The 257,317-nt window shown below is 43.9% G+C and overlaps 7 protein-coding genes and 3 long non-coding RNA genes across 15 annotated transcripts; 4 read left to right on the forward strand and 6 right to left on the reverse strand.

Annotated features, from left to right (window-relative positions):
• The first annotated feature begins 4,464 nt into the window (after positions 1–4,464).
• MCUB (mitochondrial calcium uniporter dominant negative subunit beta) lies at positions 4,465–49,068 on the forward strand. The gene is made up of 8 exons (XM_045537470.1): positions 4,465–4,577; positions 36,594–36,669; positions 37,172–37,342; positions 41,176–41,280; positions 43,819–43,979; positions 45,766–45,969; positions 46,561–46,677; positions 48,850–49,068. The coding sequence occupies exons 1-8, from the start codon at positions 4,497–4,499 to the stop codon at positions 48,925–48,927; spliced, it is 993 nt and encodes a 330-aa protein (XP_045393426.1). The 5' UTR covers positions 4,465–4,496; the 3' UTR covers positions 48,928–49,068.
• On the reverse strand, positions 25,725–38,348 carry LOC123627747. Its single transcript, XR_006731476.1, has 7 exons — positions 38,324–38,348; positions 36,464–37,422; positions 36,157–36,311; positions 34,330–34,524; positions 33,638–33,674; positions 27,425–27,782; positions 25,725–26,522 (listed from the first exon to the last, which is right to left on the reverse strand). It is a non-coding gene; the product is annotated as an uncharacterized LOC123627747 (long non-coding RNA).
• A 3,859-nt stretch (positions 49,069–52,927) lies between the features above and the next one.
• On the reverse strand, positions 52,928–63,949 carry CASP6 (caspase 6). 2 transcript variants are annotated; one of them, XM_045537471.1, is made up of 7 exons: positions 63,874–63,949; positions 59,494–59,536; positions 58,793–58,945; positions 57,957–58,033; positions 56,136–56,311; positions 54,028–54,187; positions 52,928–53,412 (listed from the first exon to the last, which is right to left on the reverse strand). In XM_045537471.1, exons 1-7 carry the CDS (start codon positions 63,911–63,913, stop codon positions 53,174–53,176), a joined length of 888 nt encoding a protein of 295 aa, XP_045393427.1. In that variant the 5' UTR covers positions 63,914–63,949; the 3' UTR covers positions 52,928–53,173. The 2 variants fall into 2 exon arrangements, with proteins under 2 accessions (XP_045393427.1, XP_045393428.1); XM_045537472.1 differs by lacking the exon at positions 63,874–63,949 and adding an exon at positions 62,493–62,769.
• Positions 63,950–68,201: 4,252 nt separating this feature from the next.
• Positions 68,202–81,217, reverse strand: PLA2G12A (phospholipase A2 group XIIA). Its single transcript, XM_045537473.1, has 4 exons — positions 81,013–81,217; positions 74,221–74,297; positions 72,646–72,811; positions 68,202–69,231 (listed from the first exon to the last, which is right to left on the reverse strand). Exons 1-4 carry the CDS (start codon positions 81,215–81,217, stop codon positions 69,113–69,115), a joined length of 567 nt encoding a protein of 188 aa, XP_045393429.1. The 3' UTR covers positions 68,202–69,112.
• A 3,245-nt stretch (positions 81,218–84,462) lies between these two features.
• CFI (complement factor I) lies at positions 84,463–113,023 on the reverse strand. Its single transcript, XM_045537474.1, has 14 exons — positions 112,812–113,023; positions 107,182–107,461; positions 105,497–105,647; positions 102,201–102,382; positions 101,225–101,338; positions 100,970–101,080; positions 98,425–98,448; positions 98,117–98,137; positions 94,774–94,809; positions 93,027–93,133; positions 92,754–92,857; positions 90,195–90,472; positions 86,588–86,692; positions 84,463–84,882 (listed from the first exon to the last, which is right to left on the reverse strand). The coding sequence occupies exons 1-14, from the start codon at positions 112,866–112,868 to the stop codon at positions 84,665–84,667; spliced, it is 1,788 nt and encodes a 595-aa protein (XP_045393430.1). The 5' UTR covers positions 112,869–113,023; the 3' UTR covers positions 84,463–84,664.
• Positions 113,024–117,602: 4,579 nt separating this feature from the next.
• On the reverse strand, positions 117,603–121,352 carry LOC123627751. Of its 2 annotated transcripts, XR_006731478.1 has the most exons (3): positions 120,959–121,352; positions 120,727–120,866; positions 117,603–119,041 (listed from the first exon to the last, which is right to left on the reverse strand). It is a non-coding gene; the product is annotated as an uncharacterized LOC123627751 (long non-coding RNA). The 2 variants fall into 2 exon arrangements; XR_006731477.1 differs by lacking the exon at positions 120,959–121,352 and having other exon boundaries at positions 120,727–120,931.
• A 328-nt stretch (positions 121,353–121,680) lies between these two features.
• Positions 121,681–144,331, forward strand: RRH (retinal pigment epithelium-derived rhodopsin homolog). Of its 3 annotated transcripts, XM_045537475.1 has the most exons (11): positions 121,681–121,790; positions 122,080–122,282; positions 123,800–123,954; positions 124,436–124,495; positions 127,317–127,467; positions 137,085–137,275; positions 139,367–139,466; positions 139,989–140,142; positions 141,068–141,236; positions 142,224–142,402; positions 143,663–144,331. In XM_045537475.1, exons 2-11 carry the CDS (start codon positions 122,096–122,098, stop codon positions 143,775–143,777), a joined length of 1,461 nt encoding a protein of 486 aa, XP_045393431.1. In that variant the 5' UTR covers positions 121,681–121,790; positions 122,080–122,095; the 3' UTR covers positions 143,778–144,331. The 3 variants fall into 3 exon arrangements, with proteins under 3 accessions (XP_045393431.1, XP_045393432.1, XP_045393433.1); XM_045537476.1 differs by lacking the exons at positions 137,085–137,275; positions 139,367–139,466; positions 139,989–140,142; ... (1 more) ...; positions 142,224–142,402; positions 143,663–144,331 and adding exons at positions 129,280–129,348; positions 129,701–130,010 and having other exon boundaries at positions 121,683–121,790; XM_045537477.1 differs by lacking the exons at positions 121,681–121,790; positions 122,080–122,282; positions 123,800–123,954; positions 124,436–124,495; positions 127,317–127,467 and adding an exon at positions 133,028–133,239.
• A 3,900-nt stretch (positions 144,332–148,231) lies between these two features.
• LRIT3 (leucine rich repeat, Ig-like and transmembrane domains 3) lies at positions 148,232–156,600 on the forward strand. The gene is made up of 4 exons (XM_045537478.1): positions 148,232–148,839; positions 151,964–152,430; positions 154,578–154,883; positions 155,285–156,600. Exons 1-4 carry the CDS (start codon positions 148,640–148,642, stop codon positions 156,448–156,450), a joined length of 2,139 nt encoding a protein of 712 aa, XP_045393434.1. The 5' UTR covers positions 148,232–148,639; the 3' UTR covers positions 156,451–156,600.
• Positions 156,601–176,096: 19,496 nt separating this feature from the next.
• On the forward strand, positions 176,097–231,883 carry EGF (epidermal growth factor). 2 transcript variants are annotated; one of them, XM_045537479.1, is made up of 23 exons: positions 176,097–176,440; positions 188,744–188,943; positions 190,616–190,797; positions 191,567–191,794; positions 192,572–192,774; positions 195,921–196,046; positions 197,290–197,412; positions 198,729–198,851; positions 200,118–200,243; positions 201,713–201,849; positions 203,698–203,846; positions 204,659–204,763; positions 205,886–206,109; positions 208,628–208,795; positions 210,136–210,255; positions 213,258–213,374; positions 214,477–214,602; positions 217,429–217,551; positions 218,806–218,950; positions 223,367–223,534; positions 226,466–226,583; positions 229,749–229,854; positions 231,584–231,883. In XM_045537479.1, the coding sequence occupies exons 1-23, from the start codon at positions 176,308–176,310 to the stop codon at positions 231,787–231,789; spliced, it is 3,456 nt and encodes a 1,151-aa protein (XP_045393435.1). In that variant the 5' UTR covers positions 176,097–176,307; the 3' UTR covers positions 231,790–231,883. The 2 variants fall into 2 exon arrangements, with proteins under 2 accessions (XP_045393435.1, XP_045393436.1); XM_045537480.1 differs by having other exon boundaries at positions 226,466–226,523.
• Positions 231,884–233,745: 1,862 nt separating this feature from the next.
• Positions 233,746–239,174, reverse strand: LOC123627756. The gene is made up of 3 exons (XR_006731479.1): positions 239,164–239,174; positions 238,392–238,472; positions 233,746–233,815 (listed from the first exon to the last, which is right to left on the reverse strand). It is a non-coding gene; the product is annotated as an uncharacterized LOC123627756 (long non-coding RNA).
• Between the last annotated feature and the right edge of the window lie 18,143 nt (positions 239,175–257,317).

Genomic DNA, 257,317 nt, shown 5'->3' on the forward strand with positions numbered 1-257,317 from the left:
AGTGGCCATTGCCAACACACAATAATCCAGTATCACTACTGGTCAGCTAAGCTGTGAAAAACCGAGTTCTGCATAGGGCAGGAGGTTCCAGGACACGAGTGGTAATGTCTGCAATGCCAGGTGCCATGAATGTCAATGGATGAAATTTGGGGGCTCCCTTTATTAGCAGTTAAAGCACAAATCTGAACGTTACAAAGTCCTCATTAAGGATATGACGCAGCTGGAACTAGGGTGAAGCTAGCGAGGTATCTGCCTTGGGTGCAAAATGTAAAGGGCCACCAAAAAAACTCAGTCGTTAAGTAATAGCTGAAGGTGATATTTTTAGAAATCAAAATCCAAAAATCCATAGTGAACAAAATATCAAAATTGTAAGTAAACACAGGCTTTGACCCTGCACATCAACGGGTCACCTCACTTAACCGCACCCTAATCCCGGCTGTGATATGACACTATGGCTGCGGGAGGGTCAGGTGGTCGGATGATGCCAGAAAATACAGGGACTATAAGGTCAAGATCAAAATCTTGGGGTCACGAGTTATATATTTCCAGTCTTGAATTCTTACTATATGATCTTAGGTAAGTCACTTAACCTACTAAGCTTCAGTTTCTCCATATGCAATAGGGAGCTAATAATATAATAATACTTATCCCATAAGGTCTTAAAAGAGTAAACAAGATAACACAAAGAAAGTGCTTATGCCTCAGCCACAGAACCTGATGTAGGTTCTGTGGAGCCAGAAGCTTATGCAACTTCATAGACCCTTTTAAGAGAAATGACAAAAAATTAGGAATACAAAATTGACATAGTAGCGAATATTTATTTAGATTGAGAAAAGAAACCATAAATAACACTTTAAAAGCTCAAATCCCAGAAAAATAAAATAGTTTTATACATTAGTTGCCCCTCTATGTCACTGTAGTACTTTATTTTCTACACTTTTTTTTTGGCTACATTTTCTTTATTTGCCTTTTCCTATGACAATGTGGTTTAATACTTTCTGTAGAGAGGATAGAAAAGGTAATTGTACTCTCTCTAGCATGAGTGATTTGATTTATGTCACGGATAGTTTAAGAAAGCGTTTCTAGGCTTTACAACTCGCAATTAGTAATGTTATGTCAATTCTTATGATTGTTTTTAAATTTCGGAGAACTCCCATCACAGGGTATTTGGAGAATGTTCTACAGACTAGCTTCTGGATTCTTTCCTGTCCCACATCATTTTTTTTTGTTAGACACACACAACCCAGCACCGTTGGACACATGCATGTTGGGATACAATCTCTGGGCCTGTACTTTTGTGTCACATCACCAAGTTCATTCCGCAGATCCTAGGAGTATTCCTGGGAGCCATTCCTACGTTGTCATGGTTAGTCATAACTTAAGAATCCATGGAAATGACTGTGAGTCCCATCAAAATAGTCACTAAACCCAAACTAAACGTATCTCCAACTCAACTTACTTTGGGCTAGCTCTTGCAAATGGCCCTGGGCACTCTGCCACCTGACACAGGGGGATGTGTAACAGAAGGGCGGTTGGAGAGGAACGAGACAGTGGCCAGTTAAGATACTTTACTTTTAGAAATGTTACAAAAACACATGACCAAGTGAGCACATTGCTACCGACCCCGTCCGATGCCTTGGAAGACACTTGGGAAGTGAAGAGCCCTGAAGCTTAAGCTTCATCTGCTTCCCAGTAAATCAACTTTGCTGACACTTGATTTCTCAATAAATGCTACTATTAGTAAGACCAAGTTTTCCATCGCACTTAGTACCTGCCTGCTTTGAAGCAATTATTAGACACCTGGAGTCTACATGCAAGGACAGGTGCTCGCATTTATTAATTTTGTACCTGCTTTAAATTAGGGATTCGGTCAACAGTGACTAAATCAAAGCATGCTAGAGGAGAGGAAGAGGCGCAGCAAGAAAATACAGATGTGGCTGAAGAAAAGTCTAGGAGTTGTGGACCCAGACAGAAAGGACAACGATATGCAGACAGGAAGCGCTTCTGTCAAGTACTAGAAGGCCATGACAGAGACCTCAGGACTGATGAGAAATACAGACAGGTGTAGGAAGAGCCTTTAGAACAACCAGTATGGGCCAGGTGCAGTGGCGCACGCCTGTAATCCTAGCACTTTGGGAGGCTGAGGCAGGAGGCTCACTTAAGGCCAGGAGTTTGAGGCCAGCCTGGGCAATACAGTGAGACCCCATCTCTAAAAAAAAAAAATAATTTTAATATATCACAAAAAAATAAAACAACCAGTGTGATTCTATTTATGTAAGATATCCAAAAAAGGATATCTAGAGAGGCAGAAAGTAGATTAGTAGTTCCCTGGGGCTGGAGGTGGTAACGGAAAGTGATGTAAATGAGCCCGAGGCATCTTTCTGGGGTGACGGAAATGCTCTAACTGGGATTGTGATTGTTGCATAACTCTGTAAATTTGCTAAAAATCATCTGCCTACTTTTAATACGTGAAAAGTGATGGCCTGTAAATTCAATTAAATCAAACCTTAATAAAGCTGTTTAAAATTTGTTTTTGCAAAGTGAGATCAGAGATTCAAACGTGAAAAGGCTGTAACATGTAAGTAGTACTTAGGAACTGGCTCCCATCGAGTAATTGTTTTGTCTCTACAAGAGTCCCAGACACTGTGGTCAAGTTTGTTGGACACCAAAAACGAGTGTGTGTGTGCTGAGTGGCTTTGTGGATAGGGCATTCCCAGTGACCCTTTTGTCTGCAGTGCCCAGAGCTTCTCTCACAGTTTGCTGACCTTGCTTTTGGGGCCAGATTCTGTGCTGCAAAATGGACACCTCCACCCCTTCCCCATTTCCCTCCATCCTAATAAAATTTTTCGCTTTCATTTGCAGCACCAGCTAACAGAAGGAAAAAAGTCAGGAAAAGTAATTTACCTTCCCAGGTGAACTTAATGTTTAATGAGTCGCTACAGATGCTGCTTAACACGTACGAATCCATCTTTAATGATGACAAAGTTTTGACTATCAGAGAGACTTCCAGTTCTTTCCTTTTTTAGGAGTGATTTGCTACTTGTTGCATTGTTTGCCAACTTTGATTCGTTAGCTGAAGCCTCTTCTAGATTCAGCAGATAAAAATAAAGGATGCACAGTTAAATTTGAATTCAGATAAACGCCAAATCATTTAGTTTAAGCATATCCCAGATACTTCATTTTTTTAACATCAGTGTGACCCATGCAATATTTTGCACATACTTATTATTATTGTTATTATCTGAAAGCATTATTTGTCGTTTATCTGCAATTTAAATTTAACTGGGCATCCTGCATCTTACCCGACAGCCCTACTGCAAGTAAGTTGTGCGAAAGCTTGGTTTAGGTTGCTCTTAAATGGCTTGTGTTTATTTATAAAACCAAACGTTTCCAAGACAAAAGCATTAGATTTCCCAGTTGTTGGGAGGTCTAAATTGCCGTTCTTCGGAAGCTCCTTCAATTAAAAATGTGATTTGATAGGCCTGGCGCGCTGGCTCACACCTGTAATCCCAGCGCTTTGGAAGGAGGCAGGAGGATCGCTGGAGGCCGGAGTTCGAGACCAGCCTGGACAGTACAGCCAGACCCTCTCTTGTGCTCTACAAAAAATTTCTGCTGTGGGAGAGATTTTTCGCAAAAGGCTCGAGTTTGGGCCACTGTGTGGTGGTAGAGCCCGGGCAAGACCCTCTTCTCTGCGTCTAGACCCTGCCCCTCTCCGCACCCCAGATGCTCTTTCCCCCTCGACCCCCGACCTCCGTTCCCTCCCCGTGGGGGTGACATGGAGAAAAGGCTCTCAATGCCCAGAATGCACAGCGAGGTTTGAAATCCTCCACTTGCAGGGTGCCAGTTGCCCGCTCTGGTTCCTTCCAGAAGGGGCTTCGGCCGGAGGAGGCGAAACCTGCGATGGGGAAGGCGGTTCACTCCCGCTCTGGAGCTTTCTTTCTCTCGCCCTTTTTTTTTTTTTTTTAACTTTTTTTGTAAACTTTTTTTGTAAATTTTTTTTTTTTTTGGCTGGGCGCAGTGGCTCACGCCTATAATCCTAGCACTCTGGGAGGCCGAGGCGGGAGGATCGCTCAAGGTCAGGAGTTCGAGACCAGCCTGAGCAAGAGCGAGACCCATCTCTACTAAAAATAGAAAGAAATTATCTGGCCAACTAAAATATATACAGAAAAAATTAGCCGGGCATGGTGGCGCATGCCTGTAGTCCCAGCTACTCGGGAGGCTGAGGCAGGAGGATCGCTTGAGCCCAGGAGTTGGAGGTTGCTGTGAGCTAGGCTGACGCCAGGGCACTCACTCTAGCCCGGGCAACAGAGCGAGACTCTGTCTCAAAAAAAAAAAAAAAAAAAAAAAAAAAAAAAAAAAAAATTTAAATTTTTTTTTTTAATTTTTTTTTTTTTTTTTTTTTGGTCGGAGGGCAGAAAACAGCCCTGCGCGCGGGCGTGTGCGAAGCGGAGACACACCCTCCCTGCGGCCCGGCCCTGCCCGGCGCTGACGGGAGGATGCGCCTCGGCGGCCTCGGGCAGTGGCTCCCGCGCCGGCCGCCGCCCCCCGGAGCGCGTCCGAGGTCGCTGTCGCCTCAGGTGAGCGCGGCGCCGGCAAGTTCGCGGCGGGCAACTTTGGCGGGAAAAGACCCCGGGCGGCCGCGCGGGTCCCCGAGCGCGACAGGCCGGTCGCCGCTCCCCGCGCGGGAGGCCCCGACAGGTGGCGTCGGCGGCGGACGCGGGTCCCCCGGGGGCTTGGGGGGGACCGAGGGCGGGGAAAGGCCGGAGCCCGCGGCCGGGCTCAGGGGACCGCGGGGACCGGGGACCGCGGCCGTGAGCGAGCGAGCGAGCTCCAGCGCCGTCCGCGGGGTCCCCGTCGCTGGGTGGTGATGGAGCCCGGGGAGGAAGGACAGTTAAAAAAAGAAAAAAAAAAAAAAAAAAAAACTTGCAGGGTGTGTGCGGTTGGGGACGGCGTGGCTTCAGAGTTTACTTTGTCCTTTGTCGCCCCCCATCCCAGTGTCAGGTTAGTCTGAGAAAAGTAATGCCTCAAACGGAAAGATGCTTGTTTTTGAAAGTCTTTTAGCCGTGCAGTTAGAAAGGCAAAAACGAAACGGTTTAATTGTCTTGTCAATTTCACTTCCTGTTTGTTTGGGGGGGTTTCGTTTTTTTTTTTTTTTTTTTTTCGTTTTTTTTTTTTTTTTTTTTTTCTTTTCCTCCGACCGTCTCAGGGCTTCAGAGTTTGGATCGATGCAGGAAATATTGAAATGCATTTTTAAAAAAATGATGTCCCTGAATGTTTGCAAGGGAAAGAGGAAGGCCATGTTGTTGCTAATTGGTAAGACAAGGGGTGCATGCCTTAAAGTGGAAAATGGTGAACTTAACGGTTGGGGCTGGGCGTGGTAGTTAACGAGGGTAATCCCAGCACCTTGGGAGGTTGAGGCAGGAGGATCGCTTGGGGCCAGGAGTTCCAGAGCAGCCTGGGTAACACAGGGAGCCCTGGCTCTACAAAAAATAAAAATAAAAATAAAAATAAAATTAGCCCTGCACACCTGTAGTCCTAGCTACTCGGGAGGTGAGGCGGGAAGATCCTTGAGCCCAGGAGTTCAGTACTGCAGTGAGCTTTGGTTAAGCCATTGCCCTCCAGCCTGGGCGACAGTGAGACCTGGTCTCAACAAGGAATAAAAAGAAAAATAGAGTAATTGGGAAGATAGGCTCTTTCCACTTTTAAAAATCGTACCTTTACTATAAGTGTCCCATTGCACCACGATATGCCAAACATTAAAACAACCCAGTTCAAGAAATCCTCCTGCCCGGGTACCATTTGAACACACCTGATTGATTGTTTTCCATTAAATCCATTTAACACCTTGAGTAGCATTTTTATGGATCCCAGGACTGGCTGCCCTTTCTCAAATTATCAACTCCAAACCCGTTTCTCCGTATTTCCCAACTGATGCCACATAGGTGGTGTCATTGGATGCCTTCGCAGGAATGTGGGTGCCCTTTAAAAGAAGTAGAAATGGGGCTTATTAGGCCTAATAATAGAGGAACAGTTGTTAGTACTTTGCCTTTAGCTAATCGTCTTAAGAAGCCATACGTGTGAGTATTTCTAATTTGCAAATTTCTGTTTTAAGTCAGCTGTCCATGCTGTAATGACAGTTTGCAAAATGTTTAAAATGGAAATGCTTCCATCATTTTACCTGTGTGATAAAAGACCCCAGAAACAATAAAGGCAAGCCTGTGAGTTTGCTTTTTTAAAATGTAGCTTTTAAATCTTACCATGAAAGAACTGAATAGAAATAGACTGTGGCCCGTTAACGCGTTTCAGCTAGGACTACTAAACCGTTTTCTGCAAATCAAATTACCTGGTTGTAGGGATGTTTTTCATTGTAAGGTTTCATTGTAAGGTTTCACTGTTTTGTGGTTGTCTCACTTGATGTGAAACATCCTATGACTAAAGACAAGTATTGTTTCTACATATTTTTACTGCAAACATTGAGACCTCTAGAGCCTGCGAAATAGCTAGAAAAAAAGTGGTTTGTGACTTTGACAGCCCATAAAATCCTAGCTTGCAAGGACTTGTCATAGGTGGTATCTCAAGTAGGCGTTCCCAGTGATAATTGGTCTTTCTGAAGTCTTTCACACTCCTATAAATATGCTTATAGGAACATTTAATAACTTTGAAAAATACATTCTACAATTCTCATCTTTCATATGGTAGGTGAGTAATTGTCTCCTGGTGTATTGTGGGTGGAAGAAAACTCCAGTTTGTTGACATGCATATGTTTTATTTTTTTTTTTCATCTTTTTTTTTTTTGCATTTTTTCTTTTTGACTTTTTTGACTTTTTTTTTTATTTTTTCCCTTCTTTGCTACATGCTCCAGCAGAAACATGCATATGTTTTTAAAGAACACATTTAGTGTGAAGCATAAGAGAGCAAGAACATATTTTATTATCTTTGGCCGAGGCATGGCCTGGCGTCTGCAGTCACATTGCAGTGACAGCATCTCGGCCCGACAGCACTCTGGTGGAGCGGTTGTCAGGGCGATCCGGAGCTCCTGCTGGCGTTTCTCTGTGCAAGGAGGCAGATTTGAGTGATCAGAGTGCCTGGTGAGTTATATCTAAACAGAAAGCCCTTGCCTGAATGTGCCTTTCTTATTTTGGCTTTTCTGCTACTTAGACTGAGAAACTCCCTGATTTGATCTCATGCCCTAAGAATACAGCACTTGAAGACCCATGTAAGATATGTTTAAAATTGTAAAAAATCGAGTGTGCTTTGTAGAGAAGCCTAAGTATGAAGGGGGCTTTTATTCCCCTTAACTTCTAGAAACAAAGCATCTGAATGTTTTAATCATGTCACAAGATGTTAATTTGGAAATTGTCTTGATCTTTGGAATGTAATGAACATATCAGTCTTGCCTGACACTTTCCTGCTATTCTACCTCTTGTATTTGTAATTGGTGCATCGTGTTCGTTAATACTGGTTTCAGAGCTCTCTGCTGAGAACAATTGGTTGTGTGTTGGTGATTGTATTCATGCTCTAGAAAAGACATTAGTGCTTTGATCTCACTCAGTAATTTTAGACCAGTTTGTCTGTTATATATTAAACGTTACCTTCTCAGCACTTAGGTAGTAGTGTTTATTTGTTTAGATTTTTATTTATTGTAATTAAATGATATCAGTGCTATTTTACAGTAAACTCTAAGCTGGGAAATCATTTTGTATCTTGACAGATGAAGTACCTATGAAGCTAAGGTAAAAGTCCTGAGGCTAAATGTTGGTTGATCTAACTGACATCTACTGTATAAACTAAATGTGTTTAGGTCGTGGAATAGAAGCGAGCAGCTAGTTTGGTTGGTGTTAGGCAGTCGGGACACCTGAGTGCCAGCCAGGCTGGCCCTGCCACCACTAAGCTCTGTGAACTTAGCCCCATCATTCAGTCTATTTGGGTCTTTTTGTTCCCTTCTCAAAACAAAAGGATTTGTCTAATTGATCTTAAGAGTCTTTTTCCATGTCTAAAATTGCCATTTTGTTATTTTACCAGAGGATATAAATATACCATAGAACAAAGGATTGTCAACGTCAGAATAGTTGTCTTTAGTGATTGAAAAATTCTTTTAGATCTTGGGCAGCCAGTAAAGTGATAGTTTTGCCTATGGTGGTAATAACTGTTTTCCCTTTCAAAAAAAACGGAAGGGCGCTGAGCACCATGGCTCTCGTGGGTCACACCTGTAATCCCAGCCCTTTGGGAGGCTGAGGAGGGAGGATCCACTTGAAGCCAGGAGTTCGAGACCAGCCTGAGTGAGGGCGAGACCCCCATCTCCACAAAAAATAGAAAAATTAGCTGGGCGTGGTGGCACGTGCCTGTAGTCCCAGCTACTCGGGAGGCTGAGGCAGGAGGATCACTTGAGCCCAGGAGTTTGAGGTTGCTGTGAGCTAGGCTGATGCCACGGCACTCACTCTAGCCTGGGCAACAGAGTGAGACTCTGTCTCAAAAAAAAAAAAAAAAAAAGGAAAGAAATTTTGAAAATCAACTCTTTGGTATTCAAACAAACATATTCTAAGTAGTAAATTATGGAAGTGTGGCAAACCAGACTCTTTCTTGTTCACATTGTCTTTTTGGTGCTTTGTCCATAGAAGGTGCTCAATAAATATTGATTGTGTTGAATCACATTGCTGTAAGAATCTAATTTTTTTTTACTTCAGCATATTATGGGGGTACAAATGCTTAGGTTACGTACATTGCCCTTACCCCGCTGCCCCCAGAGTTTCAAACGTGTCCATCCCCCAGAAGGTGCTCATCGTACCCATTATGTATGTATACACCCATCCCCTCCTCCGCCCTCCCATCTGCCCGACACCCGATCAATGTTATTCCTAAATGTGCTCTTAGGTGTTGATCAGTGAAACCAATTTGATGGTGAGTACATGTGGTGCTTATTTTTCCATTCTTGGGATACTTCACTTAGTAGAATGGGTTCCAGCTCCATCCAGGAAAATACAAGAGGTGCTAGATCACCATTGTTTCTTATAGCTGAGTGGTACTCCATGGTATACATATACCACGTTGTATTAATTCACTCACGTATTGATGGGCACTTGGGTTGTTTCCACATCTTTGCAATTGTGAATTGTGCTGCTATAAACATTCAAGTGCAGATGTCTTTTTTATAGAATGTCTTTTGTTCTTTTGGGTAGATGCCCAGTAATGGGATTGCTGGATTAAATGGTAGATCTACTCGTACCTCTTTAAGGTATCTCCATATTGTTTTCCACAGAGGTTGCACTAGTTTGCAGTCCCACCAGCAGGGTATGAGAGTTCCTATCTCTCTGCATCCACGCCAACATTTATTGTGTTGGGACTTTTTGATAAAGGCCATTCTCACTGGAGATAAGTGAAGAATCTAATTTTGATGCTATGATTCTCCCTTAAAGAAATATGGTGGTACTGAAGTTATTCACTTTCCTCATACAGAAATAGATTCCTCTTTTCTTCTTCCTAATGCTTTCCTACTTTCTTCTTCCTCACCTGCCCTAAATTTTCCTATTTCCTTGCTACCTTGATGTTACCTAAGTTAAAATATAGTTCGGGTCACCTACCAAAGAGTCCATTGACTCTGAGAGTTTCCTATTTATGCAGCTTTGACATCATTTTAACCTTAGGTAGAGGTTTACCATAAAAGGAATAGGAAGTATTGCAGCCCAAATTTTTTTTTTCGTTTTTTGACAGCTCTTTAGGGGTTAATTAGATTTCTGCCTAGGATTCACAATATTGGTATGAAATGATCTGTGAAATCTGCATTCTAAGCAAGGTTCATTGAAGAGAATTATTTTGAATAGATTTGAGGGCAAGCAAGAGGGGACAGTGAAAGCCTGGCAAGAGATGGGGCTGGAGTTGAAATTTTTCTAGCCTATAAGCAGAAATAAGAAGTGACATAAAACACTGAACCTCAGTCAGGAAACCAACAGATTTGCAAAGCTTTGTTGTGGCAAACTTTAGGGAGAAAAAGTCTTAGGGTCTTAACGATATTTACTAGATTTTTTTTTTTTTTTAGAACCATTATGGATGCAGGTGGTAGTCCTATTAAATTCAACTGCGTATATATCTTTTTATAATGAAAGCATTGCTCAAATCACACTTCTGGGACCTAAAGATGAATTAGCTTACTTTAACTGTGTGGGCATAACAGTAAATAATAAATGCCTGAAGCTGGGTTGAGGAAGGAAGAAGGTACCATTCCTTTTGACAGATCCTTGTTATTTTTCTGACTCTGTTCACATCTCTCTCGTTTGTTATACATTTTGTTTTTGGCATATGAGTTTTCCTGGTGGGCTGAGTGGGATGTTTGAATAGGGGATTTTAAAAGGCATTGATGAATAACTGCTCTGTAACTGTGACAATGTGGCCATAAACCTGGAAGAAAAAATTGTTTTAGAAACTATTTTGCAGACAGATAGCATCGACGCTCCAAGCCCTTGCTGGAGGATATTTGTTGTGACATTTAATAGTACGATAAGTCACTTCTGCAACTCTGCTTGGGTATACTAAACCAATTTTCACTTTTCAGGAGAAAATGTAGTCTAAGAATAGGGACTAAGATGTGAAATGAGTTGCTGGCTGAAGTCAAGGGAAGAATCAGAGTCACATGGTGAGTTGTAATTCCTCTGGGAGAAGTGAAACCCTGGGTGAAAAGGTGACGGCTTTGCTAAGGAATGTTCCGGAGACAATGCATTGGCACAGGTGTTTATTCCAATGGGTTTATTTCTGTTTGAAATTATCATTAAACCACGGGTATCATTTGTCTTTGCTCTAAGCCCAGCATTAGACTACAGTCAGTATGAGTATGGTTTTCCTCCTGTTTTCTTCATCAAACCTTTTTTTAAGTGCATTTTCTATGTCTCTGTTGTTTAAAGCACGCTGCTGAAACAAAAGGCCCAACAAGAATTAATCTTCTGTATTCTTAACACATCGCTACACTAGAAAAAAAAAATTTTCCTTGGAGCCAGGGTGTTTTGTTACGAAAATAGAATAAAAACTTCAAAAACAAAATGATCCTTTCTAATGTAATGAAAAATTTATTTTTTACTGTTTTCTGTTGTGAGTTATATGCAACTTTGAAAAATAGTTTACGCAGCTCCCAAAGTGAAGGGATGTGTGAGTTACATTTGCTTCGCAAGGCCCCGGGCTCAAAACTAGCGTGAGTTAAATACAACTCACGTGGCAGTTAATGTGTTAAAGCCATTTTTTTTCTCTCTTAAGAAATGGTTCTGAGGTGAACTCCACAGGTCGGGCAGTAGCTCTGCTCCACACGGTCATTCAGGGACCTAAGCTGACCTGTTTCTCTGTCATCTACACGTGCCTTCCAAAGTCAAAAGAGCAGAGGACTTTTTTAGTCTTGCAAGGGGTCATGGGCTAGGCCTGGAGTGTTATATGTCACTTGTGTTCATGTTGCATTGAATATTTCATTGAATGAGTCACATGGCCTCATTTAACTGCAAGAAGGATGAGATACATAGTCCGGGCCAGCAACCGCATTCCAGCTAAAACTTGATTACTGCGGAAAGAGAAAGAATGGATTTTAGCAGCAACTTAGCTGTATCTGCCACAGTCCCCTTGCCCAGAAACAAGAGAGTATTGTTTTGGGGATCGCTGAATTTCCAGGGCACTACTGAGCCTCATTTATAAGCGTTCCTCAGCAATAGATAGTTATAAGAGGCAGTTTCTCTTAATACAGTGAAATTTTGCTTCTCCCTGAAAAACATAAAAAGGGAATGGTGAAATTTTAGCATTTTTAATTTGGGCTGGAACAGGAACATTTGACGCCTTATTGGGTTCATTATAACCTACCCTCCAGGCTGTAACTTAATAGGAAAGGGTATAGTCTGACTTGCACACTCTAAGCTAAGGAAGGGAGAGAAATACAGTATAATGGTTCCATTAGAAATTGAGGGCAGAATTCAAGTTTATGCAATGACACCTGATAAGGAAGAAAATAAATAGAGCTGAGAAAAGATGCCGATGAAGTGGTTTTGGGGAAAGACTTACCTGAGAGGAATTGTGGTGATTAATAGCTAAATGAGCTACAGTAAAAGTTATAAAAGTATCATGCATATCTAATATATTAATTTCGTGGCAGTTTATAGGCTAGTTTGTTATAAATATGGTCTTAAAAAAATTTTAGACACTTAAAAATGGTTGAAAGATGTTAACTAACCGTGTCTTCGAATAAAATGTATCCTAGCATATAATACTAAGACTAATCCACTATAGTTCAGGGCATATTTAGAAAGAGATTCATTAGCATGACCTTGTATAATGTTTCCTCACTACATTATTTACTTAATCATGTCATTTTGGCTTGTACACATGGTTTTTCATTTTAATTTGTCAGGTTTAGATGTCATTATTGATCAATCTTAAATGCATAACTCTGAGATACTAGAAATGTTTTCGTTTCCCGTTGCTTTTCATGGTAATTCAGCATAATTATTGTTTTCTGTAATGAAATGGCTAGATTGCCACAGGCACTTACACACTCCCTGAACTTGTACACTCTATGCAATTGTCTGTGAAACATTAGCAAGTCTTCAGTTAATGAGTTATCCTAAAGGGCTAGATATACTATACACATATATATGTAATATTAAAAGTATATAATATTACTGATATAAGCATATTATAAATTGTCCCTGTGCCTGTCAAGGTCAAAACATAAAATATTGTAGGTCCTGCGGAATTGCCTTTTTCTTGAGGCTTATTATTCTTATCCTGTGCTGCAACAGAATGCTTTGAGCTTGGTAAGCACATGCTGACCATTGCTTTGGGAGTGGTAGGAAAAAAAAAAAAAACAATTTCGCAGTGCCAGAAAAAGGCAGTTTCTCTTAGTGATGGAGAACAAGTACCGGATGAGAAAACCCTGGCTTGGTAGTTGTATACAAAGGGTCTGAGAGTTTTTGACCTACGGGTCCCTCATGAACAGTGGATTCCAGAACACTAGCGTAGTTTCTAACTGATGAAGGAAAGTGCAGCATCTTGATCACAGCCAGCAGTCCCATTGCATGATACTGGGACTGTCAGACTACAGCAGGGGCATTATGTTTTGTTCCTGGGGCCTTACTTTACAAAGGACGCTGACAAGCTAATGGGGAGGGAGGTGCACCAGAAGGTGATTAAGGGCCGAGCGCGGTGGCTCATGCCTGTCATCCCAGCACTCTGGGAGGCCCAGGCGGGAGGATCACTCGAGGTCAAGGAGTTCGAGACCAGCCTGAGCAAGAGTGAGACCCCGTCTCTACTAAAAATAGAAAGAAATCATCTGGACAACTAAAAATACACAGAACAAATTAGCCGGGCATGGTGGCGCATGCCTGTAGTCCCAGCTACTCGGGAGGCTGAGGCAGGAGGATCGCTTGAGCCCAGGAGTTGGAGGTTGCTGTGAGCTAGGCTGATGCCACGGCACTCACTCTAGCCCAGCCAACAGAGCAAGACTCTGTCTCAAAAAAAAAAAAAAAAGTGATTAAGATGTTGAGGATTCACATAGGAGATGATTAAAGGACTGTGTATTTTTAATCTGGTGAAAAGGAAGCAAAGGAAAAGCGAGATATTTGTGTTCAAATGTCTTACACGGCATCATATGAAAGAAGATTATCATGCTGTATTGCTTCAGAGCAAGGAAATTGCTCCCAAGGTTGGGCAGATAGAACAGGTAGGCAGAGTTGGGCTCAGTTTCAGAAACTTCTTATGTACATGCTGGCTGTTGACCAATGCACAGGCTGCTGCGTGCAGTGCAGGACTCCCGGGTTGCCAGAAGAACCCAGGCGGAAGCTGGAGAAGCCAGCTCCGTCCTGCCATGGGAGCCTGCCCAGCAACTGCACCAGACCCAGGAAGGAACACTTCAGTGCCAGCTAGCAAATGAAAAATTCCTAAAGGTCTCAGATCTAATTTCCCAGAGCAGTCAAAAAGGGCGAACTTGGAGGGGACAGACAATATGTTGATAACCATCCTGGGAGGAAGAGGCAACACCTGTGTGTACTTGAAGGTGGCAGCTGCACTCGTGGGCGTGGCCAGGCTGGTCAGGGTGAGGGGGGACGGGAGCCAGGGCCAGACCGTGGTCAGGGGCTGGGGAAGGGGTGTCCGTTCCAAGCACAGTGCTGCAGCCTAGGGCAGGAATCCAGGAAGCAGCACTTGGCTGTTCCAGGAACAGAGAATCCAACTCAGAGATGGGTTGGATAAGACAGATCAAAAAAAGCATGAGACTTACAAGTGCATGAGGAAGTTGAACTGAGTAGGCAGGAAGGTAAGGAAGGGGTGGGTTATGGAGAAGCCAGGTTGGCTGGAGTAGGGGTAGTTGGGACCCGGACTGGCCCAGGTCAGAATGGAGGATGAAGGGAGGTGATGTAACCTCTAAGGTTCTTTTTTTTATCTCTGATGTTCTCCGAGGTCCCTTGGGTACCGGGCTTTGCTACCCATGGCAAAGTCAGAGACTGCTGAAGTTTGGAGATGGATAAACTCAGAGGCGCTGCTAAAAATCCCCTCCAAGAAAAAGCTTTGTGTCTTTGATAGCATAATGACAACTTTGTGGGAATGATTTTATTGTAGCCTTCTCTTTATATGATGTTATTAATCTTTCAGTAAAAGGTTGAGGTTTGAAGTGTTTGTTCTGAGGTTTGGAGGTTTTGTCTGAAAGCAACCCAAGTGTGCTGCTCCTAACTGTCGTGCCTTCGAGCTTAAGCTTGGCCACTCTACTGACGTGTCATAGTCCTTGTTTGCATATGGGATTCACTTTATGATGAATCCAGGCAGATTCGTTTAATTAGTTTATTCAGTTTAGTGAGCTTATGGTGCCATTTAATTAGTGGAGTCTGAATTTGTCCCAGTAACTAAGCATTGTAATCAACAGTTGTTTTTATGCCTGCAATTATATGAAAACCATCATCAAAGTCTAACCTCTCTTGGAGAGAGATTATACTACCTGAATGTACCTTTTGCACCAAATTAGGGTGAAATACCTTAATATTTATAGTTATTTATTTATTTACAGCAATTAGACATTAGAAAAAGGTCTTTTATATAGGTACAACAGTGACCATTAGAATTATTAACATTACATTTTAGTTAAATAATATTCTTGGTTTTTTTGTTTGTTTGTTTTTGTTTTTTTGAGACAGAGTCTCGCTCTGTTGCCCGGGCTAGAGTGAGTGCCATGGCGTCAGCCTCGCTCACAGCAGCCTCAGACTCCTGGGCTCAAGAGATCCTCCTGCCTCAGCCTCCCGAGTAGCTGGGACTACAGGCATGTGCCACCATGCCCGGCTAATTTTTTCTATATATTTTTAGTTGTCCAGATAATTTCTTTCTATTTTTAGTAGAGACGGGGTCTCGCTCTTGCTCAGGCTGGTCTCAAACTCCTGACCTCAAGCGATCCTCCCAGCTCAGCCTCCCGGAGTGCTGGGATTACAGGTGTGAGCCACCGCGCCCGGCCAATATTCTTGGTTTTAAAACTTGAGAACAACTTTGTCGACTATGCTGGTCATCTGGCCTTTCTGGGAACTCTCCCGCTCTCGTGGTTCAGCAGAATTGGCCATCGGCACAACATGACCTTCATCCAGCTGGCTACCTGAACTACCAGGAACTTGGAATTAGCTCTGGGGTTCCCAACTCTGCTGGTTGCTCTTTTGAACAGTAGAGTTGCACGTGGAGCTGTTTGGTGGGGACCATTTTCTACTACGTGGATCAGGAAGCAGTGACAGTCATTTTATAGTGACAAAGCACAACGACACTGACATGTAACGAGAACAAAAATGAGATATGCACTGAGAGGACCTCCCACACACGCTATAACAGTCCAGTCCCTGATTCTAGTCCATTCCTGAGGCATAACTGAATCCTTCTGTTCAGGCTTCATCCTTAAGTCCTTAGAGTAAATTTCTTGCTATGCTAAGTCAGGTCGGTGTTTGTTCCTTTCATCCAAATGACAAAGATATATGAAGTGATTATTCAAACGTGTAAGAAAAACACTGAGATCTCAGTAGAGAAATGGGCAAAGGGCATGAGTGATTCTCAGAAAAGGGAATAAAAATGCAAATAAACACGTGAGCCAAAGAAACAACAGTACAGAGATAACATTTGCCTTTTCCCCCCCTATCAAATTGCCACAGGAAAACAAAGCTACTACTCAAAGCATGAAGCCTGGCATGGCGTGGGAACCCTTCTGGGCTGCTAGTGAGAGTAAAAAGTGATTGTATAATTCACGGTCACAACAGGAAACAGATGGCCCACTCAGATCAGAGACGATAATTACCGGAGAGTTTATATACAAAGGATTATTCACAGGGATGTGGGTGCAGGGGAGCTACTAGGGATGGTGCCGTAGCCTGGAACTGGCGTTGGTGGCAGGCCAGGAGGAGGAGTTTAGACCACAGCCCTGAGTCAAGGGCCAAGCCAGGTGCTCAGAAATTATGTCTGTATTGTTCCTTTAAACATGAACATTCTAACATGCATTAAAACTGGAATTGCAAAATGCTCAGTCCAGGTTCAGACTTCAGGTGACTTATTCAGTCTATTTTTTTTTTTTTTTTTTTTGAGACAGTCTCACTGTTGCCCAGGCTAGAGTGAGTGCCCTGGCGTCAGCCTCGCTCACAGCAACCTCAAACTCCTGGACTCAAGCCATCCTCCTGCCTCAGCCTCCCAGAGTGCTAGGATTACAGGCGTGAGCCACCATGCCCAGCCTATACTTTTGTATTTTTTTGTTTGTTTGTTTTTGAGACAGAGTCTCACTCTGTCACCCGGGCTAGAGTGCAGTGGCATCAGCCCAGCTCACAGCAACCTCAAATTCCTGGGCTCAAGCGATCCTCCTGCCTCAGCCTCCCGAGTAGCTGGGACTACAGGCATGTGCCACCATGCACGGCTAATTTTTTCTATATATTTTTTAGCTGTCCATATAATTTCTTTCTATTTTTAGTAGAGACGGGGTCTCGCTCTTGCTCAGGCTGGTCTCGAACCCCTGACCTCAAGCGATCCTCCGACCTCGGCCTCCCGGAGTGCTGGGATTACACGTGTGAGCCACCGCATCCAGCCCAGAATAGTGTTGTGATTAGAGTAATAGACCCAGCGAGGTTCCTAGCACTTATGTGCCAGTCTCCTGTAACGTGAATATGTGTGCTTTTTGAAATTATTTTTGTGTAGCCGTGTTGGCATTCTTCTCTAGCCCTCCAAATGATAGCCACTGATACCTTCCTACATTTCCCTGGGAGATGGAACCCAAAGTAAAGTGTCTTCAGCCAGTTGTTTTGCCTCAAGACGGTGGCCATGCCTGGCCCAGCACTTCCTCCTGTGAATGAGGCGGGTGGATGTTCCCAGAGAACCCTGTCTGCCGGAAGGCCGGGCAGAGTCAGTGTGACTCCTTGCTCTAGCTCACTGTGTACATGCTGGCATTTGTCTCCCTCCAGGAATAGCTTTCCAGGGAGCACGTCTGCAGAAAAGCCCTGGGTCCCCTCTGATCCAGGAAGTCCTTTCCCTCTGTCTGCAACGTGGAACCTGTGCAGGTACCTCAGCTTTCACCCCACTTGCTCTAGTTCAAAGCAGGAGCCAAAGTCCTTAGGTTTAGGGATCTTGGGTGGAATCCTCCAGATAACCTTCGTTTTTGTCACCCTCGCCTGTGCTGGGATGTGGAAACTAAGACAGACACAGGCTCTGTGTCACTGGACTGACTGTCCTCACTAGCATTGCTCACGGGAATTCCTGGGCAAGCTTTAACTGAGGCTCACTGAAATCAGCATATTCCTCACCGTGGTTTTGTTTTTTTCATTTTTAGATCTTGTGATCAGTAAGAGGCATGAGCTCGGGGATTACGTCCTGTTTACTGTTATATCCTCGGGGTCTGGCACGGTGCCTGGCTCAGACTGGGGACCCAGTAGACAGAATGTTATTTACCTGACTGACTTCTGTCCATCTGGCCGACCATGCAGGAATCCTCATGTTTCTTAGGCATGGCCTTTATTTAAAACTGCCTTTTATCAGCTAGGAATGTCAGGAACATCTTGTGTTTCTTCCTCTGGTTCATACAGATCCAAAAAATTACCGTCAACCAATTCATCTGGTGGTAGTAGGCTCCCTACATTGTTCCCTTTTTTTTTTTTTTTTTTTTTAACTAAAGACAAATACTCCTCAAGACAAACGTGTATCAGTTATCTATGTTTTTTGTTATTTTGTGAGGAGGGTATTTTCTTAAAAACTGGTTTCTTTTTGAAGACTGTTAGAAATTATGCTGAGTAATATCATAAGTCCTTTTTTCTCTTAATTCTAAGAGTAAGAAGTCCTCTAATCTTCAGTTTCATTACCTATAAAAAAATCTTTAAAGATGTGTAAAAATAGGGGAATGTTTGAAAGTATTTATGAACAGGAAGCTGTTTACAATTGTTGCTCTTCAACTGGCTTACTTTTGTTTTTGTTTGCATATAATTTAAGTCCTTTCTACTCCAGTTTTAGAAAAAATTGATTAGAACAGTGGAAACTAAATCTAATGTAATTTCCATGTCTTATCTAGCTGTTTATGGGATTTTAAAAATTGAGCTTCTTTTTATTGAAAAGCCCGTGTAAAATGAGTAGAGGTTTTTTTGTTTTTTTTTTTAAGAGACAGGGTCTCATTCTGTCGCCTAGGCTGGAGAGCAGTGGCATGATCACAGCTCACTGCAACCTCCAACTCCTGGGCTCAAGCGATCCTCCTGCCTCAGCCTCCCGAGTAGCTGGGACTACAGGCATGCGCCACCATGCCCGGCTAATTTTTTTCTATATATATTTTTAGCTGTCCAGATAATTTCTTTCTATTTTTAGTAGAGACGAGGTCTCGCTCTTGCTCAGGCTGGTCTCGAACTCCTGACCTCGAGTGATCCTCCCGCCTCGGCCTCCCAGAGTGCTGGGGTGACAGGCGTGAGCCACCGCGCCCGGCCTGAATAATATGCTTGTATCGCTATCACTCGATATTTCAGTTTCAGGCATTTTCTGTTGACCTCTATGGAAGATGAGGATTTCGCTCTCTCCACTCCTTCCCCATATTTGTTTCCCCTTTCTCTCTATAAAATGTTATAATTAAAAATTGTTGGTATGTGTGTGCCCACACCATGTTACTCAGTCATTAATTCAGTCTCAACCATTGTACATCTCCTCTGAATATATTGAAACTCATTAGAAATTCTTTCGGTTTTGTCTTCTTGGAGAGATCTTTCCTGAATCCGCTGACACGCCTGCCTTCTCTACTGCACAGCCGCCACTTTGTTGTCTCCTTTTGCGATCGTCCTCTCCCACCTTGGGTCCCGGTGCCTGGACAACTTTCTGGGTCCATTCACTCAGCTCTTCCAGCAGATTATGAAGCAGCGCTGGTTATATGTATGCGAATGATGTATAGCTTTGGTTTTTTGAGACAGGGTCTTACTTACGATGTAAGGGTGCTCAGGTTGGTCTTGAACTCCTGGCCTCAAGCAATCCTCTGCCTGGCTCTCCCCAAGTGCTAGGATTACGGGCCTGAGCCAGGGTGCCCGGCCTAAGGTACAGTTTTCAGAGACTGCGTTGGGTAGTTTGGGTGCATTGGATGCATATTGATCTTGAGATAGGAGAGGATTTTGGAGGCGTTTCTCCATTATATTTTAGCTTCCACTGCAGTGCCATTCTGATTCTTAATCCTCAGTATGAAACCTGCTTTTTCATTTTTCAAAGCTTGTAGGATCTCTGCTTTGTCCATGGTGTTCAGAAATTTCATAAAGATGGGCCTGGGGCAGGTGTCTTCGTTATTTTTCTAGCTATTTGATACCTTTCAATCTAGAAACTTGTGTCTTTCAGCTCTGGGAATTTTTTGTATGTTGTGTAATTGATGATTTCCTCTGTTCTTTTTTCTGTAATTGAGCTTTCTAGAGGAACTCCTATTACTTGGATATTGGACCTCCAGGACTGATTCTCTACTTTTCTAATCTTTTTTTCTCTTAATTTCCATTTCTTGGTCTTTTACTTTCACTTTCTAGGAGATTTTTCTTAACTTGATCTTTTAAATGTTCTTTTGAGATTCTCCTTTCTGCTATTTAATTCTTTAATTTCCAAGAATTGTATTTTATTTGCTGAATTTCCTCCTTTAAAAAAATGACATCCTGTTTTCGCTTTGTGGATACAATGTCTTCTCTTATCTCTGAAGTTATTGAGAGGTTATATTATCTTCTTCCTGGTTAATTCTTATTTAATCTAGATTCTTTTTTTGTTCTTGTTGCCCCATCTTTCGTGTTAGTTGTGTGGTACTAAAACAGCTGATTGGAAACTTGCGATTACATGCAGTTTACCCAACATGGTCAACACCCTTTTCCCTATAGGTGCACAATCCATTATGTGCAATTCCAAGATTTAAAAACCTCTGAGTGCCAGTATCGATAGTAATTTATAGATAATAAATACGGAATTTAAATCTGTGTAAATTTCCCTGGTGCAGGCTCCATGCCTGTGAATGCTACAGGCAGTCCAGGGGCTATGTGAGCACTCCAGAAGAGCTTGTCAACTGGACTCGTTCTCAGACGGGAGTTTTTGGCAAAGCATTGCCCAGTCTCACTGGAGGAGAAAGGCCCGAGGGCGGACGTGCAGCCTTAACTTGAGCTACAGCTCAGCGCTGCCGTTTGTATTTCACGAGACCTGCTGCCTAGTGGGCTGTCACTTCTCCTCCAAGTCCAGCAGATCCCTGAGAATCCCTAAAACAGAATATTTGCCATGGGATGCGACCCGTGCGGATACTGGGCACTCAGTAAATAGCTGACCAAAAAAATTGCATCGTAGATTCTGTGCAGATTGTTAAAAAGCGTGGTTTTGTTGTGAGGGTTCCAGTGGGGTCCCATCTGCAAGGGTTCTTCAGGAATGTCACAGCGTCTGCCTCTTGGCCCACTGGTGTCACATTCCCAGAGCTTTCCCAGAGGGCTATGAAGGCCACCTGCGGAGCCTGTTGTCACATTTCCAGGTGCTGGATTGGGAAGAGGCAGCCCCCAAATAAGCCCTGGACAGGAGGCCTCTGCACGACAGAGCAGCTCAGCTTGAAGTGAGGGGGCAAAGGGGAGACGGCAGGAAAATTGGGTCCAATTCTCTTTTACTTATGATCTGGGCACTTGATTTTTCATATTGCCAAGGAGGCCTCATTGCAAAGGATTTGTTTGAGAACTTCAAACCGAGCCTTCTCATTCTGTTGCTTTACTTTCAAAACAGATACGTGCAGTTGTTCTTTCCATAGTCAAAGGGTTAATTTTATTTTGTTCTCTAAATTGGATTCAAAAGAAATAATTGTATTTCAGTAGACCAATATATATTCAGCCGTTCTGAATATTGTCAGCTATTCTGTATCACCCTAGTCAGAATAAACAGGCTGGGCATTAATCATTTGTGGAAGATGCTTACATCTTAACTTTTGGAAGACACAGTGTTGAATGTCCTTGACATTTAATATATTTTTAAAAGCCTATCACTTCGTTTGGGGAAAAAAAGGTGAAAGTGGAGAAGGTATTCTTAACAATGGGTATTTAATTAAGCTCTGTGTTCCAAGAACAGAATTGAATATCATGGCCTACAGTGGAACTGGAAGCCTTGCTTAATCAAGTGCTGGGCTTTGCTTAAGTTTGAATGTCAAATCGGGTGAAGCTTGTTGTGCATAGTTTCCCTTCAAAACCCCATCCCACCTCTCCCAGCTTTGCTGGGTCCCCAACTTAGGCCTCTTTGGGCTGTGTGTCTTACGTGATTGAAAACAGCGTGGGAGTTATGGAAACCACTGGAATGACAGGAGACAACTTTGCAGGCTTTATTCTTTTTTCTGAAGCTAAATATTTGTAGCTCTGAAGCGTGTGGTTTTAGAGTATCTGAGGCCTTTGTACTGCAGCAGTGTTGGTGGAAGGCTTAGACACACCTAGATTGTCTAGCCTCCTACACACACAGGCTATGGGGCGTAGCCCATTGCTCCTGAGCTACAAACTTGCATAGCATGTTATCGTGCTGAATACTGTAGGCAATTGTAACACAATGACAAAGTATTTATGTGTCTAAATACACAGCAAACATAGGATTACTGCAGAACGATGAGCTTCCTTCTCTTATACCTGCATCCATAGGCACATGGTGAGAGTCGATGGAATTTCTCCATGCAGTGGCAATTTTCACCCCATAGACGAGACAGAGAACAATGTGTTTTTCCATTTATATTTAGAAGAGAGGCAGTCACCCCCTCTTCTCCCGAAAGGAAGGTTAAAAATCTTGGCTCATTTGAGATAGGATTTGAAACAGGGTGGGGAGGGTCCTGGGTTCTTACTAACCTTTTGAAAGGTAAATACATCTTTCCAGGGGCTAAACATCTCTGTCTTGGGGGGCAGGTTTGGGGGGCGGAGTTATTACCAGATGTTTCCAACGTCTGGACTTCTGTAAACACTCAGGGAGATAGAGCTCCAATCTTCCTGGCACTTTGGAACTTAGCCTATGGGCCTATTCTGGGCTGTAACCATTTGGCCCACTTGTACAGACAAGAGAAGTTTTATTAGCTTTTTGGATCAGAGCAGTTAACTAGACAAATGGCTACAGATCCAGTCCTCAGGGTATGTGAAAAATAAAATGCTTCTAGGGGAAGTGAAAGCAAGCATTCTCTAGCTTTACGTCCTATATATTTCTGTCTCAGGAGGCTAGGGCTTTTTACAGGAGCTGTGAGAAATCCAGGGAAGTTTTGTGTCCCTGCTCTACCAAGGATACTTACACAATTCTGACATTTCCTATTATTTAAAAACAAAAAAAGTATTGACTTAGTAGAGAGGTAAAAGGGATAATCCAGTTGCTTAGATAATCGTGCTAGTGAGGATTTCTGGAAATCAGGGCCAAATCTCACTGTGGTCCAAATAGAACCCACAGAATAGGCATGTATTTCTTCTCTTCTCTGGTAAAAAAAAAAAAAAAGGCCGATGATTTTAAGGCCATTTCTTTTTATTGGTGTGGTTCAAGCTTGTGAAAACGAAGCAGATGGCAAACTGGGGCATTTTAAATTCCACTGCTAGCAAAAACTATAAGAAGAAAATAAAGCCCTGTGATTATGCTGCACTGATCAAGTGTTTAAAACGAAAGAACATTTTGTAACGCAGCATTTCTCTTGATCCCCTCGACTAGACTCATGGCATGAAGATTTTAGAATAACTCATTCAGAGGAGACTACTCATTAATTTTTTCTCTCATTAATTTTGTTGGTCTTGTGGTAAATTTAGTTTGCGTCATCGACTATAACAAAATATCAATAGGTTCGGCGGCTTGAAAAAGAGGAATTTATTTCTCATAGTTCTCAGGGCTGGGAAGTCCAAGATCAAGGTGCTGGAAGATACTGTTCCTGGTGAGGACTCTCCTCCTGGCTTGCAGATGGCCGCCTTCTGGTTGTATTCTCACATGGTGAGAGAGAAATCTCGGGTGTTTCTTCTTCTTTTAAGGGGACTGATCCCATTTTGGGGGCTCCATCGTCATGGCCTCTTCTAACCTTAATTATCTCTCGAAGGCCATCACCCTGGGAGTAGGGCTTCCACGTAGGAATTTGGTGGGGACACAAACATTTAGAGGTCTGTGACAAAAGACTTGAGAGTGACTTCCAGGGAAAGCTGATAGATTCGACAAACACATAATGGTTTCCTTCCTGGAATCCTAATACCAATACAGGAATAAATAAAGATATATAAGCCACAAGGACTGGGAAAAGGAGGTACGAGAAACAAAATATTAGCGTAGAATGCAGAGGAACAAATAGTAACAGGCTGCTATTCATTATCTGTTGTTTCCCAACAAAATACTCTGACCCTTAGTGGTTAAAACAGTGCATGTTTATCATCTCACCGTGTCTATGGGCCAGGAACCCAGGCACGCTTCCGAGGCTCCCGCAGGGTGACATCCTGGTGCTGTTTGGAGCTGTAGTCATCGTAGGGCTTCCAACTTCACCCAGAGATTGTCGGCAGGAGCCAAATTTGAGGAGCATGACCCAGAGCCACACCCAAGAGGCCTTGAGCAAGTGGACTCGCTGTGGCTGGGTCACAGTTTGGTTTTATACGTTTCAGGGAGACAGGGGTTCCAGGTCATACATCAATACTTGGGAGGCAGACATTGCTTTGGCCCGAAAAGGTGGGCCATCTCGAAGCAGGGGCTTACAGGTTATAGGTCTGTAGCCAATTACAAGCCAAAGGATCTTTAAACCCACCTATAACCCATAAGCCCCTTTTTCTTTCCTGACTGAGTGCCCTGTGGACCCCACCTCCAGCATCAGACATACAGACAGCCTTGCAGAGATGGCTCCACCAGCTCCCACAGTTTCGCACAGCCAGGCCTCTGCAGCAGATCTTTATATAGTCTCCCTCTCTCTCTGTCTCTCTCTCATAGTAGTTTGCTTTACTTCTCTGAATGAACCCAATGGATACACGGTGCAGGAAGCTGATCGTTAGGCGGCAGTGGGAAAAGCCAAGAATCAAGCGCTTTATACCATTTAACCTTGGGATTTGAGGGAACATCCCTTTTGCTTCTATGGATCTTAGAGGTCTGTGGAGTATTTTTTTTTATAGTACCTTACTTCTAGTGGAATATGCACAATGGAGCTATTGTCCGTGGCCCGAGCCATTAATTCCCCGACAGAGTAACCAACTGCGAGGAGCCCTAAGTCTGCCATCTGTCACCCCCCTCTCATCCAGCCCAGTTTTCCTTTAATTTGGATCTGACACCTTAAAAGGTGAGTGACTTACCCTGTCTTGCTGACTCTTGGATTTTCTCGAGAGAGTTGCAGAAGTATGTCTTTCTTTTACGCTACTGAAATTTTAGTAAAGAAGGAAACGAAAACCTCTGATAATGTCACTACTCAGAAATAACCATATTAATATTTTGGTATTTGTCCTTCCAGTCTTTTCGCTGTTCACAAGAATGTTCATGTATAATATGTTCTTAAAAACATCACCAAAGTCAAAAGTATGAAAGTATAAAATATATTTTATGTGGATTTGTTCTGTTCCAAGAAAGCAAGAACATGGTTTATTATTATAAATAGTACTTCTTCTTTTAGATACAATTTGTGATTATGAATTTTCGGTATTTGTATATGGGCTTTACTTTTATTTTGTATTTATATCTGAATACATGCATATTCAGTTGACCAAAGCCTAAATAGCTAGTTTTATATTAAATATTCACCATCCTTTGCACCTCTGTTGGTTTCCATCTTTATCCCAACCATATTGCTGTGATTTTTCCGCTTTGTTACATTACCATCAGTATTTTGATTTACCCATCTTCACTCAATTTAATAAAATAATAGTGACATGTACAAATAATTAGTCTCAATTTGCCTCAACTCTCTGGCAGAGAGGTTTGCAAAATTGAGCAATTGGCTGGCATAGGATCATTCCAAGTGTTTACCCTTAGCTCATTGTTTTTACTTGTGCTACGGTTAGCATTTTGGTAGGGAAATTTTTGTTCTGTTTTCTGCATTGTAGAATGTTTCTCATCTCTGGCTTTGTGTACTACATGTTTGTAGCTCCCACAGCCAGTTAATATGACAACCAAAAAGGTGCCCCACACATTTCTAGCATACCCTGTTTAGGACGGGAGGACAGACCACGGCTGGTTAGTGGATGCATTGAAGTCCAGATTTCATGTCAAGGTACTTTAGAATGCATCGTTGTGAAAGTGTTGGTTCTGAAATGTAAAAAATTGGAAGACCACCTGTTTATACTTGTTATGCAATAACACTATATATATTATAGTTTGGGGTCTAAATTCTGTCAAAATATCATTGTCATGAATCTTTCCTCCTATCATTAATATTTTCTTGAGAACAATTATAATGGATGCATAATCATATTTTATAGATTTATAACTTATTTAACCCTTCTACCGTCATTGGACAGTTGGATTGTTTTCAGTTTTTTGCTGTTGTAAATAATGTTGCAGTTAATCTCTATAGAGATGAAATCTGACTATTTATCTATTAAGCCCACAATAAGAAATATGCAAAGATTTTATTTTCTCTACTTTTTTATTTTTAGAGATGGGTCTCACTGTGTTGTCCAGGCTGTGGTGCAGTGGCCGTTCACAGGCACAGTCCCACTTCTGATCAGCACAGAGTTTTTAACATGGGCTGATTCACCCCTCCGTAGGCTCCCCGGTGGTCTGTCACTCCTGGGGGGGGGTCACCATATTGATGCCAAGCTTAGTGCATCTCACTCTACAGCCCAGAGCTCTCGGGCTCAGGCGATCCTCCTGCCTCAGCCTCCCCAGTAGCTGGGACTACAGGCATGCGCCACCACACCTGGCTATTTTCCCTACTTTTGATCTATTTTTATAGCTAAGTAAAATGTTCTCAAAACGATTTGGTGAAAATCGGGATAAGAGTAACTTCCCCGTATTTCTTGGGAAAGTCTGGGAAGTCTTGTTTTCACATGGTAACTTCCTGGCATTTTACGTGTAGCACGTGCCATCGGTCTTCCTCTGCATCCACTGTCCCCATCTGTGATTTCGGTTGCAACTGTGGTAGATGTGTCCTTCTGAAAGACAGGAGGGACAGTGCTGGGAGATGCTGTCATGCCTCTTGTCTACAGCAGTGATCTCAGTAACGTTCTTCTATTCGCTTTTCTTTCTTCCCTGTCTCATGCCTCCCATTTGCTTACTCTTGCCTTATAGTTTCACCTCCCGGATAAATACCAACTCTCAAATACTTGGCTTAGGCTCTGCTTTGGGGAAAACCCAAACTAAGACTCGCATAATGATTATAACTTTTTTGTTTACTATGCTTCTTGTTAAATTCATATGATACACTTTTACCCAACTAAATGGCAAGTAAGAAAATAGCCTAGTAACAAACTGTGATGGGCAAAGATACAAAATCACTGGGCCAAAGTAGGGCCTGTAGAGAAATAAAAATATCAGGTGACCTAACTGTGAAGGTACGATTTTCTAGTACATACCATTGGTCTTCAAACAGCTGCATGGTCTAAAATGTACTTGCAAGTAATGGTCTTTTTCCAGGGATTCATTATCGCTTCTGACTTACATGCAACAAAGAAAATTGCCAACATAATGATAAGCTTCTTAGAGATGTGCTTACTACCTTCTCTGACGTTACACACCAGAAGAAATCTCAGTTGGTTTTAAGTTCATTATTGAACATTGAATCTGCGATGTGTTGCTCTTCTTGAAAGTAACAAAGCTTTTTAGATCATTAGTGAGTTAGTCTGTAATTGTGTTTTGAGGTCATGTGCCTTCTACCTGAGAAATGGTAATAGTAATAATAATAATAATCATGGGAACAGTGATGTTGCGGCACTTACTGAATGCTAAGGGACTTCATTCACCTGCTTGTCTCTAATGCCATGGTAACCTTGCAAAGTATGGTTATCCCCATTGTACAGATAAGAACACTGAGGTTTAGAGAAGCCAATGGACCTACCTTACGTAGCTAGTGAGCGACAGTTTGGATGACCAGCCCTGCCTGCTGGACTCAGTTCTGCCTTCAGACACTCCATGCTGGTTCCCTGTCTCATCGGATAGTTTCTGAGGCCTCTTGGGATTAATGTGAATCCCTAAGTGCGTGTTCGAGGCAGTTGCCGAGTCCCTGCCAACCATTCTGTTGCTTCACTTCTTGCTCGCTGGCACTGCAAATGCCAGACGGATGCCTTGCTGACTTCCAACACCAATGTAGATTTAAATTCTGGTCTCCCAAAGCAGAGGTTTACAGGATCACCAACGCCAGTAGCAGGGCGGGAGTAAGGCCTGTCTCACCTCCCGATTCGTTTCTTTCTTGCACACTGTGGGCAGGGGACAGTTTGTCACTGGACAGCACTAGTTAGGATAAGTTATCACATCAGCATTTTTATTCGGTTATATCATAGAAGGATTTTACCTGGCCCTCCTCAAAATGTGTGATACATGTACCCTAAGGAGCCATTTATGGAGAAACTCGAAGTAACTTACCAGATAGATCGTGAGAAGGTGGTACAAGAGGGATGTTTGTTGAGAGCCCCCCAAGTGCTAGGTGTCGTAATCTCATGCACATACGAATTTTAGACTCTGTTTTTATCATAACTGTATACCAGTGGTTTAATAGCAATAATTGTGGGTTTTTCTCTTGGTTATTGATGGAAAGAGATTGAGCATTGATTGACAGTAAAAAGCATGTATTGATAACACATTGTCTTTATAATGCCTTATAATTCACAAAACCTCTTCTTCTGAGCTTTTGAGCAAGTCCAGGTGGAAAAGAGGCAGTTAGATCCCTGCTTTATAGGTGATGAGACTGAAGCTCAGAGAGACTAAATAACCTGTTTAAAGAGCAGGAAATTCAACATTCTTCTACCTATAAACCATAGCAAATCTTAGCAGCTTGATTTTTTTTTTTCTGTTTTTACATGACTATTAACAGACTGGATTAGTTGGAAAGGAATAATGGGATTAAAAGGAAAGATTCAGAGACTATAAAGAGTATATTTGATTCTGTAACTGTTCTAAATTATACAATTGAAGTCTCCTCTAGTTATTTTTCTTTTTTTTTTTTTTTGTTTAAGCCTCTTCTAGAAGTTTCTAGAAGTTTCTAGGTTTCTTCTAGAAGAAACCCTAGTTATTTCTAATATACCACACAGAAATGTTACAAGATAGATGAAATGAAGGCTATATAACACTTGGAAACACTTAGAAGAAAAAATGCATGAATTTAAGTGAGCAATATTGAATTATAATACCCTGAGGGAAAGGAACATAATGTTCTACAGTGGCTGCGTACGGAAGAAAGAAAGCAAATTTCACCCCTTAAGATTTTACACTGTAATAAAATAAGGGGCAGAGTACATTAGATAGAGAGAGCATTATCATTTTGTACTTGTTCCTGCTTAATGCCAAGTCACAAAATCATAATGTCACCACTAGAGTTAGTACCCAACAATAATTAAATCATAGTGAAATGACTTTAGTGTACTTGTACTTCTATAGTTGATCTACAGAAGACATGACTATAAAATGATGTGTGGATTTTATGACATTATTAATAAAGATATGTGTATGTTTCTCAAGTATAAAAAGAATGTATGTTTCTTGTAAAAAAAAAACTTGACAGTATTAGAAAGTGAAAGACAAAAGTCCCCTCCCGTCATATACCCTGCGGTAAGCTGTAATGTGTGTTTATTTTAAGTAAAATACCCTGCTAAGGAATGTACAAGCTAATGTGTCTTAAATTTGGGATAAAATAAAGTAAAATAACTAAATTGTTTATTGGCAAAGAGTTTCGAAATGGATGGAAGCTAAAATGTTAAAGAAAATCTACTAGGAAAGATCTTAAAGGAATTGTAGAATTTGAAAAGCAATTCTGTGACTTCAAGGATGTTTCATTTCTAGTGGAAATGCCAGTTTGGTTTAAAATGGGGGATCATATGAGGCACTTTAACAACCAGTCATCTAGGCCAGGCAGGGTGGCTTTTACCTGTAATCGTAGCACTTTGGGAGGCTGAGGCAGGAGGATGGCTTGAGCCCAGGAGTTTGAGGTTGCAGTGAGCTAGGATCTTGGCACAGCACTCTAGCCCGGGCAACAGAGTGAGACTCTGTCTCAGAACAAGAACCACCAGTCATCTGGATTGCAATTTGATAAAATGTACTCCAGTCACTTCAAGATTAAATCATTTATATGCCTTTATGGGGATGTCCTCACAGCTAAACTCAATCCATCATGGTCCCTGACTTATGACAGTCTGACTAATGATTTTTTGACTTTGTGATGTGCATTCGGTGGAAGCTGTACTTTGAATGTTGATCCTTCCCGGGTTGGCCGTGTGCAGTACGGTTCTCTCTGCTTGCTGGGGGCTGCAGCAAGCCGACTCCAGTCAGCTCGTGCCCGTGCAGGTGCACAACGGATACTCCACAGTGTGTGTCGCTCGCGTTTGGGGGACACTGCGTTTTGTGTCTTTGCATCTTATAGCCTATACGCTTTTGTAGCTGTCTGTTTTGCCTGACATTATGTTTGTGAGATTCATCCATGTTGCTACATTGCTACAGAGTTCTGCCTACTGATACCATTATTTATTCATCGTACTGATGATCTGCGTAGTTTCCGGGTTTGCTTATTATGAGAAGTCCTGCTTTGACTGGTTATATTTCTCTTTTAAGCACATATGCAGTGATTTCTCTTGGTTTATACTTAGGAGTAGAATTGCTGGGTCGTTAGAGATGTGTGTTCTAAAGTGTTCTAAAGTGGTAGTTTATACTCTCCCCAGTGGTGTACAAGAGTTTCAGTTTGAACGTAGATTCTTAGTCGCGGTCATATTCCTGGGATGGGACTCTGATTGGCCCAGCTTGGAGCAGGTGTCTGGTCCATTGTGGTGAAGGGAGGACGGCGGGTGACATGGTACAGATGTGGTTTCGGTTTTTCCACTGCTACCCTAGGTGGAAACAGAGGCAGTTTCTAGAAAATAGGAGATTGTATGAATTGGGTCGATACCCTAAAAGGTTTCTTTCGCATGTGTACAAATTAGATGCACAAGGAGACGCTCTGGATTGCAGATACAGCTTCAAGTCACCGGCAGAGTAATGTAGTTGAAGCCGTGTGACCAGGTGAGGTTGCCCATTTATTACATGTGCAGCCGCTCCCCAGCCCTAGCATCACCGCCTCAGCATCACCTCAGCTCATCAGGCGTTAGATTCTCATAAGGAGCCACAACCTAGACCCCTCGCGTGCAGTTTAGGGCACGGTTCATGCTGCCTTGAGCGTCTAATGTCCCCCCTGATCCGACAGGAGGTGGAGCTCATGCGGTGATGCGAGCAACGGGGGAGCGGCTGTAGATACAGACGAAGCTTCGCTCACTCACCTGCTGCCGTGTGGCCCGGTTCTTAATAGGCCATGGACCAGTATGGCCCTCGGGTTGGGGACCGCAGGTCTAGACCACACATATATGTAAACAAATATAATCTTTGGTTAGGGAAAATGGATAATGATTGTATGGATTTTACAAAATATCATGACTGCATTTTTGGCGTTGTGTTTAGATCTTGAGCCAAATTATTTTGAGTATCTTTAATGGTGATGAGAATTCATCCTTTCAAGGGGAATTTGATAGTCTTGAATAACCACATGTTATTAGGGACTAAGTCTGTGGCTTTTTCTTACCCAGTTTTCAGGTTGTGTCTTACATCTTTTTGAAGTAAATTACACGATCTGACGGAATCTGGGGCATACAGTTGAGCGATCCCTGAAAGAGCAGGAGTAGCAGGGTTTTCACCAGCGGATGTGGAAAGGGCAAATTGCAACACCGTATTATTTTCGAAAGCCTCACGCTGAGACTAGTGTCAGATGCGCTTTTGTAGCAGCATAATTAAAGTTGTCCTAAGAAGCCTTATATTTAGAACTATGCTATTTTTATTTTTCTGTGTCAGTGTATGCCTTTTGACTAAGAAATCTAAACTGCTCCTCTCTGATTTATATTTATTATGCCAATTACGCTAGTTCCTGCTGCTGCCCTATTGCATCAGTGTTTCTTCTTCACCCCAGGCCAAAGGGTTCTGTTTCCTTTTTGAAGTCAAGCTGTTGCATCTTTTTTTTTTTTTTTTTTTCAGCTTAAGCTTCATGACGTCTTTGACCTTCCTTTCTACTTCTTGTTACTTGACATTTTCCTAGTGCATCTAGAATGTAACATTGGAATCACAAAAAGCTACTATTTTTACTTTTAAAGGGATGAAAACAGTGAATTTTTTTTTAAGAACTCAATTTAAAAGAAAATGTTTTAGAGATGGGATCTCCATCTCAGTTGACAGTAGAGTCTTCTTACAGACTGTAGATTACAGTTGTTCTGTAGAAAGTCTCCGTTTGGCTTTGTCTGGTGTTTCCTTGAGATTTGATTAAGGTTATGTAGCATCTTTGTCAGGAATATCATCGAAGTGTTGCAAATGTTCTCATTTCATGATTTCGATTTGCCCCATGACCGATAATACTAATTTTGGTCATGTAAGATCTGCTAAGCTTCTTGCCTTTGAAGTTACTATTTTTTGGGGAGGATTAATGCTTTTGCATGGAGGCATTTGAAAACTGTGTAAATATCTCATTCTTTTAAAAATTCATTCACATAACTATGTCAGAATGGACTCATGGTTTCCCGTCTTCTCCAGTGGATTATAACTTGTTACTGTCCTTGATTATTTTAATGCTGAAAGTTCCGGAGTTGACCACGGGGAACTCCCTTCAAGCTGAGTTCTGCATCCTTTTGCTTCGTCTTCCCCCGTTCACTGAGCACTTCTTGCATTCTGCCCCGGGCTCATCTCGTCCTTTCCGTGCCCAGCCCTAGAATTCGCCATTTCTCCAAGCAGGCAAGTGGGCAAGTGCAGCACTTAGTGCCAAGGTCTGGATGCTGGATGTGATCGTTGCTGTGAGCTGCTGCCCCCAGGCCCACAGAGAGAGAGGCTATACAGACACACATATGTACATACACACACGTAAGTACAAAAATATAAATACATAAAATTTAAACTTTATATTATATACGTAGTCATGAAACATTTGCACTTTGAAAATTTCTATCTTTATTTTTTTTAATATTTTTATAAATTAAAGACCATGAATTCGTATCAGTATTTCCAGCTCCAGTTGAACACTGCAGAGTCCAGTCTAGTGCCTTTCCGTAGTGCGGCGGCCTCTTTAGACAGAATTACCCTGGCTTCCATTTCCTTGACATATGTCCTTATGTGGTCGCTCTTCCTGCGTGTGACAGTTCCTCGTCTCCACCGCTCCCTCCCCCGCCCAGATGCCTGTCGTGCCCCATTTGGGCTCCAGCGCCTCTTTTTGGAGACTACCTCCCGTGCAGATGTTTTTTTTTTTTTTTTTTTGAGACAGAGTCTCACTCTGTCGCCCAGGCTAGAGTGAGTGCCGTGGTGTCAGCCTCGCTCACAGCAACCTCAAACTCCTGGACTCAAGCGATCCTCCTGCCTCAGCCTCCCGAGTAGCTGGGACTACAGGCATGCGCCACCACGCCCGGCTAATTTTTTCTATATGTATTTTTAGTTGTCCAGCTAATTTCTTTCTATTTTTAGTAGAGACGGGGTCTCGCTCTTGCTCAGGCTGGTCTCGAACTCCTGACCTCGAGTGATCCTCCTGCCTCAGCCTCCCAGAGGTCTAGGATTACAGGCGTGAGCCACCGTGCCCGGCCTAGTACAGATGTTTTCTTGGTCCTGTTCTGCCTGTCCCAGCCACACCAATTGCCCTTCCATTACGTGGGCACCCTCCTTGCCACACTGAGGGTCCGGCATGGCTACGCCAGGTGCCCCTCCATGTGGCTGCCCTGCACACACACTCGGGTTCAGATTTCTCGCACCAGGACTCTGTCTCAGTGTGCACCTTTAGATTTAATTAAGAAGTACAGTGAGTCCCAAACAGGAAAAATGAAATTAAATCTTAACCTGACCCACTGTGACAAAACTGCAGAACCCCAGAAACAAAAATCTTTAAAATTCCTGAAAAAAGAGAGGTTGCCTGCAAAGGAAAAGCAACTAGATCCACAGATGAATTGATAGATGCCAGAGGCAAAGGGTATCTTAAGGTTCTGAGGGGAAATTATAGTCAACCTGCAGGTTTATATCCAGGTAAATTACGATTTTCAACAAAACAAAGACTGAGATACTAAAAGATCCTTACCAAGCAAGCTCCCCTCAGTAAGAATGGAATTGAACACCTAAGAAAACGGGATGTAAGAAAGATGGAGAACAACAAAGTTAGAAAACTTACAGATGACTCCAAGAAACTACCACTATATAAAACAACAGTCATGATGACAATTTGGTAAGTTCTAAACAAAAGTTAGAAACATTTCTTTCTTAATTGTGACTGATAACATTCTAAATCCTTATTATTGTTCAACAGCAGAGTAGAAAAATTAACTGTACACTCTTAAGCCAGGTAAGAATGTCTCAGAATGTAAAGGGCAAGCACTAAGAGAATAAAGAGAGAGAAAAGAGAGAGAAAAGGGTATAAAAAAATTATTCAATTAGGAAACAAGAAAGGAAAAAGAACATAAGGGAAAATCAGAACAAATAGAAAACAGAATAAGATGGCAGATATCTACATTTATTTGAAATCACAATAACTGTAAACAGATTAAACTCAATGATTAAAAGGACAGAAATTGTTGAATGTGAAACACAGATGAGGGTTTACTACCTGCAGGTGCTCAGTGAAGGTACCACTCAAAGCTGTAGTGAACGTAACGTAACAGAAAAAAGTAGTAAGAATGCAGGAAAAAGGCTGAACAAGGAAATTGGTAAAATATATGCATTAAAAAATGAATAAAAACCTCAATCATTTTAAACCCTGTTTTATGTACCACTTACTGTAGAGTACTTCCGTGGAATATGTGAAGCCAGCAATATGTGCTTTTGGAGTTCAGTTGCTCTGTAAACTCCTTGCTTAGATCATTGTTTTGCTTTGAAGCTTGTCCTTGAGTTCATTAGTTTTATATCCTGTGGTGCATCATGATTTTCTGTAGAACCTCACACTGAGCTCCGGGCTTTCATGATTTCTTTTTGCTTTTTTGTACCAAAAAAAAAAAAAAAATCATACTGCTATGTACCAGCTCTCTTTGATGAATTCTTCTTACTGGCCTCTAGATTTGTATTTTAAATCTGCCTGGGTTTTTGTTTTCTGTTTTGAGACAGGGTCTCGCTCTGTTGCCCAGGTTGGAGTGCAGTGGGGTCATCATAGCTCACAGCAACCTCAAACTCCTGGGCTCAAGCGATCCTCCTGCCTCAGCCTCCCGAGTATCTGGGACTACAGGTGCACGCCACCACATCCGGCTAATTCTTAGTTTTTAGTAGAGATGGGGTCTCGCTGTTTCCCAGGCTGGTCTCAAACTCCTGGCCTCAAGAGATCCTCCCACCTCATCCTCCCAAAGTGCTAGGATTACAGGCGTGAGCCACCGAGCCTGGCTTAAAGAAGTATTAAAATATTTTTGATAGAGAATTAATTCTGATGTGTTTTCAAGTAGATACATTTTTCTCAATTTGATGTAGTTTCGCTAAAGACAGTATTGTAATAGCTATTACCCCAGATTGGAAAACTTCTACGTATGTTTATTGGGATTTGCTTCTATTTTAAGACATAATCTGCTTCTTTTCTTTTCATTTTAATAATGAATTCAAGTTTTAGAAATAAAACTGAAATGAACTGCTTTAGTGTGACAGATGGTGTTTTGTTGACACTAATCCTCTGTGTTGTGTTGAACACTGGAACGTGTATTCGGATTTTTTGTTTCACTTGCTGATGAGGTTCTTTTCATTTCCAGCATGCTGGAATGCCATTTGAGTCAGCGTCATCTTAAACTACTGCAAGGTGATGCAGTAAAAAATGATAGGATACAGCCATGTTGCGTCTATGGCACAAGGTCTTTGAGTTCCACATGCCTGCGAACCAGTTCTTCAATGCCCTTTCTTCCTACTACACGATAATTCAGTTCACACGGTGCACCATGATGTCCTTTGGCTTTCATTAAGCACCAATATAACTGTAAACACAAACACTAATGCCAGCCCTAAAGACATGTTCCATGGTGACGTGGCCATTCAGATGCTGTGGACTCAGCAGTGCTGTGCACTAGAACTTTCTGTGATGATGGAAATGTTCTATTCCTGTGCTTTTGCTTCCCAGTAAGAGACAGCCACAGGGCACACACAGCTACTGAGCACTTAAAATGTGGCAACAGGTACTAAGGAACTGAATTTTTTTTTTTTTTTTTTGAGACAGAGTCTTGCTCTGTTGCCCGGGCTAGAGTGAGTGCCGTGGCATCAGCCTCGCTCACAGCAACCTCAAACTCCTGGGCTCAAGCCATCCTCCTGCCTCAGCCTCCCGAGTAGCTGGGACTACAGGCATGTGCCACCGTGCCCGGCTAATTTTTTTGTATATATATTTTAGTTGTTTGGCTAATTTCTTTCTATTTTTAGTAGAGACGGGGTCTCGCTCTTGCTCAGGCTGGTCTCGAACTCCTGACCTCGAGCGATCCTCCCGCCTCGGCCTCCCGGAGTGCTGGGATTACAGACGTGAGCCACCGCGCCCGGCCTGTAATCTTAATTAATTTAAATAGCCACATATGACTAGTAGCTCCCACATGGGACAGCACAGATCCAGAGTAGCGTTTCTCAAACTCAGCTGTGCCGGTGAATCACCTGGGGACCTTGTTAAAATGCAGATTGTAATGAATACAGTAAGTCTGGGCTGAGGCTGCGATTGTGCATTTCTGATCAGCTCCGTGGGGTCGCCGATGCTTCTGGCCCGGGGACGATACTTTGATGCTCGCAGTCCTTTGTTGGAGATTATTTACCTAAAAGGAAAAACAGAATTTAAAAATTCCCATAGACCTTCTAGGGTTTTCGGGGGCCCTTGTACTGCGGTTTGAGACCCCTGTTCCGGTGTGTTGCTGCCACAGCGAATGCAGCAGCCAGAATGGTGCAGCCAGCTCTCCTCGGGGCTTACCCGGGGACGCGTGGGAAGTGGAATTTTCCGTCGTGCCTGTCATGTAAGACTAAGAAGAATCTTCTGGTAAAGACACCTATTTCAACCTCGCCACTCTTTCTAAAAGCAGTATAATCTTTGTTCCCTGCAGGTTTGGTGTGTGCAGCGGTGTGGGAGTGTGAACTACTGCCAGTCACAGCTTTACAGCACAGCGGTGCCCCGCGATGGTGAGTGCTCTCATGGCTTCCTCGATTCGGGTGCTGGCCGTGTTTGTCGTCTTCCAGATTAAGCGAGAGCTGTGAATTTTGAACAAGACAGACTTCTCTTGCACTGTCTCCGCCCCACCCCATCCCCTGCTTGGGTTTAGTTCCTCCCTTCTCTGCTCCCAGAATCTCTGCTTGTCTTTTGTCAGATTTCCACCCCAGCAATCAGAGGAGCTGAGTAAGCGATGATTTCTGCCCTCAAGAACTTAATTAACTCTCTGCCTGGGAAGACTTTATGCAGATGATTGCGATACAGTGTGGTACATGCCACGATGAAATGGTACAGGGTGGCAGGGGCTGTGTAGACCGTCGTATAACGATGGCACCGTGCAAGCATGGCAGACTTTTACAGGGCTTCAGAGGCTTGTGAATTTCATGTTTAAGCATTCCATTTAGAATTCATGTATTTCAAGAATTGTTCCTTATGGTAAAATTCACACATTTCCTGTATTATTTGTCCTGACAGAAATAACAGTTAACTATCGACATGGCCTTCCCTCGATCACGCTTACTTTGCCGTCCAGAAAAGAGCGCTGTCAGTTCGTAGTCAGACCAGTGTCGTCAACAGTTGGTTCCTTCCTCCAGGACCTGCGGAACGAAGACAAGGGCATCCGAACCGCAGCGATCTTCACAGCAGGTATGTGGGTTCCTGTATTTTGTAACTTTGTCCCGGGGCTGCTTTCTCTTCTCCTGAACCTTGTTTGGTTCTTTACTTCTCTAGAAAGAATTGCATTAATTAATTCATTATATAGTAAATGATTGGTGTTTTTTTGTTATTTTGTTTGTTTCTGAGACAGAGTCTCACTCTGTTGCCCAGGCTAGAGTGCCGTGGCATCAGCCTAGCTCACAGCAACCTCAAACTCCCGGGCTCAAGCGATCCTCCTGCCTCAGCCTCCCGGGTAGCTGGGACTACAGGCATGCGCCACCATGCCCGGCTAATTTTTTCTGTATGTATTTTTAGTTGTCCAGATAATTTCTTTCTATTTTTAGTGGAGATGGGGTCTCGCTCTTGCTCAGGCTGGTCTTGAACTCCTGACCTCGAGCAATCCTCCCGCCTCAGCCTCCCAGAGTGCTAGGATTGCAGGTGTGAGCCACCATGCCCGGCCAATGATTGGCGTTTACTAAGTCCTTCATTTTTACATGTCAGTGCTATTAATTTTTTTTAACTCCATTGAGTAAAAAAGTAATGGAGTAAGTTTAATGTAAATTTCAGTTACTTATTTTATAAACTTAGCCTAAAAATGTTTTCTCTTGAGAGAATTGTAGTGGCATAGGCATTCGCATGTAATTTTTAGCAAAATTTGGATAATTAGAAAATAAAATGCAATTTCAGTGATTAAAATAGCCAGGGAGTAATTAAAATACACAAATAGTTCATTCATCTTTTTTATAAAAGCAGTTACAGTCTAGTATGTTCTTTGACAAAATTAGTTCTTAGGAAGAATATACATTTTTTCAGCTGGGCGCAATGGCTCACACCTGTAATCCTAGTACTTTGGGAGACCGAGGCAGGAGGATCGCTTGAGGCCAAGAATTCAAGACCAGCCTAAGCAACTTAGTGAGACCCTGTCTCTACAAAAAAAAAAAATAAGAAAAATGAACCAGGTGTGATGCATACCTGTAATCCCAGCTACTCAAGAGGCTGAGGAAGGAGGATCCTTGGAGCCCAGGAGTTTGAGGTTGCTGTGAGCAAGGCTGACGCCATGGCACTCTAGCCCAGGCAACAGAGCAAGACCCTGTCTCAAAAAAAAAAACCAAAAAAACATATATATATATGTATTTTTTTTAATACCAGAAGAAGTTTTTAATCATTTAGACATTTTACATTTGGAATATAGCTTTTATGTTCTCATAGTATAAAATGGTCCTAGACTAACTGCCCCTTAAATAGAATACCCTAGCCCAATATACAGAAGCTACAAATATAAATTAATAAGTTTGCAGTTATTTTATTATGATATTAAATAGTTATAATAAACTCATGTAAAACTTAATGATTACTATTGTAGTTTTGAAAAGGAAATAAACATTCTTCTTCCCAATCCAAGTTCAGAATCAACTAAAGGATAGATACAGAAGTTGGAAAAATGCAGATTAAAGAACTGATTCACTTAGTAAATACTTACTGAGCCCCTAACATATGCCAGGCACTATTTTCGATGCCAGCGGTAGAGCAAAAAATAAAAGGGATAAAAAACTCCTGCCCTTCCGGAGCTTCCATTCAGGAGGAGAAAGAAACAGAATAAAGAAATAGATTGTACATTTTGTGAGATAGTAAGTGTCACGGAGAGTGACACAGCAGAGCAGGGAGCTGGGGGGAAGGAGGAGGAATTTGAGGTGGGGGACAAATCGGGAAAGGCTTGTAGGTTAGTGTAGATTTAACTGGAAGGACAGCTTTCTTGTTGCTAAAACGTGGATCAGGGCACAGTGGGCTTCCTCATACTTCATCCTGGCGCTAGACGACATCCCCCAGGCGCGGGGACATGCGTGTCCTGAGCCCTCTCCACGAGGCGCCCCTCGTCCTGAGCTGCTAGGAGCCCTCGGGTGCAAACCTAGAGGTCAGAAGGGGCAGAGCTGAGCAGTGCTTGCCTGGTGGTGTAGACTCGATACGTATTTGTTAAGTGAAATAAGAGAGGTTAAAACAATGATACGTACCTTGTTTGTTTCAAAAATAATTTTAGTAGCTTTGAAATGGAAAACACAAAGAGACTAGAAATCTTGGGGAAAATGTGCTCTTTGGACTGAATCACACACACTTTATTGGGGGTTTAAATTGATACTTTCCCAAGAATACATGAAAAATTCAGCCCTGTATCACTAGCGCCTTAGAAATGTTTCACATCAATCTTTCGCTAGTCACACATTTGTATAAGGATAACGTAGTATTTCAATTGAGAAATTATATTCAGTTGATTTCTTTTTATAGTAATATTTCCAGGGGCTGGTTTGAAGTGATTTAAATGCAAATTTTGGTAAATGACACTAGGAAAGATGAAACGATTGGTGTGTTGCTGATTTTTTTTCAAAAAAGAGACCGTGTGGGTGGAATTTGCCCGTGTTTAATTTGGGCTTGAAAAGAGTGTTCTGAGCTTGTCACAGTTTTGCCCATCGTGTGGGTTGAGTTTTTGGCATTTTTTTTGGAAAATGATCTCACTCCAGCTGATGAACAGGAATCCAAGCAGCCAAATTCTAGGAACAGAGACTCAGGTGCAGACTTGATTTGCTGCCTTCCGGAACAAAAGGCCTACAGAGAACCACACAGTGGGCAGGCAGCCGGCTCGTCCTGATTGTAGTAGTTGTGTTCCACTAGTTACTAACTGCACACAGAAACGCTGCTGAGATAACTGTGGTTTGGCCGAATGTTACACCAGGCCCGGAGAAAATAAACATCAGCATCTTCCTGGACTTTATTTCATGTAATTACATGTGGGCTGTTCTGAAAGAAACATGATGGAAAGAAACTCCAACCCAGCACCCGTTTTTTGCCAACACCCGGGTTACGTTCAAGTTTACTTCAAAAATACAACAGTAGACACGAGGCCATATGAAAAGCTGTGCAAAAAGCACATTGCAGTTAACAATTTCCTAGACATTTTTTTTTCTGAAATAGTCCTAGGGTATTTGAAATTACTGTTAGACCCTCTCCTACCTCTCTCTACCTCCACAAAATAAACCATTCAAATGCAAATTTATTTCTTAGACTTAATTATGTTCACTACTATCCCTGCCACCCCACCTCCTCGAAGTTTTGCCTCTTTTCATTTTTCCCAAGCTAGAAGGGGAGGGCGGCCCACCGGGTGGTACAGCTTGTGGTGCTGTTGGGTTGCTGAGTTTTTGAGTAACACCAGTCAGTCACCGTTAGTAATGAAAAATAAGGGAAAGGCAGGCTTTTAAAAATGTTACTGCCCGTGTGCCCACGTGTACCCGTGAGGGGCCTGGCTGTGGACATCAGAAACCGACTCTGGCTGAGCAGAAGAGTGTGTCAGCAGGCGCTCCCACTGCAAGTGACAGAAGCCAGGGCTGGGAGAGGACAGGACCTGGGAGAGGACAGGAGCAGAGACCACATTAGCCCAGAGACCACCTGACGGGCTCTGTTGCTAACACCCCCCCCCAAACCCTGGCCCCTCCACTCCCTGCTTTGCTGTGAGGAGCCCCCCCTTCTCCCGAATCTTCCCGGGACCTTCTGCAACGACAGTTTGCCGGGGGCCTTAACCTGGATTCCAGCCCTGCTGACAGGGAGCAGGAGAGGGAGGGCCCGCCTGTTCCACTCGGGCCAGTGAAACAGGAGGTAGAGAACACAAGAGGATTCCCCGCAGTGGGAATGGCATTTGGGTTTCGGGGCCCCCCCAAAAAGTAAATGTCCACTGCTGTATTGCAAAGACTGGGTTAGTAATTTTCTATGTGTTGGAAAATAGTTCTTACTGTTCTAAAACAGAGACATATTTTTCCACTGTTTTTTTTTTTTTTCAGATGGCTATGAGATGCCAGCTTCAACCTTGATGGATATTCTGCTAATGAATGATTTTAAACTTGTCATTAATACAATAGCATATGATGTGCAGTGCCCCAAGAAAGGTAAGAAACACACCTGTCCGGCTACCTTAGCTTTTACCTTTAGCCATGGGGCCTTCACAGGCAGCCGAGTTTATCTTAAGAATCTTTTAAATTGATCAAATGACCAAGAAGGCTTTGGAGAACCAACGTTTAAGCCTTGCTAGCAGCAGGAGGGCCAGTGATTACTAGAAGTTGCCTAGCAGGGCTCTTAGTCTCACACTCTTTTTAGACTTTTAAGACTTCACCGTAGGTGCTTGAATGCTTAATCTGACATTATTGGGTTAAGACATAAATCTGAAAATCATGAATTCAGGTACACATTGTTGTACAGCTCTTAATTCCTTTGAAAAAATAAACTGTACTTTTTAAAGCAGTTCTAGGTTCGTAGCAAAATTGAGCGGAAAGTACAGAGTTCCTGTATACCCTCTGCCGCCCACCTCCCCCGTGTCAGTACCCCCCACCAGACTCGTGTGTCGGGTACAGGTGACGAACCTACACGGACATGTCAGTATCACCCAAAGCCCACAGTTTACGTCAGGGCTCACTATTGGTGTTGCACATCTGTGGGTTGTGACAAACGGAGAATGACATGTATCCACCGTGACAGTACAGCCGGTCCTCAGATAACATCCTTCGATGTCCTTTTGCTCTAACATTGATGAGAAAAAAAAAAAAATCGATTCCCAGCCAAGGCCGCTGTCTGGGTGGGGTTTGTGTTTTCTCCCCGTGTCCGTCTGGGTTTTCTCCAGACACTCTGGTTCCTCCCTCCTCCCAGAGCCGTGTGGGGGATGCACTGGCCTGTCCACGTTGTCCCCGTCTGCCTGGGTGTGGGTGTGGGGGCGCCCTGTAGTGGGTGACATCCCATCCAGGCTGGCTCTTGCCACTCGTCCTGAGCTGTGGGGAGGGTCCAGCCACCCATGGCAGTGAACTGAATAAGCAGGTTGGAAAATGAATGGACGAATAAATACACATCACAGTCAAATTAAGATTCATAAAGTCTACAATAACTGTACAAATGCCCGACAATAAACGATGCGGTAGGAGAGCACACAGTGAGCCCGCTGTATTTGTTGTTTGTTTTTGAGCTGGTGGGAAGAAGTAATCCTTACAGTTGTCACTTTGCAAACATTTGTTTCTTCCTTGATTTAATCCACCACCACTGCAACTGCTGTCACTCAGAGTCACCACCTGCCTGATTGCCATGAATGTTATTTCTACGTGTGCACATATAAGTGTTGATTGATTGGTTCTGATTTAATGGTGAGTCATTTGGTGGTTGTTGTTTCCATTCTTGTGATGCTTAGAAGGATGGTCTCCAGTTCCATCCGGGTTAATACAAGAGGCATTAGTGCACCATTTTTTTAAGGCTGAGTAGAACTCCATGGTATACATATAGCACATTTTATTAATCCACTCATGTATTGATGGGCACTTGGGTTGTTTCCACGTCTTTGCCATTGTGAATTGTGCCGCTGTAAACATTCAAGTGCAGGTGTCTTTTTTATAGAATGTCCTTTCTTCCTTTGGGTAAATACCCAGTAGCAGGATTGCTGGATCAAATGGTAGTTCTACTTTTAGTTCTCTGAGGTATCTCCGTACTACTTTCCATGCAGTTTGTGCTAGTTTGCAGTCCCACCAGCAGTGTATGAGTGTTCCTGTCTCTCTGCATCCACGCCGACATTTATTGTCTTGGCACTGTGCGAAAGCTTTTTAATTGGATTCGGTCCATTTATTTATTTTTGCTGTTGCCGTGATTGCTTTTGGGGTCTTCATAAATTCTTTGCCTAGGCCAATGTCTGTGAGAGCTTTTCCCAACATTTTCTTCTAGAATTCTTATGGTTTCATGCCTTAGAGCTTTTCTTGTATCTGCTTCTTCTCAATTGATTTCAGCTCAAAATAATCCTTGTGCCAGAGTGGCATATTTTTTGGTGGCATATTCTGATCTCCTACACTCCCCCCACTTTTTTTTTTTTAAAAAACAAATATGTGTATGAACTGCCTTTCAGATCTACACTCGGTTGTTTACTATGAGTCTCCTTGTTGGGAAGAACATACACTTGAACTGCTTTTCAAATGTACACTATACTGTTGTTTACATGTTGTACGCCAGCTTCCTTCCTTTGTGGATTCTAAAATAATTTTTGGAAAGAAAATTGGGGGTAGGGAGAGGCATCTTGGGTTGATCTTCCATATAAAAGAGAGTCCGTAAATTCATGTGTTAAAGTTAAATCCCTAAACTCACCTGTGTTCTGGTATATGGATGGTCCTCTTTTTCTGTATGCACAGTTTTAAAGAAAAGCAAAAGTCATATTGTAAAAGAGGAAAAGACAGAAACATAACTTTGAACCTGCTGCCTGGTAATTTATCGTTCCAGATTGTCTTTACGTGAGAGAGACTTATGGAGTCATCTGAAACAGGAAGAGGGGCCGCATGCCTCCCCAGCGGGTGGGAGTGTACAGGTGGCCGGGCTTGGGGGCCCAGACTCGGTCCCGGGGACTCACATCCCCGCCGGAGACAGCTGTGGTGACCGCCTTACGTCTCCCTTGTGTCCTTTCTCAGAAAACCCGAGTAACGGGCATGCTGCCGAGATGGAAAACATGAAGTCCTTGGTTCACAGACTGTTTACCGTCTTGCATTCAGAAGAGTCTCAGAAAAGGAGAGAGCAGGATTTACTGGATAAAATCGACCACCTGAAAGAACAGCTGCACCCCCTCGAACAGGTTAGGAGGCAGCATAGCTGAGTCTGTTGAAAATAATAACTAATATTTACCGAGTGCTCCTCATGTGAACGTTTTCCTGGATGCTTTACATATGCTCATTTTGTCCTTTAATCCTCGAAAAAAAAATCTGTGAATTCGGTACTGTCACCTTTTTCATTTTTCAGATGAGTAAACTGAGTAACAGAAGTCTGATAACTGATACATGGTAGAGCCTGAACTTGAACTCGGGCGGTCTGAGGTCAGGGCTGCCCTCTTACACTCTGCGCTGTGCCTCCGCTCCGTGAATCAGTTGCAGTGTCTCTGTGACCAGGCATAGTAGGAGCTGGGATGCACCAGCTGGAGTGCTGCCTCAGTTTCTTTTTTAGAGAGTAGGCCAAGGGCCCCGGCTCTGCTTACCAGAATTGCAGCTGGAAAGTTGGCGATGGCTTTCTGACATCTGGAGTTAAGCAATGGTGTAGAAAAAAAATAACTTGGGCGAGGGTGGGGGAGTCTGTTTTAAGGGAAAGAAATGCACTCTTTAAACCTGTAATACTGTTAGTGATTTAAAAAAAAAAAAAGGGAAAGTATATGTGTATCTTTGACTATGAATAGGAAGTTTCTGGAGACGTAAGAAAGTTTTAATAGTGATTACCCCTAAGGGTATTTGGGGAATGACAGACAGAGACTTTTTTGGTTTTGTTTTTGGATTGTTTACCATTTTAGTTTTTTCTTTACTTTAAGAAATTTAATATATTTACTTGGATTCAAACTTTAGTATCTAAAAAGTTTTCCTGCCAACCTATCCTACCAATTACTCTATTCCCCACACCTGTGAATCATTTCAGATTTTTATCTATGTACAAACAAATACAAATATATTTTGTTCTCCTCAGAAGGGGAAGCACGCTATTACGCACGTACTATTCTTATCTGTTTTCACCAGTGTTATATCGTGGAAATCTCTGCATATCGGTACAGAGAGCTTCCTCATTACACTTGCAGGATATCTTGATGGGCATAAGGATTATTTTTGGCCTTCTGCTATTAAGAATGAATCTGTAATGAATCGCGTGTGCAAGTGCACGTGTGGGATGAATTCCTAGAAGGGGAATTGCTAGGTCACAGGAAACAGGCCTCTAATCTTAGTTAGGTTTCCGAGAGTGACTGCTGATGTTTTCATTGTATACCTTTTTATACTATTTACTTTTTTTTTCCCCATGGGCAGGTATAATTTAAATTTCTAATTTATAATTTAAAGATTTGGGCCAGGCGTGGTGGCTCACGCCTGTAATCCTAGCATTCTAGGAGGCCAAGGCGGGAGGATCACTTGAGGTCAGGAGTTCGAGACCAGCCTGAGCAAGAGCGAGACCCCATCTCTACTAAAAATAGAAAGAAATTATCTGGCCAACTAAAAATATATATAGAAAAAATTAGCTGGGCATGGTGGCGCATGCCTGTAGTCCCAGCTACTTGGGAGGCTGAGGCAGGAGGATCGCTTGAGCCCAGGAGTTTGAGGTTGCTGTGAGCGAGGCTGACGCCACGGCACTCTAGCCTGGGCAACAGAGTGAGACTCTGTCTCAAAATAAATAAATAAATAAAAATAAATAAAAATTTATTAATGAACTGATTTGGGAATGAATAATTATTCATTAATGTATGTTTTATAAATTGTTTTTCCATATATCGGACCTCTTTAACGTAGATGCACATTTGTTCAAATGTACCTTTTTTTTCCTTGCTTTTTTCCTTTAAGTTGGTGTATTTGTACACTGGATTAACAGTTTTTCATCCCGCCCCCCCTCCCCAGGTGAAAGCTAGAATCGAAGCTCACTCAGAAGCCAAGACTAGCGGGCTGCAGTGGGCTGGCCTCTCGCTGCTGTCTGCCCAGGGCGGGGCGCTGGCCTGGCTCACGTGGTGGGTGTACTCCTGGGACATCATGGAGCCCGTTACCTACTTCATCACATTTGCAAACTCCATGGCCTGTTTTGCGTACTTCTTAGTCACTCGCCAGGTGAGTGGTTTGTTAGGAAAATGCTAAGTTAGAACATCTTTGCAAAGAATTCTCTAACCAAGGCAGGCAGTGAGCAAGAAAGCCTTTTGATTTACTGAGTTGCTGCCATCTGGGTTATCATAAGCTGGTAAATTTTTGATTGTTTCTCACAAGGCTGGATGGAGACGTAGATCCAACACAGAGAAACTGTAGATAACCTCTATAAAGAAATAATTAGTATGACACGCACATTTCTCCCCTGGGATAAACATGTCAAATGTATGTTCCCCGTGCCCTCCTATATAAATAAAACCGGATTTGTTTTGCAAAACACCCAGTAACTCTAGCTTTTTCTCCTAGTTATTTTGCCAAAAATCTCCCTTTCCCTTTTTCTCCCTGCTTTCCCAGCGTGTGTAATTTCTCTTCCCAGCCTCGCTTGCTTTTGAAAGGAGCAGCTGATCCCAAAGGAGACTAAGTGTTTCATTTCTGCCTCTGACGGCCGCTGCACGCATGTCACTCACGCTGCCTGCCTTGGTGTAGCTTTCTTGCAGAGACATTATGTTAATTCAACACTTAATCTTCTCTTCTTCCCCCCTCCCCTTTCTTTTTAAGGATTATACTTACTCAGCTGTTAAGAGGAGGCAGTTTCTTCAGTTCTTCCACAAGAAATCAAAGCAGCAGCATTTTGATGTGGAACAATACAACAGGTTAAAAGAAGACCTTGCTAAGGTATGTCACTACCCAGACGTCTCACACCTGGTTTTGTTTGGGAGGCAGAACTGAGTGTCGGGGGACCGCAGTCGCTGGCTCCTCCTCACGGGTTAAATCCTGGTCCTCGATAGATTTCTGTGGACTGTGGGATTGTTGGGTGAACTAGTTCACATATTTGCTGTCTCACATCCTACAGTTTTATTCTTGCCGTCTGTATTCTCCATGGGGATAGCTGCAAATATGTCTGTGACGATGTCTTAAATGACTCTGAGACAGTAAAGGGAAAGTTTTCATTAAAAATCAGTTTCTGGCCGGGCGCGGTGGCTCACACCTGTAATCCCAGCACTCTGGGAGGCCGAGGCGGGAGGATCGCTCGAGGTCAGGAGTTCGAGACCAGCCTGAGCAAGAGCGAGACCCCGTCTCTACTAAAAATAGAAAGAAATGATTTGGACAGCTAAAAAAAAATATATATATAAAAATTAGCCAGGCATGGTGGTGCATGCCTGTAGTCCCAGCCACTCGGGAGGCTGAGGCAGAAGGATCGCTTGAGCCCAGGAGTTGGAGGTTGCTGTGAGCTAAGGCTGACGCCACGGCACTCTAGCCCGGGCAACAGAGTGAGACTCTGTCTCAAAAAAAAAAAAAATCTGTTTCTAAGCAAATAATAGAATTTGAGGAAGGTGATAAGGAATTTAAACTCTCTAAAGGCATGTGTAAGTTTTTTTCCTTAAAGATAGAAGAATGACTGTAGTATTCCTCCCTTCATCTTTTTCCCGTCTTTCAGGTAGGGAAACAGGCCCTTAAAGTCACTCAGGTTCACACTGCTAGAAGGTGAGGGAACCACGGTGTGTGAACCCAGAAGTCTGACTCAGGGGCCTGTCTAAACTTCTGAGGACTCCATTGCAGTCTGTTTCTTAGCATTTCTCTGTGGCCTCCCAATTTACTCATTAACTTTGTTCAGATGGTGACTTCTCAGTGCCTAACTGGATTTTTAATTTTTCTTAGTAATTTTATAACAAAAAGTTTTGGTAAAAATATTTTCCATTGCTCAATACATGCTCATTTAATACTTGGTAAATTTTTTTTTTTTTTTTTTTTTTTTGAGACAGAGTCCAACTCTGTCACCCTGGCTAGAGTGCCGTGGCATCAGCCTAGCTCACAGCAACCTCTAACTCCTGGGCTCAAGCGATCCTTCTGCCTCAGCCTCCCGAGTAGCTGGGACTACAGGCGTGCGCCACCATGCCCGGCTAATTTTATATGTATATATATTTAGTTGTCCATATAGTTTCTTTCTATTTTTAGTAGAGACGGGGTCTTGCTCTTGCTCAGGCTGCTCTCGAACTCCTGAGCTCAAACGATCCACTTGTCTTGGCCTCCCAGAGTGCTAGGATTACAGGCATGAGCCACCACACCCAGCCTAGTTGGTAATCTTAATATCTTTTGTTATCTATCCTTTTTAAACTACTCATCCCTGAAATTTAAAAAAAAATTACTCTAAATTTATAATCTAAAAATTGAAGAGCCTTTTTAGAAAAATATTTTATTTCATGCAGTCATTACATAGGAAACATATAATATAATGCTTTTTTAATTTTGTGGGTTTCCTTACATCGAATGATCCAGTCTGAAAAGGCTAAGGAATGTTCTTTCAGCTAGTTTATATAGGACACTGCATTTAAGATTTAAAATATAACACCTTGTAAATATTATTTTTGAGGTAATAGAAAAAGGAAAACTGTAAGTTACAGGGTGTTTAAGGATGTAAACTAGAAAACCATTAAAAACTAGTATTTTTTAAAAAGCATAAGGATGAGTTAGAAACCTTAAATTCATCTTTTAAAAAAGGATCCATATAAAATGGAAATATTTTAGGCGTTTGCCACTAACAGGTTTTGCATGTTTTTTATTTATTTATTTATTTTTTTAAGAGACAGGGTCTTGCTCTGGTGCCCCAGGGTGGAGTGCAATCATAGTTCATGTCAGCCTCGAACTCCTGGGCCCAAGTGATCCTCCTGCCTTGGCCTCCCAAAGGGCTGGGATTACGGGTGTGAGCCATGGCACCTGGCCTCTCCACTAGTAGTTTAAATATTTTATTGCCCTAAGGAGACATTAAATATATAGATTTCCTCTTGGGTAGTAATGCTGATGTTTCTCATTCTTCTAATCACATGGTTTTTCTTTTTCCCTTGACAGGCTAAAGAATCCCTGAAACGGGTGCGTCACTCTCTCTATTTGAGAATGCAAGTAGAGGAGCTCAATGAAAAGAATTAGTCTAACATTTTTAAACATCATTGGATCTTCCCATTATGTACTGATTTTGCAACTTAAAAAGTGGATGTTTTTTGAGTCCCACAGTTCATTTCAATTTGACTGTTGAATCTTTTTCAGTTAATAAATTCTCATAAAGCAGAAGTATTCCTTGAAGTTCTCACTTGGAAATGTAGTTTGTGGTTTTCGTGACTTGTTCGTGCTAGAAAGGGCTCGTGTGCATCCTCTGAAGCAGCAGCTGCTGCCGTTGGCTACACACCCTTGTCACACCGTCCCGTGTCTGTTCCCCACACAGAGGTAAAGTGTTGCTGGGCTTGGCATCTACCTTCATGTTTATGCTTGGAATCATCTTTTTTTTCTATTTTATTATTAGTTTTGAAAGACCAGGTCTTGCTGTGTTGCCCAGGCTGGACTCGAACTCCTGGGCTCAAGCGATCCTCCTGCCTTAGCTTCCCATGGAAGTACCTTGTCACTAACTTCTTTTTTTATTTTTATTTTCTGTAGAGACAGGATCTCCGTATGTTGCTCAGACTGGTGTCGAACTCCTGGCTTCAAGCGATCCTCCCGCCTCAGCCTCCCAAAATGCTGGGATTACAGATGTGAGCCACCATGCCAAATTCTTTTTTTTTTAAATTTCAAAATATTAATTAATCCATTATATGGGTATCTTGTGAAATGCTTAAGTCAGGGCTTTTAGTGTGTTCATCAGAATAGTGTTTATTATATATATCCAATAGGTAAGTTTGTATCCCACACAATCCCCTCCCCCCTTCCTGGTTTCTCACGTCTTTTGTATCACGTTGTGCCCCTGTGTACCCATCTGTTACCTCCCACTTATTAGTGAGAACATACGGTGTTTCGCTTTCCATTCCAGATATATTTTACTTAAGACAATGGTCTCCATTTCCATCCATGTTGCTGCAAATGACATTATTTGATTTCTTTTTATGGCTGAGTAGTACTCCATGGTGTGTGTGTGTGTCACATTTTTTTTATCCACTCATGAACTGAAGGGAACTCAGGTTGATCCTACATCTTTGTGATTGTGAATTTTGCTGCCATGAACATTCACGTTGAGGTGTCTTTCTGATAGGATGACTTCATTTCCTTGGGGTCGAGACCCAGCACTGGGATTGCTGTATCAAATGGCAGGCCTACATTTCTTTCCTTGAGGAATCCCCACACTGTTTTCTACAGAGGTTGTATGAATTTGCAGTCCCAAGAGCAATGCGTGAGCATTCCTTTCTCTCTATATCCATGTCAGCATCTGCTGTTTTTTGACTTTAATGATGGCCATTCTGACATGGATAAGGTAATATCTCATTGTGGTTTTAATTTGCACTTTCCTAATGATTAGCGATGTTGAGCATTTTTTCATATGTTTGTTGGCCATTTGTCTATCTTCTTTTGAAAAATTTCTGTTCGTTATCTTTTGCTCACTTGTTGATGGGTGGTTTGTCTTTTTTCTTGCTGATTTGAGTTCTTTTGTAGATTCTGGGTATCAGTCCTTTGTCAGATGTACAGTTTTATGAATATTTTCTCCCACGTTGTAGGTTGTCTATTTACTCTGTCAATTATTTCCTTTGCTGAGCAGAGGCTTTTTAATTTAATGAAGTCCCATTTATTTTTTTTGTTGTTGTTGTTGCTACATTTGCCTTTGGGGTCTTAGTCATAAATTCTTTGCCTGGGCTAATGTCTAAAAGTTTTTCCTACGTTTTCTTCTAGAATTTTTATGGTATCATGCTTTACATTTAAGTCTTTAATCCATCTTGAATTAATTTTGTATATGGCAAGAGATAGGGATCCTGGTTAATTCTTCTGCATGTGGCTGTTTAATTTTCCCAGCACCATTTATTGAATAGAGCTTCTTTTCCCCACTGTGTGTTGTTGGTAGATGGCTTTATTTCTGGGCACTCTCTTCTGTTCCATTGGTCTATGTCTCTGCTTTTATACTACCTTGCAGTATAATTTGAAGTCAGGTAATGTGATGCCTACGGATTTGTTCTTTTTACTTAAGATGGCTTTGCCCGTTTGGGCTCTTTTTTGGTTCCAAATAAAGGTTAGGATGATTTTTTTCTAGATCTGTGAAATATGATGCTGATATTTTGATGGGGATTGCGTTGAAACCGTAAATCACTTTGCATAGTATGAACATTTTAACTATGTTGATTCTACCAGTCCATGAGCAGGGTTATGTTTTTCTGTTTGTGTCATTTGTGATTTCTTTCATCAGTGTTTTGTAGTTCTTCTCATAGAGGTATTTAACATCCTTTGTTATGTACATTCCTAGGTTTGTTTTTTTTTTCTCCTATTGAGAATGGTATTGAGTCCTTGATTTGACTCTCAGCTTGACTGTCATTAGTATACAGAAATGCTACTGATTTGTGTACATTGATTTTGTAACCTGAGGCTTTGCTGAACTTATTTATCAATTCCAGTGGAGTCTTCAGGGTTTTCTAGATAATAATATCATCAACAAAAACAGATAGTTTGACCTCCTCTTTCCCAAATTGGATGCCCTTTATTTCCTTCTCTTGCCTGACTGCTCTGGCTAGGGCTTCCAATACTATGTTGAATAGACGTGTTAACAGTGGACACCCTTGTCTTGGTCCAGTTCTTAGTAATGCTTTCAACTTTTTGATGTTGGCTGTGGGCTTGTACATGGCTTTTATAATTTTGAAGTATGTTGTTTCTATGCCTAGTTTGTTGAGAGTTTTTATTACGAAAGGGTACTGGATTTTGTTGAATGCTTTTTCTGCATCTATTGAGATGAACATGCAGTCTTTGTTTTTGTTTCTGTGATGAATCATGTTTATTGATTTGCTTATGTTAAACCATCCTTGCATCCCTCAGATGAAATCCACTTGATCATGGTGGATTATCTTTTTGATGTGCTGTTGAATTCAGTTTGCTATTTTGTTGAGGATTTTTGCATCAATGTTCATAAAGGCTAGTGGTCTGGTTTTCTTTTTTGTTGTGTCCTCTCCTGGCTTTGGTATCAGGGTGATAGTGGCTTTGTAGAATCAGTTAGGGAGGAATCCCTCCTTCTTGATGTTAGGGAATAGTGGACTGTGGACTAGGTACCAGTTCTTTGTAGGTCTAGTAGAATTCAGCTGTGAATCCATCTGGTCCGGTGCTTTTTTTTGTTGGGAGATTTTTTTTATTACTGCTTCAATCTCACTGCTCGTTACTGGTCTGTTCAGGGTTTGTATTTCTTCCTGATTCAGGCTTGGGAGGTTGTGTGTTTCCAAGAATTTATCCATTTTCTCTAGGTTTTTTAGTTTGAGTAGAGGTTTTCATAGTATTCACAGCTGATATTTTGTATTCCTGTGGTATCAGTTTTAATGTCTTCCTTTTCATTTCTGATTGAGCTTATCTGAGCCCTTTCTCATCTATGTCTGGTTAATCTGGCGAGTGGTCTATAGATTTTGTTTTTTCAAAGAACCAACTTTTTGTTTCGTTGATCCTTGCCCCCTTTCTCCCAACTTCTTTTTTTAATATGCAGTAGCTGGAAGGAAGATCTTTATCAAAAAGGTACAAATAAATGTCCTGCTAACCATAAAGTACAGTTGGTACTCTTGAACTGGAACAACATATGTAAACTATTGCTTTTGAACTAGCAATTCACAAGTTACAGTTATCAAACTGAAAGCTCAGTTAACCTTCTTCGGCCTCTGGAAGGCTATTAAGAATTGGACCTTAATAGTAACATCTATTATTGCATTAATGGGTCTGAGGACTGTTGGACAGTATAGGAACTTAACGTGGAAGATGCTTGCAGAGAATTAGATTTTGCAGGTGTTTAGCCTATAGTAGCTAAGAATTAAAGTAGGAATTAAGTCTGCCACAAGTTAGTAAGAATTTGAATTAGAAAAATTTAATAAAACATAAATTTCAAGTATTGTATTAAGGGATGACAACCTAATTCTTGGGTTTCAAAAACCTTTAAAAACATTGTACGTGGACCAGCCTTAAAAAAAATTTAAAAAACCCCCATTATACAATAAACTTTTATAAAAAAGGTAATAAAATACAAGTTAAATCAGCCGGACATTTTACTAAAAAAAAATCAAAGACTACAATTTTCTGAGGATTATGTTTCTACATATCAACCCTTCACCCTGTCCAGCATGAACCATTAAGTGGGGAAAAAGGCAGTTCTCTGCTGGGCATTAAGCCTCAAAATATTTTAAATTGCTGGACCGTGTGGCTCAACCTAGTAGTGATCCTTAGTTCCAGAAAAAGGGAATTACTTAGACTTTGGAAGGAAACGCAGCTTTTTAGTTAGCATAGAGGCAAAGCAGGGAACCTGCTTCTTCCCGATGGCGTCCGGGTCCCTGCAGGCCTCCACGCGGCGCCGAGACACCTTCCTGTTGACCAGCGTGAGCAGCTCCGTGAACTCCAGGGTGGAGCCGTACCTCGCCAGCAGCTCACACAGGTCCTGGATGTACCACGAGCCCAGCACCGTCTCCCGGTGCGAATAGTAGCCTGGAACAATGAGGGGGAAAACGTGACTGCCGTTCCCTGGCTTTCAGTTACCGTGGCTGAAAACACACCTTCGTAATTTACAGTTACGGAAGTGTAAGCTCTCAGCCATCACTGGAAAAGACTGAGATGTGTCCATGATACGGTTTTAAAGTTTTTCTGTTGACAATTCTATACAATTTCCTCCGTTTCCTAAAAAATTCCCAAGATGGTAGTCAGTGATTTTGAGAGACACAAGATTATTAGAAAGTAAAACAAAATTGTTTACCATGCAAAGAATAACTATTACCAAAATATTTTTCAAGACAGCATTCCATGACTGTTACCACGGTAGCACTGCCACCCCCAGTGACTGACAGCAGGCTGCTGATACGTAATAGAATTAGACTTACTGCTTTGGCCAACGTAGCATTCAGGATGATTTCTCTGCAAGGTAGTTTATACTTTCATTTATCTCTTTGTACCACGTGATCAAAGAAAGCCTTTCTGAGCCTGTGCGCTTCAGGGTCAAATCACCACGTCCCAACAGAAAGACCTGCCCCGAGCTCATCGAAGGGGACACTTACAGGAACTTCGCCGAGAGCGCCAGTTACGTGTTTGTATTAAACACCAACACACCTTCGGCAACGGAGTAGCACATGAGGAAGTCGGCCCCCGCAGGCAGTGTGTAAACTGAGGCCGCGTCCACCTCCGTTACGTTGGCCTCCAGCGTGTCTGTCCGATGATCCACTTCGTCCAAAGGCAGGACGGGCACGTCATGCTGGTTTCCCCGACACGCCTACAAAGCCAGGAGGGGAAAAAAAAAAAACACCTCCTCTGCCTACTGTGTACAGCAGTACGTCGTCATAGCAACACAGCCTCCTTACAAGAGGTTCGAAAGCAATACAGTCAGGTTTGCTGGGGACCAGAGCTGACAAAGTTGTTTCCCTACTTCCGTTCTCTTTTAGTTAATGTTAAAAAAAAAAAAACCTGTCATCCCCAACTACTTGCCAAATTATGCTGGTTGAAAGGTATAATGTAGAGATAGAAAAAGCTCATGGTTTTAAAATTTCTTAAGGATTGACCACACCCATAGCACCAAGAATCACCTTCTCTTTTAAAAGCTCTACTCTTCACCTAAGTGTTTCTAGTTAATCAGGTACTGTAGTCCCAGACAGGGCTGCCACCGTACGTCGCTAAGTCAAATGACCTGCCTGGCCTAGAACGGACACCCACCAACGTGCCTTCCTCTCCTGCTCCCACCGTGAAGTCTTGAATACCCACTGATCCTGACTCAGAGGCTAACACTAAATTATACTCTCGAGTGACTGTCACAGGCTGAATTACGCCCCCCCAAAATTCATATGTGGAAGTTCTGGCCCCAGAACCTCGAATGGGACAGTATTTGGAGGTGGGGTCTTTAGAGAGGTGATTAAGATAAAGGAGGTGGCATGAGGGGGCCTAACCCAGCATGACGGGTGTCCTAGAAGAAGAGGTTAAGACACAGACATGCACGAGAGGGGAGACCATGTGAGACACAGGGACGAGACAGCCATCTGCAAGCCAAGGAGAGAGGCCTCCGAAGAAACCAACCCTGCGACATCTTGGTCTCAGACTTGCAGCCTCCGGAACTGAGACGATGCATTTCTGCTGTTCAAGCCACCCAGCCTGTGGCATTTTGTTACGGCAGCCCTATAAACCAACGCAGTGACCCGACAAGATTCTGCCGTAGCATGATAGACACATAGTCAATTACATGGTCAATTACACAGTTAAAAGCATCTAAAGAAACACAGTCCTGAGTGATTTCAAAGTTATCAAATAAATGGAAGGTCCCTAATATCCCAGTTTTACAGGGCAATTTTAATCTTAGTATCATCAGGCTTATTTTCAGACCTTATTTTCCACTATCCTTCCTAAATATAACACAGAACCCCTGTGACTTGATGTCACCCGCCAGGCCAAATGCAGCAAGAATAAGAGCCTCTACTGAGGGTCTGCCATGGGCCAGGCACGGTGCTAAGTGGTTTTGTTTGTTAGGTCCCTTTGTCCTCACGGCCCCACAAGGCAGGTGCTGTCACCCTCATGTCACAGATAAAGAAGAATCTCAGGCACAGAAAGATAATTTGGCAAAACATTTCCCTCCACGGTGCTGTCCATAGCTCATCACCTATTTCCAATTCTTCTGCATTTGACAGTGTTGGACCCTCCGTTTTTCATGAACAATCACAATCACTGTTTTCACTATTTTTTCCCAATTTTTCTCCTCCTCAGCCTGTTCCTTACTGGTGTCCCTCGGTTTTGTGTCACACTCATTTTGCAGGCTGCAGTCGACGGGGGTAAACTCATCTACTCCTACGGCTCCCACTACCGACCTCTCCTGATCACTCCAGTGCATTCTCCTGCCCAGGCCACCTGTCTTAGCTTCTAGACTTGTGTCCCCAACTCCGTGTCCCACCCAGAAGCCAGGCAGTCATCCCTAACTGCTTTCCTATGGCCACCCCGTCCCCGCCAAGGCTGGCAGGGGGGAAACGATCTTGTGAGTCACTTCTGACGTCAACCCAAATACTGTTTTTATGCAATACAGATACTGAGTGGCAAGAAAGGATTATCACTAATAGCTCAAAGTGCAACTCTGATTGGCCAGGATCCAAACAGTTACTTTCAGAATTGACTTTTAGACCGTTATCATCGCACGTATAGCACCGGGGACTTTGTAAGCGAGACGATAGTGTAGTCAGTCTTACCTGAATGATGAATATCTTGGGTTTTCCAACCAGACTTTGACACTTGTCTCCTTTGAACAGGCCAGTTAGCGTCGGAATTTCGATTTTGGCGTCGTAGGCATAAACATGATTGCCTTCACCGTGGCTCAGGAAGACGCACAGAAAGCAGTCGGCGTCGGCGTGGCTGGCAGTTGACACTAGAAAGATCCCAGAAAGGACACATAGAAATGAAAATAAGATGCTTGTTGTATTCATAGGATTGAGGAAGATTTAATCTTTAATCAAAGGATATATCCTACTGTATCTGATTTTTAAAAACCTAAACTTACTAAATTTAAAAGTCATAGAGTTTGACCAAATTTCATTAGCTCTTCTTAAACACTGAATGATGTAGAAAACATAAAGGAATTATGACGGGGAACCTCCTTTAAAACGCCAGGTGTGGTGGCTCAATCCTAGCACTTTGGGAGGCCAGGAGTTGGCAACGTGGCGAGACTCCGTCTCTACAAAAAAATAAGAAAAATCAGCCAGGTGTGGTGGCGCATGCCTCTAGTCCTAGGTACATGGGAGGCTGAGCCAGGAGGATCGTTTGAGTCCAGGAGTTCAAGGTTGCAGTGAGCTGTGATCATGCCACTGCGCTCCAGCCTGGGTGACACAGTGAGACCCCATCTCAAAGAAATAAAATGAAAATAAAATCCAAGTTACTTTGGCAGTAAAAGTTTGTTTGAATTCAGAGACCTTTAGAGCAGACTGCAAAGACCCAGGAACTGCTACTCAGCAACCCCCAGACCCCGACCCCACACTGCTGTATCTAAAAGGAGGGCAACAGCTTCGCTATGTGTCTTTAAGTCGACAGCACTTAGAGCTTCCAAAAGAGCATGAAGACACAAGACTGATGCCCCCCAAAGCTTGATTAAAGTAGCAAATCTGGTCAATAGCCAGTTAAAATGACGTATGGCTTAAGGAAGAGCTCTGCAGTTTAGAATAATTACCCAAATATCATAATAGTTAACCAGCAAGTGATTGGGAAACCCAGGGCACGCAGTGATGACTGTGAGTTGCATTGTAATTAGAATACCTACCGCACCGTGATGTGCCAATTAAAGCAGACAACGAATGTAAATCAACACTGTTTTGAAGCCAGTGAGAAAGTGGGGTATGGACAGTCAATTAAAACCAAGCCTAGAGGCCGGGCGCGGTGGCTCACGCCTGTAATCCTAGCACTCTGGGAGGCCGAGGTGGGTGGATCGTTTGAGCTCAGGAGTTTGAGACCAGCCTGAGCAAGAACAAGACCCAGTCTCTACTAAAAAGATAGAAAGAAATTATCTGGACAGCTAAAAATATATATAGAAAAATTAGCCGGGCAGGGTGGTGCATGCCTGTAGTCCCAGCTACTTGGGAGGCTGAGGCAGGAGGATCGCTTGACCCCAGGAGTTTGAGGTTGCTGTGAGCGAGGCTGACACCACAGCATGCTAGCCCGGGCAACAGAGTGACACTCTGTCTCAAAAAAAAAAAAAAAAAAAAAAAAAAGTCAAAAACAGGCCTACGGGACTTCTCGGCACCTGTAGCATTTGGATCTGAGACTCTTACCACCAAATGGATAGGTCATTTCATTGAGTTCTAGAGTAACAGACTAACTAGTGGAATGCTAAATATAAAACCATAATACTTTGCAAGGGTCTCCAAATCTGGCGGGTAATCTCAACAGAGACCCAACCAAAACCTGTACCCCACGCTAACTGAATACTACTTTTTTGTCACACAATTATTTGTACCTCTTTTTACAGCTAGGATAAAAGGACTAAATCCCAGGAAGAACTATACAACAGCAAAAGTACCTACCCTCGTGGATTTTGAGCAGTAGTTCTTCTGCTCTGAGATCATTAAAGCATCGCACCTCAAATCCTAGGTCTGAAAACCTGGTGATACAGTAAAGGGAATGTTAGCTTATCAGCTTTTCAGAGTTGCCAAATACCCTTAACTTTTGAGGAATCTATACACATTTTTATGACACATAAATTTTCTTTAGGGGGGGGCATGGTGCAGTGGCTCACGCCTGTAATCCTAGCACTCTGGGAGGCTGAGGCAGGAGGATCGCTCGAGGTCAGGAGTTTGAGACCAGCTGAGCAAGAGCGAGACCCCGTCTCTACTAAAAATAGAAAGAAATGATCTGAACAGCTAAAAATATATATAGAAAAAAATTAGCCGGGCATGGTGGCTCATGCCTGTAGTCCCAGCTACTCGGGAGGCTGAGGCAGGAGGATCGCTTGAGCCCAGGAGTTGGAGGTTGCTGTGAGCTAGGCTGATGCCACGGCACTCACTCTAGCCCGGGCAACACAGTGAGACTCTGTCTCAAAAAAAAAAAAAAATAATAATAATAATAATAAAATAAATAAATTTTCTTTAGGAGGAAAAAAGTTAAATATGACAATGATGGTTTTCCCTTGCTTCCCCCGCTGGTAGGAAAGGGTTCACTCGTGATGCACATTCAGTTTACATGTTACGCGGACCGTGCAGGTGTGTTAGTGACGACGAAAACCTGCTAACACTGAACAGAACGGAATGAGGAAGGTCACCCAGGCAGTTCTAAGGGAGGCTGTGTCCAAGCGGGGCCTGTCCTCAAATACTCCGGATCTGCTGTCACTCAAGTGGCCCATCCTGGCTGCAGAGGACACTACCTGCGGGTGAGGTTGTCTCTGTCAGCGCTGGTGCCCCGCCTGTCCGGCAGCATTAGGTGCCAAAAGAACCTCTCGTGGTTGAAGATTAAAGCGATTCCCCTCCTCTTGTGGTCCATTTTGTACTCTTCGGCCGGATCGAACATTTCGCTGTTACTGAAAAGTTCAGAAACGATCACTTCAAGGCATACTAAGCAATAAGCCCCGCCAAGCCCAAGGTCCATGCGGGGACAGGGGTCTACTGCTGCCCCCCCCCGTCTACCAGGCTGATACTCCCGGGTGCTCTGGGAAAGGCCACGCGCAGGGAAATCCTGAAATGTTTCTGTACCAACTGATCTAAACAGCGGCCACGTGCCATGCTGAGCACCCTGTCCCCACCCTCCGCCTGGACGTCCTTCCCCTGCTGCCCGGGATCCGGCGACTGAGGACAACAGGCCGGCTCAGGGCCAAGCTCTGGCTCTAGGCTCAACACGCCAATTATCATCAACCACCCTGATTATCCGGAACATCCCTCCGGGTCCTCCGACACAGAGGCAGGAACTGACCTGCCTGTGTCTACACAGCAGCTCCCCGAGTGCCAAGCCTTGGCCTGCTCAGCTCTCCTTTCTGGAAGTTCCCAGGCCCCATTCTGGCTTGATTTTCACAGGCTGACCTTGACCGCCAAAGGAAGAGACTTTTTTTTTTAGAAAAGAGCACATTTTTACCTTTTATAGAAGGCATCTGTTTCTGTGATGTTTTGCTCCCCACCTATTAAAAAAAAGTTGACTTCTGTTAATTTTTTGACTTATGGTAGTAAAACCCGGCAGGAACTCTCATCCTCCTTCTGACTCCCGAACTCTAAGACACATCTATTTTGGTTAGTTTAGCAGCCAAAGTGTTCAAAGAGATAGGATAAGGACAAGTGAAGGGAAACTGCTCACTCTTAATAATAAATGGGCCGGGCGCGGTGACTCATGCCTGTAATCCCAACACTCTGGGAGGCTGAGGCGGCAGGATCGCTCGAGGTCAGGAGTTCGAGACCAGCCTGAGCGAGACCCCGTCTCTACTAAAAATAGAAAGAATTTATATGGACAGCCTAAAATATATAGAAAAAATTAGCTGGGCATGGTGGCGCATGCCTGTAGTCCCAGCGACTCGGGAGGGAGGCTGAGGCAGGAGGATCGCTTGAGCCCAGGAGTTGGAGGTTGCTGTGAGTGAGGCTGATGCCACGGTGCTCACTCTAGCCCGGGCAACAGAGCGAGACTCTTGTCTCAAAAAAATAAAATAAAATAAAATAATAAGTGAGCTGTAAATTAAAGCTCAATGCTTTCTCACCCCCAACTCTTACCTGCAAAATAATAATCTTACAAACAGAAATGGAGAAGATGGGACACAAATGCATTCCATGCAAAACACACTCACAGTAACATAGTTCTGTGATTACAGAGCTTGCATGAAATAAGAAAACGGTAATGAGGAAAGTGCTTTTGCAAATGTGTTCTGAAACGGAGAAGGAGTAGAGTCCTACGGGAGAGCTGCCATGCAGCCGGGAGTCAGTGCGGGATGACCCCACAACCTGGAAGAGCAGAAGTTTGGGTGGAGGAAGGGAAGGCAAAGGCTCAGAGCATGATCTACTGAACAACACGTCTGCATTTATAACCCGCTCCTCCCTAGACAGCCTCTCACGGTCCCTCCCCGCTCCCCGGGGGCAGTGCTGTGCAGCAGGACTTCCTGTGACACTGAATCACTCTGTTCTGCACCGTCTCGTCCCGTACCCACTGGCCACGTGGCTACTGAGCTCTTGAAACACAGCTGGGGCAACTGAGGAGCCCAGTTGATTGGTTTTCAGTTAATGTAAAAAACAGCCACCCACGGCCCGCGGGTTCTATGCTGGACGGTGCAACACGTGTAGCGTCTGCTACGATAAGGACCTTCCGCTCACGAACCTGTTTTTACCTGATAAACTCAACAGCTCAGAGCGGAGAGGGCAAATAAGGAATAAACAGAGATAGTGACACTACAGCAAGATAAGTCCGTCACATTAGGCTGTTCCTCCTGGAATTCACCCAAACAGTCAGACCCAACCAGGACCCCACTAAGACCCCTCCCTGTCCCATAGGATCTAAGTCACCTTAACCCTGGGCGTCAATTTCTGGTGTGGGTGTTGAAATGCAGATTCCTGGATCCTAACTGAGACGGTCAGAATCTTGGGGGAAGCGGGTGGCAGCCTGTATTGTTAACAAGGTGATCTTTACCCCGAAGTCTGCGAGCCGCACCAGGCTCGCTAACTGGTCCTCCCTACGACCCCCCGGATGATAAGGCTCTTCAGTCGGACCCCCCAGGTGAGCACGGTAACCAGGTACGTCCTAGCCCACACGTTGCCCTGCAGAGACAAGTACAGCGGGTCCACTCTTCCATTTCCAAAACCTGGCCAGGATCTGCCTCCTTTCGATAACGTCACCTCCTTATCTTTTAACCAATTGCAAAAAGAAACAGAATCGCTTCAAACCGAGCAATTTGAATCCATGTGCCACAACGCCAAGCGTCCTCCAAGAATTCCGCACAGCTGAGAGGGCACCTGGCTCTTCCTCGGTGCCGAGGGTGTATCCGACCGAAGCTGCGCCAAATGGCTGGTCACCAACCCCACTCAAGCCCCTGAGGCTGAAAACACTGCAGGTGTATTCCTGATCGTCTTTAAAGCTCTCATCTCTCTTAGTCTCAGCGAAGGGGCTTCACAGCTCTGCTTAGATGATGTCATTTAAGATGTGAGTTTGGGCTGTCTCCAATATTGCCCTCAGCATTGTCAAGACCTACGGATTTAGGAATGGGTCGCTGGTATTAGGCAGCTGCTCAGGAAATGTTGTTTAAAATAATATTCAGGCTGTGTGCAGTGGTGTGCACCTGTGGTCCTAGCTACTTGGGAGGCTGAGGCAGGAGGATCGCTGGAGCCCAGGAGTTTGAGGCCACAGTGCACTGTGATCGTGCCTCTGAGTAGCCACTGCACTCCAGCCTGGGCAGCGTAGCAAGACCCTGTGCCTAAAAAAAAAAAAAAAAAAAAAAAAAAATTCAAAGCTAACAGATTTGGCAATATCAGTGAGGGATTCTTTTTAAAGTGTTTTTTGTTGTTGTTAATATTAATGCCATGGATGGAGAAAGAAAGTTTGGTTCTGAGTCCAGCCAACTCTAACCTTCACCCTGCATCACCAATGAGTGACCAGGGCCTGTGGCCATTCTGGCAGAAGTTGAATCAGAACCAAGAGCCTTGGAGACAGATGTCAGGACCTCAGTTCCAATAGTCTTCTGGAATTGATAAACTTTACCCACAGATTCAGAGAAAATAATACATCACGGCTACTGTCATGCCCACCTTGAGTTGCATGTACCAAGCAGGCGAGCTTTCTAGAAGGATGCACTTAACAAGTATTATTATACTGCAAGAATACAAAAAAAATAATCTGGCTAAAATCACAAATGGCTTTGTCGACGTGGAGAAAATACATTTTAATGAAGGAGATACCCTATAAAACATTATCAAAAACGTGTCCTTTATTAAATCTGACTGACCTCCTTTTCATGTCTCTCTTCCACCATAATGTAACTGCCACCTCCTTGTTCCTTACATCAGTTTAATTTTTACGAAACAAATCACTCACTCTCATTTCACAGATAATCCTACCAACTGCCATTAGTTTATGGCGGGGCAGCTTGAGATACCTTATCTCACCTGTATGCCCCGCAGCCCAGGAGCAGGGGGAGAGAGTGGGCTGGTCTCGCCCAAGGTCGGGTCCGCCTGCAGATTCCAAAGTCTCCTCCCGAGAGAGACAGGCCAGCTACCGTCCCCCATTGAGTGTTCATGTCTCCAAATTTCTTTGCTCATTCTACTGTCACCGTCTTCATTCACTGCAGTACCTATAAAAACCTACCCATGGCCGGGCGCAGTGGCTCACGCCTGTAATCCTAGCACTTGGGAGGCTGAGGCGGGAGGATCATTTGAGCTCAGGAGTTCGAGACCAGCCTGAGCAAGAGTGAGACCCCGTCTCTACTAAAAATAGAAGAAATTAGGCTGGGCGGTGGTGGCTCAGGCCTGTAATCCTAGCACTTGGGAGGCCGAGGCAGGAGGATCATTTGAGCTCAGGAGTTTGAGACCAGGCGGAGCAAGAGCGAGACCCCATCTCTACTAAAAATAAAAAGAAATTATATGGACAACTAAAAAATATATATAGAGAAAAAAAAAAAATTAGCCGGGCGTGGTGGTGCATGCCTGTAGTCCCAGCTACTCGGGAGGCTGAGGCAGGAGGATCGCTTGAGCCCAGGAGTTGGAGGTTGCTGTGAGCTAGGCTGAGGCCAGGGCACTCTAGCCTGGGGGACAGAGTGAGACTCTGTCTCAAACAACAACAACAACAAACCCTACCCATGTTCTCCATCAACAATCTGTTTAAACCCTCTAGTGAGCAACCCCGTCCGGCCTAGATCCCACACTGGGAGGGGGTGGGGCGGAGGACAACGGGAGGGAGCAGACCAGGAAGGAGGGAGGGGGTGCGGGACTCGAGGCCACCCAGCCCGCTGGCCCCCGGGCCGGAGGTCCCCGCGGGGCCCCGCACCCTCCGTGCACCGCGGGCCACGCTCGACCGGCCGCGGCGTCCTTTGCAAACACAGAACCGGCACTGCCCTCCTCCCCGAGCCGCCTCGAAGCTTCCAGACCCGAGGGAATGCAATGCTAAGTAACAGGAGAACAGGGCGCGTTTCGCAGTTCATTAAAGTTACTGTGACTCGAACTCGCACGACAGGAAGCAGCGGGTTCCCGGGCGCGACACCGGGGCCGCCCTTGGTCAACTCGGCCGGGCACCCGCGCGCTGGGGCGCTCTCACCGTCACCGGGACGGCCGCTTGGTTTCACTTTTCCCTTAGAAGTTGGCAAGCGCGAGCAACCCCGAGACCCAGCCTTGCGTCCGGCCGGGCCGCCTTCGCGAGTGTAGACGGCCCGGGGACAAAGGCGGCGGCGGCCAGGTCCCGGGTGTCCCCGCTGGGCCTGAGCGCGGCCCTCCGAGCCCCGCCGCTGCTCGGGGGCTCCGGCACAGCCCGCGTGTCCCCGCGTGTCCCCGCTACCTGCACGGCGACCCCTGCGCAGCGCCCGCGCCGAGCTCATCGCCGCCGCGCCCGGGCCCGCAGCCGCACGCCGGCTCCCGCCGCTTCCCGAGTCCCTCCCGCCGCGGGGACGCCCCGCCCCGGCCCTGCGGTCCCCGCCCCCGACGCCGGCGACACCCACCGGCCCGCGGAAGGGCCCGCAGCCACCCGGGGGACGCGCAGGTCGCCCAGGCGAGGCGGTGGGAGATCGCCCTGACTCACTCGGCCCCGCGGCCACAGGTCCGCGGGTCCCGGTCGCCCGCAGCTGCTGAAGCTGCGCGGGGTAAATGCGCGACACCGGGTCGTGGGGACCCTTAGCTGCCTTCCTGGCGCCCCGAGGCAACACCAGCCTCGCGCACCCTGGGGCCCGGGTTATTTCCCAGGCCTGCTCTCCGGAGGCGCAGCTGACCCGCCCAGCCCGAGGCACTGACTCACCTTGGCTCCCACCCTGGCCCTGACTCAGCACGATGGGACAATTCCTCCACCCCTGTGCCCAAACTACCTTCAAAAACCCTTTCTCCCAAATTCCTGGGGAGACAGGTTTGAGCGTTTCCCCATCTCCCCCCCAACTCTGTCCCTGCTGTCACCCCTGCTGTCCCCGTGCACCGCCGTCCAGAGAACCCGGGAAGCTGTAACAGCGCAGGCGTGACTCGTTTTTCTGCCCTTAACGTTTAACACGTGTCATGTTTTTTTTTTTTTTTTTTTTTTTTACAAATTGTGGGATGGTGGCAGCCCTGCCTGGGGCCATTTTCCCAAGAGCATGTGCTCACTCTGTGTCCCCCCGTGTCACATTTTAGCGACTCTCGTGATAGCTCAGACTTTTTCATTATTGCATCTGTTACAGCGATCTGTGATCAATGAGCTTCGATGTCGCCGTTGCAACTGTTTCGGGGCACCGTGACCCGTGCCTGTGTGACAGCGAACTTAACTGATCGGTGCTGTGTGTCCTGACTGCTCCAGCGACCTTCCGTTCCCGTCTCCCTCCTGCTCCTCCAGCCTCCGCAGTCCCTGAGAACAAGACTGAAATTAGGCCTCTCAGTAACTCCACAGTAGCCTCTGAGAGTTGAAGAAAAATCCACACATCTCTTACTTCAAATAAAAGCTAGAAATGATGAAGCTTAGTAAGGACGGGATGTTCAAAGCCAAGACAGGCTGAACGCTGGGCCTGGTGGCGCTCAACAGTTAGCCAAGATGTTACTGCAAAGGAAAAGTTCTTGAAGGAAATTAAAAGTGCTGCATCAGTAAACACACAAATGATGAGAAAGCAGAACAGCCTCGTTGCTGATATGGAGGAAGTTTAAGTGGCCTGGAGGGAAGATCAAAGCGGCCACAATGTCCCCTTAGGCCAAAACCTAGGGTTAGAGGTAGCAAGGCTCCAACTCTTCAATTCTGTGAAGGCCGAGGGAGGCGAGGCAGCTGCAGAGGAAAAGCTGGAAGCTAGCGGGGGCTGATTCAGGGGTTAAGGAAAGAAAATGTCTCCGTCACACGAACGTGCAAGGTGGAGCAGCAAGTCACCCGGAAGGTCTCGCTAAGATCCCTGGGGAAGGCGGCCGCACTGAACCACAGATTTGCAAGGTACATTAAACTGCCACATATTGGAGGAAGATGCCATCTGGGCCTTTCATAGCTAGAGAGGAGAAGTCAGTGCCTGGCTTCGAGCTTCAAAGGACAAGCTGACTCCTGTTAACAAAAATAAATCAATCAAATAACGGGTTCATACTCTGGAAAAAGGAGAGCTTTTCCTCTTATAAAGGGTAGCAGCCATTCCAACGAACTGGGAAGCAGAGCCCTGGCCCCCAGTCAGGCACGTGTGCCTCAAGGAAGACAAAAGGGACACGGTTCTATACTGTGCAGGATAGTCAGATACACATATTCAACAAGCTACAGGAAGAGTCATGAGTATTTATGAAGGGAAATCGTGCCCACGTGTAATTGTGCTTTCTCTGTCCCATCTCCTCATGGCTAGAGTTAGTTTTAAGGTGGTTCTGGGGTCCCCTTGGCCAAGGGGGGGTCCATTCAGTTAGCAGAGGGCTTAGGGTTTTTAGTTCACACTCTCTTGTTAGGAGCTGGTGACTTTAAACTGAAGCCAGTGCTCATTTACCTTTCTGAAAACCCTATGGCCCTTAACAACTACACAAAACCTACTCTGCCCGTGCTCTATAAACAACAAAGCCTGGATGACCGCACGTCTGCTTACAGCATGGCTTACTGAATATTGTAAGCCCACTGTTGAGATCCAGTGCTCAGAAAAAAAGATTCTTTTCAAAGTATTACTGCTTGCCGACAATGCACCCGGTCACCCAAGAGCTCTCACGGAGATGTACAAGGAGATGAATGCTGTTCTCATGCCCAACACAACATCCATTCTGCAGCCCACGAATCAAGAACTTCTGACTTTCGAGTCTTATTAGGAAATACATTTCATGAGACTATAGCTGCCAGAGACAGTGATTCCTCCGATGGATCTGGGCCAAGTATATTGAAACCTTTCTGGAAAGGATTCAATATTCTAGATGCCAGTGAGAACACTCATGATTCACGGGAGGAAGTCGAAATATCCACATTGACAGGAGTTTGGAAGAAGTTAAAAAATTAACTGGGCATGGTGGTGAGTGCCTGTAGTTGCCAAGGGAACCCCTCAGGGATGACTTTGAGGGGTTCACAACTTCAGTGAGGAGGTAACTGCAGATGTGGCAGAAAGACCAAGAGACCTAGAATCAGAAGAGGGGTCTGAAGATGTGACTGACTTGCTGTGATCTCGTGATAAAACTTTCACGGATGAGGAGTTGCTTCTCACAGATGAGCAAAGATGGAATCTACCCTGGTGAAGATGCTGTGCATATTGTTGAAATGACAACAAAGGATTTAAAATATGACGTAAATGTAGCTGATATAACGGCAGTAGGGTGTGGGGGGATTGAGTCCAATTTTCAAAGAAGTTCTGTCGGTAAAATTCTATCAAACAGCATCACACGCTACAGAGAGACCTTTCACGAGAGGAAGAGTCAATCAATGAAGCCAACTTCATTACTGTCTTATTTTAAGAAACTGCCAGTCAACTCTCAGCAATCACCACCCAGATCGGTCAGCAGCCACGGACACGAGGCAAGTCCCTCCACCAGCAAAAAGATGACGATTTGCTGAAGGCTCAAATGATCTTTATCATTTTTTAGCAATACAGTATTTTTAAATTAAGGTATGTATTTTTTAAGACACATGCTAACGCACACTTGACAGACTGCAGTGTAGTATAAACGTAACTTTTATATGCACTGGGAAACCAAAAAAAAAAAAGAAAAAAAAATGTGACTTGCTTTATTACAGCGGTCCATAATCAAACCCAGAATGTCCCCGCGTGTGGCTGTAGGGTGGCGTGCGTGCATTCATGTTTCACGTGTGGTCCTTTCCTCAGCGCGAGTTACTTTATAGGACTTGTAGTAACTTACTGTAAATGCACTTTGGACAGGGGATTTGGGCCAAGGTAAACTGGAGGAAACTCCTAGATTTCCGAGTCTGGCTTTCACAGCTGAGCTAATTTGGGGAGGGAATCAAAGCAAAAACGTACAGAACGAGGGTCTACAGATTAAGGCTTTTCCAGGGGCAGAGCACGTTGTCCTGACCCATAAAACGCCACCCAGTGTGCTCCTCAGGTGCAACACGGTGCTCAACATAACAAATTCATTCTAAACTCCAAGTCACCTGGTCCAGCATTTCAATAATAAATACTGATAAAGTATTGATAATGACTTTCAAAACTGTACCTTTTATAAAAGTTTGAAATAAAGTATCAATTAAGGGTCCCAAAGATTTCAACTGGAGCCCAGTTTGCTCACGTAGCCACAGCCACACAAGTGCCTGGTCTAACAGGTGCCACCAACTCAAGTCGGAAGCAGTTAGGTTCCTGCCAACGACACACCATCAAAGCTGGGAATGTGCCCCTTTCTCAGAACGTATTTTTCCCTCTGCCCAGTTCTGTCTGTACTGACTTACAAAGAACCGCCTCCTTTGCTGTCCGTCTGACTTTCCAACTGTGGCCACCGGTCACCCACGAGACATATGACTTGGGGTCCTGGGCTGGGGAACGCCGACACCCCTGGGAAGCAGAGATCAATATGGGAACACAGCTGAGCATTCCAAGAGGCTGAAGAGTTTTCAACATAGACATTTTCAGAGGGAAGGAAGTTTTCTAGGATTTTCTCTTAAACATCTATTAATAATTTTCCATGTAAATAAGAAGATCTATAAGAGACAGTTATTTGTATATCTTACCTTTTCCATTCCTTTGACTCCACATTTGAAGACTTGAAAAAAACAGTATCAAGAACCACCTTTATTAAGACCACAATTAGTAAAAGTTACAGTTTTTAAAATATCCCAGAATCTACCACGGGGAACAAGTGCCAGGGAATAAACATCAAAGCAGAAGAGCCAACAGCGTCCTCATGTGTTATGTTCAACTTTTCACTTGTCTCATTAAATCCATCTTTTCTCCAATTTAGGCAAAGGTTATATAGCAAAAGGTGACATTTGTCGCACGAATGGTTCATAAAATGGAAGTGGCTACGCTTCCGAATCTTGGTCACGGCATCTTCTGGGCATATTACATAATCCTTAGATATCCTGGGTTTGCTTCCTGGGAGGAAACCAGATGATGGTTCCAATTTTACAAGAGAAACTGACATTGGAAACCTTGTCCTTGTAACTAGTTCGCACAGATGTGTGACTTGTCTATATGCTCAGTGGGCTAAAGAGAAGCAAATTATGTGTAATTAGAGAAAAAATACATTCAGTTCTTTTCAGGCACAAATGTAATATTTAAAATTTCCTAGTAAACAAATAATACTTCTATTAACATAAATGAAGAATCTCCCACATTTCCAAATAATGTTGAACAGACCTTATAATGAATTTTGCATTTGATCTCTTTTTTGTAAATAATGGTTGTGAAATTGAGTTATATATTCTTCTTTTTAGAAATTCTCCCCTTAACACACACGTGTCAAGACGATTTGGCACACTGAGCAACACCACCGGGAAGATACCTGAGAGGGCAGACGCGCCCTCCCCACTTCCCCCGCTTTTACTTTGGGGTTTTCACATCAAAATATAAACTCTTGGAACGTCTTGAGCTTTTCACAAAAGAGGACAGCTTTATGCTGTAGTTCTTGGTCAAAGGTTATGTTCGTCCACCCTCATCTGTCACCAGCTGTCAGTGTCTTCTTCAAAGATCAGTCTTTTCTTCGTAACGACACATGCACGCGGCTCGCTGCCCATCCAGGTACGGCTTACAGCCTAAATGTATCACACCGTGAAACAAGAGCTCCACTGTTTTTTCACACGCTGCAAAGTAAGAAGACGCCGTTACTGTTGGGCACCTGCAAAGCATCACTCTCTCCGCCTGTACGACATGTGACAGCACAGAGCCAAGCACGTCCCTAGCGGGCAAGCAAACCTACCCTAGGTGACCAGCTCCCCAAACTCTCACAACCCGTAGGACATACAGATGTAGACTCCAGTTTCAGTCTCTTTACCATGTATCTCGTATTTTGTTTGTATTCAACTGTTCAACCCAATCGTTAAGTAGTCTTTATCAATAGTACCGGTTAGCTAATCAGTGTTAACTTTCCTTTTACCAGAAAAATATAACCAATAATAGAGATGCCCGATCACACCCTTCCATTTGCATTTTGAGGAAAGATGTTTAGTGCAGAAAAAATAAAACTTAAAAATAGAAACCTCAGAACATTTCATTATTGCCAATAGCTTCTAAGAACTGACCACACAGCATTTAAGAAGCTTAACACTTATACAAAAGCCAAACTTAAAAAAAAAAAAAAAAATACAAAAGCCAAACTTCAAAAAAAAAAAATAAAGAAGAAGAAGCTTTAACACAAGTGGAATCCAGTCTTTCTTTGAGCAACATCCAAATCTGGCTTGGAGGTGGCGGAGCACAGGAATCAACAGTGTTTTTGCCCTGGTAGGGTTTGAAAAATTTTTAAGACCGTAAGAAAGGTAACTGGTTTACTTTTCTTATTCTAAGAAACCTGGAACACCTAGGTGAGATGATCTTAACATGTTATACTTACAGAGATGGCTTTCAGTTGTCCAATTATTTTCAAACAAAGAAACTTTTCAATATAAAATCTTTTTTTTTTTTTTTTTTGAGACAGAGTGTCGCTTTGTTGCCCTGGTTAGAGTGAGTGCCATGGCGTCAGCCTAGCTCACAGCAACCTCCAACTCCTGGGCTCAAGCGATCCTCCTGCCTCAGCCTCCCGAGTAGCTGGGACTACAGGCATGCGCCACCACGCCTGGCTAATTTTTTCTATATACATATTTTAGTTGGCCAGATAATTTCTTTCTATTTTTAGAAGAGACGGGGTCTCGCTGTTGCTCAGGCTGGTCTCGAACTTCTGACCTTGAGCGATCCTCCCGCCTCGGCCTCCCAGAGTGCTGGGATGACAGGCGTGAGCCACCATGCCCAGCCTAAAATCTTAACATTTGCAAAGTTCTCCAAAAGACTGTGCCATTAAGGAACAACCAACCGCAGAAGTGCAGAGGCTGTTGCTACTGAATAGGAGACTATAAGTAAACTGGTTTCACGTCCTTCTTAGGTCAGAAAATAGGAAATGCATCCACCTGTGCTCCAAGTGTACCTCCAGTAATAGTCTACCTTAGCCAATGGCCGCCAAGGGATGCAGAGGCTGTGAATTCAAGCTCACCTGCAGCAGAGATTCCTTCCTTGACAGTTACAATTAGGGAACTAGGATCACAGCTATAATACGAGACAATCTGGAGACTACTGCAGTAGACAGAACACAGGTTTCAGGGATGGATAGTCTAAAGGTAACTTAAGGCAAGTACTTCTTTCTGAACCTCAGCTTCCTTCCTTAAACAATGGGGATAACACTACCCACCTCTTCGGGTTTTTGTGAACATCAGATGAAAACATGAATAAAGTACCTAGCATACTATCTTAAGATCAGTGCATAAAAAAGGTTAGTTTCCTTCCTTGTCCCTTCCCATTCTCTTCCTTTTCTGATTTCGGTGTGTGGCACATTCTTTGCCTTGAGAGTAGAGAAATCATATAACTACTACTATTTAAATAATGATTTGCAATTCCACAGATATTTCATTTCACCCTATGACAAGTCCGTAAGGGGAGTATTATCATTCTCTCCAATTAAAAAATGAGGACACCAAAAGGCCTTTTTTCTTTGCAGATTTTGCTTTGTATCCCTTCACCATAATAAATCAGCAATGGGGCCGGGCGCGGTGGCTCACGCCTGTAATCCTAGCACTCTGGGAGGCCGAGGCGGGTGGATCGCTCGAGGTCAGGAGTTCGAGACCAGCCTGAGCAACAGCGAGACCCCATCTCTACTAAAAATAGAAATAAATTAGCTGGACAACTAAAATATATAGAAGAAATTAGCCAGGCATGGTGGCGCATGCCTGTAGTCCCAGCTACTCGGGAGGCTGAGGCAGGAGGATCGCTTGAGCCCAGGAGTTTGAGGTTGCTGTGAGCGAGGCTGATGCCATGGCACTCTAGCCCAGGCAAAAGAACAAGACTCTGTCTCCAAAAAAAATAAAATAAAATCAATCAGCAAGGAGTACGAGTATATGACAAGTCCTTTGAGTTTTCCTAGTGAATTGCTGAACCTGGGCAGGGTTTGGGGGACCTTCCCAACAGATACATAGGGAGAGACAGAGTTAAGACAAATTCTCTAGAACTTCCTACTCTAAATCCAGTGTGCTATACTTTTTTTTCTTTCTTTTTTTTTTTTACAGGGTCTTGCTCTGTTGCCTGGGACTAGAGTGCAGTGGTGCCACGATAGCTCACAGCAACCTCAAACTCCTGAGCTCAGGTGATCCTCCTGCCTCAGCCTCCTGAGTAACTAGGACTACAGGCACATGCCATACCCAGCTAACTTTGCTGTTTTTTGTAGAGATGGGGTCTCACTTGTGCTCAGGCTGGTCTCAAACTCCTGGCCTCAAGCGATCCCTGCCTCGGCCTCCCAGAGTGCTAGGATTACAGGCGTGAGCCACCGCGCCCGGCTGTGCTATACTCTTAGATTCACTGGTGCTATGCTCTGAATGTTTGCATCCCTCCAAAATTCGTTATGTTGAAATTCTAACCTCCAGGGTGATGAAATTACAAAGTGGGACTCTGGGAGGTGATTAAGGTGACGAGGGTGGCAGCTGCCTGAACAGGATTAGTGCCTTTATAAAGAGGACCCAGACAGTTGCCTGGTCCCTTTGACCATGTGGAGACACAGCGAGACGGTGCTATCTACGAACCAGGAGGTGGGCACTCGTCAGACAACGAATCTGCTGGTGCGGGTGCCCTGATTTCGTTCTTCTCGGCCTCCAGAACTGTGAGAATAAACGTCTGCTGTTTCTAAGCCACCCGGTCCATGGCAGCTTGTTCTAGAAGGCCAAACGGACTGAGACAACTGGATTCAGAGTTTCAAACTTCAGGCTCTGGATGATTCGAGATGTACTTCAGGGCACGAGGTGGATGAATTCTCTCTCTCTGCCTCAGACACGCTCCTCCCCGGGTTTCCTAACACGTCTTGCTGCTGCGGCTATGACTCACTGTAGATCACAGAATCATCAACTCCTCACCTCAGAGAACGGGAGAGTCTGTGTCACAACAGATACTGTATGTGAAACATTTCTGCAGGTGAGTCCTACACCACGACACAGCGGTAACACTTCCGGCGGGTGCCGGGCCCCAGCCCACCGGCCCACGCTCACCCTGCACGTGCTGCGCCAGCCCCAGCGTCCTCTGCACGTCGCGGCAGATCCGGGACAGGCACTGCTGGAACTGCTCGTCGCAGTCGCTCTTGCTGCTGCCGCAGGTCTCGTAGCACCTGTCGTGCCGGTTGCAGCACCTGGTCAGGGAGGGGATGCCGATGTCGAGCTGCAAGAGGCAGGCGGATGGGTCATTGTCAACGAAACGCAGAGCGCCTCTGTTAAAGCACTGCATGCAAACAGACTTAACACAAATGGCAACGACTGCCGTGTAGATAATTCCAAAGTCCATCTCTGCCTACGAATGCTTCCCACGTTATAAATGTCCCCGTGACTCCTACCCACACCCGCCCACGTACTGTGTCTCAGCCACGCCTCACTGCTCCCTATCCCGCAATGTCAGAACATGCAGTCACCTCCCAGTAACAAACACAACTTCCAATTGTCCAAACACAAAAAAACGTAGTTTTAAAAACAGGAAGAGGCCAGGCGCGGTGGCTCATGCCTGTAATCCTAGCACTTTGGGAGGCCAAGGTGGGAAGACGGCTTGAGGCCAGGAGTTTGAGACCAGCCTCGGCAAGATAGTGAGACTCCATCTCTACAAAAAATAGAAAAAATTTTTTTCTATGGTGCATGCCTGTAGTCCCCGCTACTCGGGAGGCTGAGGCAGGATTGCTTATGCCTGGGAGTTTGAGGTTACACTGAACTATGATGACACCAACAGCAATAAGCTATGATGACACCATTGCACTCTAGCCCAGGCAACAGAGTGAGACCCTGTCCTGAACTATGATGACACCACAGTAAGCTATGATGACACCACTGCACTCTAGCCCGGGACTCTCCAAAAAAAAAAAAAAAAAAAAAAAAAAAGGCAAAAAACCAGAAAGATAAGGCTTATGGGCATTAAAAGATTTCTCCAGGGGCTCAGTCAATAAGTGTCATTTTTAGATATTCAAAGTGTTTTGTGCCCCTCTTAACCCAAACACAATTCACTTTATGTGAAATGTCAAAAAAAATTTTTAAGCTCCTCACACTCAAATTTTGTTTTTTTTAATCTTCAACTATTTATCCATTCCCCAAAGATACCATTACTCTGAATCTATAACTTATCTTTAATTAGTTTAAATGACTTTATACATGAAACCCTTGTGTCTAGGAATCACTCTGACAAATACTTTGCCTGTAATACTTGGGCCTGGACCCAATCTCCCTACAACAACTGCATAGCCGTCCCACTTGGCCTTGTTTCAACGTAAAAAACATGCTGTGTGTATACATTTCCCCCTAGGTAGTATTCTGCATGCCAACTTTTAAACAATGCTTGCAACATTAGGAAATATCATTTAAGTGGTATTAACAACTACAAGATTCAAAAACAAAACATTAATTTTACTCCATTTAATTTTGTTAAGAGTTATTAATAAGTATGTTTTGCCATAAAAGAATGTAAATAAATCTAATCACTACTACACCAGGCTAACTATTTGTGAGCCTGAGAATACACTGATAGTCTCATGTTATCAAAAGTACTACATGGCCTGTCAAATAAAACATCAAATAAAAAATCATATTTACATGAACACCAAACAGTGGGGAGCCACATCCATTCGGCGGGGAGGGTTTGTAACCGTAACGTGGGAAAGGCTTAGATCCTAGAAAATACAAATGGTATCATAATTAATTTTCAAATATGATAGAAATAAAACATATAATCAAAAAGGTCTATGTTAGACTAGCCTTGGAAATACTGAATATTTATTTGGATGCTGACATAAGTGAATGTCTTTATCCTGATGAGCATTAAGAATGCTCACTTGTCTACCTAATTATTTTTATTTCTCCTGTGGTGACGAATGTGGAATACATACAAATGTGCACATACAGACATATACACATACATGGCAGTTCATAAAATGTAATTATTATTTTTTAATGTAATTATTTTTAAGCCTATGCCATACAAAACATACAAAAGCTTATCCTGCAGCCTGAGCAAGAGCGAGACCCTGTCTCTACTACAAAAAAAACAAAAAAGAAAGAAAGAAATTAGCTGGACAACTTAAAAACGTATAGAAAAAATTAGCCGGGCATGGTGGCGCACGCCTGTAGTCCCAGCTACTCGGGAGGCTGAGGCAGGAGGATCGCTTGAGCCCAGGAGTTTGAGGTTGCAGTGAGTGAGGCTGACGCCACGGCACTCTAGCCTGGGTGACAGAGCGAGACTCTGTCTCAAAAAAAAGCTTATTCTGGCCTTTTGGAGATTTCCATATGTATGAAAGAGAAATCGACCCTGTTTTCCCGTATATTCTAACACATACTTTTTTAGGTTACAAGCTATAGAGTAATAAGATAGGGACTGTATCTTTCCAATCTTCAGCAAACACTCCACTGCACACAAACCTCAATAACCATTAACCAGTTTACTCAGCTAGAACCTAAGGCTAAGAAAGACAAGGCCATCCAGCGATCATTTAATAATCTTAATGCCATTACAGCACTACACATTTCGCTCCCCAACTCCGGTCGATCACTTCACAAACAGACTCCCTCTGCCAGCTAAGGAAATGGGTCAGAAGGGCAACGGTGCGCTACACACTCCAGCTACACTAACACTCCCTCGCAGCACCAACGGTTCAGTAACAAGGAAAAAGACGACGTCGTCATAGCAGTGTTAAGTTTTGGAGGGTGTTACAGAAATATCACCCCTAATTTAATACAGACAAACCTGGACAATAACAAGGGTTTGGTTCCAGACCATTGCAATAAAGACAATTATCGTAGTACAGTGAGTCACACAAATGTGTTGGTTTCCCAGTGCATATACCGTAATCTATTAAGTGCGCGACAGCATCATGTCCAAAAACACAATGTACATACTTAAGAGTACTTTATTGCTAAAAAAAAATGGTGACACAGAGACACAAAGTGAGCATGTGCTGTTGGGAAAATGATACTGAGAGACCTGGCTCCATGCAGGGTTGCTACAAACCTCCAATTTGTTTAAAAAATAAAAAAAGTATATTTTAAGTGCATTAAGGCAAAATGCATTAAAACGAGATTTGCCTATAAAGAAATCTCTTCACTTCAACATACTAGACAGTTACCCACTGGCTCCCTGAATGTTTCCCACAATCCTCCCACATCAAGAAACAACCCATTCCACTGTGGAATGGCATCGATTGTTACCACGTTCTTTCTTCTGCCTTCTGGTAAATTTCACCTGTAAGAATTCTCTGCTCCTTGGGGAAAACATAAAAACAAGCCAATTCACTATTTTACATGATAATCCTTACAAATGCTTGTGGCTACAATTTATCTTTCCTTCTAACATGAAATATCCCCAGTTACTTCAGCCATAAGACGTGGCATAGTTTCCAAATAGCACCCACAGGAGAGACACAAAGTATTCCATCAAATTTCATTCAACTAACATTTATTGCTAGGAGACTTAAATAAAGGTAAGGTTACCGTCCATTAATTATTATGGGCCTTTTCACCTTTTGAGCTGGATAAGGTCCTCATATAAACACAGCCTAAGATAGTTAGCACATGTTTCCACTGCGTCTCAGCACTAACACACACTGGACGCTAGTACAAAATCATCAGTTTTGGCTGGGCGCGGTGGGTCACGCCTGTAATCCTAGCACTTTAAGAGGCCGAGGAGGGAGGATCGCTCGAGGTCAGGAGTTCGAGACCAGCCTGAGCAAGAGCGAGACCCCGTCGCTACTAAAAATAGAAAGAAATGATCTGGACAGCTAAAAATATATAGAGAGAGAAAAAACTAGCCGGGCATGGTGGCACATGCCTGTAGTCTCAGCTACTCGGGAGGCTGAGGCAGGAGGATCGCTTGAGCCCACGAGTCTGAGGTTGCTGTGAGCAAGGCTGACGCCATGGCACTCTAGCCTGGGCGACAGAGCGAGACTCTGTCTCAAAAAAAAAAAAAAAAAAAAATTATCAGCTTTTTTCCTAAAATGAACTTGTTTTTAAGATCTACTGCTAGAGGCTCGCCATTTTTGCAATTTAACTTCTGAGCCATAAACATTAAATGGTAAAATTCTATCTCTCATCATTCAGGACTGTTCAGAAGTTTTTAAATCTAGACCTATTCACTCAGTGTTACCTACTGCTCCCAGATAGTACGACCCTGAGACACAGGTACTAACCAGGACAGAGGTCGGCAATACCCTGCTGCGGACGAACCCTCTCCGTAAGCAGCCGTGATGTCACTAACCCAGCCCTTTGGGTAGACAGCTCACTAGCCGTGACTTCACCTAAACCAAGCTTCATCCCGTCTACACCTCTCATGGAAATGTCAGGAGAGACTCCACTTTTATCTACGGTTTTCTCTGATCTACTTGATTCTTGGGAAACCCATTCTAGTCCCTTAAGCTTCATCATGAAGCTCTCTTGTTGTCTCTTGTTGTCAGGGGTTTTAACAATCAACTATTTAAAATGTTCAGAAACTTATCTAGAAATACACATGAAACAACGTCTCCAATTGTTAGTCTGAAAAAAGTACAATAAATACACCATGGAGTGCTCAAAAAGTCTGGAAACAGAAAAACAGTGTATTTGCAACATATATTTTACAGGTTGACAACTGGTCTTACTGCTTTAAATTTAGCAATAAATACCTAAAAAGGTACCTGGAGGGAGAATAAAATCATCTACCCACCAACCGGAATCTGTGCCCGTCTCCTGTACCTGTGCTCCTATTAACAGGGACGTGCTAAATGCTCCTGGCCAACCTCTGTTCATGTGCTTGAAACCATCCCTCTCACTTACCCAAGGACAGGACTCCAGTAATTCGCCTCCTCTCCCTCTCTCATCACTGTTTCTACTCTCTCCTGCATCCTTCTCAAAAGCATACAAATATGCTATTATTATTCCTAATGCCCCAAAACTGTCCTTTCTTTCCATGATCTGCCCCATTTCAGTAAATGGCAACTCCACCCTTCCAATTGTTCAGGCCAAAAACCTGGAAATCATTTTTGACTCTACTCACACTCTACTTCCACATAATTGGCAAATCTTTTAGGTTCTTCCTCAAATCCAACCACTCCTCACTACCTCTAATGCCACCGATCTGGACAAAACCACCCCCATCTTTTATCTGGACTCTGTGTTCCTCACTCTCCTCCCATTCCTGCTCCCTCACCCCCGACCCTTTTTATTCTCAGCACAACAGCCAGACGGATCCTGTGAAAACATTTACCACTGAATGAGTGACAACTTACTCTTCATCCTAAAACATCTATAAACCCATTTTCTTTTCTGTTTTTCAAAGGAAATTGAAAAGTTTTCTTCCTCAAATCTTCTCTGCTGTCAGGGAGAAAAAAAAAATAGAGACCATCAAATTTGTTTCCCTAAATAACTTTCAATAAAGCCTTTTTCTCACCCAAGGGAAGACAGCCAAAAAGGAAGGGAGCAAGTCTCCATGATGCCCGTCTCTTAGGTAAAACAAGGATAGCAGAATGTAACAAGTCTGTGCCCTTTCATCTGACCACCCTCTCACAACTCTTCTTTTTGAGACAGTCTCACTCTGTTGCCTGGGCTAGAGTGCCGTGGCATCAGCCTCACTCACAGCAACCTCAAACTCCTGGGCTCAAGCGATCCTCCTGCCTCAGCCTCCCGAGTAGCTGGGACTACAGTCATGTGCCACCATGCCCAGCTAATTTTTCTATTTTTTAGTAGAGATGGGGTCTTGCTCGTGCTCAGGCTGGCCCTGAACTCCTGACCTCAAGCAATCCTCCTGCCTCAGCCTCCCAGAGTGCTAGGATTATAGACAGATGTGAGCCACCACGCCCGGCCAGCTTTTTTTTTTTTTTTTTTTTTCTTAAACTCCCCTTATCTCATTCTTGCAACTAAAAAACATCCCTTAATCACCATGCTCCTCTAGCTTTGGGATTTTGCTGTTTGGTTCTGATTTGGTCACTTGCATTCCAAAAATAGGAAAGGCTGAATCCACTGTTCCAGGGAGACGTCTCAAGTAACAGCAATTAAAAAACAATTTTCATTGACTTGGAATTATCAGCATGGTGACTAGGAACCACATGTCCACTGAACAGACACGACAGGAAAGGATTTTCACTGAAGTATATACCATTTCTTAAATTCTCAAGTTCATTTGTGTTTTTTATGCTGGAGACTCCGAAGGACAAATTTTGAGAGCCTTGTAGAAGATAAAAAAGATTAAGCAAAAAGAAAGATTAAAAGTGTTTTAATACAGCGGTCCCCAACCTTTTTGGCACCAGAGACCGTTTTCATGGCAGACAATTTTTCCACGGACTGGGGGTTGAGGGATGGTTTGGGGATGATCCAAATGCATTACATTTATTGTGCACTTTATGTCTACTATTATTACATTGTAATATATAATGAAATAATTATACACCTCACCACAGGTGGGGACCTCTGCTTTAACAGGACTCGTACCCATTCCATTTCAGGGATTTTAAGTGTAAATAAACTCTAGAACCCTGGACTCACAGTCAGGTTACAAAGACGACTCCTGCCACGTCTCCCCTGTCTCTGTACACGACAACTGCATCCTGCCTGGGCCCCAGGCCAAAACCTTCAGAGTCAGGACTGGTCTCTCTCCTCAGGTCTTTTGCACTTGCTGTGCCCTCTGCCTAGCATGCTCTTCCCCCAGGTTACCCAGTGTCACCTTCCCCGCTGTCATGTTTCCTCCCAAATGGTCCCCTATCCGTGAGGCCCTTCCTGAGCAACACGGCCGCTTCCCCCTTCCCTGCTCTGCTGCTCAGGGCGCTGGCAGGACAGACCCATGTGCGCTCCACGTGTGCCTGACTTTGCTTGTGTATTAGTTTACTGACTGTCCCTGCCCACCAGCACGTAAGCTCCACGGTCAGGGATTCTGTCTGTTTTGTTCAACACTGAATCTCCAATCAGAGCATCTGACGGCGTAGTCTGGACTACAACATTTGTATCATGAATGGGAATGACTAAGTGAAACTGTAACACTGACTTTTGGGAAAGGCAACCACTTAATCCTTATTCATTTATTCCTCCTAACAAGCTCTACAAGGACAAAAACATCCTTCCGGATGCATACTGACGGTCACATTTAGGCATAAATTCAGGAAGCAATGAAACCTGTCTCAGCACTTTGAAGTATACAAGAAACAGCTCATTCTTTACCTCCATTAACATAAAACTAGTAATTATTTGGGGACTTACAGGCAACAGGTGGCATCAGTTTTACAGGACACAGGTTCCTATAAGTTCACCTACACATACAATCAGGTTGTACCATAACGGCCATTGGATTCCCTATTATTTTCAGCTGCCAGCATTAACGAGCCCATGACCTTCACTAATCTTGCTGGAAACAGGATCTCTCAAGGGCTATCTTAACATTCTGAATTTCCAAACAGAAGCTCACGTAACTTTTTCTGAACTACTAAAGTATTTAATCATGCAAAAAAGTCAAGTGCTTCAAAAGAACCATCTCTGCCTGAAAAATTGAGTTTATTAGTACCTGCATCGCCACCAAACACATTCTCAGATACAAACAAAATCAAAGTGCAAGAAATACGAAAAGAGCAAAGGGACACATTTGCACTGATACCAACCAACATGCATTAGCAAGGAGGGTCACTGATAACTGAAAACTGGCAGGTCTCGGGAGGCTGTTTTCTAGAAGAGTCATCAGAACTCTTTCTCAACATTCACCAAAAGTCTGTACAAAGGTCGCGGTGTATGTTCTGTCCCTTTGCAGGGGAAAGAGAAACCGACACCAAATCTCGAGAGAGCGAACTCTCGGTTCGCTCTGCAGGGTCAGCGCACTGATGAACCAGAGCGAAAACACAGAGCTCAGACCGGCGTGTCCCACTCCAGGCCCGGGGTTTCTACGCCGGGAAGGTCTCGGGCAACGTGGTGCGACTTTGGAAGCACCGGAAACAGAGCGGAAAGCGCACGGCCTGCCGACGGCTCACGCTCCAACCGCGGCCGTGCGAGTCCCCACCCGACTGGCTCGATCACAGCAAGGGCAGGACTCCAGCGGAGGGCGACCCCGCCGCCCTGTCCCCCTCCCGGCCCCGCCACCCTGTCACCGGCCCCGCCAGCCTGTCCCCCTCCCGGCCCCGCCGCCCTGTCACCGGCCCCGCCAGCCTGTCCCCCTCCCGGCCCCGCCACCCTGTCACCGGCCCCGCCAGCCTGTCACCGGCCCCGCCAGCCTGTCCCCCTCCCGGCCCCGCCACCCTGTCACCGGCCCCGCCACCCTGTCACCGGCCCCGCCGCCCCGTCCCCCTCCCGGCCCCGCCAGCCTGTCCCCCTCCCGGCCCCGCCAGCCTGTCACCGGCCCCGCCGCCCTGTCCCCACGCCCCCGCGGCGCGGGCCGGGCGCGCTCACCGTCGCCGCACTTGTACAGGCAGAGCCCGTCCTCGCCCCCCAGGAGGTCCAGGGCGGCGTTCAGGTACGCGTCTATGCGGTGCACGCCGTTCCGGATGGTCTTCAGCGTGGCCCTCCAGTCGGCGGTCCCGGCCTGCTCCTCGCACCCGGCGGCGGCGGCGGCGGCCAGCAGGGCCAGCAGGAGCGGGCGCGCGGGCCCGGCCATCCGCGCAGCGCCAGGCCGCGCCGGGCTCCTCGGGCCTCCCCACCCCGGAGCCGCGGCGGCGGGCGCGTCCCCTGGAGTCCCCGGGACGCCCCAGGCGGCTGCGCGGGTCCCAGGCTGTGCGGGCGCCGCCGGCTCCACGCCCCCGCTTCCCTCACAGACCCGCCTCCCGGCGGCGGCGCACTGATGACGCGCGTCCGGCGACCGCGCTCCTGGGCCCCGCCCACCGCGCTCCTGGGCTCCGCCCACCTGCGCGCCTGCGCGCCTGCGCCGGAACGTGCCGCGTCGGAGGCGCGAGGGGCGGTGCCTCGTCGCCCACGTGGCCGCCCGTGGCTCTCGCGAGAACTGCCGCACCGGGGCGACCTTAGAAAACACCCCGGCCCGGAGCCCGTGTCTGCGGGGCCTGATTACGGCGGTGCGGGCGGCAGCGGGCGGCGGAGCAGCGCAGGGAGAGTGGGGAACAGCCGGCCCCCGTGGCCGAGTCCGACCCGCCCGGGCTCAGCTCCGCCACCCGAAAGACGCGCTTTTCTGGGCGTGGACGGCTCCGGAGAAGTAACGCCGTCACCCGCCGGCAGAGGGCGCTGCGGGTCCGGCCGCGTTTCCTGTCGGGAAACGCGATTCTGCCGCAGACCCGGGGCCGAGTCTGGATCCCACCTGGGGGTCTTACCTGGGGGTCCCACCTGGGGGTCTCACCCGGGTCTCACCTGGGTCCCACCTGGGGGTCTCATCTGGGGGTCTCACCCGGGTCCCACCTGGGGGGGGTCTCACCTGCGTCTCACCTGGGTCCCACCTGGGGGGGTCCCACCCGGGTCTCACCTGGGTCCCACCTGGGGGGGTCTCACCTGCGTCTCACCTGGGGATCCCATCTGGGGGTCTCACCTTCGTCCCCTCCCGTCCGCGCCGCGTCCTCAAGACCCACCGTGGCCGCAGTTGGGGGACGGGAACCCGGGAGACGCCAACCCGAGGCCGTGGCGCTGCCTGACCCTAACCAGGTTGAGCTGGATGCCGGTTTAGACTTCCTGGAGGAAAAAAAATAGTTTGCCAGTAAAAACCACACGTTTCTTTAGCTGGTAGGGAAGAATCAGTAGTCTACACTTGAATGTAGTAAAAAAAAAAAAATCAAGGAGTCCTTGTTTTCCTGCCCAAGATATTCTGTAACTTGATAGTTCTTTGTGTTCCCACTCCCCGTCCCCTGCACGGTGCGGGAAATGGCTGTCTCAGTATCCCAAAAGTTTCCACGATTTTTACAGTAAGATCCAGGACGGCGTTGCAGGTGTTGGGAATAGGTCCATCCTTTCCATGAGAATTACCAGTGAATTCTAGGTCTGGGGTGTTGTGTTTGTTACCAAGTTCATGAGCTTATAAGAAATGTTCAGTGCAGAGTTCATACAGATGACATCCCTCTTTATGGAGTGCTTGCTGTGTGCCAAGCGCTTCGCAACGTCTCTCGCGGTCAGAGCTCTACTGTAGGAGGATGCAGCCTTTGGGCCAGTGAGAAACTGGACTCCATCCCTGCAGACGGTGTAGCTGCAGCCCAACCCAGGCTGCGTTAGTGGGGACCTGGCCGGACTTCAGTCCCCACTCAGACCCTCAGCCGGGCACCTTGGGCAACCATCAGTTCCTACCACAGTGGAGGAAGGGGAGGAATGGTCCCCAGGAGGTATAATTATCCTGGTTTTTTCACAATGGAGTCCACCTGAGAAGTCATTTGACGCTATCCAGTCCAAACCAAGGCCTCTTTCTGTTTTCACAAGATGCCAAAGGTTTTTTGTTTGTTTTGTTGTTTTGGTTTTTTTTTTTTTTTTTCCAAATTTTTGGACAGCACATTTCAACCCATTTAGAAAAGGGAACATAGAATCATTTTCTTAACTTTCTGGAACATCGGTTTTCTCATCTTCAAAGTGTGGATGTTGCAGAAGGACACCCACATGTTTGTCACAGCATCATTCACAATTGCAAACATATGGAATCAACCTAAATGTTCATCAACTCATCAGAGGATAAAGAAAATGTGGTATATGTACCGTGGAGTACTACTCAGCCATAAAAAAGAACAAAATAATGTCTTTCGCAGTAACTCAGATGGAACTAGAGGCCATTATCCTGAGCAACGTATCTCAGAAATGGAAAAACACATGTTCTCACTGATAAATGGGAGCTAAATGTGGGTACACACAGTCACAGAGAGATGTAAGGGACATTGGAGACCAAGAAGGGGGGAGGGTGGGAGGAGGGCAAGGGATAAAATCTTACCTCTTGGGTACAATGAACACTGTCCCGGTGACAGGCACACTGAAACCCCTGACTTCAGCACTATACAGGGTATTCACGTATTCATGTAACAGAAACATTTGTACTCCCTTAACATTTTGGAATTAAAAACCAAAGTGTGAGCGTTGGACTAGATTAACACTGAGGTTCTGAGATGCCACCCAGCTCCACCATGTCCTTAAAGAAGGCTTGGTCTTTCAAATTTTTTCCCAGAGAAATTCCCTGGTTCAGAAATAAGTCTTCCAAAAGAAAGGACAGGATGTAGTAAAATAACCTGGTTCCAGCCCTCAGTTAAGACCCAAACCCAAAGCTTCTCCTTTTTTTTTTTTTTCTCTATACATTTACTCCATGGCAATCTCATCTAATTTCTTAGCCTTAACTACAGCTTAGGCTGTGTCTTCTATGTCTCATCGCTCCTTAGGGATTAAATTTGCAAATCACTGAGCTGTGGGTGGAATTTAAAATGGAGTGTACATCACCCGGGAAAGGGCAAAGAGAGGGAAGTGGCCAGAAGGAAGAGGCTGGGAAGAGCAGCGAGTGACTGTGAGGTCTGACACCATGGGGACCCCGGGTTGTGTCCAGTATCTGCGTACCTGTGGAGAGGTTTAGAGAAAGAGTCAAAGAGAACTTGTGAAATGAGGGAATGAAGACAACATTTTCAAGAAATTTTAACACTTAAAGAAGCAGAGAAATGGGACAAGTGCTGTGAGGTCAGTTATTACCCTGTGACAGGTGCTACGCCTGCCACATATTTCACAGAAGTGTGTAGTTTCATTGTCGCACAACTCTGGTTTCCATTTTATAGATGGAAAATGAGGCACGAAGAAGAAAATGAATTGCCCGGGGACAAATGTAGTAGGTGGCAGAGTTGGGACACGAACCCAGGCGAATGTCATTCAGCTAGTTACACCTTTAGTATAGTCAGTATCTCACTCCTGCGCGACAGATAATTTAATCAAACTTTCTGATAAATAAAATTTGCATACTTGACCGAAATATTTTATTTGAGAATTATACAGAAAAATTCCAATGTCGCATAAACTTTGCAGAGACCTTTGAAAATATCCAATGAGATTTGCTTCATTTTTGCCCTTAGAGAAGTCTTCATTACGCAGTTTCAATTAAAATGGAACAACTGAGAGGGGAAAAAAAAGTAAAAAGAAGAGGGCGATGACAATTTTATATATTATACTGAGAAATAAGAGACCGTCCCACTTGGTAGCTAATCCAGTCATAATAATTGGCCACTTTGGTGTAGACACCGGGGAACTCTGGTTTCCCACAGCTTTCGCCCCAACTCACGACACCCCACACATAAGTCACGTTGTTGGCATCCATACAGACTAAGGGGCCTCCAGAGTCCCCTTTACAGGCATCGATGGAACCGTCAACTGTCCCTGAGAAAGGAAAGGGAGAGAGAAGATCACACACTTCCTTCCGTTTGTCAAGGCCACCATGCCTGCTCTACTTCCTGCCGCCTCCTCTAAGGCATGCGATGACTTCGGCTTCCCGAAGCTTTCCTACAGGAAGTGTCATGGGCTCCCCATCCTTGGGCGCCCTGCTGGGCTGGCAGAGTTGGAGACACGCAGGTTGGGAAAGACTTGACAAGTCTCCTTTTACTGATTCCCCCAGTTCAGCATGTTTGTCCGGTGTTCTCTACTTTCTGCAACTGTAAACTGAGATGAAATCGCAACCCAAAAGTTGCACCGGCTGCTGGATGGGCAAATAATAGGAGTACCTAGTGCTTCCTGAGTGCCTGGGATGCATCAGTCATCCATCGTTTTGCTCCTGACCACAGCCCTGTGCTGTGAGCATCATCGTTGTCCCTAGTTTACAGATGAGTCAAATGAGACACAGAGAGTTTAACTAACTTGTCCAAGGTCACACAGCTAATAAATGGCGGCACCTGGACTTGAACCCAGGCAGCCACACCTCAGAGCTCCTGCTCTTAGCCATGGTACTGCCTCCTGGCAGACTGGGTGCTAGTCACCCCTTTGGACCACTGTAATCCTGAACTCCATTTCAAGACAGGAGGGCACTGTCTTCTCTCTCTTCTGACTTTCTAAAAGTTTTAAGTCACTGTGTCCGAGAAGTTATAGGATGTCAATAACTGCCTGTTTCAGTAATACACTATTTAAATGGTTTTGATAAAGCATCCTAAATACACTGGCTGGGACCCACCCTTTTTGTTGTGTTGGTTGGGAGAATTAGCTTAACCACGATATCAACAGAGACCGTAAGAAGTGCAATGTGATTTCCAAGGAGGGGGAAGCTACTTCCAACTGGAGGCATTTGAGATGAGATAACTTCTAAATTTGTATTTAAGGTCGGGCGCGGTGGCTCACGCCTGTCATCCCAGCACTCTGGGAGGCCGAGGCGGGAGGATCGTTCGAGGTCAGGAGTTCGAGACCAGCCTGAGCAAGAGCGAGACCCTGTCTCTACTAAAAATAGAAAGAAATGATCTGGCCAACTAAAAATATATATAGAAAAAAATTAGCCGGGCATGGTGGCGCATGCCTGTAGTCCCAGCTACTCGGGAGGCTGAGGCAGGAGGATCGCTTGAGCCCAGGAGTTTGAGGTTGCTGTGAGCGAGGCTGACGCCACGGCACTCACTCTAGCCCGGGTGACAGAGCAAGACTCTGTCTCAAAAAAAAAAAAAGAAAGAAATTTGTATTTAGAAGCAGTTTTACTTTTGGTCCTGGGTATATGCCACTTCTTGTCTGTAAGACTTTGGGCAAATTATGCAACTGCTCTGCCCTCCGTTTCCTTCCCTCTTTAGAGCCTCAATTTTCCAAATGAGGAAAATGCTCAAGGTCACATGACTAGTAATTGGTAAAAACTGGGATATAGATCCAGGTCTGGTTCCAAAGTCTGTGCTCTTAGTCACCTTGCTGTGCCGGTGTATGACAGCTTTAGGAAGATTTCTCCTCCCAGTATTAGAATAAGGGGACTTGAGCTACAGGGAAGGCCCAGAAAGAGTCTGGCAATGCGGCAGCCAGGAGGCTGAATGGAAGGGTTCAGGCCCAGAGCTGACAGGCGGGGAGGAGGAGGTGTTTGCCAGCAGGATACACACGGATCCCAGATGAGCCACTTCGCACTCACCTGCACACTCCATCTCTTTTTCGTAGAAGCGATTTGGGTAAAACTTAGAGCAGTTGCCAATTAGGTTAACTGCACCCCACTTAAGTGAAAAGACCCTTTGTTTATCTAAACAAAATGAGAAAACAAACAAACATTTAGAAGTCACAAATGAGAAATCTAAATACTCTCATAACTTAGTAAACCATTAGGACTATAAAAGAGTATATATTCTTTAACACATACATACGCTTTTGAGGACAACGCCTTAGTGTATTTAATCGTACTCTCCTTGTGTCCCCATTTCTATAATCGTCCTTCTAAAATTGGATGGCTGGGCACGGGGTCGTTATTGAACATGTGGTCTAAAGTCACACTCACTAAAAAAGAACCGGTGCCCTGCGATGAATGAGATAAAATCTTTCTCCTTTGCTTGCTGAGTTCAGGAATCAGAGATGGGATCTTCCCACAGAAACACCTCCTGTCTTCTTACCATCTCTAGTTCCTTGAAAGCGCTTGTTAGAGTGAAAACAACTTTTTCACATAAGAAGTTTGAATAAAGGAAATACAGATGAAGTTATCAATGTGTGTGTCTGGGAGGACATCCGTTTCCTAAGTTATGGGAAGGGATTTGAAGGGGAGTTAGGATTTCCTTTCTATTTAAGTAAAAGTTTCAGGACTTGCACATCTTTGGTCCAAGGCAAGAGACAGGCCAGGTACTGCTGACAGATTAGAGAAGAAGAGAAAAACGTAAGAATGCAGGGTGAGATGTCTCAGGGATAAGGAGTGAATCTTTGCCCCTTCTCCCCTCCTCCTTTTGCCCAGATCTCAGCAACTTTTATTTTCTCATTCCGGGGCAGGTTCCTGGCCACCCGAAGCTCCAGGAGGGCAGGGGGTAGGCACCTGGAATCGTGCCAGCACAAAGTAGTTGCTCAACAAATATTTATGTAATTAATTAATGCACGAACTCACAGTAATTCAATTACACGCTAAGTCTCTTATGGCAAATGACTCCTCCTCTCAATTGATCTGTGAACGACCTAGGGACAGAGACCTCTGGTTTTTCCTGCGAAGACACCCCCGTAGACCCTGGCACCGTAGTGCACACGTAGTAGCTAATTGTAGAATAGTATTCTACTCTCCTGAGAAGCAGAGGGAGATAAAAATCTACCAAAGCACATGGCAAATCAGGAAGGAGTTTCTGATTTACTCAAGCTTTACTTCAAGTTGGTCTCGAGATGGCTGCCTTTCCCAGAACAAGGGCTTTTTTAAAACTTAGTAATTTATTACTTCCCCTAACTCAGGAAAAGTCTTTGAAACCGGTAAGGAATTTTTAATGGCTCAGAAGATAGCTCCCTCCCCTGCACTCTTGTTTTGTACGATTCTGAAGGTACTTTGCCACATTCTGCTGTCTGGGGGTGTCATTCGTGTCTGGTGGCTCCCCTGTATGGTAAGTGTCTTGAGCTGTAACTGAACCCAGGTAGAGGCAGTAAAAGCACAGAATTTTTAACCTCTTGACTTCAAGGTGGCCGGTAAGTGCCTGGCGAGCTGGCTTTCATCTTTCTGCCTGGGAACCTCTTTTTCTCTTTGTCTGTTGACTGGGTCCGTATTTTTTACCAGTGAAATCCTAGCACTTTAGTAAATGCTCAATAAATGTGTTGAGCCATATTTGACTAATAAATTAATCATTGAATAAGAATCTATCGAACTACCAGTTTATGGGGAGCACATGGAACGGAAGAACATGCCAGATGCCAGATCAAGGATACGATCAGCCAAATTCAAGGTGTGGAAATTCTAAAATAAGAACTATTCCATTTCTTTAATGAATACATTTTAAATAACAGGAAGGGGTGACAGTTCTAGGTTAAAAGAGATTTAAGAAACAAAGCCACCAAGTGCAACATGTGGACCTTGTTTGGATCTTGATTCAAATAATCTGGCTGTAAAAATGTTTTCATAAATAGATGAGGAATATTAAACATTGGATCATATTGAGGAATCAGTTTTATTTTGTTGGGTGTGAAAATGGTGTCGTATCGTTATCTGGGAAAGACATACACTGGAGTATCCGTGTGTGGAATGACACGGTGTCTGGGATATGATTTAATGTACGCCAGGAAAGACGTGTCTCTGTCCTGACAGCCCCACCTGCAGGAGACCCCTGGCTTCTGGCCTCCAGCTGGTTTGGGAGGAAGAGGATCCCAGCAGGAGGGAGGATAATGAGATCGGGGCTGGCTATGCCCAAGGTCTCTGCTTCTCTCTAGGCAGCCCGATCTACCTGACATCTCTCCTTCTGGGAGCTTCTCCTTCTCTTCTGTCTTGGGATCTGGGAATTGCGACAGCTCTGCTACTGCCAGTCCCAGTCGCCTGCCCAGCCCTTGTGGTTCTGCGACGCCCCACCACTCACATCTTTGTAATTAACCCCTTTGTAAATACACCTTCCTAATTGCCCCCTTGGGACCCTGGTTGACACAGGGAGGTAAAAGAATGGCAGAGTGTTGATAACCGTGGAAACTGGACGATGAATAAGTAAGGGGGTATTATACTCTAATCTCTTGCTTTTGTGTATTCTTATAAATGTACATAATAAAAGGTACATAATAAAATGTACATAAAAAAACAGAACAAATAGAAGGACACAATAACTCTGGATGAATTATTTCCTAATAAAATTTAGTATTTTATAAGTTGGGTATTCAAATGAAATGAACTACAAATCTTGGTCAATTTCAACATATTGATACATTTGACACTTTTCAATGTGGCAATTTTATAAAGAATGTGCTGGAGTATGAGTCTATAAGACCAATGCAATGAAGTTACTTAGGGTTTCTGCTCACGAAAGAGAGTTTAAGAGATCAAAAGGAAGCTAAATTTCAAGGTTAAATCCTCAAGACGAAGGGGAAAGTGTTGGGTAGTTTAATTCTAATCTAAACTCTAATTCAGCAGGTCTTTCTAATAATTTGGTTCTAATTGTCCACATCTCTTATTCATGTCAAGTGTTCACCTCAAGTCTTCTTAGAAGTTCAAAGAATGAATTCCTAATGTTCTCTTTCTCTGTGTGGGCTGGGTGGGGCCCGGGGACAGGGGAAGGAGAGAGGAGGGGAGAGAGGAGGTGGGGTGTGCAAGCCAGTGATTCAACACATACCAAGGCTGTCCCTTCCAAACTTCTTTATCTTTCATCCACATCTGCCCCAACTGATCCCAAAAGTCCCTGCTGTGTGTCTGCTGTCTATATAGTTTTTCCTGGTGAATGGCTACCGCGAAACATTGGCTTGAGAAAGAATCACAAACAGAGTGTATGTGTCCATTGAAAGCCTGGATACTGACTGGCTACATAATTTGCAGGGTCCAGTGAAAAATGGAAATGTGGGGTGAGGCCCTTTCAAAAGTTATCAAAATGTCATGATGGTGACAGTAGAGCATGGGGCCCTTCTGGCCCTCCTGAGTGCAGGGTGCTGGGTGACTGTAAATGCCACAAATCCTCGAAGCCAGCCTTGGCTGCATGCTCGCTTTTCTAGATACGAAGCTATGTTCCTCTCTGAGTACTAGGAAATTAGCACCCACGCCATGTCTAGCCCCTTCATGTTCAGCCCCTGGATTCTGATTCACAAATTATAAAACCTACCTTTTCCTCGGCCCCAGCCAGAAATGATGCATCTGTCGTTAGGTTGGAACAGGTATGGAGACCAGGGGATGCAGGCTGGGACGGACTGAGGCAGCTCACAGATTTTTGGGTTGGGGTAGCCTTTCAGTTCTATCAAAGCTATGTCATTTTGGTAGGTGCTTGCGTTGTATTTTTCATGGATAATAATTCTATTCACCAGTTCGACTTTTATCTCACGATTATATTTTACCCAGTCTAATAATGATGTCCAGATTTGGTAACGGTGTATTTTGCTGACTCTATGGCAAAAAAAAAAAAAAAAAGGAGGAGGAAATAAAACATTGAGAAAGAAAGGTAAGTATAGAATTCTGACACTTCATCTTTACATTCTACCTGTTAGAGGATTTTTTTCATTTTCCCAGATTTTTAAACTTCTTGCTGTCATGAAGCAGTGAGGTTAAGTTTACTCGGCGCAGATTTAGGTCAGTGGTGAGTGGTAAAGGGAGGAATAATCCAGTAGCTGCTCAGTAGCAGGAGCAGAAAGAGCTCACTAACAACCAGAGCTGCTCAGGAGCGGAGCGAGTTTGCTACCTTCGGGGTGTGTGAGCCATCACTGCCAGTGGGAAGCAGAGGCCAGACGGCATCTTGCCAGAAATATAGTTGAGGAACCGGGGAGTTGGGCCCTATACTCTCGTTACTCTGCAACCCCAGAGATTCTCAGGGCAAAGACCACGCAGACCTTATCCTGAGCCTTGAGACTGACTCCGTGCTATCATTGCACTGTATTTATTTGTTCACATGCCTTTCTTCCCACCAGCCTGTGCTGCTTGAAGTCAGAGCTGGGCTCTAGTTCCTCTCTGCAGCCCTGAAGCCTCATATTATACCTGAAACATAGTAGCTGCTTTAAAATCCTATTGAAATAGTGAATGTGGCCGGGAGTGGTGGCTCACGCCTGTCATCCTAGCACTCTGGGAGGCCGAGGCGGGAGGATCGCTCAAGGTCAGGAGTTTGAGACCAGCCTGAGCAAGAGCAAGAACGAGACCCCATCTCTATTAAAAATAGAAAGAAATGATCTGGACAACTAAAAATATATACAGAAAAAATTAGTCGGGCATGGTGGCGCATGCCTGTAGTCCCAGCTACTTGGGAGGCTGAGGCAGGAGGATTGCCTGAGCCCAGGAGTTTGAGGTTGCTGTGAGCTAGGCTGATGCCATGGCACTCTAGCCAGGGCAACAGAGCAACACTGTGTCTCAAAAAAAAAAAAAAAAATTAAAACTAAATAAAAACCTCAAAGTCTAGCATTTCCAGACAATTAAGTATTTCATAAAATGGGTTTTCATTAAGCAATAAAACTTAAACCATTTAATGGTAATCTTTCAAAAATGAATTATCTATGTATTTTCTGCTTTCTCAAGCATAATAAACTGAACAGACCTTATCCTTCTAGAAGGATGACTTAGGTAATCACCTTATAGTTAAACGGCAATGCCCTAGGAGATAATGAGCTGTTCAGGATACTTTTATGTACAGTGTTCCGAGAATTCTGTCATTCGTATTAATTTGGGTTATTTTTCTGGATCAGAGGTCCTGAATAGTGCTGAAAGGCTAACTCCGTTTATTCACTCAACAAACAGTTAGTGTGAACCTGCCATCTATTCCAGGCACCGCGTTAGGGCAGTGCTCCTAGGGAACAAGGGTAAGGAGGATCGTTCCAGGCAGGGGGAACAACACATAAAGGTCCCTTTGCAGCGGGGAGCAAATGCACTGGGGTAGCTGAGAGCAGCCCATAGCGGGCGGAGAAGCGAGCAGGGGTTGGCGCTGTGGGCACCATGAGATTGGCAAGCGTACGCAGGGGTCAGGTTACAGGGGGGTCATGGGCCAGGTCAAACGTTTTGTTTAGATTTTTATCCTAAGAGGGATGCGAAGCCACTGAATTTCAAGTTGTAAGTGATCCAAACTGGGTATGGAAACATCATCGCTCTTGCCATACGGCAGAGAAAAGAGAGATGGGGCACAGCAGAGAACGAAATGCAAGTACGACCCACTTTCCCACCGGGCAATCGAGCCGAGCCAAGTAACTCGGCACCTGTGGGTTCGATCTGCCCCTGCCAGTGGGCTCAGCGGCTTGGTCTGTGGAGAACACAGAATGTTCTGGGCGATTGGCCCCTGGAGTTCCCGTCACGAACACCAGAGGAGATTTAGCCATTAATAGAGTGGAACATCCATGGCTTTTCTCAGATATGCATTCTGTTTGTTTGTTTTTTAGAGACAGAGTCTTGCTGCACTGCCCAGGCTGGAGTGCAGTGGCACAATCATGGCTTACTGCATCTTTGAACTTCCAGGCGCAAGGATCCTCCTGCCTCAGCCTCCCCAGTCACTGGGACGAAAGGCCACACCACCACACCTGGCTAATGTTTAAACTTGTTTTCAGAGATGGGGTCTCGCTATGTTGCCCAGGCTGATTGGGAACTCTTGGCCTCAAGTGACCTCAGATACGCTTTTGCTTACCACCTGCCACAATCTCTACTGCTCGTTTGCATTGGTTCAGGAAATCTAAAATGTAGCGAGGACATTTTTTACCTGACACAATGTGCAGCGGTCAGAACCCAGCAGCCACCGATATAAATTCCCCCACAGGAGATGCCGTCGGCTTCCTTGATTCCCACCTGCCACGGGAAGTCTCCCTGCAGAAAACGTTCCTGCGGTCACTGCCATTGTAACAGAGCACTGCAAACAGCCCTGAGCTATTTCTGCTGCAAGACCCCCGGCCTCCCGCAATCACACCGGCCCTCCTGCTCCTCCCCAGCCCTGGCTGTCCCGGGAAGGTGCGCGGTGGTTTCCTTGCAGGTTTACCACGTCCTGGGCGAGGCTTCCTCCCACCACGCGTTTCCTTCGCACGTGGCTGCTGTTCTTAACTCCACAGGACAGTTTGGGTAACAATGACTTTATCCGTTTTCTTTCTTCAAGAAAGGGAGAGACCGTGCCATGACTATTTTGCACCCATGCCTCTGCGGACAGATACTTCCTGATTACCCATGCCAACTTCCTGATTACCCATGCCACAAAAACAGCAGAATCACAGCTAACATACAACAGGCCGGATTCATTAGTGAGTTATTTGGAATGCTAAACTGTGCCAGGCACCTTGGTCGAAAATGCGGGCTTAATACTACAACTGGCTTGATTCTCTGACGTTCTGTCTACAGGTGGACTAGTGACAGAAACGGGCTGGCCAAGGGCTTGGACATGTGCCAGCCCCTAGCGGGTGGGACATGCTGCACATGCAGGTCTCGCCACAGTGACAGCTCAGGAGGGAAGCACGTTCCTATGTTTTCTCATTCTCATGGTTTTTACTTTCTAGAAGCTGTTTAGGTGTAACTCTTTTCAATAACATTAATATTAGCATTAATGATATTAATACCGAGTGCTTTCTATGTGTCCGGCCCCACACTAAGCACTTTGTATACAGTTTATCTCATTTAATCATCATTTTAACCCTGAGAGGTGACATGCCAGCGACGCCTAGGCAAGAAGGTCAGCAGACTGGGGGGTGTCTTTTTAGCCATTTGACATGTGACAATGTTTCCCTCCTCTGGGAGCATGCAGATGTGGCTCCTTTGTCACTGAGAAAACACAGTACAGCAGGACTTAGGACGTGGATTTGCAAGAGAATTCATGACAACGGAAGAAAGTAAATGTGTAAGATGCTCCCTTTATTTTCTATATTTTACCAGGTCATGAAAATGTTTGTAAACTTGCTTATTAGCCCCAAATGAGAAAGGAAAATTTATGTCACTGTTAATCATTTTGGAAATACCAAAAGAAGGGAGGTACCAAAGGAGAGAAGTTGTGAATGAACGATTTTGAGGACTGACAATTAGAAGGGAGTCTTCCATGAACTTCACTTTAAAACACTCCTGAACGGGGAGCTATTTTAGTCCCAGTTTGTATTTGAGGTTAAGTTACTCACCTAAGGTTACAGAGCTAATACACAACTGAGTCAGGATTTAATGCAATATGTCTGACTCCAAATCTCTAATCAATTACTAACTTCCCAGGAACTTAATACTTTAATTTAATTGGCCTCTTAGTGCACAACTAGCCAGGGTACAGATTTTCAAAGTTTTTCTGTTATCATAATTTAAAACATTGCAAAATAACACGTTAATTCAGTTAACATCTATTATTTTTCTATTCCAAAATATACGTCCTATATGCTTGAAATCTGGTTGTTCTGACAAAACTGACCTGACAAAGTTCATATCAAAAAGTTTACATATTTTAAGAAGAGCTCTACCAGGGGTCAAAAAAAAGGGAGGAAAAAAAAAGTTTACATGGGACTCGAGTATTGTTTTCACTTCAAAATTAGCCATATAAATTAACCCGGTTTTAAAAACAGTTCTCAAGAATCATTTACGCTGTTTTTCCTAAAACTGATAGGAAAAGGAGAAGAATAATGTTATGTTTTCAATTTCAGTTGATACCAAAGTTAATTGTTGCTTGAATCAGTTAGATATATATACATGCATATACACAAATCATGTTAAAATTTCTGTCTGAACTAGTGAAACATTAATAAGAAAGTGTAACGTTAACTTACCTGCATTCATATCAGCAGTCAAAGTTTCTGTTTCTTCTACGATAAAACAAAAAGTCCCAACGTTTAAAGTTGTATTTAGAGTGAAAATTAAATCATTAAAACCATTTACACTTCGATAATGATTTTCTGCCTTGAAAATTTGTGTTCCCTTTAAAAGGACCGTACAAAATCCCCAAAGCATGTCATCTTATTTTCTTTCTGTAGCTGGGTCATTGTAGAGGCTCAAGGGGAACTGCATAGAAATTCTTTCTGGCACAAACTAGAGGTGTCTCTTGGTATAAGTGAGTGGTGAGACTCTGGTGTCACAGTTTCCTGTATTTAGAGCAGGCAAAATGCACAGGTCAGAGAAGAGAAGATTCCTGCTCAACTCTGCATTCACAGGGTCTTCACCTAGGGCAGGGAGCACTCACCAACACTGACCAGTAGAGTCCTGAGCTGACATTTAAAAGGCTCCTCTCATTTTGTCCAGAATAAGACACTTCTTATGCGTTCATGCAAACAAAGATATTTCACTGGTTTCAGTACTAGGTATGGTCAGCATCAGGCAGCCGGGATGCAGGAGTCGTAAGAAAAAAAGATTCTTTTCCCCCTTGGACTTTTTCTTGAAATTATACAAGACGTTTCCATCTTCACCCTGCCATCCTAGGCAGGATCATAATTTCCTCGGCCTGGGGATGTGAAGGCAGATTCCCACCAACATGTTGCTCTGCCTTGGAGGAAGACGTGGCTGAGACGTCACAGTCCAGACAGGGGTGGGAACCTTTTCATGTTGGAAGCCGCATTAATTTCATTTGTGACCTCCAGGGTGCCTTGATTTGGGTTAGGCAGGAGAATGTAGATTCACAGCAGTAAGCGGTAGAAAAGCAAGAAAGCATTTTTCGAGCACGTTGCTGAAGGCGTGGGAATGCTACTGCATTTTTCCATATTTCAATTGGATCTTTCTTGCATCAAACGATGACTTTAACATGTCATCTACTGAGAGCCCAATCAATTCCATCTGCAGTTCTTTAAGTGCCTTGGTGATATCAACAAAGTGAAGCTGAAATGCTCATTTGAGAGTGACGCTGTGATTCTCAAAGTCTGTGAACCTTTCATTATACTCTCTAGTTAATAGGTCTACAACGGCTGTGCATTCTTCAGATGCTTCGAATATGTCATCCTGCTCATCAATGACCTTTGCTAACCGGGGAAAATATTCATCTGAAATTTCCTTTTGAAGAAGATGTGTTTGAAAAAAGATACCTTTTTATGAAATGTTTGGATTTTTTGCCACATACCATGTGTAGACTTAGCTTTACCTTGCAAAGGAATGTTCGAGTTGTTTTGATTTGACATCACACAGAAATGCCGCGTCCCCATAGAAACCTTCTTTCAATAATTCACATTGCTGATTCTGTTCTTCATAAAATTTAACTATCTGTTTTTGCAGAGATAAAATTTTGGCTAGGCCGGGCGCGGTGGCTCACGCCTGTAATCCTAGCACTCTGGAAGGCCAGGGAGGGTGGATCATTTGAGTTCAGGAGTTCGAGACCAGCCTGAGCAAGAGCGAGACCCGTCTCTACTAAAAATAGAAAGAAATTATATGGACAACTAAAAATATATAGAGAAAAAATTAGCCAGGCATGGTGGCACATGCCTGTAGTCCCAGCTACTACTCGGGAGGCTGAGGCAGGAGGATCGCTTGAGCCCAGGAGTTTGAGGTTGCTGTGAGCTAGGCTGATGCCACGGCACTTTAGCCCGGGCAACAGAGCGAGACTTTATCTCAAAAAATAAAAAATAAAATAATAAAGTGCATTGCTGATAAAGTGGAAAGTAAATTGTGAAAGATGAACAGAGCGGAGGATTTTATGCAGCAGTTAGAAGCAACAGATTAGACGAACACAGAGCAACACGGACAGATCTTTAAAACGTAACCCTTTGTGAAAAGAACAAAAAAAGGAAACTTGAGACCTACAACACGATACTATGTAAATGAAAAACATATGCTCACAAGATAATAACACACATCGGATAAGAATGCATACAAACAGAAAGGCGTATACATTAAACCACTTTAAAATGGCTATCTAAGGTCTGGTGACCATGGAGTACTACTCAGCTATAAGAAACAACGGTGATCTAGCACCTCTTGTATTTTCCTGGAGAGAGCTGGAGCCCATTCTACTAAGTGAAGTAGCCCAAGAATGGAAAAATAAGCACCACATGTACTCACCAGCAAATTGGTTTCACTGATCATCACCTAAGAGCACATTTAGGAACAACATTGATCGGGTGTCGGGCAGATGTGGGTGGGGGAAGGGATGGGTGTATACCTACAGGATGAGTGCGATGCCCACTGTCTAGGGGATGGGCACGGTTGAAGCTCTGACTTGGGGAGGGGGGGCAAGGCCAATATACATAACCTAAACTTTTGTACCCCCACAATATGCTGAAATAAGAATAAAAAAAAAAAAAAAGAGAAATAAATAAGTAAAACAAGTGAGGAGCCGGGCCTGGACGGATGATGGTCACATACAGGGTGCTGAGGTGTGTCACTAACTCATGCCTTTGCCCCTGAGGCCTGACCCCAGGGAGGGAGGATGAAGGAAAAGGAGGGAAGGGAAGGAAAAAGGAACGAAGAGCAGAGAGGAGGGAAAAAAAGAACAGCAGCTTCAGAGGGCAGAATGGCAAGTGAGAGGGAGCACAACAAAATCATGGAGACTGGGCATTTAGAGCAGGGTGACCTTGAGCTGGTAAGTCCCCCAGGAATCCGAAGAATTCCCGAGGAGGACCGTGAACTTCTGGCATTATGTGGGCTGGCGACTCGAGTCATTTTATATAAATATTTAAGAAAAGTTATTTGTGAAGAGACCTGTTAACAAAAAACCAAGAAACAAACAAAACCCCCAAACCAACCAAACCAAACCAAAGACACAAAAACAAAAAAGAAAAGAGTGGCCCCAAAGAGTTGGAGGATTTGGGGACATCCATCTGATATAAGTAGATAAGAAAACATCTATCATAAAAAGTTGCTATCTTTCCTCCAGTGGCAATTTCTTCAGGAGCTGCCCTGGTTTTGAGGGAAAATGACAGGAGAAGGAGAAAGGGATTCGGCAAAGGTGAACCGTGCAGGGAAGGGCTGATGTGGGTGACGTTTTGGTCACCAGGCTGTGCATGGGGTGTGTGTGAATAAAGTTTGTCACGTTGAAGAAAGGCCTCTCTGCCTAAACTGGGTTAAAGCTGGGCTGGCCCTAACACACAGTCATATCGAGCACAGGAAATAGGAAACATTAAAATATAAGCCAATAGAACCTTAGGTTTGTTTCAATTTTTCAGTATCCCAAGATGTTAATAAAATCTTTACCTTGAGCCACAGGTGCAAAGCCTGAAAAAAAAAACAAAAAACAGAACCAAACATTTACCACAGCAAGGGATAATTTTTAATTGAGAAAAAATACATACCATATCAATATCTTAATATTACACATATATCATAAAACCATAGCACCTTATTTTTGTTTTCAATTCTGTAATACAAATTTTCTGTTACAAAAATAGGTGGCAGGCACCTGTAATCCCTGAGGCAGGAGGATTGCTTGAGCCCAGGAGTTCAAGGCCAGCCTGGGCAACATAGCAAGACCCCATCTCAAAAAAAAAATAAAATAGATTTACCTTGTATTGCAGTATGTCTGGCTCCTAAAAACAAAACAAAAAAAATGACTATAGCAAAAAGATTACTTTCATTTAAATAAAATATACAAAGATCATTAATATTTCAGAACTAGTATAACAATTTAAATTAATAGTTACAAAAAGATAAAAGGAAACCACAGTATGCCATCTTACTTTGATTTTTAATATTGCAAAACAAATTTTTCATCTTGCATTTATTTTCTTTTTTTCTTTCTTTTTTTTTCATCTTGCATTTAAACACATGAATTTCATCATGGCAAGGAAATTGTTTTAACTTGAATTTTAAAAAGGGATTAATACTTTAGATACATTTGGATACATAGTCAACAGCAATTTTACTATACTGTTACATAAAATTTATAATTATTTTTAACTTATATTAATAAAAGGAGGGCTTATAAGAGATAAATGCAACTAAGATATAATCCAAACCTCCCTTGATTTAGGGATTCTGACCTGGCACTTAGAGGTCAATGAATATATCAATGTTTTTATTTTACATCTCTGCTCCCACTTGCCCTTTCTTGGAGAGGGAAAAATTAGAACCATTACTGGAATACAAAAGGCAGAGCTCATCTTGACGAAGGGTAAAGGGAAGCAACAATGACAATTGACTAAATGAATTTTGGATATAGAGTCAATAAATTTATGTAAAAATAAGATTTATGTTGTAGGTACTCTCCTGCAGTAGGATTTTTTCCTAATAAACTAACAAATTTTGTTCCTTGATCTTAAACCTTACAGTTTTAAGTTGAGGGAAGGGGAGGGCAAAGAAGAGGAAGAGGAGAAGAAAAAAACCCCAAAATATAATTTTACTGAAGAAATCAAACTGTAGCAAAAGTCATGATTTACTGTCCTCCTCCCTGAAGAGTTTTCCTTTCTTCCTCTCTTTCCTAAGGACGGAATGAAATTTAGTGAACAAGTAAGCACTTCTGCTCAACTGCTTGTACACCCTTCGGGAGAAGTTACATGATTTGAAATTCTAAAAAGTATATTCTTTAATTTAAGAACTGATTATCAACAGAAAATCAAACAAAATTTTAGTAAAGTCTACTACTGAACATATCAAGTCATGTCAAAATATAATTAACATCAATTCATTTATCCACACCTATCTTCAACATTTATTTAATGTTCACGTGGAGGGCACCTGTCCTAGGACATTTGGAATATAAAAATAATTAGATAGATTCTGTTTTCCCGGTGTTTACTGCTGAGAAGGAAAAGTAGAACAAGTGCAGAAAACTGCAATGGGCAGCTGGGAGTGATCCGGTGGTGTGCTGGCCTCGATTGGCCAGTCCGCCAGAGTGTTGTATCCCCGACTGCCCAGCTTCTGTCCTGTGACATCTTGTCAATAGGTTGAAGTCACCCAGGTGGGAGTATTTACACCCCCAGAAATCAGCAAAAGCTACACATCAAGGCTTCTCTGTCTCTCTCCAAAGCCAGCTGCTGTTGAGCATTTACCAGCTCGCCACGGGGCAGGTCCCCTGGGGAAGGTAGCTATAAGGACACCTCTGGCCCCCACCCCTCGTGCTCGTGCTACTGTTTGTCCCTTAGTGCCTCACTGCCATCACCTGTGCCACCTGTCACACTGACCACCTTGCTGCTTTCCTTGCAGGTACTGGAATGCTTCTGTCCTAGGAACTCTGCAGTGCTGTCCCCTCTGCCTGGAGCCTGTCCCACGTGGCTGCCGCGGCTTCATGAGTCCCCTGCCTAAATGTCAAAACTTACCCCCCCAAACATTTTATATCCTCTGTCCTTGCTTTATTTTTCTTCGTAGTCTTTACTTTACTTAATATTTCACTTATTTCTTCTATTTACTGTCTTTCTTCCACCACTAGAATGTAAGACCCAGGAAGAGGCCGGGAATTCTTGAAATGTTATTCGCTGCTGTAACCCTGGCACCTAGAACAGGGCCTGGCACATACAGTAGGAACTTAATAGATATCCACTGAGTGAATGAATATATTAAAATAACTTGAGCAGCTGGGCACGGTGGCTCACGCCTGTAATCCTAGCACTCTGGGAGGCCAAGGCAGGAGGATCGCTCGAGGTCAGGAGTTCGAGACCAGCCTGAGCAAGAGCGAGACCCCGTCTCTACTAAAAAAAAATAAATAAATAAAAAATAGAAAGAAATGATCTGGACAGCTAAAAATGTATATAGAAAATAATTAGCCGGGCATGGTGGCGCATGCCTGTAGTCCCAGCTACTCGGGAGGCTGAGGCAGGAGGATCGCTTGAGCCCAGGAGTTTGAGGTTGCTGTGAGCGAGGCTGATGCCAGGGCACTCACTCTAGCCCGGGCAACAGAGTGAGACTCAGTCTCAAAAAAAAAAAAAAAAAAAAAAAGTCCTGAAATAAGCAGACATTTAGTAAATGAAAATATGAAGAGGTAAAATGCCCACCCAGTCGTATTCTTACTGCTGTAGCCACCTGTGGTCCCTTAAGATTGCACTCTACCTAAAGGAAAGTTTCCGAATCCTTGAATTCAAAAATGGAAAAAGGCCGCCCCAAACGTTTAATTACCTTCACAACCAACTTCGTCGTCTCCCGTAATGCAGTCCACCTCACCGTTGCATTTTTGCTGGCTTGGAATACAAACCCCCGATTTGCAAAGGAAGCTGTCACCTTGGCAACCTGTGTAAACATAAGCGGGGGAGGTTTTTTTTGCCATTTCTTAACACTGAATGAGGAGCAATCCGAAATTCCATGGTAAAGTTGTGTTTGCTTTTCTAAGTCAGAAACGTGAATCTGGGGGCTTCAAGGCTGGAGTCGTGTCACCTTTACAGCACAGCTCGTCACTCCGGTCCCCACAGTCGTCGACACCGTCACAGGCCTTCGTCCGAGGAATGTGTTTCCCGTTTACACACTCAAAGGACTCATCTGTTGGTACTTCTGCAAAGCAGGAATTAACCTTATGAGATTTATTTATGGAGTTGTGGCATGACATCCTTATCACATTGTGGGGATCATGACATCATTAAGACAAAGGGAGACTTCAACAAAAATGATACAAGATGAATTGGTAGTGTCAACACAGTACATATGATTAATAAGGAAAATAAATTCCCCAACGCTGGCCTATGGAGGTCCCGTCATTATCTCTGAAAAGCAGTTGTGATCGTGGAAGTCTGAAGCAGGTGGCATCTGGAATCAGAGATGCTTGCTGACCTCGGCAAACACTGGCTCCCACCCATTCCTTTCTTGCTACTGTAATAAGCCCCACACCTACTTCCCAGATGGCACTTTATTTTTTTCTTAGCACTGAAAAAAGACAGCTACGTCTTTGGTCTTTGAAACCACACATATGGCTAAAATATTCCAGCGTCAGGACGGAGGGAGAAGTGGCAATGACTACCAGGAAACCTAGCCGCTGATGTGATCACTGAAAGGTTTTAAAGAAATGTATTCTATATATGCTGGAACTCCAGAAGGAGATGCCGACGTTGCTTCTCATGCTTGGTTGGCTTGTGTTTGCCATAATAACTTATGGCAATCTGGATGTTCCAACAAGGCAAAGGGGAGTCTGGCAACTTTGCTTCCTCTCTAGGAACCTGGATAGAAGAATATTTGAATGGCAAAAAGATACAATAGGGGGGAAAGCACCAATTTAGGCTCGAAAGCCCCAAACATGATCGAGTCCATATCCCTGCCTCTGTGACTGGAAAGTGAGCATCAGTCATTTGTGTACTGTGGGCTTGGTGTGAGATTACTGACCCTGAAGGAAGGGAAAGTAGCAGGCAAGTTCTCCACCAACCTGTGTTCTGTGTGTAACACACCACGCCCGCTAAACCCTGGTAACCCTTGGCTCTTCTCTTAGTAAAAGTGCATTCAGCCAAACTGGTCTCGAATCCCCGACAAAGCACATGCACACATTCGGTGGAATTTAAATAAGTTTCCTCAGGAAAATTGAACCTTTTTCGAATACCGAGAGCACCTCTGCAAATAGAATAAATGAAACGTTATGGTAGAATAATTAATTAGGACTTTGCATGTCCAACCTTACTGTGGGGGGTAAGGGACTAGAGTAATTTCCTCTCGTTCTCTACAAGTGAGTTGCAGATTGGGCAACATACGTAAATTCTCTGAGCCTGAATACCTTCCCCTATAAAAAGGAATATAACTACCTCACTGGGTTTTGTAAAGATTAACTAAAATAATCAATTTAAACTAGCCAGGCTTCACAATGGGAAACACTCAGCAAATACTGTTTTCTTCTCCCTTGTTTCTTACTAAGGAGGGAGGCTTCTCTCTCACTCCTGATGTTTCCTTCTGACCCGGGCTGTGTCATTCCTGGCCTCTCTATAGCCCTTAGATCCTTTTCTCTCCAGGAAAGGGACTCGATCACTTTGGTCAGAGGATTTTGTAAATATTAACGTGAATCAGGCCTTGTGAGCTCATACTTTCCATCTTTTCCTTTTGGGAGTCTCTCTGCCTGCCCGGTAAGGTTTACCTGGCTGGTTCCACCATTGCCTAAGAGTTGGGGGGTTAAGTTAGTTTAATTCTAGTAGGTCCATTTTGCTTTTACACTTAGCTGCATCCTCAGTTCAGCCTTGATAGGATTAAGGTGATATTTTGGCATCTATATGCCATGGCTTGGACTTCTCAGTTTGTTCAGAATGTGTGTGGAGAGGCTGCCTCAGTGATGCATCGTCCTAGGGAATGATTCTTCCAGGGCAATCAGTCGCTCCTTGCTTCTCTTTAGAAGTAAATGGGGACAACAGGTGAAAAATAAACAGCTGAGCAAAGATGCATCAGGGAAATGGAACAGAAATTAAACAGTAATGGAAATATAAATATCAGACTAATTAGAACAAAAGGCAAAAAGAGAACAAAAAGGAGGGTGTTTGTAATGATTTCAGATCCATAATGAAAATAAAGTAGCCATGAAGATGAGCTACGAGAACAAGCAAGAGCCATCTGGAACAATCTGATAGGAAAGTAATAGGAAAAACCTCTCAATCAAAAAATATCTAAAAATACCATATAAAATATAATGAGTGTCTTCAAATGAGCTCTGAAGGAAGTAAGGGAAATTCACACTGGCCAAAATCAGAGGAGTCTGTTCATGAGCTTATGCAAAATATGAGAAGAGCAAGAAGAGATCAAAAAGCCCGGGAGAGTTACTACTATTGGGTTGAACCAGGAAGTTGTAGATCACTCACTGCTGAAAATAAGAAATATCCTCTGGCTCAATTTTACAGTAAGAGACTCTCACTAATGAACCACCAGCAGACATCATTGGAGAAGAAAATTGAATCCAGAATGAAGGAGTGAGATGCACAAAGGAATAGACCAAGAAATTGGTAAACAGGAAGCAAATCTGAGTAAGCATTGACTTGACCACGATGATAATAATTGCTTAGTATATAATGACAGTGATTAACTTCTGGGGCAAATAAAAATAAGGTGGAACTAAATACTGGAAACTGGACTGGATAATGGCATTTTTCCTATTATTACTGAAGAAGATGAGGACTTCCTGAGCCAAGGGTTTACAGTATAAATTCGAAGACAGCCATTAAGGGAATGGAAATATAATGTATGATTTCCAAACCAACTAAAGGAGGGAAAGAGGGAAGATTAAAAAAATCTTTATTAATCTAATAGAAATTAGAAAAGAAAAAAATGAAAGCACAGAAAAAACAAGCCCAAAATAAGATAGGAAAAATACATTTGACAATGTAAGTGATCACAGTAATATAAATGGACTAAACTCTTCAGTTAATAGTGACTGTCATATTCAGTTAAAAAAATAATCTAGGTAACATGCTATTTATAAGAGATACACTTAAAATATAAATATATAGAAAGATGGAAAATAAATGGAAAAAGATTTGAAGAAAGCAGTTAATAACCTTGCTAATTCTAATGGATTATCTATTTTATATATATATAAAATATATACATATGTTTATCCATTATATAGAACCCCACACATGGAGCATTTAAAAAACACTCAGCCACAAAGCAAGTCTCAACGAATATTTTAAAAAGTTGGACCAGGCTTGGTGGCTCACACCTGTAATCCTAGCATTCTGGGAGGCCAAGGAGGGAGGATCACTTGAGGTCAGGAGTTTGAGACCAGCCTGAGCAAGAGTGAGACCCTGTCTCTATTAAAAATAGAAAAATTAGCCAGGAGTGGTGGCACATGCCTGTAGTCCCAGCTACTTGGGAGGCTGAGGCAGCAGGATCACTTCAGCCCAGAAGTTTGAGGTTGCTGTGAGCTATAATGACACCATTACACTTTAGCCAGGGCGACAGAGGAAGAAAAAGAAAAAGAAAAAATTGCCATGATACAAGGATAGTCTCTGATCACAATGTGATTAAATAGGAAATCAATAACAAAAAGTTAACCAAAAGCAAACCAATATATTCACATGGAAAGTAAAAACAGAAACAAAAAAAACCTTCTAAATTATATATGGGTCAACAAAGAAATTATCTTGAAAATCAGAAGATATTTTGAACTAAACAAGAAATACAATACCACTTACAGAGGCATGTACATGAAGCATTACCTACAGGGAAATATGCACCTCCAATGTTTATGTTAGGAAAGTAAGAAAAATTGAAACCAGTTGAGTTAAGCCTTCGACTCAAGGAAGTAGGAAAAAATACAACAGGGAAAAGAAGGGAGAGTCAAAGATAACAGTAAAGATTAATGAAGTAGAAAATAAAGAAACCATTTGTAAATAACAAAAATAACAATGGCCAATCAAAGAGACAAACCTCTGCGAGGCTGATGGAGGAGAAAAAGAGGAAAGGCGCATTTGAACAATCTGAGATGTGAAAAGGGGACACAGTGACAGATGAGTAGAGACAGGCAGTAAGGAACACGTTCGCGACTCTCGGAAACATCCAGACACTGGGGCAGACTTGCCAGGCAAACACGCACATGCCTCACTCTCACAGCAGTGCTACGAGGAAGGTAGCTAACTTCCTCAGGTTACATATGGGGAAATCGAGGCACAGAACGATTCGGTAATCAGAAAGCAAATAGTTGGAACAAGAAAAACAGTGCTGGGAAGCTCTGCGGATCCAAGTGCTCACTGCTGAAATCCGAGGTCAAAGCAGGCCACGTTGGCTTCCGTTATGCTCCAGCTGCTGTCACATATGAACATTTTCTTATCTTGGTCTACGAGTTGGACTTCAACAATTCCCTCTGAGTCTGCAGTTCCATACAAGGAAACACTGAATTTTCCTGAAATAAAAAAACCAAAAGAATGAGCATTATCTCGCCATTGACTTTTTTCCCCCTCTTGATTAAAAAGCCTTTAAAATAATAAAATACATCATTTCAGATTACCTTTGCTACCACGAAGACTTTAAGAAACAACAGCAAGCAGTGGCCCTGTGACCGCTCACCCTGTCAGTGGCTGGGCCTCCCAGTCGTACAGAAGAGCATTACAGCCTCACATCAATCACCCTATGGAGATTAGGACTAGGTTTATCCCCATTTTTACACGGGAGGAACCTAAATCTAGGACAAGTCAAGTTACTGGCCCAAGTGAAGAAGCCAGGAATTGGAACCGCCTCAAATGGATCTTACCCCACAGTCCAAGTTCTTAAAAGGGAGCTAAACAATTAATGAAAATCGAGAGAGGGTCTATGTATTCTCGTACATTTAAGGCTTTTGGTGCCTCAGGAGAAGAAGAGTCTGACCCTGACAAAATAACCTCCATTCCTGCCTTCTTCCTCCCCGATAGATAACAGAAAGGGGCTCAGGGCCAGGCGCGGTGGCTCACGTCTATAATCCCAGCACTCTGGGAGGCCGAGGCGGGAGGATCGCTCGAGGTCAGGAGTTCAAGACCAGCCTGAGCAAAAGTAAGACCCTGTCTCTACTAAAAAATAGAAAGAAATTACACGGACAGCTAAAAATATATATAGAAAAAATTAGCCAGGCATGGTGGCGCATGCCTGTAGTCCCAGCTACTCGGGAGGCTGAGGCAGGAGGATGGCTTGAGGCCAGGAGTTTGAGGCTGCTGTGAGCGAGGCTGATGCCACGGCACTCTAGCCCGGGTGACAGAGAGAGACTGTGTCTCAAAGAAAAAAAAAAAAAGAGAAAGGGGCTCAGACAGGGAACTTTTTTCCTCCTTTTCCACAGTATCTCGACATCTTAACTCAGCATCTCAAAACCATACAGGCTACTGCGAGCTGTGTGTAATTGTGCCTTCACCAAGAATGTTTTCAGCATCCCTAGGGCCACGAGTGTCTGCGATCACTTGATGCCAGAAGACAATGAGCCCGAGTTTTGCTGTCAGAGCTCAAAGACTTTGTTTGCCAAGCACTGTGGGAGGAGCTTTTCATATACCACTCTGTTTAATTTTCACAGGACGCTTACACCTTAGAAACTTCTATCATTCACATTATACAGGCGAGGGAACTGGGTCCAGAGATGTCGCCCAGCTTGTCAGTCGCCGAGGTGGGGTTCTGAACCAACTCAGTGTTCTGGAAGGATCCTTTTAACCGAGCAGAAGTGAGGGTGGGGGACAATCCTAAGGCTGGGCTGCAGAGAATGGCACAGGCCCCAAGGGGCACGACAGGACTCAAGGGCTGGCTGGGTTCTGGTGACCCCTGATTTTTTGGCTTATTACTCCAATTACTTTTGAGGGTCTAGAGAAGAATTTTCAGTTGTCATCGTAATATTTCACAGGGAAAGTAATTTCCAATAGAAAGTATGGCATACGGTTGCCCTCTTATATCACGGAATGACTTGAAAGCCGGGCTTTTCCTACCTTCAGCTTTGCATGTTCCATTATTTAAGAACTTTGTCGCTGGATGAAGGCATTCCAAGCTCTTCAGATGACAGTATGTCGGGTAGCTTTTCCCGTTAGTCGCACACATCACAGTGCTGTTCTTTGGGCACTGATACGGGAGTTTACACCTGCAAGTCCCTTCGATGCACTTTTGCCACGGCTGGCAGAAGACCTTATTGCAGGACAGGTGTGTGTATTTTTTCGCCAAGCACTTTTTCTCCAGCAGATCCTCTTGAGATGTGTCTGATGTCAAAGTGGCCTGGAAGACGCAAAAATAAACATTAACTCAGCAACCAACTAAAAGTCTCCTGTTTGAAGATGAGTAAATGAAGGAAAAGGGAAAACCAGACAGACGTGGGTGGTGTGGTCCGGTAGCTTTAAGAATCAGAAAAACCTGGCTTCTAGTCCCAGTTTGGGCACTTACACTTACATGGCCCGGAGCAAGTGACCCTCCTGAAATGTGAATTTCCTCATCTGCAAAATGGGGACGCTTTCTCTTATTTTGCAAGGTTATTGTAAGCATTAGAAATAATATGTGTGTCATGGTTGGCAGGTACCAGACATGCAATTAGTGGGACCTCTTATCCTAAGGCCAACATAGATTTTTGGCCTTCGAAGAAATCAACTAATCTCAGCCGTCACGTTAAGGGGTAACACACTTGGTGCTGAGTATCGTCACATGGAATGGATTGATATTCAGGGCCTGCTGAGCAGCCGGAACACTCGAGTGTACGGCACTGAGTGGGCTTCAGATGGGACGGCCACTGGCCAGGACACTGGGGAGGGAGAAGCAGCAAGAGAGGAGTGTGAGAATGGTTTGGAAAGCAAAAGCATGGGGATTCAACAATTGACTCTGTGCAGGGGTTGACGGTGGTCCTAGGTTTTGAGGCTGAGTGAATGTTAGGATGCACAGTGCCAATAACAACAGATATTAAGGCAGAGCATTGTGAATTTGGCTCGGCACCTTTCGAGTCTGAGGTGCCTAAAGGACATGCATCTGGGATATTTTGCAGGGGCAATGTGCGTCTGAAGTTTAGAAGACAGATTATCAGCTCGTGTATCACTAAGAGTCAGTCGGTGAGCACTGCTCTGTGCTAGGGAGGGCCCTAAGGCTAGGGGTAAAGGGACGAAAGTCTCTGTCCTGTGGAGCGCGCCAACCCAGAGAGACAGGCAAGCATGACTGACAATTTCCCTGGGCCTGGGGATGCCCTTAGGACAGAGTTCTGGGCCCCTGAGCCTGACTAGGAGACCAGGGACCGCTTCTAGGGGCAGCTGATGTCAGGGCTGGGTTCTGAGGGTGTGGACAGGGAGGTGGTAGAGGGGAGGGACTCCAGGCTGGACTGTGGGTTGGACTCCAACAGCGAGTTGGAGGTTGGAGAACAGAGTGAGAAGGTGGCTGGGGATGAGGGAAGACAACACATGTCATCAGACTGGCCAAAATAAACACGAAGGAGGCCCTCCTACGAGCCGTAAGGTAAGAGAAGCAGGTAACCTACAAGCCATCAGACCAACTGCAGACTTCTCAACTGAGACCTTACAAGTCATAAGAGACTGGGGCCCCATCCTCACTCTTCTCAAATAGAATAACAGAATATGGTCCTATAACCAGCCCCTTAAAGCGCATTTACTTTGCAATGTTTTGCTGTTATAAACAATGCTGTAATGAATCGTCATTTCCCACACATGCTAAGTGTATCTGTCAGATACTTATCTGGAAGTGAAATTGCTGAATCAAAGAAATGAGCAATTTTCATACTGAAAGATATTGCCTATGTGAGAATGTCAAGTGTCCATGCCCTTGACCACAGAGCAGGTATCTTATTAACCTTTTTATGTTCGCTAATTTGATATGTAAACGTGCTACCAGAGTACACTTTTACTTGCATTTTTTTCCCTGAGTAAAGTTGAGCATCTTTCAATTTGGTCAATGCTCAAATTTTAAAAGATTTTTATTTTTTTCTCCACATACTGACCATATCTTTTACTTTTAATCTGATGTAAACTGGATTTTTCTTATTTTTGTAGAAACTTTTTATATATTTAATATTAAAGAAACCAGTACTTTGTCTGGAATAAGAGTTGCAAAAATTGTTTGTCTATTGACAAATGGCAAACCTAGCATATTTTTCTTACCAAGTAGATACTTTGTAACTCCCCCCATACAATAAAATTATTTTCAGTAGAAATCATGAAATGAAAGGAATAATGAATTATGCAGAAAATGCAAACACTGACCATTTTCTTTTATTAAAATTCATATATATAATCATGCCTACAAAAACTTTAAAAAGTAAAATACATATTAGAGTCCAAACAAGGAAAAAAAATTACATTAATATATTTAATGAAAAAGAGAAAAATTATATGTGTATATTAGTCTGTTGCAGTAAAGAATAATATTATGCTTTGACAACTAAATACATTAATAAAATAAAAAATAAAGAAAAATTTTATTGTAGAGATATTATTCAAATTTGGCATTTTCTGTATGAACTAGTTTGCATTTGGCAAACAAAATTATTGCAACTCTCAGTCTGCACTGTTTTACTATTTTATATTTTAAAAACAAAAAACTCCAAATAGCCATTAGAATGACAAAATTGAATAACCCAACTTTTGTTCCTTCATCCTCACAATCATTGTGACAACATTTTAAATTTTGAATCTGGAAAATTCAGGAAAATGTAATACCACAGGGGCTGAAGAAAGGAACTGTACCACCCAAAGTGAACTTGAACAATTCCAAGGCATAACATGTATGAGCCCATCTATGTCAAGTCTAAACTGACGGCTGATTGAATTAACTTCCAATTATAATACAGTGACTTAAAGGATAAGCAAAAAAAAAAGTGCTCATGTGAAGTTTACATTTGTATTTTAAAAAATCAACAGCAGACCCAGCAACTGTTAACTGTGCCATTCAATACAAGAGCCATTAACAAAATGTGACTATTAAAATTAAAATTAAATGGGAATTGTTTCCAGCCAAGATAGAGTAATAGGGACCAAATTTACCCTGCAGCCTAAAATAACGAAGAAATGGACTAAATAATAGAAAACAATGGTTTTCAAGACACTGGTCACTGGGCAATGAAGGGTAGTAATCCCTGAGAGTTGAGAAAGAAATGAGGTCAGCCCTGCATTTGTCCTATTTTATTGCCTTGAGAGAGTTTTCAGGCCGGGGTATAGAGGGGAAACTTGGGATGAGCCCAAGGGACTCCTTGAGTTTAGGAGAAAGAGCTGAGAGTCTATGGAGACGAAAGCAGCTGTAGTTCACAGATAAAGAACTGGAAGAAGAGAGTGCTCAGACAGAGAACTCTGGAGCTCTGTAGACGGTCCCCTTTGAGTATTTAGCTGAGTATTCATCAGCACCTATGTGTGGAAAAACTGCCAGAGGCTGGGGAAAGAACCACTGGAAAGAATTTGAGGTAACGATGCTCATGCTCAAACAGCCTTTGTCCTCACTACTCAGACTAGAACACTTCTCGTTCATGGGACGTTGGGTGGAGAATACAGAAGGATCTTGCTCTAATATCGTGGAACAATTAGCCCTAGACTGAGTACTCTTCTGATCCTACCTAGGGAAGCTTAAGGGCAAGACCTGAAATCAAACAGTTTTTAAGTGACTAAACTGCATCCCAGAACAAAGCTCAATATTTGCAGGAATAAAAAAAAAACAACCATCATCCAACAAGATAAAATTCATAACATTTGGCATTTAATAAACATAAAAATAATAGGCATGCAAAGAAGCCAGAAAAATATGACTCATAATGAGGAGAAAAATCAATTGAAACTGGCCCAAGGGACCACTTTCATGGAAGACAATTTTTCACGGACCGGGGGTGGGGGGTGGTGGGCGGTAGGGGTCTGGATGGGGTGGTGAGGGGATGGTTTCAGGATAACTCAAGGGCATTGCGTTTATTGTGCACTTTATTTCTATTATTATTACATTTTAATATACAATGAAATAATTATACAACTCACTATAGGTTGGGGACTTATCTTAAGTCAAACACTTTTTGACTTAAGGTCTATTATTTTTTCTGGTATTAGTATAGCCCATCCCAGCTCTCTTTTGGTTACTATTTGCACTTATCTTTTCCAGCCTTTGTTTCTCTGGATCTAAAAGGAGTCTCTCGTAGACAACATGTAGTTGGATCATGTTTTCCAAAAATTGATTCTGCCAATCTCTGCCTTTTGATCTGAACCTACTTCCATTTAAAGTAACTGCTGATAAGAAAGGATTTACTTCTGCCATTTTGCCATTTGCTTACTTATCTCTCATACCTTTTTTGTTCCTCATTTTCTCTATTACTGCATTCTTTTGTGTAGCTGACTTTTTTGTAGTGAGCCATTTTGATTCCCTTCTCATTTCCTTTTGTGTATATTTTTCAGATATTTTCTTTGTGTGTACCATGGAGATTACAATTACTATCTTAAATTTATGGAAATCTAGACTGAATTGGTAACAGCTTGGCTTCAAGAGCACACAAAACTCTGCTCCTGTACAGCACTGTCTCCTCCTGTATGTTGTTATTGCCACACATTACATCTTTACACATTATGTGACTACTGACATAGATTTAAAATTTTTATACAGTTGTCTTTTAAATCATGTAGTAAAGGTACAAACAAAAATAACATAATACTGACTTTTATATTTACCTATGTAGTTACTTTTACTGGAGTTCATTGTTTCTTTATATGGTCTTGAGTTACTGTCTAGCATCCTTGCATCTCAGCATGAAGGATTCTCTGGCTTGTACTGCATTTCCTGTAGGTCAGGTCAACTAGCCTCTAATTCCCGCAGCTTTCGTTTATCTGTGATTTTCTTCATCTTTCCTTCATTTTTTTTTTGGAGACAGAGTCTCACTCTGTTGCCCAGGCTAGAGTGCCGTGGCGTCAGCCTAGCTCACAGCAACCTCAAACTCCTGGGCTCAAGTGATCCTCCTGCCTCAGCCTCCCGAGTAGCTGGGACTACAGGCATGCACTAGCATACCCAGCTAATTTCTATTTTTCTTTTAGTAGAGACGGGTCTCGCTCTTGCTCAGGCTGGTCTCAAACTCCTGAGCTCAAATGATCCACCCACCTCGTTCTCCCAGAGTGCTAGGATTACAGGCTTGAGGCACCGAGCCCGGCCCCTTCTTTTGTGTTTTTCAAGTGGTATTTTAAATCTTGCATATTATTTCTCCATTGGCATATTTACATCTTCTTTCTCCAACTATACCGTGTACTAAAAGGCTATTGAAGGAAGAGATCAGTCTTACTACTTTCCTAACACTATACCCTACACACAGAAAAGGCTTGGGAAATGTTTATGGATTTATTGTAATTATAGTAAATCATAGCTTTCTATCACTAAAATTCTTGTTCCATGTCTATGCCTAGTTCAATCTCTATGCATATATAAGCATATAAATAAACCATATTCTTAAAACTCTTTTATCAAGATATTAACATATTTGTTACTGACTATATAGTGGCATTGTTGGTAACTGACCTACATAATGTTATAAGTCAACATTATATCTTTTAAGATTTTTCCTATGTTTATAATCTTTAAAATATCAACATAAAATAATTTGCATAAAGACTGAATTACTTACCTTGCAAAAACTTAAGCAGAAGCACAAAAGTAACAGAAAAACATGAACAAGCTTCATGTTGGAGGTGTTCAGGGTCTGTGTCTCTACTGAGAACTTTCTTCCACCCCAGATATTCTTTTGAAATTTAATTTTTAACCTCTGAAAAAATATTTCAAAAGAGCAAGCCTCCTGAAGAGCTTTGTACTTTTGAACTCTTAAAAGAATCTGGCGAAAACCCAAAGAGTTTTACCGTAACTGAAACCAAAAAACGGCCTTCCCAGTAAATAGCTGAGGGAGGTAGCCAATAGGAACAGTGTTTCCTCCAAAAAAGACTGATTTACCCAACTTTCTGCGGAACAATGCCTCAATTCTGTTTGTTAGGGAAGACAGAAATTACACTGGAAGCAAATTTCTATTTTCTTTGTAAAATAAACTACCATGCATTAATTGCACAGCGATCAAGTTATATTTTCTGAGCACAGAAAACTTTGTAAAGCAAGTATTCTTGCTCTAGTATCAAGCAGGTGCTTGCAGATTCGTTTGTATTTGTAAGTTTGTGACAGCAGAAATGCTGACACAGCTTGGATTCTCCAGAAGCAGACCTGAGATAGAATTTGGGGGGCAAGGTGTTTATTAGGGATCAACACCTGCAAAAGGAAAGCAGGGAAAGCAGGGGTGAGCAGAGGGAGAAGTCAAACTGTGATTCAGCTTCAACAAAGCCTTGGATGGCCCGTGGGCAGCTCAAGGACTAAGGGTGACCATTATAACCTGTCTTGCTCAGTCACCCGATATGGGTTGCCCAGGAAGGGCATGCCCCTAGGTGAGGCCGTTTTCTGTAGTTGAGGCAGACCCTAAAGGACCTCACAATTATTTGCTATCTGGAGGTGGTGTCTTCTGACCACAGGCTTCTCGGCCAAGTAGCAAGACCTTCCTCCGTGAGGGATCTGGGAAACTCATTTCTGTGTTTCAGAGTTCATTACTTGCACCATTTAGATCTACTCTCCATGTATACTCCAAGATTGGCTCCTTCAAAATTTCAGTGGGCCTCTCTTCTTTTTTGTTTTTTTTTTTTGAGACAGAGTCTCACTCTGTTGCCCAGGCTAGAGTGCCGTGGCGTCAGCCTCGCTCACAGCAACCTCCAACTCCTGGGCTCAAGCGATCCTCCTGCCTCAGCCTCCCGAGTAGCTGGGACTACAGGCATGCGCCACCGTGCCCGGCTAATTTTTTCCATATATATTTTTAGTTGTCCATATAATTTCTATTTTTAGTAGAGACAGGGTCTCGCTCTTGCTCAGGCTGGTCTTGAACTCCTGACCTTGAGCGATCCTCCCACCTCGGCCTCCCAGAGTGCTGGGATTACAGGCGTGAGCCACCATGCCCAGCCTTGGGCCTCTCTTCTTGAGAGAAAACTTAGAAGAGGGAGTTGGTGGGAAAGACTACAGCCCATGCCCTTGTAGTTGATCTTGGGGTTATAGCTGATACTCAGCCACTGCCCCACCCTACCCATTCTGGATTCCATTCAGCTGACCTCCCACCTTTGCTGGCCTCAGGGGCTTCCCTGGTGGCACGACCCACAGTCTCTTCGAGGAGTGGTCTGAGGCCCTGGTTACCACTTGCTTCTCAGGCCAGGTTGCTGTCTCCATACTTTTACTGTTAGAAGAGGCACTGCAGTAGGATGTGTGGGTTCCACACACATTCCCCTCTGCCTGCATTGTATTAATAACAGCAGCAGCCCTACTTCCTCTGAGATCAGGGTCAATCACCCTCGTGAAGATGGGGACTCCTTTCCTGCTGGTCCCAGACACAAGGGTCCCAACATGCACCAGGCAGCAGACTGCAGCTTATAATTCAGTGGGATTACTGCTGTGCTCCTGGCAAAAGCGTGGTCCTTTAGGGACCAAAACCACTAACCCCGCGGAGTCTACAGTTGTGGTAAATGGAAGAGATGGTGAGTGTTGTCATTCCTGCCTCTGTCCCTTGATTCCCAGACCCATGTATTCTCCCAACTGCGGACAAAATGCTCTACGAAGGTCTTTGATTCAATGCACATACTGTTTCCTGGAGGACAGCACCCCATTCTCACAAAGTATTGCCTTTAACTAGCACCTCAGCTCTGCACTGAGCAGCCTGTTCCAATGCTCTAGCAGGCCACCAGCTTTCTGGGTGGTACAGCAGGTGACGTGACTAGTGGATTGCAGGGTCACAGGCCCACTCCCACTTCTCCTCTGGTGTCAAGTGAGGAGCCTCGGCCGGCAGGACTTTATACGGGATGACTTGCTGAAGGACTTAGCACTCCGTGATCCTCTGGATCGTGGTGCTATCTGAGGCCCTGCAGGCAGGAAAGGCACACCTATACCTTGACTGTATGTCTATTCCTGTGAGAATGTACCACTGGCCCTTCCAAGACTGAAGGGACCAGAGGTAGTCAAGTGGCTCGCTGGTCTCCTTCGTGAATTGTGCCATCTTGTGGGCACAGCATTGACAGCGTCGGTCTTTATTGTCAGGTTGGGCACTTGTTGGTGGCAAATGTCCATGCTATTTCTCTGCCACCATGGTCACTTCATTTTGGTGCCCATCACGCCTGCGCTGGGGTGGCTGATGCCTGAGACTCAGTCATTCTGGCTGAATCACTTTGTTGGGCCAAACTGGCTGAGTCATTTTGTCGGTTGTTTTCTCTGATGGATGCTCTCTGGTGGGTGTTAACACATTGCACAGAGTTTTGTACTTCATACCCTCTCCTACGTGTACATACATGTTTCTACCCCAGACCTCCTTTGTTCTCGATCCTCAAATATTTTTCATGTCATGCAAAAAAGATGGTCAGGCCATCACTATCGCCTGTGACTCCATACACAGTGTAACCTTGGGCCACTTCTTTCCACACAGAGAGGCTGATGAGGCGTACCACCCGAATCTCTGCGCCCTGGGAGGACTTTCCCTCATCACTGTCTTTCAAAACCACTCCAGAGTGTGGCTGTAATGCAGCTGCTGTCGTTTTTCAACTTGTGCCTACATGACAAGCCAACTCATATGTAAATCAAATGCAAACTTTCCCATCCTCCTTCGGCTGGTCGTATCGGATTCCACACTGAGCCACAGGTATGAACTGAGGGAGGGGCATGGGCACAACTGTTTGGATGTGGTGGCAGGGACAGGGTGTTGGGGCTACCTGCTCGTGCACCTTGCTTTTGACCTGTGGTCCTGTTTGTTTGGTGCTGGATGTACCAAACACATCTCTGCCTCACTTTCGCTAAGCCTGCTTGACCCTGTTTCCTGGGTCTGTCGGGACCCAGCACATAACGGGCAGTTCTGGCCACGTGGTGATGGGGCATCCCACGCTCCCTTATCCACACTTACCAGGAATCAGTAGCGTGCAAGATGTTTCTCGAAAGGTGTGTAATTCTCTGCTGCAGATGCCACGGCCTTGCTCCAGAGCTCCAAGGCCCCTTAGTGTGGTTCCCCCACTGGGTTTTCCTCAACACCACACAACGTTTCTTCCCATCACTGACATTTCCAACACCACAGGGTCTGCTGGATCACTCCAGAAGCTGTTTCTGCCTTGGCAGCTGGAGCAACATTCCTCAGTGTGGAATAGCTGCCCCAGAGTCTGAAAAGCCTAGTGGGTTCTGTGCTTCCTTCTTTGTTAAAGGAAGTGCAAGAGGCAGTAATTTGTCTTTTACTTTGGCAAGGATATTCTGGCAGATTCCTAAGCACTAGTTTCCTAAAAATTTTACTGCTGTGTGAGGCTTTATTTCCCACCATCTGGAGCACACGTGTCTTATCAAAGCATTCAGCCTGCCAGCCACCTTCTGTCCATCTGCTCTCGTCAAGGTAATGCCATCAGTGCAAAACAATGTGACGTTTTATAGCAAGTCCGGATAATCCAGATTTCTGCAGACTCTATTACGATAGAAGGCAAAAGATACGGCCTGGAGAGAACTGTAAGTATGGTGAATATGAACTGTTTCTGATCTTCTTCTCTGATTAAAATACCTGGAGTGGTTTCAGTTTTCTTGAACAAATTCTTATTGATACACTTTATAATACTGCTAAAACTAGAATCAAGGTTCTTATGTGTAAAAGAAATTCCACTGGAAAAAATATTAACCCTGGGTAAGCGGTAGAATTTCTAAGCTTAGAAAGAATAGAAAAAAAACAAAAAGAGAAGACATTTATATAGCTAAATTATATTAAAATTTTATAACAACAACATAAAAAGCACTGAAAAAATGAACTAAGCATACACTCAGGGTATTATTTTTTTAAAAACCAATAAAACAAATCAAAAGTGATAGATTCTCTTCCCTTGGGGTGGGGAAAAAGTGATATAAAATAATAAAGACATGAGCAATAATAAGTAAACCAGAAAGTAAAAAGTCTTAGACTTGATAAATAGAACAGTTATTTTGAGAAATAAAAAAGGAGGAAATATTAGGGTAATCCTATTAGAGTGAATGTTTTTAGGGGCTGCCCAACATCTATTGTTCTTGATAACAGGCTCCCAGATTCCTTTGGGGAATTATCTTTCTTCTACTGTGGGTTGTTCTGGTGGAAGAGTTACTCCAGGCACATGATTTCCAACACGGAGGTTGAGAAAGTCATATTTAGCCTCTCTCCACTCCCTTTGATAGTTCAGTCTCTCTCTCTCTCTGTCTGGATTTTGAGTCTTAAGTAACAGAAGAAACAGCTGGGAATCATCTGTCACAGCAGCAGCAGCACCCGGGTCAGACTGTCGTAGCCATGACATGAGCTTCCTGTGCCTCCTTCTTGGCCATCTTGAGCGTCCTTAGTTCTTAAGCCTAGTTTCTTAGTCCCTGTCAGTACTGCGAACACCCTACTGTCTTCCGAACGAATTTTTCTTTTACTAAAATTAGCCAGATTTGCACCGGTGGCCTGTCATCTAAAACCTTAGGTGATAAAACCATGTGCTGCTTATCAAATGAATCTGAAGGCCTAGATGAAAATTTTAAGGAAAATAAAATTAATCAGAATTTACCTGGGAAGAGTGGAAAACTTCAATAAGTTAACAGCGGAGAAGAAACAGAAACGGTAAAGATTTTAACCACTCAAAAGACACCAACTACATTTTATCGAATCTTTTAAGATCATTTCTCTGTCATTTAAACTTTTCTAGAACACAGGAGAAGCTGGAAAGCTCTCCAACTTATTAGCAATACTCTAGTACTCTTATCCAAAACTGGGTAAGATGAGCCTCAGAAAGAAATTTTTATAAATTAATTTATATTAATTTCATTAATATACGTGAGGGGGTTCTAAATAAATATTAGCAAACCATATATATCAGTATATATTAAAACTAACGTACCATGACCAAGTGGAGATTATTCTAGAAACACAGGGATGCTCAACATTAGGATATCTATTAATGTAATTCAATATATCAAAAGCTTTATATTATTAGATACTGAAAAGGTGTTTGGTATGTTTAACACCTATTCTTAATTTCTAAAAAATGAGTGAGCCAGGAAGAGAACAAATACCATTAAGCTAATGAAGGGTGGAATGTAATGGCAAACACCACATGTATGGTAAAACACTAAAAGCAAACCTATTAGGGTCTGGAACAAAACCAAGAATGCTGTATTCCAATATTGTTCTGAAGACTCCAGGCAATGCAATACACAGGAAAAAATTATGAATATTGGAGCGAAACAGAAAAAGTTGTCATTATTTGCACATGAAATGATTGCCTACTTAGAAGAATTAACTGAAAAATTATTAAGTCTAAAGTCAGAGTTTATTAAGGTGGCTAGATACAAAATCAACATAAGTGACTTTAAGCAAGGCCCCTCAAATGCTTTTGAACTGATGCCTCTCCCATGTGCACAGATCAATAAACTGATTTCTGGTGTTGCCCTTAAGCTTTCCTAGGTAGTATCAGAACAGTACTCAATCTAGGGCTAATCATTCCACACTTTTAGGGCAAGATCCTTCTGTATTCTCCACCCAACGTCCCATGAACGGTAAGTGTTCTAGTTTGAGTAGTGAGGACAAGCTGTTTGAGCATGGGCATCATTACCTCAAATTCTTTCCAGTGGTTCTTTCCCCAGCCTCTGGCAGTTTTTTCACACACAGGTCCTGATAAATACTCAAAATGTTACTTTTTGTGCTAGAAATTGTGAGTTTCTCAGTTAATCTTTGTAATTTTAGTGACATGTTAACTTGTTCATTTGAATACCTCTGTATGATAAGAACTGGACAAGTTCTATTTTCTTTTTAATTGTTTCTTTCTGCAAAAAAAAAAAAAAAGAGAAAAATCTCATCACAATTACATGGAAATACTTTGTATATGAGCGTTTGGTTTAGCTGGCAGGAATGACACAAGGAAGTGTGGCAGTCACGACATGAGGTCTATGATAGGCTGATGACAGTACAAAATAAACTCACACATAATTAACAGAGATTGATAGTTCTGGATAAAAGATAGCACAACCAAGGCTGGGGTGGGGTTGGATATAGTGATGATAAGGAAAGAGGAGCCAGCTCAATTGTTTGAGTTCAAATATTTGGCAACCAAGAGCATGATGCTATCCTGGGGAAAACGGGGAATTGGAAAGATAAATAAATTGGGAGGAGGAAGTTGTGGGGAGGGGAGAAAAAGAGGACTGAGGACTAGGAGAGTCCAAGGTTCTAGTATGTCTTTTAACTAGTTGGAGAAGTTATTTCACTTCTCTGTCAGTTCCTTACTTCTAAAATAAAGGGGTTAGGTACCAGGTAGTCCTGAAGGTCCCAGAAAAGTTCAATGGTTTTATCATACTGAGTGGGAGATAAGGCCGGGCGCGGTGGCTCACACCTGTAATCCCAGCACTCTGGGAGGCCGAGGTGGGAGGATCGCTCAAGGTCAGGAGTTTGAGACCAGCCTGAGCAAGAGCGAGACCCCGTCTCTACTAAGAATAGAAAGAAATGATCTGGACGGCTAAAAATATATATAGAAAAATTAGCCGGGCATGGTGGTGCATGCTTGTAGTCCCAGCTACTCGGGAGGCTGAGGCAGGAGGATCGCTTGAGCCCAGGAGGTTGAGGTTGCTGTGAGCTAGGCTGACGCCACTGCACTGTAGCCCGGGCAACAGACAGAGACTCTGTCTCAAACAAAAAAAAAAAAAAAAAATAGTTTGAGTGGGAGATAATAGTGGGACACCAAACAGAGATAGAAACACTAAACTTAAACGTCTAAATGACACAACTCACCAGCAAAATAGACCAGAGTAGTTATGAATAACTGTCCTTGTACGATATATACAATTTAATACATTTATCAAATCTGAATCTAAAATACATTTATTTATAAAACATGTATTTTAGATACAGGACTGTTAGGCACTCCCTCGAGAAACGTATATGTTAGCATAGAAGACGTACTGTCATTCCTAATATTTCTTTTTTTTTTTTTTTTTTGAGACAGAGTCTTACTCTGTCGCCCGGCCTAGAGTGCCATGGCGTCAGCCTAGCTCACAGCAACCTCAGACTCCTGGGCTCAAGCGATCCTCCTGCCTCAGCCTCCCGAGTAGCTGAGACTACAGGCATGTGCCACCATGCCCGGCTAATTTTTTCTCTCTCCATATATATATTTTTAGCTGTCCAGATCATTTCTTTCTATTTTTAGTAGAGACGGGGTCTCGCTCTTGCTCAGGCTGGTCTCGAACTCCTGACCTCGAACGATCCTCCCGCCTCGGCCTCCCAGAGTGCTGGGATGACAGGCGTGAGCCACCGCGCCCGGCCTCATTCCTAATATTTCTATAGCAAAGTTTACAGAGATCTTTTAAGATCCCATTTGTTACTATGTTACAAGAACCCTTTGAAACTGGACCCATGTCCGCTCTCTCTCAAAGAGGAGGCGGTTGACTGTGTCAGACACCCAGGTGGAGGATGTGGGTGCAAAAGAGACAAACACAATTCACAGCCGAGAGGCCCCGACCTTCAGCTGAGCCACGTTCTGCAGCCCGTGCGGGAAGCCGGCGTCAGCCATCAATCAAGAGCTCACGGCGGAGACAGGCGCTGCCAGCGTAGACGGGGCACGGCCTGTCGAGGCTCCAAACGTACTCCACGAATAACTATCTGCTCCAAAAGATAAAGACACGGTTTGGCTTGCGGTTAGATAGCACATTTTCGTTTTAAAAAAAAATCACGGGTGCGCACCCAACACACACACATATTGCATTTCTTCCCTTCACGGTGAAACCGTGCAAGAGAAGGACGGGCACCGCGCAGCCCACGACGGGGCGTCCTTCGAAAGGTCGGGAAGACATAAGGGACGCGCAAGAACGGAGAGGAACCTTCCGCCGGCCGCCATGGTCCTGACGCCGCCGCCGGATGCACCTTTGGGCAGAGGGCGGCTCAGACGGCGCCGCACGGTTGCTGGAGTCGGCGACCAAGTGAGGAGCCAGCCTGGGGCCCATTTCACAGCCTGGGAAGCAGGAGCGCCGAGGCTGCCGCGTCGCCTGCCCGAGCTGTCGCGCCCTGAACAATCACCGCGCGCCGGCCTTTGGGAGACGCGGCGCAAGCCTCCCGCTGCCGTCTCCCGGGGCAACATGGCGGGAGCACTTCCGGTGGCGCAGGCGGTGAGAGGCGCCGCTATTGTACGTCACTTCCGGCGCCCGGCGCGTGTAAACCCTTGGTTACAGTCACACGGTATTTATTGCTACTTTTCCGGAACTGAAGGCGGTTTTGGAACCTTGACCGTGTCGCTAGTTCCGCTGGGGACTTCTTTTTTTTTTTTTTTTTTAAGCAAACCAGTTTGTTCGAGTTTCTGATCTTCTTAAAACACACACACACACACACACACACACACACACACACACACACACACACACACACACACACACACACACACACACACACACACACACACACACACACACACACACACACACACACACACAAAACCAAACCCTCTGCGCCTGTACGGTGGCCGAGGAGGCTCGAGGCGGAAGTGCCGGGTGGGCGTGCGCGGAGAGCGGAGCCGGAGTGCACGTGGCGCCGGTGGGCAGCCGGGGAGCAGCCGGGGCGCGGGAGGACCTGCGGGCCGAGGGAGGCGGAGGGGCAGGCGGCGTGGGGACCGGCTCGGGGCGTGCTCGGGGGCAGGTGCCGACCCGCGGCCGGCGAGGCCGGCGCTCCCACGGGGAGTGACACTCTCCCTTTCCAGGGGGGGAGGTCGCCGGGCGGCCCCTGTTGTCCCCTTTCGCGGCGTCCCCGCCGAGTCTGCCAGGGGCTGAGCGGCGCGCTCGGGTGCCACAGCGATCGGAAGGCACGGGCCGTCTTTTCCCACCAGGTGGAGGGAGAGAAGCATGTCTTTTCGAGGTGGCGGCCGGGGAGGCTTCAGCCGCGGCGGCAGCAACGGCAGCAACAGCCACTTCCGAGGCGGCGGCGGCAACTTCCGAGGCGGCGGCGGCGGCAGGGGAGGATTTGGACGAGGAGGCGGCCGCGGAGGCTTTAACAAAGGCCAGGACCAGGGACCCCCAGAACGTGTAGTCTGTATGTCACCTTCAAAGCTTAGGCTGCTTGGGGGACTGGGGGTGGGTTTGGGGTCGGCGTTAGTATAAGCAAGCTCGACTGCAAGTCAGGTCCCGAAGGACAGAGCCAGCGGGTCTCCCAGGGAGGGTGTAGGTCGGCTGGGGAGACAAAAGTCTGCGTTCAGAGTGCTGCAAACTGACCTGCAGTCGTATGGTGGCACGTAGAGGGGCGATCCAGAAAGCCAGAGGACACTTAAAATGCATCATGGAGGTGGAAGTTGAGTTTGGGCTGCCTGGAAGGTATTAGGCAATATTGAATGTTTGCCATTGTTTTCCTCATTTTGCAAATGAGGAAAACTGATTCAGGGTTAAGTTTCTGTGCTAGGATGGTAAGGTTGGTGATAAGCGATCGGTAAGTGATACAGTTGAAATGCAAAGCCAGGTTTTCTGACTTCAAAAGCCATACTTTGAATTGCTACTCAGAAGTAAAAGAAGTGAGAAAAGACTTAGCTTGGGAGGGAAACTCCAGTAGGGTAAGTCGAGAACAAGACCTAGTTAGAGTAGCTTTGGAGTAATTGTCAATGAAGTGGGATGGAAGTCATGGAAAGTAAGACAGGTTTGTCAGTAGGAATCTACGTTCAAGAGGAGAGTGGATTGGATGATGCTGGGTAGTTTGATGGGAGCAATGGCTAGAGTCAGAGGTCCCAGCCCACAAGCTATTGCAGCAGTTTATATGTAAGGCATTGAGAGTCTGATTGAGGATGATGGCAGTGAAGGAAGAAAAAAGCTGGGGAGGGAAGGGTTATATAGGAGAGAGCTTTCAAAGGAAACAAGATCAGTAGAACTTGACTTAGACTGAGAATAAGTTTCCAGGTTTTGAACTTGGATCATAGGGATGGAGAGTTGCTTTTGTAGGAATGTGACGAATATTTTAGTTTGGGTGACAGTCTAGTCAGTTAGAAATAAAGGTAGTTATTTTGAGATTTCAGACTTCCCTGAAAAAGATTTAGAGTCATCGTAAAGAGGGGGTGGTGGGAATGGGAAAGTTCTAAGGCAGGAGGAAAAAAAGACAAGAACAAAAGGCGATTCACGGGTAGGGGTGGGTAGTGGGGAAGGAAGAACCAAGAGAAGGAAGCATAGTGTTTAAATCAGATAATCTTAGTTGTTATAATACAATGACCGTTATAGGTTGAATGGTCTCAGTGTGCCAGGCATTGTTCTAAGCATTTGACATTTGTTATGACGCTTAGTCCTTACAATGATACACAGTAGGTCTAGGATACACCTTGTATGTTACTAGCCCAAGATGTGGACACTGGAGCAGAGAGAGGGTGGGTAACTTTCCCCAGGTCACATAGCCAGTTGTGGAGTTGGTGCACCAATCCAGGAAGTCCATGCTCTTAATGACTGTGCTCTCCTGCCTCAGAGGAGAACCGGTATGGTGAAGTCCCAGGTAGCCAAAAAGAAAGCTTCCAGAAGAGGCTGGTCAGTAGCATCTGAAATAGTTCTACATTTCTATATTTTCTTGTCCTATTTCAGTGTTAGGAGAGTTCCTGCATTCCTGTGAAGATGACATAGTTTGTAAATGTACCACAGATGAAAATAAGGTGCCTTATTTCAATGCTCCTGTTTATTTAGAAAACAAAGAACAAATTGGAAAAGTGGATGAAATATTTGGACAACTTAGAGATTTTGTATCCTTTCTAATTGGAAGACCTAGTCATCTCATTCAGAGGTTACTATGTGTATTTTTCTGAGGCATTTAAGTATAAATTAAACTTTTGTGGCTTCTTTAAGTTACACAGTATTGCTACAGATTGGACCATGAAGGAGAATCAAGAGGGGAGAATGTATTCGTCCATGCGTAGTAAAATGATAGGCCTTGGAAAGGTAACTTCCTTTTTGGAAAGTTCTACAAATTATGGCCATTTTGATTAGTGCTACAGGATTAAGTTGGTTAGTTTTGAAATGATGGTGCCTTTGGAATAGTATGGTAGAGTTACAAGTTGCTTTTTGTTTTTTTTTTTTTCCCCCTTCTTGGACACTAACTCATTCTTACTTTTCTTATATATGCCCATATATTCTAACCTTGTTTTAAAAATTATACGTGCATTCAGAAGGTGTGGTATCTTCTTTCATCTTAGTTGCATATTTGTTCCTTAATAAAATTAATAGTATTTTTCAGTTAAATTGTCAGAAAACATGAAGGCATCATCTTTTAAAAAACTACAGAAGGTGAGTCAAACTTACGATACTTAAGATCCGTGGTTTTGTAAGGGAACGGCATGCCTTAGGACAGTTCTACTTTGGATGCCTGATACTCCGCCAATACATCACTAAGCTCTTAAATGAGATGCTCTATACTATAAATATTGAACCTATCGGTCTTTAAAAGCAATTTATTTGTTATGGCCTTTTAGAAAGTATTCCTTGCTCATATTAGCCGAATCTATAACCGTTAGAGTATGGTCTGCTAGAAATTTGACCAGTGGCCCTTAAGTAGGGCCCAGGATTCGATTTATACAAGGAAGAGCTCGTGGATAATTTTGGTGCAGTTAGGTAAACACTTGGGAACCGCCGAACTAGTGAAAGAAGAGGAGGGAATGCATTTTAAGTAGAGAAAACAGGATGCGCAAAGTCTCTGAGACAGCAAACAACATTAAGAATACAATAACCTTTAGTTTTAATCTTGTTTTGTTTTTGAATAACAGGGTAATACATTGAAATTTATGCTTAAAAAGGACATTGTGGAAAAATAAAAAAAACACCGTGGGAAGGGGTCAGGTAGGAAGCTATCACGATAGGCCTAGAAGAGAGGCCATTTTAGACGAGGGTAGAGACAGTGGAAATAGAGAAAAGTGATGGATTTGTGAGAGTTACAGGAAGTAGAATCAGTAGGACTTGGTAACTGATTAGCTATTGAAGTTGAGGAAATAAAAAATACCACCATCTTCCAGATGTCTGCTCTCAGCGTCTTTGTGGGTGATGGTACCGTTTCCTGGAAAGGCAACGCTGGAGGAGAAGAGGATTGAGGGGAAGATGATGAGTTTGGTTTTGGACATGAGTCTGAGTGCTTGTGAGATAGCCAGGTGGTCAGGAGTTCAGAGAAGGGGTCTAGACTAGCGATAGAACTGGGAAGTTGTCAGTGAGCACACAGCGTATGAAACAGTCTAAGAAGAAAGAATGGGCCGGGCGCGGTGGCTCACACCTGTCATCCCAGCACTCTGGGAGGCCGAGGCGGGAGGATCGCTCGAGGTCAGGAGTTCGAGACCAGCCTGAGCAAGAGCGAGACCCGGTCTCTACTAAAAATAGAAAGAAATTATCTGGACAGCTAAAAATATATATAGAAAAAATTAGCCAGGCATGGTGGCGCATGCCTGTAGTCCCAGCTACTCGGGAGGCTGAGGCAGGAGGATCACTTGAACCCACCCAGGAGTTTGAGGTTGCTGTGAGCGAGGCTGACGCCACAGCACTCTAGCCTGGGCAACACAGCAAGACTCTGTCTCAAAAAAAAAAAAAAAAGAAGAAAGAATGAAGGGAAAAGGGCACCTAAGGGCTTCGAGGCACCTTGAATGTCTGTTCATGGAGACTGAGAAGCAATTGCCAGTAAAGAAGGAGGCGAACCACAAGCGCGTCATAAAAGTGGCATCACAAAAGTTGAAATAACAGAATTTTTCCAAGAGGGCGTGCTCGGCTGTTGTAACGTGCTACAGAGTGTTCACTGGATGACAGCTACATCGAGGTGAAGGCTCATGTTGCCAGTGGAGTAAGTAGCCGGCCCAGCAGCCAGATTGGAGCAAGAAATGAGATGGAGACGCCACCTCGTTGCTAGCCTGGTTGTAGAAACTTCTGACACGTACTCAGTGGGAAATTGCACTGCTTCGGCCGTGCCTGGAGCTGAACAGCCTAGAAAGCAACAGTGCTGAGAAGGGGCTTCTCATCTGGTGACCTGGAAAAAGGGAACTGCCAGTAATCAACCCAGATTGATCCTCACAGTATTATTCATTTGAGGATTTATTGTTTCGCCTTTTTTTTTTTTTTTTTTAATCACACGTGCTAAGTTGGGTACATTCTACCTCTCCTGGCTTCCAGATCCACTGCTGTGTTTAAGCTCAGGCCCTCCTGACCCAGCCTAGGTTGTTATAAAGTCTGTAGGCTAATGCCATGTAATTGAGCTCTCTGCAGTGATGGAAACCCCTGCCTGATACCATAGCCGTTAGTCACATGTAACTACTGAGCACCTGAATTGTGGCTCATGGGACTCAGGAACTGAGATTTTAACCACTTATTAATTTGAATTTAAACAGCCACATGTGGCTAGTGGATGCCAAACTGTGCCAGGCAGATCTAGACAGTATTTTTGAGGTGATGGGCTGTGAAGGGAAGAAGAGTAATGTGGTGAAATCTAGAGAAAGATACAGACATCTTACTATAAGTAACATATTACAGTTTTGAAAACCTCCATGCATGTTTTTTGTAGAACTGTGAAACAATATACCCCTATATTTCGTTATCTAAAAAATGTTCTCTTTAACTCCAAATATAGGATGGGTTTAATTTTTATATATCCTTGATTGCTTTGTTCAGTAGATATTGACTTGATTCTTTATTCGAGTCTTGAAGTAGCTAGCCTGCCAGTGCTTTTTTTTGAATTTTAATGCTGCATTTTTAATGGTTTTATTCTTCTTATGGCAATTCTGTCGAGTGAAAATGCAGGTAATTTTTGGTAGGTATTATCTGTTTCTAAAGAGAAATGAGATTGGTCTTGATTTTTTTTTAATATGCATATAATGCTTATTGTGTCCAAAGTACCTTATGTATATTAACTGTTTTATTTCACACAACCACGAGAAATAGATACTTTATAATTTACATTTTATAGCTAAGAAAACCAAGGCACTAAGAGATTAAGTCCTTGCTCAGCGCTGCACAGTAGAAAGTGTGGTAGGGTTAGGGTTTGACCCCAGGCAGTTTTGACTCTAGCACATGGGTTCTTAATGATGATACTGTATTGTCCCCTAAGTCACCAAACTGATTGCTTCTATTCTACTTCCAGTTTTATATAGACCCATATAAGCTGCTGCCACTGCAGAGGTTTCTACCTCGACCTCCGGGTGAGAAAGGACAAGGACCTCCAAGAGGTGGTGGCCGGGGAGGTCGAGGAGGAGGAAGAGGAGGAGGAGGAGGCAGAGGTGGTGGTAGAGGTGGTAAGTTACTTATGGGGGGACATTTGTAATGAGATCTCAAACTCACAGCTAATTCCTGTGGTACAGTTTAATTTTGTACACAGGCAAACTTCCCTTACAGGTATTTAAGTAAAGAAGCGTCTTTCAGATATTGGCAGCTTGCCCATAGCAATAATGCTTTGTTTCGACAACTTCTTTAAAAAGAAAAAAAATCCAGGAAAGTAAACTTTTGAGGGATTTCATCTCTTTGGGTTATTCACGTTTTCTTGACCATTTTAATAAAGTATAAGATTATCCTAACTGAATTTTAGTTTCTTAGTTACTATCATCAAATGTTGATTGTACGTTAAGAGCTGGACACGAATTCTTTTAATATCTTGTGTATATTCTCTTAATACTCAGCAAAACCTTTCAAGATAGGTGATATGCTTATTTTATGGATGAGGAAACGGAGGCTTACAGAAGTTAATTTGTCCTAATCCAGGGGTGGGAACCTGTGGCCTTAAGGCCAATGGATTCGGTTACAAGACTGCACTTAAAGACCTAGAATCCCGGCCACCTGTGGCCTTAAGGCCACAGGTTCTCCACCCCTTCCCTAATCCAACACCCGGCAGACCCAGAATTAAAATGCATATCATCGGATATCATGTCAGGACCTGTTACCAATAAGTTAATCACTGTGATTGCAGTATTTTGAGGCTTTCGCACATTCATCATCATGGGCAGCGAGGTGCTGAGCGGGTTTGGGCGTGACAGGGGTGCAGCCCTGGGTGGGCGCTGGTGGGTGATGAGTTGGTGGGCAGAGCCAAAGCGGGAAGGCGGAGGTGCCGGAAGTTGCAGCTGGGTCAGAAAAGACAGGGAACTGTGTTCTCACCTTTGCTTCTCTCTATTTAATCGTCATTTCACTGTATAAATGTACTTGTTTGGGTCTACTTAGGTAGGAGGGAATCTCTTAAAAAGAGAACGGATTTCTCTCTTGAGTATTTTTGGGGATAACTTCTCAAGAATTTCACGTGACCATCACCTGTGGTCTATGTGTAGCTCAGTAACCTTAAACGTCATGTTTATTACAGCTTTCCCAGAGCAGAACCACTCACTGCCACCCCTTTCTCTTAGGGTAAAAGCCTTCATTCCAGCAAACTGTTCTTAGTTCAATCAAAAAAGTATTTACAAAACTGAGGCAATCATATGCTCAGCAGTAGGGCTAAATCATACTTTAACAAGTGTTTCTAATCCAATAAAATGAAATACGCACTTAAAAGGTGGTAATCTGGGGTTTTTTAGCCCACTTCGCAATTGGTAAACTACTATAGTTTCTCCGTTTTTATCTTTTAAAAATTTCTGCAGGGTGAAATATGTGAATCTATAATTATCCTTTATAATTGTAGGAAAATTGTGTTGATCTTTGTAGGTTTATCGGAATATGAGAGATTATAGTTATTTAATAACTTTATTATTTATGTTACAATACTTAATATACATGTTAATATACACTTTTTTTCTTTTTGAGATGATGTCTTGCTCTTGTTGCCCGGGCTAGAGTGCAGTGGTATCATCATAGCTCACTGTAACCTGAAACTCCTGGGCTCCAGCGATCCTCCTGCCTCAGCCTCCCGAGTAGCTGGGACTACGGGCGCAAGCCTAATTTTTTTCTATTTTTAGTAGAGACGGGGTCTGGCTCTTGCCCAGGTTGGTCTCGAACTCCCGACCTCAAGTGATCCTCCCACCTCAGCCTCCCACAGTGCTAGGATTACAGGCATGAGCCACTGCGCCTGGCCAAATTTTTATTATTTATATATTACATTATTACTTAATAAACTTTTCCTTTTTTAGGTGGCTTTAGAGGTGGAAGAGGTGGAGGTGGGGGCTTCAGAGGAGGAAGGGGAGGTGGCGGTTTCAGAGGTGAGTGTTAAAGTCTTCAAATGATTGAATTTTTAGAATTGATAGTCTGCCATTTCCTCTTTTTATTGCTTTCTGCCAGCGAGTATATAGAACACCATGCTATTCTTTGCTTAGTCTAATGTGTGGCTTCACTCTTTCTTTTTCCTTTTAAGTTTTTCCACCTACTTTTAATTTATTTTGCTTTATTGTTTGAAAAATAAAAAAGATGTAATGAATGGCGGTTAAAACTTGGCAAAGTATGTTTGCTAAACATCACAGGAACTAATGCTGATTTTAAACTTAAGATTTGGGTAACAGTACTATTAAAAATCCATTTTTTATGCCCTTACTACTTTAATTTTCTCTTAATCAGGGAGAGGACATTAAGTGTCACAGTTGACAGACTTCACAGTTGGCTTCTGCAGTAACCTGCATGATCTACGTCTACTATGGACTGAAAACTTGTTTTTTTAAGCAAGTCTTGAAGATCTGGTCATTTTATGACAGTGAAACGAAAATGTCAATGTCATGCAAAAATGAGTGCAAGAGAATTTTGCTCTAAAAGAGCACGAACAAGTCTTTTAATGTTTTGTACGGTCCCTGGCACTCTGTGGGTGCTTAAATGAGCAGTTTTCATTTGAAATATATTTGAATTTTTAAAATAAAGTGTTTTATTCCTTTAAGTTATTTAGAGTGTGTTTATTAAACGAAACCTGTTTTTTGAAGATAACAGGAACAACTAAAGCTTAAACCCAGTGGATTACAAATAGAAAAAAGGATTTATTTCCATATATTACTGATCTTTTAAAAAATAGGCCACTAGAGCAGTACTTTAAGATTGTTTACAGTTAATACCCGCTTTTATATATGAGAACAATAGCACCCTTTTTTGTATTGCCCTTTTGTATTATAATACATAAATCAAATTTAATATAGCAGTCTAATAGCAATAATTGATTTTAAAGTTTCAGTATTAGGAATCTATTAAACTTGGAGTAGCTTTGTTCAAGTGTGAAATATATAAGAATTTCTTGAGAAACATTTATTTTGTCATTCGACATAGATGAAATATATTAAAAGTTTTACTGGATGTTCTTATTTTACTTTTACGTTTTTTTTTGTTTTTTTTTTTTGAGACAGAGTCTCGCTCTGTTGCCCGGGCTAGAGTGCCGTGGCGTCAGCCTCGCTCACAGCAACCTCCAATTCCTGGGCTCAAGCGATCCTCCTGCCTCAGCCTCCCGAGTAGCTGGGACTACAGGCATGTGCCACCATGCCCGGCTGATTTTTTTTCTATATATTTTTAGCTGTCCATATAATTTGTTTCTATTTTTAGTAGAGATGGGATCTTGCTCTTGCTCAGGCTGGTCTCGAACTCCTGACCTCGAGCCATCCTCCCGCCTCGGCCTCCCAGAGTGCTGGGATTACAGGCGTGAGCCACCGCGCCCGGCCTGGTCTTGGTTTTTAAAAGACTTCAGTGAGCACCAGAGGGGTGATGGCATTATCCCAAGGACATATAATAGTGCAACATTTCTACAGTTTTTTTTTTTTTTAAACATTAATGGTGGAAGTAATATATAGGCCAGCAGACAAACCACCTGGAGATTTCACCTTTTACCTTAGGTATATCTTTTGGCCATCTTTCAGCCTCTCCCCTGCCCCCTTTTCTTATAGTATCGTTCTTTCTGGGGTTCCTCTGGGGCATTTAATTTTGAGTAAAGTTCACAAGTATTTCTAAGCCTTATCCCAATATAGCTTTTCTGTGTCACTCATGAAGGAAGCATGAAAAAGCACTTTGCACCTACCTCACTCAAATCTGGAAAAAGTTTCATTTGCAGCAGAAAGCTGGCCATGTTTGGAATTATTTTTCTGTTCTTATAATTATTTCTGAAAATTTTAAATGGATGCTAACACTAGATACAATCTATTACAGAAAAGGGACTATAAACCAAATTCAAAATTTTTTAAAGTTTGATTTTGCTTCCTGAATGAGAAAGAAAAGCAAGAAAGAAAAGACTTAAAACCCAACAAGCTGTAGATTTTTAAAAGGGAGGAGAGAGTTGTGCTTCAGTCATTTGAAAATATTTTGATACTTTCGAGAACTGATGAGATTCTTTCCTAGTACAGGTATTCTTTAGGGTATAAATTTACCACAATTTTAGTACTGATAGCTATAAGATTTGGAACTGGTCAATCTACTTGTTTGCTTTCTTGAGTTTATATACAGGTGAGAGAACTGAGGCAAAAGCGCTGTCTTAGGTCCCTTCCTCCTGTGCTAGTCTTAAGATTTATAAAATTAAAGTAAGTTGGTAAATATAGCCCTCTAGTGGTTCTATATTATATGCTTACACTTAACTTCAGTGTGCCTAAGCATGTCTCCAAAGTTTTTCTGATTTTAAGAAATTCACTGAGAAGAATCAGATTTTAATAATGTTACATGGTATAAAGAATATGGGGAAAAAGTAGTAAGGATATCATCATTCTAACAATAAATGTTCATATTAATAAGAGATTGTGGCCGGGCGCGGTGGCTCATGCTTGTAATCCTAGCACTCTGGGAGGCCGAGGCGGGAGGATCGCTCAAGGTCAGGAGTTCGAGACCAGCCTGAGCAAGATCGAGACCCCCGTCTCTACTAAAAATAGAAATGATCTGGAGAGCTAAAATTATATATATAGAAAAAAATTAGCCAGGCATGGTGGCGCATGCCTGTAGTCTCAGCTACTCGGGAGGCTGAGGCAGGAGGATCGCTTGAGCCCAGGAGTTTGAGGTTGCTGTGAGCTAGGCTGACACCATGGCACTCTAGCCCGGGCGCCAGAGTGAGACTCTGTCTCAAAAAAAAAAAGAGATTGTAACCCATTTTTCAGGTTATAACATGATAATCCAGAATATTGGAATTACCTTGTACTTTATAATATGAATTCAGATACTTTGTAGATATATGCTATTATTATTATCATCAGGTAATATTAATTACATATCAAACCGCAGGATAAATTAACTGAGGTAGATGGTGAAGTTGATCATGGTATATCCATGCTGTGAAATATATGGTTACTTAATAAGTTAGACTTATGTTTATTGACCTGGAATTTATAATAAGGCTTTGGGGAAAACAAGTTTCATAATGTATGTGTGTGTATATATATATATATATATATGTATTTTTTTATATATGCATATTTGTTTAAAAGAAAAGTGGAGAAACCTCAAACTCTTGTATGAATGTGTTTGTATAAGCAAAGCAAAGCATGAGAAGGGATACATGCCAAACAATATTGGTACCTTTAGAGAAGTGAGGTTTAGAAGTATCTTTCTCTCTAATATTTAAATTGTTAAGGAAAAAACACAAAGGGAACTGAAATGGGAAAACTCGAAGGATCATCAGAAAACAGGGACCTTAATCTGAATAGTTTTGGAGAACTAAGGCAGGCTTTTAATTTCAGAACTCATTTCTGCTGGAAGTCAGCTCTTGCACTGATTTTCTGAGTTTGTTTATTGATTTAAATGGGATGTGTGTGCTTGTTAATCTCCTTACATATAAGACTGAAGCCCCAGTTGGTTAGAATGCGTGGTGCTTGGTGTTTTTATTTTGCTAATAAGCTTTTCCCTTGTTCTGAGGATTAAAATCCTTTCCTATGTAGCCCAATTACATGTGTTCAGGGAGGGTTTCTATGAAAAGGCTCTTCTTTGAGGTCTCTTAAGTGGAACTGATTGGTCCTGAAAAATCCTTTCTTAGTGGTTCATAAAACAGTTCATAATTACTGAAGCCTTATTATGAAGGCTGCTGTCTCAATCCCTTTCCTCCGAAATGCTAAGGAATAATTTGGGCAACCATTCAGACTCTAAAAATGAAGATGGCTCGGTCTTTTCACAGACTGAACACAATATTGTTGCAACTTACTTGATTTTGGCAGGTACGGATGTTTAATTATTTCGTTAACAGCTGTCTTGCTTTAGAATGAGTGAAGAAAAGCAGAGGTTTTCAGCAAACGGCTATAGAAAGAGCGTGTTGTTTCAAGTTCCATATTGGCCAACCTCGACGAGTCACTTATCCTTAGTTGGCTTGCTCATATGGTAAATGAGGATGATAATAATCTATTTCTGGGCTATAGAGATCGAGTAAGAGAATGTAGGTGAAAGCATATTTTGGATTTTGATAAATAATGTGAGAGCACTGAAATGGGACTGAGCCGTTTTCTATCCAATGAATAAATAGTTCTTTTATAAAAATCATCCATATATTTGCTTATTACGTTGTCAAGTTTTTATTGGGGAAGAATATACACCATGGCAGAAAGGTATTTTTATATCATTTACTATTCTTATCCATAATTTTCATATTTTTGTTCTTGGTGGTGGAATCTAGCTAAAGATCGAAAGGTTCAGGAAAGAAAATTAAAATCCTAAAGAGACAGAGAGAGAGCAGAGTGTCTTGTCATTGAGAACAGAGTTTTGAAACTTCAGCTCATTGCAAAATGCAATATTTGGATTTCATCTTTTATTTTCTTTGCAACTGTGAGCCAGTTCCTTCACCTTTCTGTTCTTCCATTTTTTTAATCTGTAAACAGGGATAAGAATCAGTTACTTGTCATAATTGTTGTGAGGAGTAAATTGAAATGAGACCTAAATGGCACACACAGTAGGTGTTGGGCAAATATTTTTCTTTCTCCCCACATACACTCATTGATACAAATATTGGGTGACGATAAAGGCTTGTTTGCAGAAGAAAAGAGGTGGGGGAAATGATAGTAGAAATTCATCTTCTCTGCTCAGTGCAAGTTTTAGAAGCAACTGCTTGTTAAACATGTTCGAAAGTAGAGTGAAAAGTATAACAAATCCTCCTATAGCCAGTTTGTTCTTTACAATTGGTTAGTTTTTTCCTCATAATTCAGAATGTTACTTTTTGTGCTAGAAATTGTGAGTTCCTCAGTTAATTTTTGTAATTTTAGTGACATGTTAACTTGTTCATTTGAAGACCTCTGTATGATAAGAACTGGGCAAGTTCTGTTTTCTTTTTAATTGTTTCTTTCTGCAAAAAAAAAAAAAAAAGAGAGAGAAAAATCTCATCACAATTACGTGGAAATACTTTGTATATGAGCGTTTGGTGTAGTTAGTTTTTTGTAGATGACCAAGAAAAACTATCTTTTGATCTGGTTACAAAAGTAGCATGCAAAGGAAATTTCCTAAGAAAGTGTCTATCTGGTTCTTACCCTTGTAACAGTAATAGTAATCTTACTACTGCTACTAATGTTACCTTTTGAATACTTGCTGTATACCAAGCACTGTTCTAAAACCTGACATGTCGAGAATAATTCATCCTTACACTAATTCAGTAAGTTATTTTTAGTTTTATTTTCCCTGTTTATGCAGATGAAGAGTTTAAGAAACTTGCTCAACACACACATCTATTAAGACTAAGTAGCTGCACCAGGATTTGAACCCAGGCCCTTTGGTTCTAGAGCCCTCACATATAACTGCAAGAATCAGTTTTATCAAGATATACCACAAGTATGTGCTGTTTCTCTGTGTTTTGGGTAGATGAACCGAAGGAAGCATATTGAACTCTTTCCACTTTTGTTCTGTCCCCGTATCAAACATCTCTCATTCTTCAGGTTCCCCTCATTTTCCTCCTTTAATAAAATTCATTAAACCCTCAAATCAAAACCAAAACTGTGAGGAAAAGGGTGCAGTGAAAGCATTTGTTTTTTACTTTTAGGAAGAGCCTATTTAGATTTTGCATTTTAAATTTAATCTACCCTTTAGATTTTAGCTCCTAGAGACTTCTGCCAGTTTCCAGTGCAACAGACGTCTTGTTAACTTAGGCAAGGCTGGGAGATGGGAGGGCGTGGCAAATTTAAGATCTGAAGTCAGTCCATTATGGGTGGATTATAAAATGAAGGGGGAGAGACAGGCTGAAGAAGGTAAAAAAATGCTGGACACCAGGCAATGGAGAACCGCGGAAGGGTTTTCAACAGGAATGCCCTGATTTGCATTTTAAAAAGACTGGGAATACATCACAAATAATACAGCATCACATAAGATTAAGTGCAAAAGCAGGCACTTTGGAAATTATAGTATAGGTAGGAGGAGGCTTTGGCGTAGAATTAGACTTAAACTGAGCTTTGAAGGATGGGTAGTGTTGGGATAGTTAGAGGACAGAAGGAGCGTGTCCTAAGTGGGTGAAAATATAAGTCGAGACGTACAAGCAGCAGGGTATATTTGATACCTAAGTAGAATGGAGGGTTTGCCTGACAAGTGTGGGACTTCGCTTACAGAGGGTGACAACTGATTGAGGCAAAGACCCTGGAATATCAGGTTGGGACATTTGGATCCTTACCCCTACAGGCAGTGGGGATCATTAGAAGCTTTGAGGAGGAGAAGAATCACAGTTCTTTCTGTGTTGTCAGAAGCTCATTCTGTCAGCAGTGTGGCAGGGGAAAAGAACAGCAATCTAGAAGGTTAGCATAACAGGATGCTAGGACAAGTTTTGTCTAAAGTGCCAAGATGTAATAGAAGCTCTTACTCAACTGATACGTTTGTGTACCGGTGTTTGGAAACCTTCCCTCTGTCTTTGGTAATAGCTAAGGATTGCTCACCGAGTAATTCTCTTTATGATAGAGAACACAACTCTATTATTCCCTGTTGCATCATCTTCCTCTAGTCCCTAGGAATCTGGCAATGGTTCTAGCTTCTCCGCTGACCCCACTGCTAGGATCTAGTGTAGCCCACACCTGGTGTATAGGAACTCACGCATCCTTTGCAGATGTAGCGGGTGCTGGTCTAACATGCACATCCAGTCCACTCGGTATTTCTCAATGGAAATTAATACAGTGGCATTCGGATTCGTGAGTTTAATCATCCGTCTACTTGAGTCCAGCCAATTCTGGGGCACTAACAACACTGAGTTTCTGGACCTACAAGCAGAGTCAGATCTCAGATTTGGAAATTTGATTAGGGCGGTATGGCCTGTGAGGATTCTCAGTGGACCGGAAAGCTGGTCCGACTTCCTCTCTTGATAGTCAACTCTTGCTCTTGCAGTGTGTATTCCTTTATGGGGGATGTGGATGTGGGGGAGACATTCAGACTTGAGTCTGTTGAGTTTTTAGAAATATTGGGACAGTCATGATCTTACACATGGTAATAACCGTTAATGGTTGAGCAATATTCAATGGCAATGAGCTGAATGAAAACACAAGATGTGGAACTGGAACATGTGTCCAGGCTGGAAATAGTGACAAAAGTGTGTTAGGATGGAACAATGCTTGAAGTGTGAGAAAGGAAATTATAGAAAAACAAGAGCCTTAGTCCTTAGGAAGGAGGAGAAGGAAGTTAAGCTGACAAAAGAGAGGACAGGATCAGTCATGTATGTATCCTTGAACTTTAGCTGGGGAGGTGGCGGGGCTGGGTGGCCAGGGGTGTGAAAAAAAAAAAAAAATTGTGTCCTAAAAATCAGCAGGGATGGCATCGTGAAAGCCAAGGGAGGACTTTCAAGGACAGAGTGATCAATATTAATTACATTAAAACCAACTTTCAGCTCTGGCTTGTACGATTGGCAGATTCTCTGTGTTTCAGTTTTCTTATTTCTGTTTCACAGAAGAGACAGGCTAGGAAGTTGTTACAGTTTTAAGAATAGCAGAAGCTGTTCGAATAAATGACCTAAAATAGATTTGCTATGTTTTCGAAAGGGCTTGAATATTTCATTTTGCTTTTGAACATTCAGATTAAACAAAATGCATGATATTTTTGTGTGTGTTCTCAGGTATGATAAGTATTCTCAGCAACATAATAGTTCTGGGCATCTTCATAAAGTACAAGGAACTTCGGACACCCACAAATGCAATTATTATAAACCTGGCTGTTACCGATATAGGGGTCAGCAGCATTGGCTATCCTATGTCTGCTGCCTCAGATCTGTATGGAAGTTGGAAATTTGGATATGCAGGCTGTCAGGTACTGGAGATCTTTGGAATGAAAGAAAAATAAAGTATAATAGATCAAAGAAATGTAAATGTCTAAAAAAAAAAATCCCAAGGGTTTAAATCAAATAAGATATTGTAAGATAATAGATACTGTGCTTTTATGTAAAACAGCAGTGACTGGGAATATATTCTTTAATAAGAGAAATAAAATCCACTAACTAACCATTGCTATATTTTCAAAATTCCCCCAAGCCAAAGGAAAAAACAAACTAACAAAACAACCAGCATACAACTAGAGGAGAGTGATAATTTGCATATTCAAATGAAAATTTGTATATTGCAAATTCAAAAAGAAATACCCTGCTTTCATTTAAAACAATAAAATATTTACTGACTTAATCATATTTCAGGAATGTAGTGAAGCTACCATGTTGATCTTTTCTCTATAGAAAGACCTTCATGAGATTATTAAGTACATGCACTGTTATTTTTACTAAAAAGGAAATGAATTAATATGAATTTGCATTAGGATAGTAGGCAAATAAGACTTTTGGCCTAATTTTTTAACAGTTTTCTATTTTAAGCCATAAAATTATAGTAAATGAGAGTAATAGAGAATATTGGATGCCCATGTGCATACCGACCAATTATGCCGAACCTTAGTGTTTCACAATCTGTGCTTCAGATTTTTTTCTTTGTAAAGATATAAAACTTTAGGCCGGGCGCAGTGGCTCACGCCTGTCATCCCAGCACTCTGGGAGGCCGAGGTGGGAGGATCGCTCGAGGTCAGGAGTTCGAGACCAGCCTGAGCAAGAGTGAGACCCCGTCTCTACTAAAAAAAAAATAGAAAGCAATTATCTGGCCAACTAAAATATAGATATAGAAAAAATTAGCCGGGCATGGTGGCGCATGCCTGTAGTCCCAGCTACTCGGGAGGCTGAGGCAGGAGGATCGCTGGAGCCCAGGAGTTTGAGGTTGCTGTGAGCGAGGCTGATGCCACAGCACTCTAGCCCGGGCAACAAAGTGAGACTCTGTCTCAAAAAAATATATATATATATAAAACTTTACAGATACTATTGAAAGCCACTACACCCCATCCCCAATCTTATTGCCTTTCCTCCCATGAATGTCTTTCTGTCTTACTACTTATTTATATGTACATAAACCAGATATTTTCTAGATGCTTTTGGTTTTGTGTAAAATATTGTTCGCATTATTCAATTTCTTTTCATTGTTTGATATTTTGTTTTTGAGGCTTATCCACGTGGACGGATGTGGCTGTGAGTCTTTCCTTTTAACTGCTGTATAATATTCCATTTTAGGCACGTAGCCCGATGCATTTTTTCATCTTACTGTTATTGAGCATTTGTTCCCAGTTTTTTTCTATTAATATCATAAACAAGGTTTCAATAAATGTTCTCATACATGTCTCCTTCTGCAATATCTGAGTTTCTCTAGACACATTGCTTAGGAAATGGTTGTGTTGTAGGGAATGTTCATCGTCAACTTTATCAGATGTGGCCAAATTGCTCTCCAAAATGGTTATTCCAAGCACAAGAACTTCTCCCCAATTCTATCCCAATTCTCCCCAATACTTGGGATAGTCAGACTTTTAAATTTTCATTTTTGTGAGTGTGAAATGCCATCTTATAATTTTTATTTCTTAGAATACTTACTTTAGTCATACATTCTTTCTTATGTCATAAACATTCAAATGTACGTGGGCTTGTGTGAATAGCTCATTCATCATGTGGCCATTTTTTTATTGAGTTTGTCTTTTTCTCCCATTGAATGGCCTGTTTTCTGAATACTAATCTTATCTTGATTGTAAGTATTGTACTCTAATTTATGGCTTGTTCTGCACTCTGTAGTGTTAAATAGAAGTTTCACCATCTTAAAAATTTTTTAAAAACTTACTTTAATTAATAAATTCTTAAAACACTTCCCATAAATTCCTTTATTAAACCAGTTATACTCAAATTTGACAGTGTAAGTTATATTTTAAATGAGTAAAATAAAAAAAAAAATTAGTGTATTTGAGAGATATTTTAACAACAGGACAAAAATGTAAATGTTTTTGGGGAGGGTGTTTAGAATGGTGGAGTCTAATTTTGATTTTCAGATTTATGCGGGATTGAATATTTTTTTTGGAATGGCGAGCATTGGATTACTCACGGTCGTGGCTGTGGATCGATATCTGACCATCTGTCGCCCTGACATAGGTATGGCATTTTTTTTTCAGCTTTCTTAATAAATCCAGTTTTGGACTAATGTCCACTCAACATACATTAACTTGAAAATATAAACATAGCGGTTTGTAATCAGGGTCAGTCTTATTTCTCTGGCAAACATTGTTGAGAGATTTCAAAGGCTTCCTATCGTACTTGGAATAAAATCCAAATGTCTTAAAGCAGCCTGCCAGGCCCCATGGGACCTAGCCCCTGGCTACCTTTCCAGGCTTGGCTAGTAGGAGCCACTCAGACTTTGGGGGACCAGCCAAGCCCTTCCCACTTTGGGGCTTTTTTTTATTGCTATTTTCCTAGGCCTCGAAAGGTAGCCTATCCTTTAGGTTTCTGCTTAAAATGTCCTTTTTTTCAGAATGTGTATGTCTGTAGATAGGTTTTCAGTGAGTTAAAGTGCTCTGTAAAGAATCTACTTGGTAACAATTTTGAAGCATCAATTAAAATAAAAATGAGTCCCGTCATTGGTGAATGACATTGATAATTTCCCATGCTTGATCCCAGGGAGAAGAATGACCATTAACACGTACGTCGGGATGATTCTGGGGGCCTGGGTGAATGGCCTGTTTTGGGCTTTGATGCCTATTGCAGGGTGGGCCGGTTACGCCCCGGATCCTACCGGCGCTACCTGTACCATAAACTGGCGGAAGAATGACGCGTAAGGGACAAGATTACGCTTCATAATCAAATGCTTCTGATGTAGACATTTTCCTCATCTTTCAGATTTAAGCTCAGATCACGTTTCTCATACAGAGCGTGGCCAAGAGCTTCCTTGCTAGTAACGATGTGACTCAAACAAGAGTCAAAACTGAGAAAAGTGGATCATGCTTGTTTGCCAGTGAAGGTCATCCAGCTCCCTTTGTCCCCTTACTCTGTCCCTTCCTCCCTCTCCCCTGTCCTCTCCTAAGGCTGCAGTGGGGGATACCAATCGCCCTTCTGATGTCTGCCCTCCTCAGAGGCAGGATCGTGCCTAGGAAAAGGATGAGTGAAGCCAGACAGCGCCTGGGTGTGGCAAAGCCAGGCTGCTTCCCTAGTGTCCTTCCAAGATGATGTGTGACTTCGAGCATCTTCTGAGAATGACGTAGCAAAAGTCACAGTCACAGCCAAGCTGCACCTGCCAGTTAGTGATGCTCTGGGTTTTCCAGGGATCGTTTAGTTCATTAAAATAAATGAGAGAGGGCTCAGCAAAACAAACAGGAAATTTCTCAATCTCTCACTCAATCCAAATCGAAAAGTTTTTCTGTAAAGAGTCAAAAAAATAAACAATTTTGGGCTCTATAGGCCAGACAATCTCTGTCACAGCTGTTCAATTCTGTCATTGTACTGCAAAGACGGTGCATAAATGAGGGTTGGTGGCTCTGTTCCCATAAACTTTACGTGCAAAGATGGCGGCGGGCTGGAACTGGCCCACGGGCCATAGCTTGCCAACCCTTGGTCTAAATGGACTAAACATTGAATATACTTCCTGAGCTATTTAACACCATAATGACTGTCAGTATTATTTCTAATAATTGTCTCCTCTTTCTCTGTCTCCTATTGAGGGCATGAAATGAGTAGTCCAGTTTTCCTTTTCTTATTTTCAGATCTTTTGTGTCTTACACGATGACGGTTATTGCTGTCAATTTCATCATGCCCTTGACGGTCATGTTTCACTGCTACTACCGCGTCACTCGAGCCATTAAGCGTCACACCGCCACCAACGGCACTGAGTCAATCAACGGGGACTGGTCAGACCAGGTAGATGTGACAAAGGTAAGAAGCCAACATGCTTGAGAAGTCACTTGCAATCAAGCTCTTACGCATACGTGGTTGAAAGAGTCTCTTGGCCCACTGATCTCCTCTCCTTGTCCCCAGTTTTCACTCCTCAGCTATTTCTTCTGTGTCTGCCTCCTTATTTCTGAATGATATGCTTATCTGCTCTTTTGGGTATTTTTTTTTTTTTTTTTGAGACAGAGTCTCACTTTGTTGCCCAGGCTAGAGTGCCGTGGCGTCAGCCTCACTCACAGCAACCTCAAACTCCTGGGCTCAAGCGATCCTCCTGCCTCAGCCTCCCGAGTAGCTGGGACTACAGGCATGCGCCACCATGCCCGGCTAATTTTTTTTCTATACATATTTTTAGCTGTCTGGATCATTTCTTTCTATTTTTAGTAGAGTCGGGGTCTCACTCTTGCTCAGGCTGGTCTCGAACTCCTGACCTCGAGCGATCCTCCCACCTCGGCCTCCCAGAGTGCTGGGATGACAGGCGTGAGCCACCGTGCCCAGTCTCAAAATAGGATTTTATTTGTTTTCAGATTGAGTTTAGAAAGTTATTTTTTAGATTAGCAGATAATCACAGTGAGAGCAAAATAATAATAATAATAGTAAAAACAATGCCAATAGTTCACAGCACAATGAGTAGAAGTGGTGTGGGTGGATTTTCATCTGTCTTTCATCAAAGCCAGCTTTTGTCCTTTCCCATAGCACAGCAAAAGAAAGAGGTCGTTCTTCACGTGTGTAACAGTCTTAAAAGCAATGTCGGTTATTACTGACGTATCTGTTTCACAAGCTCCTGTTATCGGAGATGACTTCAGGCACCTAAACAAAGAATGTTGAAAGCAAAAACCGAGCTATTTTCTTTATGTCATCAACAACGTAAACGTATTCGAATTCCAATCTAGACAGATCTTCATGATGGTGTAGATAAATTAGCTCTTTAAATCTTGTAGCTACTGGGCTCGGCAAATATTATTTCTTTTACAGATGTCGGTGATAATGATATGCATGTTCCTGGTGGCGTGGTCCCCTTACTCCATCGTATGCTTGTGGGCTTCTCTTGGTGATCCAGAGAAGATTCCTCCCTCAATGGCCATCATAGCTCCCCTGTTTGCAAAGTCTTCTACATTCTACAACCCCTGCATTTATGTGGTTGCTAATAAAAAGTATGTAATGTCTAAAATGCTTTTGAATTTAAGACATTGATGCAAAAAGGTTTACAAGGCAGTAGATAATTCTAAGACTTTTCAGGAGGTGAGTGACGGAAACTCACTTCAATCTAGTGTAAAGATTATTTGGCTCATGCAGCTGGAGCAGCATCTAGGCCCTTAAATGCCGACAGCTCCAGATGTGTGACAGACTCTTCCCGCGTGTGGCAGGGATGATCCTGGGCAAGCCGAGACCCACGTTCTGTCACCTAAGCGTCCCCAAATGCCAACTTCATCTCAGAGGGTCTCTGGTGGCAAAGACCCTGGTAGATCATCGGTCAGCTTGGTTCAAATGGGCACCCCACCCCAAATACATGGGATGGTGGTTTCCAAAGAAAAGAGTGATTCTATTTCTAGAAAGTGGACAAGGCCATGCTGGGCTCCCTTAACGGGTAGCATAGTTGTATATTTACCAGAAAGAAGACATATCATTCAAATGCAAGAGAAAAATCTAGTGCTGACATAACGGGCCTTAGGAGTGGGTTGTCCTTTCGGATATTAGAGAATGTATCCCTCTTCCCTTCTGTGGAACTCTCAGCAAAGAGTTCCTTTCTTGCCTCCTCAGTGAAATTTAGATTATTTTCATTTCCTATTACTGCTGGAGAAATGGAATGAATCGATCTACTGTGCTGAAATATGTGGCCAGAAAATCTCAGGAGAGGTGAGGGAATTCGACCCTGGAGTGACAATGTTACTTCTGTTAAACTGGTATAAACGTGCGCATGTTTGGGATAGCAGCTTTAGCTACAGGTACATGAAGGAGCATAAAAATTTTAAGAACGGAAAGACCACATAAGAAGAATAAAGAACACATTCTACATTCAGAGTCTGCTGGTAGCTTTTTGGGAAAGGTCCCGTCACTCTCAAGCCCCCTTAATTTCCACTGGACTTTGCTTGGAAAACAGATGCGTGAAACACACGTTGTTAGTTCAAATAAATAACTCATTGCACTTGACATTAGAAGTGTCATTTTAAACACATCATTACTGGCTTTTGTTAAGTATCTTCAATGTTTATAATCAATGGTGCAAAATAGGTCTTTTAACTGTACCATGTACCCTTAACATTCATAAAGGTTCTCAACAGGAGATTTGTTGGAGGCAGAAATTTATTTGGAGATGTCAATTGGCAGGAGCGGCACCATAGCCATCTTTGAAAATGCTTTAAAAGTTTCCATTTATTATCGGGTAATGCCAGGTTTTCTGCTTTTTATTGTAGGTTTCGGAGGGCGATGTTTGCCATGTTCAAATGTCAGACTCACCAAGCGATGCCCGTGGCGAGTATTTTACCGATGGATGTGTCTCAAAGCTCATTGGCTTCTGGAAGAAACTGAAATAAGAGAGAAGCACACGCTATCAAAACATTTTATTTGTTTTGTTTTTGCAGTGCTTTAATTTTATTTTAAATGTGAGCCCATTTAGATCAAATGCAGTCATAGACGATGGTCCTATTAGGTTGTAAGTTTCGCAGCTTATAGTTTGTTCTGTTTGTGCATTGGCTGCCGTAGTGCATGTTTCTCTATTTCTTTATAAGTAAACTTATTCTCACCTCCTCTGATGAATCTAGGCACATGAGACTAAAGTCTCTTTTCTTTCTTCCTATCGTGGCATGCATTGCACTATAGTGACGACCTGGAACGTGCTTGGGTCTCCCATTAGACTAGAAGCAGCCCCTATTTTGTTAGAATAAATGAATAATAATAATGAACAATTAATAATAAATAATTACTGAAATGAGTTATTGTACGTTCCCAGCTATTATAGAATACCAAACATTTTTAGCATTTCAAAATGTTAAAATTTTAATCCATCACTAACCACGTTATTTAACAAAAATAATCAAATGCACATTAAATACTATTGCTTCTAAATCACGTTAGTGGACATAGGTATTTCATACAGCAGTATAATCTCCCTGCATGTTGTTATGTGTCCTGCAATTTTAATTACCATTTTTCTGCATATGTATTTCCATATATTATCCCTTAGAATTAAGTTCAATCAGAGTGAGGATTTTTATATGTTTGTTCTTTGATGTATCCTTAGCAGCTAGACCCATTCTGTCTAGCAGGTAGCAGGCACTCAATAAATATTTGTTGAATGTTGAATGATTTTGTAGACTCACGTATTTGTCATTTCAAATGACCGTTAAGCATAGCGCTATATACCATTGTTTAAATAGCAGGCATTTAAATTTCTTCTAAGTTTGAGTTTCATGGATGCATCTGGGAACATTTGAGTACAAACGTCTTTCTTTGGGAGAAGTTATTCTATTTGAGTGTTTTTTTTCAGGCTAAAATTATTGCACACAAATATAAAAATAGCATTATTCTTGCTAGCTTGCTCTCTGGAAAGACTGAATTAATTTCTGCTGATGCTGGCAGTGCCTATGTGTACTTTGTACCTCATATTCCTGCTAATAGTGCTGTATCATCAGAGAGTTAAACTGTGAGTTATATACTGTAACTTAAATTCATTTTATTCCACATTTCTTTCACTGCTAGTGAGGCTGTGGACCTTTGCATGCGGTATTTTCTTATCTCTCTGTTTTCTTTTTGCAAATCATCTCTTTGGCACCTTTGGCTGCATATTAAGTAAAATCCGAGTATCGGTTTGAGATGTAAAATTCTCTAAGTGTATGGAATGATCAGCTGCTATAATAATCTCCTCACTCACTCATCTCCTCGCCCTCCTCTTTTCCACTGCAGTCAATACATTAGCTTGGTAGCTAATCTTTTAAAAATAAAGTTCCAGTCCCCCAAATATTCAATCCCCTGCCAAATAAGGTGATTCAAATATTCAAACTCCTCACCTGGACTTTCAAGATCCTCGCCAGCATGGCCCCAAAGGGACTTTTCAGCTTTTTGTCTTTCTTTATGGCCAAATTAAAATGTTTGATGTCCCCAGAGAACTCTGTGTTGTGCCACTATGTCTTTGCTCGTCCTGTTCTCTGGGGCTGTGCCCCAAGTCACAGAGCCATTCAAAGGCCAAGACAATTCATGTAATATTGCATAGAAAATTGATTCGGAGTTCTGATTTGCAAAGCCTGGATTCATTTCCAGCAATGATCAAGGGGCAACTTTGCCTCAGGCAAAAAGGACTTTAACAGTGGACAGTACTTACATTTTAATACGACATTAATCAATCAGTTTGCTTATGTGACAAGACTGGAAGACTTGGCTTTGGTTACACAGCCATCTCTAACCTCTTAGTTTACTAACTTCTGATGTTTGATCTTTAAACAGCTTTTTTGTACTCATTTTGGCTTGGCTTGTCCTATGTAGGTCATAACATCCATGAAACTAATAATTCACAAACCATTTTGGTCATTTGGTGATCAAAGTTCTGTTTGTCCCCATTGTCCCATTTCTTCCTTCTCTTGTGCTCAAAAACCCACCTAGGGCCCCCACCCCTGCATCTCAGCACTGGGAAACCTTAGGAGTGTTCTTTTTTTTTTTTTTTTTTTGAGGCAGAGTCCTGCTCTGTCACCCTGGCTAGAGTGCCGTGGCGTCAGCCTCGCTCACAGCAACCTCCAACTCCTGGGCTCAAGGGATCCTCCTGCCTCAGCCTCCCGAGTAGCTGGGACTACAGGCATGCGCCACCATGCCCAGCTAATTTTTTCTATATATATATTTAGCTGTCCAGATCATTTCTTTCTATTTTTAGTAGAGACGGGGTCTCGCTCTTGCTCAGGCTGGTCTCGAACTCCTGACCTCGAGCGATCCTCCCACCTCGGCCTCCCAGAGTGCTAGGATTACAGGCGTGAGCCACCGCGCCCAACCCTAGGGATGGTCTTAAATCTCTTCTCTTCCTCCTTTCTTCTTCCTCCTTCCTTCCTCCTTCTTCTTTCGTTCCTCATCTTATCTTTCTCCTCCTTCCTTCTTCTTTCTTTCCTCATCTTCTTCCTCTTCCTTTACTCATCATCTTCTTCATCATCATCTTATCCTTCTTCTCCTCTTCCTTCCTTCTTGCTTCTTCTTTCTTCTTCTTTACATCTAATCAAGCATTTCTGGGTGATTCCTGAAGCTGCCCTGTCCTAACCATTCCCAACACAGCAATCAAGGTTGCAGCCCGATGTCTGCTCACCTGGACTCCAACCGTAGCCATCCACCTAATGCCTCTTCTCCCCTTCTTGCATGTTCTATCTTTCCTCCACACAGCCACTGGAGAACCCTACCTCCTATGATAATCCGAGCTGCCACTCCCAGGCCTAACCTTTATTGCTCCTGTTACCTAAGCTCTTTAACCGGTAATCTAAGGTCCTTCCTCCATAGCTTCAACCCCACTTACCTCTCAGCTTTATCCTTCCCCCTCTGTAACTTCCTGCCTCAAAATCTCAAGCCTGAGCAACAAGACGTGCTTGCCGTTCTCTGAGGACAACATACTGCTTCTTGCTTCGCTCCCTTTTTTCCTGCTGTTGGCCCTTTTTGCTGACTTCCCCATAAAACATTAACATGCATCCTATAAGAGGCAGCTCAGATACCAGGCACCTAGAAAGTCCTGCTCCACCAACACGGGCTGGCTTTGCTGTTCTTCTCTTGTGTGTCTTCAGTCCTCTGTTCCTCTCTTTATCCTGCAAGTCCCTTACGTGTGGTGGCTGTGTCTTGTGCATCCTTGTACCCCTCAGTGCTTGGCACGGAGGAAGGACTTGGCCAATATTTGATGAACAAATGAATTGTGCAGAATCTGAAAACTTGCAATGTTTTATTTTAATTGAGCAAAGTTTTTCAGATTCTCTTCTGTCTATATAAATTCTATTAGTTTTAAATAATATTTCCCATAATATTCTTATTTTTGTAGAATTAATTTTTTAGAAAAAGTTTTTGGGGCCGGGCACAGTGGCTCACGCCTGTAATCCCAGCACTCTGGGAGGCCGAGGCGGGAGGATCGCTTGAGGTCAGGAGTTTGAGACCAGCCTAAGCAAGAGCAAGACCCCATCTCTACTAAAAATAGAAAGAAATGATCTGGCCAACTAAAATATATATAGAAAATTAGCCGGGCATGGTGGCGCATGCCTGTAGTCCCAGCTACTCAGGAGGCTGAGGCAGGAGGATCGCTTGAGCCCAGGAGTTTGAGGTTGCTGTGAGCTAGGCTGATGTCACAGCACTCTAGCCCAGGGTGACAGAGTGAGACTCTGTCTAAAAAAAAAAAAAAAAAAAACGAATTGTACAGAATCTGAAAACTTGCAATGTTTTATTTTAATTGAGCAAAGTTTTTCAGATTCTCTTGTTTCTATATAAATTCTTAGTTTTAAATACTATTTCCCATAATATTCTTATTTTGTAGAATTAATTTTTTTAAAAAAGTTTTTGGTTTAAAGATGACGGCTAGAACCACCCAATCGAAAGGTGAAATGACATACGTTTATTACTTAAATCCTTGATTTCCCCTGCGAATTCTCCATTTTATGTGTGGAGATAGTTTTAATTTACTTTAATTTTTATTTTCTGATAGAGCCTAATATCGTTCACAGAATGACAGTTGATCTTCACATATGGTTTTGATGCTCATAACTTGGGAAACTAGCTTGGAATAAAATAGATTTTTGAACAGAGATGACTGCTTGCATTAAAAATAAAGATGCTGGGATAAACTTAACCTTACACATATACTGAGATGATCAGAAAGTCTCAAAACACACTCTCACTGGAGTTATAGTCCTGCCCCATTAGTGTGGATTGAAGCATTTTTCCTAAAAAAAAAAAAAAAATCTACGTACCGGACTTGGTTTGTTTTGCTTTTGGAAATAAACCAGCATGTGGCAGCATGGATAACTGTATTCTAAATCAATTGTATATCATGTGCTTCTATTTTTCAAAGTAAATTTTGTGAAACCGAATGTCGTGCATCCTGGTCAAAAGCAAAGGCAAAAAAATTTATAACGGGCTGATACGTAAATAATCTACGGAATTTTCAAACATCTGCCGTGACTGAGTTATTTTTAGCACCGAGTATTTTTTAGGGTGTCCTGGCAAATCCATCCGTAGGAAAGGGATTGAATAGGCATCTGCTGGCAAATGTAGACGTGGGTAGCTATTGGAATTGTCTTGACACGTGTTGGATTTTCACTTTCCTTAGAATGTGTGACTTTGCTGAAAGCGTGTTCAGAGGCTGGGTGGATGGATTCCCTGCAAGATACACTTGAAGGTTAAGTAACTACGGATCTCAGCTAATCCGAGTAATCTGCTGCAACTGAATGGCTGTTTGCACGCCTGGCACACCCGCTGAATGCTTCGGATTTGCTTTCTACCTTTTGCTCAGAGAACCCCTAAAAGGAGTGATGCGTCTCTTTGCCTGTCTGTGCATCGTGCTGAGCTGCTTGGACGGAGGGGACTGTTCATGTCCTTCCCAGTGCATCTGCGACTCCCCCGGCAGGAACGATGGCTTGGGATCCAGGTACACTCTTCTCCTTGCTACGACATGTGCTAATTATCCTGACAAATGGCTCAAACAAGACAGCCTTATTTAGAAAGCAAATGTTTGAGTATCAGAAATCGGAGGAGAGAAGGTTTAATTTCTATAAGCTTTAATTGGATTGGGTTAATGCTCGTTGCTCACACCTTCGTGGCTTTTATTTTGAGCAGTTTAACTCTTAAAAGGCTCTCAAATTATCTGACACTCCTAAACGCACGCTGTGTTACAAAAATACTCATAAATCTCATACTCACAAAATATCCCTTTCGGGAGGTCAAACCTGGAATGTGTGTGGCCAGCTCAGTCCTTGATTATATAACAGGCAGCGTGAGAGGGCAGGGCTGAGCAGGAGCTGGCCACGTCCTTGTCACCTGCCGTCAGGGTACTCTAGTTCATTTGAGGATTATTCATGCCAACTGGTCAGAAGGAAGGAAGATCGCAAGACTGAAGTTAGAGACAGTCATCATTAGAATTTCTCATTTTAAGCTGATGGAATTTGCAAAGCCAAGAAGGTTCTGTATACCTCACAGAAGTTATTTAACCTCTAGGTTGCTCTTATGTCTACCCGGGAAGTGAGAATAGTCATTTGCTTAAAATGTGCATGAGTCCTTTTAGATAGAAGTTAAATGCAAAACAGAACTGCTGTTAGCTAGATATAGTAGACCTTGAGTTTTTTTTTTTTTTTTTTTTTTGGGCAGGGGGAGAGGGTATTTAATAATCAAAGTATTTGTGACTTGGCCGAAGTAAACAGTAGTTCTCAAACAAAATAATTTGTTAAAATAGCCCAACTTATGTCTTACAACTTTAAACAAATAGTAATAATTCACACGTATTTGTGAGAAATATAGCTTGCTATTATATGAACTTAACCAATTCTTGTTTTCTTTTTGAGATGTTTACTGGGTGGTTAAAGACAATGATAAGGACAGTCACAAATCCAAGCTCTACTTGCCCAGGGCTAGCAGCAGTGAATAATTAGACCAGGGTGCTTTTGAGAAAAACAATCACAGAAATGTTTCCTGCTCCAGGATGGCCTCATTATTGATGGATTTTATAAAAATCGTAAAATATTATGCCTGAAAAGAACTTGAAATAATCTAGTTCGACTTCTGTTATTTTATAAGGGAAGAAACCAAACTGCACAGAGACTAAATGACTTATCCTGGTCACCTCGTGTTGACGCAGTCACTGAGTTGATGAAGATGCTTGGTCTTTTAGATTCCAGTTTAGGGGTTTTTTCTATTAGAACACCCTGGAATGCTTTCTTGATGACTAGAAACTGCTACTGTCTCGTATAAAGTAGCACTGAAATCTGTGATACAAAATGGAGACAAAGAGTAAGAGGTGTCCCTAGAAAATTTGCTGGTGTCCCCAGCAAATCCCCAGGGTCTCGTCCTGAATTCACAGAAAAGAGGCAATGCCACCAGCGTGCTGCAGCTTCATGGTGCTCACTCGGTTTACATTATGCTCTGATTTTTCAAACCCACAGATTTAACGTGGTGTGTTTTACTGAATGGCCATTTTATTGTTATTATTTACTAAACATGTGGTGTGTTATAATTAGATAATGTTCTGCAAAACTTTTTATCGTCCATATTCAGCAATTCAGCTTATATTACAGGAGATAAATAGATCTCCCCCCCCCCCCCCGAAACAGAGTCTTGCTCTGTCTCCCAGGCTGGAGTGCAGTGGCACGATGACAGCTCACTGCAACCTCAAACTCTTGGGCTCAAGCCATCCTCCTGCCTCAGCCTCCCGAGTTGCTGGGAATACGGGCACATGCCACCATTCCAGGCTAATTTTTAAAGACTTTTTTGTAGAGACAGGGGTCTTGCTATGTTGCCCAGGCTGGTCTTGAACTTCTGGCCTCAAGTGAATCCTCCCACCTTGATCCTCCTACCTTGGCCTCCCACAGTGGTGGCTTATAGGTATGAGCCATCGTGCCTGGCCTCGCTCTAGTACTTTCCCAGCTGCACCTGAATCTACAATTATTTCAAAATAAAATGATTAAATTTAAAAAATAGGATTCTCTGAAAAGAGTTTCAAAATGCTTATGCCCAGGCTCTTGCCCATAGATTCTGATTTACACGACTAATGTGTAGCCCATGTTAGAATCATGAGCAAAGCTAATGGTATCAATATATTACAACACTTACAACTGGAGATTTCAAGTAGCCTTTGTTCTATATCAAAAAAGATTGCAAATATTTTGGTAATAAGTATTGTGGTATAAAAAGAAATATACTTGGTCTTTCACCCCTGTTCCTGGCACAGAGCTCCTAAAATCCTTGGAATTTTCCTGAGTGATGATACCTAGATCGTTTTTTCAGGCCATAATGAATCTAAATTCTCATATTCCTCATACTTGAAACCCACACGTGGCACAGCCTTGTTTTTCTGTGTTTGGTTTACACGTGCCCACAAACAAGATCAAAACGTGACTTGCTCAAGGTCACTTAAGTTAGTGAGTGGTAAAAGGAACAAACTCTTAGTTTCTGGTTTATTCCTTTAGGCAGAAAGCAATGCGCAGGTCATGGTGTTAAAACTAAGCTCAACTTGAAACATCTACTGTGAATACTTGTTTGTTTGGTTTTTTTTTTGTTAAATAAATGATCCTCTTAAAAAGCATCAATTTATGATTTTTAACAGGGGACTCTTTTATTTATTTATTTATTTATTTTGAGACAGAGTCTGGCTCTGTTGCCCAGGCTAGAGTGCCGTGGCATCAGCCTCGCTCACAGCAACCTCCAACTCCTGGGCTCAAGCAATCCTCCTGCCTCAGCCTCCCGAGTACCTGGGACTATAGGCATGCGCCACCATGCCCGGCTAATTTTTTTTCTATATATATATAATTTTAGCTGTCCAGACCATTTCTTTCTATTTTTAGTAGAGACGGGGTCTCGCTCTTGCTCAGGCTGGTCTCGAACTCCTGACCTCGAGCGATCCTCCCACCTCGGCCTCCCAGAGTGCTGGGATGACAGGCGTGAGCCACCGCGCCCGGCCCAGATATTTGAGATTGAAAAATCGATACATGTTTCAAATGAGAATGATTGTTTCAAATGAGTCTTGCAAAGTGGCCTTCCTTGCCTTGCTCTGGTGACATTAGGTCGATACTATGTAACGACATGGATATTAACGAGATGCCCACCAACTTCCCCGTGGACGCCGTGAAGCTCCGCATAGAGAAGACTGTCATCCGCAGGATCCCCGGGGAAGCCTTCTACTACCTGGTGGAGCTGCAGTACCTCTGGGTGAGTTACAACTCCGTGGTCACCGTTGACCCCGGCAGCTTTTACAACCTCAAGCAGCTGCATGAGCTGCGCTTGGATGGGAATTCTCTGGTTGCTTTCCCCTGGGCATCTCTGCTGGACGTGCCCCAGCTGAGGACCCTGGATCTGCGAAATAACAGAATAACCAGTGTGCCAAGTGAGGCGGTCAGGTACCTGAAGAACCTCACCTACTTGGATCTGTCGAGCAACAGACTAACCACGCTGCCGCCAGATTTCCTGGAGAGCTGGTCTCACCTAGTTGCAACACCTAGAAGTCTGGACCTTGCACCAAGAATCATTCTCGGTAAGCTCGCCAGCCTCTGGGCTTTTCATATATAGATGCTTTGCTGTGCATCCCTTTAGCTGTCCAGTCTTTTATTTTATTTTTATTTATTATTTTTTTTTTTTTTGAGACAAGAGTCTTGCTCTGTTGCCCGGGCTAGAGTGAGTGCCATGGCGTCAGCCTCGCTCACAGCAATCTCAAAGTCCTGGGCTCAAGCGATCCTCCTGCCTCAGCCTCCCAAGTAGCTGGGACTACAGGCTCACACCACCATGCCCGGCTAATTTTTTCTATATATATTTTTAGCTGTCCAGATAATTTCTTTCTATTTTTAGTAGAGACGGGGGTCTCACTCTTGCTCAGGCTGGTCTCGAACTCCTGACCTCGAGCGACCCTCCTGCCTCGGCCTCCCAGAGTGCTGGATTACAGGTGTGAACCACCGCACCCAGCCTACCTGAACTCTTGAGAGCACACTAGTGCTCATGCTCGGGTCTACTCAGCCTTCTGCTCCAGTTGCTTTTCAACTCACCGTGAGGTTCTTCAGGAGTGGGGAAGGGGTGTTGGCATCTTTATGAGATAGCAGTGGTTGAATGAGTTAGGAAGCATGGCTTCCAGTAACGAAGCTTGGTGGAACTGGGATTTCAGCCCGGACCTTAGGTGCCAGGGCCACACTCAGTCATTTGCGATGTAAAAATAAACTAGAAAGTCCGCTTGTGGCATGCAATTGGGTAAAGGAGCCAACACTGAAGAGAACAGAATTCAAATGAATATTAATCAGAGAACTAGTTGTAGATTCACAAGACTAAACAGAAGAGGAGAAAGTTCAAGGTTATTCTCCCATGGAGGAAAAGCGAATTTTTAAAATAGAAGATAGAAAAAGTAAACTTTTAGCAAGACTGACGGAATAATATGAGCCAGTCATGGACTGCTATTATAATAAAAATGGGCATCATAGAAAGATAGAATTTTTTTTTTTTCTTTAGACAGAGTGTCATTCTGTCGCCCAGGCTAGAGTGCTGTGGCGTCAGCCTCGCTCACAGCAACCTCAGACTCCTGGGCTCAAGTGATCCTCCTGCCTCAGCCTCCCGAGTAGCTGGGACTACAGGCATGCGCCACCATGCCTGGCTAATTTTTTCTATATATATTTTTAGCTGTCCAGATCATTTCTTTCTATTTTTAGTAGAGACGGGGTCTCGCTCTTGCTCAGGCTGGTCTCGAACTCCTGACCTCGAGCGATCCTCCCGCCTCGGCCTCCCAGAGGGCTAGGATGACAGGCGTGAGCCACCGTGCCCGGCCTTCCAGCGACATTTTCCTCAGTTGCCTTTCAGCTCTCACTGCCAGCCTCCTTGAAGGCCCAAAGGCTTCTGCTCCCGGTTCTGGAAGCTGAGGCAGCCCCGGTAGGTCCTTGCTAACTGCAGGCTGTCAGCTCACGCCATTCCCTGCAGCTGATTCTCTCTTGAAGGGAGCTTTGAGCAAAGCACCTCCATGGCCACCACCCATGACATTCATGCCATGCCATGCTCCTGCCTCTACCAGCCTTTCCCGTCCTGTGTCCTGCCGTTGCCTGAGTCTCCCTCTGTTTTTGCTGCACAAGACTTGCGTGACCTCGGTGTGTCTTCAAATGACACAACACTGTGACCTATTCCAGGCTGAGTTAGGAGCCTCTGAGCACCCCGTCATGCTTACAGTGCTGTAGGAACCGTCACAGCACGTGAGAAATGTCTCTCCTGCTGTATTTGTGGCATTCTGTGGTGCCTGGATTCAAATCCGACGCTGATTAGCTGTGTGATCTTGGTCGAGTTACTTGGCCCCTCTGTGTCTTAGTGTTGTTGTCTGTAAAATGGGCATAATAACACTCTCTTCCTCATACGATGCTGGGATTGAATGAGCTAATACAGGCACGTGCTTAGAGCCGAACCTTGCCCTGAGTTCTGTTCAATTAGTATTAGCTGTGATTGTTGATGATCTGAACCAACAGACAGGCTGTGTTCATTCAGGCTGCCGGATTCCAGGGCAAAAGGGACATCGAGGTGACTCTACTTACTCCCTCCAGAGCACTTCTGTTTTTCGGGGAGGCAGTCGAGATCTCTGCTTCCCCGAGAGGCTGTGATAAAACTGAAGCCACCAGAATGATGGGACCTTGGTCACCTTTTTCCTGCTTTCCGTGCCAGGTCTGCAGGACAACCCTTGGTTCTGCGACTGTCGCATTGCCAAGACGATCGAGCTGTCAAAGCTCGCTGACCCTGCCGTGGTGCTTCTCGACCCGCTGCTGGTTTGCAGTGAGCCCGAGCGCCTCGCGGGAGTCTTGTTCCGGCGGGCCGAGCTGGAACACTGTCTGAGGCCATCCGTGATGACATCGGCCACCAAAATCGTGTCTGCTCTGGGCAGTAACGTGCTGCTCCGGTGTGATGCCACTGGCTACCCGACCCCGCAGCTCACGTGGGCCAGATCCGACAGCTCGCCGGCGAATTACACAGGTATTGTCTTCGTTCTGCCCTCTGAAACCAGGAGTTTACGAAGATCTGAACTCAACTCCCTGTTTTTGTGTGATTTGAAACTGGCTGGTTAATGCCGATAAAATATTGCAAGACAGGGACAGGCGCGGTGGCTCACGCTTGCAATCCTAGCACTTTGGGAGGCCGAGGCGGGAGGATCGGTTGAGATCGGGAGTTCAAGACCAGCCTGAGCAAGAGCGAGACCCTGTCTCTACAAAAAAAGCTGTCACCTGCCACCAGACACTTGCAGGGTGCCATTTTCCATGTCCCTGTGGCTTATGTGGAAGGGATGCATGTAGAACACATAGAGTCCCCTCTCAGTCGGCATAATTGCTCGAGCTTTTCCTTCTGTTCTTACAGCATCTGCTTCTGTTTTCTCCCAGTGATCCAGGAATCTCCAGGGGAAGGAGTGAGATGGTCCATAATAAGCCTGACGGGCATTTCTTACAAAGATGCCGGGGATTACAAGTGCAAGGCCAAGAACTTGGCTGGGAGGTCAGAAGCCGTGGTTACCGTGACGGTGGTTGGCGTGGTCACAACCACCCTATCAGCAAACGCTTCTGAAAGAAGCCCCGCAGGTGGTCCTGAGCAGGCGGGCCAGCCAGGACCTGGAAGAGTGACATCCACACCCAGTGGATTGTCCTCTCCCTGGTCCTCTTCCTCCTCCTCTCCTTCCTCCCCGACGTCTTCCTCTTCTCTGTCTAATTCTACTCTGTCTCCTTCCGCCACCACTTCCTTCTCTTTCTCTCCTTTCTCCTCCTCCATTGCTTCTTCAACCACAACTCGAAGCCCTGGCATTTCCACCAGCACCACCATGGCCAGCCGGCCATCACCCAAGCTCCACCCAGGTGGGAAAAGAAACTTAAAGGTGGAGATGGGTGGAAGGAAGCTTCCCCCAGCCAGCGCAAGCAAGAGAGAAGAGCTGGCGTCCTTGGATCAAGCAATGCCCACGGAGACGAATGCCACCATAGAAAACCTCAGGGTGGTCGGCGAGACTAAAGAGAGCGTGACTTTGACGTGGAGCATCATTAATACCACCCGTAACCCCGCAGTGACTGTGCTATATTCCAAGCACGGTGAGAAGGACCTGCAGCTGCTGGATGCAGATGCCAGCAAGAACCAAGTCACCATTGACGGCTTGGAGCCCGGCGGGCAATACGTGGCATGTGTCTGTCCCAAAGGAGTGCCCCCCCAGCAAGACCACTGTGTCACCTTTTCTACCAGAAGAGCCGAAGACGATGATCCTCAATGGTCTTTGCTTACTGTGGTGACCAGTGTCGCGTGTGTGGTTGTCTTGCCGTTGATTTTTTTCTTGCTGTACAAAGTTTGCAGACTGCAGTGTAAGTCAGACTCTTTCTGGGAAGATGATTTGGCAAAAGAGACGTATGTCCAGTTTGAGACCCTGTCTCCCAGATCTCAAAGTATAGGGGAGCTGTGGACGCGAAGGCACAGGGACGATTCAGAAAAATTGCTGCTCTGTTCTAAGGCAGGTGTGGACTCTCACGTGACTTTTAAAAGTGAGGGTTCCAAACCAGAGTATTTTTGCTAAAGGTTCTGCAGCTCAGACACATGCTTGCCACAAAATCAGGATCTAAAGGTATAATGGATGCTCTGTTTGGAGAATTTTTGGACAGACTTTCACATTCTATGTGAAAATCACAACTGGAATGCTTTTAAGCATGTTTAAAAAAAAAATACCATGAGACTTCTGAACTGAAAAAAACCAAATCTTTTTGATTTTTGTTGTGTGGCGAATGTCCCCAGAAATAATTTTTATGATGGTGCTTCATAAGTTGATTGTAATTTTTAGGGAAATATTTTAGTCCTGAAAAATAAGTTCATGGGAGAACAGCAAGTGAACTCTGCATTTGGAAAAGATGGTTTTTTGAGCAGTGAAGGAAAGATTCGTGTAACCAGCTAAGCCTTGATGTTCACTCATGTTCAAAGTGCTTTATGGCATTTGCTGGGGACGTTTGCTGGCATTGCCTAGCGGGTGAGGGTGGGATTGTAAAGAATTTTGCATTTACTAAGGTTAAATCCAACCTGGTTGAGGGGGAAGGCCCCATCTCTTGTACCATTTTGCATTACAACATTGTAGAGTTGTGTTCATATTGCAGCTAAGAAAATCTTCCCCTTGTCCTTAGAAATATAGGTGTTAGCAAAAATAAGTGTATAAAAGGGATTATGACAGACCATTTCCAAGAAATTGTAAGTGCTGCATTTTAACACATCTGCTGACAGATTGTATGGGTTTTTAAAATAATGCGTTAATTTTAAACAGTCTCTTTAGTACTCTGATATGTGCTCTTTCTTCCCTTCCTTCTTCCTTCCCTCCTCGTCTTTCTCCCCCTCACCTGCCTTCGTTTTATTTTTTTCCTCCTCCTTTATCAGAAGAGGGACCGGTAGCCAAAGGAACACACTCTAAGCTGTTTGTCTTTTGCCACATTCTCTTGTGAACCTCTGGATAAAGAGGAGGCCTTTGAAAATTGCTGACTGCCCTTTGAAGTCTTTTTTAGGTCCCAAAAGGATATCTGAGGATTTTGAAAGGGAAGCTTCAATGGATTCATTTGGCCAGACTCTTTTTCTAGGTTAAAAACATCGGAGACATTGAATTGGAGTGAGTCACACGAATACATAGGAAAGAAATAAAAGAAATAAAGTTTGGGTTTGTGAAACAGACTATTGTCGTAGCTGTAGCCACTCCAGCCTCTGGCAGGGCTGATACGGCATGTCGCTGAGCAGCACGGCCCAACCTGGCCTGGGGGATGCTGACCCCGGCCCAGGGATTTCCAGGGGACAAGGCCACCTCTGCACGGATGCAGCTTCCGTAAGCCTTGGAACAAAGCTTAACTTTGCAAGCATCACTTAAACTCCCCTTATGAACGAAACACCTGGTAGCTCACCTGGACTGCATACGGGTTTAGTAAAGAGCAAGGATCCCTCAAACTCTGAGCACGGCCTCCGGGTGGACATCCTCCCGGTCCAGCGGTCACCTGCCCCCTGCCACCCCTCGTCCTGTGTTAATAACAGCCGCTGCCAGAGTGAACTGCTTGAGCCCAGACAGGGTCTGCGACAAGAATCGGACTGAAGGGGGGAAGTCAGGGCTTGGGAAGCTGGTTCTGCAGGACCAGCTGAGAGCCCCGGATATGACAGCTGCCGTGAGGATGGGACCCAAGTGAGCAAGGACACCGTTTCTATGCGGGATCAGCAGAGAGTGACCGGGGACTGGCTCTGATCAAGGAACGAGGTGAGGCCCTGTGGAAGGTCCACACTGAGCCTGGGGGTTCTGCTTTCGAACCCGTTGCCACCTTCTACCTGCACTTGGCTTGTGCCTCTGTCGCAAAACCTGCCAAAATTGCTCTCAAGACCGCTCCAGCCCTACCCGCCCCAGGAAGGGGGTCAGGGTCCTAGGAGGAGGATGGTACCGACGCAGCGTGGGGGTAGGGGACACCCGGCTTGCAGAGCCAGCCGCCAGCTGGTGTGACCAGCCCCTGCTTGGACGGGAAGCTGGCCCTCCCGAGGGGTCCCAGCATCATGGCGCCAGGGACCGGGAGGGCTCAGGTCAAGCTTATCTGCAGAAAGCCAGCTGCTGTCCACCAGGGGAGGAGGGAGAGGGGCATCTTCTGATAGAGCCCTAGATTGATGCCACCAGCCAGGTCACCAAATTACCCAAAGCATCGGTGCCATCTGAGTTCCTCTGAGCCCCCCAAGGAGACGGCGCTGCTTCAGATGGGGGGAGCACCACGCCCAGGGTGCCTACTGGGTGCCCCTGGCAGCAGCCCTGGGCAACACACCCAAGTCCCAGTGGGCTCCCTCAGCGTCACACCCCTGCGCCTGGCCCACCCGGAGCCCTGATCCCCACCAGCTGCGACAAAGGCATCGCCAGTAACCACCCGGCGCAGTTGAGAAAGCATCAGCCACCTGCATGACCAGCCTGGCTGAGGACGAAGGCGCCCAGACACCATGGAAGCCCACAGAGAGGTAGAGTGGTCCCCCTTTATCTGTGGGGGGTACATTCCACTCCCCGCCCCCCCAGCGGATGCCTGAAACCGCGGGTGGTACCGAACCCTGGATTTACTGTGCAGACATTTCTTTTTCCTTCTCACAGTGCTCAGAATGAGCTTTGGGAGCCAAGGGATGATTTAAAGGCAGAATTTATGGGATTAAAAAGGAAGCAAAACATTACAACTTGGAAAATTTGCAGTCAAGTAAGGAAGAAGGAAGGAAGAGAGCGGGTGCTGCTGCTCCTCCAGGCAGCGGGAAAGGCCCTGAGGGTGTTCAGGGATCCGAATGCCGCCCCTCCTTTCCTCCCCCCACAGGCCCAGCCGCCTGGGAGAGCAGAAGGGTTTTGAGGGTCAGGCCGGGGTGGGGGGGCTTCCTCCACCGGCTCTCTGCCCAGGGCCTCCTGGGGACCCTGCTGCCTTCATCCCTGCACAGCCTCATTGGCCACCCAGCTGTGGCTCAAATGGCCCCACGTGTGGCTTGACCCAAAACTCTGCAAGATACATGCAAGGCATAAACCCCGTCAGCATCCACACGGTGCTAATTCTGCAAGAGTGCAAAGCGCAAGAGAGCTAAGAAGCTCGGTAGCTTTCACCTGCATTTCAAAGGATGTGTTGAGTGGCCAGGGTGGGGCGTCTAGGTGGAAACTTGCTGCAGGGCAGGGCCACTGCAGAGAGCCCCTACCAGGGGGGCTGCAGGGGTGAGGCAGCCTTCAAGACCCAGAGCCCCAGAGCCACCAGTGTGCAATGCCAGCCGGGGAGAGCTGCAGGCGTCGAAGAAGACTGAAGTGTGGGCTTGTAGCCTTAGCAAGTTCCTTGCCCGCTGCTCAAGAGGAAGGTAGCACGAGTTACAGCAGAGAGAGTTTAATATCACAGGCGCCATGCGAGGAGATGGGGGGAGTTCTCAAATCCGTCCCCCCAAGAATTTGGGAGAAAGAATTTTTAGTCTTTTTTTGAGACAGAGTGAAGAGAGAGTTTAATATCACAGGCGCCATGCGAGGAGATGGGGGGAGTTCTCAAATCCGTCCCCCCAAGAATTTGGGAGAAAGAATTTTTAGTCTTTTTTTGAGACAGAGTCTCACTCTGTTGCCCGGGCTAGAGTGAGTGCCGTGGCATCAGCCTAGCTCACAGCAACCTCAAACTCCTGGGCTCAAGCGATCCTCCTGCCTCAGCCTCCCGAGTAGCTGGGACTACAGGCATGCACCACCATGCCCGGCTAATTTTTTCTATATATATTTTTAGCTGTCCAGATCATTTCTTTCTATTTTTAGTAGAGATGGGGTCTTGCTCTTGCTCAGGCTGGTCTCGAACTCCTGACCTCGAGCGATCCTCCCGCCTCGGCCTCCCAGAGTGCTAGGATTACAGGCGTGAGCCACCACGCCTGGCGGGATTTTTAAAGATAGTTTAGGGGCAAAGGGCTAGGCGATTGGGTCTGATGCTTGGCTGGGTTCTGGGAGGAATCGTAGGGGTGTGGAAACTGTCTTGTTTACTGATTCAGGTTGAGGTTGCAAGACCAGTTGAGTCAGTTCTTTGGTCTGGGCCGCTGGGCTGGGGGGGTCAGCTGGCCCACCAGAGTGCAGGGCCCAGGAGATGTCTCAAACACCAGCCTTGAGTTTCACAAAGGGGGTGTTATCTCTGGGAGCAATGAAGAAAGCTGAGAATCCTTAGGACCATCGGCTGTAAGGCCCCTGTGTCTGGAGCAGTGACAGGAAAGCAGGCCGGGGAACAATGGCTGGTTGGGTATATATTCCCCCTACCCCAGGGCCCACCTTGTGGCCCTTTATTAATTGTATAAAGGGCGGGTTCCCACTGAGCCCAGCAAAGCCATCGGGATGGGTCCATCTAAGGCTTTTGGGGGGCCCAACCCCACACCAGTGTGCAAAAGATGTCAGATAGAGGGGTGCAAAGGAAATTATTCTCCAGCCTTAAGATTTAATGTCTGCCCTGCTGGGTTTCAGACGTGCTTTGGGCTGGTTACTCCCTTTCTTTCTGCCTCCCTCTCCCTTTGGAAACGCAAATGGGGGCTCCCTGCCTGTCCCCCCACTGAGTCTTGAGCAGATGACTCAGTTTTGATTTCACAGGCTCTCAGATGAGACTTCGCACTTGGGATTTTTCAGTTGGTGATGGCACAAGTTGAGACTTTTGGGAAATGGAATGATTGTGTTTTACAGTGTAGGAAGGACGTGAGTTTTGGGGGGGCCGGGCTGGAGTGCTATAGATTGAATATGTTTTCGCCCCCTCCGAAACCCACGTTGAAATTTGTTTGCCATGGTGGGGCCTCGTGGGAGGTTTTTGAGTCCTGGGGGTGGATCCGTCAGGAATGGATTAATGCTGTTTTGTGGGACTAAGTTCTCACCGTCGAGGGACTAGGGACTGAATTAGCGACTGTAGAGCCGTTTGTTGCAAGTGAGTTTTCTCCTAGTATTTGCTTTGTTTCTCACTGTCTCTACAGCCAGCAGCTCCCAGAAACGCTTCGAGCCTCAGCTGTGCTTGGCAGCCATCCGTGATGGACAAGACCTGCAACTTTGGCTCGATCGGGTCACCACTAAGATCGAGCTTTTGTGTCCACAGCATCATCTCGGGTGTCTGCAGACCTCACTGCTTAGTTCTGAGTCCTCCCGCCCCGCTGTCACCTGCCAGTGCTCCGCCACCAGCAGCCCCGAGCCTGCTGCCACCAGCTTCACTCAACTCTGTCTGCATCCCCCGAAACCATCTTCCCAGCCCCCCACTGCGTTTCGTTAATCCCGGTGGCTGACGTTCCACATTCCAACTGTCGCTTCTCGGGACCTAGTCACTGGTGACTTGGCACTGAGGTCACCGACCGTCTCCAGCGCAGGGTCATTTCGGCCACGCACTGAGCAGCCAAATCTTCCGGCCTGCTGGGCACGCCTTTGCCACCCTTCTGCCACTTGTCCCTTCCTTACAGCAAGCCCTGGTCACTGCCCGTCACCTGCTCTTCCCTTGCCATTGGTGAGCTGCCCCAGGTCACAGCTGAACCCTGCTCTCGTTAGCGCAGGGGACGCTGGACTTCCTGCACCTCTCTCTGCACCCTCTCTGCGGGTGCAGTTGGGTTCCCACCAGGTTATTCCAAAGATGCCACAGATTCCCACCCCTTCCGCGTGGATAAGCTCATGCTGATCGGCGCACCTGGGCTGGCTGGCCGGACACGTCTCATCTGACTGTCCCCGAGGGAGGGTGCTCCTGTTCTGTTGACTCTCCTTTACTTCCATCTACAGTCGCACCCTCCCCTTCTTGGATTTCTTATACCGCGGTATGGCTGGAAATTCCACTAGTGTTCTGGGCCACTGTCCCTCCTCTCGATGCCACAAGTACGCAGTAGGGACAGTTGTGGCAGCCAGCTTTCCAAAGGTTACAGTCTCTTTATACTGAAGATTTGGGAGCATAGGATAGATTTCTAAAGCTGTGTCAAGAGTCCTGAAATCTTCTGAGACGTGAGTCCTAAGACAGTACGATCTTTTGTGTAAGAGAGACATTGACTTTAATGTACCACATTCTAGAAATGATAATACAAGCGGCTGGAGGATGAGAAATCATTCACGTCTAAATGGCTCTTAATTAAAAAGAAAAAAAAAGGAATTTTAGGTTAGGCATAATCTGCATATTAGAAGACCAGTGGAGATGGATACCTTGCTCAGAACTCCCAAATTTCCTCTTCTTATATAATTGCCTTTCCCTTTTTCCTTTTTCCTTTTTCCTTTTTTTTTTTCCTTTTTCCTTTCCTTTCCTTTTTCCTTTCCTTTCCTTTCCGGTTGTCCTTGGTGCTTCACCACTGAGTGCATTGTCTAATGATCTAACAGTTTTTACTTTAGCATTCATTGTTAGAGTTTTTTTTTTTAGATTTTTTAAAAAAAAAAAATCTTGCAGGCAATTTTGTGTTTAGTTTCAGTGTACGTTAGATCGATTTATTTTACATTAAAAGTTTCTAAAACTTTGCTACAGATGTCATAAATTTCATTGCCATGAATTTTAAAAGCCGAACATAAACAGACTGCTGAAATACTACGACAGACAGCAAAGCCCAATGGTGCGTTTTGGAAGCGGGCTCCCATTGCACCATGGCAGGTATTTGCCAAGACGGGGATACTTGGAGCATCCTGGTGAGATAAATTACTCATTGTCCTCATAATCAAAATCGAGTGAAACTGGACTTAACTTTGACCGAGGAAAAGCTAGCTGGTGGTGTGGAGGGGGCAGGAACCTCAGGAGAAGGTCCCTTAGCTCAGTCTTGGCACATGAGGTGTGGTGCGAGTAATTTATTACTAATAGCAAAAGCACTAAAATCGGAAATTATCTACTTTCTAAAAATGCATGCATTTGGGTGTTTCCAAGGTTATCTCTATGGTATCATCGGTCTCATGTTCTCGTAAGTATGTTTCCTCGAGCAGAAAGATTGACATTAGAGCAAGCGGCTTGGCATGCCACCTAATCAGTAGCCTGTTTGTCAATGTCCCCAGAAGCATCGTGGAGAGCAAGCCTCACCGACATATAGCCAGTATAAGTGGCAATTAAAAATCATTACAATGCTTTACTTTAAGGAAGAATGCATTTGAGTTCTGTAAAAATTGTGGTACTCTAGTAAGAATGTCACTTGTGAGACTATTATCAGTGACATGCTGTGACATGAAAAATGCTGAAAGCTCAAAGCTCTTCCCATGGCCAGAAAAGGGAACCCCGAACAGAGTCAGGCAAGTGCCCTGGGCTTTGGAAAATTTTACAAAAAAAAATTTTTTTTGACCCATGGAATCGAATCTCAAATGAGATGATAGCAAATGAAGAGAGATTTTTTTTTTAAAAAAACCATGAAGTGATTCAAATAAAAGGAGAGTGAGCTCGGGAAAGATAAATGGTGGTTTAGCAATCTCAAATTTCAAATGACATGTATACAGGATGGAAGAGGAGAGAGTAACCAAGGATGAGTATAGAAATGTAGCAAATCTGTTATAAAAGTGTTATAAAGTCAGACCCAAATGAATTGAGGGTCAAAAAAAAAAAAAGGTAAAGGTGACCAGAAGGAACTGTAAGGGTTTTTTCAGTCAAAAACAACCAGGAGGGGAGAGGGACAACAGCCACTGTCCCCAACAAGAAATTCAATTCACAGCTATCCACAGACAAGAACACCTTTGTGAAAACCCCAAAACTTGGGAATGAGCCTGACGCCAGTGTGGACCCCAGAAGTGAATAAAAAACCATATTAGGGCCGGGCGCGGTGGCTCACGCCTGTAATCCCAGCACTCTGGGAGGCCGAGGCGGGAGGATCGTTTGAGGTCAGGAGTTCAAGACCAGCCTGAGCAAGAGCAAGACCCCGTCTCTACTAAAAATAGAAAGAAATGATTTGGACAACTAAAAAATATATATATAGAAAAAATGAGCCGGGGCGCATGCCTGTAGTCCCAGCTACTCGGGAGGCTGAGGCAGGAGGATCGCTTGAGCCCAGGAGTTGGAGGTTGCTGTGAGTGAGGCTGATGCCACGGCACTCACTCTAGCCCGGGCAACAGAGCGAGACTCTGTCTCAAAAAAAAAAAAAAAAAGGATTATGAAGAATCAGGGAATTGTAACACCTCCAAAAACGAATAAAGCTCCAGTAATGGACTGTAAAGAAAGGAAGGTCTAGAAAAATGACTGATAAAGAATTAAGAATAATCCCTTTAAAGAAGTTCAGTGAACTTCAAAAATATAGAAATAGAAAATTAAATGAAACTTGGAGAACAATACATGAACAAAATGAGAAGTTTGATAAAGAAATAGAAACAGTAAAAAAAAAAGGTGGTGAATCTGGATTAAGTTTATTTGCAACTTTTCTGTGAGTTTGAAATAATTTGAAAGTGAAAAAAAAAACCTAGGGTAGGAAGTAGATCGAAGACTAAAATGGAAATTTTAGCAGGAAATACAAATCTCGATACAGCTCCATCTCTGAATTGTAGATAGAAATCTGTGATAAAACTGTTTTTGTTCAGGTTGGCAGTACTTATGATTATAATCAATTTTCCCATGTTTAACTTGTGCTGGAAGAAACACCAGCACCTTGATGAACGTTAGTCATGAGATCGGTTTCCTTAGCTTGTTAAAGAAAAACTAACATCGAAGAAATAGTGAAAATTGAAAAATTGAAAATTAATTCAGATATGAATGTGACTAAGGTGCATGTTTAATTTTTTTTTTTTTTTTTTGAGACAGAGTCTCGCTCTGTTGCCCAGGCTAGAGTGAGTGCCGTGGCGTCAGCCTAGCTCTCAGCAACCTCAAACTCCTGGGCTCAAGCGATCCTCCTGCCTCAGCCTCCCAAGTAGCTGGGACTACAGGCATGCGCCACCATGCCCAGCTAATTTTTTTTCTATATAGAATTTTAGCTGTCCAGATCATTTCTTTCTGCTTTTAGTAGAGACAGGGTCTTGCTCTTGCTCAGGCTTGTCTCGAACTCCTGACCTCGAGCGATCCTCCCACCTCGGCCTCCCATAGTGCTAGGATTACAGGCGTGAGCCACCACGCCCGGCCCATATTGTGCAGGTATTGTCAGAATATGACTGGTGTTATTAGAATATTTGCATAAACATGACCTGTGCCATTTAATAGCCAGTGTCCAAAGCCAGCAGCTGATTCTCTTCTGGACAAATGGAGTCTTTAGCCCTGGGAAATACGAACTCAACACGTATTGAATTCTCTTTCCTTGGAACTCCCTTCATCCCTCCTCCCCACTCGCTCCTGCCAACGCTGATATCCTTTACCCTCAGCAGAATCTTATTTCGCTCTAGCAATCTGCACATTTGTCAAACGGATCACCCAGGGTATCATTTTCAAAGCTCTGCTTGCGCATGGGGTGTGTCCCAGCCTCTTGGCTTCTTTAAATATGTGTGTGTGTGTGTGTGTGTGCGTGTGTGTGTGTGTGTGTGTGTGCATGTTTGTGCGCATGCAAGACAGTCTGCTCCTTGATACATGGGCCCGCAGTCCTCTCTCAGAGTTCAAATAGGTTTCTCGATGTGTGGCTACGAGTTTATTGACTGCGGTCAAGTTTTAGAGGCCAGATTTTCAGAAGGGATCAGCCACATCTATCAATTTACCAAAACAACATATGGCTGCTTAATATGTGTTACCACAACAACCAAGGAAACTCCTTGGGGGACTATCGTTTTATGGCTCTGCTAGTCACTACTATTTTTAACTAATCTGAGACAAATTATTAGCTTATTTTTACTTAATGGCGGGGAAAAAAAATCCTTACAAAGGATAACAGAAGATTAAAATGGATGTTATTTACCTAAGAGAATCCAGGTCTTGTTTATAGTCAGTTATTTCTTGATTTGTTCATTCATTTATCACTTATTGACCGGGAACATATTTCATGTACTCAGAATTAGTAGAGGCTGGGCCGGGCGCGGTGGCTCACGCCTGTAATCCCAGCACTCTGGGAGGCCGAGGCGGGAGGATCGCTCGAGGTCAGGAGTTCAAGACCAGCCTGAGCAAGAGCGAGGCCCCATCTTTACTAAAAATAGAAAGAAATTATATGGACAGCTAAAAATATATAGAAAAAATTAGCCGGGTATGGTGGCACATGCCTGTAGTCCCAGCTACTCGGGAGGCTGAGGCAGGAGGATGGCTTGAGCCCAGGAGTTTGAGGTTGCTGTGAGCGAGGCTGATGCCACGGCACTCTAGCCCGGGCAACCGAGTGAGACCCTGTCTCAAAAAACAAAAAAAAGTTAAAAAAAAAAAAAAAAGAATTAGTAGAGGCTGAAAAAGAAAAAGAAAATGGTGTTGGACTCTTTTTTAAGCCAATAACATACAAAATTGGTTTGCTTTGTGATGCCAAGATGAATAATCACATACATTTTATATGATTAATTCACAATTGCACACAGAGAAGGAACATAGAGAAGAAGCTCAAAAAACCTTTGGCTTAATCCCATAAAATTAAATACGTTTTTATCAGGCTCAGGCATTAAACTGGTAGGCCCCAAAGTGAGGCTGGTGGCGCTTTCTGTGTTCGACTAGGAGGACAGCATTTGCTTAAGAGTAGTCGGACTGTGTGTCCAGTAGAATTTTGCTGAACACAATGAGCACAAAACAAACGCACGGAACCCAAGGGGGTCTCAGGTAAACACATTCTCTTGAGCATCGACTGCACATTCTTGGCACCAGGTAGCAAATGTGATTGGGGAAAATAGCCGTGGATATCGTTCTTCCTGTGCCCGAGAAATGTCACCCTTCTCAGGAATGCAATTCACTCGGCGTCCAGGAACATAAAAAAGGCATGGGAAATAGATGCAAGGCGCTGGAAATTTTCCTTTATTCACCCCAGAACAAATAGCATGTTTATAGCAAACTAAGGAAAAGCCTATCACCGGGTTTTGGTGAGCTCGGTGTTCTCTAACTCTTGATTGAATTACTTTATAATCAGTAAATTCCACGGGGAAGTTAAGTACAGGGTCAGGAAGTGTGAATTGCTCCGAGCTCTGTGGCGGGTTGGAAAAACTCAGAACAAAGAGGCATCCAATGCGGTTCCAGTTTAAAATAAATTAATTCGAGGGACGATCAATTTGTTCAGATATTGTCCGGCCACTGAACTCAACTCCTGTGACCTTAGCCAGAGTCCTGACTTTGCTGTCACTTGGCCTCCTCCTTGTCCCTCCCATCCAAGAGCAGCGTGGACAGCTGTGACCCCAAACGGGGTGTGTCTCTGGCCAGGGGACTCAGATGCCACCCTCTGGATTCTCTCTCTCGTGGTGGCATTTGAGGTTGAGATCCACGTGCTGGCCTTGTCCCCGGGCAGCTGGGAGGTTGTGTGGGGTCACAGGGCTGCTTGTTTCCCTCCAGGGTAGGAGGGACCCATCTCTGCTCCCCTTGGGGATTCCTCGGGTGTTTCCAAACGATCAGGTGGGTCTTTAGCTCGGATGGATGCTATATTTGGGGGGTAACTTCCATTAGAGAAAGGCACTTTGCATAACCATCGGCCTCATGGAAGATTTTACTATTATTGGGTTTTTGAAAACTACCTGTGGCTTGATTTTTTTTTTTGAGTCTTCACATTTTTCTCTGCTTCTTTTTACTTTTAACCTGCGAGTCATTCACTTACCTGACAAAGACATGCCGAGCGCCTGCCCTGTTCCAGGCTTTGTCTCTGTGTTGACAAGACGTGTGGGCTGGTCACACGACTTGGGGATCTGGGAGGAGCACTCTGGAGGAGCTTCTGCTGCGGCAATGAACTTGAAAGAGAAATAAAGCAGTCATCAAGCAGGAATATATTTTAGGCCCTCAAAAACAGAAATGGGACATTCATAATATCCAGGTTCTATTCCCTGCACAAGCTTTCGTGGTTACGTGATCGTGGGTTAATATTGGGAGGTAGGTGACGTTTTTCCTCCAAATAAAGGAGTTCTCTGGCTCAGGGACCCCATTCCTGTAGCACTGCAAGAACAATTCGAACTGCACCCATCCCTCTGGATAAATGACAAGGCTATTTTAAATGCTTTTCGAATCCAGAGGATCCTGTAACTTTCATATGTCAATTATCAGCGACACAGTCAAAACTGATTTCTAACTTTTAACATGATTAGATGCTTCTGGAACTTCCCTCAGTAAATGTGGGAGATAGAAAATTATGTTTTTCTCCATACACTCAGAATCTTCAATTTGTAGCCCAAATCCCCGCCTTTGTCTATTAATCCCTGTACCAGTGTAATGCAGACTCCTGGAGACCATATTTTCTGTCACTCTTGGGACTCTAGGCGTTTGTATTTTTTCCCAAGAATGGTGACTCATGACACCAACTCTTCTCCTTGAAGACTCAGATGTGGATAGGATTATTATGCATCTAATGCTTGCTGCACATGAAACATTCCACACGGAAGCTTGTTGAAAAAATTCAGACTCCCATTACATTATTACTTTAACATTTATTTGAAGAAAAAAGAAACATTTAATGCTATAAAACAAATAAGCTTGGGCCAGGTGTGGTGGCTCACGCCTGTAATCCTAGCACTCTGGGAGGCCGAGGCGGGAGGATCGTTCGAGGTCAGGAGTTCGAGACCAGCCTGAGCAAGAGCGAGACCCCGTCTCTACTAAAAATAGAAAGAAATTATCTGGACAACTAAAAATATATATAGAAAAAAATGAGCCGGGCATGGTGGCACATGCCTGTAGTCCCAGCTACTCGGGAGGCTGAGGCAGGAGGATCGTTTGAGCCCAGGAGTTTGAGGTTGCTGTGAGCGAGGCTGACGCCACGGTACTCTAGCCCAGGTGACAGAGCAAGACTCTGTCTCAAAAAAAAAAAAAAAAAAAAGAAAGAAAGAAGTTTCATGTGCACAGTGAGAGAGTGGCATTATTTTGTTATTCTTGGTTTAGCAGGTGTATCTCATGAAAGAGTAAGATGAATACCTGCACGCACTCAAGGAAATTGGAGCCCCGGGTGACCGAAGAGCAAATGGGTCCCTTCCGTGACGTGGATTTAAATCAGGTGAGCTATCTCAGGATCTGAGATCCAGTGTTTTTAAAATGACCCCAGGACGTCTTTTAGTCTCAGCGAAAGTGGCCAAATAAATCCCTTCCTTTTCTCTCCAATATACTTAAAGTCTTTGTGCAGAATTTGGAATCACACCATTTATTGGTTATTCCACAAACAAGACACTCACCAGCATTCATTCTTGGGGTTGTTTTCTTCCATTCATATTTGATTTCCTTGTCTCGAGCACTGATTTAAACTTCCTTGAATATCAGGACATCTCTTTATGTAATTTAACGGCTGCCTCTTTTTCATGTAATCTCTGGGCACATCTCTATGGATCACTGAAGGAGGCTATTTCCTTTATCAAGGAGCACAAAGTATGGCATTCGCCAGCAGCCGGAGAGACCTTGCAGGTGGAATTTTAATTGTAGTGGAGACATCAAAGACGTGGGCAAAGAAATGGAAGAATAGATGGGGACATCCACGTTTTCCTGGTGGTCTCGGGACAGGCATGGGGGGATGGGTGCTCACCTTAGCATTGTTAGAGAAATAAAAGTAGCCCTAGCGAGTGTGGTTTAGGCTTGTCCTCTAGAGACAGCTGGGAGACTTTGGGCAAAGATCTTTAACTTTCCTAAACTCAGATTTACCTTCTGAAGATGAGATTAATGCCTATGTTCATCGAGGCTAGAGCGATACTTTTCTTCCTCGAGCTTCTTCCTGGTGGTGGGCCCTGAATGATAGTAAATAAAGGTGGCTGATGTTGGAAAGAAACAGATACGCTTCTCATCCTGTTTTTTTTTTTTTTTTTTATTTTACCTCTGGTATTGTGGGGGAAATATTAGACTTTGGACTCGCTAAGCAAACTTCAGATGTCATAAAATATTTAACAAGGTGGAAAGACAAAAGGCCCATAGGCAAAATTCAACTTTATTTCTATAAAGGATCAGCAGAAACTTGGAAAACAAAATTAATAGAAGTAATCTGTAAGAGCATTTGAAAAACATAAAAAAAATAAATTTAACAAAAGATGGGTAAAGCTCTACGTGAAACAGTCAAAAACATTGATGAGACAAATCAAAGAAGATCTATATAAATGGAGAAATATACTATGTTCATAGATTGGGAGACCCAATATTGTTAAGATGTTAGTTCTTCCCAAATGGAACTATAATTTCAGTGATATCCCAATCAAGACCCCAAAGGAAATTTTTGGTAGAAATTGCCAAGCTAATTCTAAAATGTATATAGGAATCAAAGAACCAAGAATAGCCAAAAATAGTCTTGAAAAAGATAACAAAGTTGGAGGATATACTCTAACAGATTTTAAGACTTACCATAAAGCAAGAGACATCAAGACAAAGTGAGACTGGCATCAGGACAGACAAAAAAAAAAAATCAAAGAATAAAGTCAACAGATAGACTCAAACATGGATGGTCAAATGATTTTTCAATAAGCGTCAAAGCAATTCAAGAGGAAAGAAAACTCGCCTCATAAATCGTGTTGGAACAATCGGTTATCTATCTGGAGAAAAATAAACTTATACTCCAATTTCATATAACGTGTAACACAAAAATTAATTAAGATGAGTCACAGTCTCAAACATAAAAGCTAAAACTCTAAAAGTACCTAGAAAAAAAATGCATTATCTTTGAAATCTGGTGGTAGGTAATGATTTATTAGAGAGAACACATACAAAAATGCTAACCACAAAAGAAAAAAACTTAATAAATTGGACTTCATCAAAATTAAAATCTTCCAGTTGCCAAGAGACACTATTAAGAAAATGAACAGACAAGACACAGACTGGGAGAAAATACTTACAAGACATAGATTTGATAAAGGATTTGTATCTAAACTATCTATAAGGAAATTTTCCAAATCAATGAAAAGTCAAACAATCCAATAAAAAATTGGTACAAGATTTGAATAAATATCTCACAAAAGAGGATACAATCATTTAACATATGAAAATATGGTCAACACCATTAGCCATCAGGAAAAGGCAAATTAAAATTCCAGTTTGACATGTCAGACGTACAAAAATGATTAGAAGTAGAAAGACTTGACACCACCAAATGTGGGTGAGGATGTCCAACAACTGGAACTCACGTTGCTAGTGAGAGTATAAAATGGAGCAGCCACCGGGCAAAAATGTTTGGCAGTCTCTTATGAAGTTAAACATATACCTACCCTATGAACTAGCCATTAGGTATTAACTCAAGAGAAATGAAAACATTCATCGAGCCAAACCTGGAAATAACCCAAAGGTCCCCGAAAAAGAGAATGGATAAACAAATCGTGTTATATTCATTTAAAAGAATACTTCTCAGCAGGGAAAAATGAATGCAGTACTGATATGTACAACCTAGACGAATCTCAAAAGCTTCACGTTAAACAGCAGAAGCTAGATACAAGATTGAAGGTACTGCATGATTGCATTTATATAAAGTTCAAGAACAGACAAAACTAATCTATGATGAAAGAGATAAAAATGATGGTCGCCTATGAGTGAGTTTCACTGGAAGGAATACAGGGAAATTTTGAAGACAAAGCAGATGTTCTACATCTTGGTCAAGGTGTTGGTTAAGTGTATATATAATACATTATCAAAACTCATTAGATCATACACTTAAGATCTATTCACTTTATGTAAATTTTACTTTAGTAAAAATGGAAAAATGAATGCATGTCAATTAGAAGTCAAGCTGGGGAAACCACATGAAAGCAACTTGATTTCTTTTGTTTCTCTGATATTTGACATTTTAAAAATACGTGTGTCACTTATGCAGCTATTTTCTCTCCACCATCTATTTTATACATTTTTCCAGTTTTGAGTGGCAAACCATGATTATCTTCACCTAAATAATTTCTGGGTTTGGAGGCAGAAAAAGGGAAAGAGGATACTGATTCGTAGTTTTATAGATATAATAAGAGCAAATGAAGAGCTGCGAACAATGGTTTGCATTTTCCTTAGTTCTAACAAGGAGCGTTTAATTACATGCAGTTCACAGCATGTCTAGTTGTCTTGTCAAGCCTTCACATGCTTCACCTTGGATACTACTGTGCTTCCTAAAGATTGAGCAGAATTGAAGGTTAAGAGAAAGATTGTATTGGGAACAATAGAAAAGCCAGAGTTCTTTCCCTAAACCTTGACATTTTTAGAAATTAAAATACCAGGGAGAATGATGAGGAGGCATGCTGAGATGATGTAAATAAATGCAATGCAGTTTAAAATGACAGATTTATTTTTTAGACTTAAATTTCAGTGCTCTTTCGTAGAGTTATAAATTATATATTGTGGATAGTTATACCCTTCCTTTTTATGCACTCAGTTTCTGGAAGTTCATTTCTTCCTCTTGGTCTGAGGAACCTTTGTAGGTAACTGGGGTGGACTTAGCCAAAAAATGAAACATGGGCAGAGTTCTCCTTTTACTTCTTGTTTACCAAGTGCCTTTAAAAAATTTGATATCATTAGGTAGGAACACGGCATTATTTAATCTGTGGGGTTTTTTTTTGTGGACATGTTTCCAAAGCATTTAGGTAAATGCCAGAGAACATAATTACCCTTCTTTTCAATAAAACTTTTATGTCTGGTATCCATACATATCTTTTTTTTTTTTTTTTTTTGAGACAGAGTCTCACTCTGTCACCCGGGCTAGAGTGCCGTGGCTTCAGCCTAGCTCACAGCAACCTCAAACTCCTGGGCTCAAGCGATCCTCCTGCCTCAGCCTCCCGAGTAGCTGGGACTACAGGCATGCGCCACCACGCCCGGCTAATTTTTTCTATATATATTTTTAGCTGTCCATATAATTTCTTTCTATTTTTTAATAGAGACAGGGTCTCGCTCTTGCTCAGGCTGGTCTCGAACTCCTGACCTCCAGGGATCCTCCCGCCTCGGCCTCCCAGAGTGCTAGGATCACAGGTGTGAGCCACCGCGCCCGGCCTGCATTGCTTCCTACAGGCCTGGCACGCAGGGACCAGTCTGTCACTGGTGTGGTCGTGCTGATGATTCTTAAGAGCTGTTCAGAACGGCCAGTATGTAACCCAGGGGAATTAGGTGCTCTGTTTGTCAATGGGGACCTTTCACCTGATGACCAGCACACATAAATATCTGTCCCAATAGCCTCCCTTCTCCCAGCCATTGCTGTCCACTCACACTTGAAAGCATCCAGAACTTTCTCCTTGCTGCTAATGTCTCATTCTCTTACTGACCTGCCAGCAGGGTTTCTCCCCATCCATTCGGGTCCCCTGGCGATGTAAGAAACTAATAAATGAGCAATTCTTTTGTCCATGCCTGTTCCACATCCTGTTGTCATCACGGTCCGTGTCCTTCTGCGTGCCCATCCCAGGCTTCCTAATTGCCCCACAAAGCTTCATTCATGGCCTGCTCCAGTCCACAGAGCTCGTTACAATCCCCCTTCTCCCCTGACCCCCAGAATACTTGGCAACTGGCCATTCATTAGCTCATACCCACATACCCTTCTTTGTCGTTGCCGTTAATCAACCTCGGCAAGCTCTTGAAGTGAAGGACCACGACTTTTGTTTCTTGTCCTCCATACGGTGCCCTATAGCTGCTTCATTCATGGATGAATTCGTTAGTTTTGACTCGATGCCAGAAACCAAAACGTTATTTGGCAGCTCAAACACGTCGAGTTATAATGGATTTCTTGTCTGCTCTGAAATAAAGAGGATGTTCCTCTGCCCAGGAAAGGTTCAGTGTTATCTGGAAGTAAGAACATGGATTTATTAAATATCTAGGGGAAACCCTTTCTGGTTGAGTAGCTGTGTGTGATGGTTTTTCTCTCTGGGCGACTGGAGTTATCTGTGGATCAGCTGGGATTGATGCTTAACCTTGGCATCTACAACACCTCTATTGACTCCGTCATCTCTAACCCCAATGACATTAGCTCAGGCGACACATCATTAGGAGAGAAATCCTTTTTACAGCCAAGAATAATGTAAGCAATTCCAAATCCAAGTGGAGCAGAGTCGTGGATGATTTCGTTTTTGTGTTCCTTCCATTGTCTCCACAGCATAGCTCGGTGCTTGGCTGTCCTCGAAGCCCCTTTCCCCTGCTGTCGTCTGTGACCCCGGCGATGTGTTTTGCTGGAAGAGAAGCTGAGTAACAAAGGTGGTGACCGAATGGCCCGTGCAGGCCATGTGTGGGATACTCATGATGAGCCCTGGGTCTGAGTGAGTCTGGAAAGCACAGGAATATTCCATATATCCACCCACCTGACTCCCCTTGCCTCCCCTCCTCCCAGGGTATGTTTCCCTGGGATCAGAGCTGCCTGGCAGGGGCTGGCTGAAATCAGAGAAATCCTGGCTTCAGCTGTTCCAGAAAAGTCACCTAGTCTTTGAAGAATAATCAGGACATCACTGAACACCAGCAAAAAGCCTTGGAGTTGTTCTGTTCTCCTCTATCACAGGTATTCGCCGGGGTGATGGCTATTTTTGTGACTATTGCTTTACCTGCATTTTGACGAGCACTGGAAACACTACCTCGGGGCAACTTCAATTGCAAGTCCGTTTTCCAGGTTGGAGTACACGGGCAGAAAATTTCCGTTGTTGATCGAATCTGGGGTCAACCGTTTGCCTGAGCTGGAAATTTCTGGACCCTGGGTGGACGCTTGAAGAAATAACCACCATGGCTCCAAGGAGAAAGCGGTCAAGACAGGTGATGGACATGTCAAGCTCTTATTTTTGCACGACCGAGACGTGAGCAGAGTGCCTGAACTATCCGAGGAGGAACAGCATTCAGCATTCAGTCTCCAGCGCTTCCTGGCTTTTTGCATCATTCGCTTATTTTTCCCAAATCGGCTCTATCATAATAACAACAACCCACTCCTCTCCCTGCACCCCTGGCCCCTTGCACGGTTTTATCACACTCGTGCTGAAAGAAGCCCGTGTGTGCATATACCGTATCTCTTCATTTGGCTTCAGGGATTTCCCTTGGATTTGGAAAGAATGTTTCAAATTCCGCTATAAAATATACAGGAGAGAGAGAAAGAGAGAGAGAGAGAGAGAGAAAGGATCAAGCTTCAGGAATGTGCACTGGGTGTTGACATTTCTGCTAAATAATGAGCCCAAGGTGAATTATCTTTAGTATTATCACTTGTGTGAGTGATCAGTGGTTATAAATCCGAATCATCAGCGGTGGTGTTTGCCATGGACTTAGACCACACGGTTTACTTTTGTCTCCATCCTCCGAGGTATTAAAGCAGAGGTGATGTCCAGCAAGTGCCTGCAAGACACCACCAGCTCCCTCACCACGTCCTGACTGCCCTGTCCCCGCTCTGCCCGGGGTATTTGTGGCAACTAGCGGGTTATCTCCTCTTTGGCACCTGGCCCTGCTTTCCTGTCCAAGCCATGGCCCACACTCACCCCTGCAGACAGAGGCTCACTCGAGTGTCACTAAAGGACAGGAGGTGGAGCCACCGGAGAATTTAAAAAGGAAAAGGGAGTCATTGCACTTTGCAAAAAGAGCAACCGTGTTTGGGGAGGAATCACTCATATCGGCGTATTTCTTCCATCAGCCTCATCCAAGGGTTGTGGCTGGAACTTTCCATCGGCTCTTTCCTTTTCCTTGTTCTCTCTAAGCCTTTGCCTGGCTGTGCCTGTCACAGCGAAGTCAGCCGCAGGAGAGCCGGGGCGGGCCTTAAACTCTGTGAAATTTGTCATCAGGGTGTCAGGTATTTCTTAACTGGCTTCCAGAAAAAAAAAAAAACTGAGATAAAGAAATCTTTCCTGCAGCGTCCCTTGCGGGCTGCAGGCAGAAGCTCTGGGAGTGCAGGAAGGAGCTGGAAGGTGACAGCCACAGCGACAGAGTAAAAGATGTCCCGGGGCTGGGGGCTAGCCTAGGTGGCCACGTGCAGGGCTCAAACACATACACACCTTGCCTGGGCGATGCCAGAGCAAGATCAAGTTGTTTTCTGTTGAAAGCTCAAAGCCATCATGGTTATGCTGCTCTTACTGGTCACTCTGCTGCCGGCCGTCTGTAAGTTCGGTTTTGTCAGCCTGTCAGCGCTGCCACACTGGAACTGTCCCGAAGGTCCCGTGGCTGGCGACGCGAATGCCACCTGCCTGGGTGAGTAATCCGGTCCCCAGGGACTGCCCTGAGACACCTGTTCATGCCGCCTTGTACACTCGGACATTTGTTTTCTTTTTTTCTGATTTGACTTTGGGTGTGCATATTTGCTTATTTGCATATTTGCATATTTCTGATGCATGTTCTTATCGGCCATTAGAGCTCACCTGCCACCAACGGTAAAAATCCGTGGCTCTCAAACTGCTCTGTATGTGAGTGACTGTGTCTCGTTTTAAACTAGCTGAGCATTGCTCTTCTCAGAAGCCTCAGTTTTTATTCAGGTGTGAGGAGTAACTAACACTTAGTGGAACAGGTTTATATTGGAAATTAGGGAAACAGGTGGGGTTTTTTTTGTTTGTTTATTGGAAACTGTCTCTATGTAAGCCATAAAGGAAAAAAAAATGCTTCTTTCTGAGAACTTCATGTAAGAATTCAGAAGTTGCTAACAGTGAAAAATGGAAAGGGGCTTGTGAACAAAGGTCATCGTGAAAATTAACTGAAGTTTCAAGTTCGACCTCCTTCCCTTTCTTCCCACGCTGGCTGCATCTCAAGCCCTGACACGGCTCCAGGGTTTTCAGTGACAGGTGCAGGTGGTAACGACCAAGAAATGACACCTCCCTCTCATATTAAATGGGTTTTTAACCAGGGGGAAATGGGCATTTTACCGAATGCAAATTGCAATCCTGCCAAAGGATCTTGCATGAAAAACATTCTCCCTCTCTCTCTCTCTCCCTGTTAACTCACTTCTTTAATCCCTGGATGGGTTTGCAAATTGCTGCTCAGAGGGTCTGAGCAGCCCTGAGCTTCCTTTTGTACCACCTTGCCCTTTTGAGAGAGGGTCTGGCTCCCAGAAAAAAGGTAGATCCAGGGGAACACGGGAAAGTTTCCGGAAGAGAAACCTCTGGAAGACAGTACACAATAGTTTGAATAAAGGGAACAGAACTGAGCCCGGCTGCCAACGCTGGCTGTCCTGGCCCTCCCCTTAAGGAAGTTTGGAACGAGGAAACCAGGTGCTCTTGCTGAGAATCTCAGGGCGCTGCTACCAGGTGGTGCCCATTGCCACAGGTGAGCAGAACTCTAGGGTATTTGACAGAAGACTGAATTCTAATTATCTCTGTTCCCAGCACCTGGAACACTTTTGCTTTCATCGTGTGTACTCAGTAAATTCTTGCTGAATGGATGAGGCGTCTTTCCCTGACCTGCGAAGCACATAGTCCCAGAGAATAGCAAATACAGGGGGTGACAGATGACAAAAGGGACCCTTGAACCTCCTGCTCAGCTGTTGGAGGCAGAAGTAAAAGGTTTTGAATAAGTTCCATCAGGCGGACTAGAGCCTCTCTAGGTGGGAGAATTTTCCCCCCGAGTGGTTGGGTGCCGCCATATGCATGGGATGAAGGTGGTGGTGAGAGCCAGTCAGGCAGCCAGTGGCTGGGAAAGAAGAGCCCGGGGTCCTGAAGCACAGCCCAAGAGAGGAGAGAAATTACAGAAATGAACGTTGAGGAGCGCCTTTGGGTCTCAGAACAGTCTTGTTCCTGCTAGAAGGCAAGCGTAGGACTTGCGTGCCTCGCCATCTTGCTGGGGGACCAGAGGGGTCTTCAGTGAGGTAGGTTGTGGCAAATAAGTGTGGACGGGGACAGTGAGTTAGGGAGACTGCATCACAGAGTGGAAGGAACACGGGTTTTGGAAGCAGCAAACCTCATTTCAGAGCCACGCTACCTATGTACTGGTTGGGTTCTCTCGGGATATAGCGGGGAAATAACAGCCCTCCTTGTAGGATCGCTGTGGGGGTCCCATGATAACACCTGAAATGCACCAGGCACGGCGGGGAGCCGAGTGTGCTTCATATGTCTCGTCTTGGGCTCCGCCTCTTGGCTTGTCTCTTTGATCAAGTCATGCCACCAGATGCCTTATTTGAATGGTGCAGGGACGTGTCACAGACCCCCTGGGGTGTGGAATGTCTGGATGCCACTCTGGCTTGTTGCCTCTTTGCTCCCTGTTTCTTGCAAGTCACTGGTTTAAATTCCGTCCTTTACACTCCCTGTCTCATATGAGCCGGTAACCGCCCGGGTGGCCCTGTGTAAGCCTCGGCATTTCAGAGGATAATGTTTCTTTCTCCTCTTTAAATAGATACGGTGCCATCATCTATTTTCTCCCTATTTAAATTCTTTTTTTTTTTTGGAGACAGAGTCTCGCTCTGTTGCCCGGGTTAGAGTGAGTGCCGTGGCGTCAGCCTCGCTCACAGCAACCTCAAACTCCTGGGCTCAAGCGATCCTCCTGCCTCAGCCTCCCAAGTAGCTGGGACTACAGGTGCATCACCATGCCCAGCTAATTTTTCTATATATTTTTGGTTGTCCAGTTAATTTCTTTCTAATTTTTAGTAGAGATGGGGTCTCGCTCTTGCTCAAGCTGGTCTCAAACTCCTGACCTCGAGCGATCCTCCTGCCTCAGCCTCCCGAGTAGCTGGGACTACAGGCATGTGCCACCATGCCCGGCTAATTTTTTCTATATATATTTTTAGTTGTCCAGCTAATTTCTTTCTATTTTCAGTAGAGACAGAGTCTCACTCGTGCTCAGGCTGGTCTCGAACTCCTGACCTCCACCGATCCTCCCACCTCGGCCTCCCAGAGTGTTAGGATTACAGGTGTGAGCCACCTCGCCCGACCTCCCCTATTTAAATTCTACTTGCCTTATTTCTTGCCCTTGGCATTGAGACAGACCACCTCTGGAGCCAGCCTGACCCAGCAGGAAGAATGCTTTGTGGCCGGGCAAGATTCAGGTAAACCGACGCAAGGTTGGCACTCATGTGACTGCTTGCCACATAAACCGAGTGACAGCAACACAGAATCTGGTTTTCTTTCCATTCCCCGCTCCCTCCCTTTCTAAACTGACTGTGTATTCTGTTAGCTTCTCTCTGGGCTAGCAGGCGAGGACAGCAGTAAGGAAAACTGCTGGCAAGTGGCTTGTGAACTTTCCAGGCTGTTTACCCTGGAGGACAAATATCAGTGTAAAAAGGAACTGTTCCAGTTTGACGTCTACACCTGCATTATGGCATTTTGCACGCGAACCTTCTTGGTAAATGAAGGGTGAGGAGGAAGGCCAGCCTCAGAGAGCCGGCTGCACGAACGATCCGGGGTAGCACTAAGCCAAGAGGGGAGATAGATCACTTTTAACAGCAAACAGAGAAATCACTGATTTCAGCACCGGCTCAGGCTTGGTCAGCTTCCCAGCCATGTGCAAATCAGAGTACTTCCCAGATCAGAATCTCGTTTGTTTTTTCAGCCAGAGGTATGCAAAAGTTTTTCTAAAAATCGAACTGCAGAGAAATGACAGAAATGATCTTTTAAGGACAACATGTGAATGGAAACCATCCCCCAAGTAGCCGGTGGTTTTGGTCTTCGAGGGGCAGGGGAGCTTGGTGGTAAAAGAGCATGAGTCTTGGAGACACGTTACCCGCCTGGGTTCAAATTCCACCTCTGCTGCTAGTTGAGCCTCGAGTCTCATTTTCCTGACTGCAAAATAAGGACAATTACACCCCCTTCCTGGGTGGCTGTCGGTGCTGTGTCAATGCGTTCATTTTCAGTGCTGGCTGCGGGACAGGATCACTGCCACCCAGGCCACCACCCCAGGCAATCTGGATCATTCTCGTCTGCACGTGGACTCCAGCCCTCATTTTTTAAAACGCTTTCTTGGTTCTAACCAGCAGCCTGGGTTTAGAACTACCAAGTTAATGTGTAAACCGCACAGACAGCATCTGGCATATAATAACCACTCAACAAGCCTTAGCGTCCATTAATATTTTTAATTGTTAAAATTATTTTTATGGGTGGTAATATTTAACAGCATTTTCTAAGGGTGGCATCGTGTCTCCTATAATCATTGGACATTTTTTTTCACATGGAAAAATACCACATTGCAACGCCCAGTGATAGTTTTACAGCATTAAAAACTGTACGCGACGTAATTAGATAACTCATATTTTTGTCATCAGGAGAAATGTTTATTAAAATTCAAGAAGACAGCAACTGGATTTGAGCCAGTGCCCTTGTAGAACTGTAGCTCTGGTGTTTGTCTTTCTATCACACCAACCGATTTAAACAAAATTCCATTCAGTGCAAATTAAACCTGTTAGATTTCTTATCAGTAGTAAGTTTAACAACAGCAGGAAAACAAGCCACTTGAAAGTGATAGTGATTATTTCAATTTTTTGCATATGTTCTCCCCATGTTTGGAATCCCCTTTCTCTAAGATTATCAAAGCCATTAAAAGAAATGGTAAATTAGCTTATGAAATGACTTTACGTTTTGGGGCGAGTTGGGGGCTGTCCAAATATTTGGCATTCACTTTAGAAGTTAGAAAGTGAGAACCGTTTGCTTGTGCTCAGGGTAGAACCAGCAATGGATCGTTTCCATCAAAAGTAAAGGGACTAGTAATTTGGCTCAAGTAAGTGAGAAACCTGACTTTATAATCTACAAATCTGCCCTTATGAAAAGCCGTTTGAAATAATTCCTTGTGTAGTGTGGTTGGTTGTTTTCTTTAAATCGGTAGTCTCGCAACTCCATCCCATCTGTGAAATAATTAAAATGTGAGTATATGCTCCCAATAAACGTTTATTTACCAATTACATACATGTAATATGCATGTTATACGTATGAACATATGTATATGTAAACAAACATATGCATAATGAACATTACACAACATATAACATTTCTAATATTTTCTTTCTACATAATAGTGAACCATCTTCCACAACCTCTACGTGGTATACACCTTGCTTGGGAGAGAGAGTGCTTTATTTTTATTATTTATTTATTTATTTATTTATTGAGATGGAGTCTCACTCTGTCACCCTGGCTAGAGTGCCGTGACGTCACCATAGCTCACAGCAACCTCAAATTCCTGGGCTCAAGCGATCCTCCTGCCTCAGCCTCCCGAGTAGCTGGGACTACAGGCGTGCACCACCATGCCCGGCTAATTTTTTCTATATATTTTTCATTGTCCAGATAATTTCTTTCTATTTTTTTGTAGAGACAGGGGTCTTGCTCTTGCTCAGGCTGGTCTCGAACTCCTGACCTCGAGCGATCCTCCTGCCTCGGCCTCCCAGAGTCCTGGGATGACAGGCGTGAGCCACCTCGTCCAGCCTCATTAGTTCTTCTGACCAAAAACTACTAATGATTTTAAGTTGCTTTAGGGAAAGTTTAATGTATTTAGTTCTCTATGTTGAAAGCACTTTGAAAGTAGGACTGGGATTTCCTTTTACATAAATTACACCAATGGATTCATTCAAATCAAGTCAACAAGTATTTATTAAACATTAATTATGTGCTTAGGCTAACAGTGGTGACATGAATCCACATGCACAGGGTGTGCTGAGGGGACAGTAGGCTCCAGAGCTCGGGGTCAGACCAGGGATGGGCTGCAGTTGACCTGACGACTTATGGGTCACGTGATTTGGTTTTACCAAAACTAACTCTTACAAAATTCAGCAAGTGGCTTAAAAACCTTTCAACAAAGCAACTAAAGATGGCAGACGATACTAATATTGCAAGTCCAAGAGAACGATGAGGGAAGGGCGGCCCTAAGACTTTTCTTATTCTTAGAATGAGCTCTTTGTTGGCTACCTAAGAGGTAAAAGCAATAAAAATGTCTTCAGATTTGACAAAAAAGGGAAATGAACAAGATGACAGTTTGAAAAATGGATTGACACTTGCCATTAATAGTGATGAACCTTGCAAAAAGTGTGCAACATGCTTGCAATGTTAGCTCAGGGTAACACGAAGCCGCCAGGACAAGCAAGACAGGTGAACATGGACAGCCCAAATCTGAAAACAACTTTTTATAATTGTTGCAGTTGTCTTCAAAGGTACGACATTTAAGACTACGTTTACAAAACGTAATGATAAAAAGTCAGAAGCCTCTCTTGAGGTTTCTTACAATACAGCAAAAGAGAAAAAGCCTCAGACTATTGGCAAAGCAATTGTTCCTCCTACTTCCTGTGGTAGTAAAATATTGCTAAAATAATACATGGGAAACCGCAGACAACAAATTAAAATGTGGTCCCTTGTCAGCAAATACTGTCGAGAACGGCACAGAAAGCATCGCTGGAAATTTGATGAAATAAGTACTAAAAAAATTACACAGTTGAGTGAAAGTAAAGGTGTTCCTAATATATCTCAGCTTATAGTATTTTCTAGAAACTAATAGCCAACATGTGCTGAGAACCCACTGGGTCAGGTAAGATTCTAAGCACTTCATGTGAATTAATTAATTTATTATTTATAACAATCCCATAAGAGACTAGTGTCCCCATTTTATTTATTTATTTAGAGACAGAGTCTCGCTCTGTCACCAGGGCTAGAGTACAGTGGCGTCAGCCTAGCTCACAGCAACCTCCAACTCCTGGGCTCAAGCCATCCTCCTGCCTCAGCCTCCCGGGTAGCTGGGACTACAGGCATGTGCCACCATGCCCGGCTAATTTTTCTATTTTTAGTAGAGACAGGGTCTCACTCTTGCTCAGGCTGCTCTCAAACACCTGGCCTCAAGCGATCCTTCTGTCTCGGCCTCCCAGAGTGCTAGGATTACAGGCATGACCCACCGTGCTCAGCCCCCATTTTATTTTTCTTTGAAGATAAAGAAACCAAGGCACAGAGAGGTTAAGCGATGGGCTGAAGGTCACACAGCTAATAGTGTTGGTGCCAATAAGCACTCAAGGTAAGTATACTTTTTCCAGTGCCAGTAACCTTAGCCACTCTCATATACACTTCCGTTTCATTAATGAAATGCACAGAGAACTAGGATTCTTTTTCATGAGCCAGTAAAGGAAAAATGCATCAGAGAAGAAATTTTCTCCATGAAAACTTCTCAGAAGTCAAAAATGACTTCTTTATATGTTTTATGGGAAAAAATAGCATAGCCTACTCCGTAATGGTGGGGCCACTGCGTTCACCAGAACATCAACGAAAAAGGATTCCTGGTGGGGACCACAGAGGTACTGTCCTACAGCTCAGCCCAGCTTCCCTGTGAGGCTGAGTGGTGAAGCAGCTGAAGCTGGAACTGCATGGAGTGCTATGGAACATCACTGACGTAGTTACCCCTCACAAGACTAAACTCGTCTCTTAATAACACTACTGAGCCAGGCGCGGTGGCTCACACCTGTAATCCTAGCACTCTGGGAGGCCAAGGCGGGAGGATCACTCGAGGTCGGGAGTTTGAGACCAGCCTCAGCAAGAGCGAGACCCCGTCTCTACTAAAAATAGAAAGAAATTATCTGGACAGCTAAAAATATATATAGAAAAAATTAGCTGGGCATGGTGGCACATGCCTGTAGTCCCAGCTACTCGGGAGGCTGAGGCAGGAGGATCGCTTGAGCCCAGGAGTTTGAGGTTGCTGTGAGCGAGGCTAATGCCACGGCACTCACTCTAGCCCGGGCGACAGAGCAAGACTCTGTCTCAAAAAAAATAATAATAATAAATAAATAAAATAACACTACTGGATGGGAGGAACCATGGAAATATTTGTCTTACGGGCTTTCCGCAAAGCATCTTGAAACAGAGCTCTTAAGAGAACAATCAAATGTTACATGCTATTCTTTCTTAGGAAGGACAAATGTTTTGAAATTTTCACTTTTTTGTGTGATTACAAATAGAGGTGTAATAGCACATTAAAGAATCTGAGAAGTCCTGTTGTAAAAAAAAATAGTAATAATAAACAAGCTTCATTTTATACCACCTGCTAGTCTCAAGCACTCTCCTGCAGACTTGGGAGTGAGCTCCTCAGCTGATATGTGAGTGCATTTGGGGTGGGTTGGGAGCTATTTCCTGCTCTGGATGACACATTTATTTCTCCCACTACTTAGGGTCCGGGGTGGCAATCTTCATTCGCATTTTTCAGGAAAGCAAAATGAGCCCTGGAACATTCTTTCCAGAATTTAAGACTTCAATCCAAACCTCCTGGCTTCCCATTCTGGGTGTATTATTTCAGAATCACCTGGCTTCTCTCTCTTCCCTGCCCTGAATTTTTACAGGAGTGAGGAAGCTGTGACTGCCCCAAAGGCACATCTGTCCTTGCAAGTACCACCATAGTCTTTCAGAGTGAAATGAAACCTTCTGCACTTCGTAAAACCCAAGATGTCGCTCAAGTCACTGCCCCGAGAAGTGGGTTTCCAGGACAGGTGGCACAAAGAGGCGTCAGGCTTTCTTACGTGGGTTCATCGCTTTGGGGCGACATTCTTTGCTCGTGGTGCCTTTGAACCTTGAAGGTCACTTTGCTGTCTCCACATTCAGAGCAAGGAAGCTGCGGTGGAGAAGGCGGGTGGCAGGGTTGGCCTGAGAGAAGACCGGGATTTCTTGTCACTCTGGTTGTGGTTACCATTTACACGTTGACAAGCTCTCAGGAGCTTTTGTCCCCAAGGTCCCCGCAGAGGACAATTTCTCTCCTCCTCGCTTACCTGGGTGTGGGGCCACTCCCACGGACTCCCAGCAGGGAAGAACTTCTTGTGTTGGGAAATGTTCTTTTTCTGCCACCTGCTTTCAATCAAAGCCTGATTTCTGTAACTGACTTCCTGGGCCTCGGAGGCCCAGTTCTTTGCAGTCACCAACCAAAGCCTTTACGTGTCCCCAACATTCTGGACTTCTTCCTAATTCCCAAAGATCCCTAGGTTGAAAAGTCAGAGGTTCCCATGGATGTGCTGTGACCTGTTTGCTGTCTTTGGGTTTGTGTCCCTTAGAAATGATGTCCCATTTTCTATGCGTTTCCCTCTCACTGAACCGCACTCAAAATAAACGCTGCACGTTTTGACATGGGAAAGCTCTAGCTGTTCAAACACGCACACCTGTTGACATCCAAACCCACAGATCGTGCCACACACCGATGTTTGCAGAGTCCTTGACGGGTCTGAAAAAACACAGCCTTATTTCTCGGTTTCAGCGGTAGAACAGAATAATGACTATTTCACCAAGCCTAACTCTCCAAGTATTTCATTTTCTTTGAAATCATATAATATTTCATTTCTGCAAATACAGCCCGGGCCCCGGTTTGCATCAGAGGATGCTGACCGTGTAGGCAAAATGAACAGTGTTTGGGGGAGAAGTGGAATTAAAATCAGTTACACAAGTCAAATGAAGATCGTGATGTCTTGACACATGAGGACCCGGACCAAGGCAGGAAAGGGTTGGAGAGCACTGGACTGAGAGCACAGTACCTGGGCTCTAATTCCAACTCTACCGCCAGCCAGTGGTGGGACTTTGGGAAACATCATTGAATTTCCTCTTTCTAACTAGATCCATGTTTTCCAGGTTCATCAAGACAAGAGAACCACCCAGAGTGTCTTCAAAAACCAGATTGGTAGCCCTCAGCCCCGCCATATTGAATTATGGGAATCTCAAGGACAGGGATACACAACACACACACACACACACACACACACACACACACACACACACACACACACATACACATGCATGCACGCACACACGCCCTACCCTGTGTGATTCTTTTGAACAAACAATTTGGGGAAACACTGAATTAGGAAATATCTAGAATCTTCCAGTTCTAAGATGCTATGATTTGCCCTTAGATGGGCAAAATCTGAACATCGAATGTATTAATTCTTCATACTTTGACTTAGTGTTTTTATAATTATTCTCTGTTTGTTTTTTGAGAAGTGAATGCTATGATGTGTGTTTTGTGGATTTAAGTATCTTCAGATTTCTCTTTTCTCTCTGCTTTATTGACTAATACCTGGCTCATTTGGTTCATGGTGCTATATTGAGGATAAACAAGATCCAGATGTCAAAATTTATTATTGTTATTACTGTTAGTAAAATAACTACCATAGAATAAGCTCTTTTTTTTATGAATATGATAGATCTGTTAGTCTCTATGGATTTGTTCATATTGCTAAAAGCCCAGACAAACAAACAAAACACGATTATTTCTTCATTAATTTATTGACATTCAAAATTTTTGACTACCTATTATGTACAAAGAATTACACTATGTTCCAGGAGAAGGAATCTTAAAAGGTTTAGAGTACCTTTCCTTTCTCCTTTTTAAAATGTGGAAACCTCCTATTTAGTGATACTTTGAAATAGCTAAAATGTCCTATTGATCTCACCACATGTATCAATGTACTAGAAAATTAATAATATGTGTTAGACACATTTATTCAGTTTCTAGGGAGTGCACAGAACACACGTCAAAGAGGATTCCTGGCAAAATCCACAGGCCTGTAGGCATGAATTAGCAGCTACGGGTTTGGGTGTGTTTTCTGCAAATCTTCCTTTTCTCCATGGTTCGCTGCTCTATTAGAGACGAGTTGTACCCACATTCCAGTCCCAGGGTTCAAATCCAAACAGTCGTACAACCTGTGCAGTGAAATCTTGATTGTGGGAACAAACAAAGGCCAGTGCTATATATATATGCAGTCCTCCACGATTAATCAAATACTTGCACGTGTATAATTTCATTTCCTTTCTTCCTGTATCATCCTGTGATACAGGCAGGGGGCTCCCATGAGATGTCCAGAGGAGATGGTGGGCCAGGCCTGGAGAGGAGGCCTCTGGGAATCTCCAACTGGAGTGACAGCAAGGGCTGGGCCCCCCCACGGCTGTGCAGAGGGCTTGCCTTGTCACTAGCATCAGGGAAGAGCGATTTGAGCAAATTCCCTTGGACATTTATGCTGGCACCTTTTTCAAACTCACGATCTTACCGTTCTCCCTGCCTCTTGTATCATTATTCTGATATATTCTCTAAAGTGGAGTCAATGTTTTCTGACTCTAGAACATAGTCCCTGAGTAAGAGGATGTCAGTCCAGCATTTTGTTTACTCCCTAGGACAATAAACACATCTGTGAAGCCCCGTGAAGGTCTTCAAGTCTAACGGTAAAGCAGAATACAGTACACCCAGCAGGGAAGCAAGAATGTGCTAGAATTCTCTTCCACCTCCCTACTCATCCCCAGTGATGCCATTGTTTTCTAAAGCCAGAGTGCCCAGAGCCTCCTCGCCCTGGGTCAGGAGAGACCAAGGAAACTAATTTGACTGCAGGGAGTGAAACCATTCCCTGGAGTCCTCTTGCATCAAAGGCAAGCTCGGTGTGGAGTCTGCCAGTAACTAGCACTGAGGTTTCCAAAGAAGGGATATGTACTATTGGGGTGTCAGAGTGGGCAGGTGGCCGTCCCCTGGGACAGGAATCAACCCCAGATATATAGGGTGAGGGGACCACACAAAGCCCTATAGGAACTAAGCAATCCAGGGAGGCCCACGACCTAGATTTAGCAAATAAAAATGCAGAGCTCGCATTTACATTTGAATTTCAGGTAGATGGAGAATAATTTTTTAGTGCAAGTGTGGCCCATGCAATACATAAGGAATTCGAATTTAGCCGGGCAGCCAGCATTTTATGTGGCGAAGCTAACAGGGTCTAAATAGTTCAGAACTTTCAGCATTTTAATTTTTCCTGCTGTCACTTAAGACCTCCCTTTAGTTTTCACCATGAAGGTGAAATGTCATCGCTCTGAAGGCTCCAGCCATAGGTAAGGCGACAGAGGGAGGAGTCCATCTTCAAGATGATAATATCGGTAATTTCAGTTCCAATTTATATAATTAAAATTTACATACATATACATCCTTTCCATAATAGGGCAGTGAGTAGTATTTTTTTTGTTTTTTTTGTTTTTTTGAGACAGAGTCTCGCTTTGCTGCCCAGGCTAGAGTGAGTGCCGTGGCGTCAGCCTCGCTCACAGCAACCTCAAACTCCTGGGCTCAAGCGATCCTCCTGCCTCAGCCTCCTGAGTAGCTGGGACTACAGGCATGTGCCACCATGCCCGGCTAATTTTTTCTATATATATTCTTAGGAGTCCAGATAATTTCTTTCTATTTTTAGTAGAGACGGGGTCTCGCTCTTGCTCAGGCTGGTCTCGAACTCCTGACCTCGATCGATCCTCCTGCCTCGGCCTCCCAGAGTTCTAGGATTACAGGCGTGAGCCACCGCGCCCGGCCAGTGGTTTCTTTTTGAACATCAAAAAGCATTTTATAGATAAGTGTGAAAAGCACCTTTCTCTTCAAATAGTTCACTTTTCATAATTTGGCAATGCTCATTTCTTGTAATACATTTGTGGAAAAGATAATTTACAAAATTGACTGTGAACCCCTACAGAAATTCTTTATACGATTGACTTGATTTAAAACATAAAACCAGGAATTAAATATTATTTCTGCTTCTGTTGGCTGTCATGGGGAAGCATTATTTTTTTAATCAGAGAAAGGATTGAAAATATACAGTTTGCTTTCTTTCTTTCCGCTTAGGTCCTGCACCCTTCTTAATTTTCTCCCGTGGAAATAGTATCTTTAGGATTGATTTGGAAGGGACAAATCACGAGCCATTGGTGGCGGATGCTGGCTCCTCGGTCATCATGGACTTTCATTACAAGGAAGAAAGAATCTATTGGGTGGATTTAGAAAGACAACTTTTGCAAAGAGTTTTTCTGAATGGGTCAAGGCAAGAGGTAAAGTACCATTACCCCTGGTATTCAAGGGATTTTTGTACAGGCTGACAAATGTAATATATTGAATTCTTATTGTTACTCACACATTGTTACTCAGAAGCCCCCAAAGGAGACAGGGAGGATAGGAATGCATTATAATTTTGAAAATATTTAAGTTTATTAAGTCAGATCACCATTTTATGCTTAAGACAGATTATTTGCATGATGATTTTTTTGATATTTGCACGATACCCCAGTGGTTCTCAGCTGGGGGAGGGGGCAGTGATTTTTGTCCCTCAGGGGACATGTGGCAATTTCTGGAGACAGTTTTGGTTGTCACACGTGGGTAGGGTAGGCGGGTGAAGATACCACTGGCATCTGGTGGATAGAGGCCTGGGATGCTGCTAAACATCTTTCAATGTGCAGGAATAATAATAAAGAATTATCCAGCCCAAAACACCAATAGTGCTGAGACTGAGAAACCCTGTTTTATCCATGTAAAATCTCTGTCATGGGTTTTGTCACCTGACGTGTAAGAAGAAAAATTTTTTTCTTTTTATTCTCAAGGTGTTTGCTCTCTAGAAAAAAAAAAAAAAACAAAGCAGAGGACAGATGTAAAGTATTTTACTTCAAGTTGCTACAAAAGATCCTTAATCTTTCTTTTTAGCTGGTAGAATGCTTAAATGAGTCCCAGGAGGAATGTTCTCTCAAATCTTTGGAGATGGATTACAAAGAGCACGTGATTAGAAAAACTTCAAGCATTTATTCCCAACACAAAGTACCCACTGTTTTTTTTTTTCCAACCAAAATTTTCTCCCTCCAATTATTCTTAAAAGCTTCAATTAGGTGTTAATCTGTTTTATCAGGTCTCTAATACTTGCTAATCTCACTTTTAACAAGGATGGCTACTCATTACTCTCCAGCTTCCTGGTGGTATAGCTGCAAAATGTTGAGTCTAAGAATCTGCAGGGTTTCTTGTCACAGAACAAGAAAAACTTCAAATAGTTATGAATTTATGTCATGTCATCAGGAAAGGATTGGCCTGATGTTCAAAATTTCACCATTAATATTCCTTTGGGTTAAAACATTGTAGGCTGGGCACGGTGGCTCACGCCTGCCATCCTAGCACTCTGGGAGGCCGAGGCAGGAGGATCGCTCGAGGTCAGGAGTTCGAGACCAGCCTCAGCAAGAGCGAGACCCCATCTCTACTAAAAAAAAAATAGAAAGCAATTAGCTGGACAACTAAAAATATATAGAAAAAATTAGCCGGGCACGGTGGCGCATGCCTGTAGTCCCAGCTACTCGGGAGGCTGAGGCAGGAGGATCGCTTGAGCCCAGGAGTTTGAGGTTGCTGTGAGGTAGGCTGATGCCACGGCACTCTAGCCCGGGCAACAAAGTGAGACTCTGTCTCAAAAAAAAAAAAATAGTGTGTAGGATAATTTTCAGTTTCAAAGCTGTGAGATAAATACTATGGCCAGAAATATTTACTCACGGGGTGGGGTTGGGGGTGAGGGTTAATATTGCTGTATCAAAACAAAGACACTATTATCTGTGACTATTTTAGCAATTAAATAATTTTGGGAATGCGTAAAACTGACCAATATTTAAAAGAATAGACTTTTTATACGTAACAACAAAAATTTTGTTGCAAATGAGGAAATATTAATAACAATTTTGAAATTTGATTTTGCAGAGAGTGTGCAATGTAGAGAAAAATGTTTCTGGAATGGCAATCAATTGGATGAATGAAGAAGTTATTTGGTCCAATCAACAGGAGGGAATCATTACAGTAACAGATATGAAAGGAAATAATTCCCGTGTTCTTTTAAGTGCCTTAAAATATCCTGCCAATATAGCAGTTGATCCAGTAGCAAGGTAAATTCCGCTGTATTCAGACATCGAAATGTATTACAAAATCTAATGAAGGGCCGGGCGCAGTGGCTCATGCCTGTAATCCTAGCACTCTGGGAGGCCGAGGCGGGAGGATTGCTGGAGGTCAGGAGTTCGAGACTAGCCTGAGCACGAGTGAGACTCTGTCTCTACTAAAAATAGAAAGAAATGATCTGGACAACTAAAAATATATAAGAAAAAAAATTAGCTGAGCATGGTGGTGCATGCCTGTAGTCCCAGCTACTCGGGAGGCTGAGGCAGGAGGATCGCTTGAGCCCAGGAGTTTGAGGTTGCTGTGAGCGAGGCTGATGCCACAGCACTCTAGCCTGGGCAACAGAGTGAGACTCTGTCTCAAAAACAAACAAACAAACAAACAAGCAAAAACTAATGAAGACTCACAGAATCATTACATTTTTAACTCAAAGGGACTTTCTCATTCAGACTGAGGCCCTCTTTTGCAGCACACAAATCCCATTTTCAAGAGGACATTTGTCTGGATTCGAACTCAGCCGGGCTCCCTCCACAAACCCTCCTACCTGCCACGGTTTTTCTGCTATAGAAGCAAAATTCTTCTAACTTGAAATCACATGTGATTTCCACACTGGGGCAATGCATACTGGTTGAACTGAATTTTCATTCACAGTAGTCCAACCTGTCCTGGGCAGGCGCTGGGGGCTGCTGTCACAGCGGGAGAGGGGGCCATCGAAGTGACTGTAGGTTCAATCACGGATCTACCTAATGTGTTTGCTCCCAGGTTGATATTCTGGTCCTCGGAGCGGCCCGGCAGCCTGCACAGAGCAGATCTCAGCGGTGGGGAAGTGAAGACCCTCCTAGAGACGTCACAGACGATAACAGCCATGTCACTAGATGTGCCCGGCAAGCAGCTCTTTTGGATTCAGCACAACAGAGAAGGAAGCAATTCTCATATCTGTTCCTGTGACTATGATGGGGGTTCCGTCCACCTTAGCAAATATCAAACCCAGTAAGTTTTGCTTTTGGTATAAGATGAAACAATGATCATTTGCAGTTTGTGAGATAAATTAACTTTGCTTTTGTCACCTAAACTAGCGCGGTGGGTCACAGCATGTAGATTTTGGAGCCCACAAGCCTTGAGTTCAAGTGCCAGATTTACCATTGATTAGTGGAATGACTGTGGGAAGGTTCCAGAACTTCTCTGACCCTCAGTTTCCTTTAACGTGAAGATTATCACCGTAGCTGTGTCTTGGGGTCGTTGTGAAGACAAAGTACATAAATGCAAATAAAAATAATCAGCGGGCTATTTGGCATTTAGTAAGTTCTCACGTGTTGGCCAGAGTCATCCTTGTTGGAGTTCTGATGTCAAACGTTTCGTGAGGCATCTGCCTTTCGTTGGCTTTGCTGTCACGCCGGCAACTGACCTCCCCAGCTTGTGGCAAGAGCAGCAATGAGTCAAGCGTGAAATTGATGTCACCAGAAACCACGCTTACCCCGTTTTTATTTTCTCCTCCATTGTCATCACACTCAGCTGACGACTAAGAGACTAACGAGACAATGGGTCTGGAGCTAGAAATTATATCCTATTAGTTCAGATTTGGATGACACAAATACAATTATCAACTTAATATACTTTTTCTGACCCTAAATGAGAAACAATGGAAAAGACAGGTGGTTAGAATTCGAACAATAAATTGAAACGAAGTGACATTTGAATAAGCCAAGGAACAAATGCTCTGCCATTTCTTCCTCCCCCGCCCCCCCCCCCTCCCGGGTTGTTTCTTAGGCACAATGTGTTCGCGATGTCCCTTTTTGGTGACCGTATCTTCTATTCAACACGGAGAACGAAGATCATTTGGATAACCAACAAACGCACTGGGAAGGACATGGTTCGAATTAGCCTCGATCCATCCTCCGTGCCACCTGGTGAACTTAAAGTGGTGCATCCGCTCCTGCAGCCCACGGCCAAGGACAAAACTCGGGAGTCTGGTGAGTCACCTTTGACCTCCCGAGGGTCCTGGTACACGGTCCCCATCCACATACTTGCTCTAGAGGACTTTCATGAACAGGAATTGAATGAACCAATGGAAAAAGAAAAACATCCTTTGGCACTCTCTCCCCTAAATAATACCCTAAGGAACAAGTTTTAAAGATAATATACGCTCTAAATACGGGTTTCCTTCCTGACTAATCCAAGTCCCCTATTTATCGAGTGTGCACAAAATTATATGCTCTGGGCTTTCCCTCCAGTATCTCACTTAATCGTCACCACAACCCTATGCATTGGGTGTGATAATTAGTATCATTTTATAGATTCAAAAATCTGAGGTTTGGAGATGTCGCAATAGCTTGCTCAAGGTCAGTCACTGTGGGGGAACTGGGATTTGAACCCGGGTAGACTGGTAGCTTGCTGCCTCCCCAGCTAAACTCTCATCATTAGCTATCATTTCATACTTTATTTTATTTATCTATTTTTTGAGACAGAGTCTCACTCTGTCACCGCCTGGGCTAGAGTGCCATGGCGTCAGCCTAGCTCACAGCAACCTCAAACTCCTGGGCTCAAGCGATCCTCCTGCCTCAGCCTCCCGAGTAGCTGGGACTACAGGCATGTGCCACCATGCCCGGCTAATTTTTCTATATATATTTTTAGCTGTCCAGATAATTTCTTTCTATTTTTAGTAGAGACGGGGGTCTCATTCTTGCTCAGGCTGGTCTCGAACTCCTGACCTCGAGTGATCCTCCCTCCTTGGCCTCCCAGAGTGCTGAAATTACAGGCGTGAGCCACCGTGCCCGGCCTACTTTCTGATTTTTAAACGAGTTCAGATGGGTAAGGAACCCAAGTAGCTGAGTTCTGCCCAGGTGACTTTGTATGATGATTAGCAATTCCAACCGCACAAAATGGCCATCATGGCACGTTCTTCCTTGTACAGCCGTTCACGGATAAGAATGAATTTCTGTGCTGTTTCGTTTGAGACGTTGTTTGAGCAAGTTGAGGCAGTCATTTTTTGAGAGCTCACTAATGGGAAAGACAATAAACAAAGGAAACAAAAATATAACTGTGGGTCTCTATAGAATTTTCATAAGACCCACTATTATATTTTATATACATACACACACACAAGTACTTACACGTACACACACGTAGGTGTACAAACACACAGAGTTCCATGTATACGGTTTGGAGAGAGGGCCTACAATCAGAAAGCTTGGGGTGGAGTGGTAGTTCTATTTTTAGTTCTATTATTACCTATTATTCTGTTATTCCCTATTATTCTATTATTATCGATCCTTGACAAGCCACTATCTCTGAATCTGTAAAAGTGGAAGATGACACTTTGCATAGCTCAGGGCTCATTATGAAAATGAAATATGACGCTGTGTGTGCTTTATAAAGTGCTATTCCAGTTTTTTATTGTGCGTGAGACATCGGGGATGCTGACTAGTTAGTTACAAGAGTGATTCCAGTGAATGGGTTGGGATGGAAGAGACCAGAAAGGCTTTGTTGACGAGGTGAGTCTTACACAGAACTGGAGGTAGAAAAAGAAGATGTGTTCAGGGGAGAAAAGCAAGCCAGGGAATGCCACGTGCACAGTTTCAGAACTGGGCCAGGGTAAATCTGTAGATCCAAGGGCCGTAGTAAAGCTCATGAGCGCCTGTGTGTTGTTCAGGCAGTTACTGAAGGCGCAGTTGGTGGCCATGAAACTCCACGATTAGGAGCTTTAATTGATCTCAAAGGCAATTAAGCCCCACTGCCCAGCTCTGAGCTCAGCAGCGGCAGTCGGAGCGCGAGCTTTGGCCTATTTGGAAGCTGAAGAACAGCAGAAGATTAAGGAGATTAAACAAAAATATAACCCTCAACCCTCTGTGTTTTGTCACTTCCTAAAGTGACCTTTTAGCGTGTTCAGTGTCTGAATTCAGGTTACATCAGCTGCACACCCAAGCGGAGAATGGTGATTAGTTTCCTGTCCATGTTCATTATCGAAGAGTAATGGATATTATTCATAAGGACCATTAAAGCCATCAACGGCATGGCAGAGTGGAAAGAGTACTAGGCTGGCACGTGACAATCTGTCCGAGTTCTACCTCTAAGGTCGACTGGAAATTCGAGGAAAAAACAAGGGAGCTAGGTGGCAGGTGACATTCCAGGTGTTGGCTTTTATATGCTTGTACAAGCAGCATAACAGGTGCCATTGGGCCTATAAATGTGACCAGGGTCCATGCCTTATCCCCAGCTCATCAGTTAATGGAAAAAAGATGCATATACATCATTGTGACGGTGACAACGGGGACGAGAATGATAAGTCCAGGTGAGAGGCAGGAGAAAGGTGCAGGGAAAGAAAGAGAAATAATAGTGGATCTCGTTTTCTTTGTTCGTTTGATTCTGTCACCATATTAGAAGCGGTGATGAAGGTTTGAGCTTTTTTATATCTTCAACAGATATTTCCTTTCCAGAATTTATGTGCTAGGCCGGGCGCGGTGGCTCACGCCTGTAATCCCAGCACTCTGGGAGGCCGAGGCGGGAGGATCGCTCGAGGTCAGGAGTTCGAGACCAGCCTGAGCAAGAGCGAGACCCCCGTCTCTACTAAAAACAAAAAGAAATGATCTGGACAGCTAAAAATATATATAGAAAAAAAAATTAGCCGGGCATGGTGGCGCATGCCTGTAGGCCCAGCTACTCGGGAGGCTGAGGCAGGAGGATCGCTTGAGCCCAGGAGTTGGAGGTTGCTGTGAGCGAGGCTGACGCCAGGGCACTCACTCTAGCCCGGGCGACAGAGTGACACTCTGTCTCAAAAAAAAAAAAAAAAAAGAATTTCTGTGCTGCTTTTGATAACAGCATGCAAAAGCTCCTAAGTAGGGTGTGGTAATTGCAAAAACCTAAGGAATGACGTCCCCGCTAGCTAAGAGGCCCTGTCCCGAGAGCCACTGCAGAAGTCACAGAGCTGGAGGAATACACAGTCCCGCATGCGGGGAGGGCAGCTGCAGGGGGGACTCCCCAGCAGCTGCCACCTCGGTGGAAGAGCCAGCCCTGCTGATGTTGTCGCAGGGAGACAAAACCTCTTAAGAACCAGGAAGGGACCAAGCCTCGTCCCCCGTCAGAACACGTCTCCACTGCAAATAAACCACCCTCTCTCTAGAGCAGAAACTTTGCAAACGGAGGAAAGAAAACTGCCCCGGCGGTGACTGCAGGGGACACCCCCAGGCTCAGCAGTGCGCGTGCGCGCAGGGATACGCCGCGAGCCCGGACGGGCTGTCCTGCGAAGGTAACGTAGCTGCTGCGGCCGGGGCGCTGCTGGACCCGCGGCTCGTCTTCGGTGGGCCACCCTGAGCCTCAGGGGGAAACCAACTTCAAGTCCACTCACTCCTTCCCCCCTTCGCCCCCCAGAAAAGCATTTTAAATTTTTTTCTTCTGTTTTTAAGGCCTTTATTGATACTTTCAGGTCTTTATATCTTGTGTTTCTAGATCAAACACTCTCAGAGGCGGCTCTGGGATTGATGTAAGGCCGGGATTCCCTGAATGGACTATATATGGAGCTGTGTGCATTTGCGTGCAAAATTTCAGTATATGCAATTTTTTTAAGGCAATTTTTTTTTTTTTTTAAGGGGGATGAGACGTCAGGTAAATCTAGCATCTGCCTGTTAGGACCAGGGGAGGAAAGCCCTGGCCTAGAAGCAGTGAGCTGGGACATTGGTGCTTCAGCCAGAGGACGGAGGCTGGGAATGTCCCCCGGTCACTCTCAAAGGGTGAAAAGCAGAGTAGGAAACGTCCTCAGAGCTTTGGAGTCCCTGACTTAAATGGCATGTGATATCCTTTCAAGGGCAATAGTAGCACTTTTTCTCCAAGGGTAATTCTTTTTTTTTTTTTTTTTTTGAGACAGTGTCTCGCTCTGTCACCCAGGCTAGAGTGCCGTGGCGTCAGCCTCGCTCACAGCAACCTCAAACTCCTGGGCTTAAGCGATCCTCCTGCCTCAGCCTCCCGAGTAGCTGGGACTACAGGCATGCGCCACCATGCCCGGCTCATTTCTTTTTTCTTTTTTTTTTAATATTTTTTCTTTCCTTTATCACTTCCTGTTTGTGATCATTTTATATATATATATATATATATATATTTTTTTTTTTTAGCTGTCCAAATAATTTCTATTTTTAGTAGAGATGGGGTCTCGCTCTTGCTCAGGCTGGCCTTGAACTCCTGACCTCGAGTGATCCTCCCGCCTGGGCCTCCCAGAGTGCTGGGATTACAGGTGTGAGCCACCGCGGCTGGCCTCCAAGGGTAATTCTCATGCCTGTATTTGGAAGTATAAGCCGTGACAGAACAGAAGTGGCTTTCATGATCATTGAACTGACTTCCTTCATCCTTTGCTGGAGTTGGAGAAACAGCCTTTCCCTGGTCAGTGACAACATCTATAAGTGGAAGATGCTCTCCTTTGTGTTGACAGATTAGCGATATCCCAATGTATTCAGACTTTCAAAAATAACCGTCTGCGTTTTCCTGTTGTCATTGTACAGATGTCAACGAATGTGCCTTTTGGAATCATGGCTGCACTCTTGGCTGTGAGAACACCCCCGGGTCCTACTACTGCACGTGCCCTGCAGGATTTGTTCTGCTTCCCGATGGGAAGCGATGTCATCGTAAGTCACAGGAGCAAGTGTTTACTGTATTATTTTTCTTCATTTGCAGTAATGTCTCTAAGGTGGCTGCCATCTGGCTTGGTGGTCCTCAATCAGCAATGTGCGTCAGAGTAAGCTTGGAGTTTTGTTTTGTTTTGCCTTTTAAAACATGCATGACTGGCCGGGCGTGGTGGCTCACACCTGTAACCCAGCACTCTGGGAGGCCAAGGCGGGAGGATCGCTCGAGGTCAGGAGTTCGAGACCAGCCTGAGCAAGAGCGAGACCCCATCTCTACTGAAAATAAAAAGAAATTATCTGGACAGCTAAAAATATATATAGAAAAAATTAGCCGGGCATGGTGGCACATGCCTGTAGTCCCAGCTACTCGGGAGGCTGAGACAGGAGGATCGCTTGAGCCCAGGAGTTAGAGGTTGCTGTGAGCTAGGCTGAAGCCACGGCACTCTAGCCCGGGCATAGCAAGACTCTGATTCTAGTTCTGATTTTCCTTTTTAATTATTAAGTGGAATGCCTTTTTAGTTGTCCAGCTAATTTCTTTCTATTTTTTAGTAGAGACGGGGTCTCGCTCTTGCTCAGGCTGGTCTCGAACTCCTGACCTCGAGCGATCCTCCCGCCTCGGCCTCCCAGAGTGCTAGTGTTTTCCCTTTAAATCTTTACTTTACTTGGAATTTATTTTGATGTATGGGGTAAGGTAGGGATTTAACTTTGTCCCCAAATCATTACTTTGTTATTTCTCCTCCATTTATTGGATGATCTTTCACATGCTCATTGACTTAAAATAACACCCTACACAGTACAATTCTTATGTGTACTCGACTCTTCTAAAATGAGCTTTCTCTCCTGTTCTATTACCTTCTGTCTGTTCCTGCACCTGTTCCCCACTATTTTAACGATTGCACCTTATCATACATTTTGATATTTGTTCAGAGCCTCTTATTTCTCTTCCTATATCCTAACCACACTCACAAAACCTTAGTTTTTCTTTCACATGTAATTTGTTTTCCAGATGAACTTGAGAATCACAGGTCAAGTTTCATTTAAAATATTTTGGAATTTTGGTGACTAACAACTTTAAAACTCTTATTTGATATAAAAGAAACTCAGAGGAAACTAGGGTCATTTTCCAGAATCGGAGGTCTGTCTTTAAGTTTTCTAGATCTGAATTTTTTTTGTTTATTTTTATATCACCATGGCCACAGCATTTCGTAAATGTTTGATCTTTATTTAACCTAGTCTTTTCAGGATCGCATTTTTTATTGATTGTAAGAAATTTTCACAGACTTGATTTGACACTAATTTTGACATTGTTCTTCATCAAGAGTATGTTTCCTGCCCGAGCAATGTATCCGGCTGCAGCCATGATTGTGTTCTGACATCAGACGGTCCCCTGTGTTTCTGTCCTGAAGGCTCAGTGCTTGAGACAGATGGAAAAACGTGCAGTGGTAAGTTTGTTTACCTTTTGTTTGTTTGGAAACATACATGTTCTAAGTGACATGTGAAAATTGATCTTATTGCCAAAGGAAAATAGATTTTGCAATATTATACATTGAAAGATACTTATCTTTCAGAAAAATGTATTTGAGGAAAAGAAAAAAGAGAAAGATACTTATACAACAGATTAATATATAGCTTTACATTGAGTTTTTTGTTTTGTTTTGTTTATTTTTTATTTTTTTATTATTTTTTTTTGAGACAGAGTCTCACTCTGTCGCCCAGGCTAGAGTGCTGTGGCGTCAGCCTCGCTCACAGCAACCTCCAACTCCTGGGCTCCAGCGATCCTCCTGCCTCAGCCTCCTGAGTAGCTGGGACTACAGGCATGCAACACAATGCCCAGCTAATTTTTTCTACATATTTTTAGTTGTCCAGATAATTCTCTTCTATGTTTAGTAGAGATGGGGTCTTGCTCTTGCTCAGGCTGGTCTCAAACTCCTGACCTCGAGCGATCCTCCCACCTTGGCTTCCCAGAGTGCTAGGATTACAGGCGTGAGCCACCGTGCCCGGCCTTGTTTTGTTTTTAAGACAGCATAGTGCAGTGGTTATGAGCAAGAGCTTTGAAGTTATGCAGCCCTGAGGTGGCATTACCAGCTATTAGCAGCTTGGACTTGGGTCTAGTTACTTACCTTCTCCCAGTTTCTGTCTCTGCATCCTCAGAGGTACTAATGGTTGCCTCCTGGATTACATGAGATGGCAGAAATGGAGTGCTTTGCTTGTTCCTTGCACCTAATAACCACCTCTCTACTTTTATCTGCAGAGACTTAAGCATATAACTGGATATAACTCAAGATTAGCAGAAGAGCTATGTGTGGCTTTTTGATCTTTTAATAAAGAAAGCAAAAGAAGTAAAAAATGTGAGAGAGGAAAACAATGGATTACTCACTAGGAAGAGTTAGACCAGCTGCCAAACTCATCAAATGTATTTTTTATTCCAGCCAGCTGCCCGTACACTTGTTCTTGAACTCACTGGCAGAACAAGTGGACAAGGGCCACTGGAATGTGAAGGATTAATATCCAAGATGTTGAGTTATAGGGAGGAGGGCACTGTGACATTTTTGCCTTTAATCTCTGAAAAATAACCTTGATTGTAGCAGTAGAGATGATTGTGTATGGTTTTGAAAATCAACATGTGGTTGGCTTAGTCCAGTGCTTTGATGACGAATTGTTATATTTTGAATGACATAGCATCATTACCAAGCAATTGTTCTTTGTAGGCTGTTCGTCACCTGACAATGGTGGCTGTGGCCAGCTCTGCATTCGTCTCAGCCCGGTGTCCTGGGAGTGTGGTTGCCTTCCTGGGTATGACCTACAGCTGGATAAAAAAAGCTGCGAAGCTTCAGGTTAGTGCTGTGGTTGTCTGAAAGTGTGTCCCTGCAAAAAGATTGCATGAAGGCCGGGCGCGGTGGCTCACGCCTGTAATCCCAGCACTCTGGGAGGCAGAGGCGGGAGGATCGCTCGAGGTCAGGAGTTCGAGACCAGCCTGAGCAAGAGCGAGACCCCGTCTCTACTAAAAATAGAAAGAAATTATCTGGACAGCTAAAAATATACATAGAAAAAATTAGCCGGGCATGGTGGCGCATGCCTGTAGTCCCAGCTACTCGGGAGGCTGAGGCAGGAGGATCGGTTGAGCCCAGGAGTCTGAGATTGCTGTGAGCGAGGCTGACGCCACAGCACTCACTCTAGCCTGGGCAACAGAGTGAGACTCTGTCTCAAAAAAAAAAAAAAAAAAAAAAAAGATTACATGAAAGTAACATTTCATTTAGAAAGACGGAAACTGGAATTGCTTTTGGCCTCTGGATAGAAAATCTGATTTGGTATTTTAGGAAATAGAAAACAAATCACATTGCAAATAGGAATAATATAAGTAATAACAATAATCATGTTTTTGAGCAATATTTGTAGCTTATTAATAATTAGCGTGCAGCAAAGATTTGCCATAATGTCAAATATGGTATTTTCAGTATTTTAGAAAGTCATGACCAGAATGGTCTCAGAACATTTTACAGTTAAGAGATGTTTCATAAATATTTCTTGATTGATTTGCTCTTCATCTCTCTATTGAATGTAATAATCACAATACTTTGATAAATCCTGTGCTTTTCACATCCAAATTTAATATGAAGTTTGTATGCTCCGGCTGGTTTTTCATCTTCCGATATCACATCTCTTGTTCGTTCAACAGCCTTGTCAATTCTGGATTTAGACCAAATTGATTTAGTCCCTTTTGAAGGTTCATTGGGCTTCAGCCTTATGCTGGGATAGCACGATGGCGATGCACGCAGCTTGCCCTACAGAGAACATTCTGTTCATTTCTCAGGGCCTTAGTTCACAGAGCACCATCTTGGTCCTGAAAATTATCAGGGGCCTTATTATTAGCTCAAATAATAATAATAATAATAATAATGCCTCCGTTTCAGAAGTGCCCAGGCCAGGGAAGGTTTTTTATTCAGACATGAATGTGTATAATCTGTATGATCTGCTAATATTAATATTTTAGCATGTGTGAATCGCGGAGAGGTACAGACCTAAGACTTGCATCACTTAGCTGTGGTGTTGGTTGGCTAACGCTGGCTCCTTCTCTAAGTAATTTGCTTTTAAAAGCAGATACCTAGAGAGGGAAGATTGCAGTGACAAAACGGAAGAGGATGTCTTGCGGCCTGTCTTTACGTGCACCACACTGGTGGGAAACTGAGGAAACAAGTCCTGAAGAAATTGCAGAAGAGGGCAAAATGGAAGGGGAGCATCCGAAGTGTCCCTTGGGTTCCAAGGCAGGTTTTAAATGCAGTCTTATTGGAAATTTGCTTGACAGGACCACAGCCATTTTTGCTGTTTGCCAATTCGCAAGACATTCGACACATGCATTTCGATGGGACAGATTATAGAACCCTGCTCGGCCAGCAGATGGGAGCGGTTTTTGCTCTGGATCATGACCCGGTGGAGAACAAGGTATGTGGGTTTTGCTGCCTGAACAGATGTGGACGTGCTTTAAGGACAGAGGAGAGGATTCTGTCCTAACAAGATGGCCTGGCCTGCTTGAAAATCCTCTGCTGAGCTCCAAACGACTAGGCACAGAACAAGTTAAATACAGACCACCGGAGCCTCATTTGAGAAACTTTAAGGACTTTCCTGCCATCATCACCCTACCCTGGTCCTTGCTGTGATTCAGCCATTTTTATTGGGGACAGTTGTGCCAGATAGATCTTCAGTTTAGTTTCCTCTTTGGGGATGAGAGTGGGGGACTAGCACAGTGACATGCACGCACAAGTTGCTCCCTAGATAGATCTTTGATGATTTGCTGGTAATGGGAGGAGTGGAGGGGTGGGGGTTGGGACATAGGAAGTTAGGGTTAGTCATTTGCATTTAATATATGTCATGGAGGAAGGGGATTCAGTGACCTCTTAACCATGAAAATCAGGACACATAAGTGTTAAGGCTCAAGTGGGAGTGGCAGTCTAACTCATCACATTATTTACATAACCGTTTCACATAAGATTTTTTTTGTATATAATTTAGAATTTCTGAAATTATCAACCCAATCGGCTGGCCATTGGTCTTTAATTTCTTTTTATTTTTTTCTTTTTAATTTTTTTTGTTTGTTTTTTTGAGACAGAGTCTCACTCTATTGCCAGGGCTAGAGTGCCGTGGCATCAGCCTCGCTCACAGCAACCTCAAACTCCTGGGCTCAAGCGATCCTCCTGCCTCAGCCTCCCGAGTAGCTGGGACTACAGGCATGTGCCACCATGCCCGGCTAATTTTTTCTATATATTTTTAGTTGGCCAGATAGTTTCTTTCTATTTTTAGTAGAGACAGGGTCTCGCTCTTGCTCAGGCTGGTCTCAAACTCCTGAGCTCAAATGATCCTCCCGCCTTGGCCTCCCAGAGTGCTAGGATTACAGGCGTGAGCCACCACGCCCGGCCGGTCTTTAATTTCTTAGCAGTATTTGTGCTAGGTTAGAATGTGCTTGAAATGATGGTGCAGTGTCCTTTGGAGACTAGTCACCCACTGATGATAAAGTCACGTAGCTGTTAATGTGTCCTTCCATAATTATTACCACATAGTGCAGGAATTCCTAGCATTTTTAAACTTTGTGCTTTTGTTTTTTCCTGATTTGAAGCAGTCTGGTAAATGGCCAAAAGAGACAGAGTGAAGCAAATTGATTCTGGGTTGAAGAGGTGTGCACTGGTAGCCAAATACAGCTACTTTTGCAAACTAATGTTTTGCAATTCAACACTAGCAAACAATTTTTCTTTCTTTTCCCTGAACCGAATCCATATGGGTCCATAGAACAATTACATTAACAGAACAAAACAATGAATAGAAAACAATCTGTCCAAGATTAATTTATTACCGAACTAGTTTTCTTCCTGCACAGTCCGTATTTTCACAGTGAGGTGTATAAGGAGATCTAGAATGAATTTGAAGTCGGGTGGCTATTTCTCATTTCTCTGATCGGCGTTCAGACTGTGGTCTTTGAACCAGCAGCAAAACCTCAGCTTGTTAGAACTGCAGGTTCTTGGGCTCCACCCCTGACCACTGAACCCGAATCTGCAGCTTGACAAGATTCAGGAGATTCACGTGTGCATTAGAGTTTGAGAAGCACAGCCATGGTGGAGAATTAAGGTTGCACGTATCTGGGAAGCAACATAGTTGGAGTGTAGTCTCGGGTCTGGTTATCTCCAAAGCCAGACTCTACGATTACACTTTGCAACCTAAAGGTTTACTAGCGCCATTTGTATATACTCCACATGAGTTTTTTGAAACAAATCAGAGATGCCTGTGTCCTCTTTTTTGTAGATGTACTTTGCCCACACGGCCCTGAAGTGGATAGAGAGGGCCAATCTGGATGGCTCCCAGCGAGAGAGGCTCATTGAGGAAGCAGTGGGTGTTCCAGAAGGTCTTGCCGTGGACTGGATCGGCCGTAGGTTCTACTGGACAGACAGAGGGTATGTTTCCTGCTTTAGTTTTGCACTGTGTGGGATGGGGGTGAGGGCACAGGGCATACTGTTTTGTAGTGCAGGTTGCTGTTAATAGAGAAACCCCAAGCCTGTCTGAATACAATATATGATAAACATTCTCCGAGCATCTGCTGTGGATATGAGGGTCTCTCCCAGGTTGCATGGGAGACACAAGTGGGAGATGAGCTCATCCTTTTCAGTTAGCTTGGTTTGGCTGGAGAGAGGAGGCATATTTCTCCAGCAAAAACTTAATACAGGGCCGGGCGCGGTGGCTCACGCCTGTAATCCCAGCACTCTGGGAGGCCGAGGCAGGAGGATCGCTCGAGGTCAGGAGTTCAAGACCAGCCTGAGCAAGAGCGAGACCTCATCTCTACTAAAAAATAGAAAGAAATTATCTGGACAACTAAAAATATATATAGAAAAAGTTAGCCGGGCATGGTGACGCATGCCTGTAGTCCCAGCTACTCGGGAGGCTGAGGCAGGAGGATCGCTTGAGCCCAGGAGTCTGAGGTTGCTGTGAGCGAGGCTGACGCCACGGCACTCACTCTAGCCCGGGGAACAAAGCGAGGCTCTGTCTCAAAAAAAAAAAAAAAAAAAAAAAGGATTGCATTAAAGAAAATTAAACTTGTGTGCTTGTTGGTGCTATAATATTTTATTTGTGTGTGTGTGTTTGTGAACGTACGAGGCGGGAAGCTGGTTTGGAATGCCTGTCTTTGTATTACGAGAACAGGGAAAAGGAATATTTTTGCTTGAATAGCAAAGTTGCTATAACAAACCTCTTTATATGACATACATTTTAGGAAATCTCTCATTGAAGGGAGTGATTTAAATGGAAAACATCGGGAAATAATCATTAAGGAGAACATTTCTCAACCTCGAGGAATTGCTGTCCATCCAGTGGCCGAGTAGGTATTTGTGAAAATAAGGCACCTTTTGGCAGAGGTCATGTGACAGTTCATGGTCACTAGTGTCGCTAGCGTCCAAAATTTGTCTTACGACTTCAGGTGATCAGTGGAATCAGAAACCAGGAAAATCCATGAGATTTGTTCAAATCTCCAGAAATGACATGGCTAGCATGAATCCCCCTTCCTTTTAATGTCTTTTGATTTTCTTTTATTGTTAATATGTCCTTTTATTTTAAGCAAATTAAATTTTTTGAAAAAAGAAATGGGCTGTGATTCATTAACCAATTAGACTTAAGTCCATGGATGTACTTTCTTTAAAAATCTTCATCATTGTTTTTTGAGGAGAAAAGGATATTTGGGTTGTATGACTTATGAAGTCTATTTAGAAAAATCATAAGATGACTTCAAGTGACAGGTTATTCCTAGATCTTGGACAAGAGAAAATAGAAATTATGAAAGATTAAAAGTCTGTCCTGTTGGCCGGGCATGGTGGCTCATGCCTGTAATCCTAGTACTCTGGGAGGCCGAGGCAGGAGGATCGCTCGAGGTCAGGAGTTCGAGACCAGCCTGAGCAAGAGCAAGACCTCATCTCTACTAAAAATAGAAAGAAATTATCTTGACAGCTAAAAATATGTATAGAAAAATTAGCCGGGCATGGTGGCGCATGCCTGTAGTCCCAGCTACTCAGGAGGCTGAGGCAGGAGGATCACTTGAGCCCAGGATTTTGAGGTTACAAGTGAGCTACGATGATGCCACTGCACTCTCGCCTGGGCAACAGAGCTAGACCCTGTCTCAAAAAATCAAAACAAAAGGAAACAATATTCATGCATCACACTTTCAACGAGTCATATTCTACAGTTTTTTGAAACTAATTTCTTTTTTACCTAATGATCTGAGCCTTAATTCGGCATTTATGGTCCAAGATGCTTTACATAGACGAGATGATTGTTCTGCTTTTGAAAATTATTTGTCCAACATGCAGGGCTCTCTTTTCTCCTTCTGTATTCCTTGGGGTACACTTTAGTGTATCCCGAAGTGATTTGTATTGATGTTTTCCACGATGAAAGGACGGAAGAATCTTTTCATGCAGGTATTATTTGTTGTGTGCTTTCTTGATTAAAGGAGATTATTCTGGACTGATATGGGGATTAATCCACGAATTGAAAGTTCTTCCCTTCAAGGCTTTGGCCGACTGATCATAGCCGGCTCTGATCTACTCGAGCCCAGTGGGATAACGATCGACTTCTTAACCGACAAGTTGTACTGGTGCGATGCCAAACAGTCTGTGATTGAAATGGCCAATCTGGATGGTTCAAAACGCCAAAGACTTGCCCAGAACGATGTAGGTGAGGCTTTGGGATGGGTGATTTCTTCATCTTGACTGAGCATTGATGAATGTTATATATTAATTGTATTTAGACACACACACACACACACACACACACACACACACACACATACACACACGCCCTTAACCGTATAGTGAGAAAGGAATAGAGACAGACAAACTTCTCCAGGGAAATCATGAGCAATAAGGATTACCTTAGTATTAGAATATTGGGTAAAAAACTGTTGTATAATCATTTCTCTTTCTCAAGATTTTCTAAAATCAGAATGAAAATATTTAAAATTTTCCAAATATCTTTAGGAATAAGAACTTGGTTAGCTATTGTCATTTCTTATGTTCCAGAAAATGTCATTTCCCAGCAGTGATGACATCACTTTTAGGCACTAAGCAAGATCAATTGATAATATGTGAAAAAATTAATAAATATATTAATCATTTTTCTCCCTTATTGTATTTTCAGATTTCGCGCGGGTTGTTATGTGTTTTCATAAATATCTTTAAAACATTGTAGCCTATGCTGTTAAAAGAGAGGTACAAATGACTATGATAAGCACTGGGTAATTCATTTAGACTCAGGAAATCTGCAAAGACAGTATTTGAACTGGGCCATGTGATAAATAGGTGGTGGTGAAAAGTTAATAAGGCTACAAAAATTGGTCTTTGCGTGTTAGTACTGCCAGGGTATGTTGTCTGGACTTAATTCTGAATTTAGCAGGGAGCCATGAACTGTTCTTGAGCTTCAAACATAGATGATAAGATTGGTATCTCAGGATAGCCAGTTAGGCACAGTGTAAGGGTTGGCTTGGAATTTGGAGAGAAGGAAATCTATCGGGAGGCTACAGCGGTTGTCCAAGCGACAGTGACTGAAGGCTTGAGATAGAACATTGTCATTTAAAAGTGGAATGGAGGATTGGGGCATTAAAAATCATTGTGGGTGATACATTGAGAGGATTTGGTAACAGATTGGTTATAGAAAATGAGAACTTAGGGAAGTGTTGAAGATGGTTTGGATATTTAGAAACTGGTTAGGGAGATGAAAAAATCTGATCTCTCTTGCTCAGGAAGAAGCTAGCGAACTTGTGTTCTGTATAAGATATTTGTGTTGCCTTTTCTGTTTGGTTTTAGAGGTAATGAATTTCTGAATTTCTATTATACATAGATTAAGATAAGTACAATTTTAAAATTTATATATTTCTAAGATTCTGTGAAAATGAGAGATACACTTCACAATAAATGGTAAGCCTATCCATTCATGCACCCATTGGAGACACAGTATAGAGCAAACAAATGTAATTTCTGTGAAGTCAGAGCATCTAGTGGGGGAGTCACACATTATGAAAAAATACGTCACCCAAATAAATGTAAAATTATAGTTTTGACATAAGAGGGTAGAAAGGGATTGGGAAAATCTTAACCAGGATGGAAAATACCATATTCCAAACCAAAAAGCACAGCAGATGTTTTGTGAGTAATTTGTATTGCTGCTGTAATCTGTGACTAATGCAACTTCCGATTGAAGGCCATTATCAAGTCACTTTATAGTAAATTATCTAAGTAGCCATTCCCATCATTGCAGCGCCACCTGCTGGTATCTATGTGGTGGTTTCTGCACCGCCAGGTCAGGACTTTTAATGTAAAGAGAGAGTGGATGTGGGCCGGGCGCAGTGGCTCACGCCTGTCATCCCAGCACTCTGGGAGGCCGAGGCGGGAGGATCGCTCGAGGTCAGGAGTTCGAGACCAGCCTGAGCAAGAGTGAGACCCCGTCTCTACTAAAAATACAAAGAAATTATCTGGCCAACTAAAAATATATATAGAAAAAATTAGACAGGCATGGTGGCGCATGCCTGTAGTCCCAGCTACTCGGAAGGCTGAGGCAGGAGGATCGCTTGAGCCCAGGAGTTGGAGGTTACTGTGAGCTAGGCATGATGCCATGGCGCTCTAGCCCGGGCAACAGAGTGAGATTCTGTCTCAAAAAAAAAAAAAATAACTAAATAAAAATAAATAGGTGGAGAGAGAGGAAAGGAGGTGGGGACTAATGCAGAGAAATGAGCTGGTGGAGACAGGAATTTGGGAGACTTATTCAATGACCACAAATTTAAAAAAAACTTCTTACAACAACCTGTGCATTTGGTCTACTGTTGATTACTGTCATTCCAAAGACAAGGAACCTGAGTCAAAACAGCAGTAAAATAACTTACTCAAGTTTGGCCTATAAATAGTGGCAGATGTCGTGAACCCAGAAAATTCCCACCCACGTTGTCCCACTCTCCACATGCTGGGTGACGATGGGCTTTGCTCTGATGTCATCCCACCAGGTTCCCGTTCCAGAATGCGGTTCCCTCGTCACGTGGGTTCTCCTTGATGGGAATGTAGGTCAATGGCGTGTACCTTGCTGAGCCGCCGTGGTGCAGAATTGGTTTAGTACAGTGTAGCGTGTGAGTTTCAAGCCTCGTGCTTTTGTGAATGGTCGTCACAAAGACCGGGAAGGTGTATTAACGGATCTGAGTTGTTTCCAGGTCACCCCTTTGCCATCGCTGTGTTTGGGGATCATGTGTGGCTCTCGGATTGGGCCCTGCCATCGGTAATAAGGTTGAACAAGAGGACTGGCAGAAACAGGGTGCGTCTCCGCGGCAGCATGCTGAAGCCCTCGTCACTAGTTGTGGTTCATCCCCTGGCAAAACCAGGTACGCTGGAGGTGTTACGCGGTCTTTCCTTGGCTGGAATCTGTGACTATTTTAATTTTTTGCTGGTGGGCTGGGGAAGGGGGGTGCAGAGGGGATTTGCAATTTTCCCTAATCTGTGTAGATGTTAAGCTTTTTTAAGACAAGGACTTTGGGCTGGGTGCGGTGGCTCACGCCTGTAACCCTAGCACTCTGGGAGGCCCAGGCGGGAGGATCGCTCGAGGTCAGGAGTTCGAGACCAGCCTGAGCAAGAGCGAGACCCTGTCGCTACTAAAAATAGAAAGAAATTATCTGGCCAACTAAAAATCTATATAGAAAAAATTAGTCGGGCATGGTGGCGCATGCCTGTAGTCCCAGCTACTCGGGAGGCTGAGGCAGGAGGATCGCTTGAGCCCAGGAGTTGGAGGTTGCTGTGAGTGAGGCTGATGCCATGGCACTCACTCTAGCCCGGGCAGCAAAATAAATAAAAAAATAAAAAGCCATGTAGTCAATGGTGGAGAAGTTTAAAAACTAGTAACTCTTATTGCTTTATCATGATCTTCTTGTGAAACTGATTTTTTTTTTTTTTTTTATAGTGTGAGTGTACAGTAGTGAAGAGTACAGTTGCCGGTAGAGTTTGCTGTCACTGCCTTGGTGACAGCAAACTGCTAAGGCACCAGCAGTTGCAGCCACCTTTGCTTTTGCCGCAAGGGGGTGAATGTGAAGACAGTGGAAAGAGGGAAATAACATTGCAGTCTTATTTCGAAAAGAATTTGGACCTATAGTTCGGGGCAGTGGGATCCCAGGGGTCCGTGGGGTACACTTTAGAGTCCTGCTGTCTTAGGGAACCTCTTTCTCCCGTGATCTGGGTGTTCTGGGAGTGGAAGGCGGAGAGTCCCTGGATCTTACGTCTGCATTAAATTATGGTCTGTTTATGCCCTTTTATACGCTAGAATGCAGGGAAAGTCAGGCTGAAATAAGCGTGAAAGCAGCATAGAGGAGGAGAGTTAGGGAAGGCAAGTTGGGGAGAGCATCGCACTCTTTTGTCCTCACTTAATGGTGGGCTGTGATGATGAGCTGATTATATTTCTAAAGATTTTGGTATTTTACTCTTGTTTTGTGCGAATGCCTAAAAGAGCCCCATCTCTCTTCCCCTCCGGCTCCCTGAGCCCGAGGCCATCAAGTGCTCTGGGTATTGGGGTGAGGTTTTTCTAAGTCATCAAAACCCTGCCACTGTCCCTGAATCCTCTCCCTGTAAGAATGAGTCTGAACTCACAACCAATGCATAGCCGTCAATAGAAATTAAACCAAAGTTTCCTGGAAACGGAAAAGCTCAATGAATTGCATCTGTTGACCTTCACCAGGTGGCATAGCTGACGTAAGGAACCAAGTGACACCGCTGGGCACCGTCTCCGAGACTAGAGTGTCAGAAGACAACGTGACAGAAGTTCAGTACACGCTGGTTGCCGAGATCATGGTGTCAGGTATGAATAACTAGTTTTCCGATACAGCTTTAGTTCCAGCAGTTTCCATTCTGCCACTGAGAAATTCCGAATTCTCTCTCGAACTTCATGGTGGCTAAAGCTACACGAGGCTAATGAAGCCAAACCTTGGACAGGTCCCTGTCTCCCTAATGGCACACCTGAGAGAGGGCTAGTGTTAGACTGCACGTGAACTGCACGTGTTCAGTCTTTGGACCGAGTGTTCTTTTCAGAACTGTGAATTGGGAACAAAGGTGAAAGACTGGGCAGGACAGACTCGTGTGCCCTCGTGCATACCTAGTGTTCTCGGGATGTGGCCCACCTGGCTGGACTTCATTAGTATGAAAAGTTGATAGTAATTGATAAGCAAATACAGCTCAGTTGCTTCAACTGCAGCTGCAAGTCCATGAACAACAAGTATTAGAATTCTTTTCTTCTATTTTGCACATTTATCACCAAAATGCCAAATAAGTTTCTCAGTATGTAACCACTTTAGGGAATATAAGTCTTTTTTTTTTTTTTTTTTGAGACAGAGTCTCGCTTTGTTGCCTGGGCTAGAGTGAGTGCCGTGGCGTCAGCCTAGCTCACAGCAACCTCAAACTCCTGGGCTCAAGCGATCCTCCTGCCTCAGCCCCCCGAGTAGCTGGGACTACAGGCATGCGCCACCATGCCCGGCTAATTTTTCTATATATATTTTTAGTTGGCCAGATAATTTCTATATTTTTTTAGTAGAGACAGGGGTCTCGCTCTTGCTCAGGCTGGTCTCAAACTCCTGACCTCGAGCGATCCTCCCGCCTCGGCCTCCCAGAGTGCTAGGATTACAGGTGCGAGCCACCTCGCCTGGCCAGAACCTAAGTCTTTTATTTTATATTCACTCCTGAGCCAGGGGTTTTCAAACTGGGCTTAAGCTCAGCTCTGCAAACCCCACCCCTGTACTCAAGGTCCCTGCCCTTGATTTTGAAACATTTTATTTGTTTATATTACTGAGTAACATTTTATTTTAACAAAACATCTGCGGCTAAAAAAAAAAAAAAAAAGCTAAAAAAAACACAAAAAACCCACACCCCAAACTTGAAAACTTCATTTTACTAACAAGGCCTGTTGGAATCTCTTCTAGTGTGATGAGGTTAATTCTTACTCAGATTGTCATGATATCTTTCTTCTTTATCATCCTTATTTAAATATGTATAATATTTAAAAATTCTTGATCAAAGCATTTTTTTTTTTTTAAATCACCTTTTCTTCTAGTCCTTACAACCATTGTGGGAAATAGACGTGGCAGGAGTTGCCAACCATATTTTAGGGAGGAGGAGCTTGAGGCAGGAGCTCCTTCCAGAGTTGGTTTGTAGCAGAAGGAACCTGGGCTCTAGCCCGTCCCTCCTACAGCTGCATAACCATTGTTTTGCATTATGCACAACTCCCTGGGACTTCACAAATTACCGGCTAGATCCTGAATCCTATTCTAATTTAAGATAATTCTGCAAATGATTTGAAATGTCTTGGGTAATTGGAGACCGTCCACTCTACACTCTGAGCAGATGTTTCATTTGGGAGCTAGTCTTCCAAATAAATCCTGAATCAAATGGATAATTGACTTGGTCTGAACTTATCTGAGAGTCACGAGTGACCGGAGATGACCAAGCCAGCAGGAAAGGTATGTGTTCCCGCAAGAGGAATCTTTTCGCTCCGATAGCTAAGCAAATCAAATGCAATTACCCAATGTCTGCATTCACATGACAACCTGAATCCCTGCTTAGATCATTTAACCTTCTTTAATTTATGGGCAAGTTTGGAAAACTTCTTTTATCTCTTCTTTACTCAGATGAGCAAATTTACCAGTGAGTAGACAGATGAGGGTTTATATCTGCTTGTGGTATGTCAGATCCTCTCAACTCCAAAAAAAAAAAAAAATGTGTGTCGGGGGTGGCATTTAGCGAGTGATTACATACGTAAGTAGCTAAAGCGAGGGAAAAAATCTTGCTCGTGTTGATGGCTCAACATGCAACTCTGTTCCCTGGGGCATCCGCGTCTCAGTGGAGTATGAAATGAAATGATCCATTTATGGCATTAACTCGTACGGTTCGTGACTTTGTAAAAAGCGCCCCGAGGTTTGCAAGTCACTGCAGCAATCTTAATAATAAACACACACCGTGACATACATAGGCTATTATATATGATATTAGTAAATTGACAAGAAATCTTTTTATGATTGAATCTCCTTGCTGTGTTGGTGCACAGATCTGCTTGGTATATATTAGGCTTTGGGGGATAAGAATGGATTGACTCCATTTGTATGTCAAAATGGTTGGGAATTTTCTTTTCTTTTGTTTTTTTGAGACAGACTCTCACTCTGTTGCCCGGGCTAGAGTGCCGTGGCGTCAGCCTCGCTCACAGCAACCTCAAACTCCTGGGCTCAAGCGATCCTCCTGCCTCGGCCTCCTGAGTAGCTGGGACTGCAGGCATGCGCCACCATGCCCGGCTAATTTTTTCTATATATATTTTTAGCTGTCCAGATCATTTCTTTCTCTTTTTAGTAGAGACAGGGTCTCGCTCTTGCTCAGGCTGGTCTCGAACTCCTGACCTCGAGCGATCCTCCCGCCTCGGCCTCCCAGAGTACTGGGATTACAGGCATGAGCCACCGCGCCCGGCCTGGGAATATTCAAATAAGCAATAAACCTTTTGAAAGATGAATCTATTTACTTGTAACAATTTGATTGTTCAAATTTGCAAATGCTTTTAGAAAACGGTAAGTCAGTTCACACAGGGCTCTTTGAATACCAGATAGTTCTTTAATAATTTATTAAGAGCATGCAAACAGAAAACACATGGCTTATGGATCTTTTCCTGTAGACATAGCTGATAGGTCAGCAAAGTATTTCTATCTGGAGATTAACCTGTGTCAGAACTTGGGAAAGGGAGTGCTCGACTGTTCTGTAGAATCCAAAACGTTAGATTTTCTCCTCTACGGTCTGGAAATGATCGCTTGCGGTTCTCACTGTTTGCAGACCGAGATGCCTGTGCCCCGGCTGGCTGCAGCGTGCATGCCTGGTGTGTTTCAGAGGGAGAGGATGCCACGTGTCAATGTTTGAAAGGCTTTGCAGGGGATGGAACACTATGCTCTGGTAAGAGCAAAGGCCAAAACCCACATATTTAGACAACAGTGAAGCAGAAACATTCTTCCTGCTCTTACGGACTCAGAATCTCTAGAAGCATCTGTATAATAATCAGCAGGTTTGAATAAATTATTTCGTGTTAGCTTAAAAAAAAACCAGATGACTTGCACAGGAAATATGAGACATAAATATATTTACTTAGAGGATAAACATATAATACACTGAGTTTATAGTAAGAGTATACAATATATGCAGTTGACATTAAGGGGAAGAATTTATAGTTAGCTTCAGAGGCGTGAATTTGAACTCAAGTCAAATTTATGAATTTGCTAATTCCAATAAAAATACAACTTTCCCCCGACTCCCCAAAGCTTAGGTCCTGACTGTGAGTCAAATAAATAGATTGCGATGGATAGGTTCCTATTTTTTTTTATTTCAGCTTATTATGGGGGTACAAAAGTTCAGGTTATGTATATTGCCCATGCCCCCCTCATCCCCCCGAGTCAGAGCTTCAGGCATGTTCATTCCCCAGACAGTGCACATCGCACTCATCCTGTAGGTATACACCCATCCCCTCCCCCACCCCCCACATCTGCCCGACACCCAATTGGTGTTATTCCAAATGTGCACTTAGGTGATAATCAGGGAAACCAATTTGCCAGTGAGTACATGTGGTGCTTATTTTTCCATTCTTGGGATACTTCACTTAGTAGAATGGGCTCCAACTCTCTCCAGGAGAACAAAAGAGACTCTAAATCACCATTATTTCTTATAGCTGAGTAATACTCCATGGTTCCTATTTTTTATGGATAGCCTCAAAATTATAAGTTAGCGATTCCTGGAAAGAAAAATCTCAGTCCTTAGGGTCTGAAAATCTGGCACAAAGCGATTTATTTGCACACGCTGAGCGAGTCAGGTAGGGGGGGGACGCTGTGAAAGTTGATTCCAGAGTGAACTTTGCACCCAAGACGCAGGGTTTGCATTATGTTTGCAAACAGTGCCTGCAAAGCGCCGAGTGATGGAACAACAAGATGATGTTTCTTCTCTCCTGCTGTTCCCATTTATACCAGGATTGCCTAAATATTTCACCAGTTCATACTTTTGCCCACAGACATAGATGAATGTGAGCTGGGCGTCCCAGTGTGCCCTCCCGCCTCCTCCAAGTGCATCAACACCAAAGGTGGCTACGTCTGCCAGTGTTCGGAAGGCTACCAAGGAGATGGGGTTCACTGTCTCGGTAAGAGGGCACACGAGCCCGGGAATGGGGGTGCAGGCAGGCCTCAGAAATCAGGAAACACTGCGGGTGTGGTGGATCAAGAGAAGACAGGATCTAACTGGGGTGACGCACGTGTCAAGACTGAAAGAGGGGTTGTGCAGCCTGCTCCAACTGACATAGTTCTGTTCTTGGTGAAAGTCAAGTGCACGCCCTTGTGCTCTTCCTGCCGTGGTCAGCTTCAAGTCCCTTCCTCTGCTGCCTTTGTCATTCTCTCTCTGGGGTTCCGGAGACACCTGTGCCTTATCAATATTCCATACCTTGAGCCATCGTGGGGGGAGCTGGACAGCATTTCTTTGTCACTGAATCTGGCAAGTGAGTTATGGTGAATGCTAGAGCCAGCATGGGTTTGCTGGAAGTTACTACCGTGTGCACAGAGCAAAGGAGGTGTGCTCTGTGCCAGGCTCCTCGGGTGTTTCTTTCTTTTTTTTTTTTTTTTTCAGACAGAGTCTCACTCTATTGCCCAGGCTAGAGTGCCGTGGCGTCAGCCTCGCTCACAGCAACCTCCAACTCCTGGGCTCAAGCGATCCTCCTGCCTCAGCCTCCCGAGTAGCTGGGACTACAGGCATGCGCCACCATGCCTGGCTAATTTTTCTATATATATTTTTAGCTGTCCAGCTAATTTCTTTCTATTTTTTTAGTAGAGACGGGGTCTCACTCTTGCTCAGGCTGGTCTTGAACTCCTGACCTTGAGTGATCCTCCCGCCTCGGCCTCCCAGAGTGCTGGGATGACAGGCGTGAGCCACCACGCCTGGCCCCCAGGTGTTTCTTGATAAGTTCAATCGGTGGGAGTGTCAAGCCACTGACATTTGGATACAAGTGAAGAATGATTAAAACCTCTTTCGTAAGCACCATCCTCTGCCAAGGGCTGGATGTGGTGGGTCGGTTGGAGAGCCCGAGTCACGGATGTCTCATGTCTTCCCACGTGTCACCAATGTCACCGTGCAAGTGAAGACCCGCCTGAGCCCATCCGAGGCCGTAGGGAAGTGGTTACCTGAAGTTTTACACGGCTTTAAAATTTCTCTTTCAGTGTTTTCTTTTCCTTCTTCTGAAAACGTTAAAATCTTTTCCCAGGGAGGAAGAAACTCAAACGATCCTGCTTTTGCCCACATTTAAGGTGAAAGATGAAATGCCAATCCTAACTATCAGTTTTCTGGATCTGGCTGATTCAAATCAGACCCGTATCAGATCGGTTCTGTGCAGTCCCCAGACATCCATAAATGCTCTTTTAAGCACATACTTGGCTGTCGGTCAGGAAAATGTCACCGCTCCAATGAAGCAGACTCGTAGGTAATTTAGACAGACAGGCTTCATGTTTAATTTCCTTTGAAGAGAAAGGGCGGTATCCTTTCTCGGGTGTTTAAACTCGTTAGGCTCTGGGTTCTCCCTGTGTTAGCAACCCGCCTTCTTCCAGAATCAAACAGGCGACGGGGTGACATGACCCTGCCCGCCTGGCTGGCAGGGTCCTCAGGCCACTTCAATCGGGGTGGTGATTCAACGTGGTGAGGGCTTCATCGGCCACCGTGCCTGGCTTTTTCCTCTTCTCTTAAGGACAGCAATCCTGTTGGATTAGGGCCTCACCCTTATGCCTCCATTTAACCTACTTACCTCCTGATAGATCCCATCTCCAAGTACAGTCTCATTGGGAGTCAGGGCTTCAGCATAGGAATTTGAGAGGATACAATTCAATCTGTAACAGACAGGTTGGGTTACACTCGTGGAAGACTGAAATCTGAGGGTCAGGTTTTATTGGGTTTTACTTTTCTCTAAGACAGAGCTGTCCTAAATTTTCTAGTCACCACATCACAAAAAAAAAAAAAAAGAGAGAAACAGGTGAGATTAATTTAATACTATGTTTTTATTTATCCCACCATATCCAAAATATTAACATTTTAATATGCAATCAATATAAAAATCGAGATTTTTATATTCTTTTTCATTTTGGTAGTAAGTCTTTAAAATCTGGTGTGTGTTTTACCCTGACAGGACGTCTCAGTGTGGACTAGATGCATTTCAGGTGCTCAAGACCCACTTGGCAACGGCCGCCATATTGGATGGTGCAGCTCTGGGCAGCAGGAGCCATGGATTTATCCTCATGGCGGGGCAGGGAGAGTTATCTGGCTGTGGTGTTTAGGTTTGGAATAGAGGAAACATGAGATCCAGGAATGTATAGTAAGGCTGTTCCTTTGGCAGTGACATAAAATTGCGAGGAAGAAGGAACCTAGATGTTAGGGTGGTTGTAGTTGAGAAAGAAAAAGGTAGGTGGGTGGTTGGGGAAGAAAGGATGACTTATTTACGTCGTAGTTCATATTGATGTCAAAAAAGCAAGACTGTTGTGTTTGATATAACACATATGCCTATGCTGGGCGCCTATTCGAAAAAGATAAGCATGAATCTTTTTTCTTTACTTTTCTTTTTTTTTTCTTTCTTTTTTTTCTCCACCAAGCATGAACCTTTAGGGTCTGAACTAATGAATGTTTGCCTAGAGGTAGTTAACCAGCCTCCAACTTGGGGACATCTCCTTTCCTTGCAAGTAGGAGGAAAACTTCCAGCCTTCCGTTGGAAGCTTAGGATACCTGCGTGGGCATGCAGCAAGGGACCCAGTTTATTTCTCTGTCGAACATTCACGATGGTCTTTTTAAAGCTAAAAACCCACGGGGCTCCGAGAACATGCACCGGGACAGAAGCTGAAGATGCTCCTCTTCCAGAGGGTTGGAGTTTCCAATTGCATAACCCACTTTCTTCCTCTGCACCCCGCTTTTCTCTTCCCTGCTCTGACTTTCCTAACAGACGTTGACGAGTGCCATCTGGGGACACACCGCTGTGGGGCAAACGCCAGTTGCACGAACACGGAGGGAGGCTATACCTGCACGTGTGCCGGGCTCCCATCTGCACCCGGACTGCCCTGCCCCGGTAGGTGGGTGGGTGGGCTCCAGCAAGGGGAGGGCTCAGGGAAATTCTGCACCCCCATGCATTTGTCTTAGAGATTCTAGAAAAAGCCATTCACTTCAACCAGGCTGGAGAGCTGGGTTTCCCGATGGGGATGATGCTGGCTTGAGAATTCAAAATGGTGCAAGTTGTCTTAATGTAACCAGCATCTCTAATCAATCGCGTTTTATGACTCACCGTTTAATAAAGGTGGGAACACAAGTGTTTCTTTTTACCTGTGCAACTAATCTTGCAATTTCTAGGGGCTGCTTTCTGGGGCTGTTGGATGAATTTTGCAGGGCTGGGCAGGTCCATGAGGATGTCTAGACTCAGCATTTTAAATCACTCTCAAGGATTTGAAAACATTAAGAAGTCAGTATTTCTTTATCTGAATTAGAACTCTGGCTCTCTTGTCTTTCTTTTCAAAAGTTCATAGTGGTTCACTCCTGTTTCCTGAACCTTCTCTCCAAAATGGTAGAATTATCCCCACTGGCAGCTGTTTGCCTCTTAGCTCTGCAGGCAGAAAACCTCCTAAGAGAGAAAAATTCTGTGCTTGCTTAGTCTTTCTTTTTAGCACATTATTTTTCTCCCATAATTTGCTCTTCTTAAAGATGTCAAAACACTGCCCATATTTCTACAGTCAGCTACACACCCTGATGTTTTGCTTTCAAGGAGCAGCGAGCCTTTCAATAAGAGAGACCTCACTGCTTTGGCATTCCCTCTGTTAGGGAAATAGTTCCTCCCTGTCACCGTTGCTACAATCTTGTCCTCGAGGGCTGCCCTGAAAGTTAAATATTTTAACAGTGTTTAGAAGAAAGCATCTCGTGGGAGAAATTTCTGAGACTCCCAGGATATTGTAGGCATCAGACTGTGTACTGGTGGGTAGCTTTAAGCCACGAAGAGATACCAGTTGCTCAGCGAGACCCAAAGCTAGCTGTCACTTCACATGGGTGGTGACAGATTTGTTTTTACAATGAGATCAGTGATTCTGAATTCATGCAGTGTTTTAGGATCAGCCCTTCTCTTACCTGCCCCCAGCACACTTGGTATCAGATAATACCCAGCCTAAGGGACGCCGACTTAAGGTCTATCTTGGAGAGTGACCCTGTCGTCACTGCTGGGACTTCTACTGTCACTAAAAAACTTTATAAATTGTTCACAGAAATTAGTTCCTGATGTTCGTGCCTGAAAGACCCTAACCACTTCAGAAAATAAAAGGAATGTCTTGGATTCTTCTAGACTCTACTGCACCCTCTGACCTCAGGGAAGATGGTCACTACCCCGTCCGAAATAGCTACCCAGGGTGTCCCCCGTCCCACGATGGGTACTGCCTCCACGATGGCGTGTGCATGTATGTAGAAGCCGTGGACAGCTATGCGTGCAAGTGAGTCGGACTGTCTTTCTGATGGCATGGAGCTCTGCTACTGCAATGCATCCGTGACTTCTAGCTCATATGTACAATTTGTACCCAGGATATTTTTCTGCCATTAGTTTTTTTCTAGGCAAAATATAAAGATGCACATATAAATTGTGTGTGCTTCACTGCACCCTCTTGGTGTATGTATCAGGACCTCTCCACCCCCAGCCACCAGTGGTAAATAGAAATCCGAGCCATTGGCGATTTTCCCTTTTACTTAAATAATTTGATGTCACTGATCGTATAGTCTAGTAATTTAATTTCTCATTCTGTGAAAATAAAATTTAGATTTGTGGGAGACTTCCTTAAAATATTGATTTATTTTCTGCCAAACGTGCTGTAGGTCATGTGTGTGCATATCCGTGATGTGTTTCTGGGTCCACCAAAGTGAGGTACGTGTTCACGCTGGATTTCTTGCCAGGGTCCAAAAATATTTTTTTTCAAAACTTTTTTCAATTTTTTTTTTCAAAAAAAAAAAAAATATTTTTTTGGCCGGGCGCGGTGGCTCACGCCTGTAATCCTAGCACTCTGGGAGGCCGAGGCGGGAGGATCGCTCGAGGTCAGGAGTTCGAGACCAGCCTGAACAAGAGCGAGACCCCGTCTCTACTAAAAATAGAAAGAAATTATATGGACAACTAAAAATATATACAAAAAAAGAATTAGCTGGGCATGGTGGCGCATGCCTGTAGTCCCAGCTACTCGGGAGGCTGAGGCAGGAGGATCGCTTGAGCCCAGGAGTTGGAGGTTGCTGTGAGCTAGGCTGATGCCACGGCACTCTAGCCTGAGCAACAGAGCAAGACTCTGTCTCAAAAAAAAAAGAAAAAAACCAGAAAACAAAAAAAACCAATAGCTGATTCTGCATCAGCTTTTCCTTTTGATTAAGTTCATATTTTCAAAGCAATAGGAGGCAACTGATAGCAAAAAATAAATAGGGCTTCCAGGGTTAGACTCCTAACCTGTTGATAATGTTTTCCATACCCAAGGGAGGTATTCTGATCCTCACAAATTGGTACTGTGAGCTTAAAGGCTTTTATGATTTTAGCAGTAATCATGAGCAGAGATAGAGGCTGAATTACTAGAAGAATAGGCTACATTCCCTGACAAAGTATCAATATGTCATAATGACAAAAAATAGTGGAAAATGCTCATGAATGCTAGTAAAAATGACTCAGTTCTAGTAGAATTCTGTTTCGATGTTCCTATTTACATGTTATAATTTTTAATCCAGTATTTACAATAGTTATCCTTGATTTTAACATTAAAAATCAAATTGTTTTTGCCTGTTTGTTGTTTCTAATCATCCCAAATAATGAAATTGCAAAAACAAATGTCCTGGTTTATCAGATCGTGGTTGATTTCCTCCACGATACTTTAGATTATAAAAATCATCATCATAATATAAAGGTCACTACAGGGTTACATATCGCGTTTAGTACAATATTTTCATTTGGCTCTGACAGTACCAGTTCATTAAATGATTGATGAACTCTTTAGCACACTGCTTTTCTTTCTGTCATTAAATCCTGATGAAAATATCGTATTTCCCCGATAATGTTTTAAACATGAGTCGCTACAAAATAACAAATTGCAGAATAACACTCAAATGTAAGGACCTCTAATCTCAAGCAGTATTTAAACTATCATCACAGTTCCTAGTCATCTGGATCCTAACTTTGTTTTTGAATTGCATGTTTAATAAGAACTGTGATTTAATCAAGCATTCAACCCTTCCCTCCTCCTGCCCTGATGGCCTCACTTTATGTTTTATTAATTCCATAGTGACACGTCTGTAGGGAGCGATTACCAGTGGGACTTTTACTAGAAACACTTCCTGGCAGGCGCCATTCTGTGCAGTGTTCTTCATGCTGCAAGCAGGTTTCCAAAGAGCCAGCTCTTCCTTCTTTGCTTGAAGGCAGTGGACGTTCCCCTCAGATCCTTGGAGCCCCAGGCTGTCCCCAGGGTCACAGAGGAAGTGAGAACTGGAAGTCCCCATGCCCAAGGTAGTCCTCCGAGGTTTCCTGGTTTGGAGCCAGGGGTGGAGGCTCACGCCTGTAATCCTAGCACTTTGGGAGGCCAAGGCAGGAGGATTGCTTGAGGCCAGCAGTTCGAGACCAGCCTGGGCAACCCAGTGAGACTATCTCTACAAATAATTTTAAAAATTATCCAAAAAGAAAAAAAAAATTACTCGGGCATGGTGGTGCACCCCTGTAGTCCCAGCTACTCGGGAGCCTGAGGCAGGAAGATCCCTGAGGTTCAGACGTCCAGGTTGCAGTGAGCTATGATGATGCCACTCCAACCTGGGTGGCAGGGTGAGAACCCATCTCTAAAAAAAATAATAAAATAAAATAATAATAATAAACAAAAAGTTTTCCTGGTTTGGAGATTCTCAGGGGGTCTTCATTCATTTTGTCCTGGCTTTGAGCCAAACATCCTTTTGGGCAGGTCGTCCTGCCAAGACCCCCCAATATCAGTGCTGTGAATTGTTTCTGAAAAACAGATTGTGTAGCTAAAGCACTTTGAAAAATGTGTCATATTCAACGCTTAATTCCTGGTCTACCACCACACATTAAAAAACCTTATTTGCCTTTATTCAGTCCATAATATCTTGAAATTATTTGACTATGGAAACTCAAACTTTTTTGACCAGGGAATCTTTTTGTTTAGTTTAACGGAAGGACTAATTATTAATAATAACCCAAAGAACTAGTGTTTTGGGTTTTGTAAAATGCTGGCTGACTATTCCGGGTCTTACACGGCTCAGAGAGGCTCTGCGAGAACAGCCCGACTTGGCTGGTGACAGGACTCTTGGCCGTGTGGTTGACATATTCCTCGAGGCCCCCAAATCTCTGAGCGGATCAGTGGTGTGACCTGTCAATGTCCAACAGGTGAAAAATGGCTGCTAGGCATTGACAGTAAATGGCTGGAACCAAAGACAGCTAGGATTAAAACAGGATGCAGGGAATCCTGGAATAGTGATGGTCCTTCATGCTTCTCTACTCAGATCCTATTTGTTTCTTACATGGTCAGTTCTAGAAAGACAGGCTTTCAGAGGCAAATAGGGCATAAAACCATTTTTGGAAGCAGCATAGTGGAGTAGAAAGAATACAGGCTTTGTGAAACCACAGAACCATTGGAATCAAACATGACCTTCCACTAACTCCTTGAGCCTCGGTTTCCTCATCTGAGAAATGAGACTATGCCGTCAAAAAGAAAATAAATAAGAGGATGTTTTCAAAGTGGGCACCTTTGCAAAGAACAATATTATAAAATACAAATGTTTACCCGAAATCCCCGTAGTTTCTGGAAACCCCTATTCCCAGTAGATGGCAGCCTTGTTTCATTGAGTTTAAAAAGATTCCACAGTAAATTGGTCACTGATAATTTTAGTAAATGAGACAGCGGGGTGTTTGTGGGTGAATGTTCCTTTTTCCTCCATGTAGTTTTCCCCCCTTGAAGAAAATAGGCAAATGTGTGTATGTATGTCACCAGTGAGACCTTTTCCCTTGGGCCAGTAGTGATGACAATTTTTTTTTCTTTTTTTTGAGACAGAGTCTCGCTCTGTCACCCAGGCTAAAGTGCCATGGTGTCAGCCTAGCTCACAGCAACCTCAAACTCCTGGGCTCAAGCGATCCTCCTGCCTCAGCCTCCTGAGTAGCTGGGACTACAGGCATGCGTCACCATTCCCGGCCAATTTTTTCTATATATATTTTTAGCTGTCCATATAAATTCTTTCTATTTTTAGTAGAGATGGGGTCTTGCTCTTGCTCAGGCTGGTTTTGAACTCCTGACCTCAAGCGATCCTCCCGCCTCGGCCTCCCAGAGTGCTAGGATTTCAGGCATGAGCCACCTCGCCCGGCCCAGAATTTTTTTTAAAAAAGGGAAATATGTTTCCTCCATAGATGAGGTCGTGTGTCCTATGCAGGGACTATATATATTCTTCTTTCATAGCCTGGTTTCAACGAGGGACTCTGCCTTCAGATCTCTCTTTCCGTCGACCTATACTCATTGCAATCTGGCCAAGGATTTGTTTCCAAGATTTTCTTGTCTCTTAGGGCAGAGTTGCTTTGTGTTGCATTTCAAAGGTGGCTCCTTGGGATTTTAGCCTAGCAGAAATCGATCTTCAATCAATGGTCTGCAATGCCTCGGAGAGGCAGCATGCAAATAACCCCCCCGTCAATCCCAGGGCGAGCAGACTAATGGGAAGTCCACGCTGCATGAACTTGTGCATCATCGTGCTTCCCACTGACCCCCGGTGGATTTTCTAGATGCTTCCAAAGGGCTGAGTCTAGAAACCCCCACAGGGTGAGAGACGGCTGGAGATGGCATCTGGAAAATGTGTTTGGCCGGGCGTCTCTGATGGCCTCTGTTTGTGTGTTGTCACAGCTGTGTGGTTGGCTTCGTCGGGGAGCGATGTCAGCACCGAGACTTGAAGTGGTGGCAGCTGCGCCACGCCGGCCTGGGACGGCAGCGGAGCATCACCGTGGTAGCCGTCTGCGTGGTGGCTCTCGTCCTGCTGCTCCTCCTGGGGCTCTGGGGGGCTCGTTACTACAGGTGACCCTTCCTCTCCGTGGGACTGTCAACCTCTTTCTGAGCCCTTCCGTGGGGGGGACACCTGCCTCCCTGAGATGAACTTCTACATACGCACTACGTTGAAAAAGTGGGATAAAAGTTAAAAAAAAAAAAAAATGTCGCAGGATCTCACTGCCCTAAAACATCGGCGTTTTTTCTTATCCCATTGCAGTCTTTGTCCACACACCTGCGCTAAGTGTACATGGTTGTCACTTTACAGGTGCATTTTTTTGCATTGCGCTTTCTTCTTTTAGCATCCTGGGTCCCCCTCCCCATAGCCTGCAGAGCTGTAATTTTTCATGGCTGCCTTCCATTGAGTTGATTTCCTGGCCGGGCGCGGTGGCTCACGCCTGTCATCCTAGCACTCTGGGAGGCCGAGGCGGGAGGATCGCTCCAGGTCAGGAGCTCGAGACCGGCCTGAGCAAGAGCGAACCCAGTCTCTACTAAAAATAGAAAGAAATTATCTGGACAGCTAAAAATATATATAGAAAAATTAGCCGGGCATGGTGGCGCATGCCTGTAGTCCCAGCTACTCGGGAGGCTGAGGCAGGAGGATCGGTTGAGCCCAGGAGTTTGAGGTTGCTGTGAGCGAGGCTGACGCCACGGCACTCTAGCCCGGGTGACAGAGTGATATTCTGTCTCAAAAAAAAAAAAAAAAAGAGTTGATTTCCCATAAAATATTAGCTTTTTTTTTTTTTTTTTTTTAATCAGTATCTTCCTGGAAGGAAGTTTCTGTCATTTGGATTTTGTGTTTTCAATAATTTCAGGTTAACAGTTGGAAGCTGTAGAACAATAACATTTATATGTTTAATTTTTTTTAAAAAAATAATACTACATTAGGGTGAAGGGGTAGGCAACACAGTGTCTGCTCATTTTCCAGTTTCTTGGAAAGCAGGACAGCATCCTCCGCTATCACCAATATTGAAAAATACTTCATGTGCTGTTACGGGCGTATGCCGTGCAAAATCAGTGAGTCGGGAGATTTGGGGGCTGAAGAGGATTTTGTGGAATTATCTGGTTCACTCTTCTCATTTCATGGCTGAAGAATCTAAGACCCACTTCACTAGTCCCGATTCTCTGGGAATGTACGAAATACCTGCCACCATCTGTGGATAAAAATGTAACCACATTTACTGGTACTGCACAGCCACTCAAGTGACAGCCGTCTTGTATTCTGGAAAATTCAACATCTCAGCCAAGATGCACTTGTGTGAGATCCTGCTATATCCTCGTGTAGTGGCTGAGAGCGTGGGCCCTGGAATGAGATTGCACAGGTTCAGGTCACAGTGTCTAAATAACATCCGGCACGTCCCCTGGCCTCAGCATTCGTTAATTTCCTTTGCTTTAAATAGGGACAAAAATAGTATGTATCTCAAGGGTTATTGTGAGATTAATTGTGTTAATCTAAGTACAGAGTTAGCTGTGTGTGTGGCTACATTTGTACCATAGGTAGATCGATTCTGACAAGATCAAGTTAAAATTCCTAGTCTAGGCCGGGTGCGGTGGCTCACGCCTGTAATCCTAGCACTCTGGGAGGCAGAGGCGGGAGGATCGTTTGAGCTCAGGGGTTCGAGACCAGCCTGAGCAAGAGCGACATCCCATCTCTACTAAAAATAGAAAGAAATTATCTGGACAACTAAAAATCTATATAGAAAAAAAATTAGCCGGGCATGGTGGCGCATGCCTGTAGTCCCAGCTACTCGGGAGGCTGAGGCAGTAGGATCGCTTGAGCCCAGGAGTTGGAGGTTGCTGTGAGCGAGGCTGACGCCACGGCACTCTAGCCCGGGCAACAGAGTGAGACTCTGTCTCAAAAAACAAAACAAACCAAACCAAACAAAAACTGGATTTGGAAGCAAGAGACCTAGTCTATTTCCTGGCTTAGTAGCTGTGAGACCGTGTTAGCCTGGGTCTTCCACTCCTTCTGTTTCTGCCTCTACTTCCCTGGGGGTGGGAGGTCGCAGTGGGTAGTGGAGCGAGCCCAGGCTGTGCGTCATGGTGACCCTGTCCCTGCACTTCCCTCAGTGCCTGGGGTATGTCATTGCCTGCTCCGAGCCCCAAGGGCTGCGCTTGCAAACAGAGCTGAGAAAGTCCTCCTCATACAGTTGCTAGAATGTTACTTCCACAGACAGCCCCTCCGCTCCCCCCGAAATTTGTGTGTCTATTAAGGTAGGAAGTTTGTCATTGTTTTTCCATTGCTATGTCCCCAGTACCAGGATGGTGCCTGGGATCTAGTGAGTATTCAGGAGGTATCTGTGAGTACATGAATGCACGGCTCGCCCTCCCAACACACATGCATGCACACACCACGCACACACACACACACACACACACACACACACAAAACCTTGGAAAGAGTGGAACAGCATCTGGAAAGTATTTTGAGTTTTGCAGAAAAGAATGCCTTAAACACCTCAAGGTACGGTCCTAGTGGTCTTCATATTTCTTCTCTCCCGCACATTTTTTTTGTTTTTGTTTTTTGAGACAGTCTCACTCTGTTGCCTGGACTAGAGTGCCGTGGCGTCAGCCTCGCTCACAGCAACCTCAGACTCCTGGGCTCAAGTGATCCTCCTGCCTCAGCCTCCCAAGTAGCTGGGACTACAGGCATGCGCCACCATGCCCGGGTAATTTTTTCTATATATATTTGTAGTTGGCCAGATAATTTCTTTCTATTTTTAGTAGAGACGGGGTCTCGCTCTTGCTCAGGCTGGTCTCGAACTCCTGACCTCGAGCGATCCTCCCGCCTCGGCCTCCCAGAGTGCCGGGATGACAGGCGTGAGCCACCGCGCCCAGCCTTCCCCTGTACATTTTAAGTACCTAAATTTCAGGAGCAAAACTAGTTGTCCCTGCCCATTGTTGAGTGGGCCAAGTGTTTTGATTTGTTGGAGATTGTCTCATATTTTGGCTTTATCACAGGACTCAGAAGCTGCTCTTGAAAAATCCGAAGAACCCGTATGAGGAGCCAAGCGGGCATGTGAGTGGCGGCTGGCCTGCCACCAGCGCGGCTGGAATGCCTCCTTGCCCCCAACCTTGGGTAATACGACCAAGGCAGATGAAGCAAGAAATTGGCTTGATATTAACCCCAGTTCATCTTTTCTCATTTGTACCGAGTTCAGAACAACTAGCATCTGTTATAGCTTCTAGCTGGTGTTGCTAGGGAGGTCACGAGTGGCAGAGCAGGGAATTATGCCCTAAACTAAGAGAATCAGACGAGTTAAAATAACACTATAAAATAATGGTGCAAGAAATTTTGGAATTTTTCTATCATGTCGATTCTTTCTATAACTTAGATTTTGATGTGTCGTGTGAAAAGCGTTTCCCAATTTTTAGTTGGTACCTTTCAGATGGATGTCTTAAAAACCCACGATTGTGTCTCTACTGTTCTGAATATTTCTTTTCTCGTGGACATTTTAAGTCCCTGCACTTCGGTAGCAAAATAGAGTTAGCAAATAAAAAGACAAGACACCGAGTCACATTCACACTTCAAGTTCAAGTTGAAATGCAAATGTAACTGGCTGGCCGGCGTTTGACCTGACAACCCTAGATGTTTTCCAGAAAGCACAGTGGATTGGGAAGTTCAAGGTGCTTCGCAGATCACCCACTTCAGTAACCCATCTGGGAACACTAGAGGGCAGTCTTGGGACAGACCCCCCCCCCACAAGCGCCCCGGAATCTACCGAGGGAATTTCCACTTCCAGAAACCTCTTAGAGTCAACTTGACTGACTGAGTGTGTGCTCTTGGTATTATCTATGGTGGAAATTGTAGAAGAGGCTGGAATATATAGCAGATCCTTGGAGGATTGAAACCTTAGGAAAGAGCTATTAGGGGGAGATTCTGGAGGGGCAGAGGCAATGTTAGGGTCCTTCCCATGTCATTTCACCTGTCCCCTGCCCCACCTCACTGTGCATTCCCAGAGAATAGCTTTCCTGTTGCTGTGCTGTTTTTTTTTTTTTTTTTGAGACAGAGTCTCACTCTGTCACCCGGGCTAGAGTGCCGTGGCATCAGCCTAGCTCACAGCAACCTCCAACTCCTGGGCTCAAGCCATCCTCCTGCCTCAGCCTCCTGAGTAGCTGGGACTACAGTCATGCCCCACCATGCCCGGCTAATTTTTTTCTATATATATATTTTTAGCTGTCCAGATCATTTCTTTCTATTTTTAGTAGAGACGGGGTCTTGCTCTTGCTCAGGCTGGTAGCTGTGCTTTTGATTAACAGCTGATCATCTGTCCCTGCCTGTAATAGACATTCAGTCTTTCTTTATTTTTTGATTGAACTCGAGTGTGGAATTAAAGTAAGAAATCTGAGTTCTAGCCCTACCTTCCCACTGATTGGCTGTCTAATCTCCAGCCAGTCCTTTAACCTCTGCAGATCTCTGCTTCCTCTTCAGTTTACAGCAAGGAGTTTGGATCAGACGATCTCAAATATCGCTTCTGTCTCTGTCAATTCCAGAGCTGAGCTGGGGGGCCTGGGGCTGCCTTGCTTAGCCCCCAGCCACAGCCACCGTAACTGTCGTCCACACCAGCTGTGGCTGCAGATACCAGAGGGGGCGGGAGAGAGCTGAGCACCCAAACTAGGAGACTCAGCTACAGAAACAAATCTGGCTGCACCAGCTGCCCGCCCCATCTCAGCCCAGAATGTTCTTCTGGCAGAGAGGCACGTGGATGGAAAATTTGCAGTGCGGAGGGGTGGCTTTTGACTCGAGCCACAAATAATGAGCAATGTGCCCTTAACCGGCAGGTCCTGCGTTCCTTTTGCAGTGTGTGGCTGCAGGGAGACCATTAATGAAGAGGAGATGAAGCGTGATTAGTGTCGTGGAAAATAACAAAATGAAAACACGTGTTCATGGCATTCACTCTTCCCTTACCCACATCCCTCCAACCTCCCTTAATTGACTGCACCCGGCATCCCTTCTTGCACTTTTCTCCAAGGAAAACATGGGCAAAGAGATTCTTTTCTGCTCCCTTTTCCTCCTGTCGCTTCGGAGTCGTGGGCCACCTCCCGTGGAGACCCCTTTTCTGAACCGATGGAACAGGTTCAGCCCAAACCATGGGTGGTGCTTCTGCTCGGTTACTGATTGACAGGGCAGGACTGCAGCCAACCCCATCCTTTGCCCCGGAGCCCAGGGTCACTCCTTTGCCTCCCTTTTATCATTGATCTACTTTAATATCTAATCTATCTAACGTGAGCACAAGTGACCTTTGGTCAGCCTGCAGTGGAAGTGCCCAGTCCATTTTGGACAATACAAATCATGCCCAAAGCAATCATTTTGTTAAATGTGGTTGTTTTTTGGACCTCAATTTTAAAATTCTGGTTCCTGGCCGGGCGCGGTGGCTCACGCCTGTAGTCCTAGCACTCTGGGAGGCCGAGGCGGGAGGATCGTTTGAGGTGAGAAGTTCGAGACCAGCCTGAGCAAGAGCGAGACCTCATCTCTACTGAAAATAGAAAGAAATTATATGGACAACTGAAAATATATATAGAAAAAATTAGCCGGAGCATGGTGGCACGTGCCTGTAGTCCCAGCTACTCGGGAGGCTGAGGCAGGAGGATCGCTTGAGCCCAGGAGTTTGAGGTTGCTGTGAGTGAGGCTGACGCCACGGCACTGTAGCCTGGGCAACAGAGTGAGACTCTGTCTCAAAAAAATAAAAAAGTAAAATAAAATTCTGATTCCTAAGCTGTTCAACTATGAGAAAGCATTTGGTAGACCCTTGCAAAATAGTTGTGGCACTATATTAGTTATCGGTACCTACTAAGGACTCAAAATTACTCAGAACTTGGTAGCATGTTTAGATGAATTTTATTAACACATATGTGTATTGGAAAAGTTGTAGCACATACACATATGAGATATTATTTGTCTGGACTATGGGTGATGCCTAGAATACTTACGGATTCTTGTGTTGCTCATAGTAAAACAGTGGTCCCCGGGGATCCATGACCCAAAAGTTGGGATTCTAGAATTAGAATGGAGTCTTCAGTAAAGATGTGGGTCGTGCCTAGTTGCTTTGATAGAAAATAACCAGAAGGTTCCCAATGGAAAATAGAATCTTTAGCCAGAGGGATAAACTTCACAAGGCCATTCTTCCAACTTTCACCTTCCATAGGTTGAACAAGATGAAGCCATAGACTTTGATTTAATGTATGTTGAGATAATTTGTGAATTGTATAATAATATCCTCTCTCCCCCTTTTGTCTTCTGCAGTTTGTGGTTATAAAGGAAGAGCAAGACCTCGGGAATGGATGTCAACCTATGGCCGGCAAGGATGGCCAGGCAGCAGATGGCGGCCAGTTTTCCTCCCTGGAGCCTGGTGAGTGGTTATCTCTACCTGAGACCTCAGTGTTTGTTCAATGAAGAGTCTCATATCACCACACGTGTGATAATGACGTTGTATATCTGGGCTGCACTGAAATGCCGTGGACCTTTAGAGAAATATGTTTGGACTAGATTTCCATCTTGGATGAGGCTACCATGTTCACTCAAAACGCTGTTCACAGAGCAGTCTGCTAGATCACTCTGAGCAAGTACGCAATGCATGACTCCTTACTGTGCATCAGGTTGGATTTTTGAAGTCATGTTTGGGGGTTGGGATCTATACCTACTACACGTATGTAGAGTTCCAAGTGGCTCCAAGAAAACATGCCCCATGTTGTAATGGGAAAGGTTCCTGTGCATTGAAGTGGGTCTGGGGGTTGTCCTAGGGATTCCAGAGTATTCAGACCTTATCAGGGGCTAGACCTCAGCCAGATGCCTGGCCATCTGTGAAGTCCAGCCAGAGCACGTGGCGAGGGACCATGAAATCAACCCAGGTCCTTCGGAACTCAGTCTACTTTGGGTAGAAATGGAGTTAGACACCCCTTGACATGCTACTCTTACCAAGAGTTGTATCATGATCAACCTTCTGGGCTCCGGTCTCAGTTACCATAGTTCTATTCCCAAATCAGAGGTTATTGTTGGACACGCTTTTGTGTCCTAAATCTCTGGAAAGGTTTAGAGAAACTTTGAGCCAACAAAAACAGTTCCTCTGCTGATGAAAGGAGCTAATGAAATACCAGCTCCATTGACATTTTCTGTATTTGCCCTTCGCCGATATGTTTATGGCCAGACCTTCCTCTTCCTCACATTTCTTTGTAGAGAGAACATGGGCTTCTTGTTTCGGAAAACTCACTCTGAGCTCCCTTCCCATATATATACGTTGCCGTGTAAACCAAAATACTGAGTTCAATAGAACTTCATTGCCTATTTTGAGGAAAGCGTAGATATTAAGGTACACTTAAGAATTGAATATAAAAACTACAATAAATAAGATAGTTTTCTTTGTGTATGGTTACTGTTGCCTGGATGATGAAAACAATCAGCATCTTCAAAAGTTGCTTGGGTTTTTATTTTGGTTGGTAGCACTATTACAAAGTGGTGGAGGCCGGGCGCGGTGGCTCACGCCTGTAATCCTAGCACTCTGGGAGGCCGAGCAGGGAGGATCGCTTGAGGTCAGGAGTTCAAGGCCAGCCTGAGCAAGAGTGAGACCCCGTCTCTACTAAAAGTAAAAAGAAATGATCTGGATAGCTAAAAATAAATATAGAAAAAAATTAGCCAGGCATGGTGGCGCATGCCTGTAGTCCCAGCTACTCGGGAGGCTGAGGCAGGAGGATCGCTTGAACCCAGGAGTTGGAGGTTGCTGTGAGCTAGGCTGATGCCACGGCACTCTAGCCCGGGCAACAGAGCCAGACTCTGTCTCAAAAAATAAAATAAAATAAAATAAAACCTGAGCTCTATTCCCATGTCATTTGTGGTCTAGACGGGGAGACAGAAAGTCCCCAGGGAAGGCTAATACGCAGTGTCAGGTATCATAGTTCTTTGAATCATCTCAGCCAACCAAGACTATTTTGATTTTTAAAAATGGGGTGCAGAGTGGTTTGAGAACGAATTCGTTTTGTGTCTCATATTTCAGGCCAATTCTCCAACTACTACCATTAGAGTCTCTCTCACCAGGGATTGTGAATGATGTGAATTTATTGAAATTTCTTTTTTCCTTTGTGTAGGGTCAGTGCAACCGACTTCGTGGAGGAAGGGGCCCCAGACGTCTGGAATGGGCACACAGGAAGGCTGCGGAATCCCACCATCCGGCGACAAAGGCTCCTGTCCCCAGGTAATGGGGCGAAGCTTTCATCTGCCCGTCTACCGGGCACGGCCCCTTGCGGAGGGAGTTGAGAAGCCCCGTTCTTTCCTGTCACCTAACCCATTATGACAGCAGAGGGCCCTGGACCCGCTGTGCCACACGGAGCTGACTCAGTGAAAACTGGAATTTAAAAGAAGGTCGAGAAGAACAAACCATGTGGATGGACTGTGAGGAAAACTACAGATTTTGGTTCCATAATCAGCATCCTGGGGACAGAGACATAGTTGCGCTTTTGTTTCTTCCTTCAAGCAGAGAATCACTAGGTAACTCATTAGAGACCAGAATCAGGACAATAGGACTTTGTAAACTACGTTTTCCTCAGTTGTCAGTTTCCCCTGCAGGCCCAGAAGAAATCTGGGGTTAAGGCAGGCAATCACACTGATATGGTCAGTTGCAGAGTAATTTCTTTGATCCAGACAGAACATCTGACTCAATCTCATGATATGGTTGGAATATTACAATTACTGTTTAGATACATTGTAGGCATTTAATTTATCATTACTGCGGTCCATGCTGGTAATTTTGCAGCATGACTTGTGATAAATTAATGAAAAGTATAGTAACTTAAAACTTAAAACTTGATTTCTTCACAATTAGATGGCTTATTTTTCCTCTTAAAATCTCTGAATGAAAACATTTCATTTTAAAAACATTACCCAAGAGACATCAGTGTTTCTCAGTCATTCCTGTCCTTTCCCCCCCGCAAAAATTTTTCCCAGTGGTAAATTCTCCTTTTGTGTATTTGCACAGAATTTTTTTTTTCCAGTACAAGATTGTAAGCAAAAATGCCTGATTTATTTTCATATGGATGGCAATCAATTTCTTCTATTTAAATAAAATCACCATAAAACAGAAACATTTTATTGTACACCTGATTAAATAATTAATTATAGTCTTGGGGGTATTAAAGTTGAGTCAAAGTGATTTGCCAAGCTTGCTATGATAACTCTTTTAAAATTTTTTTTTGAAATTTATAACTCTAACTTTATAAATTAAAATTTTACATGGTTATAATTAAATCTTTTTCTTGCATCCAAGGCATAACACAAGTTGATACAGTAACTTTGAATTGTTGGGGGCTTTGGGTCATTCAGTTTATGCACTAACTAGTCCCTTTGCTTATCTTTATTTTTCATTTCTCCCCAACTCTTTGGACTTTGGTGATACCAGAAGTCAGAATAAAAAGGAATTGAAGTACCTTTTCAAGTGGATACCTTATAGAAATTTTGGTAAAGATTTGGTGATAGGATAATTTGAGGTTTATGGATATTAGTTAATTATTCAGTATGACACCTTTCCCCTGCTAATTTAGATCTTTCTGTATTCAGTTTTGCTTTAATTTGGCAATTGATAACCTAGAGGATCAGAAGACCTGTCTTTAATTTCTGATCAGTAACTGACATCAGAAAAACAATAGCCATAAATTTCGCCAAGTTTTTCTTTCCCTAAGTATGAATATTTTTTTTTCTTCCTTCAAAAGTGAGCATTTTTGAAGCTTTAAGGGTTTAGATTACATTTTTGTGTTTTAACATGTCTTAGGGTTTCAACAATAACCAAAGCAATGACATGAGACCACAATAAAAGAAAATCCCTATTTCCTTTGAGCTTTTCAATGACTCTGATACCTTAGAAACTGGAACTATACTAAGTCCTCGACCAGGCTGTCCTGCCAGCTCCCCGGTCAGATTCAAGACCAAATAATTCATTTATATGAAGTTTATAAGCAGGGAAAATGAAACAGTATGGATGCAGGCTTAAGTGCTAAAATTCTAAACAAAAGTAAGAAAATCATTGCAAAAACATTTGGAAGGATAGTTGTCTTTGGTGCTAAGAATGGATGCTCTGTGAACTGCTCTTATACATTTTTTTCACTTTTGTGTATGATTTATTTCATGGTTCAAAAAAAAAAAAAAAAAAAGCAAAATAAATTATCCCGAAATTCTATTGAGCCTTCATGGATTCCGAAGCAGAATGATTCGCATTCCTCGCATTCATGCCGGCTGGGTTTGCTGAACTCTGCGTCCCTGAACCCTTGGAGCGTGCAATGGGCGAATGTGTTTCAGAGCTGGGAATTTTCCCTCGCGGTTAGAAGAGCCTGCAGAGAGGCAAAAAACGATGTTGACCGCACACCTTGAACATCTGTGGCAAACAGAGGGATAAAAAAAAGAAGACAATGAAAGATCCGAGGAAAGAAGGGCTGTGTATTGCCCAAGAGACGTCGACAATGAAACATTGTAGAAGTTCAGAATGGAAACCTCCACCCTCCACCCCCTCCCCCACACCAAAAGGGATGCTGGAGGTGATGGTGACATTTGACCTTTACTCCCCACCTAGATGCTTCCTCCCTGGTGGCCCTGCTACAGTGCTGTCCCCTCCCAAACTCCAATGGGCTCCCATATTTTTTAAGTTTCAAGCACAGAGGTAGTTTCTAAAGCTTGAAATACTGGGGCAAGGTTGTGTGCGACAGACAGGGGGTGACAGGGGTGGATGAGACAGGAAAATGAGAAAGTTCTCTGGCGTGAGTCTGCGGAAGGTAAAGAAGTGCTTCTAGCTTAGGGAGCTTAGGAAGAAATCCCATAGCAGTTCATTTCAGTCCCCGATTGTCAGAGTTGGTCCTACGGTCCATTCACTTTTCTTAAACCAGTCCTGGAAAAAAAAATCATATGATCCATCTGGGGTTTGGAAGAGGTCTTCCATAATTCAGAGAACTGGCATCTTAATTTCATCAGAAACTTGGCTTCTTTTCCCATCTCTTCGTCTTGTCAATTAAGAGGCATAAGCCACAATAGATAGAGTCATTCTGGATGCAAGGAAAATCAGAGTGCTCTCAGAGATTTGTTGGGCCAGGGAGACACTCACATGGGACTACTTTAGAGATCAATTTTCAAAGCCCATGAAAAATAAATGGAAGCGTCCTTGGGCGAGCCCATTAGCATCTTCACCACTGCATTTTGCATGAGCCTCGCCACGCTAGAGGTGTGTCTATCCATCACGCTGCTTCAACAAGGATTTTCCATTTTTGCCAAATGGCAGATGTCAAGACCGAATGCCTAGTTTCCTCACTCTGGTTTTTCTTGCCAAGAATCTCATTTGAAAAAAAAAAAAAACTATCTGTAATTTATCTTTGTTTGGTATAGCCACAGAGCTTTGGCCTCTTCCTTTAGGGGGCATTTTCAAAGGCTTATAGACTTTTCCCTAGTCTTAGTATTTTGCTTGATAATTTTCATTTAGTATTACTGTCTTTTTTTTTTTTTTTTTTTTGAGACAGAGTCTCTCTCTCTCTCTCTCTCTTGCCTGGGCTAGAGTGCCGTGGCATCAGCCTAGCTCACAGCAACCTCAAACTCCTGGGCTCAAGCGATCCTCCTGCCTCAGCCTCCCAAGTAGTTGGGACTACAGGCATGCGCCACCATGCCCGGCTAATTTTTTCTATATATATTTTCAGTTGTCCAGCTAATTTCTTTCTATTTTTTTTAGTAGTGACGGGGTCTCACTCTTGCTCAGGCTGGTCTCGAACTCCTGACCTCGAGCGATCCTCCTGCCTCGGCCTCCCAGAGTGCTAGGATTGCAGGCGTGAGCCACCGTGCCCGGCCTAGTATCACTGTCATTTTTTTAAAATTTCAAATAAACGTTATCACTAGTCTGTCTAAAAGTGGATAACATCTAGGTAGTTAATAAATATGGCTCTTGTGTAGATTTTATAAGGAAAAAAAAAAACCCACCAAAAATCTGATTCCTATGCTCTGTTAGCTTACATACATGTGCACAGATAAAAAGCAAACAGCCTTGTGTGGTATTTTTTCCAGCTGCAATTAATATATTTACTTGAATGCTATGGTGTGTGTGCTATGGTATGGAAGCTTGCATTTGAATTACAGTTCCAATAAGCAGAGTCATTATATTTGCCTAATTAGAATGATTTCTGCATTTTCTAGGCATTGTATCTTTGGATACTATAGCAAGTAGAAAACCCTATGTACCATTTTTCTTTTCTTCCACAGATTTACTCTATACTAATAGCTATTCAGACTGCTGAGTGTTTGTCTTTAGTGCGTTTTCTTCCATATTGGCCAAGATGGTAATTGCCGCTTGCTAAAAAACCTTTTTTTTTTTTTTTCATTTTGTTTATTCTGTCTGTGCTGCAAATCTCCTATTCTAATTTGTTTTATATTGTTTGCTCTGCTGTTCCTAGGTTTCTCAATGTCTTCTGATTAAGGACGATCGTTTAAATCTTGGGAATGGCAATCATTAATTCATCCGGAAAAATAGTTTAGTCCAAATCGCCATTGATTTGGGTTGTCATTAGATTCAAATAGTTGAGCAACTGATAATTATGAACTAATTAAACATTTCCTGCTGAACTTTAATAGAATCTGAGGCAATGGTTTAAGTGGCAGCACTCATGAAACTTACAAAGTTCCGCAATTGTCAGCTTTGATATTTTTGTCCCACTATGCCCTCAAATTAGAGACCTGTTTGTTCACTGACCAAGACTTCCCGAAGCCAAATCTCTCTCTTTTCCTAAAGAATGACTTCCCTGAAGGGGAAATAAAGCTCATCGACACACGTTAGTTGGTTCTTCCTTTGTTTCAGAAAAGTCTGAAATTGAGACACATTGGAGGAGATGAATAATTTTTGACACGGCGTGACAAGTAGAGAGAAGGATAGGAGCCCAAACCAGAAAATTTTTCACCCAGCTTCACAGGCTTAAACGGAGCCAGAATGTTCTTCTGCGACTCTAGACCCAGAACTGCGGGTTTCCACGACAGCAGTGTTTGTAGACCACGAAGACGCACGACCGTGGCGAAGTGAAGTGTTTCTAAATAGTACCCACAGCAACAGATTTTCACTTTAATGGTGGGGTGTTTGCCTTTTAGTCCAACATTTTATTGTGAAATTTTCCAAAATACAGCCCAGTGGAAAGAATTTTACAATGAGCACCCATAAAACCGGTTAGATTCCACCATAGCATTTAACTGCACTTGCTCTATCACATAATTAACCTATCTGTCCCTTGATCTAGTCAGCAATCCATCTTATTTTATTTTATTTTTTTTTTCTGAGATAGAGTCTCGCTCTGTCACCCTGGCTAGAGTGCCGTGGTGTCAGCCTCGCTCACAGCAACCTCAGACTCCTGGGCTCAAGCGATCCTCCAGCCTCAGCCTCCCGAGTAGCTAAAAATAGAAAGAAATTATCTGGACAACTAAAAATACATATAGAAAAAATTAGCTGGGCATGGTGGTGCATGCCTGTAGGCCCAGCTACTCGGGAGGCTGAGGCAGGAGGATCGCTTGAGCCCAGGAGTTGGAGGTTGCTGTGAGCTAGGCTGACACCACGGCACTCTAGCCTGGGCAATAGAGTGAGACTCTGTCTCAAGAAAAAGAAAAAAAAAAAAATTTAAGAAATTCTAATTACCATCATCCACCAGAGTCGCTGAGCTCTGAGATCAGGATTTTGCGTTCGCCTGGTGAGAAAAAGATTTCAGGCAGCGCCACTGCGTTTGAGGCCATGCTTTAAACAATCTAATTGTAAAAACCCAAACAAAAGAAGACTGAGCTGCAAAGCCCAAGTAGCCAGGTGGGTATCAGTACACAGGCCGGAGTCAGCCTGCTGCGTTTGTTTTGGGTTCCACCACTTACTGGCTATGTTACCTTGGCAAATTACCTTATTTCTCTGTGCTTCAGCTTCCTCATCTATAAAATGCAGGCAATAATAGTACCAACTTCATGTGGAATTGCTATACACGTGTATATAACAATAATAATAGTACCAACTTCATGTGGAATTGCTATACACGTGTATATAACAATAATAATAGTACCAACTTCATGTGGAATTGCTATACACGCGTATATAACAATAATAATAGTACCAACTTCATGTGGAATTGCTATACACGTGTATATAACAATAATAATAGTACCAACTTCATGTGGAATTGCTATACACGTGAATAGCACATAGCAAGCACCACATAAGGGGTGAGCTACTATTGCAGCGTAACCAATCTGTGCCAACATATTCAACTGGAAAACGAGGCAGTGGAATGCATGCATCTAGAAAACAGAAAGACTTGTGCCTTCTGGAATGGCATATCTTATGGCCAGCCTGGCATTTGTTTCCCCTTCTTCTAGGATAGCAACTGTCCCTTCCTTTGGGCAACAGCTCTCCCTAATTCTCAGTGTGAGGCCAACCCTATTTCTTGGCTGTGTGATCCAGGCCCGGCCAATCCACATTTCCCATCCTCTGTCCAGAGATGGACATTTGATCTCAGTCAGAATAATAGGCTCAATCATGGGATTTCTGGCGGTGCTATGGAGAAAGTCACTCCCTTTCTTTCTGCTGGAGTTTCTGAGCTGATAAGACATAAGGATGGCGCCCCCAGGAACCCTTTTGCATCCTCTGGGGAGAGCCTGCCTGAGACTGAATCTCACTGAGAATGTGGAGCTGGAAAGAGAGAGAGGAAGAGAGAGGAAGAGGAAGAGGAAGAGGAAGAGGAAGAGAGGAAGAGAGGCAGAGAGGCAGAGAGGCAGAGAGGCAGAGAGGCAGAGAGGCAGAGAGAGAGAGAGAGAGAGAGAGAGAGAGCTATCTATCTATTGACATCACTTGCCAATTCACCCCAGCTGCATTGATCTCTCCTTACCAACTGTGGACTCACACTTTCCCTTTCTCACCTGAGCTCATTGCAGTTTGGTTTCTGCCATTTGTAACTGAGAATCCCGATGAATACAACTTTTACAGTCAAGGAGACATTTCTGCAAGAGAATTTCCTTGAGTTAAGCAATGGGGCGGGGGGGGGGGGGGGCGGTGCTTTGCTGCAAATGGTTTTCTCTGCTGCAACTTACATAGGTGGTTTGTAGAGATCACATGGAGACGCCGGCAGAGCCAGCTTTGTGAAAGACCCCAACAGACCGGGAGGCAGGTTTGGGGAGAAATGATGCCAATCAGTTCACTGTGACACAGCCGTGGGAACTGGACAGGCACTGTGTGGTTCTCAGGGGCATCTGGATTGCCCGGTCTGGGTGAGCTGGCATGGGCTGGCATGCCGGAGTGGGGTAGGGTGGGATTCTTTCCTAGATACTGTCCCAGTGCCACAATTGGGGCTGGAGGAGGTAGGAGATCCACTGCTTTCCTTTCCTTCTCTTTCTCTTAGTCTGTCCCCTCAGCTGTTGCTGCTGGGACTTCCAGAACCTACGCCTCCAGGTGTCAATACTCTTTGATAATCCCTCTGTTAATAACCCTGCCTTACACCCCTGGACTAAGACTCGTATAAGCGTGATGTAAGCACCTGATTTCAGTTGGCTTAGCCATCTGGAAAAGGTGCCTTTCAATCATTGAGCTGCGCTGGAGCTAAGCCTAAGATTACCACGCCTATATTTAGCGACCTCATAATCACAGGATCAATAAATATGGCTTCTTACTACAAAGCCGGCTAATCGTACTCACTGTTGTCAACGGCTCACGTGCCTCGAAGAGTCATCACCGATAATGAGAAAGTGTAGGTTCAAAGGATCGTGCATGTTATTGAGTCATGAGTGGAGAGTGCTTGCCAGGTGTCACAGGGGTTAATCACCGAGGGCTGAAGCTGCCTGTCTGTGCACAGCTAAGGGACAGGCAGCGTCACCTCCTCCAGGCTGTGCAATCGATGCCACTCCACGCCAGCCTGGACTATGAGCCGTGACCACGAGGACAGCAATAGCAGCACTGCTACAAAATCAGTAGGTTTGGCGGGGCAGGGTTGTGTGTGTGTGTGTGTGTCAAAGCCGGTGGAACCAACCTGTGATGATTGGCAAAAAAAATTTCTGCCTGTTGTCCATTCTGTCTTCATTCCATCTCGTTCTTAATTTTGATATTCAACTCACTCACCCATTCAAAACTTACCGAGACTCCACTTACGTTGCAGCGACTATACAGAGTGCTGGGTGTAAAATGAGGCCACCCTGGCGGAACTCACAGGCCACCTGGGGAGGCAGGTGTGCGACCACAAGGGTGACTGTCACTACAGAGTTACAGGGTGAGATGGTGGCCCCTAACCCAGTCTGCGAGGGCCGGGACAGACTCCCCTGAGGCCCTGACACTGAAGCTGAGGCCAGAAGGAGGAGGAGGAGTTAGATCAGCAGGAAGAAAGCACTAGAAAGCGTGGAGGCCCCCAGATAGGCAGCAGCTGGCCCCCTGGAAGGACATTAGAGAGGCTGGAGGAAGGGGAAGAGCGTGGCTGGAGATGTCGGCTGAGACCAGACCAGACCAGACCGGGCTCTTGTCCCTGCAGGTGAGTGAGGCTGGATTTTGTCTCAAAGCTGTCAGGGCCATAACACTGACAACCTTAACAGGAAATTTTACATTTTCTTGTCGTCGGCACTTACGTGGCTCTAGATACACATGGGATCTTTTCATCTCATTTACAGTTTTAGTCATTATTTTAAAAAATGAGGCAGACGAATTTAGAGTTTAAAGAATTAATAAGCAGGTCTACAAGGACAGGGAATTTAAAAGGAAGGGGTTGAGGGTCTTCTCTGTTTCTTTATGTAGCATTTTAGAAGCATGGGGCAGGGGTTTCCTCTCCTTTTATTTGCGTGTTTTGGAAAATAGCAAAGAAAAGCTGTGAGGCTGTTTTGTGAAAAAATTTCTTTCCAAACTTTGTTCAGGTTTTGAGGCTGTAACTGACTGTGATATTGAAGACTCTATTCCAGACGAAGCCGATATGTATAAGGCAGTAGCTGGAACATCAGAATAAGGTGGTAGTTAAGAGCATGAACTCCAGGCCGGGCGCGGTGGCTCAGGCCTGTAATCCCAGCACTCTGGGAGGCCAAGGCGGGAGGATCGCTCGAGGTCAGGAGTTCGAGACCAGCCTGAGCAAGAGCGAGACCCCATCTCTACTAAAAATACAAAGATATTATCTGGACAACTAAAAATATATATAGAAAAAATTAGCCGGGCATGGTGGCGCATGCCTGTAGTCCCAGCTACTCGGGAGGCTGAGGCAGGAGGATCGCTTGAGCCCAGGAGTTGGAGGTTGCTGTGAGCTAGGCTGATGCCACGGCACTCTAGCCCAGGCAACAGAGTGAGACTCTGTCTCAAAAAAAAACAAAAACAAAAACAAAAAAACCATGAACAATCAAGTTTAAGTCCAGCTTAGTCAACCACTAGATGTATGACATTGAACATGTGCTTTAACTTCTCTTAATTTTCTCTTATGTATAAAATAAAGACAATAATATTACTCTATGGTGCTGAATGAGGGTTGTAAAATAATACATTTGTAAGGTTCCTGGTAAACAAAATAGTACATAATCAATAATTAGTAATACATAAAAATTTGAGTGGAAAATTATCTTTTCCCATTAAAATAGATGGTAGAAAATTCCACGTTTTATTGTAATAGGTACCATTTTATCAATATATATGTGATAACTGATCACTAAGTTCACACACACAAACGGCAGCTAATGTATAAATGTTTCAGAAGGCAATCTGAGGAATTAGAAGTTTGCATTAGAATGAACACATAAGAAGTTAATTAAAGTTAAGTAGAAGTTAAATACAGAAACACAAACAGCCAAGTGTAAATGGGTACAGGAACAGGGATGTTAAAAAGAAAAGGCAAGACGTCAATTCAGAGCGTTTGAAAAGCAACACAATTTTTTTTTTTTTTTTTTTGAGACAGAGTCTCACTCTGTCACCCAGGCTAGAGTGAGTGCCGTGGCGTCAGCCTCGCTCACAGCAACCTCAAACTCCTGGGCTCAAGCGATCCTCCTGCCTCAGCCTCCCGAGTAGCTGGGACTACAGGCATGTGCCACCATGCCTGGCTAATTTTTTTTCCTATATATATAATTTTAACTCTCCAGATCATTTCTTTCTATTTTTTTTAGTAGAAACAGGGTCTCGTTGTTGCTCAGGCTGGTCTTGAACTCCTGACCTCAAGCGATCCTCCCGCCTCAGCCTCCCAGAGTGCTAGGATTGCACGCGTGAGCCACCATGCCCAGCCAATTTTTTAAATGGACGCTTGAAAGCAAAGGGACAGGGAGAAGAGGGGAACAGCTGGCAGACATTTTCAGGGCCAGGGAGGTCCCATGAGCACATACAGCCACCGCGTCGAGCAGAGCGGGAGTCGTGGGGTCTGCGTGAAAGCATTCAGATTAAAAACTATGTCTAAGTTTTGAACATCGTGCTGAGCAAACAGTTTGCAACCCCGGGAATGACGTGGTGAACACCAGCAATGAAGAGAAAGTGGCAGTGGGAATCCCGAGCCAGTCCTTGCTGCCGCCAAGGTCAAGTTCAACGATCCTTCTCTTTCTCCTGCTCTGCTCCCGGGGTACACCCAGCTGCCAGGGCTCCCTGGGAAGACGGTCCCTCTCTGTCCTCAGCATGGCCCGCACTATCTTGGTTGGGTCATGCTGAACTTTGACCCTAACTCTGGGCCTAGCAGCCAGGAGGATATGGGACAGAGGATGCAAAGGGCATGTGTCGTCTAGAAGGTGCTCGTCTAAGGAGGTCTCTTCCAGCCAGGGTGCGTGTGTGTGTGTGCAGGGGGAGGCTCTATCCTCCAGCGGTGGGGACGTGGCCTCCCCTGCAGACCCAGGGAGGTCAAGGGAATCTGGGGGCGTCAAGGTTCCCAAGCGCCTCCACTCCTGGGACATCCCCAGCCCAATTCCCAGCCTCGTACTGCTTCCCCCATCGAGGCCCTGGCTGGGGTCTGGGTCTCGGGGAACGGCCTTCGCTGGGAATCCAGGCTCCTCTCTAGTCAGCTAAGTCTTCAGGCTGCAGGAGAATGGGGGTCGCTGTAAAAATCGCAAAGCGTTTTCTTCTTTTGCTTGACATCACTTCCCCTCTTGATCAAATCAGATCTCCAGTTCCTATAGGTAGCATTTCCCCCTTACCTTCTAGATGCCGGCCTTATTGCACTAGTTCGTGCATCCCTGCCCGCGTGTGTCCCATCCCAGTTCTCTACAGATGAAGGTTTGAGCAGTCAACGTGCCGGGGGACCGTCTCCCGCCAGCCATGTGGCTCTTGGCTCCATCCAGCAGGCTGGCGATGCAGCCAGAGGATCCCACCCTTAGCAGAGCTTTCTGGGGCCGCGGGTCACACCACCTCCCAGGCTGGATTCCCTGGGAGCAGAGCCCGGTGTGGGATTTCTTGTTCAGGTTATTATTGGGGGGCTGTTCTCTGGAGTAGAGGGTGAGAGAGAGGGGGGCACAGGGCAGGGGGAGAAAACTCAACAAGGATGTGGCTCCCCGAGAGACCAACTTCCCCTTGGGGAAGATCTGGGGCAGGAATATAAATTGGCCCCACTTGGGGTAAGGAGGCCTGTCCTTGATACTAGTGTCAGTCGGTAATTGACCAACATCAGTCGGTAATTGACCAAGGTCTGCACCATCTGCCCATCACCCACGACACACACACACACACACACACACACACACACACACACACACACCCCACTTCGTACTTTTGCAACTGGAAAAAGTTTCCCTATTTTTTCCACTTCTATAAAAGGTTATATTTTCCTTAATGTTCAACTGTGTTTAAGTGGGAAACCTGTTAGTGTGAAGGGAAAATGCAAGCGAATTTATTAGCGTGTTAATGAAAAGGTTTATTGTAGCAATGTTCTCTTCTCACCCCCTGCAAGACCCCTCACACAGGTCTGCACACTCTGCTGTCCTAAGAATGCACACCCTTTTTTTTTTTTTTTTTCTGGTCTGCTGTAATCCAGGCAAGGATTTCCAAGTTGGTGAATGAATCCACTGTGTCCTGCTTACAACTAGCTAAGAAGGATACAGTATCACATTATGCATGCGTAAACCTACCTGCTTTATTAATGCGAATCAGAATTAATGCTTTGTGCAGACAAATCTATTTTGCCTCAATCATTTCATGTAAGCACCTAAGAAACTGTTTTTTGTTTTTTTTTTTTTTTTCCTGAAAGCCACTGGAAAGCTTCCAGAGTGATCTTTTGAACTATAAATGTGAATCTCCTTAACAATTTCCAAGCAAACAAGCCTCAAGCATGAGGCTTGACACTGTAAAAGTTTCAGACTCCTCTGGCTAGGCCTCACAACAGAAAATTTAAAAAAAAAAGTACTTTTTGAAGGTACCTCTAGTTTTCTTCCCACATTCGGCATACGTGAAGGAATTTGGAGAGATTTTGTGAAAGCCATTTATGAATTTTTCTTAGGAAAATATTAGAAGCATTGTAGCAGTCCTAGGGGCAGGAAGTACTTGATCTTTGGTCAAGCCATTGGTTATGAACATGGGAAGTGAAAGCTGCTGAGATCTGGGGTGGAGGGGTGCAGGCTGAGGTATTTGTTAAAAGGAAAGGACTTATACATTTCACCATTCATGTATATTTCTAAGACCACAAGTAGTTATGACCTTTCAGGACAAAAATGCAGAAAAGGCGGATTGCTTCCCTGGCAGGAGACCGAATTTTGGAGCAGTTCTCCGGAGAGCAATAATGACCCCAAATGGGTTTGATTGATTTGCAACTGGATAGGTCTTAGCTTGAAGAAAGCATGCGAGAACTGTTTGGAAGTTACGGTTTCCCTAGTGGACTGCCTGGAAGATTTAACTGTCCCCCCAGATGCTACGTGATCGCTAAAAAATGTAGTGACTCCTGAGCTTTTGGAGGTGGGTGATGAAGGGTGTTGGTGATGTGTGTGGAAGGAAATCACATTTTCTCTTTTTGGTCAGAAGTTGTGGCTTGGTGTGATGCAGGCTAGCTAACATTTATCGAGGACTGAAAATGTACCAGGTATTTTCGAAGAACTTTCCTTATTGGTGGGGGAATATTCAACAGAGAAGAAAATGGAAGCACAGAGAGGTTAAGTAACTTGCCCGTAGTCACACAGCTAGTTAGTGACAGAGCAAGATTTAAACCTAGATAGTTGACGCCAACAGCATACGCCCTTCGCCAGTCTGAGCCACAGCTTTCGAAGCATAAGCGTAGCCAAGAGAAGGGACCTGTAAGGCTCACGTCACTCAAGTTGCTCTGCAGCAAGGTAGGGACCCTGAACGGTTAAATGAGGAAGTAGATTATCTTCTGATGAATTCCATCAATTCTATTTTGTAGCCCATTTATTTTGAAAAAGTCAAATTGGTGGGGGTGGTTTCTGAGTCCTCAGTTGTTGTCTTTTCAGGCTATTTTTTGTAAATTCTCCTCTTAGTTTTATGTGAGTCTGTACCTGCTGCAAAGAACCAAAGTCTGGTGACACACATAAACGAAGTAGCCCAGATCTGACATCAAGCCAACATGGATTTGTAGAAGGATTTGGGCGGGGGGCGGGGAGAGACATAGGTCACTTTAGTTGGGAAAAAGAGCTGGAATCATCATGACTCTCAAAGATCACCTGGAGATGAGAAAACTGAGGGTGACTGAAAGCCAGGGACTTGGCCCGGGTCACACAGAATGTCTTGGAGACGGGCTTCAAGGGAGCCCCAGATGTCCCCTCCTGGAACAGAGCTGTCTGCACAATCTGCTCTTGCAATTGAAGACTCGAGCTATCGGGCAACACTTGAAAAGGAACAGTGAAAAGTGACGGGTCTGGTGACAAGGTGTTCACTGACAGAGAGGCAAACGCAAATGGAAGAATGTCCCTATTCAAAGTCTCTTGGACCCCTCAGCCATAGAGCATCCTCTGGGGAAGAATCCATTCGGCTCAGGTTGACTCGGGTACCAAAGATCCCTGACAGTGAGGTGGGGGCAGGGGTGGCGATGACAAACTGGCGACCAAAGACAGAAAAAAGCAGATTTATGGCTTGAAAACCTCACTCCAACCGCAGTGAAAAACAAGGGACTATCAATTGTGCAATGTCAGATATCTCAGGGGAAATTAGGCCAATTTCTCCTTTATATGTCTAGGGTTTTGGAATATATCATGATACTGTTATCCCGCCTTTGACAGCCGAGGCAATAGTTCAATTGCGACTGATTTACACTCCCCCCAAAAGTTTCCTGCTCTAGAAATTCATTTAAAACATCACAGCTATAAGGACTCAATATTGATGCCTGAGATTTCCAGGCACATAGACATTTGCTGACTAAATAAATGAATGTTTGCTCTAGCCAGGACGTTATGTCTTTGGTCAATCCTCATCTATTGTTACAAGGGATAAAATATTAAAGTTAGGATCGAAACACTTCTTTTTAATTATTTAACTAAAATGTAATTAAATAACTGTCAGTATGGTTTGCATAATACTTTTGGGACTGCTTTGTGTTAATACAATTGCTTTTTTGTTTTTTTTGGTTTTTTTTGGAGACAGAGTCTCGCTCTGTTGCCCAGGCTAGAGTGCCATGGCATCAGCCTAGCTCACAGCAACCTCAAATTTCTGGGCTCAAATGATCCTCTTGCCTCAGCCTCCCTGGTAGCTGGGACTACAGGCATGTGCCACCATGCCCAGCTAATTTTTTCTATATATTTTTAGTTGTCTGGCTCATTTCTTTCTATTTTTAATAGAGATGGGGTCTTGCTCTTTCTCAGGCTGGTCTCAAACTCCTGACCTCGAGCGATCCTCCTGCCTCGGCCTCCCAGAGTGCCGGGATTACAGGCATGAGCCACCGCACCTGGCCTTAGTACAATTCCTTTAAAGCCTTTACTAACTTTTGTTAATAGTGAAAGAACATCATGGATGTTGTAAGGCTTACATGCATCTAACATTCTGTACAATTAAGTTTCTGCTTCTCTCTCCAGCTTTACCTTGTTAAATGAGGATAAAGCAGTCTTGTACAAACTTAATAGGAATATTGTAGAACCAGTGAGGAAATGCTCAAAGCTCTTTCATAATCTTACTTGTGTCTGCCTGGTGATTATATTAATTGAAATGTCTTTAGTCAGGAGCACAGAAGTGGGTTTTTCAGTCTTTGAAATAAGTGGATTTTCAACCTGACAATGTAGTTAAACTCAGATTCATTTTGAAATATAAGTATTTTGGAGTAGGGGAAAAAAAATTGGTCATTTTCCCACTAAAAGAAACTGCTTGGATAAATGATGGATTCTACATAGATCTGGGTCTGCAAGGCACAAGGTGAGTCTGGGGCATCCTGTTGTGCCCAGAAGAGAGGAAGGTATCCAAGACTCCTGAGGACATGCCAAGAAAATGGAGAAGGTGTGCTAAATAGCTCCCGTTGCCCAAAGATGAGAGAATTTGAGCAGCCGAAAAAGAATACTGACTATAATTGGTTGAAATATAGTGAATATATAAAAATTCATGGGAACATAAAGATGACGGAAAAAGTAGAAAGTGAAAGAAAAAATTCTCAAGACTTGTGATCAGTAGAGGTGACAGGTTCATCAAATTAATGCTCTGAGTATTAGTGGTTTAAGCAAAGAATTAAGGATTTAAATATCCCGCCTATAAAAATTGTATTTCAGGATGCCCAAATTGCCTTCGTTGTTGAAAATTGATTTTTTTAAGCAAAATAATTTTTAGGTATGACATGTGGAAGAGTCGACAGAATTATAAAATGTCAGTTTTTCCCCCAATGAAGTAAATGATTCGCATACCTATTATCACAATGGATGCCAAAAGGAATAGGTAAAAGGTTTACAGGGAAGTGGATATTTAAAAGGTGTCAAAGTCAACATTGTGCGCCTCCGGTGAGAAACAATATCAAAACAATATCAAGTTCACAGTATTAACTAAAATACCCCTGCAAAAATCTCAAGCTCCAAAATCATCAAGCTCTATAGGCAATACCAAAGACAGAGGCATTAGCTAAATGATACCACAAGAAAAAAATCAGAAAAAAATCCAGAATGTGGGACATTTCGTAGAACTATTGACTCTATTTCTTTACTAAATCTCTTGGCGTGGAAAAAAAAAGTAGGGAGGATCTCTCTGTAAAAAGACATTTTGGGGAGAAACAGGGACGTTGAAAACATGAACAGGATATTGAATGACAGCAAGAATTATTGTTAATTTTGCCAGGAGTCATCAATATTGGGGTTATGTAGAAAATGAATCTCTCTCTCTCTCTTTTTTTAGATTCTTACTGAAGTATTCAAGAATGAAATGCCACAATGCCTGGGATTTGCTTTAAAACAAATAGGTAAATATACAAAATATTAATACGTGTTAAATCTAGGTCTGGAAATATCGGGGCTCATTACATTACATTATTCTACTTTTATATACGTTTAAAAGTTCTCATCGTAAGCAGTTTAATCAGTGGTTAGGCACAATAAAATTACTTATGAATTAAGTTCTCAAGAACAGTTCAAAATATAGTGAAAATTTCAAACTGCTTTTTAAAATATATATATGTAAATATGAAACATTTTGATAAGGATTAATTTAGTTTTTCTTGATAAACAACTTCTACGTGGTAAAAGGGAAAAAGGAGGGATAAACAGGCTATGGAATATTGTATTGGTTGGGGATATTCAGCTTCATTTGAGTTTCAGAGTTAGATGAAGGCTGAAATCCATCAACTAGGATTGCAATTTTGGGAGAAATAAGGCATTATAATTAAAACGCAGTTATTGTAATATAATTGCAAAGTAATCCAGAAGTGTAAAATGCAGCAAAATCCTAGATAAGGAGAGCCCTTTTTAGTGGCATTATACCTAAATTAAATGAGGTTTATATAATTCCCATAGTTAAGGCAAAACGCATAGCCTGAAACATCAAAATCTAGTTTGAATGAACAAACAAAAGCAAATTACTTCCTCAGCCCAGGTGCAGCTTCTGACGATTGACACAGTTTCCTACCCATGATCTCTTTACAGACATTTTAAAATTAAAGGTTTATTTGTGAGTTTAAAGGTAAGTGGATAGATCTACATGTGATGATGCTGGCATTGAGTCATATTTCATTCACTACTTTTGAGTGACAAGTGTGCATTTAATTAGCTTAGAATTTTAGCTGTAAACTCCAGAGTTTTAGGGCTTTTGGGATATAATAATCATTTGGTCATTGTCTAGGTTTCTAGAGCCAAGTTTCTTTTACTAGAAAACCTCACAGCAAGACTCACATGTTCTTGAAAGACTCACCCATCAAAAGCATGATAGAGAAAGGCCATTCAATTTCAAATTTAGTTGTTTGTGTTTGTACTAATAGTCCTGGCAATTCGAAATTACCTGACGCAGAAAAGCTGATATTTAAGCTATAAAGTGTAGGAATTGGCCAGGAATAATGGCTCATGCCTGTAGTTCCAGCACTTTGGGAGGCTGAGGGGGTAGGATCATGTGAGCCTAGAAGTTTGAGGCTACAGTGAGCTATGATCGCCTCCACTGCACACCAGCCTGGACAATACAGCAAGACCCTGTCTCAGAAAGAAAGAAAGAGAGAGAGAGAAAGAGGGAAGGAAGGAAGGATGGGTGGAAGGAAGGAAGGGAGGAAGGGAGGGAAAGAAAGGAGAAAGAAAGAGAGGGAAGGAAGGAAGGAAGGAAAGAAGAAAAGGAGGAAGGAAGGAAGGAGGGAGGGAAAGAAAGAAAGAGAGGGAAGGAAGGAAGAAAGGAAGGAAGGAAGGGAGGGAGGAAAGAAGGATGGGAGGAAGGAAGGAAGGAAAGAAAGAAAAAAGACATAGGAATGCACTTCTCTCTCCTTAAGAATATTTTTGTTACAATATTCATGCCAGAAGTAATACTGTAGTGAAAAATGATCTCTTAGGACAAGTTAAAAATAATATCTGAGCCCAAACAGTGAACACTCAGGTGAAAGATTTTTTTTTTTTCTCCCAAAGGTCTTGGCTTATTCATCATAAATGAATATCAAAAACAGCAAGCAACGAACACGTTACAGCAGGTACGTCAAAGTGAACTACGTTTTTATGGCTTTTTACCTGGCATCTTGTTTTTATTAGCCTGGAAAAGACGTTTGTTTATTAGTCTGTGTTATACTAATACGACAGAGAAGGTCTACAGGCAAACTTGTGGAGTATTAAGGAGAAGAATAGAGAGGCTCAAGTGTAGACGACCCAGAAAAGAGAAAGTAAGAAACGGCCGCAGCAGTGGTAGTAGTATCAGCTGACATTGACTGAGCAAGTATTATGCACCAAGTTTTGTGCTGCCGTTGTTGGAATGTGTCCACCCAGGTTGATGTGTTGGAAACTTAATCCCAATGCAACAGTGCTGAGAAGGCAGAACTTTAAGAAGTGATTAGGGATGGATTATAAAAGGATGGATTCTATTACTGAGGATGTGTTTGTTACTGAGGGAGTGAGTTCCTGATAAAAGGGTGAGTTCTGTCCCCTTCTCTCCCTGTCCCTCTCCTCTCTCGTGTTCTCTTACCCTCCCACCTTCCTCCGTGGGATGACGTAGCAAGAAGGCCCTTGCCAGATGCCAGCCCCACGACTTCCCAGCCTCCAGAAACATATAATTCATTCATTATAAATTGCCCAGTTTCAGGTATTCTGTTGCAGCAACACAAAAGGAAGACATATGCTAAGGGCTTTGTAAGTAGTATCTCATTTAATCCTCATCCTAACTCTGCACAGTACCATTATTAGCACAGGTGAGGAAACTGAGGCACAGAGAGGTCAAATAACTACCCCCAGGCAGGTAAATTCCAGAGCCTGGCCGGGTGCGGTGGCTCACGCCTGTCATCCTAGCACTCTGGGAGGCCTATGTGGGAGGATTGCTTGAGGTCAGGAGTTCGAGACCAGCCTGAGCAAGAGCGAGACCCTGTCTCTACTAAAAATAGAAAGAAATGATCTGGCCAACTAAAAAATATATATAGAAAAAATTAGCCGGGCATGGTGGTGCAAGCCTGTAGTCCCAGCTACTCGGGAGGCTGAGGCAGGAGGATCGCTTGAGCCCAGGAGTTTGAGGTTGCTGTGAGCGAGGCTGACGCCACGGCACTCTAGCCCGGGCAACAGAGCGAGACTCTGTCTCAAAAATAAATAAATAAATAAATCCCAGAGCCTATGTTAATGACAATCACAATATTACAGAAGATTGCAAAATTTCCAGTGGAAAAAGCGCAAATATTCATAATCCAGTGGCTCAAAACATCGTTCCGCCTGTTTAAAAGCAGACAATGGAAAAGCACAAGGACTTTCCCAGCGCGCACACACACACGCACACACTAAACACACAGACAGAAGAAGGGGAAGACGGAGATCTGTCACTGTACAAGTGACCCCGGTAACCACCTACTGACATTTATTTGTTCTTTCAATAAATATTCAGCCCACAAGCAGGTCCTGGAGTTTCAGGGGAGAGCAGACACACTTGGTTCCTGTTCTAGGGAGCTTTTGTGATCTATTGAAGGAGGCAGACATCAAATAGCACACGAAGAACTATGTATTAATATTTACTGGGGGGTAAGTTCCGCGGGGTACGAAAGCACCGTGCTGTGGGGACATAGCAGGGGCGTCCTACCCTGCACTTTCCAGGCAGGGGAAATGGGCGCGTGTCCAGCCCCGTGAGTCAGGAATAGGGGAAATCTAAGTTGTTACTGTGACTTTCTGTAGTTTGCTCTTTTAATTCAAAAAGCCGATTTTCACTGCAAAGGCAAGGACTTGTTTTAAGTGTGTGTGCACTTTGGTATTCCGTTACATACGTAGCACCGCGCCTTTGGGATTCGTTACATGTATAGCACCACGCCTTTGGTATTTGGTTGCATATGTAGCACCACGCCTTTGGTATTGGTTACATATGTAGCACCATGTCTTTGGGATTCGGTTACATATGTAGCACCGTGCCCTTGGTATTTGGTTGCGTATGTAGCACCATGTCTTTGGTATTTGGTTGCATATATAGCACGGCGCCTTTGGTATTCATTACATATGTAGCACCATGTCTTTGTATTCGGTTATATATGTAGCACCATGTCTTTGGTATTTGGTTACATATGTAGCACCGTGTCTTTGGGATTCAGTTACACATGTAGCACCATGTCTTTGGGATTCATTACATATGTAGCACCGCGTCTTTGGTATTTGGTTACATATGTAGCACCACGTCTTTGGTATTTGGTTGCATATATAGCACGGCGCCTTTGGTATTCATTACATATCTAGCATGATGCCTTTGGTATTTGGTTACATATGTAGCACCATGTCTTTGTATTCGGTTATATATGTAGCACCATGTCTTTGGTATTTGGTTACATATGTAGCACCGTGTCTTTGGGATTCATTACATACATAGCACTGCATCTTTGGTATTTGGTTACATATGTAGCACCATGTCTTTGGGATTCAGTTACATATGTAGCACCGTACCCTTGGTATTTGGTTGCATATATACCACGGCGCCTTTGGTATTCATTACATATCTAGCATGATGCCTTTGGTATTTGGTTACATATGTAGCACCACGTCTTTGGTATTCGGTTACATATGTAGCACCATGTCTTTGGGATTCAGTTACATATGTAGCACCATGTCTTTGGGATTTGTTACATATGTAGCACTGCGCCTTTGGTATTTGGTTACATATGTAGCACCATGTCTTTGGTATTGGTTACATATGTAGCACCGTGCCTTTGGTATTCATTACATATGTAGCACGCGCCTTTGGTATTTGGTTACATATGTAGCACATCTTTGGTATTCATTACATATGTAGCACCGCGCCTTTGGTATTTGGTACATAGGTAGCACCATGTCTTTGGTATTTGGTTACATATGTAGCACCATGTCTTTGGTATTTGGTTACATATGTAGCACCGCACCTGGGTTGAATGTGAGTCTCAGAGACGTCTGAGCCTGTGGTAGGGGCACGTAACGGGAGCCCGCAGGAGAGCTGAAGCTTCTAGAAAAAACAAATCACTTCTGCTGGGCTCACATGTGTCTGGGGCAGCCCTGAGAACGGGTGCAGCGGCCACATGGGTCTGGTCACAGTGGCGCTGGGGACGGTCCAGGGAGGCCACTCATCCAGGAGGAGGAAGGTGCTAGGCCTGATGAGCTCAGCCCAGGGAAGGGAACAGGGACCCTGCTGCAGTGCAGTGGCCGTTTTCCTAACTGTCCCCTGGTCCCCCGGATGCACGTCTGGATCCCAAGAAGAGAGGGGGCCAGCTTTCTCACGCAGGACATCTAGCCCAGGGGCAAGAGGCGTGTTGACCCACAAGAGAGCAAAGAAGGGAGACTGCAGAGACTCTCTGAGCATAAAGAGATATTTCAGGGCCCAGTGGAGAGACACAAATGCAGCTGGGCCTGGCGAGGGTGGGGGGAGGGAGGCAGGTAGCGGGCAACCACATAGCAGAAATGCCTGGTAGAGGCTATGAGACTCCCTCTGGCAATTTCCAGAATTAGATGCAAAGGACTTGGCAGGAAGTCAGGGGTCCTGCATCCGTGGACACTACAAACCAGCAAGAAACAAAACAAAGCAAAAAAAAAAAAAATCACCTCTATAGGCTGGTGGGTCCTGGGGAAATTCAGGTTACATGTAAATGAAGAAATGAGTTGGCATGGTGGCCTAAGTCAATTCGGAAGCTCAGTAGGCTTATTTATGTTCCATTGATTTTGCTATTCTAAAACGAAGTTGAAATTAGAGCTGCTTGGAATTCGGAGGCAAAGCGCTTGTTTTGCAAAAAATGCTCTGGTATTTTATAGTAACTCACACATAACTGTGAGCAGTAGAGGATGTAGGAATAGCAAACACTGTTTTCCTTCTCTTCATAGACGATATTAGCTGCCTTAAGAAACACCCACTGGAGTTTTCATAAATAAAACATAGTAGAGAAACACCCAGGGGACAGATTTTCCCTTTAGTATGAAAGGGATTAGTGTAGTCAATAGAAAAGGAAGCTGTGTGTGAAATCCCAGAGTGTAGCATCGGGTTTTTCCCCCTGGGGGGCTGAAAATACCAAAGATTACAGAATTCGGTAGCGAGATGGCAAAGTGGGGTGTCAGGAGGGGGGCTGTCATACGTGTTTAACCCTTAGGCTGCCATGCTATTTTCATAGTGTGGATGTGTATATCTTTCCCTTATAAATACAGACTCTGTAAAGCGTAAGTACGAAACCTCATAGGTTCTTCCCTTCAACTGTTATTAATATATATATATGGCCGGGCGCGGTGGCTCACGCCTGTAATCCTAGCACTCTGGGAGGCCGAGGCAGGAGGATCGCTCGAGGTCAGGAGTTCGAGACCAGCCTGAGCAAGAGCAAGATCGCATCTCTACTGAAAAATAGAAAGAAATTATCTAGACAGCTAAAAATATATAGAAAAAATCAGCCGGGCATGGTGGCGCATGCCTGTAGTCCCAGCTACTCGGGAGGCTGAGGCAGGAGGATCGCTTGAGCCCAGGAGTTTGAGGTTGCTGTGAGCTAGGCTGACTCCATGGCATTCTAGCCCGGGCAACAGAGTGAGACTCTGTCTCAAAAAAAAATAAAAATAAAAATAATAAATAAATAAATACAAAGTATGCAATAGAACATACCAGAATGCTGGCATTTGAAGGTCAAATTACATTAGGACCTGGGAGTGGGTGACTTGGACTATGCCCGCTAAGCTGGCAGATGTGTAAGTAGTGCACTGAGCCATTTCTAAGGAGTTGCTGTGCTTGCTAAGTATTTTCCCCAACATACATCTTGCCCTCAGACACTTTGCCCAGTGACATGGCAAAGTTCGGTGCGGAGTATTGGAATTTTCCTCATGCATGCTCTAGTTCTTTTCAAAATATTGAATGGCTACAATAAAATTGAAGATTATGTTCCAGTCTCCTTCCTTCTACTTCTGGGATGTTGGATCTAATGAGCACATTTCCTTCTCTGGGAGAGGCTGGTGCAAGGTAGACACCTGGCCCATTCTGACTGTTCTGGAAAGCCAACAGACGTGGAAAACATGTGAATTGTAAAATGTTCAGCCCACGAAAGGGATCACTGAAGGCCTAGACATCTTGTGGGTTTTACTCAGCAGTATTTGTGGAATCTATCACTGTTGGCCTCCACTAGAGAACTGAGTTGTTGTAATGACTCATCATTCCCGAGCCCACCGGCATCCAGTGTGGGAAAGGGTCCTTCTGAGATTCTAGAGCAGCTCTCAGTGTCCCCAGCGTCCAACTCAAACTGCCCAGGACAAGAGAGAAAAGAAACCAGAACCATAGTTTGATTTTAAATCAAAAGTTATGACTTTATTTTTAATTTTGATACACCAGGAAAAAAAAATATTTCTTTTCATGTTGTGAAATAAGCACTTAAGAATGACAATTCCAGCACTGCTGTGATTTGCTCTGTGAGGCGGGTGTGCGTGAGCTTCCAGCGACCTTAGGCTCTGGGGTCCCTAAGAAGCTGAATCTCCCAGTCGGTTTCAAGGTAGCAGCAAGTGACGTCCCGCCTGAACACCCCAGACAGGCAGGCCTGCTGGAAATGAGAGTTTCTGGGGTTCACCGTTAGGCTACTTCTGTAGCCTTAGTGATTTCTTTTGTCCTCTGGGAGCCAAAGCCTCCAGTGTCACCAAGCGTTGGGAAAATAACAGCATTTAAATATGACATGTGAGTCAGGACTTTCAATTCTGGCCCGAATGGGTTGCAAATGTGGCTTGACACCCTGGCTTAGGTGGGGGAACTGCTTTCTTTAATGTAACCAGTTACTTCGGGAGGAGTTTCCCACAGTACACTTGTGGGTTAGGACTCCCGGCAGAAGCTCTGCGATCACAAGCCTTTTGTCTGCCCCACCTCAAGTCAAAGTGCCATCATCAGGACGTCCCCAAACCCACTTATGGATGGATGTGCTCCCACCATCTGTGTCATGGCTGGCACAACTTCTGTCACCAAAGTGTCACTCAGGAGGAAGGGAAGCCTGGGGACGCCCCCTGCCTCTTCTGTGAGCCCTGAATTCTCAAAGTATCTGAGGATGAGGAAAGGAACTTGTTGGTTCCCTAGGCTCGGGAATATTCTTCGATGCTCCACACAGGTGTGCTTAACTGGCCTCTTCAGCTATGAGTTCTGCCATGTGGCTCGCAGACACTTAAAACTGGAGATGGACCCAAGAACATTCGAGAAAATGCTGTCACTGTACTGACGCTTGCTCTGCGGGAGTATTGGGCACCAGCACACAGAGACCTGCCACTTCACACTGATTGTCAGAGCAAACTCTTACTTCAGTGTCAACACCCTACGGGCCAAATGCTGCACTGCCTTCTCACCCAAACCTCTTCCCGACAGCAGTGGGTCTGAGGCACAAAAAGTCAAGTGCATATACCAGGGACAGAAGACCAACTTCAAAGCGCTGTGGGTGACGAGGACTCCCAGGACGAGCCACAGGGCTCTGCTCTCATCCCCAAACTGACAGCAAAATATTTGTTATGGCAAACAAAGAACGGGAAAAGACAACTTCATTTGACTCCTGGAAAGTTCTGGGCTTTCATCATGAAATTGTGACACCATGTTACTTTTCTGGCTAGAACCATTTTCAGGGAAATTTACAGATGGATGTGGACCAACATACAGAACTCAAAGCTCTGAACTGGGGGAAGCAAAGTCTGTTTGTTCTTCTCCACTCACCTAACAGTGCTCTTGAATCTGCACTTGGCCAATCCTACAACTCGGTTATAAGGAATTATTACCCAAACTGGGGGGGGGGGGGAAGCCCTCAAAAGGTATATAACTGGCTGTTGTGTGACACATACAGTCTCTGACTGAGGCTATTCTTTTCAGAGTAAAGAATAGATAGTAACCTGAGTGTGTTGCTAAAGTCTGGGAATATGGCTAGACTTCTGGAACATTCTACTCCAGGGTGGCAGACTCCAGACGCTGTGGTACTCTGATGTGACAGGATTTATCTTACAAACATACTCATCTGATTTATTTATTTATTTTGAGACAGAGTCCCACTCTGTCACCTGGGCTAGAGTGCCATGGCGTCAGCCTAGCTCACAGCAACCTCCAACTCCTGGACTCAAGCGATCCTCCTGCTTCAGCCTCCCGAGAAGCTGGGACTACAGGCGTGCACCACCACGCCCGGCTAATTTTTTCTATATTTATTTTTAGCTGTCCAGCTAATTTCTTTCTATTTTTAGTAGAGACGGGGTCTCGCTCTTGCTCAGGCTGGTTTCGAACTCCTGAACTTGAGCGATCCTCCTGCCTCAGCCTCCCAGAGTGCTGGGATTACAGGCATGAGCCTCCGCACCTGGCCTCATCTGATTTTTTTTTTTAATTTCTGTTGGTCTCTTTTCTAGACATGTTCTCTCTCCTAAGTCCCTACTGCCTTTCCGTTCAATTCTACAGAAACCCACTCAAGTCTACATCCATTAGTCTCTGCACAAAAATACAAAGGCGTGGAGAAGTCAGGGGACATAGCAATGCTTTCCTCCCACTCTAAGCAACCTGTGTGTAGTGTATTCTCACCCCGACCCTTATTTTTGTAGAGCAGTATGATTAGAAGGATGGGAGTAAATGATCTGGAATAATAACCTCAGTTGATGATTTTAATTTGGTCCTTTGACCTGGCATTGATATAAATATAGTAGTTACTCCTCTCTCACAAGGAAAAATAGAAGGTCCAGGTAAACCCCCGTCTCTATGAATACAGCATTTCTCCCTAGAATTGCATTGCAAACTCCTGGACTTGGGTTGATGCTCAGATCGACTGTATGAAATTGCGTGTATGTGAGTGTATAGAAACTTTCATATATATAGAAAGAGAGACAGAGACATATGTATGAAATCAAGAATTTGGGTTTTTTTTTTTTTTTAATCAATCCAAGAGTGATGT

The sequence above is a fragment of the Lemur catta genome, chromosome 26 (genome assembly GCF_020740605.2).
Source record: "Lemur catta isolate mLemCat1 chromosome 26, mLemCat1.pri, whole genome shotgun sequence".
Taxonomy (NCBI): Eukaryota; Metazoa; Chordata; class Mammalia; order Primates; family Lemuridae; genus Lemur; species Lemur catta.

What these genes read in the sequence shown, in the direction of transcription:
- MCUB (XM_045537470.1), top strand. Translation starts at nt 4,497, where the DNA reads ATGCGCCTCGGCGGCCTCGGGCAGTGGCTCCCGCGCCGGCCGCCGCCC. An exon ending in CGCAGCGATCTTCACAGCAG is followed by an intron (nt 37,343 to 41,175) that starts GTATGTGGGTTC and finishes TTTTTTTTTCAG; the next exon opens with ATGGCTATGAGATGCCAGCT. An exon ending in ACTTCTTAGTCACTCGCCAG is followed by an intron (nt 45,970 to 46,560) that starts GTGAGTGGTTTG and finishes TTTCTTTTTAAG; the next exon opens with GATTATACTTACTCAGCTGT.
- CASP6 (XM_045537471.1), bottom strand. Translation starts at nt 63,913, where the DNA reads ATGAGCTCGGCGCGGGCGCTGCGCAGGGGTCGCCGTGCAG. An exon ending in AGAGACAACCTCACCCGCAG is followed by an intron (nt 58,034 to 58,792) that starts GTAGTGTCCTCT and finishes CTGTATCACCAG; the next exon opens with GTTTTCAGACCTAGGATTTG. An exon ending in ACTGCTCAAAATCCACGAGG is followed by an intron (nt 56,312 to 57,956) that starts GTAGGTACTTTT and finishes GGATCTTTCTAG; the next exon opens with TGTCAACTGCCAGCCACGCC.
- PLA2G12A (XM_045537473.1), bottom strand. Translation starts at nt 81,217, where the DNA reads ATGGCCGGGCCCGCGCGCCCGCTCCTGCTGGCCCTGCTGGCCGCCGCC. An exon ending in CCTGTACAAGTGCGGCGACG is followed by an intron (nt 74,298 to 81,012) that starts GTGAGCGCGCCC and finishes TGTATTTTCTAG; the next exon opens with GATCTAAGCCTTTCCCACGT. An exon ending in GCTGGCGCAGCACGTGCAGG is followed by an intron (nt 69,232 to 72,645) that starts GTGAGCGTGGGC and finishes CTTACTTTGCAG; the next exon opens with CGTGTGAAAAAACAGTGGAG.
- CFI (XM_045537474.1), bottom strand. Translation starts at nt 112,868, where the DNA reads ATGAAGCTTGTTCATGTTTTTCTGTTACTTTTGTGCTTCTGCTTAAGT. An exon ending in TTTGACCTCGGATTTCAGCA is followed by an intron (nt 102,383 to 105,496) that starts GTGAGCACTTGG and finishes TTCTATTTGCAG; the next exon opens with AGGTGCTCTCGGTATTCGAA. An exon ending in GAAGCCTCGCCCAGGACGTG is followed by an intron (nt 92,858 to 93,026) that starts GTAAACCTGCAA and finishes CGTTTTCTGCAG; the next exon opens with GGAGACTTCCCGTGGCAGGT.
- RRH (XM_045537475.1), top strand. Translation starts at nt 122,096, where the DNA reads ATGTCTTTTCGAGGTGGCGGCCGGGGAGGCTTCAGCCGCGGCGGCAGC. An exon ending in CATCTGTCGCCCTGACATAG is followed by an intron (nt 139,467 to 139,988) that starts GTATGGCATTTT and finishes GCTTGATCCCAG; the next exon opens with GGAGAAGAATGACCATTAAC. An exon ending in ACCAGGTAGATGTGACAAAG is followed by an intron (nt 141,237 to 142,223) that starts GTAAGAAGCCAA and finishes TTTCTTTTACAG; the next exon opens with ATGTCGGTGATAATGATATG.
- LRIT3 (XM_045537478.1), top strand. Translation starts at nt 148,640, where the DNA reads ATGGCTGTTTGCACGCCTGGCACACCCGCTGAATGCTTCGGATTTGCT. An exon ending in AACGATGGCTTGGGATCCAG is followed by an intron (nt 148,840 to 151,963) that starts GTACACTCTTCT and finishes TGGTGACATTAG; the next exon opens with GTCGATACTATGTAACGACA. An exon ending in CTCGCCGGCGAATTACACAG is followed by an intron (nt 154,884 to 155,284) that starts GTATTGTCTTCG and finishes GTTTTCTCCCAG; the next exon opens with TGATCCAGGAATCTCCAGGG.
- EGF (XM_045537479.1), top strand. Translation starts at nt 176,308, where the DNA reads ATGGTTATGCTGCTCTTACTGGTCACTCTGCTGCCGGCCGTCTGTAAG. An exon ending in TGAATGGGTCAAGGCAAGAG is followed by an intron (nt 188,944 to 190,615) that starts GTAAAGTACCAT and finishes TTGATTTTGCAG; the next exon opens with AGAGTGTGCAATGTAGAGAA. An exon ending in GCTGTCCATCCAGTGGCCGA is followed by an intron (nt 204,764 to 205,885) that starts GTAGGTATTTGT and finishes TCTTGATTAAAG; the next exon opens with GAGATTATTCTGGACTGATA.